Source organism: Dromaius novaehollandiae, chromosome 4 (genome assembly GCF_036370855.1).
Source record: "Dromaius novaehollandiae isolate bDroNov1 chromosome 4, bDroNov1.hap1, whole genome shotgun sequence".
Taxonomy (NCBI): domain Eukaryota; kingdom Metazoa; phylum Chordata; class Aves; order Casuariiformes; family Dromaiidae; genus Dromaius; species Dromaius novaehollandiae.
The window spans coordinates 38,427,933-38,701,634 of record NC_088101.1 but is presented as its reverse complement, the minus strand read 5'-3'; the positions used below and the strand labels follow the sequence as shown (position 1 = coordinate 38,701,634).

General features: G+C 38.3%; 1 protein-coding gene across 1 annotated transcript; it reads left to right on the top strand.

Moving 5' to 3' along the window:
* The first annotated feature begins 62,355 nt into the window (after nucleotides 1–62,355).
* On the top strand, nucleotides 62,356–235,393 carry IQCM (IQ motif containing M). Its single transcript, XM_064511743.1, has 16 exons — nucleotides 62,356–62,610; nucleotides 67,627–67,933; nucleotides 73,338–73,428; nucleotides 78,772–78,835; nucleotides 102,444–102,517; nucleotides 108,168–108,357; nucleotides 109,680–109,824; nucleotides 112,635–112,769; nucleotides 146,763–146,921; nucleotides 205,595–205,699; nucleotides 207,918–207,997; nucleotides 208,475–208,539; nucleotides 218,603–218,658; nucleotides 220,071–220,205; nucleotides 227,968–228,105; nucleotides 235,070–235,393. The coding sequence occupies exons 1-10, from the start codon at nucleotides 62,356–62,358 to the stop codon at nucleotides 205,615–205,617; spliced, it is 1,443 nt and encodes a 480-aa protein (XP_064367813.1). The 3' UTR covers nucleotides 205,618–205,699; nucleotides 207,918–207,997; nucleotides 208,475–208,539; nucleotides 218,603–218,658; nucleotides 220,071–220,205; nucleotides 227,968–228,105; nucleotides 235,070–235,393.
* The last annotated feature ends 38,309 nt before the right edge of the window (nucleotides 235,394–273,702 follow it).

Below are 273,702 nucleotides of genomic sequence, written 5' to 3'. Positions count from 1 at the left end.
CCCTTTGAATTTTCTAATGGATTTTTCCCTTTAGTTTTGCTTCAGAAACATTTAGATTCTGACTGAAATTTTCCCTTTGTAGGTCAACCTTTCTTTCATATTAGTATTTTTCAGAAAAAAAGAAGGGTTTACATATACTAGTGACAGATAAATGCTGGGTGCTGACAAAAATATTTTATCTTAATAATTCATCTGTCTAGAACAGGACAAATAATTTATACTTTTTCTGTATGGTAACTAGAATCTTCTCCCTTTTTCCCCTAATCACTTCCACCCCAAAGGCAAGTCCAGTGCAGTTGTGGAATGCATGTAATTACGATGAAATTAGAAGGATGATCTGAGTGATCAAAGCATAAAGGATTTAACTACTATAATGCATCATAAGATGTTAGAACTTAGTTATGGCATGGAGAGGAACAACTTTTAAAGCCAGCTCTGTTAAGTAGGGCATCCTGGTAGATAACTTTTGCTTTGAGACAACTCTTTGCTCTTTTCTGCCCCTTAAACTTTTAGGAGATTCCTAAGGGCAAGGTGTCTGACATATAAGTGACTTGGATCATTATTCTGGCTTGTAAGTGTGCCCCTTAATTTCTTCCTGGTTCACTTGACTCCTGTATGTGCTGGCATACAACTTCAAAACTTGTAAAAATGCCAAAGAAGAGTTATTTTATCTGCCATAATCCGTTTATTCCTACTATGAATATCTAATGCTGTTACACCAAGAACATTTGGTTATTTACGGTTCTGTTCACTACATCTCACTCATCACAATATAAATTGGACTCCTTTGCAACGTCCTTGCTGTGTGTGCATGCAGCAAAGAAGGCAAGCTGTGCCTACCACCACTTCCCCAGGAGCTTTCTTTCCTTGCTAGACAGGAGTTTTAAACAATTCTTAGGGCCATGCTGGCAGAAGAGGCTACAGCCATGTGCTAAATGGGTATATTTACCTGGTTGTCATGGTAGAGCCTGTGACAACCAGCAATACCCTTTCTTGTGGGTGGCACTGGCTCCCTGTAGTTCACAAAGTGGTGGGAGGTTTTGTCTAGTTTCTTACCACTGAGTTTATGCTTGCAGAAACCTTGATTATCCTGACAGGGAGCACAAAAAATCTAATAATACTGTTGCAAAATTTGAATTACTATATGAAATAAGTTTACCATATTGAATATTTCAATATTATATAAGATATAAAAAAGCTAATGAAAGAAAAAAGTAAATGAGTTGTAATATTCCAGGTGTTTGTTTTGGATTTTTGTTTGTTTGTTTTATAATGTGTTTTTACTACTAAAGAGAATTCCGGTCAGGGTGAAGTTTTTGGTTTTTAATCCAGGAATGACCTAGAGTTGTGGGGGGAACAAAGTAGACCAGACTGGCTAGTGGATTACCCAGGGAAAACTCTGGTATTTTTAACCATGCAAATTACTGTTTCATCTGTTTTGAAATAAAGAGGATTACTTTTGCTTGATAGCTCTGCATTATGTTTTCACTCTGTCCGGAGTATGAACTCTGCAGTTTCCAAATAAGGAGAACATGGCTGTAGATCACATCAGAGCTTTTGCTCTAGGATGAGAATGCCATGGTCATTTACAATGTTTAATCTAGGTTTTGACAATTGTGTGCATGTTGAATCACTGATGACTGTATAGGCAGGAAACACAGCATGGACATCCACATTTCCTATGTGGGAGCTTTCATCTTCAGTAAGTGGAAAAACAGAACAAATCCCACTTTTCTGTCCTTAGGCAGAATTTCTCTTTATTTTACCAATAACTAAATCAAAGAGCCATCTGCATCTCCTGTGGGGTTCAGCTCTCTCAGCTAGTTTCTTTGTGAGCTGGCAAGAATACGCATATGCAAGGAAAAGTACAGGAGCAGAATTGCTAGCACTGTGTTTTTGGGTTTTTTTTTTGTTTTTTTAACTACAAAAGGAAATATTTCCTTGTTGCTAAGATATATTTCTTGTTGTAATTCTCCTAACAATGCTGTTTTAGAAGACTTGCTGGTTTGGCAGACACAAAATTCTAGGAATTACATATGGCAAAGAGCAAAGTCTGCCCCTGCTTGAACAATCTGGGGGGCCTGCAAATAGAGTGGAAAACTATCTGCAAACAGGGTGGCCCTCCTTCTGCATTTGCACAGGACTTGCCAACCTGCTCTTGGTATCAATAAAACTTTCAGTTATTTTCTGAGGAGATAATGAGTTTAGTGGGGTTAGCAGGAAGATTTTTTTTTTTTTGTTACTTATACTTCAACACAAAGGAAGACAAAGATCTATGTTACTTCCAGTATGTATATGATAAAGTTCAGGAATATCAGAGTAGTGTCCTACTGAGTTCAGGTTTTCATTTCAGAAGTTCTCTCTGATACATTTCAAGAGGGATGCTAATATTACACTGTTGTTTTTGCAGAGCAGAGGACACAAGGTAACGTTTCTAATTGCAAATGGCTATCTAGATCTATTACAAGCACAGCAAGTCATCTGTATAGAATTTGAGTGTAACCGTAATGGTTTTTTTAAAAGACAAGTCATGGTCATTGGCCACAGATTCATTCAGTACTTTTTCTTCTTTTCATACCATAGTGATTAATTTTATCCTAGATCTGAATACACATTTACATGTCTTCATATCTTTAATCTTGTGCATCTGTCTGGTATTTCACTGCAAGTACGTGTTTCAAAGTGTGTATTATAAAGAAACATAGAGGTAGAAAGTGTATTTTGAAGCTGTTTCTAGTAGTTTGTAGAGTGCACTTAATTAAAAAAGATGTCTGGCCGATTTTTTTCTTCCGCATTATTTAGCTTCTGTTGAATATTGAATTTTAAAATATTCTGAGAAAAGCATGAAAGAGAAGATTTACGTACTGGCTATGGACATGAGATGCTATGAAGAAACAGTCTTAACATACCTGGTGTCTTCTAAACACTTCTAGAAATTAACCAATTATGGATAATACCTGCCATTAATTTTAAAGTATTTTAAAAGAAATAATGCTTTAGTTGAGAGAGCTTGGAAAAATGCACGGTAAAAGCTGAATAATAAGAAACAAATCCCCACACTGTACACTTCTCCAGTGTGTTATTTTTGTTCAATCTTGCTTCTATGAAGTCATTACTATTACTTTAGAGGGACTTGGTTTATGATTATTTTTGAAAACTTCAGATTCATATTACTGGGTTGACAGGAAAGGAAAGGAATCACACTGTGTGTGGTAATGGAACAGCATTTATGCCCTCACCCTTCCTTACCTATTTGGACTTTCTATTGCAGTGAATCTGTCAGAACCATGAACTTTTATGTGGTGGAAGTGCAGGGACAAAGCACGCTGGTCTGCATGAGAGAGACTACTTTCTGCTCGCAGACATACATAGCAAGCCAGACTCTAGCCTTGTGATAATGAGCTTGTCAACTTGATCCAAGGATCTGCTTTTAATAACTTAAGAAACCATTTTCGTTTAATAGCAAAGTCTGTGTCTTCCTGCTCAGGATAATCCAATGATCATCTTTGACACAAACACACTTTTCTCTCGTCTGTAAGTTCAATTACAACTAGTTTTGTGTCAGTATCTGTAGACTGAACTGGGTTTCTTTTCCTGTCATGAATTTAGTTAGTAATTACTTGCCAGCTTTAATTAAAATAAAACTGCAAGCTGTCTATCTGCCTCAGCATCTTCTGTACTAAAAAATATTCTCCAGTGGTAGGGTTCTTCAGAGACTCAATTCTATTTTCTTTAAAATAAAAACTCAACGTTACTTCAATGTGGCAATCATATCCTTTGCCGTTGACCCAGGGTCTGTTTAGTCCATTGTGGTACTAGACCCTACTGATTAGACCCAGATAGTCTGTGTTTCCATGATGCTGTTATTATAGCAGCTACAGGCTGCTAGTGTTGGCTGACTAGACAGTCTGGCGAGGGAGGAAGGGGATGGAGGACTGTTGTGTTGGCAGAAGTGGGGAACTTGGCTCAGGAGTCAGCTGACTTTGGAGATACACTCTTGGCTTCCTTGCTTCTACTGCATCATCTGTTCAGTGAGGAGGAGTTATACCCCAGTGTGGCATGGCTGCTGAACAGGAAAAGGTGAGGTCACTTGAGAGACGCCAAGAGGACCTAGAGGAGCAATTCTGTTTGGGGGCAAGGCTTTAAATATCTTATTGCCTCCAAATTAGCCTGTCCTACTTGACTGAATGGGATGGATGAGAGCAGGACTCAGGCCAGCTTCTGACCGTCGTCATTTTGGAACACCTGCTGAACAGGGTGAGGTGAATCTGGTTGCCTGAGTATATCTCATCTCTTTCACAGCAAAATGAGAATCCCTCTTTAAAAGGCTTCTATTGCACCTAATGAGAACCATAACTGGTGTGAAATCAAAGAGTTTGGGATATGGTGGGTACAATCCTAAATAAGTCTAATACAAGTTTCTCTGCATTACACTAACTTTTGTCAGTTCCTAATATTTGTACTCTCATCTTTTAGCTCCTAGGATAAGGTTAGAATTTCCTGAATTCCTGCTCATAATCTATTATTGGGAGAAAAGAAGGCTGTAGGGAAATTATCCTTCTTTCAGGTCTCTCAAGCCCAGTGTATTGTGTGCTTTCTTGTTTGCACAGACAGAAAGGTCAGATGAAGCAGCCTGCTATTTGCTATTTCAGCAGCTGGTTTGATAATATTATTCATTCTCTTTTCATAGCTCAGAGTGTGAGTATCTCCTTCCAAACCAGATCTTCTCCTTGGGGTAATGCCATACTCTATCAACACTTTAAGAACTTTAATATTCTCTCTGTAATTGTCTCTCCTAACAGTTTTCAAGGCAAAGATCATTTATTCAGTGATCTCATTGCCTTCATTTGCCTTAGAATAGTGTTTGAAGAGAATTTGCGATCTCTTTTGCTGCCTTATGTAGGTCTTCCTTGTCTTCTGTCCCTTCTTCCAATGTTTCAGAAAGAATTCTCCTGTCTCTCTCTTCATTCATCACTGTCAAAGAAGAATAGAGGCATGCAGCAGTCTTGCTGCCCACAAATCACAGCAGGAAGTTAAAAGCTCTAACAGGGCATAGTTCTTGGAAACCTCTTTGAACAGCAATGGAGGAATACAAATGTGAGAAAAAATGAAACAGAAAGTGCTCCAACAACTCCACGAGCAGTAGGCAATTACCGTACGCTTTATTCCTTCTCCTTCAACACTCTATAAAATGTGTTATTTCTCATCTAAAAGTGATGAGCTTTATTGTTGATTCAATTTTACTTTACAAGTCCCTTCAGAACTAGGACCATGGCTAAGCAAGCTGTTCCATGCAGTAGCTTTAGCCCTTACAAGCCAGATAACTGCTGCAACACCTTCGCGTTAAGACCCTGTGAGCTGTGTCCCTTAATCCTTCTCCTTTCCTCTCACCAGCCCACATCTGGAAATGAGAATATAATTCCAGCGTGGCTGATGTAGAAGTTAACAAGAAGGAAAGCTTTCTCAGCACTGAGGGAAGTCGTAGTGATATTAATTACTCTCTTCGTGATCCATCTTTCAAAGATTCTATTATCATAACTGCCAGAATGAGATTCCTATACCTTAGGTCTGTCCCTCTTAAAAGGAAGAGACTGGGCTCTGACCACTTGCAACACCTCATTTAATGCTGGGGACGTGGCTGTACTATTCTAAACACCAAATGCATAATAACAGTCTGAGCATGGGGGTAGGTGTGCACTGGGATGCACCCGTTGACTGGATCACATGATTGTCAAAATTGAAGACCTGGCCACAGTATATCACAGCCCTCTTCCCCCTTTCATGTCTGGTTTTCTTACCATGGAAAACAAGGTGTGGGGAAAAGTATGGAGGGAGCCAGAGAAACTGTGAGAACTTGTACTGACATAGGGTCAGGATGCAGACAGAGCTTGCAGCTAGACCTAAGGGCTGGGAAGGGCTCCCAGATTTTGCAGTTTAGACAGGAAATGTTGAATGAGGAAAGATATTAACTAAGTTGCTGCCAGAAGCACGTACAAGGAATGCGACAGTCTGGAGTCCTTTTTAACAGATGCAGAAGCTTATGGAATTTCAGCAGAAATAGTAGAAGTCACTATTTTAGTTTGTCCATGACTTATCATTTAAAATTATCTCAGTAATTTGAGGTTGTTTAGCAGAAAAGTCATGGGGTACCTTCCACAGATCCTCTAACTTAGCACAGGCATTTGCTAATGGATTCCTTTATGGAAAGTGGGATTTGACAGAAAATAGAAGGGTGATTTAGCTAGCAGGAGGAAGAGTATGTCTAACGATGAGAAGTAGCAGTGCAAAGTTGGGAAGTAGCCAGTGAAAAGCATCAAAGCTATAAAATTCTTATTTATTCATTTTACTTTTAGGCAATAGAAATTTTTTCTTCAAAATAATTGAAATCACTGCATAAGCTGGACCTGTTTCCAAGCCACTGTGACACAGCTTCTGTATGTTCGTTCTAGATCATACCAAACATGGAGCAGCATGATATTCTTTGTTAATCACCTGAATCCTATTTCATCCTCTACTTCATTGCACTGATAATAAAGAGAAAGCCTTTAGCTGTTGTTCTACTTTTGCTGTTAGATACATTAAATATTTCTGTAGTAATTGGGTGGAGAATTCAGAGGCAAATACCATGATTCCAGAGCTATACTTCCAAAATCTGCCTAGCACTAAGTTCTGTTGCAGCACGAACATTTGGCTCATTTGTAGGCCTGACTTCTCAGTAAGAATAATCAGGCCTTTGAAAATAAATTAAAATTTGGAAGCTATAAAGAATCACTTCTGCCCCTTGCCTCATTTCTCCTTCCTTTATATTTTGTGCTGTCCTTATCCCTGATGTCTGACCAGTGTCAATGCCTGCGTGTCTCATGTTTATTCACCAGGCTGCTGCTGATAATCACAATGAAATCCCAGTAGTTTTCAGCTTATTTTTTAGAAGGCATTTCTATTCCAAGTTATTGCCTATGATATCTTAGGCCTTGATCTTGTGAACATTATACTCAATGACGGGAGTAGTCAGGCTGGTGAAGTCAAGGACATCCACATTAATGTTGGCAAGATTTGTTCTTTCCTAAGTTTAACAGTGTAATAATTTAACAAAGTATGTCAAAGCGTACAAGAATATTTATCAGGCCTACACAGATCAGCTGTTTGTTCTTTAGAACTATCATACATAAAATGTATCTGTGCCAATATATGTGTATAAGTGTGGCAGTATACTGCAGGTGAAGGCTTTTGAAAGCACCCATCATGTGTTGTAAAACTGTAAAATTAGCTAGAATGTGCTGCTTGTTTTTCAGGTCAGCTTGAAGTTTGGGAATTTTAGGACTGCATCTTGCCTTGGTTACAGAAATGGAAATTCTTTCAGGTTCATTATTGTAGAAAGAGCTCCTGTCTGCCACCTTGTGTAACAATGTCTAAAATACAAAACTGGATATTTAGAGAAAAACAGTATCAGTGTTTGCCTGATTTTTTAAATAAATGCTGACATTACTATTATTGAGATATGGATTCCCTTGGAAAGAAAAAACAACAGTAGTAGGAAACTTAGGGAGAGATGGGCATGCACAGACATTGTGAATCTATAATAATTCGGAAAATCAGGCTAAAATATTTCTACACAGTGAAGCAATAAATGAAATGTAGGTACCTGTAGTGCTAACATATCACAGTCATGCTCCCAAGTGAGGGGAGCTAGAAAACTCTGCCTCCAAAGAAGATAACATCCTATCCCTTTTCTCTAAATTCATTGCTACTGCTACTGTATCCTTAGCTTCTTATTTTTATAGTGGCATGAATATACTGCTCTCTGTGATATTAATTTTTAATCTGTGGTGAATAGGAATTAGTAATTTTTTTGCCTATGAGAGATGTTCCCTATTTTTCCTTTGTATCATAGGCTTTCGTTTATAATTTCTAAGCACATGGTGCCACAGTGAGCAGCTGCTGCTCTGCTCTTCTTTGCACCTTGCTTCCAAAGTGCTCTAGATGATATCAGCTGAGATCTATTTTCTTGCCCCAAGACTTATTTCCTGCTTTCACTGTTGTAGTTCGGATGGGCTCTACACCTCTTTACTTAGCTGTGTTCCCAGCCATTAGTCCTCAGAGCTACTGCCAGCTTTTAATGGAGTCCAGCCTCCAGGCAGAGACATGAGATGCTGAGCAACCTTGGCTCACGCTGAAATCAGTAAGAGAAGAGCAGGCTCAGCACACTGAGGCCAGGTCCACGAAGGTATTTATTTGTCCAGATTTAAGCCTTTGATTCCGTGTAGATTTCAATGGCAAGTTAGCCATCCAATTAAGACTCACCTCAGCCAACTTCTGCTCATTTTACTTGCATATGTAATCTAGCAAAGGCAGTGGCGTTACTTGAATAAATAAGGTGAAGTGTTTGGCTGTAGAATGATAACATAATTATACAAACAAATAAGTCTTCTGTAATATTTAACTAAACTACCTTTGTTCAGAATTTAAAAACCTTGCCAATGCTTAGCAAAAGTTAATAATATAAATGTAGCTAAACAAATGTGAAATCAAAAACAAGATATACAAATCTAAAATTAGAAAACTAATTAGTGCTGTGTTTCCTAGTTCTAAAGGGGAAAAATTTGCCACCAGATTGAAAGAACCATGAAAACTTTCTCTTTGCATTTAACCAAGAAATTATTCAAAGATAATCTTGAAAATTATTACACTTACTTAGTGTACTTATTCTTTTTAATAGCGATGTGAATGTGTGTTGGCACTTCTTATGTAATGTAGATATACAGAGGTATGTACATGTATGCAGTTGTATGCAGGAAATCTTTAGGGTGGACTTTGTGTCATGCTCTGAAATTAGAAGTTCAGCTTTCTAATGTTAGATGTCTGCTCCAAGGGCCTCATCTAGGTTCCCTCATTAGTCAATGGAGAGAGATAAGCAACTCAAAAATGTGTTTCTTGCTGTCTTATGAAAGATGGAACAAACCATTATTTTAAAGTTCTTCTCTTGCTACTGAGTGCGGAGGGATGTCTGGTAACCTTGGCTGCTATTCTTGATGCTTAACTTTTCAGCACCTGATGTTTGGAGAGAGGAAGACCACCATTTTCCATGGAATTAAATCACTATTTTTACCAAACAAAAGAATTCATACTGTTGGACTGAAACAGTAAGTTATTAAAATTCCGAAAACAACCTGCTGTCAGTTTCAGCACAAGTCTTTGGGAAGTTCCATAGGAGATTTAAGGTGGTGGTATGGGAAGGTTTTTTTTTTTTTTTTTTTTTTGATCAAATGCTGGAAGGTTTTCTTTATTTATTTGGTTTTTGGTGCCCCACCAGTAAATTAAAAATAAAAGACCGTACGAGCTAGAATTCCTGCCTGGAGGTCTGAATGTTTACTGCAAGCTTTGAGAAATGCTGGGAGATGGGAGAGTGAGAAAGAGCATTTCATTTGCTCAAAAACATTAGTGCAGCTTCAGGATGACCGGTACCTTGCAGAATCAGGCCCCATAACACGAACTTTCTGAGCGTTATCCCTGAACTGATCTATTCATTTCTCCTGATCAAAATTTTGTACTTGTGGTATGTATACTGCCAGACATTCTACTCCCCCAGAGTCGCCCCGTGCTATCATCCTACACTGAAAGTTTACACTTCCTCGGTCTGCTCTAGTTTATATCAAATGGAGATTATTAAGTTATACACAGGGGAACAGGTGGGTGGAGCAGCTGGCATGAGAAGTGAGCAGCCTGACAACAGAAAAAAAATCAGGGTAGATTGCAGCATAAAAATTTTCCTAGGAAATTGCAAATTTCACAATCTGTTCATGAGAACTGATGCTATAGCTAGTGTGCCAGGTAACAAGTCTGGGAGACTCTAGACTTCACTGGAAGCAGACTATTCAAGACCTTCAAAGATCTGGTTAGTTTTGGCTTCAGTCTACTACAATATATCATGCAATCCTACTCATTCTGGAAAGCAATTCTTTATGAATTTCATAAGTAGATTGAAAAGGTCACAGTAGTTTTTCAGTCTTAATTAACTGACTGACTGATTTAGTACATTTCTTATTACAGATGAAGTTTTAAAGGTATTTCAGTGAAGTCTTAAGTCGTGCAGAATTTGAGGGGTTTGTCTTTGGTTTCATTCTGTGACATGAAGAAAACTTCATTTTGAACTGGTTCTGACAAATGCTGTTTAAAGAAGACTAACCAACTGAATAAACTCTCCTTAATATGGGTGCAGTGTGGAGGGTAGCCTGGTGGAATGGAATGCTAAAGATTCAGAAATATTCTAGATTTAGACTATCGTGAGCTGAGATAGCCAAGGAGAATGTAGTAACAATCAGGACAACCTGGTAAGGCCAAACCGGCAAACCTTTTATAATAAGGAAACATATAGATGGCTGTGGAGGAAGCAGGGAAGATGATCAGGTGTGGAAGAAAAGGTGAGGCATCAGGTAATGTCAAATATCATGGCAGTTTATTCTGAATGATTTCCTAGGGAACCCAGACCAAAACAGCCTCTTAGGCCACTATTTCAGGATACAGCAGAACAGGATCTTACCAGTATGAGCTGCCTGTTGTCATAGTTTATTTATCTCTGCCTATCTCCCATTTTGACTTGAGAAACTTTTCTGAGTAAAGTTTCATTAAAACACATACATCTCTGCAAAAAGTTTCACTTCTGACAAATCAGCGTTTTTCAAATGAAAAGTGTTTAATCAAGACATTTCCAGCCAAGCCTAATTATAGCATCCTTCTTAAACGTTTCAGGGTTTCAGACAGCACTTCAAAAAGAAACACAATGAAACATCCATTATTACTAATGTCTTTCATGTTACTCAACTTATAAGAAACAATTAAATATGTCATAAATGATATCTTGATAAGCATTTGACATGCTACTGAATAACATTTGGTGGCTTGAGTTTCTAATTTGTCTCCTTTAAATTTAAACTTCCTTCTACTTCTTATCTGATTTACTGTTGAATGCAAGCCAAAGTTCACTCAGCCTTCCTTTCTACACAAATTCAATTAAGACATGTAAACATTTGGAGCCTCTCTTTGAAAAAAGAGAAAAAGGGGGGGAAAAAAGAGAGTTGTCAGTGGGAAAGATGTGTGGAGTCAAAAAGGAAAGAAAACTGTTTTTATGTGAAGAAAAGAGTGCTGGCTTTCAGCATGGACAAAGTAATTTGTTACTAGAGGCAGCAGTTTCTTGCGTATGACAGAAGAAAGCGAGCTGTGCATGAGAGAAACACAGTGAACAGCATGCTGTTAATGTCAGGAGAGCACACTTAGCTTTTGGAAATTTTCTGGCTATTGTGGAACATGCAGTGGCTGTTGGTTAGAAACCAGAATATTTTGTTATTGTTGACATGCTGCTTCTTGCAGACTCTTGTAGAACAACTTGCAAACTCCTGGTATAATCTAAAAGATTATGCTAAAATTTCCGGCAGCAAAGGTAATGAGAGTAAGGTGATGATGATTAGGTAATAGAAGACAGAATTTAGGAGGAAAGGCTCAGTAGAGAGTAGATGGAAGGCAGAAGAATGGCAATTTATAGAGACATTACTGGGGAGTTTTACTGAGTGTTTAAGAAGAAGTAATGAGAAAGAGAAGAATAATAAGGAAGTTAACAAGTCGTATACTAATCTGTAGCCCTAGACAGAGTAGCTCATCTGCGCATTGTTTTAAAGCACACTTAACCTGGTGGCATGGAAATAGTCAATGCAGGTCTGAGACCATTACACTGGCAAAAGCTGGATAGTACATGCGAAGGCCAACGCATTTCTGACTCATTGTCTAGAGTCTGGTAAAGCAAATGACAGCTGGTGGTGTTCTTAATATCAACATCAAATCCAAGGAAACCAGCTGAAGCATGTAGCTGAGAAAATTCATTACCCATTTTAAAAGTTCAAAGGCTATGTGAGGAGAGTTAGAAAAAGACTTTGGCTTTTGAACCCTTGGCTTTTTCACAGGAGCTTCATGAGTTATATAAATATGTATAGGAATGCACACTGAGAATATTTAGGGCTAAAGGACTTCTAAAAGTTTGGCTTAGACAAGGTTGAATTTCAAGTAAATTGACAAAATCCTTAATTGAGATAGACAAAGCAAAAAAAACCCAAAAAAACAAAAAACCCAAACCAACAACCAAACCAGCATGTGCTTGAAATACATATTTGCTTTTTTTGTTCGTTTAAGAATTTTGATCGAAGGGAATGTTTGGGAAGTTTCTGCAGCACCCAGTGACAGAGAATGATTTAAACCTTGGGATCCCAAAGTCCTAGTAAGGGATGGACATTGATCTGGGAGTGTAGCATGGCAAAACAAATCTGCAGTGTAGCCCTTTTATGGTCATATCTGAAAGAGGCGACTCATTCCAATAAGGCCTTGGAATAGACCTTCCTTTTTTGTTGTTGTTGTAACACTAGGACGGCAGACAGGATCTGAAAAAGGTGGCCTGATGGCTCTGGGAAGTCTCAGCTTCTCTTCTTGAGTGCCTGGATGGAAGATAGATATAGGCTCAATAAGTTGGTGTTGGGATAGTTACAATTAAAAAGTCATTTGAGGCTATAAAAAAAGCTCTCTGGCTGGAAGTGCTTTCAGGGTCTTCATTTAAACCAGAAGTGGTTTTTGAACAATCCATAATGTTTATGGGGGTACAAGTTGGATATTGTCAGCCAAATGTCAGATAGATTCAGACGATATTGATAAATCAGAGGTATTTGTTTTGTAGCATCAGTACTGTGTTAGCAAGAAGTATTTTTCACCTGCTTTAAAATATAACTTAACCAGAAAAAACTTAATCTGAATCTAGATACGTGTATTTTAGCACATGTCTAACCTCAGTGGAATTGTACAGAAACAGCTGAACCAAATCTTTGATAGCTTAGAGGTTTATTCTTAGCTTTTAAAAGAGTAGGGTTGGCTCATCTCTCAGGAATTTATTGTGGACTTGCTCTCATGGATCCAAAAGCAAACTGGCTTCTGATTGCTATGCTGTCCCTCTTCTATATGCTTTTTAGTACCTAATCCTAGGCCTTCCTACCTTTTTGCATGCAGGAATCAATTATTGCTCTGAGACTGACTTAATGAGGATTTGAACCTGTTAGGGACTCTACTTTAATAACAGGGGGAAAGCACATGTTTTGCAGAGAAACAGGATGGCCTTTACAAACAAGGCAGCTTGTTATAGTTCACTGGAACACAGCATTTCAAGGTCCTTAAGTTAGACTGGAAAAGCAAAGCTTATATGCACATCTGTATTGCCAGAATGATAATTCCATACCATTAACAGTTCCTGATAGTTCATTCACATCAACCAGTGTTTGTTTTCTACATGTTCCCTAGTGAGCTCCCTATTTCAGTAGGCATTAAATCCCTCAGAACCATCCTTCAGTGAAAAGTCTTACCATCTTCACTGCATAAATAGGATTTCATTTTCAAGAATCTGTTCTTCAGTAGAAACACTTCCATGAATTGAACTTAAGCACGTGCTGCTGATGTGTTTTGCTGGTGTCCCATTTCCGTTCAGCACAACATAGCCTCACTCTCTTCCCAAATTGTGGCCTTCGCTGTCATTGGAGTGCATAACAGTTATTTAATTATTTTAGTATGCTTTTTTTCTTGTACTTGCTTTTATCCTTTGCTGTATCTTCCACAAGAGGGTCAACATTTATTGTTAGTTGACCAAACATTATGAAAGCATAGTTGCATCCTGTCAGTTTTGCAAATGAGAAGCTGAAGCATCAACAGAAGGAGAGATTTGTCTACAGTGTCAAAAAATGTTACCACAGTCACCTACAAAAATAGAAATCCGGCTTATGTCTAGTCTGACATTATTATGTGCTAAATGGAAATGACAGGGAGTTTTGTCTGTTTTATCTGTCCCCCCCCCAAAGGCAGGAGCCTTCTTTCTCTCCAGTAACTCTCTATTTTCAGAGTATGTGACTGTCCGTGATGACTGGAACCCGCAGGTGCAGATTAGTGTAGCATCTTCTTTGGTCTTTCTTTGGCCATGATATTGTGGCTGAATTTACTATCCTGTGCATCTTTTAGACATATATTTGCTTTTTTAGGTTTTCAGTGTTGGAAACAGACATAGTATGGATGAAAATTGGCAGAAAAATGTGAAAAGCTTCAGGATTTTAAGTCAGGTGGCAGAACATTCTGGAAGCTTCTGGCATGCCACAGATGGTCTGTATAAACTGTTGTGGCAGGAAATCTCTGCCAGGAATCCCATGGAGTTTATTTCTAAAGTAAACTTTTAAAAAAATAGGCAGAATATTAAAACAGGAAAAAAATAATTTGGTTTGAAAGCATTGTTAATATGTTAGTGTTTTGTTATGTAGTTCCGCATAGCTTCATCCTTCTTCTTTTCTGGTTATTTCAGATTAGTATCCTGATTTTGCTAATTCCACCCCCCAACTTTCATACTTTTCCAAACACTAATCAGGTACTGGTCTGGGGGAAACAGCATGCTGTGGAGCCAGGAGGTGAACTAAATAGCAAAGTTGTAGGTACGTTCATTTTTGCAAAAGAACCGTGAACAGGATTAAAGAGCAAGAGTATAGTTTTACATATTCTGTATTTTAGGCTTGTGAATGAAATTACAGCATTTTAAAAAATTTGAATAATTTTTATGTTATTTATATATAATTATTATTTGTAAGAATATGTATATATGTACACATAAATATATTTATATATAAAGATAAAAATATCCTTATGTAGGTTATATAAAATAATATATATTTTATATTAAATTACATTCTTCCTTGTATTATGCTATATAGTGTGAACATGTTTTAAACAGCATTGGCAGAAGGATTGGGAATAAGAGTAGATGAGAAGACCCATTCATCTAACACTAGCACTGAAGCAGGGGTTTTTTCCCTCATCTTTTATATTTTTAATGAAGGAGCAAATGTTTTTAAGAGAAGAATAATCTTCAGCTGAAAAATTCCGATGCACACAGAACTAACTGGGTTCATACAGAGTTTGGGATCTTGTTGTGAGATCTTGGCATACATGGTTACGTTTTTTGGGGAATATTGCCCATATTTCAGAATCCCTTGGAACTATAATCCGTGGTACTTTGCAAATCTCAGCTAACAATTGATATTTCAAGAGGAACCCTGTATCAATAAAGTTTATGTTAGATCCTTAACCGCTTTTTAAAATTCTATTATTAGCTAGAGAAATCAGCCTTTAGAAATGTCAATCAAAATGTATATTTTTAAAGTTATAGAGGGATTCCAAGTTGTGATTCATCTCTTCATAATGATTCCATTGTACACTACTGCAAAAATGTAAACCCTGTTTTAGCTAGTTTAGAAACTAGCTGTAGTATTCTATCTCCAAACAGGTCTAAATATCAAGTTCCAAATAATTTAGTTGCCAAAATGAGAAGATATTCACCTTTTGTACTAGTACTAGTAAAATACATCCTCCAAGATAGCACAATATCCTCTGCCCCTTAAAGTCCCAGACACTGAATGCATCTGTATTTTCTGCAGCATTTTGATGGGAAGTTTTACTCAAGTTTTCATTAATCATAAAGGAGGACAAACTGAGGTCATCTAGGCTAATTTGATTGTCTCTAAAAGCAATGCATCTGTTGAATTTTCATTAAGTTTTTTTGCCCTCTAGACCTCAGATGTTCAATCTGTGAAAGAATTTGCTATTATTATTTCTCTATGGCCAAATCACAGTGAAGTCAGTAGCAAAATTCCATGAGGTGGGGGTTGGGTTTTTTGTGAGTATTCATGGATCTGTGCTGAGAATTAAATTATAGGCCGAATAGAATAGTTTCTGAGATTGGACTAGGTAATGCCCATGGAATTAATTCTGAAAAAAAAATTCTGGATATGAAAGAAGGCAGGTAAAACATTTTCTAGGCTAAGTCAGAGAGCATAATCTACAATTCCTCTAAAAATGGACACAAGAAAGCCGGTTAAAGAGTTTTGAAGGTGTAAAATATGCATTACTGAGATAACATATGGAGTTAAGATTGTGGAACAACTTGACTAGTTACTAATAACATACAATTAGCGGCAGTCACATATCGTTTACATGGTGTATGAGTGCTATGCCATGCGTAGCTTGCTGTTGTGTTGCAGAATGGAATGGAGTAGGAAAAAAACCAGAAGTACAGTTGTATGGCTACAGTAACCTATACTCATTATGTAATTAGATGTAGTCACCCTATGATTTACTGTAATATGCCATTTGAGGTAAGTCTATATGTGAAACCATATTTTTTTATGTTTCAGCCTCAAGACTGTTAGACTTGTATGTTATCTTGTTGTTGTACCTTTCCACTTCCATAGCAACAATTTAGCTATTCTCAGCTCATAGTAATTGTGAGAAAATCAAATTCCATCTGTTTCTGCCAAATGAAGGAAACAGAATGAAGGTCTGAATAAAACGTCACTTGTTAAACATCACGTGTTTCCATTCCTAGGTTCGTTGAGCACGCTGGTGTCTGGTTGTGTTGCACAAAGTAAACAAACTGCCCTGCTAGCGAGAGATATACATGGTCGCTCAGCATCTCAGCAAACTAAAGCTGCAAAACTGGGGTCAATATAAGCTTTTGTACACCTTGGGCTTTTGTAGGTCATTTGACTAATTTTTTTTTTCTGAATGGAGAACATGACAAACAAGAACTTTATTTTAAGAATACAATGATTACATTTGCTGGCAAGAAACTAGTCAAGAGCACAGTCCTCTTAGTTTTCATAGGGAAAAGCTGTCACAATCTTGTACCAGAGGACCTGGAATGAGCTGCTGTAAAGACTCATGTGCATATTAAAGGACAGAGGAAGGGAGGGGAAAAATCCGTTAGATATATCATATGCTCATGGGGAGGAGCACTGTGGTGAGGTCAGTTCTCTGAAAAGGAGCTATTTTTCAAATCCATCCTGAGAAAAGACATCTCAACACCAAAGCAATGGAGTAAATAGAACAAAATTATTAGCTTTTGCTTACCCTGCAAGAAACACCTCCATTTCTTTAGTTTGGGACATACAGAATAGATCGCTGTAGCAATCATGCAGATTTTGCATGGTGAAGTCAGTATTTCACTTACAGAAACTACTCTTTGCTTTCACTCAAGCCATGAACATTTCTTAAAGCCCACTTATGGCCAGTGCTACAGAATCAGATTCTAACCCTCATGTTACACAGCAATAATGCTGCATAGGAACTCTAGTTAGGTCTCAATTTGAATAATGTTTAAGGAATACATCAGAGTGAGTTTATTAAGACAAAAATTGGCAAAATGTAGTACCAGCATCTTTTCCCCATACTCTTCCTTTCTCCATCTTTTCTCTGCTTGTTTTTCTATGGCATATTGTTATTGAATGCTTTCAGTTCCCACTGCTAAGACTTCAGAGGAGATCTTAGTCTTTCTATTTGCTATGAATTATTCAATCAAGATGACATGTTCTAAATCCTCTTGTCTGGAGCAATGACTGAGACCGTTCCATAATATAAGTGTCTCTTCAGGAATCTTTTAGGACATCTGAGGCTGTCAACATCCTTCTGCTTCTTCATGGGCAGTGCTTTCAGCAACTTCTCAGTAGCTCAGTGCTTTTGTACTGCTATGGGATGGTCTTTGTCATCTCACCAACTTTTCTGCTATTTGCAACATCAGGAAGCAAGACCACAAATTCTATTCCTCTCATCTCTTTAGAAAACTTACCCTGAATTCAGTGAGAGCTGTGAAAACAATCTCCCTCCAAGACTGTGACAAAGCAAGAATTTTGGACATGACCTGTAAAATGCAGGGAACTCTTCAGTGTCCTTATGAAAGAAGCACAGGAAACTGAAAATTAGGCTGGACCCACTCATCTCTATTTTGCTGACTGTATTCTATACCTCTACTCTCTGCCAATGGTAAGAATGGAAAATCAAGAGTTAGCAACCACTTATCTCCAGGCCATTTCAGCAGGCCCATCAGAATCCCTGCAGCTGCTCTCCATTCAGGGCTGATCAAACACCTCGCCCTTCACAGTTTCTCAAACGCCTCCACCTCAGCATTTCAAGCAACTCAAGCTGCTTCCTTTCTTGCCTGCTTTCCTGCTTGCCTGCCAAAACCAGAAAACCTTTATTAAGGGCTTCCCCGTCAATCATCCTGAAGGCCTCTTTGGAGGTCTGATTAGTATTTGCAGCCTATGTTCAGGAACAGGCTGAGTCTGTCTGGTGCAATTTATACAAAGGGGGATGAGGGAAGGGAATAATTTCACTAACAGGAGAAGTCTTGTTTCTACGCTGCAAGATATGTTATCATCTCTGTGAACAGTGAGATATTTTCAGATTGTAAAGAGTTTTTCACACAGGAATTTAAGATATGCCATGTCATTTGGGATTGTTACGGATTGCCTTCACTGCAGTGCCTGAGAAACTGGGTAAATTAGCCTGCACTGGAGCTTGAGACTGCTGTGCTGAAACTGCTACTATGACACTGATAGTTTATAGTAAGCTTAGATATACCTACAGCCTGCTCAGTCATATCAGCATAGGCATGCCCTTCATCTTTCTAATCCCATACAGCATGGACTAAGCGTTTTAGAGGGGGGCAAAAGTCTTCTGTAACTGGTGCTCTGGGGCCTGTGTCTTATGATTCCCCCAAAATATCAAACACTGAATTCTGTTCATGCAGAAGTTTGGAGAATGGTGAGCTAGAGACCTTGGGCTGAATTATTGTTTCACAGGCAATGCCAGAGGCTTGAGATGTTCTGCAGCTAGGCTGGCTGTGCACAAGGTAGGGCGAGACCCATCATGAACTGCTGTCTGGGTAGACTATGGCCTGTCCAGCATTACCTACTAGAGTCTGTTGAACAAGAAGTGAGCAACAAGGCACCTGGCTAAAAGAAAAATTAATGGAAAGAAAAAGTGATTTTTTTTATGTCTAAAGTGATCAGCTTGCATACTGAAAGATGAGATTTTATTTCGATATACTACTTTATTTGTGTAATCCTGGTTAATCTAATAACCTTACTAAAACTATACTTCAGTCATTTGAGTGCTTTGTCTAGCTTGGTTTTGCTGTAAATTTTTCTTAGAAATCAGGCTGCAGAAAACTGATAATACCTGATTTAATTATAAAGCAGCTATGAGAGCAAAAGTACAGACCTACTGCTGCCTGTGGCAGCTTCAGGTGCTGTTCAGTGGACTCCATAGAGGAAGAGTAGCTGTGGCAGCAGAACTGCACCTTGTCACAACCACATGTAGCAGAAACTGGCTGTTGCCTGGTAACAGGAGCTGTTGCTGCTTCTTTTTCCAGAGGTTTAGCAAACAGCTGAAGCAACCAATTTGGGGAACAGCATAAGGTTTGAGAGGTGCAAACAGTTGTTGAAGAAAAACCAGTCAAAGAAGTGAGAACAGGGATTGTTACTTGGATGCAGCAAAAGCCTATGCAAGAGAAAGAATGGCTGGGAAGAGAGGCAAAGATGAACAAATGTTATCTAAGGGCTGGAATGATCCATTTTTTTAGTGCTTATGAGCCTAGTGGCAATGCTGTTCCATTATATTTGCTGATTCAGAAGCATTTTCAGAAAATTATTTGTATGAATCTTCTTTTCCTTACCTTCCAATCATTTCGTCTTGTTCGGGTGTTCAGGTTTGTTCAGCCTATTTTTTTACGCTGTCTTTGCCCTTCAGAGAGAGTTTCTGCTGCTATGCCTTATACAAAGTGAGGGCAGTATTGATTTTCAATAAATGGCAGTTCCCTTGAGACAACAGGGGTACTTGCTACATACGGGTTACTGTTACTGAGTCTGTCTGCCTGTTGCCTTGCTACCTGCAGTTTCATGTAGAAGACACTATGTTATCTAGAAGATCTTCATAATCACAGAAGTTATGGACACAGATACAAAGGTTCCCTCTCTCATGTGAGCATAAGAAAGCCTTCACTGGCATGTTCTTTGTCACTGAACACAGGAACAAGGGTAATATTTTGCAGACTGCTTACTATAGAAGTGCTGATATGAACTCTGTTTTACAGGTGGAGAGAGATGCAGTTGGATTGCTCAGCTCAAATTTTCCCTGTGGTTCCTCTCTAGGCCTATGGCAAATGTATATAGCTTAATTCTTTCAGTGGGTCTGATCACAGAAACAAACGATTGTGTGAATGTAAAGCAAGCAGGCTTATTTGTGATCGCTTTACCATGGATAGTTCAGGTAACTATGCTAGTTTATAGGTAACTATATGAGTTATCGTAGAGAAGATAGCCTAGGGAATATACTAGAGAAAACTGGTTGTTACTGATTACCTATATTATATAGATTAAAATCACATCAAATATTTTTACCTTTGCTGTATTTACATTTTCACTTACATGTGCAGATCATATTCCAACCCAGCAACAAGTTATGCAGCTTCCTCTTTGGTTCCATAAAGCATTTCTAATGGAGATCTAAAATATGCTGCTAGGAGGGATATGGAGCCTAAGGAGCTGGGCATGAATACATTCGCTAGTACAGCAGGCTTTTCTGAATAACTCCTTCTTAGTGCTGTCTTACGAATGCCTTGCGGCGATATGCAGTTATCCACACAGATACTCTGGTAGGTTTCCTTTCTCTGAGATGCCACTTACCAGCATTTAGAAGAGCTCATAATCTCCACTCAGGATTTGACATCACCATTGCACTGGTACAATATAAAATTTCAGTATGCTTTTTGTCTCTAAAACCTCTAGTTCTTTTGCCTGTTTTCTCTCCTTTCTGTCTCTCTTTGTTTGTTTCCTCCTTCTTTGATTTTTTAACTTCCACTATACACACCATTTTTTCCACATATAAAATCCTGTTTCTGCAAATCCTTCTTCTCTGGATAAATGATTAGGGGTGAAAAGATAAATCAAATCTGTAAGGCTTGGAAGACTCTAACCCCTTTTCTTCACCAGCAATATTTAGGTTCATTGCCTAGCTGTCAGATTTATTCATCACTCTCCTAGAGCTATTTCAGTCAAAGATAATTCTTATAAAGATCTTTTGGAAATTACTGTTTTTTACTTGAAGCAAAAGAAAAGTGAAGTGCCCAGAAGTATTATTACAGGACACAATACAAGTAATGTATATTTCAAATACTATTAAAGAAGTAAATACATGCATTTTTCAATGTGTCTGTATAGCTTCATATATTATTAGAGCTACTTCTTTTTACTGCAGTACTGTACACTATCAACTATATTTACTCTCTTTGATAATTAAAAATATATATCTTCAAAGAATAATGCAAGTGAGCATATCAAACTTACTAAGATTGTTAGGGAAAATCAAGGAGGATTTGTTCTCAAGAATAGAGTTGCAACTCTTGGCTTTCCTTCTTTTGACATATTTTAGACCTAATTCAGTACTCACTGGCATCTGTGGATCAGGCTTTTTTTGTATGCCATGGCACACCATGAACATACTGTGCATGTCTCTCCTTTTTTAACTATTTGTCACACTATTGGTCCAATAAGATGATACATTTGCTTTTGTTCTTTATTTGGGTCTAGAACTATTATTCTGTAACTATTATTCAAGTGACAGAATACCTTTCTCTGTGAATATTCCAGTTTATTTCACTGAACCTATGTGAATGGAAAGGCTTTATTGAAAAGCAGAGTCTGTCATTTGTAAACAATTTTAAAATGAATGAAATAAAGAAGTTGGGCAATAATTTAAGTCCCCAGAGTTAAAGTATGTTATTGGCTGTTACACAGATTGTTCAAAAAATGTCTGTGGAAACTTCTCTTTAAAAACAGTGTTACTCCCAATTTCTGAAAGGAATGTTACTAATCTTGGAAGTTTATTACCATATAAACATTTCTAGCAGCAGACTCTGCACCTTTATTTTCTATCAGAGAAATTTTGGTTATGTAGCAAATACAGGTTTGCACTCAGACTGTATCTTAAAATGACCTAAAAATCTATAGATATTTTATTTTTCTTTTCTCAATATGATGAGCCAGCTGGCACAACTGATAGGCTGTTCATGTTGAATTGTGGCTCTTCCAGAAGGTTTCCTGTAAAAATAATCAGTGAATATTGAGTTGTGCTCAACTAAGATGATTTCTGTTTTACAAACCACTTTCAGTATTTGGTATTAAAAGCTTATGTGATATTTTCAACTTGCTAAACTTTGAGATTTTTTTAATGACATACAACCTAGCATTTTTGGTTCTGAGGAATACTCAGCTACAATAGCAACGTGTTTTCCACCGATCTTGTAAAAAATTAGGAGCCAATGGAGTGCACTGTTCTGTTGGGTTGCTAAAATAATTCATCAGAATAGCAGATGTTATGGACTAGCACATTGTTGTGCGTTATAGCTGCATATGCAAGCCGTAAAACATGTGGGCCACGTTATACTGCTGAGCCCCTTGCAAATATATTCTTGATAATAAAATGGAGCAAAATTGGAAATAACTAAACAAAGGAATGGCTGTATCTTACCATGTATCTCGAGTAAAATGATCACTAAAAAGATAGCCTGTCTGTAATAGAATTTTCATTCTGTGATACATAGAGTTGTCCACAGCATATGCATAACCATAATACAATAAGGGCTAGATTCACAAGAAAATGTTTTGGATGTGTTTTGGAGAAAGGATTCAGATACCCCTCTTCCCTACGTAATGCTGGACTGAGGTGATTGCTGGTGCGGTGCAGCATCATGTAGACCTTCCAGCATGGGTATGAAAAGTAGTACAACAGTGTTACTGTACTGCTGTGCCTGAGATACGAAGTCCTTCCTTTCAGCAGTCCTCCCATGGGTGCAGTGCCATCAGGCAGAGTTAGGCTGGTTCTGGACCTGCAGATGGCACATAAACGCCCTCTTTACATTGCACTCTGTTATGTGTTACAGGCATGTCAGTGTTGCTGCTCTTAAGTAGCAAGTACTCTTAACTAGCACCTTAGTCCAAAATGTAGATACATGAATAAATTGGCTAATCCCAGGACTACTTAAATTTCTGTCGATAAAGTCCCCAGGCCACATACACTTTTACTTCTGAGCATGCCTAAGAATGTCAAGTCCTGACAAGATTGAACATCCTGTTACCTATCTCTTACCTGAATCCTCCCACCTTTCATAAAGTAAGAGTTCTTCTGCCTTTTTCATGTGGAGGCCAACACTAAATGATGTCTACCCTCAACAGGAACAGGGGCATCCCATTTACCAGCTGGTTTCAAGATCAGGCTACTTGCCTGGGATATGAGAGACAGCAGTTCAAAATATCTGTCTGATTTGGAGGCAGGTCAGACCAGTTCCACTTTGCATTAAATATTCATTAGGCCTCTAAATGAAAAAGAGAGAGCAAGCAACTGATTCTGTTTCAGCAGACCAGAAGCTGGGGCATTTAACTGTGATATAAGGAAGTTATGTTCAGGCTCTCATTCCAGTGAAAGAACTTAGGGTAAGATCATCTTAAGTTTCTGTGTTTTATTTTTGTATTGTATGCTCTCTCTGTCACTGCTAAGCTTGGAATTTATGCTTGCTTTTGTAGGCACATGGCCTGTTCTTGCCTGTGATTTTGGGAGCCTGCGTCAGACACTATGCCTATGAAATTTGTTTTCTTGCTTTGGATGTAGAGAATTTATGTCTTTAACACCAATCAAAAAATTCTGGATTTTTTTCTTAATTTTTAATTAAAAACTGCTACCCTAATTACTGTCTAGACATTCCACAGATTATGTCCAGCAGGGTAAAAGCTCCATGAAAATGGATTTCTGGAGTTCTGTTAGATTGTCAGTCACTCTTTTATCAAACTGGTGATGACACTTGTGAATTTGTTAAATGAAATGAGTTTTGTTGAAGATCTTTAAGGATGTGAGAGCATATTAAATTGGCAGTTTTCCCCCAGTAGAGGGTCCAGTTCAAGGTTGTAGGTCAGTATTTAATATTCTTCAATGGAATGATTCTGCCTGCATGAGCCATTGCCCTTCTCTGGATAGCCTTGACCTTAACAGAGAGAACAGGTAAACAGTTGACCAAATTGGGAAGGGTCAGCAGTACGGAAGATAGGACCTTTTCAGGAACTTAGACTCGGAAACTAACTTGTGCCACAAAAACCAGTAAATATGAGCTAAAACTCACAAACCCAAGAATTTTCCTCAGTAGGTGTTCTAGGAGAGAGGGCAAAAAAGACAAAAGTGCAATTTCCAATCTTTTCTAAATAGCTAAAACATTCTTAGCTTGTGTGATGACTGGGGAAAACAGTCAGTTTAGAACCAGACTGATAAACAAATGTCAATTCCTGCATTTTTCGGGTTCGATCTCATAAATATTTACAATGCTACAGTTGTAGGCACTTGTTCTGCAAATCCTCACATTGATATGTACAAATCCCACTGAAGTCGATGGGATAGGAGAGTGGATTGTTCAGTCTGAGGGCAGTGAACACTGCAATTAGGAAGTTGTCCACAGTGCTGTAACCTGAACGCTGGACTCAGGTGACTCTGAGTGAAACTTCTGCCTGCCAGAAGGTGGCAGCATTGACGAAGAAAACAAGTAGAAAATATGAATTATAGTAAATATTGACACACACACATATATATACACATACTGGTTTTTTTAACTTTGATAAAGCAGTATTGTAGCAAGTTAATGGCAAGACACTAATTGAATGTAAAAGAAAATCTTATCCTGTCTTTCTTGATAAGCAAATCACTGAGTTTAACATTGCATTATTGTGAAGTGAGGCAGGATTTTTCTGAGGTGATGACCTAAACACCACAAACATGTAGCATTTACAGCAAATTTTTATTCCTAATGAATACAGTTATTAAAACCACATGCTTATTGCAAAGAGACTTTTTTCCTTTTTTGAATTAAAGTTTACTTCTCCAGAATGTATGTTGTGTTTAGACCTGCTAGTCCAACAGCAGGCTTAATCCTCTGCGTTTTTGTTCACACCATTGGCTTTTAGCTTTGCTGTAGCCTGGGCTCAGTGTGCACATACTGCACACAGGAAGCTCTCCGTTGGACATGACTGGTGGTGGCCTGGACTGTGATGTGTTTGGCCTTGTCAGCGCATGACCTGTCAATACTGAATGTTGAAAACTTGGAGTTTGCTTTCAGAAATTCTGCAGGAGAGGTCCCCATGCAGATTTGGGCTACAGTTCAGCCTAAACCTACTGGACATAGAGTGTGAACAACGTGCACGTAAGCACAGTTTACATTCTTCTACTGTGGGGAATATGATATTTATCTACTTCTCACTGCAGCATCTTGAAATACCAAACTTTTGTGTTTATGACTGACGTGGATGGTCAGTGAGTATTACCTTCAGGATATATGTATGGGGAGCATAACTTTTCTCCTAAAGGAAGAAACAGTATCCATATGGCACTTTGCAAGAAATACATATAGAAATAGAGCAGCACAATTCCTGTGTCCTCCCCAGTTTGCTGAGCCATATTCACACTTCAGAGTTTATGGGTATGGCCTATTCCCTCCATCTCCAAGCTACAGAATAACTGGCTGTGTTGGGATGCTAGCCTTGTGGTACCTGTCATTTGTTCCTCCCTGATTCTTTTTTATGCCATTTATTTCAGCATTGGCAGGAAAGGAGATGCTTGTTTACCTAGGAGCAATGGCTTTTTTTCCCTTGTATACAAGAGTTCTACTATGGAGGAAGTTCCTTACTTTCTCATTGCATTACCACTCTATTTTCATGGTTCACACCATGCATTTTGTTGTGCAACTTTTTACAAAGATGAAGTTGTCTTTCACTGAAAGTTCACCTGCAAATTCACCATGTTGCAGACCACTTGGAAGAGAGAAACCAAAGAGTTTAAATTCAAAAAATGACTAAATTAATGCATGTAGCTTTTTAACACTTTCATTAGTATTTTTGGTTTGTCTACTTTATTTGCTGTTGTTGGCTGGCATAGAAATATATATTACTGTCTTCCCTTTCTCTGGATTGTGATTTCTTTGGTTGATTTGGTAAAGCTGACCTGAAGTCACCAGTCACATCTTTTCTGTTATTCACAGTATCTTTTGGAGAAATTAATTTTTCCAATCTTTTTGCATTTTGCTTTCCTCCTTTCTGTCAGAAGAAAAATAAGCAGTGTTCCTCTTTTCTTTTCATCTTTGTCCTGCTTTTTCTCCTTGCAGAGTCTCAGTCTTGGGTATCACAGACTACAGGCTACATTCTTCACACCGTTTTATTCTGGTAATCTCAGAGGTTCACAATAATGTAATTAAAAGGAGAATTAGACTTCATGTCTATGTGACAGCTAGTTCTTCCTTACGCTCTGAGATCTCTGATTGCTTTATTTTGACTCTTCATATTGCTTGAGTAATACACAAAAATTTCCTAAATGCTACAGTCTCATAAAAATATTTTAATTATATTTTACACAAACAATTGGGTGATAAGTGATAAAAGGATGATAGGTGAGAGGAATAGAGAATTTATAATATGACAGAGGGGCTCCAATGTTTTAGATAAAGCATGAACTCTTGATAACAACAATTTTTTTATTCATCTCTCTTTTCACAGACCTTTGCAGTACCATGTGAAGAATGCAGTCAGATTTTGTCCTCACTCTTATCCAAGTCTGCTGCTAGTTCCCATCATAGCAATTCCTGTTTTTAATAGTCTTCCTGCAAATTTATTCTTAAAACAAAAGAATCCTGTGAACAGATTTTGTTCATATCATCCATTAGTTTCACTGGATCTTTTTCCCTCTCTTAAACCTCCTTCACCATTACACTCTGGGTTATCAGCATTTGCAGAGGACTTCACCTTTTCTCTATTTTGTATCTCCATCATCTTTTCTCTTGTTTTTTCCATTTTCTGCTCAAATTTGGCATCCTCTCCTGAGACTGCCATGTCTTTGCATTGTTTCTTATCGTTGGGACCTATATATATTGAAGGTCTTGATGTCTGCCGTAGAGAACAAAGAATCAGATTTCTTCCATTTGTGTATTGCTGAGATAGAATTTTAGTGCTCAGTCTTCTTCTCAGTGCGAATCTTTATTAACTTTGTAACTAACTTTAATAGGTTTGACTCCATAGCATCTGGAGTTTAAAACTTCACAAACTTGCTTCCTGGCAAGAAGAGTGTTTCTTTTCCTTCATAGGTTCTATCCTCCTCTTTGTTGCTGATGGGAAGGGGAAGAGTATCAAAATATTTTTTTCATATCAAAAACCTTCTACCCAAGGTTAAAATGTTGTTTTCTTTCTCCATTGTACTGCTGTAGCAGCTGAACAGATGGAAGACATATAGGGCTGGTCTGCCTGTTGAAAAGTTTATTTAATGGTCTCTGTGCTGTATTACATTTAGCCTGTCATCCAGATTTTTTATCATTACTGATGTGAGGTCATGGTCCTGATAAAGAAGTGAAATTCCAGTGGAAGTTAGAGAAAAGTACACTTCAGGTCCCTCATGTTAATAAGGGCATAAGTAGGTGATTGTGGAAATCTGGATAGAGCTCCTGAGTTTTGTGGTTATGTCAGCATGCATGACAAGTCCATTGTATTATCCCTTTCTACCATAAATTACACAGTTCAGATTGCGAACTGTTCTTTGAACTTTCTTTTTCCAAACTTTTAAACAGTGGTAGTTCAAAGGCTCTTTGCAGACTGAATATAGAGGTTCATTACAGGTGACTTTCAAATAGTAAGCTCTTAAGCATCCACTTTCCGTATTTCTACTAACCTGAGCTGGGTTTGTATTAAACATTTTATTACATTAAAAGCAATGCTAAAACCCTATTGGCCTGGGAACTCTATTCTAATCAGCATGTAGTAGTAAAGTTTTAAAATTAAATTCCTGCAGGAATTAAGTCCATCAATAGTGTTATATGTTTAAAATTAATTGTCATTTCAAACCATCAGTCCAGATGCTTCAGCCAGCTTTTCGTGCTGTAACTGTCGTGTGTGCATAATTAGGTTTTTATGGATTTCCTTCTGATATTGTGTTTATAATCTTGTCAGAGCAATATATCATGTCATTGTAAGCACTTATTATGTACTATAGGTCACGAGCCAGGCTTCTTTGTAACAGGCTACTTGTATGGTAGTCAATGTGTATTGAATTGCATGTAGTACATACCTAAGGAATTCAGTTTTTACGTTACAAAATCAGCATTTTTAAAACTTGGATTACAGAATATGAAGAACTATTTGATGATTCCTAGAAAATTATTTTTGAAAGAACATTTCTTAGTAGATTAAACTGTTCACAATCTGAGTCATTTTGGAAATAAATTACTATGACAGAGAAATAGGAACGCGCACTTCATAGTGAAAGTCTTACAGTTTTCAGGTTATCAACATATGTTCACCAATGGAACCCTTAGTTTAGACCACGTGAGCAGACACACTTGTCACTGTGCTAAATATGCCCATTTCCAGATGGTACTAGGACTATAATAATTGCTGCAAAAGTGTTAGAGCAACAATGAGAAAATCTCCTTACTTTGACTAGAAAATCTCTCTACTTTAGTAGGTGTTGCAGTGGCCTGAGTAAAATAAATATCCTTAACATGGTACAGAAATTGGTTTCTACTGTGGGTATAATGTTGATTTTTTTTTTCTTCTAGAACTGGTATGTGACCATGTTTCATACAAAAATCAGTTTTGTGTAGACTTCTTAGGAGATAGGTTATAGTTCAGTACTGAATCTGAGCTGCTCTGTGATTTATTTGTTTTTCTGATGAGTTACAGGGTGAAGAGGGAGGTATGTTTTCTTTTCTGGTTGAGCAAGTTACAGATGCAGTATTTTGTTTTTAAATTATCATCCTCATCTCTTATCCCCATATTTTTACCTTGGGGCATTGAATCATGGCTATATGCATGTTCATTTAACAGCAGCCCTCCTATTTTCTTCATTCAATTCAACATGATATGTGGAATTCTTGTTTTTGTTGTGGAAAACCTTTACCCCACTATTGCGTGGTAGCTCTCCCCTATAAAGAGGGGTGGGTCCATTTGCTCTGGCATTTGGCTCCCCTGTGATGCTGTGGAGCTAAGGATCAAATCTGCAGAGCACTGGGATCTCATCTAGAAATGGCTCAGGTGTTGTGATACTCAAGGAACTGATCAGCCTCTTGCAGGGGTGTAAAGCCTCTTGTAGGGGAGTATGTTCATAAGTAAGTTTCTTTGTTTCATGGTTCCCATTAATCGCAAGCATCCTTGCATCCATCTACCCCATTTCTGCCTGCAAGGTTAACAAGTTCTCTGTGTGTCTCTCTGCTTCAGATATTCATTGGGGTTCCTTTCCTGCAGTGTTGCCTTGCTGCTTCCCCATCATTTTAACTAATATTATTTCTTTTCTTTTTTGTCTGGGTGATTAGTCTATCAGCTTGTCGTCATATTAGACTGTTGGGAGAATGATTAATGATGAAATTGTCAACAGGAGCTGTCACCCAATTCTTTGCTGAATAGCTGACACACCTGGTTGATGATGATGACTCTGCTAGCCAGGTGTCACATTCTGTGCATCTCCCATTTTCCCATTCCAGTGTTCTGGATTTCTTGCAAAATCACTGGGGTTCTACACACTAAAAATTTGGAGTTGAATGGATGGAATGTTAGGACAATACTACAAGAAGCAAACAAGCAGAGATATGCTATTGAAATGAATATAGAGACTCATTTTGCTGAGCCATTTATGAAGACTGGGGGGCAAAGGCTCAGTGGTAGCAAGTTTGCCCAGTCAGGGTGGTGCTGACAGGAAGTAAAGTAACTTCAAGTGCACTTTCGTCTTGACCCACGTGAGTTCTGATCTTGGGGCCAGCTGGGGCAAAAATGATGCTAAGCAATTTAGAATAGCCACCAATCTTCTCTAAAACTTGCATCCAGAAGCAGCAGTGATTGTTATGTTACTGTGAGTTGGGTGGAGAGCTTCTCCTAACACCGTTCCTCAGTACTGGGGATGCAAGTAGCATTCAGTTTATATATTAGAGTTATAGGCCTCCCAAAGTTAGCATATATTTATTCTGTTAGGCTTTGACAGATTCAGACGTAAATGTTATTAGGAACAAATATCAGGGCTATGTTTTCTGGTTTGCTTTGAGGATTTTTGCAGCTCCATATTTCCTGCAGTCCTCACTTTGTCCTGCACTGGCCATTTTAGCTGCTCCCTACTACTAGCTGGCAGCTGCTTATGTTTAACTAATACTTTGCTCTCTCACAGAGCAGTGGGAAGGATGTAGTGCTCAGACTGCTAAATTTCTCCTCTTTTGGAATGGGTGCTGCCTGAAGTTAGACATGTTACCAGAATAGCCAGATCTTGACATTTTACGAGCCTTCAGATATTTTGTGCTTTTATTAAAGCAGAGCTGCTAAATTCAAGATTTTTGTTTGTTTTTGTTACTGAAAGCTAGGTTTCAAGATTTTATGGTTTTGCCGAGAAAAGCCTGAAAATACCACTGAAGTCTCAAAGACCAGAAGGCAAATATGAGAATCCCTCAGGTTGTTTTCTTCAGCTCTGGACATTGGGCCATGGTTTTGAGTACTTGAGACAGACAAACTCAGTACTGTCTTGCTTCTCTCAGCTGTTAGCTGCTTTGCAGTAGGTAGGACAAGCTTGAGAACTCAATGGCAAGAGTCACTAAGCTTTTCCTAGTGGAAGAAGGGCTGTAGACAGCGAGCAGCAAACGCCCAGAGAGCAATGGAACACTCAGTGGCACAGCCAGGTTTGGAAGGGAATCCGTAACACACTGACACCCTGCCGAACAGTGTTGCTGCGACCATGTGATAAATTGTGGTGATTTGCAGTAAACTGCACTTCTTTTCCACCTCTGATTTCCTCCTGTCTGCCTTCAGGCTCTACTTAGAAAATAACTTGCTTTTCTTAGGACACTTAGCAACAGCAGACCCAGATTCCTCTTTAGCTTAAACAAAACAAAGCTTTTATTTGACTTAGAAATGTCAAATACATGAAAATAAAGTTGTACCATAAAGATTCTTGTTGCATTTCATGCCACAGCGATGCTTCTGCAAAAGGTTTTTTTAAAACATAACATTCAAGGGCAAAATGATATACTGATTTTAGCCATCTAGTTTGTGATGCCATTTTTGTGGGTTTAGATTGTGCTAGTAGAAAGGGTAGCTTGTTTTTGAAAGTCTGAGCTTCCAAAACGAAACAAAATAGTGGATGTGTACAAAACTGGAAACACAGGCCTAAATATTCAAATCTATCTGCTAAAAACTAGTGAATGGATTCTTGGTTAGGCATCTAACTGTGAAGTTTAATACTTTACATCCTGTACATCCTGACTAATTTTAGCCAAATGAGTCCAAAACTTTTTGTTATAGTTCTGACTGCTACTAAGGTAGGCTCTTTGCAAGCATACTTTAAGGATACTCAATGCTACTAAATACATAAAGACAAAACCTCATATTTAAATAACTGTACACTGGAATTGGAGAACTGCTAACACTCACTCCACAGAGAACAATAATTGAGGTTGCTTGTAGGTGTGTATTATTATTATCACTAAGCAAATCATCTTGGAAGGGGGAGTGAATAGAAGTTTACTGTAAACTGAGACTTTCATTATTCTGTTCTTCCTTAACCATGCTTTACTCATGTCAGTTAATGAGTATCTCCTTGACAAAATATTTAATTTCATATTTTTAAAAACTTTTAAATTTGATATACTTTGATATGTTTTTTCATTATTTTAGCTGAATGGGTGAGACAGAACCCCCATATTTTATCACGCCTCCTCAGTAATACTGTTATTAGAGTGACGAATGGCAAATCGGTACCAGCACATAGATAAAATTCAATGTCTGGGTTGTAGCCCCTTGAATATACAGTATATTTTGTCTTACAAAGAGGATGCAGCCTTCCTTAATAACTTATTTTAACTATGTGGTCTATACGTGCCTTAGTCATTTTAAATTAGGATCCTCTAGTGTTTATTATGTATTATTTGGTACTTATGTATTTATTAATCATCTGTTGCATAAACTTCCTGTTTCAATCTAGCCCACTTTGGTTAATTATTATCAGTTATTTCCATAGAACCAGTCAGACAATAGAGGAAAAATAAATCTTGTGTACTTTTTTTTTTACTGTGGTGTATCTCTTAGAAAGCACCGACTGTAAAAAGGCCATCTATCAGAGGCATAAAAACAGTGCCTTAGAGACTATACAGAATTGCTCACTCATTCATTTTTGGCCCTGAGCATTACCAGATATGATTATGGACAAGTTTAACAGCTACCTTGTCTCCTCCCTTCTTCCACTCCCAAATATTACTCATAGATGTTACTTAATATTCCCGATCATGTCAGGCTTCTTCGTAGGATAGTGCCAAGATTATTTTATGAGAAAAATATTTAGGTAAAATGCTTAAAATTTACCGTGACTGTATGTCACTTTTGATCAGGGATCACCTTCTGTGCAAGCTGACATCTACACACCTTTTGCATCACAGAGGAAAAAGAAATCCTTGATCTCCGTTTGATGATTTATTGCTTCCCACAGTTTTCATCAAGCATCCCTGTCATTCAGCTGCTCTGTTTTTGCCTTAAACAGCAAAACTGCCTGCCGTATCTTATTGGCAATAGATGCTTTGTGGACAACTGGATGCGGAACTGAATCTGGATGGAAGGAAAAAAATAAATATCATAAGAGTACTGATAAGAAGGTTGGTTGAAAAGATAGATTAGCCTTAGTCTAGTGAAAAAAAGACACTGAGAATGGGGAAGAGCCTGTGAAACCAGGACAGATGAGAAAATGGTTGGAGAATAACAAATGTCAAGGAGTACTTCTTAAAAATAACTTAATATCTTAAAAGAAATATTGACTCACATGTATATAAAAGGAATGAGAACTGAAGAAACAAGAGCAAGGACAGGAGAGATGCAAATTTGGGTATCTGAAATAATTTATCTGGGTAAATACTTTTATTAACACTTCCAAAATATGAAAACATTATTCACACACTAAAAAGAAATCAAATTCCTCAGTTTGAACACTTCTAGGCTTACTGTGCCTCACAGAGTAGCTGGTGAATAACTGAAAAGCATGCGACAAAAGCTCAGAGAATCTCATATGAAACTTCTTCCAGAACAACTGTTGATGAGATCAGTAAGTCAGGAGAAAACTTACTTGGTCACTCTGTTTCACCATGAGATTTGCTAAAAACCCTTCCAATAGCCAGCTTATTCCTTCCTCATGCCGGTAAAGCCCAATTTTCACACTTGATTGTCCTAAAAATAGAACCCTCATTAGTTTTTCTTGCAAGATCAGATTTGTTGAGCTGGAATGTAATCTTGTACCCGCAGCCAGGAAGACTCCCTCTAGCATCTTGAGAGCCAAGAGAAAAAATATTAACTTAAAAAGTGATACACTGGTAAGTTTTGAAATGTCTTTGTATTTTGTATTTGTCATTTATGTCTCTGTCCCTGTCATGGAAGCTGCTGTTGAAATCTTTCAACATCAACACTCTGCCATTTAAAACTTACCCTGCCAGCATGCCATCTGTTTTGATCAGGGAACCACTTTCTACGTGAGCTGACTCCTACACACATTGCACTTTATAAGAGAAAAATGCATTTGCTGAAAAGTAAAAAATCTAACCCTCTCTTGAAAAGCAATGCTCCTTGACTCAGTTTAAAAAAAATCATCTTAAAATTAGGTAAGTATACTTTTTTCCCTCTCTCCCATGGTTTTTGATTTCTAGAGAATGGAAAAATCACAGTAAAGTGAGTCAAACTCTCTTTGTAATTGCATTCTGCACCCCTAAAGCTGGTTGCACATGTTGATATGTCTCTAGACAGGGCAGGGATATCTGCCTTTGATGATTTTCCTTCTATGAAGTTCGAAAAATATGGTTCTTCTATGCATGTCACCTTAAAAGTGCACTGGCGAGTCATTTCTTGATGGATTTCTAGTTTTGTGAAAGCAGTTCTAATTGATATCAGTTACTAATGTTTATAAGTTATTATTAATAACAGGTGCCATTACGGTAGGTACACCTGGATGAGATACTGGTGCTGATACTTGCCTCATTCTCCCTTGATGGCCTTTTCTGTTAACAGCACATCACATTATATTATCTTTCACAATCTCAGAAGCAACACTAGCAGAGCTCAGTGCTTTGTGAGTGGAGGGAGACAACAGAGGGAGATGAGATGTACATCTACACTCTACCCTGAGTCAACATATTAATAATCCTACAGCTAGCTCTCTGCATCCTGCCTTGTACCAACAATGCCAATGCCCTACCTGTGGCTGAAGTCCCTAAAGTGATGTGGTATGTCATATTGATTACTTGATGATTTTTATTTTAGGTCATTTTGGGGTGCTGAATGCAGGTTCTGGGAACAGTTCTGTGACAAGATTCCTCACTACAAATACCACTTGGCAACAGAGGATCACAGAAAGAAAAGTAAGCGCAGAGCAACCAATGTAAATGGTAGTGGCAGTGACAGTTGCTGCTTTGTGGAGTAGAAGGCCTGTCTACAAGCCTCTGCATGTTTTTAATTGACTTACAAAAATGAAGAACAATCATTAGAGGAAAAAGTACCTATATTTGTGAAGACAAAGGAGTCTCTAATAAGCCCCAAAGAGCATGCAAAGATACTGCATTATTCTCTTATCCCTTCTTTGAAACTCACATTAGAAACAAAGTAAGATCCTCCAGAAATAAAGGATTCAGTCTCTTGCCTTTTCTGGAACTGCATCATGTAATTCTTTCCATGAAGTTATCAAATTCCATCTTAAAACTGTTTAAGTTCCTTGTCAAGAACTATACTCTTCTAATGGCAAGAAACCTGTTTCTAATTCTGAGCCTAAATTTTTTCATCATCAGTTTATAACAAACTGTTCTTGTGCCACCATTGTCCTCTAGCTTACATAGTTCATCTTCCTGCCTGGAATTTACCCTCTAATGTAGTAATAAAGAGCATATCCCATCATGTCATTAGTCTAAAAAAGAAAAGCATGTTCTTTTGGTCTCCTCTCGTTGAAGTCACTGTTCTTTCAAGTTTATCCCGGTCAGATTTACCACAGCATCCAATACATGCAAGGTGTTTCCTCTTTACAAACTCAGCAGCAATCCTACTCATTGCCAGTTTTAGGGAGTGACAAATCAGGAAAGGAAACTCAGCCTTGGTTTGTTTTATATTAATGTGGAATGCTATCACAAGGCCATCAGATTAGTTTTCCAGTACTCTTTATTAACACTTCCCCACACCCAAACCAAAATAACCTCCTAACCTCTCTGTCCCCTGCTAATCCACAAATTCCTCTAGGCAGCTTCATGGAACGTTATCCTGAAATTTGTTATTTTCTATAATTTACCTAAATACTGCACTAAAAAACTTTAATAGAGTGCTGGTGACACAGGTGAAACTCTCCATCCACAGAAATATAAACACTTTTTAGATAGCCTCTGAAGAGTGGCTCAATGTTAGGAAAATTGTAAGGCAAGCTGTTAGTGAATTATTGTCAAGGTCAGAGAATGCACATTTATTTTTCTGGTAGTTGTATCATTATCAGTCTCTTATGATAGATCCACTTGTACTGAAAATGTAGCTAACTTACCTTGGTGAGTTTGATTTATTAACATTGCACCTGACAAGGTTGCCCGTTTGTTAGTGCTTATTTTATATTTGAATAGCTTTCAGCACATAAATTTGAGGAATTGCTTAAAGTTACTTTAGCTGTTCATATTTCATGGAGAAGGCTATACCTGAAGAATGCTGCTGTTGATATTTCTATTTTGATACTGACCACTTTTTAGAAATAAATACAATGCCTCTATTTATAGTTTGGTGTGCCTCGTGACCAGATCTTATTGCAAACAGTAAAACTGCAATCTGAAAACTCAGTAGCTTTATCCTGTAAGTGACATAACCTTGAGATACTATTTATTTTAATCTCAGAGTATATCATAAATGTGTTTAAAAATAAAAAAAATTGAATTCAAAATAATAAATTAATAATTAAATGAGTTGCTCAGATTAAGCTTTAGTAAAAGAATGGGTGAAGAAGGGAGATATGAGTAAGTATATGGTGCAGATGGAAGAAGAAGCTCTTAAATGGGGCTAGAAATGAGACCTTTAACTTTTTCACTGACTTCAGTGGTGCTACATCAGGCAGAGGAGCACAGCTTAAGTATGGCCAGTATTAGCCGGTATTAGCTCATTCTCTTCCCAAAAGGATGTGCTTTTAATGAAACACAATCGTATAAAGAGCCAAATAAAGAAAAAGCAAAACCGATTACTTGCTCCTAACATCATGTAAAGTTTCTTTAAAACATCTCTATCCTTTCAGATCTCTTTCTTTGCTGTGAGGAAGATGTGCTTTATTTAACTCACTTTACTCACCTATATTGCAGTTGGCCATATCCCAGCAACCTCCAGTTGTATGGATCTCAGCCTGTCCTGCTCTGCTAGGGATTATGAGGGAGGCAAGCCAGAAGCACAACCAATGTAGACTCAATGTGATGGGAAGAAGGGGTAGTTTTCTATAGGGCCTTATGTCATCATTATCTTATCAATATTTATAGATACCTGATGGGAGGGTGTAAAGAACATAGGACCAGACTTTTCTCAGTGGTGCCCAGTGACAGGAAAGACAGGCGGCAGAAACCGAAATATGGGAAATGGCATCTGAACATCAGAAAACGCTACTTCACTGTGAGGGTGGTTGAACAGGTTGTCCAGGGAGATTGTAGAGTTTCCATCCTTGGAGATACTCAAAACCTGACTGGACATAGTCCTGAGCAACCTGCTCTAGGTGACCCTGCTTGAGCAGTGGGGTTGGATCAGATGATCTGCAGAGGTCCCTTCCAACCCCAACTATTCTGTGATTCTGTGATCATAATGACACTCAGGAATTCTCAGCCTCTATACTGTCTCTCACTTCTCTCACAATGACTGCATTTTTAATAGTGGATACAGTGGGCAGGAAGAGTCCTCTCTTCCACTGTAAAGAACATATCTTTCCTAACAGAAGATGAAGGTAGTGTTATAATGTCAACAACAGTAACAATAACATCTTGTCCTGTCACTGGACACCACCGAGAAGAGTCTGGCTCTGTCTTCTTTACACTCTCCCTTCAGATATTTGTCCTCAGATTATTAACACTACCATTGATATTATCTGGACTCCTCATTCCTTCCAGCCATGCAATACTAACATTTGGAAGAATGCCTTTTTTTTTCATTTGGGGCTAACCGGAAGGCTCCTTCTGTTGGACTTTACTAGTATGATCCAGGCAGTTGCTACCTGCAGACTTCATTATGAATGGCCATGTATCTACTACAGAAATCAAACTATACACATACATAATGCTCAGTGCTTTTTCTCAGCAATGAAGTCCACCAAGAACATTTAATCTCATTGCTCTTTTCTCTTAATCCACTGGGTCAAATTCAGGGGTTTGTCCTCAAACTTAGAGGCTTCTGCTATGTTAATTTACATTAGCTGAAGAGCTGCCTTTCTGCATGACTGTATATTCCATGTATATAACCATGACAGCTATATTCCGATGGATCAATGGAATAGCCAACATCAGTAAAGAAATCTGTGCATGTAGGAAGTAACCCAAAAAAGGTCAGAAGGAAACACAGAGGTTCCAAAGTGAAATGCGGGGCATCACACACACAGGGTTGCTTTGGCGTTACTTGCTGGAAAAGAACAACATGAGAAAAATGCAGTTCCTGAACCTAGGAGTAGTGCTACGATTGGTGGTTGTTGAATTAGCCTATATACAGAACTTCATGAAAATTAGAACTAAGTCATTTTAATTACAAAATATCCACTGTGTAATTAGCATCGCTTAATACGAAATGTGTCCAGTATATCTTATATGTAATTGAACTTCTGTAAAATTAAACTGTAATAGTATAAACAATCTTCCAGGATGAAAAGTAGGTTAAGATAAGCAAATTTCATGCTTTAAACATTGAGATAAATATTCCCTACTGAATTAAAATATTGTATTTTAGACTGTTAATCTTTTCATTGAATAATAAATATGAGCTTCCCTTTTATGTAATTAATGCAACCCATATTATTCAGTAGAGAAATGAAATGTTGAATCATACATAGAAAGTAGCTATGAGTATTTCATTACCAAACTTAATTCAGTCATTTCCACAGACTTATGGAAAATGTTATTCACCTCTTGGGGAAATCTTTTGGCAGTGAAATGTAGTTTTGCTTGGCATATATTTTGAATTGCTTGAATCTCTGGTTAGTTAGTCCCTTCTGAGGAGCTATTGTACGCAGACTGGTTGAAAACAATAGTTATCTCTTAACAGTATTTTGTATCTTCAAAACCATATTACTAACATTGAATAACTAATAACTCATCCTTAATATCCTTTCAGAAATAGTGCTTGAGGTTAACCTGAATTTTCTAATACTCTAGTTTTCACTAGAAAATACATTTAAAATGTGCAGTCTAATGTTATTTTATTAAATCTGTATGCAAGAATGACAATTTCCAAGGGATCTCAGGGGATCACGAGTTTTATTTCATAGGCTTTTACTATATTTTTATGCAGCCATTCCTGTGGTGTAAAATAAGGACATCACTTGAAGTATGATTATGCTCTGGATGCCCAGTGAAGCTTTTAAAATGATACCTGACATCCAGTTGCATAGATATAGACATTGATTTTTATTCATTTTTCACAAAGAAAGTCCGTTAGAATCAGAGAGAGAAATAGTGAAAAACATTACTTCCCTATCTTAACAGTCACTGTAGCTAAGAAAAACTGTTACCAAAGATAATTTGGTTATACTTCCTCGAATCTGATTTGGCTGTTGTAAGTAAAGCCCTAAGGATTAGTTGGACAAAGTTCTTTTTATTAAAATTATTTCTGTGTATTAAAACTATGGGAACTGATGATGTCTGACATCCTTAGGTAGTTTAGGAAACTGGGGGCTTTGAGTTATTACTACAGCATATACTCATCAGAGTAATATAGATCTACATTGCAGTTTTAAATGGTCTAGGCTGGCTTGTGCTAAGAGAGTGGCTGCAGTGAGAGAATGCAGTGTGGACTGCAAAAAATCTGCTTAAGGAGACCAGTAAATATTTTAGATGGTAGTCTTTCCTGAGCAATCCAATACTCAAGCTAGCTTGTGTAAAGCTAGTTTAGATGCATCAGCGCTAGCAGCTGTTGCCCCTAGTGTCCATGTAGTCCAAGGGAATCTGTTGTTGTATGTTCTTTCCAGAGATATGATGTTACAGGATCAGACCCTAATTATTTTATAATTGTGCAAGGCCCTTGTGGAAGGTTATAAGACCACAATGACTGGCCTCCTTTCAAACACTTTAGGGATGTTGACTTAAATAAAATGCTGTTATTGAATTATTTTCTTTCCCAGCAGTCTGAGCTGGGAAAGTCTCTTTCAGGGATCTGCTATGCTTGGCAAACAAAGGAATCATCCATACAATTAAGAGATTCTGGGGACAGGTTCCCTGACTATCCAAACAACTGCTCAACGGGTAGGCTTGCACAGGGCACTCAGTTTTCAAAGCATGCTCCAATATGTTCCACCTTTTCTCCTAACAGAGTTCAATATATTCCATGTTCTTTGCTGTACATAAATACAGTAAAAGTAAATGAAATGGCCCTTACAGTCAATTGTTTCCAAACTGGGAAGAGAGAGGGGAGGGATAAGGGAATGCTAGTGAAATTTTGGTCAAGGTCGCCAGTCACAGATAATTGGTATCAGATCTCAATAAATCTGCATGTAAAGTGCAGAGAATTCTCTTTCGTAAAGGTGTCATCAGAAATAAAGATCCTGATGTTGCTTCTTTTTTAAAGTTGGTCCTGTTCTGAGGTAAGTATTCCCTCTTCAAATCGGAAGTGTGCACAGAGAGTACTGGAGCTGAAGTGAAAATAGTATAAATGAAATATTATAAACTACTGCAACATATTATCAGCATGGGCTAGGGAAAGCTTATGAACCTTTGTAGATACTTTGCTTGGCCCTTACCATTTTGAGGTTAAATTCCAACTTGAAATGCAGAACAGTGAAAAAATCTGCTTTGAGAAAAACCTGATCTTGATAAACTGAGGTTTATGTCAGTAAGTGTGCAAGCTGAGATGGTAGAAAGTAGAATGGTATTAATAAGGTTGCTAGCACTTCAGTCACAAAACCTCTGAAGTGATGGCAACATTTAGTTATAGGAAAAGCCATTTTTAAGCTGGTCAAAACTGAGAATTTCTGTCCTGCCTTATCATCCTGAATCAAAATAAAAAACTGACTTTCTTAATAAAAAGATTCTTGAAAGTTTCCTTTAGGGGATACTGAAAGCATTTTATGGAAATGTTTAGTTTCAGTAAGACTGGAACCCTTTGAGGCATTTTTATTGACTAGATGCATTCATCTAAAATGTTTTGGTTTCATCTAGTAATGATGTTCCATTGAGTAATCTCAGAAGAATACAGCACTATGTTTTTTAGTTGGGCAAGTTGTAACATCTTGTGTTTATAAGGAGTATAACCCTCTCTCTCTGGGAAAGAGATGAATGATGACTGCTTCTCCAGGTGATAACCTGCCTTTGGGCACTTGGAGTCTTCACGCTTGCTGGTTAGGTAGCGGAGCTGGCTGTTGGCTTTGGGTTCTACTGCTTCTCTGCTGCTCCCTGTAAATAATATTTGAGGAACAAGGGACAAATGGAAGATTTCAGTGAATCTGGGTTGGCTGATAAAGAGCCACGTATTTTTATGAAAAAATGAGGCTTAGAATCAATTTTTGTAAATGTGCTTAAGCTCATTAAAATTATGTCAATATAATTAATTTTGGGGTATTGATTAGTGTTATTGAGTAATATTAATACACTCATGAAAATGTATTTGAAAAACTACTGTTGTTATGCAAATCTAAAGTAAGAATAAAGCAAAGCAACTATCAAATCAAAATCAAGCAGCAAATTAGATTCAGTATCAAATAGGAATCAAACTACCAGTCACCAGAATAACTCCTAAAATGTCAGCACCTGTTCAAGTTCTGAGGTGGCTATGGAAGTTCATTTGGTTATAGAACCCAAAAAGTTATCAGTCACTGGTATGAAAGTTTATATATCTGTGTAGATAGGAAGTAGATTTTTTAATTTATTTGTATCTGAAATGCTGAAATTTCCTCTTAGTTCTTGTTCTTGTGCCAAGCCCAACTCTTTCTTTCTGCCCAAAAGAGGTTTTATAGTGTTGATTTTAGGAGAACACCCTTGACAAGTGGAAGTTTGATAACTCTTATTTATTGGGAGTTACTGTGTCTACTAAAAGCAAAAATCCCCCCAAACCATCTTCATCTCACTTCTTAGAGCAGCATAGCTGTGTTCAAACACTGACAATTATGCTGCTTCTGAATCCAGTCTTGGAAATCCTTATGGCATATGTGATACGTGAATTTACCTTCTCTGCAAGTATAGAATGCCCTTTGGATGACCTTCTGCTGCATTTCTGTACATGCTCACTGCCCATCCTGACTTGAATTTTACTCACTATCCTTGCACTTTCCTTCTGGTGTTGGTATCTAATCCTGAGATTTTTTGTGGATTTAATGTGACTCTGCCATTTATGGGGGCAGAGAGAAATGAAAGAAAAGAGATACCTAATAAATGCTGACTCTTTGTTTGATTTTTTTTTTTTTTGTTTTAGATTGCAGATACTTTGGAATATAGGATTTCATAATGTTTCTTAAAGTCTAATACTCCTAGATTGACCCAGAACAAGGGAGCAGCCTGAGCCATTCTCAGTAGTTCAGAAGCTTTGCAAATAAGATGGAAATTATTCACTTAGCTTTCTATGATGGTAAAAATGTAAGTCACCTTGTTGCAGAGCTTACTGAAATTAGTATAGATTGCAGAATCAGCTTTTCATCTGTGCTCCCAGATAGAGGGCAATTAGTGAGAAGAGATGATCTGTTGTTTTGATGGAAACATGGAAAGGAAATCAGGCAGACTTTACTGCATTACTTACAATGCATTTCATTCTCAGGCTGTTGTTAGGACACATCTGATACAGTACTGTTTTCTCTTACAGAAAACCAATTTATAAAAGGTTTCTTAGATTGAATCCTGAATGTCATGTTTGTTGGAGACAAGGTCTTCTGCTGTATGTAGAAAAAAAATCTCTTGTGTGCTGTCAGCCTGCATATGCTCAGGCAGACCTAGATTGGCCTCCCGTAACGAGGAGAAGAAAGAGATTTAGAGTAGGTTTTCCTCTTGAAGGAGCTGATTCTCTTCTTTTCCTTTCTGTCTCTCTGTGTTCCATATTCCTCTGTGGTATGGTTAGGCTGAAGTGGGCTCCTTCTGGCTTTGGAGGAATCCTTTTTTTTCTAGTTTTTATAAAATCACAAATATTAAGAGTGAGAACCATTAGACTGACTCGTTAGCAGAACATCAAGCCATGGAACTTTCTCCGCTTATTTTTGTAACTCATTTGTTTGAAACAGGTCCATCTTTTCAGCTGTGAGCCAAACAGTTTTCCATCTCATGGTTTTGTTTTTTTCCTCTCTCCTGTTAGGGGGAGAAACTGGTGATACTAAGCAGTATTTCTTAGATGCCACTTTGATTGTTTACTACTGTAAGATGTAACAAACCATTTCTTCAAGCACAACAGGAATGAGAGATGGCAGCTTATTTTCTCAGTGTTTCATTCTGATTTCCAAATAGCACAGACTTTCTGATGGTGAGATGGAAAGTATTTCTCTTGCTATTCCCCTAGCTTTTCTGGCTGTTTCTTTCTGGCTGCTTCTGTTCATATATCTATAGATCTTCATCAAATAATAATCAGGTCTCTATCTTTGGTCCACAGTAAAAGCCTCCCAAAACAGAGTCTTACTACTGGACAGATTTGTGTGAGTGCTGTGTTTTAGGAGGAAAATCTTACAGCTTCAGTTTTTATTAAGCTAAAAAAGGAGCTTAGCTGCATTTTAAATATACTCCAGAAAAAGGATGTTATTGTGCTGCGTGGTTTCAATGAAGCTTCACCCCTCTTTAGCAATTGCTTCTAAAAGGATGTCTTTTCTTTGTAGGAAGAATAAAATGAAGGGAATCCCCATTTTCTTTATCAGGAAAGTAATGATTACCCCAAGAAGTGATCATCCTGCTATAAACTGTGCCTTATTTTTATTTCTTCTATATCTCATATAAAAAAGCCCATAGAGTTAGCTGTGATGTGAAGTCTGTGCCTGTGCCAACATCAGTATCTTATCAGGAGACTCATCTCTTTAGAAGAAGAATTGATTCTTGTTCCTGGCATCAAAACGCGGCGAAGAAAGCTATGTAAACTGGATTTTTGTTAGAGCCAAACCATTTCTTTTCTGTGAGATCAAAACTTGGGGTGTGAGAGTCTGGAAGGAAGATTCCAGATAGGAAATGCTTGGATTTTCATAAATGTTTACTTTCAAGTAAGTAAACTTGGGATACGAGGAGCCAGTAAGATGAAGTGGCCACTGCCTTTCAAATCTGTGTTTTCAGTGTAATTTTGCTTTCTGAACAAATTAGCTTTTGAATTCTAGTGTCTCATGTTTTGGCTTAGTTTGGAGACAGATCTCTCTGTGTATGTGTCTGTGTGTGGGTGTATGTATATGTATATGTACATGTCTGTATGTGTATATTTAAGACTTGAAAAATGCAAAGCCCTGATCCAAAAACCATTGATGTTAATATATGTTGGCTTTAAATCCATCATTATTTGGAAAGTGATTAAATTTCATTTACTTCACTGGGCCTAAAGCATGTGTTTAAAGTCAAGCATGTGCTTAAGTGTTTTCCTGAATAAGGATGCTCTCCTGAACGAGGATTTAAAGTGAATGCACTCCTTCTGCACAGTAAACATCTTCCACGTAATTGTTCAGTGTCTTACCGAAGTCTGAGCTTCTCTTTGTTAATATATTTATCTTTCTAGTTGGTATAGAAAGAAACATTGGATCACATGGATTTAACTTTCTTTTTGTCTGCATATTTTCTCTATAGTTTTATTATATTACTGTCAGAGCAAACCTCTAATGCAGGGCTGCAGTAATGTCAAAGGAATGGAGAAATATTATTTAAAATGAACTAGCCTCTCATCATCGGTCTACAGATTTATTAACCATCCATGAATATAAAAGGTTTAGCTCAAAGGGAATATTGTCCACCTTTGGTTATATTCTGGAGAAGCCTCTTTAATTTGTCAGCTGTGCAGCACTCAGTGAAAGAGTGGTTTGCTTTTTCTATGCAGTTTTTAAAGGTAGTAGGTTTGTACCTTATTATTATTTCCATAAATGACTTTTGGGGATTAACTTGTTGTTTCTCTGGGATAACAATGACTGACTTTTTTTAAAATGAAGGCAAATATTTGTAACATGAAAAATGAAATATGGTTTTTGCAGAAGTCTAGCAGCTAGTTTTAACCTGTTAATATTTCTGTGGTTGTGATCTAAAAAATTGCCCATATATTGGTTCCCTGTTATGGTGATGCAATTTGCAATGTTAAAAAAATCTAGTATCAGTTATCAGAATTCAGAAAGCATTTAAGAATACATATTGTTTCTAGGAATCTCTGCAACCTTTTCCTTAAAATTGTATGTCATTTTGTGTTGTGAACACTTATTTTCCAGCAAATGCATTTGAAATTATAAGTTACTTGTAGCAGGTAATTGAGTAGAATACTTCCCCTTGCTAAAGAAAAAAAGAGAGTCTGTGAGTCACAGTGTCTTATTTCTGCTGAGGAGCAATAGGAACAGCTCCTTAAAAATTCCAGTGCCTCCTGTAAGAAATTCGGGTGTCCTAAAGCCTACAGTGAAATTCTAATGTAGTGGTCCTGAAAACTGCTGAAAAGCACGCTGGTTGCAGCCAGCCTCAACAGAAAGAGTAGTGCAGTACATCTCAGTCTGGGTTTATGTAAGGACTTCTAGTTTGCACCTCATTTAGAAAACAAACAAGCAAAAAGTAATTGAGAAATGATTGCGTTTTAAATCTGTACATTAAATTGAGGCTTTGAATTTCATGTTGTCTTGAATTTGTCTTATTTTTATTTCTGAAATTGTCTCGTTAGTTTTCAGCATGAATACTTACTGTAATCTACTTCCCTCCCTCACAGTCATTTCCTGGAACGACAGTGGAGTATTTCGTGATGCACGGCAATCTCGGTTACTTCCGAGGTACCAGGGTTCCAGGGCAGCAGAGGTGACAGGATATTCTGAAGGGTGCAAGCTGCTTTTCAGTAGTTAAAAAATGCTGATGCTTCTTCTAAAGGTGTCTTTTGCCTTTCAGATCTGATTCAAATGCCTGTTGTAAATTTAGAGCACATTTAGAACTGCAGTAAAGCTTTCATTTTTCATCTTCTCTTTTAGGTTTGGCATTTCCCCAGTTTGCCTGATAGCTGGCATTTTGACATATATGTGTGTTAGGTGTTTTCAGATCTGATTAATACAGAGTGCAAAATGCAACTGTACTTGTACTATTGAGCAATTGTGGGAGCATTACTTACGGCATCAAATGAATAGAAAAAGAAGACATGTTTAAGGGGATATTATGAGCTTTTTGATGTCTTTATATAGCATCCACCATAATCTTTTCTGAAACTTTTGGGGACTACTACAACAGATGTAGTGAAAGTAGATACAATAAACTATTTTTGGCAATTCTGTCAATAGAAAAGGATTTTATTTAAATTTTAAAGACCTTAAAATAGACTTCTCCACAGATTGCTTTGTCTAATGGACCACCAAACTAGCTTAATAGCTGTCTCAGTATCTTGATGAAAGTTTGAGGTTGTTCCTTAAATGTAGATGTTAACTGTTTACTGAACTAGACGGACTGATTGAGTTCTATGTAACTGCCTGTGAAAATAAAAGAGAGAGGCTAACTTTAACCCAGGGCAGCTAGTTTGTTCAGGCTCTCTTTACATTAAGTGGAGTAGAAGGGCTTTTTCAGAAGGCAATTCCAAGAGTCTGCTTTCAGTCTCCCTCTGAAGGAACCTCTGTCTCTTCATGTACTGGAGAGGAAATGTAGGAGATTAGCCTCCTTAGGTGAATGGTATCCCTTGGGAACCTCTTGTAACATAACAAACAGCTACATAGTGGGTTGCATTTTTGCCTTGATGTGCAATGCTTTGGCATCCATTAATTCCATTACTTCTTCTGCTGATTATTTTCCACTGCATCTTCTTGTTGCTATTTTCTATTTATATACTGTTCATTTTACTGAGAACAAGGTTATACCCAGAACATTCAGCAGCTCTGCAAGTATATTCTTTGTGGAGGTACTAAGGATAGCATTTGGTGTTAATAAGAAATGTGCAGATGGGGGCTGTTCTGGAGTCTACTGAGTCAGTAGAAAGACTTCAGTTGAGCTCCAGGTATTTTGGATCAGGCTGATAATTCTGAAATTTCACCCTGAGAAATACTCGTCATAAATTTCACTATTTCTGGACATCAAATTTTAAGTCAATTCAGAGTTTTTAAAAATAGGCCATGGTGTTACAAGATATGATGAAATGTTTTAACTCTAATTTTTTATAGTTGTTTGCTATTATATGAATGTAATTTATTGTGCCTGCAGCAACCCGAGGACATGCTGGAAAATGAGATGATTCATTTCGAGTGTTTTATCCTAGTGAGCAAAATTTTAATCAGTGAGTTTTTTAATCCCAGCTCGGTTATTGGCACACACTGTAAACTTGGCAAGGTCACGGAAGGACTCTACTGTAGACATGATGTTGCATCTCAGCTAAATCATTACCGCATATGTTTTAATTTGTATGTATTATAGAATTTTTAAAGAAATAGAGCTGTAGAAAGGTGCTCTGATGAGCTCCACTAATGGTAACCTAATAAAATAAATTATGATGAAGTTAAATATTATCTTGGTTATAGTACATATCCTATACAAAATTTTTACAAATTCACCTTTAAGAAAACCTCTAATCTACTATAAAAGAAAGTGAAAACCCTTAACACACTGACTACTGTCTTTTTGTCATGCTTACAAGTTTGTCACTGCATTGTTCAGTGAGCATTGTGAATTGTAGCATGCAGTGATCAAGAGCTGTATTATCAGTTTGCTGTAACCCAAAGCATGCTATTTGCTTTTATCAAGAAGATGTTACCTTTAAGGGTATGGATATTAATTCAGAAAGAAAGAAAGTAGTCCAGTATCCAAAAATAGTTGAGTATGTAAAATGGATGATGAGAGTAATATAGAAGATACTCTAATTAAATATCAGGCAATAAGTATAACAAGAACTGTCATACACTGGGGTAAAATTTTCAAAAGTATCTAGTGTCTTCCTTTCAAAAGAGATAAAGAAGCCTAAATGCCACTGAAAGCCAATAGAATTGGGCCTCAAAACTCATGACTGGCATTTGAAAATGCGACATAGACTCCTAATGTGCAATAAAATTTTTATGCACAGATGAATGTGAAAAAACATCTGAATTTGCTTAGAAGAAAACTTCTTTTTCTTGTTCTTCTAGAACAAAACCAATACAGGCTTTTCAGCATGATAGCCTGATGCAGTCCCCTACTAGCCCACTGCCAACATTATGCTGAGAATAAGATCACAAAACATGATGTTACATGCTGCCTTTTTTGAGGTAGAAGTTCAATTTCTTTACAATGCAAAAATGTGAAACTTCCCTCAGATATCAGAAAGCAGAATGCATTTCAGATTAACCACCGCACCAGAAAAAAATCAGTGGATATTATTAGCAAATTATAGAAGAAGAAAGGCGGAACTATAAAAAAGAGAAAAAAATGTTCTTTCTAGGACCCGGGACTCCTTGCAAAGATTCAGAAATGTTTAGTGGGTACTCAAATTAGGTAGATGTGTAAGTAAGTCTTTGCAGCATTTGAGTGATAAAGGCACAAGCAAAATTTTTCTAAGCAGGGAGGAAAAGAAGGATTATATGTATTTTATAATATATATATGAATTGTATGTATGTATGTATATACATATGTATGGAGGGATATATGTATTATAACCAAAAAAATCAGACCAGAGTTTAAAAAAAAGTCAACTTGAATCCATTTTAGATGGATAAATTATACATCTCTCTCAAAATGGCAGTTTTTATTAATGCAATTCAAATTTTTGACTAATAAGTCGAAACATTATTATCTCATATTATCTCATGATATTTTGCTTTTCTATTTTCTATTCTATTCTCTTCAAAAAGTTTTAAATAATAGTGTTCTTAACTACCCCTTTTGTTTTGTTTTTGCTGTTGCATCACGTGTACTGCCATTGCAGCCTTTTGTTCAGTTTATCAACCTCCATTTCAGACAAGGTGGCCAACGGATTGCTGAGTGTCCCATGCCAGCAGGACCATTTTACTCATGCAGAAATGACAAAACCTGGCAAGTAGGCCAGAGCCATTAAGAAAACTTTGAAATGTAACATAATAAAGATACCAGCAATATTGATCCCTTATCATACGAAAACTTATTCAAACTAATTTTTGAAGGACATGTACTGATAACTAACTATAATTATGTTGGCCTAAGTGTTCCCGTTTTCTCAGTTTGCTACCGTCATACACAGCCATTTAGAGATTATCATCTTGCTATTATTTTCTGAGATAGTTTGAACAATAAATGTGTGGGAAAAGGTATTAACTAAAGTGAGAGTCATTTCAAAATAACTGCATTTTACAATGCACGTTAGCTTCTTAAATCCTGTGCTGGACTTCAAGAGCTGCAAAACAAAACAAAAATTTCTTGGGTCATCTCAGCAGCTAAAAATGCTCAGAGACATGGAAAACTAATGAGAATCCAGCAATATGAGAATGAATGTTTTCTCTTCTCATAGAAGCTGCTTCATTTTAAGAGATAACACAGAAATTGTAAAAATGAGGAAGATAAATTCAAACACATATGGGATCCACAAATTCATACAGCACATTGGCAGTTGGGAGGAATAACTGGCCCTATCTTTCATCTTTCTGTCTTCTTTCACAGTATTCTTGGTGCTTTAGTTTAGAGAAAATTAAATACCAGATTTTTGAGGTGTTGAAACCATTGAACTAGTTCTTGTTCTGCCTTATCACCTATTTATAACATTATAATCTGTAGCAGAGCCTGCTTACGATTTTCAGTAGCAGAAATCTTTGCACAGACATATATGAGAACGCAGGCAAAGATTAAATGACTTTAGTGTAGCAAGGCTCTCCAGCACATTCTTACAGGTCAGCATATAAATATTCTCTTCAGCTTTCAGGACAGACAATATGCAAAGTGGATTAGAATAAAAATACTAGCCAGTTCTTTCAAACGTGGGTGCCTAATGATGTGCTCTGATGTGCCCCAAGAGGGGTCAGCTGAGAAGCCAGCCATTGTGATTGCTGTGATTGTAAAATGAACTCTCTGCAAACAAATCTTCTTTTACACAACTGACCTGTTAGTTCTCCCGCTTCGTTTAAGTCTGACAGTATCGCAGTGACTGTGCTTTTACTGGCTTTGTTAGCAGCGCTGGGGTGACTATTCAGGTTCCTGTGCCAATTATGGGCAGGGCCTTGGGGCTAGCTGTGGTGACCCATTTGAGATATTGATGGCATGCCACTACATTTGCTTTATAGCAGCTCCCAGCCGTGCTGTCCTTACCTGCCCGGACTTTTTGCGGCCTGCAAAGTCTACTCCATCCCGTGCTGAACAAACAGCCTGCGCGTCCACCACTGCGTGTCCAATGCTGCTCCTTCCGCGAGCGTGCTGGGACGTTGCTGGCCTTAGTCTCCTGCAGGCCAAAGCCGCCTGCTATACCAGGCTGCATGTGTCTCCTCGGTGTCTGCCTACTCCTGTTCCCCAGTGACTTTGAACTATTTCTGCTTTCCTACCGACATGAGCATTCATCCCAGCAGCCCTGGGGGCAGCCCTCCTGGGCCGTGGCTGCCGGCAGCTGGGCCTGTGCGGTGCAGGGGGTCGGGCGCGTGCTTTACCAGAGCTTTTGATCACCTCCACCATTTTAACACTCCAGGCAGGACATGAAGCCTCATGGGACAGCACTGGAGGGGTTCAAGGGAGCCAGACCTGATGTGTCGCATCCCTTCTACAAGCGAGGCTGAAGTCAGACAGGCCCAGCTACTTGTATTCCTTTTCCTCTGACAAGTGCGGCAGCTCGTGCCAGTATGACAGTTATGTGGAAGATGGGTAGATGGGGACGTGAGTGAGAAGTCAGAGCTACTGCAGCATGACGGTAAAGGTACCCTATGCTGTTTTGTATATGGCAAGTTTCGTGTAGAGAAAATTTATATATATTTGCTGAGTGATTCTTCCATTTTTAAATACTTTTTAGAGCTGTGGAATCTGTAAGTGTGAGGCAAATTATTATTATGTCTAATCATTTACAGAATACTGCAAATGCAGGAGGTTACAAAAGAGAGGAAAGGAGGCAGTCCTTTTTAGAGACCTCGGGCTTGTGATATAGTAGGCTAATATACAACTGCCAAGCAGGATTACTCCTTGAGCAAGTGTTCACTGATGCAATTAGGGATGCTTTGTGCGGGACAGGAGAGCCAATTGGCCGACTGCAGTATATAGTGGCCCTCTCATATTATGCCCTGATTTTATTCTGCAAGGGTCTCTCTGGAAAAATAGGCCCTGTTTCTGACTATGCAGCCAGACCAGACACATTTATGTGGCTGTTCCTTGCACTTGCAGGTTAAAGTAGGTAGCTAGGTTTTAATTAGGTGAAAGGGATGTCTTTAGAAGATCTTCAGAAACTATTTTACATTTAAGGGTAAGAGCAGAAAAGGTGAAGGATTGTGGCTGAGAAGCAGAAGCTTTTGGGCTTGTCTCTGATGCACTGTATGTACCAACCCTACCTCAGCCTGTATTTAGAGACATAATCTGGCTCCCAAAGAGAGGGAAAGTGCAGTGTTAGGGATATTATCCATATAAATATTTTTGAATGCTTTCTTTTTATGTGGTTACGATAACCCATCAGAAATATAATGCCTGGCAATATTTTACTGGTTTCTACCATGTTGCTGTCGTTCATTTCATTCATAAGCATCTATTTGCCTGTCTTCTTAATTCAATAGGTCAAATAACATTTCAGGTGTGTAAATTGTACCATTTATTCTGGCAGCAAATTCACTTTAATCCTCACAAAAGTGGAGAAAGGAGGATGCTAAGGAAACTAACATTCCAGTGTTACTACAGATTTGAGCTTTCCCAGGAAAATTAATTGTAGATATAAAAAAGAATATCTAAATGGGATTCTGTTGAGCTCCAAGGAAAATGAAGCATATCATGTGATTTGGGCCAAAATGTTTTCAAATCCTTTACCAGTCACAGTTCTGCATTAGTCATGGTCACTTGTTCCATTATCTAAGTGCTTTCAAAATTTTCTTAATTTTGAACTTATATTTATCTTGTTCATGTCAATCTCATGGATATTTTCCTTGTTCTTCTGAGACCATGGAGGAATTTGATCCATGTCCTATTTATAATCTCATTTTACATTTCAAAAATCAGGAGTTTGCTTTGCTCCTTTGGTCTGATAGAGATCTACTTATCATTACTGAACAGCTTAAAGGACATGTCTTCTCAGATCTTTCCTGGAATAGATATTTTGGAAGTAGAGTGGCAATAGAGTTTTTGTGATAGGCTGTTTTAGATAGTAACTTCATTTAAGAGTTTTTAGAGTATTTTTAGTAATACTCATTACCTTGTTGAACGTGCTATCTAAATGATATTAACAGAGATGGAAATTAAAAATGCACATGTAGGCTTGTATTACCATATCTCATTCTTATTTTCCTGAGTGAATATACCTACAGTTCTCAACCTTTCACTAAGGGCTGTTTTTCCCAAATTTTTAGTCATTTTGGGGTTTGTTTTCCGTTTTTTCTAGTTTTCTGCCTGTTAAGTATAAAATCCTGAAATAGCTATTAGTAGAATAGCTGCATCTCTTTACAAGTCCCAGTGAGCCCCGTCCTCCAGCCAAAAAACATATACTACCTTGTTCCATGGCTACACATGCAGATTGCTGTTTTCTAGTATTTTTTTACCTGCCTCTTCTCCAAAATCCCTACAATTTCAAAGAATTCTTCAAAAGTTAATATATTATGTTCTGGGAACTGAAATGAATCACTGATCCGTTTTAATAAATACTATATTGTCATGCATTTGCTATTTAATTTACCCAGTGATTCCTCAGTTTAGCTTTCAATATACATAATACTGATATGATTTAGTAGATCATATATTCAGTTCAGAAGATGTATTATATTTGGCAGAACTTGACATCAGTTCAACGTAAGATGACTTTATCTGACTTACGAAGATATATGTGATTTCCGAAAGCAGTGTATCTGTTTTTGATAAATTCTCCATTGAAAAATGCATAAATTAGTTTAGTGTGAGGGGTGAAACATTCATTTCAGGAATCTAAATATAAAAATTACCCATTATTTATATTTGTATTTCGTAGCTGAGCTGCATGCTGTGCATATCTTCACCTTTCATATACTGAAAGTAATATTTTGATTATGATAACTTCACTTCATATATTGCTGAGTTCTCAACTGAAAAGCACTTTGCTCTGTAGAATAGAAAAATCAATTTAGCACAAGGTGATCTCATTAAATTCTATTTATCCAAGATTGCAACAATTTAGAAGAAATTGACAGTGAAAGTAATTATTCTTTTATTAATCTCAGTAGCTTGTTAAAAGAAATCCACTGATTAGGAAGCTGTGACTGCCTGACTTCTCCTAACTTAAGTCTGCCGGCACTTATTCCAAGAGGTTCTGATTTCAGTGGTGAGTTCTACTGATGTCATAAGCATTTGTGGCAATACCTTGCTGAAGTCCTACCACCAAGATGGAGTAACAGATTAGCATGAACTGTTAGTATATTTCAGTATTAATTTGCCATAGGAATGTTAATATTTTTAAAGGTTTTAGGCATTTATGTAGTCTGGCTAACTGGAGACTTAAAAGCTGAAGTTTTAGTTAACCCTTTAACTTTTAGGGTTATTGGTTTCTACTTTTAGTTTGAAAAATTAATAAAACACTTCAAAGAGACAGTGCAATCCCTGTGACATTAAAAAGGCTATTTTGAAAGTCATCTCTTAGCCAGCTCTGTGTGCCAGGGTTTCATGGCTGACCCTTATGGATGCTAAGTCCTTGCCTCCTATTCTTTTACATTTAATGGTGTAATAGTTCCTGCCAAGAAAAGAAGAGAAAAGAGAGAAATGACACTTACTGCCAGGAGGTCCACAGTTTCACTTTACACTTCCGACATCAATGTCTATGAAAATATCTTTGCTTTGGATTTGAATCACAATTTTCTCCCTGATTTTTAGGATTTCAAAACCATGATTTTGGTCTGGATCTCTCTTTAGTTAAGTGTATGGGTAAGAATGACAAGTTACAATATACTGGGGGTGATTAAATATCACACTTAGCAATTAAAATGTTCATAAAATGCACCTGTAGAAGTGATGATGTCTTCAGCTTGCAGCTGCAGACACTGGATCACTTTGCCCGTAAACATTCAGTTGCATCTGATGTACAACTCCGTTGAATCCAACAACGTAGCTGCCACACAAGCTGAGGTTAGGTCATGCAGTCTCTACAGGTGTTTTATTCACTGAAGTTTTTACTCTGTAGAAATAAAAAATAAACCTCTTAGTAGACTCTCAAACAAAATTCAGCTTCTTTAATGTGAAGAAATGTCAAAGGAGACAAAAGTCCATATGCAGTAATCAAATTAAACATTTCCTTCTTGGATAGGGAAGAATGGTGTGCAGAACATCCAAGGATAACAGTAATTAAATTGCTGGTTTATGGTGTAAGCCAAAGATATGTCGGTGTAAGGGTCTGTGTTACTGGCCAAGCCTATGTTGCTTGTGTCCCAGATCCTGGACTACCTTGGACTGCAATCTATCCCTATGCTCTTCCTCTTTTCAGGTCTGGTTCTGTTCAGCCATGTTCCAATCTTGAGGAAATATGACTGTTCAGCTAGCAGAACTTGTGTACCTAGTGATGTCAGATGCCCTAGTTGCTCTGATCTTTCTCATGCATTTTGTCTTTTGATGTTGGCAGAGAAAATTTATCAAAAACTAAGTTCTTGTATTCTACCATCTGAGTAGCCACCCAATTGAGTGAGGCCTGGAATAAATGTAGAGAAGACTTAAAAGGACTGGTAAAATGGAGTAGCGGTTTAGAGGTATCTTCTTGCGTTTTGGGGGATCTCAGACTGAAAAATGTGCTGTTGCCTTGCAAATAGTTATATAATCTTGTATATAAGGTACTTGCCAGTGCTAGAAAAGTTCCTTTTTGTTATAGGAAGCTCTGTCGTTGTTGTACAAAGATCTACAGAAGATTAGTGACTGTGACTATAATATGCAATATCTGTTGTGCTTTTTAAAGTTTTTGTCGCTAACGGTACTTTAGTGATGTTTTAGACAAAGGATGGAATTCTAGTAGTGACAGTTCACTGGATGGTAGATCCAATCCTCGGCTGTAGTATATAGATCCTGTGAAGAGGCTCCAAGAAAAAGAAATCTTATTATATTTTAACCAGTTTTTAATTTTTCACACTTTAATGACATTTGACAGGTTGACTGGAAAGATCTCCTGAGTGAAATTTTTTCTGAATAATCCTAAATGAAAAGCTCCTGATGAGTACAACTGAAAAAGATGAGTATTTAGTAAAAGAAATATTTTAAAATCTTTTCTCTTTTCTTTCCAGAACTAGACAGATGTTTGTGTGCTGCTGCAGTATTCCACTTTCACAGAAATGTTCTCCAAAGAGGTAATTTATCTGATGTCATAATCAGCTTTTGTTGTAGTTGCTATTTCTATTTTATTTAACTTTCAATACAAAGTGTGGAGGAAACCAAAATCTGAGCTAAATTTGCAGAAGAGGGAAGTTCTGGGGCTTTACTGGATTCAGTACCTGGGAGTATCCCTCAGTACAATACTGGATTAATGTCTTTAAATGGTATTGGACTAAAGGAACTGCTGAGCAAACAATTGAGGTAGCTTCAGAATGAATCAGTAGCTAGTGTGGCTTCAAAGAGACATTTTGATTTTCGCAGAGTTAATCCAAAAAGGAAACATGATGTTTCAGTTTGGGTGGTAGCACAGGTTCAGCAGTGTGTGGTACAGTGATTACTGAAAGCCGTGTTACCTGTTGACCAGAAAGAGCTAGATTTGCAGAGTCTCCTTTACACATTATTTGACAATCAGTTAGTTCTGAGGGTACCCATGTGTCCCTGGCTGTGCTGAGTAAGCAGTTTATGGTTAATGATTCGTACAGTCTATAACAAAATGCTTAGGAAGTCCCCTGCTTGGAGATTTAAAGTAGCTGGCTGCCATTGCAGGTGATTTCTCTACTAATAAGATATGCTGTCCTGACTTCTGGTATTGTTCACCCAGTGGTGCAAGTGGTACATCTTTATGTATTTGTTAGAATAATCTTTAAATCTCAATGTCATGCTTCTTAAAACTTTGTTTTGTCATAGATAAACAAAGGAGTTGGCTTAAAAAAATGGAGCAAAACAGCAGGCATGGATTCACTAGGAAAAGGAATGAGGTTAGGAGTGATGTGTCTGTCATTATTACTGGTCAAAGTAGTTCATATTTTGGATCATGTGATGGATGGTGGCTATGTAGCCTCCACACAGGCAGACTGTGGCTGCCTTTGACCTTATACCAGAATCAGAACAAAAAGTGTTTGCAACATTGAATTATCTCAGGATTGTGGTTCCAAAGGGAAGATATTCTGCGCTTCTGAATATCAAAACTCGCAGTGTTGGAAGGTTCTGAGTGTGCAGGTTGTTTATGAAAAAACTAAAACTAAAGTGTCTGAAGTTGTCTTGAATTTGGGGTTTGTTTATGAAAGGCCACTGCATATCCTTGTGGCACAGGTATAAACCTTCTACACACTGCAAAATGGAAACAACTGTACAGATCTGTGAATAGCAATGATGTTCATGTAAAACTGCCCTGGAGAAAGCTTCTGAGATTCTATTTTGAAGGGTCAAATCACAAGTGCCTAGAGCTCATACTAAAATCTCTCCTGGCTTTATTTTTGCTTCAGAGTGCCTTTGCTTTGCTTTGCTTTTTTCCCTTTCTCAGCCATCTCTATTATATTTAACATTGTATTCCTTCCATACTGGACTTTTCTTAGGTGTGTATCTGATTGCTAACACCATTCTATCTCAGATAAATCTGTTTTGTGGTATAGAAACTGTTGCAATATTTTCACTCAGTACTGCTTATTATCTTATATTTTCCTTTCCACAGATATATGTATATTTAGACTGATGAAAAACCCTCAAAATATGATGTTATTTACAGTATGTTACTTGTTTTGAACAGTTGTTTGCTCTAGGGAGAGTTGGGGACCAATTACAGCATTTTTTGTGGATAACTGCCTCAGCACCTGAAAGCTCAACAGAAAAGCAAAGTAGGTTCATTCCACTATTGACATCACACAACAGACAAACAGGTTCCTAAATCCCCAGATATAGCCAAGGAAAAAGTAACATGGGATTTCAAAGCCCCAGATCTTCCCTGAAAATAAATCATCAATGAGCAGAAAATAGATAGCATCCTATGGCATGTTCCTTCAACTCACAATTCAGTGCTTATTGCTGTCTCACCACCTATGTTATCAATGCTACATGCAGAAGGAGAGAGTTTCAGTTATTCCTTTAGAAGTTATAGCTCTCTTTCGAGATGTAAATGTATTTTTTCTTTGCTCATTGCTAGTCATATCCCATAAATGAGGACAGGCAGACAGGTCTTTGGCAATCAAAGAGAAACTTCTCTTACCTGTTAATTTCTATTTTTGGAAAGGAGCCACTTGATCCAGCTGACCTGCACAGTATTTAACACTCACCAGCAATTTTTTTTTTGACATGCAGTATTTTCATGCTGCTTTTCTCTCTCCAGCAGATCCAGATATTTGCAGCTGACCCTATAGTTTCCATTTTTTATGAACCTTTAACATTTGCGGTTGAGTCAACCTGATACTTTTATTTCCCAAGTGACTGCTAGAGCTGATACCATTTTGGGATTGATCTGCAACTTTGCAAAGGGTAGCCTTATCATGATGTCATTGTTGTATTTTTCTGCAGTGGCTACTGAGCTTTCTCCTCTCCACTTCCCAATAAAAAAAGAGCTGAGCACAGGTCTTTTAGAAGAGCAACCAAGAGAAAAGGCTTATTAAAAAAATATTGTACGTGTAAATATACCAGATTACCACAACCTTTCATAAACTGTAATAGGCTTATTTTGTGTATATGAAGAAAAACAGGAGAAAAACAGTGCAGACCCCAGAGAAGTCAGGAGGGCTGTGAGTAATGTTCAGGAGTACTGTTAAAATTGTACCATCTATAGAATGCTTTGCAACAGCTCCAGGAGTTGGGTTGTTGTCCATAGCACCGCTGTAGAGATGAGGAAAACAAAACAGACCATGTTAGTCATAAAACTCAAGAAACAAGCTTGTTTGCACTACAAACAGTTAGGGAAAACAATCCCTCCCCCTGACCCTGATCATCTTTTCAGGGGGTCAGTCAAATTCCAGTGCATGTGCTAGTGAATTACCTGAGCAAATCTGCCAAGAAACTTCAGAAGGAAGACAGGTTCAATTTGCAAGGTGCTTGACCAACCTGTTACCCCTGACTCCTGCTGGTGTTCTTACAGGAACGGCTTTTGACCTGTTAGTCTCCTCAGCTTTGACCTGTGGGAGAAACACCTGCCATCGTTAGATGTATTTCTTTGCATCTCTATTTCTGTACTACCAAATAAATGAGGTCAAATGGCATGGACCGGCCTTGTTCACACCCAGGGCGCTTGGCCCTAGTCTCTCCTGAGCCCATGCTTATACCTATTGTCAAATAAAAGAGGGACAGACCATGAGCTCAAGCACTGGACTCCTGCTGGTTGAAGTTTGTACTATTCAGATAGCTTTCTGCAAGAGTTTTCTCCAATATTCCTTGGCGTCGAAGTTGGGGCTTGGTCCTGGATTGCTTTTCAGTTACTCATATAGATACGGATATTTGTACAGACATTTCTCTTCCTTCACAGTGGGCATTGAGGACCCACCTAAAGAAGTGTCAGAGCTGGGATAGGAACTCCAGAAAGAGTACCTGGTAGTCCTGGCTTAAGACAAACTCTTCACTCATACTATATAACTGTACCACAATCTTATCTTAACAAGGAATGGTAACAGCGAGTGAGTTGTTTGCCTCCCAAGAGTTTCAGGTCGTATGGTTCCCAAGCAGCCTCTTCTATTTAGTTTTTAATAAAGCTGTAGGAAAATACTGCTGCAAAGACCATCAGGAGGTCTTTCGGTGCAGAATTACTCACCCTCCAATATCCTGACCCGTGGTAGCCCAAAAAGCCTCACACGGTGATCTACAGAGTAACTCCAAAACCTGAAAACCTTGCACAGATATTCATGAGTCACTGAAATGCAAACTCAAGTATCACCATTAAAAAAGAGAGAAAAAATCAGAATGTTCCATTGAACAGCATACTATTACTTTGCAAAGCAATTACATTTGTTTACCTAAAGCTAAATACTTTATTTATCATTTTCCCTGTATGTGCCAGATAAGTCATATACAAGATGAACCTTTTTTTTTCTCAGATCCGTCCTCCACTGATTAATTAGTCAGGTAGTTAAATATCTATCTGTCTATCCACAAGCAGGGTCAACTGTAGCTACACCATCCTTGGATATGCTTGCCAAACCTCCAGCAATGGTGCTAAGAAAGTTCCCATAACAATCTAGTTCAGTCTTTTCTCAGGGTTTTTCCTAATATTTAACTTAAATCTCCTTTGCTGCAAATTTAGCAGTTTTTTCTTGTCCTGCCTGTTGTGGATAGAGAATACCCTTTACGGATAACTACGTAAACAAAGTCTTTGTTTTTCCCATTCAATCTTTTTGTTAATTGTCCCAGTGAAGCTAAGGCTTCTTTTTTTCTTGTGAATAAAAGCTGTTTTCTGTGAATAGAGATGGAGAGAGAAAGAAGAATAAGGACAGATCCTATCCCTCTTCCCAAAAGCCTGGTTTTGCTTTCATCCTGCATGTTGGGTACCTTCCCACTAGCTAACTTCCAAACATAGTATGAGAAGCACAATTCTTAATAACTCCAAGGTTGTTCCCTGCTATTAATGACAGGTAAGAATGCAGTAGGGAGCATAGTTAGAATGCATTTACTCTGGTTTAGAAGTAATAGTTTAGAGGTAAAAACAGTGTGGTGGATTTATAAAGAAGTGCAGATTCATTTCTGAGAGACATCCCAGAAAAATAAGGCCCTGCTTATCTCATCTGCTCTTTGACTGATCACACCTACTTCAACATTGTCATTTTCAAAAATCAGATCAGGAACTCCAGGATCATTTTGATGAAGAAGAAGTATTTTCAATGATTAGAATTAAGAGGTTTCTCACAGAATCTCCTGCTGCTCAACTAGTCGTCGTTTCAATAACAAGGAGTTACCCTGCAGTGATGGTATCAAACTTTTCTGCTTCCTATGGTGCATTCAGAGGTCAGCTGCAATGAGAATACAGAACAGAATAAAAGGAAAACTGCAACCTTATAAATCATCATGAAAGAGGTAAAAATTGATGTCTCTAAGAAAATGAGATTACTTTTTTGTTCAGATAGGAGGATAAGGGAATAGGTTGTATTTCTGGACATCTTTGAGAAAAGAGAAGTACAGGCCCTTCAGAATTTATAGTCACATAACGTAGTGTTGGTTTTGGCTGGAATTGCCACAGTGTGATAGGTTGAAGGTGAACTTTCTCTCTGCCTTCCTCTCCACCTTTTGAGAAATTATTTTCACCTGCGCTATAATTCTAAGATGATTTTTGAGAAAAAGAGCTCGTGAAGCTTTGAATTCAGGAAAAGGAATGACCTGATTTTCAAACACTACAATATTCATTGTTCATATTCAAAGTTCATATTCAAAAAGAGAATGCTTGTATTGTACATCTAAATACCCATCTAAATAAACAATTTTTCTCTCAGCTCCTTTGATACCCTCCACTTTGGCTCCTACAGGCTATTTGTCATGGAACCTGCTGTGGTGAAAATATTACATTTTATGTTTTACATAATTACGGCTTTCTTCTCCATATATTTTGTTTTATTCTGCAGAAACAATTATTGTTACTGTCAGCATTTTTATCATTATTATTTAATACAATAAATAATACATATTTGACAAAATAAATGCAGCATAATCTCATATACATTACTGCCACTTAATACTACATGTTGTTCTCTTTATAACAGATTTTTTTTTTAAATGCAAAAATATTATTTGGAAACAGCACAGAGAATAGTTGAAGAATTTTGTCTTCAAGCTTGTAAAAAATAGTATTTAAACCTTTAAAAATGAGGATGATGCTGAAAGCCTAACAGATGAAAAGTATTTCTAGGTGATCAGTCAATGCATGTGGAGTACTTTGAAAATGAAGTGCTATGTCCGTGCTAAATTGTGAGTGTCCTTGGAATTACTAGATGCAGTTTGAAGAAACATGAAAATATATGGATGTTCCTTTAAATTTCTGATATCTCTCTTTTTCTCTTATCTGTTTGAGACTTCTTTCCACCTGTTCACAATATAAACTTTATTTTCAGGATAGCCAAAAAGTGTTGGGTCACCTACCCCTCTCTAGCAGATGAGGATTCATGTCGTGCACAGTCTGTCCTCTGACACTGCCGTTTCTCTTGGGTGCAACTTACCTTTTCTGTTGCAGTGGGATTCAGGAATCCCTCTGTTTTTCATACTTTCAGTGAATTCAAAGCTGGAAGGACCTGCTAAAACAATCTAGACTAGTTTCCTGCATAACACAGCTGAGGAAATCTCTCTCCATAATTCTTGCATGACTCCATAACTTTTAAAGTATATCGTTTGGATAGACATCCAACCTTAAGCATTTCAGGTTAGGGAAAATCTACCACTTCTCTAATTTTTTCTTTCAACAGCTACCTTCACTGTTAAACAAGTGCACTTTATTTTAATTCTAGGCATTGGATTTTGTTCTACTTCTCTATTCCTGATTAAAAAGCCAATTTCTATTTGAAATCTTCTTGCCATGTAGGCACATGCAGACTGTGATTTGTTGCACAAACCTTCCTCTGTTATTACAGAAGATTTTCTCCCTCACAGTAAGTAGGGAAATGAAAGGTTCATAGTTGACACACAGGTTTACTCTTTGAACCTTTGCTCACTGGGAGCAACACAGTAAGTGTTCTTGGTTTACAAGGAAGCAAGCAATTCAGTTTTTACTGATTTCTTTACAGATATTGTCTGTATTTAGTGAGGAGGGTCTAAAGGAATGCTTGTTCTTTCAGTTTTTTCTGGATTCTTCGTTATTTCCACTGCTGCAGTTGTTTAAAAAGGAAAACAACCCAAGCCTCTCCCTATACACCAAACAACGTCCCTCTAAACTCCATTTAATGTCTCCATATAGTTTCATCTTCTGGTCTTAAGGCAGATTTTTTCAGTGTCAGGTGATCCTTTAATTCACTTCTGAATCCCTTCCAGGTTTTTAATGTTCTTAAAAATGCAAATGCCAGATCAGAGATAGTGTTCCAGAGGTGGTGACAGCAGTTTTGTATACAGAAATAATGCAAAGCATCTAGTTCTTTCCAATATTTCCTTACTTATCCAAGGATCAAATTAGTTCATTTAGCAACAGCATTGCTCTGTGAGATCACAGTTTGTTACTCACCTGCAGTTACAGAACAACTTCTTTTCCGGTTCCAAATCCTGTAAACATGACCTGCTTTCCTTGTGCCTAGATTTATGACTTTGCATTTGGCTTTATTAAAATTTATCTTGTTCAAATGAAGCCATCTAACCAATTGAGGCAGATCATTCTATAGAACATTTGCCTTATTACTTGCCACTCCACCAGTTTTTGCATGTTCTGCAAGTTTTACCAGCAATCACTTTGTATTTTCTTCCAGATCATTGAAAAAGATACTGAGGATTTGAGATTTAGATTATGGCTAGACTGTACTTGAAATACTGTGCTTAGATAGACATTCCTCATTTGTAACTGATAAGGAATGTTTAATATATTTATAGCAGTTATACCTAAGTAATTATTTGTTATAAGAATAAACATTAATAACTTACTTTAAGTAACTGTATTGAATACTATCAATCCATCACCCCAAGAAATCAGCAAGGATGTGGTGCTTTACAGTTATGTAAGTACAGTATATTAACCAATTTTCTTCTTTCATGAAAAATGCTAAAGCTTGCAGCCAGAGTGCTCAAGGTACAATCCTCCATTTCCATCAAATCAATTAAACTTTTGGGGAAGATGAGAAAGCTGCATTCCACAGTCTTTTTTTAAATTATTTATAGCATATGAACTGCAAAATATTATTTAAATTTTAAAATAGCAGTTCATCTTACTGCTTCCTGATGTCCCTGCCAGACCATAAAGAATGAAAGCTGATGCGAGCAAATGGTGTCAGGCATCTTGGTTATGGGTCTGGTGGCACCTCTGTCTCCTAGTTGGTCTGTCTCTGGATCTGCTTTGAAACAGTGTAAGCTGATCAGAGTCAGAACAACTGTAGTCCTTCTTCCCTCCCACTGTCCAGAGCCACATGTTTTGTATGAACATCAGTGTTCATCTGGCTCCTGTGGTGAGCTGACTCAGGGATTTAAACTAGCTCAAAACTACGAGGATGGTCATAATGATGATGCAGAACTGGTTTTGGTATGGGTTTTCTCCTTGAACCAGTTCACAGCAGGACCCTGGCTAGCTCAGCAGTGCTGTAGGAATCTGAGAACATGGTCTGAGTTGAGGAAGGCCAGCATCAGTGTAAATTTGATTTAGCAGCCTGTGTAAATATTCTTAGGTCTCCCTTGGGCCTCTCTGCTTTTTATGCTGTAGTAGCATGATTTTCCAATTCTTAGATTAGGTCTTGGGCAGCAGTCACCCCAAAAGTTGGGATCACTGGTAAAGAAGACCTGATTGCATTTTGCACTTACAGTTTTCCCTTTCTTTTCAAAAACTATTGCCTTTGATTGATGGCTATTAGTCCCCATTCAAAGAGGTGTCTTCTCTTAATTGCAAGGACAAAGCTTATAGAGAAGAAGATTTACATTGCACAGGTTAGGTAGAACACACAGGTTACAGTAATGTTTTTTTCACCATTGCTTCATATGCTGTGGTGATGGTAGAGAGGGTCGTATTTCTTCATACACCCCAGTGGATAGAGGAAGCAACGTCAAACATTTCCCCAAACATCTAATTTCTGATGATTTTAGTCTTTCCGGTTTGCTAAATGCATTGATCCTTTTTGGTAAGCAGAAGTTTGTAAATTAGCTGGAGACTGGAGAAAAGATTTTTGCAACTATATAGATAGGAAAGTGTTTCATGATACTCAAGTGTTTACTAAAAGGCCTGGCCTATTCTTGTGTTCCTTAAAGCTGCCAGGTAACTGAAATAACATTCATAGAGTAAACTTCCTAATGACCAGGTAACATATAATATTACTAAATTGTAGAGAAGTGCCCTGTTTGTCACAAGAATATGAAGTATCTTTCAACTTTGTGCCTTCTACTACCTGAAAAATTGGAGAAGGGCTTCTGCCATACATAGTGATGATCATACTGTCTTGCTAGAACTGGGGTTTGGTATATTCAGTGATCAGCTGAGCTTTCCTGAATATTAATGACAGGGTCTTCAAGAATGCTCAGGTTGGTCCAGCTCTGTTTCTGCTGGCATCAGTGGGACTTCCTGCTTCCTTCGTTCACTTCCTGCTAACGATGGATTGTGAGAAGTAAAAGTTACGTACCCAACTATATTCTTTATGGAGCTCCTACTCCATAACATAGTTCAAATGTTTAAGGAGCTGGAAGGAGAATAGATAAGTCATTGTTTGTCATAGTGCACAAAAATTTTTGTCAGGTAGGAGCCGCCCTGGGTGATAATTTACATTTTAAGTGAAGTGTCATGTATCACTCCAATATTTACAGGGCAAAGAGACAGGCATTTGGAGAGAATTTTTTGTACAGGTAAATGATTTGAAATTAAATGTATGGCATTGTTTCCATAGGGGTATATGCAAGAGCAGTTCAATCTCATTGGGCAGTTTACAGATGCTTTGGGCCACATGATTGTCTGTATGCAATGCCTCAAGCTGTAACATGCAGGCAAATGTCCCTACAGTAATTTCCACTCCTCCATCTCTTTACGTCTCTAAATTCATTGCCTATGCAAACAGAAATAATTACTTCTTTTCTGCTCCTATAGCTACACCTGGAATCATCTCTAATGAGCTTCCTATCTCAATGCTTTTCTCCTCTCAGCTAGCCAAATCTTGGAATTTTTTGGAATATCTTGCATTCATTTCTCTTCTTTATATTCTTCATGCCATTGACACTTTCAATCCAATGTTTCCTTTGAAAATAGTATCTTCTGCAGGGTTTGGTGACACTTTCTTCTGATTTTCTGCTAACTTCTCTGCTTAATTCCACTGCATCTTTTTCAATGTATTGTCTTTCACGGTGCAAGAGTGCTAGGGACTTTCTATCTCTCCCTAAGGGAGCTGTCCATTTGTACTTCATCCACTAATGTCATCATATTGATGACATATTTCTGACCCATCTCCTGCAACTACTTTTCTTGGTTCTCATCACCCACTTTGATAACCTTCTTGTCTCCAGCTTTCTTATCCTCAGACTATATCTCTCTCAGCAGATAGCAAGATCACCTGTTTTTCCCATCATACCTTTTCAGCTCTTATACTGTCTCTTTCTCTTTGCTGGATTAAATTATTTCTATTCATTATCTTTGAAATGCTTCCACAGATTAACTCTGGTCCAATGTACTTTTATCTCTACTACATCACCAGTACACTAAGCCTCTCAAATGACAAGCACTATTTTTGTGACTCTCCTATGGCTGACAAGATCCTCCTTTAAATGAGCTATACAGGAAACTGTGCCCCCTTTTCCATATCCCTTCTAAAACCTTATGTCAAATTTAATGTCTCATGACCATAATTAGTTCATAACATCCAGGGAAGAGGCAGTTGAAGATAGTTGCATTATCTTCCTTTTCCCTTTCATTTAATGCCACTTTTCTTAGATTGTAAGTGCTTTGGGTTTTGGATTGCAGCTGTATACAGATTTGGAAAATGGCTAGCCCAGGATGCAAATAATCATTTTCTAAAAGGCTTCTTTTAACTTTTGAAGAACAAACCTCATCATCATTGTGATGTATTTAAAACATTACCGCTTGCTGCATTTAGTACATAATAGCCAGATACCTTTTAGCTGTCTTCTCTGAACGATGCATTATTATGGTGATCCTTATTAAAATATTTTAAAGCTCACATAATTCCCCCAATTAAGAATCCAAATAGGCATCAATAAGCCCAGAAGCTCTTCAAATATACATATCATCAAGCACCTGAAAGTTACCGAACAGAAGACAATGCTGATTGTGACCATTACAAAATTCTCTTATCCAGGAACTGCAGAAGGGATAAAGGAGGGCATGTGGTACCTGAAAGGTTTCAAAAGAATAAAGTCAATGGAAGAATGAAAAGGCTCTTTTAGAACATCTTGAGTATAGTGTTAGTGCGGGAGGAAGCCACAAGGTCCTAGGAACCTGTAACAAATTCAGATTACAGATAAATGTCTTGAGGAAGTCTCAGACAATAGAAATTGTCATAGAGCTTTTGAATGTTTACCTCCCTCACTTACTTTCCCTTCCCTTATCCTTGACTATTAAATAACTATTAAAGTATGTCTGGATGGAGAGGGGAAGCACAGGCATAATTTGTGCATGGTTTGTGCAGTAGCATGTAACCTACTGCACTTGTGCAGTGGAAGGATGCAGTAAACCTACTCGTAGCAGCTTGGAGAAGCACGCACCGCCTTAGAGAACAGCACAAACATTGCTTTTGTCAGGGCTCTGCAAGCACCGGAGGCTCCCTAAGCGGGGGGTTGGGGGCCGCCTGGGAGCCTGGCTCCGTATCACCAGCAGGACCCATCCCCAGCAAGGGGCACTTGTTTATGAAGTGTCCTGGCTGTAGTGGGAGCGTGCACATTGTCTGCTTGGTTCCCACCCTGGCCAGGGACCCAAGGAGTCACTGTGGGGCTATTTCAAGAGGCTGTGCAGAGCATAAAGTGGATTTGAGACTGAAGGGTTGTTGGGCATGTATTTTTACCACGGACATTTTATTTTAAGGAGAATGAGAGAAAAGGGAGAACTTTGGTGTCATTCATAATGTAGATTTGTTTGTACCCTTAATTGAAGCTAGAAGTTCTGAGACGCTGAATCACTTCTTACAAGCTTCTTTCTTAAGCTAAATAAAAGCGCTGTGTGGTTTCCTATACAGATTTATCAAACCAGAATCAAACTACAGAATTCACTTTTCTGACTGGGCACTATGAGGCACCTGGTGCATTTCTTTCTGAATCTGTTTTACGAAACCTCCCTCCCTTCTGCTTTTTTTCTCTTCAGCTGCTACCCTTCTCAAGTCTGGTCTGTACTGTCTGTTCCATGGGAGACTGGTTATGTCTGCAGTCCCTTTCTGCACTTCTGGTAGCGTATGCTTTGTGAAAGACCTTTAAGATAGTCACCTAATGCTAGGTATTTTAAGCCTAGTGTATACACCCCTCATTTGCCATGGCAGCCTTACAGTCTGTGGCAAAATCAGAGCTAGGGTCAGAGTTTAGATGGAAGAGGGACGTCATACAATACTGTGTAATTACTACTGTAATTCACTTCTGCTGAACTACCTATAGATAGGTGTGCAAAATGAATGTCAATTAAAGCAATCCAAGCGATGCATTGAATCCCAGACATAGAGAATTCTAAGTTGAACACGCAGATTATGGTAGCCAGTTTGGGTCAAGTTGTTGCAAAAGTGGGAATTAAATAGGAGGTTGTAGCTATTAAAAATATTTTATTAAACTGTTTGTGTCTCCATCTGCCAGTAGCTTTTCCTGATTAAAACTCTAGTAATTGTTCCTATGTGAGTATTACAAAATGCACTAATATGGTGATCCCTGTTAGAACAGGGACCTGAAATAATGTTCTCTAGATAAGAAATGGATCCCTCTTCTTTATATCTGTGAGCTACCTGCCGTGCTGTGGATGTGACAGAATACTAAATAGTGGTAACATATTTAAAATATGATTACAAGTATTCGACTACATTCATCCGTGGCATAATGGGGCAGCTGTGTTATTAGGCTGTCCTTAGGAAATTGAATTACTCTGATGATAACAAATGGAAATGACTGTTATTTAAATGGGAGACTATTTGCATAAAATAGGCACATGGCAAGTGACCAGCTGTTAAATAGGTGTGAAAGACCAAAGTTCTGGATCAAGGATGGAGGAATTCTTGCCAAAGATTTTCATATTATGGCACTTAACCTATATGTAAAAATTTCTGAGTCAGAAGAGCTTTGAAGATCTGAAAACTACATCTCAGTTTATTCATTTTCCTCTTTCATATTTTTATTTAAGGACAAACTAGTGATTCGCATTCAACTAACTCAACATTTGGAAAATGGAAATAAAGAACAGTAAGTCAGATAATACAGCTTCATTTCTTAAGGGGAATACTGTTGGATTTTTTGGCAATTCTGGAATAACTATGTGTTTAATTCATTGTCATTATATATCAGAGGTCTGGAGATAATTCAGTGCAGAAGAAATAATTTAAAACTATGATCACCTTAGTAACATATATGTTCACTTTATCAGCAGAAATACATTGGATCCGTATCTTCCCAGCACTTTTCTGTACCTTATTCCAAGTGGAGCTCAACTCAGACTCCTATGAGTGTCCCTTATATTTTCGAAAATAATACCAGCTCTTATGACACCAAACCTTTCAGAATGGCAAGCTCAAAAAGAATTTTTCCGCAAGTCCCTTGGTTAGAAGAAAGATTGTACAAGCTACCTGGAAGACCATTTCCTGTACAGTTCATCCCTACATCTCCTGGGAAGGCTGTCAGAAGTTGTAAGACTTACATCTACTCATCTCCACTGTATACTGTGGAGCAAGAAGGTAAGAAGTGTTTCCTATCATATGTAATCTTTAAAATAGGAAGAAAATCAGCACTTTACTGTTTGCTCATTGCTGACTTTTCTGTCATGTGGGCCGCACTCTCTTGTGGCTTCACAGTGGTACTTTTGCATGTAACCTAATAGATTTTTGCAGCTGATGAGCTGTATTATCATCTTCTCCATGTCTATAAGCATAGAATAACTTGGTTTATGAATAAAGGACACTATCAAAGCTGCACAATGAAAAAGATCTTGAATACAATCTTGGAATTTTTTTATATTTTCTGTGTTTCTCACAAAAAGTCGCTTATTCTGCAGGAAGCAGGTAACCTAGATGTAAAATATTAGTTTTCCAAAACCTCCGCTTTCCATCAAAACAGTATTTTTTCAGTCAAAAGTTTTCTATATTGAGAATGACCCTTATCTGTTTTTCCACAATGACTCTTTGAGTCGCTCGGATGTGCAAGAAAATGAGGCAAGATGGCATGGGAATCGTGTGAATGTCCTGTGACATTCGTGTGATATCACGTGAATGGTTGTGGTTTGGGCTTACTTTATTTAATTCCCTGATGTTCTTGTTGCAAAGTTAGAGAATTTTTTTTTGACTGAAGAGGTCACATTTTCCATGCATCTCTGCATTTTGCTTTGAAGATTGGGATTTAGTACCCTTTTAAACATGAATGTCCTAGCATTGTATACTATACTGTAATTTCCTAAAGAAGAGCACCCCTATAATACTGGGCATCTGTAGAAATATTGCCAAAATTTTCAACTCTGGCCTGCTGATAAGTTTAACAACTTCCTCTGGTTCTACTTGAGGTGAAACAAAAGCATTATAAAAGGCTGCACAATGCATTTCTCTGAAGGAAAATTTATAAGCCTGATTTTCCCTATTCTGTGAAGTGAAGTTTGGAGCTATTTAGCACCAAGAAAACTGTTGTTTGCATTTTGGGGAAAATGCCTTTAAGCTTTACTCCTTTGCCTTTGTTTAGAGATAAAAGGAATGAAACCACTAAATGCTGCAAGGTATAAACCCAATCCAGTTTCCTGTCATCTTTAACCTGTAGACTTTTATCTGTATTCTGTACAGTTGGCCCAAGTCCCACAGTACTATGACATTTGGCAAGATCTGAGGGAAGAATGATCTCCTTTGCATTTTGATAGGAATGCTGAAAAAGTCTACCCACCAATTCTGAAGCTCCAAAGATCCATTTTTACATTCAGATTTGTTGTTTACTTTCTTTTTCTTCGTAAAAGAATGTGTCTACCTTTGCTGGATGGCACCTTATTTCCAATACTCCTAATCAAAGAGCCTCTACATAAATATCTATATAGGTGTCCGAGGAGTTAAACCACAGCTAATAGAATTAGGTAGAGGACACTGATATTGTGATATATAAGTGAATATGCCTGTGAACACCTTGTAGAAAGATGACATGGTTCTTGTACTGACTCACCTCATTAGCTGAAGTTGGAGCCCAGCAAGGAGATGCTGACTGATACCTGCTGTCTTACTGGAGTATGTGTGGTTCATTAGGTCTCTCCAGACAAGAAAGAAAATAACAGTGTTTCTGCAGAGAGAAAATGTCTAGTGCAAAATTGTATCTACAAGGAGAATCTTACAACAACAAAGAAAAAGAAAAAATTAATGTGAAATTTGTATTTTCATGAACTCGCACTTTGTTCCAGTTTTGCTATCCTATTCCTTCAGTTACTAATACAACATAGCCTAAATTATCTCTTTTTCTGTGTGTCTTCATTCTTGTGCTGGTAAAAGTGCTAAATGGACAATATTAGCTGTTCTGTTTCCCACTTAAAATCCTGATTCTCAAATAGATAATGAGCCAGCCACCTCTCTGAGGTTTCACTTTCACCCCTAAGGAAAGGTTTGTGACACCTTGAATTGTACTTGCCTAACTGAAGAGAGTTGTTGGGTTGCATCTCTTCTAATATTTTCATGATTTTGGAGCCCTTTTGTGAGGAACACAAGGATAAAATAGCTACAAAGAAGGTAGCATGAGCTTTACTATACTAGCACTCCATGGTAAACTTCCCAGCACACTCAGGATGAAATGGCTGTTCCACATACGGGAGTTGTCTCGAGCTGCTAAAGCAAACTCAGCAAAGATTGTAAGACCTCACTCACCTAAGTCAATGTTTCAGTGGACTTCAATGCAGTTATTAATCAGAGCAGAGATTTCAGGACTGGCTCAGAACATATGAGTAGTCCCACTTCCTACACTATGTTAATAAAACCACCCAAATTCCATAAAATAAACTCTTCTATAAAATAATCAGTCTCCTAACTTCCTGTATACTTCAGCACTAACCTTTTTTAGAGAGAGTGAAATTAGATCTCCTTAGCCTTCCATGATATCATCAGAAATGCGTAATACATTAGCATTGTATTTGTTTCACTGCGTAAGTACAGGCAAGCAGATTTATTCATTTTAGCCCTTGGGAACTGCAGCCTTTCAGAGTTCTCTCCTCCCCATTAAGTTTTTCTAAACACACTGTTGTTTTTTTCTAAATATAAGTGGCAAAGAAAAGTGTCCCAGGCATGTAATTTCAGTAGTATCTTCTTCCCTTATGACTCATTACTGCTGAAATCAACACAACTTGGGATGTGCTCAGGAACTTCAGTACCTCTTTAATGTTTTCAAATAGTAACATCTGTGCATGTTTATGACTTCATGCTCTGCCTTAGAGTTAGTCTTGGCCAATGTTTCTAGCTGTGAAATAGTTGTATTTTGTAGCAAATAAGGTCCTTGTGCTTTATAAAAAGCAAGAGAATTTTTATTATTGAATATTTCATTTAGCACAACAGCACCAATGCTGCAAAAACAGACCCCTTTTATCAGAACAGGTTTGTTTTTATCATAAAGGTTTGTTTAGAACTTGCCCCTTATATTCAAAAGTTGCTGATAAGGGTTTTGTTTTGTTTTGTTTTGTTTTTCTCCTGGACATGACCAAACCCTTCCTTTCATTTTCTTCCTTCATTTAGAGACAATAATGCCACTGGCTTTAAACAGCTCTGAATATTCTTGCAGACCCACTTACTGCAGCCTGCCATTTACCGTGATGACTGGCTGAGGGAAGAAAGGATACAGAGGGGGGAAGGAGAAAGTGGTGAGGAAAGGCTGGCTTGACAGTAGATACCCAGGAAAGGACAGAGTATTTTCAGGGAATAGTAGTGACCTAAAAGACCCTCCTTTAGGAGATGGTTGAGGAAAGGCGACTTGGAAGGAATCTGTAGCGGAGGAAGCACACAACCATTCTTCCTTATGTTTACACAAATGTGCATTTGTGTAGAGGCTATATGAGAGAAATACCTTAAAGGAAAATTACACATAATCATGAAGGAACTTTTGTCATTGTGTGATACTGCATCCTGTGCATTAGTATCAGAATGGCTGATGTTTGAACAAACAATTTCATGAATCTGTGGTTTGACAGTACTGCTGGTTTTGGTACTCTAGTCAAAGGGCAATTTACTAGATCGATTTCTGGGATGTTAGCAGCATAATTGTCTGTGTCTGACTGTACTCCATCATTATTGCTGTACATCTCTGTGTAGTGCATTCGAAGTTTTGTGGCATCTAAATATAGCAAATAAATGAGCTATCCTTCAAAGCTCAAAGTGCCAATAAAACTGTGAAGTATGAAATGAAAGTGCCAAAATATGAGAGAGATGTTGCAAACTGGCATGCAAAGAGGAAAGACAATATCAGCAAGAAAAGCCATGTGATTTATGCTAATATTAAGCCTTCTCATAGAAGATGCCTACCTGGCATTCAGAACAGTAGTGCCATGTGTTGGGGAAGTTTAAAGACATCCTGTGAAGCCTTTTTGTGTGCTTGATGATACATAAAGAAAGCTTGAAAGGTTTATGTCAAAGAGAGAATTTTTCTGCTTGACTTCTACATTTGAAATTCAAATTTTCCATGTTGATTGGGGAGCTAATGAAATGTTAATAATCACTAAGAAGCAAGAGACCGAAAGTTGTGCAACTCAGAGGAAAAAGGATTTAGGGTCAGTCTTTTTAAAACAGAGTTTGCAAAAATGCGTAAACTTACTGAACAAAATGGAAGATATACCACAAAATAAAGAGAAGGCCAAAGATATTCAATCTACCTTGTATCTTCAATGTGGGGGGAGTAAGGTGCCCCTGATGGAGCGTATGAACTTGCCCATGACACAGAACGTGAAAAAACTGTGATACCTGTGTTGAATCAACACGTACATATTTTAAACAATAGAGGAGTGATGTCTGAAAGCAAAATGATGTGTCATAAAGTAAAAATAATTCATGGGGAACTTTATATTTCTAAGCTGGAACATATCAGCATTGCTACTCCAGGTTTGGCACTCCCTCTACTGGAGCTACATGGTTTGGTGGCAATTTTTTTCCTTTTCGTGCTTGACTGTGGGAGGATTTTGCATGAGTGTTTTGCCAGAGAGTTAGCCACTGTGAGTGGATGCAGGTTGCATTTGTCGGGGTGCATTTGCTGCAATGAGGTAAGAGAAGCTCACAGGATCAGTCGTGGTTGACTGAATCCCCCTATATTTTTTACTTTTGAATTAGAACTCAAGCACTTCTCATATTCCACTTTCTTTTACTGAAATTAGGGGCCTTCATTTGTTTTCTTCCTTGTGCTTTGTTTCTCCCTGAAAAGTGTGCATGTGTGAGAGAGAGGGAAATAAGGATCTGTTTGCCAGTGTGCTGAACTGAAGTGGGTAGGGCCTGGAGGAATGAGCATCTTCAGTTCTGCCTTGCCCCTTCTGTTCTACTCCTGCACTGTGGTAGGATTACAGAGGTACTAAAATAAAGAGAAAGCTTCCAAATGTATCTGTTTGTAAGTGAACATAATATAAAATATAAAACAGCACACAACATAAAAAAATGGAATATGTTAATTTGGGGAAGTAAGTACAGAAGGAATATTCTTATTTTGTACGGAAAGCTTCTGGAGGGAGAAGACAAGTTAGGGGAAAAGAAGCAGTTCTTATAGTGTACCCATATTTGAAGTCTATTGAGTGTTTTTGCTATCTTTGGATCTTCCAAAACAATTGCTGCATGTGTACATTCCTAATGAGATCTTCTCTAAAGCAATTTTTATGCTTAAAAGTGGTTTGGTTTTCTCTATGCTTGTGAATATAAAACAGAGCTATGTGGAGTGTGTGGTCCACTTGCATAATGATTTGGAGTTCAAAATTAATTGCAGAATGACACTGGAGAAAATGTTTGCAGTATGTACATATGTTTGTCGTTTCCCCGAGAAGTTTCTCATATTCTTTCTTGTAGGAAAACATAATGACTTGGTGTCTCTCTTGGGCTGACTGTGTTTATACATCTGCAACTAAATATATTTTAAATCTGTCTTACATTGCTTGTCTTTTTCTAGAGAGAATAAGTGTAACTGAGTTGTTGTCCAAGATTGACTCAATGAGTAGAGCTTTGCAGAATGAGAAAAATGAGAACTTTTCATCTCTCAGGTAAGACCTGAAATAATTGGCTAGACTGTTAATTATTTTACCTCTCAGAGCCAAATAAGAAGTTGACCATGTCTTTTTATAGGTTACATTTTTGCATTGTTATACTTATTGTAAATTCCTTGCTGTAAATTCTTTGAGAAATTATAAAATCTGTGCAAAGTCATCAAGTTCTATGAAATCTAGGAATAAAAGTTCTGTTTGATTGCTTGTGGAGTTATTAGTGCCTCTTGAATATATAGATTATTCCCAAAATCTCACTGAAAAATGCAGGATAAGCTGTCTTTCCAGTGATATACTTAAAGGACTTCAGTTGTTATAGTAAGCCTGAACCTTACTTTGTATATGTATAAAGCTGCTACTTTAAACTCTTGAATTTTTCTCATTGATTTTAGTGGTCAAACTTACATTTACAGCCTGTAATCCAGGATCAGGCCCTATACCTACTGAGATGAAAAAAAAAGAAAGAAGAAGCATTATATTATTTTCAAGGTACCCACTTGAACACCCCGTTGTGTAACATCAGTTACACAAATACCCACCATATCTGCAGGCTTTCTTTAGAATGTCAAGTTCATAACTGAGTCACTTTAAAGGTGTTTCTTGGTCAAAAGGACTAACCAGAGAATTCTGTCTATGCAAGCTAGCTCTTCCCTGGTGGGTGCTGCTCAGGAGCCTGCTGGCAGAGCGGTATAGTCAGGGAGAAACACAGTGAAGAGGAGTCCCCTTGTTTTAACATCAGTGAGAGAGCAGAGTTAGATAAATTTGTGGATGTTGGTAGTGTGAATTAGAGCTATTTGTGAGCAGTACTGGCTTTTGCTGAAACCTGATGGTACAGGATCAGAGAGTTGCACCCAGCTGCCTCTGCTACCTCTGTCTCTCCCCTGCACGCACTGTGTCCAAACAGTGACGAAGTCTTGTGGAGAATCTAGCTCTTAATATTCAAAACCGCTGTCCTGTTCACACCATAGTTTTAAGAGGAAAAAAAACCCAGTATCTTTGGCTGATGAAAATCACAGAGCTGCCTTGACTTCAACAAATTGGTGCTCATTTACAGCAGGTGAAGATATGACCCAATTCTGCTAACAAAGATCAGCCTTTCCCTTCTTTCTATTTGATCACCATGGTATAATCATTCCATGGCACATCCCTCCCTTGTGGCTGCACCACCTCTCATGAAACTTTATAGGCCTAGGCTGTGCAGCTTAACTGAGCTGGTGTTTACTCATGGCTGCAGCCCATGTGCTGTGATGTGAGTGTGTATGAACACATGCCCACCCACCAACATGAGTAATGGAGCACACTCTAAGCCATTATAGATATTTATATGCAATCTTGGCAGATACTTTGTGAGCTGAATCTTCCCAAAAGTTGCTTTATGCTTTTGATAATTTTAAAGATTTCTCAAACATCCTTATTATCATTTCAAATGCCTTTCTCATATTAATGCCCCAAAACAGTTGACAGTAAGTTCCTTTTATCATCTGAATTCTAGCACTTTAAGGAACATTCTTAGTGGAACATTTTCAAATTTCAATTTGAGATTGAAATATTGGTGAGAGAATATAGAGACCTAAGTGTGTAATCTTAGAGACTTACAGTTTTATCTGTTTAGCAGAGTAATTATATTTGCCTTGGAATGAGCACAATGGAAATGGCTACTCACAGAAAACATTTTAGATGTATCAGTGAGCTTTGGCTGTTTCTTTCCACATATCCTCAAAGGAAAACAAAATTACAGTTTATGAAAGACTTTTCGTTTGCTCCTTCTTCCATCTTCCTAAACTGAATGGATGCATCAGAAAAGAACAAACCTTCATATATTCACTAAAATGTTTATCTGATGATTTTGCAGGCTTTCCACTGCTTAGTCTCCCCTCTCCTTCCCCCACTTCTTGTGTGCAGCTAGACAGAAGAGAGAAGTAGAATCATAACGGGGGAAGGAATTAGGGAGGAACCAAAAAAAAAACAGCACTATCAAGCAGAAAAGGGGGCAGGAAGGAGATGGTTATGACCAAATGCATTATTTTTTCTAATTTTGGACATCTTTGAATTTACCTACATCTTTGTGCCAACATTTTGTAGACAGAACCCCACTTTACTGGAAATCCTAGTGTGTGTCCGTTTAAACCTTCTGATCTGTTTTATAAGTGAAGATGGTGACATGAACACATCACCTAGCTACTTGAAGGGCATGCAAACATCCACTGCAAGTGTATATATCTGTTTATTGAAGGGTAGATACCTGGCTGAAAATAAAATGAGTACTGGCCCAGCATCATCAGTAGTACATGAACACAAACCGTGAACTCAAAATTAATGGAAAATTTGGGGGGGAATTTCTCTTTTGCCATCTCTTACATCAGGCTCTTAAGATTGTTCAAGAATTCCAGGAAAACTCATTTAGTCTCCCAAAGTCCTTGTGAATTTATTTAACATTCTAATGGTGACACTCCCCCCCCCCCAAAAAAATATAGCTGTACTTCTGATTTTATTTTGTGTTGCTTTTAGTTTAACCTCCTTTCAGCCTGAGTAGTTCATGTAACCTTTCACATTTGGAATTCACCAACTGCTTGAGATCAGCCTCCTGATCATGCCCTTAGAGCGTTATAAAAGGACTTCAGAGATTTAAAACAGAGTTATAACATGGATTTTATTTTGGGAAAGTATAACAAATATCTCAGTGAGAAAGCAGGACTGGGCACTATACTTCTGGATCATAATAATGTTCTTGGAGAATGTCACAGGATATTGGGGTTAGCAGAAGGCTGAATACCTTTAACACTACTGAAATCTTATAAGTCTCTAGAAGTAACCTTCTATACATATTATATGAGAGCTCTTGATATTACAAGCATGGATTTGTCTATTAAATAAATCAAATACAAAGACAAATGCATTCTTTACATGATAGTGTACTTAAATGTGAAACTAGATTATGTGCATGAATTGTGATAGTGATTCCCTTTCCCTCAATTTCCTATTGATCTTTCACTAATATTAGGATCCTTGTGTCCATGGTTGCACAGCAGGCATGGAAAAATAGTGCTGTAGTTTTAAAAGCACCTTGGGTTACTATCGACTGTGTCAATTATCGGTAGACTCATTTGCAGGCCAGAGGTGAATCTGAACTGTGCCATGGAGGCTCTGTGGCTCTTAGTTATTTCACCAGTTCTAGAAATAGGCCAAGGAAACAAACTTGTTCCCCTGGATGAGTAAGTTTTCTGGGTCCGGCATTATGCAAAACTAAGCATAGTTTAGCAGCTAGACTAAAACATTTTAGATGAAACACATTTATATTAATATATTTACATTTTTTATGGAGCTCAAAAGCACAGTCTCCATGACCAAACTAGAACTGAGCAAATATGTGGTTAGTTCTCACGTACAGTGAGTAGTTTTCATTAATTGATTTTGCCAATAGAATATACTTTTTATTTCTGAAACTATCCACCATGACAGCTACATAAAGCATTGTTTTAATGGTAAAATAAATAAAACATCTGGAACTGCTGGAATTATTTCACAGACCAGCCCATGAACAGATGAGCAGACAGACTGGCATCATTATGAAGAGGCAAAGGCCAGGATCAATCTGCTCCCACACGTCCAAAAGAGAATGAAACTTCACAGAACTCATTCTCCTTGTCTCACTGCCACTTACTATTCACTTAAGAGCTATAGCATATCTGTAGGCAATGCCACTTGCCCAGACTTTCTTACCAATATGGACAAATCTGTGTTTTCCAGGGCCACCATAGATAATATTTGCATACTTTCATTCACTGACTTCTGTACGCAGAGTACCAACATAAGTGGCAGCTAATCACAGTAGAAATGGCAGAAGTCTGTCCATGAAGAACTACACTGAAGCCATCTATTTATTTCATATTATTGCAAAGCAGTTTTTAGAGTGTAATGACTTTTAGGCCCATCTAATCAGAACAACTAATTTAAAACTCACAGACTCTCCAATTAGCAAGTCCCCAAACCCAAATCTAGTGGTTATTCGAAAGGTTCATTAAGACTCTTACTTGAAGTGTTAAAAACATATTTTAAAGTGGTATCTTACAGAATGTGAGAGCTATAAGTTTAGCTTATAATGTAATCCTGTAGAAATAGAGAATAGATCAAATTTTATTTATTTATTTTTTTAAGCAGATCCTTTGATTTACCCAGTGCTTCTTCTAGACCGTATGGTGTTCTCAGGTTTAAGATCACATACAAAGGTAAAGAATAAATCCTGTTCTTGTTCAGAGAGAAGGTCTGTACAGAGCGTTAGAAAAGAAAAGTTATCCTGAGTTTTTTGAGAGCTTGAGGTATTTTTAAAAAATTCCTCAGTTTGATTTTTTTAATTTTCTGCAAAATTTCAAAAGTTTTAAAACATGGAAGCTTGCCAAATTTAATTTTTCTTGTAAATGTTAGGCTTTTCTGTATCTCCACATATCTCAGGGATGACATTCTGTATTTATCTCCTAACCCCCCTCCCAACGAACAGGCTTTACAAGCTTACTTGAAACCTTTATCGTCCAGCATTCAAACCCAAAGTGAAAGGTCATTCACTGGGTTTTCCTGTGAGCTATTATACGTATTTCTTTGTACAGCTGAGCATGTACTAAGAACTTGGCTGATCAACAGTACTACTGTCAAGTTCTGGTCTGTGATCCTGTTTCTAACTGCAGTAGCTTTGATTCTTGATCCTGACTCTTGTATGTGTATCACTTTGTCCTGCCTCTTATCCCAACTGGTTCCTGCTTCCAAACAGCCTGCTTAATCCTCTTCCAGCTTGCTTCGTTTGACACCCACATCTTGCTGGATGGATCTCCAGACCCCCAGCTGGGTCTTGCCTTTGTTACCATTTACTGCTTGAATCCTGATTGTAGCTTGTGCTAGCTCTTTGCTGGCCCGAGCTGCTGTAGTTGAAGGGCCAGCTGACAGCCTGAACTCCTGTTCCTCTGTGGAAACTCACTAAAAATAATGCAAGTGAAAAGAGATCTGCAGTAAAAGCTCCTGATGCAAAATTGAATACTTAATGCTTTTGTAACCTAAGGAACTTATTCAATTCCATCTCTTTCAGTCAAAGGGCACTGAGAAATAGATATAAGATCTGACTCTTGTGAAACTAAGACACTTCTCTGACCTGAGTTTTCCTTGATAAACAGAAATAATAACAAAAATGTGTTTGCTGTAAACACCTCTTAGGACTCTCACAGACTTAACCGGGCTCCGAATCATGATAGTCACTAAACATTTTCTTAATCTCCTGCAGTTAAAGGTCCCCAGGCTGGCTGTTGCTAACAGCAAAATGATCTGTCTGCTCTTCTCTTTTTTCTCTGCACTGTACAGTCTTGGTGTAAGGAAATGGAAGGCTGCAAAAGACAACGGATACCAAAACAATCAGGTTTTGAGAGTGAGTTAACATATATTCTTCCTTCTGATGTAGACAATTTAAGGCTTTAACACATTTCACAATATAAATTTTTTATACAAGCAAACAAGAAAGAACTGTTTTAGGCTAGTATTGATACAATACTGCTGTCTCAATTAACAGGAAATTTTGGAGTATATCCACAGTGTGTTTTTGCAAGTATTGTTAAAAATGGCAAAGAAAGGCTCTGAAAACCTTTATTTGATTGTTCTTCGGGATTAAATTGCAGCATAACAACTTGCCCTAAACTGACTCAGCTGCAGCCTATAGCTGCCCACCCCCAGAGCAAATCAGGTAGGGAGGGAGCTTTCAATTACAGTTTGTGCTTTGGTCTTCCCTTCATTACAAGCAGGAAGCAATCTGTTACAGTCTATTCAGTATGGGATTATTTTTACTTCTTGGCTGGCCCTGATCTGCTAACCAACAAGGTTGGATATCTGCTCCTGACGCTCATGCTGTGCACCTCACTCTATCTGATGAAGTGGAAACCTCTGTGGCGTCACTGAGAGAGTTGTGATGCTATTCAGTGGAACAGAATAGTATGAGGCAATTTTGTAACAATTTGTAACTGTCATTTTTAGAGGTAAATATCCAATCTTAACAGTATGTGGTACACAGGTGTTATTACTTTGTGATATTGTCCCATTTGGGTCTATTGGTCAGAAACATAGGCTTTGGTTCCATGAGCTGATGTATGTAGACAAGCCATGGATGTGTGCAAATCACTGATTTCTGTATGTGAATGCTGGCAGATTAGCTTGCAGTGCTGGGGTCATGAATGAAAAGAGAGAGGAACATAATTTAACTGCATAATTTAAAAAAAAAGTAGGTGATTATTTTATTGGTATTAGACATCCTGTACATTTATACTACTGGTACTGAAAGTTGAATCAGAGCATGCTATGTGATGTAGTTTGTTACATCTTTGCTAAGAGAACCGTATAATAACATACTCACAATATCTGCAAAAATGTTGATTTCAAAGAAGAGATTTTCAAAATTCTCTTATTTAGCGCTTTAAGTGCTTTTCAGTCCTTTTTTTAACTAAACACAAATTGCAGGTTATCTATCAACTTTTTAAGCTAAAAGTGATTCTTTCCTTAAGCTTAGTGGAGTTTATCATTCAGAAGTAGGAACTAATAAGTAGTGATGGAAGTGGCTAGTAATATCCAAGAAAAATATGTTTTCTAATAATTTATTCAGTGATTATTGCCAATATTCTTCAAACTATATTCAAGCAACTGTCAAACTAGCTGAATACCTAAGTCTTCAGTAAAAAAACAGAAATTATTTGATGAAAAATGTCAGGATTAATTCTAAAATGTTTTTAATAAATTACTTTAGTCCAGCTGTCTTACAAAGCTCTGTCTTACAAAGTAAAAGGACCAGACCATTTCCCATATCTTCTGGAAATGAAAATTTTGTCATTCCTATTGTAGAAGAGGCTGATTCACTGTTAAGAAAGCTAAATAATTCATTCAGTTAAAAAAATTGAGGCAAGAGCTTCAAGACTATAAGCAAATGTAAATTCTTATGCATTCATACCAGTGTTTGTGTGTTAACCACTAGGCATACATAAAAATACACATGAATGCCTGAGATCTGCTGGTCCACTTTGCTTACAGATACAGCTTAGGTTGATAGTACAGAATGGATATTATTCTTTTATTTGCTAATGCCCAATAAATATCAACCTGCCCTTTGTCAAATATGAATAACAAGAAGAATAACATTCCGTAATGTTCTGTGAGATTATTAGTATAGCACCTTAGAGTATTTCCGTGATTTGTCAGGGATCATAACGTCTTGCATAACAGAGAGATCACACACATTTTTGTCAGCATTTCAGTCTTGCTCCAGGACCAGAAGAGATGTTTCACAAGTGCAGAAGTCTGCAAGTGGGGAAAGACTGAGGGAGGAGGAATTGAGGGGCTTCTTTTGCTGTCCTCTACCCCTCTTTGTTAAGTTCATACTGGTAATAGGGTACAGGGAAACTAAATGGGTTAAAGGCAATGTAAACTGTGCAGCAGCCCTAGTTCTTTTTTGCTGGAGGTCTACTGTGGCCTGCAAGTGTTTAAGGAGCTTCCAGGTTGACCTGGAGCCTGTTTTTCAGTTCTCCTTCTCCCATCTAGTGTGAAATCATAGGAACAGAACTTGCAGGCTGTTTTTTCTCCTTGTTTTCTGCTGTTATTCCTTATATAAAGGTGATTGGATGCAGAAGATTTCTCTTTCAATGAGCTAGATAGTTAGACTGAGTTAAATCAAGGGTCTAGCTTATCCCTATCAGCCAAAACCAATCCAAGCCAAAGGAGCTGATGACAAATATGTGAAAAATCAAACATATTTGATGGTAAGGAAATAATGCCAGAAACCTTGCATTGACTTGGTTCATCCTTATTCATGAACAGAGATGAGTCATAATCAAGCACTGACTTGAACTTAGTTCAGCTTTTTCATCCTGTTGCCCACCTCTATTTCTGTCATACAGAATAATTATTTTCTAGCATAATACAAGGAGACAAGTTGGAATTCATTTTTTGTCTATGAGGCTTTTTTCTTTTTTTTAAGATGCGTATGCTCAGCAAAGAGCAGCTTCAATAGTTGAAGTTTGTCTGAATAGCTGAAAACAGGGCCTTGTAGTGGAAAAGCATGGACCGATTTTGATGGGGAGGACTGGCAGCAATACTCACATCACTGTTATATATGCAAAAGTGTGGTTAAAGAAAGACTTGATGAACATTTTGGCAGCACTCTGAATGTTGAGTGGGGTACTTCAAGTGAGCCATCTGATTTACACATTGAGAGACCAATGCTGTGATTGGAACACCTGCATCACCAAACAGCTTTTACGCTTGGGCTTAGTCAACAAAGTAATACTGCCACCTCTGGAAAGGCTCATCCTGGCCAATAAGGCCTGATTCAAATTCTTCATTAATCCTTTATTGAGTTGAAGTAGTGTACTTTTTCCAAGTCACTGTTAGTTTGGTTTTGACAGATTTGGTAGGGGACAGAAGATAGCATCATAGAAGCCATAAATCTGTAAATATTTGCCAAACCTAAACTTTCTACAGGTAGGTCCTACATGAAAAAATTATATTAATTTTAACACTTCTGAATGCATTGTTGAAAAATTAATTTTACAATGAAAATCAGTTTTCCTGCTCTGGTTTAACAGATGATGCTAACAAGAAATCTGTTTTCTGAATAAAGGGCTTATTGCAATAAAGGCCAGAAACTGAAAGGCCAAGTGTTGGATGGTGCAGCTTTATCCATGACAGATGAGCAGTTTTGAAAATCTGGTCTTGAGAACTGAAGGACTGTCAAAAGCTGGAGGCCTTAGCATGTGGCTCTGGCTCACATTTAATTAGGGGTTGTTGCAGAATCACACTGCCTCCTGAGTGTGCACTCAGTGTGAAGACACCCACATCCTCTTTTTCTTCTGTAAAGGAACGCTGATTAGTTGCTGGGCTTAGGCAGAAGCATAGCTCTAGCTCTGATTTCTTTTCGTGTTACTGTTTTAGAAAATAAATTCCATTTTGAAATAAGAAAAGGATCTGTGTTCAGGGACACCTAGGTAGAATGAGAGTGTGGAAAAAATCAAGACTGAGATTCAATTTCAATCATCACACATAAGTGGGTTTTTAAGAAACAATCAAATTCTATCTGCTTCAGTCGCATTACCTGTATTTTACTTACTGTGTTAAAGAAATGACCAATTTTTCTATCAAAAAGAAAAAAATAGTGTCAGATGAAGATACCATTTTTAGATTCCAGTGTAGTTGCCTTTTCATTAAGTGCTTCTAAAATGGTGGGGTTACTGGTAATTAGCACTAGTACAAGTATACTTTCGAACCATCTACCATCTACGATTTGTGGGTGTTGTTTTGTGATGGCTCACTTACAACAAGAAACTCTGGAAAGGATTGTTTTTCTTGCTTCATTCCCCACAGTTTATGGTCATACATCTATCAGAAAAAAACCCACAATAATTTAATAACATAAAAATACACCGCTGATGGGCTTTTTCCTGAGAAAGTGTGTAAAACATTGTTTCATTTCATGGAAGAAATTTTAACTTGGAAACAGGGTTTGGAGAAAGGAAAGTAGAAAAAAGCTGTAGTTACTGCAAGTAAACAGTGCATTTTCAAATACAGCTTGAATCATAAAATAAAGAGGTAAAGAGATTTTATTTTACAAGACATGATATGAATTTGATCTTTATGAGAGATAGTCACTCTAGGTGTTGCTCAGGACCTTCAGTGTTTTTCTGATGACTAAAATCAAAGGCTGTTTAGAGCAAATTAGAGGTAGCTTGATTTTGAAGTGATTGAAAAAAATTAGATCAATTTGCAGCAGTGATAAAATAGCCTTTTGCTGTCCTGACCCAGGTCATGGTAGTCTGGACTACAGTCTTCTTTCCTCCATTTCTTCTGCCCCAATATTTCTTCTTCCTGTATTTTTGCATTATAGCTTAACAGAAAAGTTTTGCTGGATGGAGCAGGGTTTGCTTTTGGGACTGCAGGTTTTTTCATGTATTTCTAAGGGGAGTTATAGGCAATCTTTATGAGTGCTGCTGTATTTTTAGTAGTCCTCTCACTTGCCTATTAAATACAGGGCTGAACAATAGTAATTATTGCGCAAATACCAAGGTCCCAAAGTAGTACCATTCACTTCAGTGAAGAGCTGCTGTGAAAGCACATTTGAAAAATAACCCATGGTGACAAGAGATGGGGAATGAGGGAGACTGCAGTTCAAAGGGCTTTTTCTAAAGGAGTATAATTCATATGAGATTCTTTTCCCTGTTGTTTGCATTTTCACTGCAATAAAACAGGTCCATGGAAGTGGGCAGAAAGTGAGTTCTTTAACTAATGGAAAGGTTTATACAACTGAGATAAAGAGGGGCATGAAATAGGGTCCCAGAGGGGGGCTAGAAATGAGCTGGATCAGCTTGGATGGGATCAGCTATATCAGGGGATGAAGTGGGGGAGATTAACTGTAGGGTGAGACTTAGAGAAAAAGCAGGAAACAGAGGTGGGGGGGCAGAGGCAAGAGGGTGGCAGGAGAGATCCCAGGAAGTGTGAATGAAGATGCAGCATCTTTTCTTAACTGGAAATTTTAGGGACATCTTCCATCAATGTCCCTGTGCCTATACAATGCCAGTGAAGGACCCCCAATGTATTCAGGTGTTTGCAGGTTTTACTTCTGTTTTGTTCACTGTGAAACTCTAAATCCAATATTGCTTTGGTGAAGGTGAGCCATTGGAGTGGTACAGTATTTTCATTATTTGCAAGCAGAAGTTGTACAGTGTGATGGGAAGTGCTGTATTTCTTTCTTTTCTTAGGTTATGTTTCTGTTCCTTCAAGACCACTGCAAACTAAGAACTGTTGATTTTATTAAAGTTTTCCCTTTTTTTAGAAATGCAAATCTTGAGGAAGTATCACTTTTTTTTTCCTGAAGATTTATTTGTTTTTTGCCAAAAGGTATCATTTTTTCCTACATTTATGGAGCTATGGAGCCTGCAGTCCTATATATGTGTGTGTGTGTGTATATATATATATGTATAAAAAAAGGAATTGGGGAGGAAGTGAGGAAAGAGAAACTTGCATGCATTTCCTTTTCTCCCAAAATGTCAAGAATAGAATTGACAGGACTTTTGGCATTGATTGCAGTCATGCTAACATTTCACGTTTTGTCTTTCATTCATACACTGTGTACTCCAGATCTCAAACAAGCTTTCATGCTTCTTTCTGTGTACTTGCTAATGCATTCACAACCACCCAGAGACAGGTCTACTGCCTATTTCAGCAGATGAAGTTAGCATTGAGCTCTGGCTTTAGAAGGAAAAGGGCCAATGACTTTGCTCACCTTTCCTTTTAAACAGGGTTGCTTTGTAGATCTGCCCCACCCCATATTTAACCTACGAAGTAAAATTCATCAAAATTAAAAAAAAATGCAGGTTTGCCAAAAGTACCATATGCAAGTGTTATATGGAAACCTGATTTTTAGCTAGATTTCTGCCATTCAGGTTGTAGTTACCTGACAAGGTAGGAGACCGCTGGTGAGTCTCACCCGTCCCTGTGGGTGTGCTAACTGAATAGCCAAACCGCATGAAGGGGACTTTGAAATACATTCATTCGGAAGAAATTTCAAGATTTCTAATGCATGAAAATAAAGCTGATATGACTATCATATAATATAAACACCTAATATTTTCCTTAACGTAAGCAGGAAATGTGGCCAAATTTCAGGTGTGTTTCTTGAAATACTGTGGTTTTCTATGTGCACTTCAAATGTGTTGCACATAAGCAAACATATCCTTGGGGTTGGAAAACTGGACCAACACATATTTCCTTGATTCTTCAAAGCAATTGTTGTTACTGTGCACTATCAAACTCAATTCCAAAGCCTAGAAAAAGTTTAAGGAACTATAATTTAAATATATGTTCTCATGCTTTCTTTGACCAAAATGTAAAGTGCAGTCTGAGTTGTCTATGACTTGCAATATGCTTAGAAAAAAACCCGTGACTTTAAGTAATGATTAATTTATTGTAACTCTAGGTTGAGCCCACTCAACTGCAGTATATACCAGCTTTGCCACAAGACATTTTATCAGAGTCTGTGCTAAGCAGAGAGCACCATAACAGAAAGTTCAGTGTACACAGAGGATGTTTATTTCAAGTATTTCATGCATGTAAATGTTTTCAGCATTAGCTGGCAAAACCACTTTATATAAAATGTGCAGCAATGCAGCTACCTTTTTGAAACAAAACAAGGTTGTTCTATTTGCCTGTTAAGTCAGCTTCAGCAGTTCTTAGAAATGTCATTTATTAAATGTCAAGCTAATTACTTGTAATATCAACCCTGAAAAGCAAACCTTTGTGAGTGCACTTTCAGAAGCCTATTCTTCTTGGTTCACAGTCTGTCTGGTACATTTCTAGTAAACAAATTGATGTTTTCAGTTAGATACTAAACTATTTGCTAAATATGTATCTTTGTTTAGTATATGGAAGGATGTTTCATAATACGTCAATGAAAAGAAGTGCAGAATATGTTCTTATTTTAAAATAACCAGGTTTTTAAAAGAATGGCTGTGGTGCATGACAGATATCACAGGGAACAATTCCACTTCTGTGGATTGGTTTTGTTCTGCACACTTGGCCTCGCTGCTGAACCTGACACCAAAAGTACAATTAGTGCCATTTCAATGGTTATTTCTATACTGTGAATCATTACATTGGCTGTTTGATACTGGAAACAATTTACCAGAAATAATTGCAATCTTAGGAAGAGTACCATCTCTTTTTGTTGAGAGAAAGCGGTTGGTGGAAAGCAAACAGTTTTCTATATTCCTTCTACAAATGCTTTATCTACAAGGACATTTAAATCAGGAAAAAGGAAGTGAAAATTCTGAATCAGTAGAAATATTAGAAATGGACTAAGAATTTCTATTTTTCCTAAACTACAAACACAGAAACCTTGAATCTGAAAACTCTTAACAAGCTCTGAAGTAGTCTAAGTATGTATCTGCATGGGAAAATGAAGTTGTGCACTCCCATTGTATCTATACCCATAAAGTAAAAATGCAGCAGTCTAGAAGGTGAAAGTTGAGAATAGAAATAAAAAGGATTGAGGACTGGAGATGAAACAGCCCAGGAAAAGAAACAGGGTAATTTTTGCATTATGTTAGGTGTTGTACCAGCAGGTGGGCACGGGTAGTTTCAGTTCTCTGAAGTTTGCATTCTACATATGAAAAGAGGCAAGTAAACGTAAAGTATTCATGAAATAGATAGAAAATTGAGGTTATAAAGTCCGACTTTAGTTAATTTAGTTAGTTTAATGTTAGTTACTAAAGTTACATGTTAGGCATGTCAATATGGAGTCTGCCCCCTGGGCGTTTTAGGAAATCCCATCAGATTTTTAATTCCTGTTGATCTGTATGGAAGGTTGAGTTCTTAGACCACTCAAAAATCCATTAGACAGATATCTGAGTCTTCATATACCTTGAAAATTTGCCTCAACAAAATTGTGTGTCAAGGCAAAAAAAAGTTAATTGGCAAATGTTTTCACCTGGAGTTTTGAAAAAAACATATTTTGTAGCAAATAAATATATTACCACAGTCTTATATTTTTTTAAAATATTATGAATTTATAATGAGATCTTTAACACCTTATATTACCTGAAAATTTCAAAAACCTCTGTTCATTCTGGTGTATTTAATGACTTTGTTGCTGCATTCAAGTTGTATTTAGTAACTCTTATATATGTATATAATCACATATTATGCATATACATAAATATATGTGAAACACATTTACATAATTTATATAAAATTGCATAAAAATTTCCTTATTCTGTTACAGCCTCAGCCTTCTGAGACATACAGAAAAGAATAATTTCTTGTTGTATAACTCCATTAAAAATAGATTTGATGGAAGTTGTAATATAGACAGGGAGTACAGTCTCAGATTTTGGTGCTCTGATGAGCCACATTCTTATTTATGACATCCTGGCACTGCAAAAGACACTAAACTTTAACCTCATGCACTCTATGACTACTTCATATTTTCAGAATATTTAAAGGGGACTGAATGTAAAGGAGATCCGGACCACTATTTTTCCTGTTCACTGTTTCACTGTGCTCTTAAACTGAGTTAATAGACAAAATCAACAAAATCTAAATGGTTTAAATTAATCTTCCAACACTTAGTAATTAAAATAGGATCCTCCCTATTTAAACTGTACGTATAATCAAAATATGAACTGCTAATTCTATCTTCTAACTAAAAATTGCTTCTAAGTGCTATAGATTAAAACTGAGTGTCCTATTTAAAAAGGCATTAGCTAGCTGTGAATTTTCATTGACTTCTTCCTCTCCCCTCTAACACACTCATTTTTGGAGTGGAATGGTCACTGGAAAAAAGAGTGCTTATGTGAGAAGTTTGGTTTAAACTGTGACTTTTCTCACCCATTCTTTGGCTCGCATAGATGTGAGATGAGCTTTCACAGGATTCCTTCAACAGCCTTTGACTTTAGAAAAGTCTATGAAGGTTAAAAGCACTCCTGGCTAATCTTACTGAAATGCTCTATTGGAAATGAGTAGATAAAGATGTCTTATATCAAAATGGAGCATGACAGGAATTCAGAGGAGAAGTTGTTATTTTGGGACATTATAAAGTTCAGTAAGTGTCAGAGAACCTGGGAGAGTATAAAGGACAAAGGTGGCCTCTGTGTAAACCAAATACAAATTTGAGAAAGAAGCATAACATTTGTTAAATTGAATTTTGACTCACTGGTCCCTGGAATCTGAGAAGTGATGTAAACTTGTTTGGTTTTTCTTCACCTCTTCAATCTTTTTTGTTATTGCTGATATTTATTAAGTTCTCAGGATCCAAGGTAAATGGTGGTGTGCATGACGGAAAAGCACTTTGCCAAGCTGGGGGAACATGCAATGTAAGTAGAGAGCCCCAGCGCATTCTAACTTGTCTGAATGTCTCTTCATTAGGATATTTACCTGTGATTATTACAGGATCCCTGTATCTTCCATATCTAAGTATCACAGACATTTTTCAAATATGACTTCACTTCACAGGGGAGAAATTAATGCATTTTCAAATATTTCTTAGATGACTGAGGTTTTGAGACGTGACTCAAGTAACTGTACTTTGTAGTGGATTCTCTGACTTAGTCATACACAGAGTTAGGAGCTGTAAAATCCATCCCACTAAATGGAAATCTGCTTAACCAAATAAATAAAAAGTGCAAAAGACAGGGATATGTCTTTAAATAGTGTTCTCTCTGGCATGTAAATGCTTGACTCAGCATCATATGGCTGCATGTTTCCTACTGGTATGCTGTGCTCACTCCATCAAATAGCAGAATTGGCTATGGTTTTTTGTTTTGTTCTGGTTTTAATATCTGAGAGGTCACTAAATCCTGAGTAATTTGGCAATGATGGAACTCAATTGTCCTGGTAGCAGCCAGGAGACTTATCTTCAGTTCCCTGAAGGAATTCGCATTATGTTATATTAGAGAGAATGTTATGTTATATTAGGGAGAATCCTGGATCTAGCTGGCAGCTATTGGCAACTGCTAGGATGGCAGAAGAGATTAGAGAGGGTATCTCACAGAATAGAAAACCAGACGAGCATGTGCTGAGTCTTAAACTTTGTACCACAGCATCCTTTACATGATTGTTCTTCCTTAGTGTTTTTTCTCCTTTTATTGTCAATGAATCAATGAGAGAATTTTTGTTGTTTTTGGGTAGAATGTGTCTAGCTGTATGTGCTAGTCAACATAAATGTTGTAATCAGTAAAACAAAAGAAAACATTATATTGTTAGGGATTAATATGGCAAATATGGTAAGAATAATAATCCTTCTTCATAAATGGCTGGTGCAGCCTCCTCTAGAATCAGTGTGTAGTCCTGATCAGTGCATTCCAAAAAAGCATGTGGCACAAATGGACTGTACCAGTCTGAGACCTTGGCAAAATTTATCTGGAAAGAGCTGCAGAAAAGAGGACTGTACCATAGACAGGGAATAGTTAAAAAGGTACACATATCATGCAAAAATGCATGAGTAGTAAAGAAAAGATGAATCAGGAAATTCTATCTTTCACATGTTCCTTTCTTCCTAACAGGAAAAACAAAAGGGATTAAAAAAAAAAGTTAGAAACAGTACTTTTCTCAAGAATTGTAATTACATTTTTGAGCTCTTTTTTTTGAAATTATTAAGACAAAATAGTGCAAAATAGCAAGAATAGCTAGCGTCATCGTTATTTAGTATAAAGTGTGCTAGTGACATTACACTTCATGATGGAAGACCTCAGAGACTCTAGAGAGGAGGATGTGATGTGTTGAATGGACATATCTCTAGACCTGTTTAAAGTGGTTCTTAAAATTTTCTCAGAAGTGTAGAGCATGTGCTACTTTTGGAGAGTGAGTCCTGGACAAGACAGGCTGTTGATCTCTTTCAGTGTGGCAGCTTCTGTTGTTCTGAGTAATAGGCACAACTGGCCTGATTTGGATTTTCATTTCATAAGCCAAATTTCGTTCAGTATTTCTGAAATGGTCACATCTACTGCAAAAGGTTTCAAGCTCCTTTGTTTTCCCTAGAGTTACAGTGCACCCACTGAAGTCAAAGCTGTATTTTCTTTTCAGAATCTAGAGCAGAAAATTCTTTCACCTGTCAATATCAAAATTATTGTAGTATGGTTGAGTGTACTACCATTTTAAATTTGTATTATTATGTAGAAAACATCACAATAGCTACCATCTGATGGAAGAACTGCTTACATTCATTCATTTGTACAAAAACATTAGATGATCTAATTATTTTTGAGAACTTTATAGTTAAATACTTGATTTTACAATATAAGCGGTTAATTCGTGTTTTCAGATATTGCATGGCTTCTTCTTTAGATAAAGTTATATTGGAACCAGCAATTCCATTTCATGGGAAATTTTGCAATTTAAATATTCTTGAAATAAAGTACAAAAAGTCTTTAAAACATCTTCCAAAGGAAAAGTGTCCAAATATTTTGAATTTCAGAACTGTAAAAATACTTCACTTTACTTATGTTGATTTTTTACATTTTAGTAAATGTTGCAAGAAAAGTAATTTTGCAATGAAAAATAAAAGCGATATTTTCAATTATACTCATAAGGAAGTTTTTAGGAAGGGTGAATGATTCTGTAGGATTGTCATTTTCATTTTCCACTATAGAATAACTCCATCTAAAAGCTTGGAGCACTGTACTTATAAGGTGGTTCTAAGGTAACATTTTTATATTCATATGATTACATAAATATCATATAATATAAATCACATATATAAAACAGTGCTTCTAGGTCTTTCTAGAGATCAAATAATTCATCCGTTCCATGTTGGAACACCTTTATCCACTCTTGATAGATGTTTTTTCTGACTTGTTCCAAAAAAATTCTGGTAATACAGATTTTACAGCCTCCCTAAGAAACAGATTTTAGTGCATAACTGTAATTACAAAGTTCATTCCTGTGTCTAACTAAAAACTCATTTGCTACAGCTCAAGCCCATTACATCAGTTTTACCCCAGGTAACATAAGAATGGATAACTTTCCTTCTTGCAGCAAATTTTTACAAATCTGGAATTTTTATAACATTTCTTCCTGTATTCTCTGACTTGAGAAACTCTGGGGCTTTTCGGTCGCTTCTTCTGTGATGATCTAGATTTAAAATTCGTATAAAACAATGCATAAGAAAGAAGTGTTATGTCCTGAGTATTCAGTTCAACATATTAAAGTTACTTCAATGGTCTTGTATTATTGCTTCACCTCAAAGCTAAATAAAAATAGAGCAAAGAGAATAAGAAATGAACCATCATTGAATCTTGATAGCTTTATGGTACAGAGTAATTGTGGAAGAGCTTCACCCAAATTAATTTAGGTAACATAAATTCTGTCTTTTTTATAAATGTGGAGGTTGGTAACATCTGAAATAGTTAGCTGAAGCTGATAGAGAAGGGCTTTCTTAGAAAAGGAAGGTAGTGTACATATATTTTACCGTTCAGGACATTTTAAATATGGTATATTACCACATTATGATTAGAACCAACTTGAGATTTAGCACAAGGCACACAGATTTTACTGACTCTGGTAGAGCTATAGTTGTATGAGAGATCAAACTGTTTCTTCAAAATAGCTTCAAAGCCAGCCCTGTTCCTGGTTTCAGCCAGCTGTTTTTATGCCTTTTTATGGAGGTTATCTGGATAATGATGAAGCTTTCTATTTTTCAATTGAAAATATTTGTGAGACTGCATTAAAAGCGATACAGTAAGAGGCAAATTCTGAGATTTTACTAGTTTTGTTGTCATGGATCCAGATGAGTGTGAGAACACTTGAAGTGGTTTACAGAAACTCCTGATGGACCTTGTAGGAGGCAAATGTTAATCCCAGTTACACTTCTGGGAACTGAAACTACTAGGATATAATTCGGTAGCTTGAGGACAAATAAATAAAGTTAAGTAATTTGAATAAATGACATATTGTTCAAAACCACAATAATCTTCCCAACAAAGTATACCAAGACTGGAGAGGAGTGATTGCACCAAATCTTGTGAAGGAGCACAATGAAGTGAGGCACATAAAAACAAAGGCCAAGGAGGTATGTAAAATGGTCAAGTACTGGTGAGGAAAGATCAAGTCTGTGTACATTAGAAATTCTTTCATTTTAATAATGAACTTTGCTTTCTACTGTAGAGATATATAAGCAATGTTGTTATCAGAAAAGGGGAATGAATTTTAAAGTTGGAAGAGTAGCCAAGGTTTTGGGTTCAGAAAAGAAATAGGAAATTCCAGGCTAACCAGATATCCTGTGATTTTTGTGAACTCCAACTACTATTGACAAAGCAATGCTCCACTCTTAATGTACTTCATTCAAATGGGTAGAAATTCCATGAATGTAAGCATAACATACATATGACATATTACATACAGACATGAAGAACAGATCCCTGTTTTAACTAATCCAAATTAGTACTTTTAATACTATTTCTTAGTACTTTTTTTATTAGTACTTTTTTTCTTGAGTACACAGACTTTTAAATGATATTGGTCGTCATGTGTTACATCCTAAGATCAAAACTCAGATCACTTTGTCTAGATGAACCCTTTTTTTGAGAAGACGGCTGGAAAGACAGATATTGGTTTCCAGTATTCACATCTTCATGACCTGGCTATATCATTATTTCACCAACTTGATTTTTACAATACACTATCCAGCAGTGTAAGCTTTTTTTCCCAGTGGACTAAGAAATGTGCAATTATTTGACCTAGCCTTATGAAATGTAATGTTGCAACTGGATAACTAAAATTACAATGATAACCTTTATAGTAATTTAAACAAATACTTCTAAAAAATAGGCAACACTGCAAAGGCTACAGATTCTTGAATTTAAATAGTCACAAATAAGGTAAAGTCCGGAAAGAAGTAGAAATATTTACCAGTACTTAAATACACATACTATAGATATGATTCTAAAACTTTATGGCTTTGGGGTATAAAGATTAAATGTTAAAAATAAAGTAGCAAGCAGCTGTTTGAGGGCCTAATTAAAAATTTCTGTTTGACATTAGATGTGAATAGATCCTACTATTTAATAAAATATTTTTTTATGTATATAAGCCTATGAGAAAATTCTTGTGAAAGTTGAAAGTCTTGCAAGAAATAAAAGGGGAATGTTTCTTTTTTCTTTAAGTGTGTCTTTTGTTCTTAAAAAGGAGCCTCTATCTGTGAATAAAGCAGAATATTAAAGAAGAGAGAAGGTTTGATAATGTAAATTGATTTGGATAGCATTTTGGCTAGTTGCAATTGAGATTCCAGCACCTCTTCAACCAAGAGATGTCATCCCAAAAAGCTTATAATGATAGTTTCATTTAAATGAGTCATCCTCAGATAGATACAGTCAGATAATCGTTCTCTGTATCCTTTAGAAAACCCTGTGAATCCAGCCTTTATACAAATAAGTACTTTTCTTGCTGTTCTATAATTTAGTCATATTTGTAAATTGTCCTAAGAGTCTGTTAATTCACAAGGAGACAGTGACTTTGAACAGAGAGGGTAATTTTCACCTGATGAATCCAGAACCTTCTTGCCATAGGTAACTGTGCCATTTTGATATTTATTAAGCACTATTTTACACCTAGTTAACTTTTTTTTTTTTCCACTTCCACTGGAAGACAGGTCTGGTCTCCTCTCCTGGTGAAAAATCTCTGTATTTTGCCAGTATTGTCATTTAGTTTTATAGCTGTTCTCCCTCCTTGACTTTTCACACCCACTCCTGCCTGAATCAGTTGTGTCCACTGTCAGATTTTGTTCTTCTGGTATAAAAGAGGTCAAGCTACTTTTTGTTTCCTCTCATATGGGACACATTTCATTGCCCTAATTATCCTAACAGTTATTTTCCTTCACCTAATCCAGCCAGAATTATTCTTGCTGGAATGCTGAGCAACCAGAGTGATACAGAATACAACACTTCATGGAATGGCATTAGGATTTCCCTAACCTGCTATTTCTAGGGTCAAATTCACTTTTCTCAGCCATGGCTTATTGTTGTGCTGTAACTCACTGAGACATCCAGGTCTTCCTCCTCTCCCGTTATTTCAAACTAAAGTAATTCTTTCTCATTAGTCACTTAGTTTATGAACTTGGATTTTGTACTCTTTAATCCATTTCTATAATGCCAGCTCACAATGTCATCCAATTCTTCTTCTGCTATATGACAATTTGGTCTTCCTGGTTTACTGATGGTGTATCCCAACTGCATGCCAGTTCACTGGTACTGCTCTTTGACTCTGCCAAACATGAAGGGAAGTATTAATATGTTCACCAGTGACACACATCCCTGAGGAGATCCACCAGTAACCTCCCTTTAGCCTTTCAGATCAATGCATTGCAGGTTCTCCTTTACCTATTTCCTTTTCCACCTTAAAAATAATGAGAAACCAGGGCTAGGCACTGCATAGGAGTTGGAATTGGTTTAATACAAAATATTGCATAGCTGAGAAATTATTTTTTACTGTATTTAAAATAAAACAGGTTTAAAAGAGTAAATGACTGTGCATCCTAGAGTAATGATCTGTGCATAGTAAATATCTAATGATTCTATTTTGGGGATTCCTTGTCCTACATCTTAAACTTTGTATTTTACAAGTGGCCTCTCAGAAATTATCTGCAAATTGGTGCCTCATATTGTCCTTTCAGGGTTTGAAAATTGTAATAGAAAAGTGTGAGTCTAAAGATCTCTTAGATGACATTCGTCAGTAAACTCACGGAATCTAAAATTTAGTTTACAGCATGATGGACTTATTGAGGATAGTTTGGGGAGACTGTTTTGGTAATATTTCATTAAATGTTTTGTTAAACAGTGCTGATCAGTCAAAATGCCAGCAGATTTCAGTGAAAGGGACAAAGGCAGCATGTCTTTAGAGACAGTTCAGTGAAGGTACTGTATTCCTCAGTCTGTTGTCAATGCTAATGGCATGCCTAAAGATGTCATATTTAGTCTGTGTTACAAACTTAGATTGATGGTGACTATAAGCTAACTGAAAGGTATCCAAAATGATATGTAGCTACGGAATGCTGTAACATGCAGCCTTAAGAGTGTTCTAACAATTGCAATGTCTTAGGAATTTATGTTAAGATCTTTTAAGGTGCAAGTAAGGTGTTAACTAAGAATCCTATAGAGGTATGAAATGATAGAGAGAAGTAACTCTTGCCAGCTGAAGGCCTGCAAGCTTTCCTGAGGAAGAGTGGAAAGTCCACAGGCTGTGTCCATATCTAAATAATACTATGAAAGAAATTAATATAAAAAAGAGAGAGGGGAGGAGATGACAGAAAAATCAAATGGGATAGGCTGGAATTAGTGTCCTTGTCTGGCTTTAGAACAAGAATAATGTCCAGAAGAAGTAGTATTGCTGAATGCAGTGAATTCCCACCTTTGACAGCATGGAACAGTCTTGAGGCGTCTAGGTGAAAGAGGTTAAGTACCAGAGAGGCACCTGATCATTAAGTTTCAGTTAGAATTGTGTTATGTATTTATTCTAATCTTGAATCAAAATTCTTGACCTTGCCTTTCGTAAAATAAATATTTTCTTGATTATTAAGCTTGTCTGGTGTAAGGGATGAGATAAGCCTGGAATGTTCTGTCTCCATGGAAGGAGTGAAAAAGGACTCAGTGTGTCATGAGCTGAGACTGCTGAGAAACTATGTCCCAGGGTGAGTTTTTGGAATTTAGGGAGTGGGAGTATCTCATGCTAAACTGCAAACACTTGTATTAGGAACAGAGACTGATTTTACCATGTTGAGCTAAATGGAAAGTGTTTATTTCGGCAAGGATAAGCCTACATTTCCTCTACAAGGAGCAAATGACTAAGAAAAATACCTTGCCTTTAGGCAAATCCTGGAGCTCTACAGCTGAAGTATTTTCCCCCGGAAACGTGTTAGTTTCAGTGGCATTTTTGTCAAGAAGAATTTCTTAGGCCTAGAATATCTGCTATGGAGAGGAAAGGAGAAAAACAGAAATGCTAACTTTCATGGAGCCAAGTATGCAAGGGGGCATTTGGCTAGGTTGTGAAAGACTGAAATTGAAATCTCTGTGCTGATCCATTCAGGGCATTTTCTCCAATAGGAGTTTCCTGCACCCCCATATTGGCCCTAGCCAATAGGTAGAATCTCTTGATTTTGTTCTGCAACAGAACAAATCTGAACTTCAAAATCATGACATGTCATATGATGCTGATATAAATGAGCCTGTAATGAGCACATTATCTAAAGATAGGACAATACCTTTAATTTGTATAGATAACATGGCTGAGCTACTTTCTTCAAAGATACTTTGAAGATAAGTCTGTGTTGCCAATGCAGTTGCATTGTTTTCACAATTGATTCTGAGGAATATGCTTTCAATTGTTTTCAACATCAAATCAGCTTTCTGTTTGCAATACCCGTGTTTTTTGTAGATTAGTTACCATGCAAACATATATGCTTGCTTCATGGCATATTTATTTGATGAAAACCAGATATAACATCTAATCTAGCAAGAAGAAAAACTAATCTGGATTAAAATACAGACAAGAATTGGGGAAGAAGGAGTAGAAAGCATATCCTCCACAAAGACGTCTTTGTTAGGGACGTGTTTCATGTGAAAAGAAAATCACCTTGCAGAATATTTCCATGTCTGATTGCACTGTCTTTAATGAGAAGGCACCAGAGATCACTGTAGCAAATGAATCTTGATAAAGCAGAAAGCGTGCTCAGAAGGTGCCTGTAGCTTTGCTTACATCTACGCAGAAGAGGCATTGTTGTTTCTTAGAATGGCTTTCCTGTATTCTCTGGAAAATTAACAGAAGCAAAAAAAAAGTAAAATGGGTTCATTAAACTTTAAAATATGCTTAATAAAATCTTTCCCAAAAAGGCACATGAGAAAGAATGGATTATAGACAAGGTGTAACATTACCAGAATACCATTATTTTGAATTATTGATTTTTTTTTCCCTTTGGTAGGAAATAACTGTAGTGTTTTAAGAGCTGTGATAGCTTGGTTTGCTTGCAGTTTGTACTTTGGTAGGGTTTTGTACTTGACCTAGAATAGGAGACAGTTATTTAAATCTAAAGCTCTTTCAGAGCTAGCTGTGAATTACCCATTCCAGCGTTATGATTCAAGGCTGATAAACAGTTCTACTGTTTATCATGCAAAGTGGTTCCATGGTTCGATTTTACCAGTTTAAACAGAATATCATAATAATCTGAACTGAACAAAATGTGAAACGTTCTTTTCCACTCTGTCACCTCTGATTCACAATAGAACGATCAGCTTCTATTCTTCCCATTGATGAATGATGCCAGTTTTAATGTTCAGCATGCAACCGTATGTATTTTTCCTGTGCCGCCTTGTAGGCTTGGCAGAAACTCGTTGTAGATGGTCCAGACAACCTCTTCAGACCAGTTTATGTTCATTTTTAATATTAACCATTAATAGCAACAACCATTAAGTTCCTGATGTACTATGATAATTCCGTATCATGCTGATCTAAGTCATTTCATTATTCCCTTGTGTTGCTTCATCTGTCTGTATTCCTCTGTTGTCTCTTGATTTATTTTGCTGTAGTTGTGAATTATCTGGGCTAGAATTGTCCTGTATTTATTGTATTTAGGCAGCATACATCATGGGGGCCTGGGACCAAGACTAAGGTCTTGAGTTGCTGTGGCGTGATACCACTGACTGTAATAGATGAGCTGAATTCTCCCACCGGTTGTAATCTAGTCACCTCTTCCAATCTTTCAAATGACAATCTAAGTCCAGTTTGTTCGAGGCTGCAGTGATCTGTGTGGTCTCATTGCAAGTTAATTAAAAAAAGAAATTGGGGACAGAAGTTGTAACAGTCTTTTGAAATGTCAGAGTCCTGCATTTCAGCTTCTCTCGAATTCCAGAAATGCCAGAAATGTTGTATATTTTCAAATGGTGTTTTGAATCATTTTTCATTCTTTCTGTAGTTTAATGCAATTATTACCATATATGTCCTGTCCAGGTGAGGAAATTTAAGGTATTTAAGGTATTCACAAATAGATCTTGGGCCCTGTGCACAGGAGTGGAATACCGTGAGTGGAATAAATTAGTTTGCTGTCTTTGATTCTGGAATAGCTTTCCATGCAGACGTTATTCTTAAATAAAAGTTACTTTTATTCCAGAATAATTATTCTGCTCACAAAGCAGCACCGGCTTTGAGACAAAGCTGAGACTTCTAACACTCTGTAAGTTTATCTCTGAATTCCTGCTGTGCAGATGGCACAGTGGGCTGGGGAGCAGCAGGACTGGGAAGCAATAGAGGAGTTGGCAGGTTGGCGAAGATGATAACAGGTGGCTTGTGAAGTGGAAGCAAGGTCTTTATTGCAGGCCACCCTTGTCTAAGGCAGAATAAAACTTAGAATTCAAGGGAGGAGGCAGCCTCAGATGAAAGCATACACAACTTGCTGGACCACATACTGGAGACTTGAAAGGTAGTTTGGGAAGCAAAGGAAAGGAACTGTGAACTTTTGGATGTTCCTAGATAGCAATGAGTTGAGGCTATGGGATATCTAGAGGGAGGAATGGCTTTTTGAAGGGTAGCTACATACTGAGATGGTGGACCAGCACATGGAAGGTGGTTCCACAGCTATGGAAGAAAAACACTGTACGTGGTCTTCAGATGAGACATTTTCGCTCAGCAACCTTACCAGAGTACAGATTGCTGTAATAGCCAATTAAATTTTTTTTGCAAGTGGGAGGCAGGAGACTGAACTCAATTGGCAAGTGGCTCATCTTAGTGTGAAGTGGGAACAGCTCATTCTGAGTCAAACACATGCTTCACTGCACTGTTTTATGTGGAAGATTCTGAGAAGATAAAGCCATTTGACTCTTTTGTTATAGTAATGTAACAAATAGCATGGCTAGTACAAACTTTAAGCAAAACCTTTGCATGTATTTCTCATCTCTTACTTTTCAGGGGGCAATGATATGATTTCTCTTACTATTAAAAGGGGACAAACTTCAAATTATGTGGTTACCTTAAGAAAGAACTGATTCTTCACCTGAAAAATACTTTTGTTCTCTGCTGTATTATGCCTTACGGGTAGCGGTCTGCTGATCAATGGTTTATTGGCATATAAAAATGTTCAGTTTTGAAATGAACCTTGAAGACCTGGAAAACCTGATTTACAAATCCTATGAAACTTGATTTATGAATATCAGAAATTTGAAACTTGATTTACGAATTTCAGAGATAATGATCTGGTCCTGGCAAATCATGATCACATCCACAGTAGTATATTAGTTTCTATTCTCAGCTCATAATCAAAATCACCCATTGTTAAGCATGGCTGGAGGACCTGAGAATCACTTGGACAATGTCTCGCTAGCATTTGGGAAATCTCATGTTCATCTCTAAGCTATATTTGGAGTAACTTAGAAAATAATGAAGTATTTATATTGCAGTGAATTCATTCATTTATAGCCACAAATGTTCAAAATCACCTACTGTAGTGCGGGACCATTATCCAGAAATTCATTTTTGGAGAATGACTCTTACAGTCATATGCAGGTAGTATGTTTATTGCACCTACACGTCCACTCTTTTCTTATGTTTTCTCTCAGGCAGCTAATGTTACATCCAGGCTGCATTAAATTATCTAGTCACACCTCAATTGCATAAAAAGTGTAGTTTCATCTTTATATTAAATCATAGATGGTGACCTTGTTAGACATTGTCTTTGCATTAAACCACATGAACTAAAAAGTAGATTGCCTCTCAGCATATGCCTTATGTGCCTGACAGGGTTTCCAAGTGGATGAACGAGACTGATAAAATGACAGGTATTAGCTACTATAGTTCTGGGAGGAGCAATTACAGGACTCAAATACCCAGATCAAAAACAGAACAGAAAACCAACATAAACCAAGCTACTATAAAAGCCAATCAAACTGGATGGGACTGCTCAGTGACGACACAGAACTTCTTAACTAAATGACCAAAGAGCTAGACACCTGTAAAATGAAGTATTAAATAAGACTATTGCTGAGGATACTTTTTCATTTTAGATCTCCCACCAATACCATTTAATTGCACTAGTAGCTAGTAATCCTAAAATATACAAAAGTGTGCACAGCGAGGTCCTCTGTCTGCAATAGTTGTTGCTTGAAGTGTAGTAGCCTCACAAGAAGAATGTTTTTCTCTAACATTTTGGGGTAACTGATGCCTCATGATTGACATCTGCAGTAATGCACTGACTTTTAACTTTTTAACACCTGTATTCTTTGATAAAAAAAAAAATAATGAGCATTTAACATTTAGGCTTGTGGGTAGGTTTGCTCAATGTCACGCCGGAAAAAGTGGTTCAGTTGTACTTAATGCATTGCAGATGTTAACCTAGCATGTAAATCACATGTTTTATTATTTGTTCATCAAAACATTATAAAAATGCTTGGTGATTGAAAGAGTCCTAATTGCATGAAGTAATACAAATGGTTGGTGAAGGGAATCACACTAACTATTCATGTATACCAGAATGAGCTCCAAACTCAGCATTCTCATTCAGGCAAGAACTTGAAATCATTGTGGTTAGTTCTCTGATATTACTAACTCAACACCAAAGGGAGTACAAAGTATAATTAGGAAGTTAGGTATGGAAAAGAAAAGAATGTTGGGCTAAACAGAAAACATCAGCTTGTCTGTATACTGAGGCAGGTAGGTAGCAGTGTGTGCAGAGAGTACAATCAGGACTTAGCGATGGAAGCCAAGCACGTCAGGTCAGAAGAAGAATCAGTGGAAGTGTCATTCTCAAAGCTGGGAGAACAGCATGTCTGGGAGCTGGGCTGAAATAGCAGGATGTCCATAGAACGAGATGGGGCCGAAGACAGGTGATAGGCGAGGTTGATATATAGTTGAGTGTGAGACTCTGGTTTGAGTGAATGAGACTAAGGAGCAGGATCTGAAGCACGCCATAGCTAAAAATATATGGAGCAGCAACAGGCAACCGATAGGACTCATTCATGAGTTGGATAGGAGCAAATCACCTGTCAGACATGCAGTCTTTTTATCATCTGGTCAAATGTATCAGGTCCTTGACAGGGAGACTAGCTGAGACCAAATGTAGCAGTAATAATTTGGTCAGAATTTTTTAAGGATGTGAAAGCACCCACGTAGCTGGCTGCTGATTGGGACATAGTTCTTAATACATCCATGGTGTATCCATATCTTAAATACCATGTGCCAGTCTGCCCATCGCAGAAAGAAAAAGATTCTAGAAGATAGTGAATGGAATTGCCAGTGGTACGGAATACTTTCTGTCATGAGACAAGCTAAATAAACTGGGATTCTTCAGGATGGAAAATGTATTATGTTGTATTTACTGTTCATATACCATTTTTTCACCCTTTGATTCAGTATCTTATGATCTGGGTAGCAGAGATAATAGCAGGGATAAAATCTTGAATAGTAGGAAAAGGCTAATAAAGAGTAATGATATTTATTTGTTTTTATAGTTCAAGAACAAGAGGGCCCTGGTGAAGTCATCAGGTAGCAAACTTAAAATAATCAGTGTGAAAATCTTTTTCATATAATGCATAATTAAATTGTGGAACAGGCAGCCACAGGTGTTGCAAAGTTTGGAAATATAGAAGGCATCAAAAAGAGCTTAGACAATTTGATGGCTGATTGGTTTTTCAGTGGCTATTAAACATAAGGGTATAGCTCAGTCAATAAACTGATTATCCTCCTGATTATCAGGAGTCTATAACGGAGAAGAATCAACCTGAATGTGCCATGTTTCTTATGCCTGCCTAGAACTCCTTTGCTGGCTGGTGTCAGGGAGAGCATATTGGGATGGGTGAGTTTTTAGTGTGATGCCAAATATCCATTCTTTATAGTGCTTCTTTCATCATTTACTTTCAGTAACACAAGAATTAAAATGTGTGTGGGAAAGACCATATTTCATATTGGGCAAGGACATCTGAGGTGGGGTATGTTTCATATACTGTTTCTTCTTTTCTCTGAGTCTTTTATGGATAGTGTATCCTCTTTAGGAGGTAGCCAATTCAGATACGAATTGCAGCAAAAGTCATACAGCCTGATCTACACAACTGAGTGCTTTTATGATGAAAAATAGGATGGCAAATGTTTGTGCTTTTTATGTTTTTGTAATTGATTAAATGAAAGCATTATTAAAATTGTCATCAAATGTAGCGGGTCAGGGAGTGTTCACTGAGGAGATAGGAAAGAAGGAATTTATGGGGGAAAGCAAAATTTTTGATTTTTCAACCTGTACATCTCAGCATAAAGCCAAGGATTGCAAGGCTCATACCTGACATTTTGTGTAACGGATTAGGTAGAGTTTATTTCTTTGAACATTTTACTTTTGCTCAGTAAAGGCTTTTAGATAAATTGTAGATTTAAAACCTTTTAAAGTATATGTAAAGTATATGTACAGTTCTTGAAGTATAGGGCAGTTGTGAGCTGTCTTAGATTTTGCCAATTTAATTTAATTTAATTTAATTTTTGTCTTTCTTCTGTCTTTGCAGTTTATGATAGATTTCCAAGCCACCAAAATGAAGAGAGCTGTGTCTAGTGTTAAGTCAGAAAGGAGGAAAAGCAGGTACTTCTTTCCCATTCCTTTGTTGTAGCAATAACAGCAGATGAAACTGATTTATTTATTTTCAGACCATGTTTTTCTCCTTGTAATTAATATTGGAAACAGACAAAGGCATGAGGAAGCATGAATGTGCCTTAGTCTTGTATTTTTGTTATTTCCAAGCAGAATCCATAGATTTTCAATGTCATTAAATTGCAAAACTCCAGAATGGGGATTCTGGATTCTTTTATGTGATGAACCAGATTCTTTTATATGATGTGTGTCCTAACCTCTCACTAACATCACTGGGACCTCAGGATGCTAGGCAAATTGTAGTATCAGATCCTGAGGTCAACTAAATTGGGCCCACTGAAGCTGATAACTGTCTTCAAGTGGAAGTTAAAGCTATTATTGTGCCTGCCATAATGGGTGGTCTTTATGCCTCTATGTTGTTTCACTGCTGTATTTTATCTTGTGTGTACATCCTGAGTGAATAGTTTGAGATATATCTTTCAGTTTAAACAGTGTTTCATCATCTTCTTAATTTATGTCTGCATGAATTGTAATTAGCTGGTCATCAAAACTCTACTCAGCCATACATTGATTATGTATATGCATATCTTAAGATTTTGTTTGTAAAGTGATAATTTCTGGATTGAGAACATGGTGACACTTACGAGTAATCACTGGGCTCCTGTTCAGCACTCCATCTCTGTTCAGCAAAACACTTACGCATATGTGTAATTTTAACTTCAGGTAAGCAGGCAGTTGCAGCCATCCTGATTCAGCATAGCATTTTAAGTATGTATCTAACTTTAAGCTTAGCCTTCTATCCCACTAAAGCTAAAATCAAACACATCTTTAAGTGATTCATGAATATGAATAACTGCTGAATTAAGTTTAATGAAATGAACTCTGTTGGCCATTAAGTAACAAGAGATGCCTGGCCAGGATTTCATTACTGTCCTACAAGCAGGGAAAATATACCAAAGAAATAAACTAATCTGTTTGTTCAAGGAAATCTTAAAAACTAAGCTGTGTAGTGTTGAAGATAAAGTATTTTATAAACTCTGGGGTCTTCCTATCTGTTAAAGAAAAAGACTACATCAGTAGGAAATCCAGACTTCCTTCTCAATGCTTCATTAGGTTCAGAATGTTCAATAAATATTTTTTCATTTTTTAAACAAGATATTTCAAATAATGTATCTAGCTGTGTTTAAAATTGCAAACTAAAATGAGAGCACATCTAGTTACAGAAACATGTGGAGAAAATGAGTAAACTCTATACAGGTGGTAAAGGATATTATAAGTTATAGCACATTTCCTACAATTTGATTTTCTTTTCAAAGCTGAACTGTTTAATTCATATCAGCATTTTTTGTTTCAATCCATATTTGCTTTTTCTGCTTCAACCTTTACACTCTTCCTGCATTATTTGTATGAAAAGCTCTCTACATTTTTTATTTCAGATCCTCTCCTTTTGCAGTTCATGTAGTCTTTCAACAGTATGCTGTTAATCCTTTGCAGATTAATGTGATTTCAGTGATAATCCTTTCATTTTTGAATTTTTAAGACATATAATCATTAAAGAAAGTGCTTGACAGATTTTCCATTAAAATAGTACAAAACAGGTGGTATGTCTAATATATGTTGGTTGTGCTATGTTGCTTATTTATAAAATTAAATTTGCAGATGAAGCAAGTAAGTCTAGGGTTAGTTATTGGTCTTTTTCCTTTGGTATCACAGTTCAAATCCAGTCCAAAAAAAATATTCAGGGGGTTGCAGACAAACCAGGGTTAGAATATCTGTTTGATATATCTCTTTCATACCTCTGTTGCTACAAGGGTCAGCTTGGGTTCTATCCTGATACCATCAAGTTAAGTATACGGGGAAAAGGCAGGTTATAGTTTAGTAAGTGAGATTTGCCTACATGCTATACCTTAAATTTCACTTAACTCCTCCAGCTAGACCATAAGACATAAATGGTGTTCAGGAGTTGTTTGAGCTCTCTGCACAAGGCTATTTCATATCTTCAAATTCAGTTAAACATATGACTGAAATACTCTTCCCCAGTTAGAACTGAAGGCTTGAATTTTTTCACAATATGTGGCACACAAATCTCTTGCCATGAGGGTTTTTGGATTACTATTAATTCCCAGCTCACTGTCCATGATGGTCCTTTTCATCCCATTCCTTACCTCTTTTTTGTCTTCTCTTTTCTCCTCTGATGTTTCACACATTGACTTATTTCTCTTTTCTCTGCTCTCTTATGCACACTGATGAAATAATAGACAAGAAGAGAAGGCATAGATATTCAAATACTGTGATAATGGGTACTTTCATTAAGTACATTTTACTTTAGATCTCATAAGAAATGGTTCAAAATTAGTATACAAGCAGCAGAAATGGCTTTTAGCTAGATCAGAAACACATTGAAAGTTTATTAAAACTTCTGCTTAAACAAATAGGTAGTAGGTGTGGCCTATCACACCAGGCTGAATTTTTGCTTTTATATACTGAAAACTGATAGATACTATAGGCAGGAGGGGAAGGAAGCAGACATCACAACTCTTTAGGAAATTCAGGTCCTGAACTTGGCAAACCTTTAACTGATTTTGTCACACATTTGCAGCTTTAAAATGATTTGGCCTTTACAACAGCCAAAATAAGTGTCCTTTAATCACTTCCAACCTATTAACAGATGGGAAAACAGCTTTTATAAATAGGGCATACAAAATATTCCAATATCAGCCAAAACTAATTAGTAGCAATAGCTGAACTAAAATTTAAAACTGATGGAATATATGTTAATGCAGATAAACTGTTGCTTTGATAGAAATTCCCTTTCAAACATCATACTTGATATATGTTCTGCTCTAGTATGTTCTAAGCCCTCATTAAATAAAAAAGAACTTGGTATTTTTTTCTGTCTAGCTATTCTCTTCCGAGAACAAATTTTCTTATAAAAGGTATTATTTAGAGATAGTGTAACTAATAAAAATCACATTCAGGAAGAGGTGGTGTAGTGTGGAATTTTTTTGTGGCACGTAAGAGAAAGAACAGTGATACTTGATAACAACATTAAAAATAAATTAATCTTTAAGAACAACACAGAATATTAATATCAAAAAATACCACTTATACACCAGTGCCAGGTCATATTAAGTATAGTTTTACACTATTAATCAGCAAATGTAAATTGCATGAAATGAAAATAAGAGATTATAAAAAAATTGCAACATGCGTAACTCAGTAGGAAGTCCCATTCAATGCATTGCCATCAGATCTGCAGTACGAATTTGGCTTTACGAAGACAGCTGCAGCGCAGACAGTGATTGTATATTCCATCTGTCAAATAGGCACTTGTCTGTGTCTTTGATATCATTTGTGTTACCATGTCTCTAACAAAGAATGTAAGTGGTTACAAACTCAGAATTGTTCTGAAACACATTTCCGTACAAAAGATTGACTTAAAATTTGTTAGTTTTAGGAACACTTTCTTTCCTTCACTCCAAGTGCCCTGCCTTCCCCAAATAGCCTACTTCCACCACAACTTACATACTGATTTGGGGGTCTTGCTTGTAAAGTCAAACTCTATCTGAAATACTTTTAAATCTGAAAACAATGTTAAGAAAACATTTAAAACTTCACTTACTATTAGATAACACAAAAACTTTTTCTCAAAGTTTGATAAAAAGCAGAAAATGCAGAATTCTGTGTGTATTCATATGCCCTTTTATGTAGTAAGTCAAGTAGTTCCCTTTCTTGTCCATCTGAAGATGGTGTTGCCTGGTCTTTGTAGACAGTGCCTCTGATCAACCCAGTGCAGTAGCACTTGGATATCCTCAAGCTTTGCACTTGCAGGTGTTTTATAGTAGACACTTCACCTGCAACCTGCAAAAACCGTATAGAAAGGGCTGTGGCAATGAGTCCACTCAAGGCATTCCACGTGTAACCTGTGAAACTGCAATTTCTGTGAAACCCTACAAGCAAATTCAAATGCTGTCCTTCTCTGATAGAAACTCTGGGGAGAATAATGAATGCACAGCCTCCGCTGGTACTGAGTGAACTAAGCTAGTGGAGGGATGAATTCTTTCTTCAGTGGAAAGGGTTAGAGCGTATGTCAGCTTGTAAGTGAGCACTGAAATTGCGGTCCCATAGTGGGAGGTTGTATGAAATACCTGAAAGGTTTTTTTAGCTGGTAGAGAGATCATGATTGATGGGGCAGATCTGTCTTTATGGCAGAGTGGAATGCTAAATAAGGGCAACTGATGTACTTTTATTACAAGAGGATAATCTGAAGTGTTACGGAAGACCATAAAATAACTAGTTTGAATTCCTGATTAAATTATTTTGTCTCCAAACAAATGATTACAACCTCACAAAAAAGCAAAACCAACAAAAAGCAAAAAATAAGATTTTGAGAAATATTCAGATTACCATTTCTCAAGCATTTTTATCTGACTAGCACCTTGCTTAATTAAGATCAGATACCAAAAAGCATTTTCCTCTCAACATGATGATATTTCAGGCAGATTGGTTTAGTCTGGATGCTTACCGCATCCACAGTCTGGATGTGGTAAGCAAAATTACAACTGACTTTAGAACATACAGGTAGTTATGACCTTAACTATAAAATGACTATTTCCATTCATAATTATACCTGCAGAAAAAAGAAAGCCGTAGATGTGGTATAGGAAAAAATCCTCAGTTACATTTTAGTTTACAGTTTGGCCAGTTACACAGTTTGGAATGTAAAATCTAGCACTTCGAATATCCAACATATATACTTTGATCATTTCCTCAGCTGGGGCGTAGTCAAATCATAGTGGAGTACTGTAGAGATGAGACTTTGGAGTGTTCCTTTTTTCCCCATTATGTGTTAAGACAAAGTTGAGAGCTTTCAGTGTTTTTTAAATTGTTTTTGTTAATTTTATGGTGGCAGATACGTACACAATTCAGATTATTGAATATCATTGCGTTTCTGGGGTTTCTGCTGTCTTATTTTGACAAGTGAATCTCCAGTACAGTGTTTCTTGGTGTGTCCTTATGAGAAGGATTGCTTTCAATCCATTTCCACGTTCTAGTAAAAAATCTTCTTGTTGAAAATTTCCCAACAAGTTTAATGAATACACATAAATAAAAGCCCTGAAAGTTAGCATTGAGATGGAAGAGACATTTAAGGGTTTCCATGTGTCTATGTACTGCAGTTAGTATTACCAGTTTCATTCTAACAGCAGGTGGGTAAATTATTTTTTTAGTCTTACACAAATTCATTATTAAAAAAGTTTTCTTCATCTAAAATATGACTTTGATACCCTTTTTGTGTCCTCCATTTTGTAAAAATCGAAGTAGATATATAGAAATTCAAAATGTTAGCAATGTTTAAAATAAGAATATTTTAATCCATGTAGTTTACTAGGCCATGAGCATTGTGCAGAACTACACATCTTCAGTAAAACATTTGGCAAGCAAGTTTGGATACTAATTCTGTAATTATAGATGGTAAATGAGCAAAAGTTTCTTTTCAAGCTATTCATATAAATAAAAGGATTCTATATGATTTTGTAATTATTTTAGGTATAAGTTACAATTTGTCTACTAGAACTTTGATTCATAGTTCAAGCATTCATCTACCAGAGTGAAAAACAAATCTCTATACTTTAATTTCTAGTGACAAACACCTGCACCTTCAAATTCAGAAGAAAGTAAAGAAAAATGGAACTCACTTGAAAGTCTTTGAAGCTTTTCATGATAGCAGAACGCATCCTAGCAGTAGAGAAGTACTTAAAGCAGTCATTTGCATTCAAAGATATGTGCGAGGATGGCTTGAACGCAGGGCATTCAAGAGAATAAAGATCAAGGTAATGCCTTACTTGTTTAATCCGTGTATTGTTTCAATTCTAGTAGTGTAAAAATTCTTTATTATTACTACTTTGCTATGAAAAAAAAAACATACTCAGCTAGTCTGTCTGTCATCGCTGTTCTGCATTTTGAAAATTAGAGAAAAATCACTGATGGCAAGTGCTCTGCTGGGGCTTGATTTTCCATTTCCAACACTTGTTCTTAAGAAGACTCTCCATTAGTTTTTAGAAGTGAATGGCCTCTGTGACATTTGATCCCTCTGCCTTCAGAGAGTCTTAATGTACTTGCATATTGTACTGTTAATTCCGGGGCTTGCAGTTTTTCAGGTAGAAAAACAGGCTGGAACAGACTGCTCTCTTCCTCTCACTCCATTTTAAACATCAACTACTGAACAAAAAAGTCAGGAATTCTGTGTTTTTCATGTTTTTCATCTAGTGTTGCTAAATGAAATGCCAATTCCTGAGAAATGACCTGGTAGAGGGACCCATAATATGCACTTTGGCCTTGCATTTCAGTGTTTGTAACGAGTTAAAAGAGCTTATGCATATTGCAGGTTGGGTGCTAGTGGAGACTGCATAATTTTAGTTAAGATATCATTTCTCTGGCAAGTTGTAAGCCTTCTAGCTTAAGAAGTATACCATCAGAAAAATTGAACCTATTTCAAATAAGTGGGTCTAGTAGGAACTGAGTAATCCATTAAACTGTTTATTTTATTAGTTTTCCAGAATCCTAAAATAGGATAATTAAAAAAGCAGGTCATATTATTTGGTAATCTTTAACCTTTAAAAATACTCCCTTCCTTTGTATGCTGAAAGAGGGGGAGTTTTTTTGCTGATATAATTAATGATGAAGTGAAATGGCATTTTTTGTTATCTACTCCTGGGCCGTAGAAAACAAACATGTATTTTTTTTCTCCCAAGGCATACCTTTAATCAAAAATCAAATGTTGATCACAAAGTTTCCGACTTCACCAAGTTTCACTGTTCCACTTCCCTTCTGCTGAGATACAGAACCTTCACTTTCCCTCGCACTCTGATCAATTGCAGATAATATTTTCTATTCCGCATGGTTCCTGATCTACTTCTGTAATTTTCATAGGCCGAGTATCCCAAAAAATTTTATTCAATCACCTCTGGAAAAGGCCGTCCCTTATCAGCACTGTGGAGTAATTGTTTTTAGGTGTTCGTCTATATGTATTTGCTGCAATGGAATTTGTTCTGTTTCCTTTTAAGATTTTCATATACACTGCTCACCTCTCAGTTCCAGCTTGTTATTGTTTCTTTAGTCATCCTTTACTTATTTCTCCTATCTTTAATTACAGGCTACAAGTCACGGACTGTCCCTACCAGCAGTTGTAAGATACTACCGTAAAATGATGGCCCGCATTAAATGTCGAGCTGGTGTTTTGGATCTATCCGTACCACTTCAGTATTTTGAATTGGAGGAGTGGATGGACAAGAAAAAATGTAAGTTATACAATTTTTGCGTAGAATGATCTTTTATTTTAATTTCAATGTAACTTAACGTAACTTAATTTGTAACTTAAATGATGGGCAGTGTGGTGCACTGTCAGGGAGAAAGATTTCTAATGAGACAGTGAGTGAGAAGGAGCAAGCCATAATAATTTTTTTCTGGTGTCAAGATTATTGTTCCATTGCATGGAAAATGAATTGCACTCAAACATCTCCCACAATGAAATAGATAACTGGTACATTTAGAGAGCCTTTTAAAAGAAAATACCTTTGCAAAATTTTTCGAGTGATTCATTTATTAGATATTTTATTCATGAAACTAGTTTTTACACTTGCTTTTGTCTCTCCTATTTCCTCACCAGTTTGAAGGCTCACTGTGTAGTCAAGCATGTGAGAAGATAAATGTTGTTGTTCAGCTGCAGGGTAGAAGACTCACAGACACACACTTAAAATAGAATAAACAGCAATAGCCAGGAGAAACATAAATGACGTAGCTTGAAAACATAATCAAGAAGGCACAGACAAGAGGGCCACTTCTTCTGATGGTTGTACTGGTACTTAAGCAGAGCAATGCTGAAGGAGAAGGAAATAGTTGATTAATGCCAAAACTGACTCTTCCTTAGCTCCAGCTGCTCTGCTCACTGCATTCTGCATTCTTTCAAATATCACTATTGAAGTAATCCTTATTACACTAGGGATTATAGGAAGATATAAAGGAAAATAAAAAGCAGTTTAGACTGCGAAATATAATCCAAACTTCCTTTTTCCGTGATGAATTGCCCTTCAGATTCCTCTTCCAGAGGAAGAGGTGGCAGTTCCGTCACAGGGGATATTTAAAATTAAATGAGTGATAATGCTAGAAAATAAATCTCCTGTTGGAAACAAAAATGCCGGAATGACTGTGAAGAGTATTTGGGCAATAATAGAACGTTTTAGATTTAGAACATGTGGTAGGCAGCCATGCTAGAAAAACACCTTAACTGCAAATTCATCAAAAATGAGAAATTGCCCCTATTAAATCTTAGTGTTGACACCCTGCTGAGGGGAAGTGAAGAGTGTGACTGTTCCACTATTCCTTTCTGTAGTATCAAAAATGCCACACTGAAAGTTGGATTTGGATAACCATCTTCATACCTAAGGGTTAGAACTGTGCTACGTTTTTTCATCTTTAAGTATGTGTTAGCATTCCAGAGACATAAAAATGTACCCATTAATTTTGGATGGAGGTTCTAATTGATTTTCACACATTCGAAGTTTGATAGGTATTAATTGTTTAGCTCTTGATTCTCATTTCCACTCAGTCCTTTAATTCTGCATTCACAAAGCTTTATACTTCAGTACAGAGTAGGAGGACTGTAATACTTAATTTGAGCATATTTGCTGGGTATGCTTTGAATTCCTTCTAGATACCTTGCTGATGCAGACCATGTAATAAATATATCTGAAGCTTCTGAAGATTCATGGCATAGTTTTGACTTCTAAATTCCATATTCATGTCCTATATTCCTGTCATCACATAGGAAATATATATAAAATTTGTTTTTCCCCTGCGTGAGAAAAAATACATCAATAAAAATAGTTAATCCGTAAAACATAAGCTGCATCCTCATGGAAGAGTGTATTATTGTCCCAGGCTGAATAGCTCATAATGTACTTCTGATGTTGGGTGACTGAAAAGTTTGCAGTACTCTTCCCATTGTGATGAAATGCTGGTTGATGGTTGAATCACTGATGCATTAATAAGAAGTCTTAAAAATTATACCTTCAGAGCTTTGTTTATAGATGTGATAGCATGTTGCAGCCCAGTGTATTTGTTTCTTGCTGTTGTTATGGCCTTTAAGTACAAAGTTGGACTTAAAAGGCAGATGTTGTTTTTCTGAAACATTAAAGTGACATTAATTTGCTCTATTTTATTGAAGACAGAGAGACATGTTATAGATGCTCATGCATAATATAGAATGCAGTTTGATCTACTGCTGTTAACTCTTACAGGAAAACTGATGGTTTCATTAATAAATAGTAACCAGCTAGAATAATATCCTCTGTCTGTCAGGAAGAAGATTTCTGGCACCAATTCTGCAAGAATCTATGAGTTAGGTAGATCAACTAAAATGCTGTATGGACATCAAAATATAGGAGACTGTGAAGATTTTTACTTTTAATCTGTACTATCTGTCACACAACACTCATCTCTGAATTAATGTCTTTGACTGAAGCCATATTAATACGTTAAATTCGTCAAGAAAATAATTCACCGCTAGCCCACTAGTGTATGTCCTCCTTTTTCTTTTTTAATTAGCCTTGGCAAGGCATCTACAGGCATCTGTATTTCAATAATTATGGGCAAAATGTCTTACACTGTAAGTTTTACCCATGCCTTTCCCCTAAAGAGAAGCAGTTTAATATACTGCTTTAGAGAGGTTAAGCTATCTGCCAAGTTAAAAAAGGTATTCCCACTGTAATTATCTGCTTATCCAACCTCTTTCTACCAGCCTAGTTCTGCAGGGACTAGACCGTCACCTTTCCATATTGAGAAATTCTAATAAGGGAAAGAGCTTTTTTTCACCCTGACTGCTCCCCTTCAGATGCTGTAAGGATGACTAGTGAGTCTCACTTTACTGCAGGAGTAAGTCAGCAGCAACCTACCCCATCCTCTGACCTCTACACAGGTCTAAGTTTTCCAACAAAGTTTATCAAGCATATTAAACTGATTATGAAGAAAAAATTTCTGGTAAAATCAGCGCCTAATAATATATAGCAAGTTTGTCTCTAATGGAAGCTTCTGCTTTGGGTTTGTTTTTCAGTTTATGAAACAATGTTTGCCAAGAGACAGTTCAACGAAGAGATGGACAGAAATGACCCGCCTGGATTTTTCAAGGACTGTGGATATTTTATACCCGCCAGTGGAATACAGCGTGTCTTCCAGATGGTCTGCCCAAGTAAGTGGTTTCTTGAAAAAGCTTTGCAATTGTAGAAAAAGTTCTGCTGCAGACCTTGCAGGCTTTGGGTATTTGGGGTGGTCTTTTTGTTTTTTTTTGTTTGTTTGTTTTTTTGATTGCATAAGTACAGAAGCTTCTGTTTTTAAAAGCATAGTCGAGACACAATCTGCCCACTGATATTTTTCAAAATTGAGCATTTTATCATTATATTTAAAATAAAGTACATTTTGTAGAATTATATTTTTTCTAACAATGCTGGAATATAATCCCATACCATCTTGGAATGTACTTAAAAGGATGGAGAGCAATTTGTGATGGGTCTACCTTTACAGGTGTCTCCAGGCAAAACATTTACCTTGTTCCTTCCTTTATAACATCAGTGGTACTAGTCTTCCATCATCCTTGGACAGTTTAGCCCAACAAACTATTAGAAACATTCACAGGGAAAGGAAATAAAATGTCACAAGTCAAGAATTGTTATCTTGCACTGTAGGTAGGAGGGAGACCACTGCCCTGTGAAAACAGAAATAAAACTATAGCCAATTAAGCCCTTCAAATAAATCTGAAGTCCCATTTTCCCTCTTGCTTTCCCCTCTCCCTGGACAGTCAGCGGGGGACCTGGAACCCTTCACTCTTATTGTGGAGCAGCAGCAGTAGCTTCTGGGTGCAACTTATGGAGGCAGCCTCTTTGGGCACTGGGAGACAGGGTGAGGTATCCCTCTATCCCCTCTGTAGAAGCTCACTTTCGTTTTGTACTGGCATATATAGGTGCTGTGAAAACAAAGCTGACCTAAACATGGCTTTATATTACCTCTGTGTCTTCCCAAGTTTGACAGCCATCACAACAGGGAGACTTTTGCAGACACTGATCTTATTTGGGGGTAACAATTAATTTCACATATCAGCGATTCCAACAAATGCTTTTAAAGTACAACTTCATTTATTCTAATGAAATTAAATCCATGTTTAATTGGTACCTTTGATTTGTTAATGACGTACGTGTATGCTTTCTTTGAGCCAGCTCTCTGTTCATGTTGCATTTTTGAGAAGAAGGTGGTCCTGTAAGTGTCTGACAACACATCGTATTTGCACATTATATTACATTTCAGTGTTGGCTCCTAGTAAATGCAATTAATTTCTCACAGAAAATCATATATTACATGTCATTTAGGTCACATTCCTAAGACAGTGTGAATAAGACCAGGTATTTTTAGTCATTTGCTCAATCCCCATCACTATGGTAACAGGAGATTTTGTGACTGTGAGACAGATTTCTGTCTTATACCCTAGCTTTGAGACACTATTGCTACTTTTCACTATGTTCACAGACAAACTAGAAAAAATGGATGCTTTCCCACTCATTTTTAAACTTATTTAGTGGCTCTTAGGTATAAGATGTTATCAAGACTGGTTTGCCAGTTTGGGGCAGGTGTAGGCTTCGTATTCAGAACTCTCCCAAATAATAAAAGTGTAAGTGCTGAATACGTGTAATTGCTGAAACATGGAGATGTGCCTGTGTCTGAAGGGCACCCTTAAAATGACCTCTAACAGGTAAGCATTTTGAATAAATGGCACTTATCTGTAAAGTACCTTCTCTTTCTCAGTTTTATAATTCAAATGTCGTTATTTCTGAAGTTATTAAGAGGGTATAGTCTTGCTAAATTGCCTGGGAGAGCCACTGCAACTAGTTTAATGTTATGAGCTGCTGAGTAATGATTTGATACACCTGTCTCCTGTGCCAGGGCAGAGCATCCCATACAGTTGGATTGCCTATTCAAGAATGGAAAGATAAGGTGTGTGGGGGTCAGGATGGTAAAGGAGGATCTTCTAGTAATTACTACACTCAATTTTTTGCATGAACATTGCATCCTGTACAGCTATGGGACTGATCCATGAAAGGTTAAAAACAAGAAATCGGTCACTTGACTTGTGGCAGTTTACTCTGAACACTGGGGGAAAAAAAATCAGATTTTCTCTCAATCTTCATGTCTCATTTTACTCTCACTATTCTCTCTCTCTCTTTTTATGAATCTAAATATTGCTGAAAGATCAAGGCCTGTGAAATAAGTGCCCAGATGTTAAATGTCCTGTCACTTTTCCATTTCCAGTAATGAAATGATGAGTACTGTCTTTGGCTAACAATAATTTAGGCAGGAAAAGCTTGAAAGATTTTTATTCTACATGTTCTCCTGAGAGTTTTAATTACATCAGTCCTACATAACTACAAATCTCATTTGTGAGGGATCTGCTTTTTTGAGGTAGTTTACTTTTCATAAAGGTAAGACATTAAAGATAAGATAGTAAAATTATCTGATCTGAATAAAGCAGGAATATGTGTAGTGTATGTGAGTATTCATCGTTATGCAACAATGAGCTTGCCGTCAAATGAGAAAAGAAGACTATCAGTCGTAAAATACCTACCAAATGTGAATTAGAAATATCAGGTCGAATAGGGGGAAAAAAGGAATATATGGAAGGCCGCTAAACATACTGTTCTGACTTGCTGTGCTTATACAGGCAAAACAGTACAAACAAGCAGTAATTTCACCAAATGTGACTATAGTGATAACACTGTCAGGAAAAAAAAAAACCACTGGTACCTGGCGTGGGCTTACGGGTGCTGAATGGGGTCTTATATAAGCATGCGTGTGACTTCCTTTGAAATCTAATTTTTAACTTCTGGGGAACAAAGTGAGTTTTCCTTTTGTTCAAATGAATTTGACAATGAATTTGAATATTTAGATGTAGCTACACGTATTTTGTACCCTACGGTACGAGGAAAAATAAGCGATTGTGTTACTAGCTAACGCATAGCTCATACAGGAGTTAGGAACTGACTAGAAATAATTGAATAGTTTTCTATCAATGGTGAGGTTTAGCTGCTGGTTTCAAGAAAAAAACAATTAAAATTAAGGTCACAGTGTAATGATTTTTAGATTTCATACACAAGTAATGATACTATTTCATCATATTTCAAAACAGTTGGTGCTGCTACTTCATTCTGCCTTCAAAAAGCAGAATGTCTTGCATTATGCAGTCAGGAAAAACTCAGTGCAACATTACTGTATTTCAAATAAAATAAGAAAAATAGAGGTAATTAACCAATCTATTTTTGGCCATATATCATAAAGTATCCATTGAAATTATACCTTATAGTACCAAAAACATGTCCTTAATATTTTTCAGAAAGCAGGATAGTAAACTATGTTTAAATATACTTTTTCTCTGTTTGACTCAAAGTGATCTGTTCAGGCAAATATTTACACTGAATTCAGTGGAACTATGCATGCACGTAGGCTAGGTACTGGGACTTCTAGTTATTTTGCTTCTAGATTTGCTGAAAAGACCAGCAGTAATATCTTGTTATTTTAATATTTATCTTCTGAAAATGAATGATCAGCAGGAGCATATCACTTCATCTTCAGGTCCTGGAATTGAATGTATGTACAGACAAGCAGACTAATACTTTACATACTATGATTTAATGTATTTTGCAGTCACTGGAATTGCTACCATTAACTCTGGCTGAGGCTGAATCAGATACTTGTGATCTGATCCTTGGTACCTTTTGTTAAAGGCAAACTGTACTCTTCACAGTTGCAGCATCCTGATAAATACAGTACTTACAAATACAATGTAAGCATAGTAAGGATTTTCCCTGCAATTGGCACTTCTGAGCTGCCTCTACTAAAAAACAGATTTTTCAATCTTTGTAGTTCTGATCTTGATAACTAGTCTCATATTTATACAAAATATTCAGTGTGTAGACTAAGGATATGAAATATCACATCTCCTACTTGGATTTGAATCAGTTCCCATAAACCATCTCAAATTATATCAGCCTTGTCTCGTTGCTGATTGTTCTACATTTGCAGAGAAGTAGTAAACCGTCTCTTTATGTAAGTACAGAAGTGTCCAAAGTATTGAAATGGTTAGCTAGCAAGTACCGCTTGAATTCACATATATTAGTGGCCAGTGAGTTTTTTTACAGGAGCTTTTAGGTTGCAAACTGGTGTGGCTTGATTTGAAACAACTTGTGAGAGCATGGAACAATGAACTCTAACAGACATGTAAAAGCAATATGTCTTCATTAGAGTCAATGCCAATTCCCCTTCAAGCTGCAGACGGAGTGAAGAGATGCAGGAGGTCCCCAGGGAATGCTTCCTTGTATAAAGCTAATAGAGGGTAGTAGAGCAGTCCCACACAGCCCTGTCACAGCCTGTGGATCAGAGCCTGATGCATTCTGAACCTTCATCATTTTTGATCCCGCTGGGCTCTTCCATGATACTGAGTGCCTGTTACTGAGGCTTCTAGGAAGCCCTTATGTTTTTGGAGGCTCAGCTCAGAAATGGCACTGTATCACTCTGAAGTTTTTCCCAATGCACTCTGCAGTTATTTCCTCTCTGAATTCCTTGCCATTGTGGTTCATATTTGTGACATCTTATGCATGAATTGTTAAATATAAACAACACCTAATAGCACTTTCCATTGCAGTCATGCCAGAAAAGCCTTATTTATAGAGCAAGACCCTTTTGTGTTGAGTACTGTACACATTCTGAAGAAAATTATGCTTCCTGCATCGCTGATGTGAAATTGTCTTCTAAAAGTGTTTATTTTTCATTAAACAAAATCTTACAGGACAAGCCACAGGAACCTATGAATACTGTAATAGGAACAAAGGTGTAAAAACTTTCATGCATCTGGCAGAACCCAATACTCTGGAGTTTCTTTGCTGTACTCTTGCTTAATAATGTTCTCCAAACCTATGTGGTAATGAGCACTGAGGCGGAAGTAGGCTATCATGATGACCATTTAAGCCAAACATAGTATCAAGAAATGGAAATTCCACAGTGAAAGAACTGTGCAAGTGAGTTAGTGAGAATGAATAAATGCATTAATGAAATGTCCTGATGCCATGGAATGCTTTGCATATTCTGCATAATGGTTCTGGATCAAGCCTGAATAAAAATCTGATCTAATGATCCCTTCAGGTCTTGAAGGCTCTGGGTCATTCACATTCAATTGCAGTGAAAGGAAATAAAATCTGCTATACCCCTCTCCCCAATGGCTGTTTTCCTCCCAAAAGAGTTACAGAGTAGTATTAGTTTAAAAAGTTGAAGAACTCCCACAATATCTGGAATGTTTGTCAGCAATATAAGCATGTATGGGTCCCTGCTGGATACAAATGCTATCTAATCAATGTTTGTTCGCAAGCATCCTTTCTAATGTACCACATATATGCAAACATAAGCCTGGTTTTCTCTCTCTTTATTTTTTCTTTTTAAAGGAAGGTAAATGTCATACTTAAGAAGTTAATTTGCTTGAGTGTTTTGCTGTTAGCATATCATCAGTATGCTCCTTCTGGGGTTGGCAAATCAGAACAGGAAATTCAATTTGGGTTACCCACATGGCCCAGCATACTCTAGGCCAGCCACCAACCTTGTTTTAACATGATTAAAATGCTATTTCTTTTTGACAGTAACACTAGTCCAAAACATCATTATGGATTTATTAAAATGTCTTGATAATAAATTTAATATCTATAGCAATCAATGACCTACTTAGTTATGAAGAGAGTTTTTAGATGTCTGTTCCCACTTTGCGTCACATTTAGAATTATTCTAAAAAACCTATATTTTAAAGACATTGCAACGATCAGAGAAGAAAATCTCCCCCTTAAAATTCTCCTTTGCTGCAAGGTATACAGAATACTTGACAACTAGTAGTATGCTGACACTGCTGTCTGTCATGCAGACTGATGCTGTCTTATTTATATTCTCCTGTCTGTCTCTTCTTCTTATACATAAGCTGTAAAATCTTGGAATACTGTTTTATTCCATCTATGTTCCAAATCTGGCACTGAGGGTCTTGTTCTGTGCCTAGGGCTCCTGAACGCTATCCTAATACGAATAGGTCATACAAATAATGATGCGTTGTCAAATCTGCTGTAAAAAAAATGTTGGGGAATATTTTAAATTAAATGCTAAAACTTCTGTACACCCATATAAGCAGAGTATCAGTCCTTAAATTTGTCATGTTTTCTGTGTCAACTGCCTCTCTCTGACCCCAAGTATGGGAGGGATGATACCTATCAGGATGAATCCAGTGATGGGTTATGAGTGGGAAGCACTGCTGGATTGCATTTCCTGTCCTTGAGCGTCTGGCCAGTGGTGGAACACAGAGCAGTGTCTATGCTGGTCTGACTGCTTCTTTGACTGGTTGGCTGGAGATTAGGTAGAAAGAACTTTCCCTGGACCAGCGCTTTTCATTGCAAGTACTAATTGCAACTCTGTGGCAAACTTTATACTGAGTATCATGCAATAATACCAAGTACAGTTCATTCCCTTGGTAAGATAAAACACACCTTTAGGACACACATTTTAAAACCTTTTTAAAGGTGTAACTAAACTAGTGTGCGTGCTGCACCGAGCTGGTCATCAAATATCCATAATGCTGCTGTGTCTGTTTTGCATTTGACATTTTATCTAGGAGATTTTCCAAATCACCAATGGCTGCATATAAGCTGTCCTCTTTTCATTATGGACAAACATGAAGTAACTTCAGCAGTGTGTATTCACTGATTTGTCTCCAGCTCATCCATACCTGTCTCTAGTGTCATATTTTCTCTTTGCAGTGGCTAGATCCTCTTCATATATTGAAATCTCTCACCGCTGGTATGTTAGTATACATGTTAAATAAATAAACGATGTCCTTTCCATTAAGAGGACTCATCAAGTTCACTTGTGTCTTACTTGCATTAACTTTTTAAACTTTCTCTATGCAGAATTTGTCTTTAGTTCCTTAATTGGATGAACTGCTCTTGAATGCTTGCCAGTACTGATGGAGCAGCATCATTGCCCCCTGTGCCTGAACTGTAGCACTCCTGTTAAGACCTCTCAGGATGCTATTTGTTTTTTTTTGTAATTGTGTTGTTAACTGTTACTCAATTTGTGGTCCTCTGTAACACAATATACTTTACTGCTGCCTAGACAGTTTCCCCCATTTTTAAGCATTTGATTTTTCCTTCCCAAGTTTAGTACCTTGCACTTGTCTTTATTGAATTTCATCTTATTGATTTTGGGCCATTTCTCCAATTTATCAAGATCATTTTGAATTTAAATGCTGTCTTCTAAAGTGCTTGTAACTCCTTCCAGCGTGGTGTCATCTGCAGGCTTTGTAAGTGTCCTCTCTATTCCATTATCTTAGTAGTTGTTAATGAAAATATTGAATAGAACCGGACTCAGGACAGACCAGTCTGAGACCTCACTTTATATTTCCTCTCATGTTTGACAGAAAACTGTTTGACCACCCTTTGAGTAGGATATTTTGATCCCTGATAAGGATAAATGCATCAGCTGAAAATATGATCTTAAAGAGTAGGAAGCTATTAAGACATTCACAAATTCTAGCATAGGATAGCAGTATGTGGGAGCAAAATCAAATGTTCACCATTATTGCTACAAATATGTCTTTTACATGATTTAAGAAAGTTTCTTCTCCATTAATACATAAAAAGATTTATCATTGGAATATTCTTTGTCGGAAGGATATGTATTAGGTTTCAAAAGTTCAAAGAACATCTTGCCATCTGTGAGGAGATGAACCATATAAACTGCCTTATCTATCACCCCTATTAAAATAGATATTAAAACATACAAATTTTAGTATATGCACAGTGCAACGTGCCCATACATGGATAAGTATGTATAGTACATGTACAATATACAAAAATAAAGTTGAAGACTTGTGTAATATAGCTCAAAAAAGAGATCTATATCCAGTGAACACAACTTCTTAAATAGGAGGAAACATGAATAAAAATCACTGCTTCCATATTTCAGCATCTCTTTAATAAATGTAATGAATTTTAAAGAGTTTAGACAGTTTATTTAATAATTAAAAAGAAAGAATGATTCTAATATCCTGTTTATGGATTATAGTTTACAGATAATATTAGTTTCATCTTCTTACTGTTTTTTATCCACGTTTTCAAAGCCAGATAATCTTCACAATTACTGCTGTGAGTAATTGTATAGGTAAGTACACACAGATTTTTCTCATTTCTTAAATTGAGAAATAAATAATATTTTAAGTGGTTTGTGCCTGATCTTACACCGAATTAGTGATAGAGATTTGGCCTAAACTGTTTAGAATTCACTGGTCCTTGCTCCCATGTTTGTCGAATAGACTAGGTGTTTTGGAAGGAATACCTATATTTTTTTTGTCTCTCTTTCATATATGTATGCACATGCACACTCACACTTGGGGCTCTTCCCTAGACGCACACTTAAAATGCATGTATTTACCTTTAGCTAGTTCCTGTTGCCTGTTGAGTCAGCAGTAGTCATGAAAAAATGGTCCTTCAGTCCTTTCTGTCAGAAGTGAATGTGTGTGAGACACTGAGTAGGACGCAAAGGCTTTTAAACAAAAATCAAAACTTGCTTTTTCTGATGAAAAATAGTTGTCAAAGTACAGAAACTGCCAAATTTGTTTAATAAGACCCTAAAATCCTAATTTTGTTTTCTTTCCTCTTACATTTTCATGACTTGACTCTTTTTAGGCGAATTCTGATCTATCAGTATTAATAGCATTTGGCATTTTGTAATGATGACAAAAGCAGAAGCATAGATGCTTTGTCCCGTTAACATTACTTTGCTAATTGACTCTGTACACAGGATCCTTTTTCAGTTGAAAGCAGTGGCAAAAAACCCTTGTAAAATGTAACAAATAAAATCTAGAACAAAATGGATTTAACTGTATAATTAGTCTATACAACTTTATGTTAAAAATAGAATGTAAAGCAAAGAAAGCTAGAAAGAGAGATAATTTGAATAGGATTATTTTATGCTATCATCTTCTGGATGCTCTATTTGCAATATTTTCGTATTTTTCCTTACCCTTGCAAAGTTAGTATTCGCTAGCTGCCACTGTAAATTATTAGAGAGTAACAACATTTTATTATTTAAAATGTCCTGTCATATGTTCCTGTAATCTATTGTTGCATTTAAAACTCTCTCTGGTAAAATGGCTTAAGCTTAATCAATGCTATCTGATTGACATACCCCCTACAAAACAATTCAGCAACCCTTCAAACCTAAAGGAAAAAAGATTCCTAAAGCAAAATGATACGGTGCAATATCATCACATCAACCACTTGTGTCATCAGCCATGTGTTGATATAAACCATTTCTATAAAGTTTGTGACCAGGCAAATATCTTCACATTATACCTTCTTAATATGTTGCCCTTTTCAGAGCTGGTTTTAAAATGACATAGCTCCAAAAATTATGATTAAAGATCTGTATGGTTGTGTGAATTCTATCATTTAGGCATTCTGCATATGAAAAGACTTACCAAGACCTTTTCCTTGTTTCCTATCAAATTATCATCTTTTGGCACTCTGTTGTGGTAGTAATTCTATATGAAGTAGTAGTTCGCAATCTAGCGAGTGCCTTTTTTTTCCTATAAATAATCTCTCAAATTCTACACAGTAGAATGATTAAATACTTATTTGACTATCAATTGTTATATCTGCTCAATCAAAACCGACACAAAACTTCCTCTGTAACCACATGACTCTCCTGAGGGTTACCACTCCTTCTATTAGCGTGCATCTCTGTTATCGGTTTGTGTTTCTGCTAAAGAAACCAACATTGGTGGTCAGTTTTGATGATGATAACTTTTGGTTTTTTTATTATTTGGCTTGCTGTGATTACATTGGTCTCAGTTCTATTCAATCTGAAATTGAGTTTTAGTGTAGTATTGCTATTGTTGTCTGTCACCCAGCAAGAAACTATATTTCTGCATCTGTCATTGTTACCGTCATTGTTGGAGTTTTCTGCTCCGGTTCATGAATTATTATTTTCATTTTGTTAAGTTGTGCTGAAAGCTGCATACCTGTGGTAATTTCTTTTGAATCCACTGTTTGAAATTGCACCCCTTGTACTGGAAGCCTTTATATCATGTTGCGATAACCATCAAACTTCTTGAAAACAAAAAGTCTCTGGACCATATGTGGAAGATAAGATCCAAGATGTCTCTCCCCTTGAAGAGAGTGTCTAATAAATCTCTGTGTGATAGATGACTGAATACTTTAAGATACCGTTCAACAGACTGCATTTTTTAAAGAAAGACTGTTAGCTAAATACTGCACTTACTGTACTTTTGCTATTTAGTATGGATTTCTGCTTTCTGTATTAATAGATGTTTTCTTTTAAATAGAAAAATAATAAATATAAATAATACCTATTTATAGATTTCCCAGTTTCCTACCCAAGCACATGTGATCAGAGCATATGTAATTCAGTACAATGATGGATAAAATATCTGTGGCACTTTTGTTAGAAAACATTCCAGAATGAATTATTGTCTCAAACAGATATTTCAAAGTGGATTGTCTTCAGAATATAAAGATTGGCCTTCGCCTGTAGGATTTTGAGCCCAATGACATCAATAGAAAAGCTAGTTCAAATCAAGCTCATCGCTTCTAATAATTGGGCCTGGTCTTGGCTCAGAGAAACGTGGGCATCTCTCATTTAAATATTGGCATAATACTGTCACACTGAGTTAAATCTTTGTGTGAGAGTAATTAAATAATGACTTAGGTCACTTAATACCCCTTTTTTAAAACAGTCTGTGATGTCAGTCAGATTTAATCCCTGTAAAACTAATTTGAAAGTTTATGCAGGTATAGTGAATACAATTCTACTACTGGTAGAATATTTGAATTTAACAGAAATGGTCTAGGTAAAAACCAAAGAATTGAAAATTAAGGTTTTTACTAAGCTCTTTATTCTGCAAAAAAAGAGCAAGTATGTTACAAAGCTGTACTTATGATCCATTCCATGAAATTCAGTAGGAGCTGGAAAATGCTGATATTTTATTAAGATTTATCAACTTATCAATATTTTTAGGTCAAGGAGAAAAGGGGACAATGTATCACAAGAAGATAGTTTGACCGTATTCTATTTTGTTGATGGTTTCAGGAATGTGTTTTTCCAGAACTTTGTTCCAATGAGGAGTCAGAAAAAATCTCAGTGTAAAGGAACTGGGTAGAGGACCACCCAGTTTTAGTTTTATGTATTTAACAGGGTTAATGGTATGTTTTGTGTTAAAGACGTATGTAAGTGTTTGCAACTGTATGATCCAGAATAGAAATTGCATTTTTACTTGTTTTGCTGTCTGTAGTGGCATAAAATCTTTTGTAATTTTAGAATAAAATTACATCTGCATAGTGATCAAAAGTTATTTAGACTTTCACAGCTTCACAGTGCTTACTGAAGTTGAAGGCAAATCCTCTACTGACTGTAATGATACAGAAGATGGAATTGGTCCTTTCAGAAATGACTAGGAAGTGTTTGCTACATGTAAGCTAATATTTCTCAAGTATAGGCCACTGCTTTTGGATTGCCAAGTCTGTATGGTACACAGAAGGAGTGGGATTTTCAAAAGCTCATAGAGCTGCATTTAGACTGTGTGACAGGTTATGACGTGGTATCCTCCAAGAACGTGGTTCCCTGCTTACCCAGAGCAGATTCAGGCCTTCTGTCAAAGCTCTAGGAACAGAGGTGCTTATTACATCTGTTCTTCCTTTCCTTGAATATGGAATAGTTCAAGCAATACCTAATGCACATTTTCTGTTATTAAATACCTTGCCAGTGATATCCTAATGTAAGAGCTCATGAAATGTACTGACCACAGATAAAATTATAGAAATGACAGGGAAGGGGGAGAATTCAGAAAACAGAGCACTACCCAAAATTCTCTGAATAAAAGTCCTAATAGGTAAATTGACCTTTTGGTACAAAAAGCACAAATTTCAATTTGGAAAAATATGAAACTGCTTACTTCTTCTGAGTTCAGCTCATACATAAAGTTTGACAAGAACAATCACATATATGAAATTTTAGCCAACTAGTGGAATATTTAGTAGAGTAGCTTATCTTCTGCTATCTTGAAAGGTAGAAATTTCATTAGGTTTTACAGAATCATCTTTTATAATCTTATCTTTGTCAAATGCAAACATCTTCCTGATTCATCTTCAGAATTCATCCATGGCCCCTTAAAATTTGAAGATTTATAATTATGTTTTCACCCTGAATCTACTAATAGTGTCTGTATGTTTACCCCAGTTAGGAGGTAGTGAAGCGCACAGAATTTTTATAGTTTTTTTTCCTCCATCCCCTTAAATGAACATAAAGTTGTAGATATTTTCTTAAATGTTCACAAGTAGTAATGTGCTATGGTGCTTTGTGAAAAACTTGAGACAGAATAACCTCCCTGCCACAGCCTTTGTTTGTGGCTTTTGGAAATAAGTTAACCTGTGTTTCCCATTTTCCCCCCCTCTGAAGCATGGCGTCTCCTAGAAAGAATAAACTACAGCTTGCACAGTATTTTGAAAACTTGAAGTATGAATATGAAGTGCTGCCACAATGACTGAAATCTAACCTTTTAGGCTATCAAACCTCCACTTTATAGAATATAGTGAGCTTTGGATTTTTTACAGAACATTAAATACAAAATCATTTTTTTAAATACAGGCCAGGGCCAGCATTAGGACCTGCCCTCTTTGAAAGCAGAGGCAAAGTTCTCATTAATTTTAATGGTGAATGATTAGGGGATAACATTGGAGATTCAAAGTTAACTCCATTATACCCGTTCTCCCCCCACCCTGCTGTTCTCTGTTGATTGTTATGAACATGGGAGATGAGATCGATTTGTATGAGGCAGCAGCTGAAACTTTGAAATTCTGGTGTCTTTTGTTGGTTTGTGTCACAATCTAAGTGTTATTTAAGCATCATTTTTTTCATATTTAATACTGGATCATACTCTAGAGGCCTCTTTAAAACAGCTAATGTTCTCTTTGGCACTGAAATCCACTTACCTTAACTGACTTCTGTTATACTTCAACCTGATTCTCAGAGTCACAATGGTAATATTCATTGTAATGTCCCAATAGGCTCTTAGTATTCATCAAATATTTGATTTACATTTTCTAATAAGGCTTATGGAATGCAGGAACATGAAACCTGTACTCTGCCATGATTCTTACTACGGTCTCTTTCATCAACATTGTGAATTATTTCTCCAAAATAATTAAAATCTGTAATTGAATATACTAGAATAATTTTGGAAAATTAGTTTAATTATTCCAGTGCTTCTATTTGGAAAGATCACATCATTTATAATAGCAGGATAGGCAAATATGAATTTACTCACCCAGTGTCCTTATTTGTAGTTACCTTTTAAGAAAACATATAAACTTGAAATGCATATGCGTGTTAAGTACAGCAGTTACAATGTAGATGTTTTCTACTACAGAATTCTACTGGAAAAAATTAAAATTAATTTTCCTCTTAGAATTATTTGAACAAGTAATAGGTATATTCTTCCCTTTAGGAATTTGTTGCATATTTTTTTCTATATGCATACTGTAATATAGAAGTATTTTTTTACTGAGGTAACTGCCTTATATTTTTAGCCACAGTAAAACTGTCTACACAAATGAAGCATGTATAATATGTGAAGGATTGCTTATAGACCAGAAATCACTACACTGTGCATACAGAAATAAAAGTGGAACTGAAATAACCAGAAGCTGGATCGAAAGAGTTAAAAATTCCTGACATCTCCACAGTTTTGGAGCTATACTGCTGCTGTGGAGGCAACTCCAAAGTCTAGTTAATCAGTGGCTTCCGGTGCAACAAGGAGGTCACAAACCGAGGAGGTTTGTGATTCATCAGGGGCGTGACCAGAAGGTCTGAAAACTGTCCGTAAACCTCTGAACAGCACTTTGCAACTGCTACTGCAATCTATTGAGTAGCAGGACTGAGTGGCATTTTGCCCATTATAAACGTAGGTGGGAAGTATATTGAAGTGAGCAGAAGAATTAGGCTATGAGACAACCTGAACTGGAAAAATTGGAGGAAAGAGAACTGGAGTGAATGAAGGGGAAGAGGAGGTCAGTACAAGAATGAAAACACAGGTATCTTAATAACTTAAAAAATCTTTGACGTGAGGGGCTTTGACTGCCCCCAGGATCGCAGTCAGTTTTTTTGGAATGATGCCAAATGATAGCAGCTAAGGCTCTGACCCAAACAATGGCTATAGCTAAATGTTCTAAATTACTGGAATGATGCAGTGTATGTCAGCATAGGGTACATACAGCTATGCAAATGCATTCCTTGCATGTCTAGCTCTAGTTAGAGAGAATCAGGAAGAATGGATTTCAGACTGACAATATTGTGGTACTTAGAAACAAAGGCCTCATAAGCTACTGATTCCTGCTGCAGTAATCCTTATATGTCACATTTCTTTTGCAGTGCACCTGCCACCTCTCATTCAGGACCTCCATTGATTCTCGTATTTTTCTGAATATGGTTTGTAGTGTTAGTTTAAATTTATAAAATTTTAATGTCTTGTGTCTGGAATGGATTGCTTCAGTGGTTGCTTCTGCACTATGATGGAGCATAGTTTATAAATCAGAGCTAACACTGCCTGAGCTATCTTTTGAACCGGGACAATATCACCATGTCAGCACAAGTGCAGAGCCTGGACTAATTAGCCTTGCTGAGAGACATGACTAATTAGTCCAGACTTAATACAACTCTAACTGTGCTTCTGGGACCTGAGCTTGTATTGCTGCTTGGTACTATGTCAACATAGTATTTCCTTCAGAACTCACTGTGAGATCTCTAAAACCACAGTGGATAGTGTCATCAGCTTTGCTCCCTTTATAGAAGGTCTTGTAGAATGGAAGTGCTTGGGCTATCACCAGGTTTTACCTTGAAGAACATACAAAGGTTTCTGAGATGGCTTCCTTATTCTAAATTTTGTTTCCACACGCAGTCTGCTGAAGTCTCCGTTTGCTTTTCTTCAGTTCATGTTAGAGGCTCATTTATTCATCCAGACTCCATAGCTTTCTGTTCTTTTCTGTCTTTCTGGCTCTGGCAGATCGGTTTTGATCTTCAGTGGCAGGGTCCCTTTTCCACTTCTGACAGGACCTCAGGCTCTGTGCAGAGTGAAGTGGATAATATTCATTGGTGCTCCCAGCTTTGCATGTTTTGACTTAGTCGTGGTGAAGCAGCTGAATGCTAGACAGGGAGCACTGCAGAGGGGCTACTGCTATATGAGGCATCCACAGCAGATGTCCTTTATAAATATCCTTCACAAACACAGTGTCAGGAAAACTGTGACCAGATTTTTTTCTGAAGATGATTGCTTTCCATAGCAGTGATACGAGAGGGAAGGGGCAGAATCTGTTTGATTCTACCTTGTTTCAGTCTTTTAAATCACTGGCTGGTATTTGTCACCTAACGTTGCTCAGTTTCATATTTAGCTCCTGCAGACTGCATGAGAATGTTGCACAGTGCAGCCTCGGAAGGACAAGTAAAAGCCATCTAAGGGCAAGATGGGGTGCATAGTAGGAGAGGAATAGTAGACTATTGCACTGTATTCTTCCCTCCTGGCAAAGAGTGTAAGTGGTTGATTGATTAGTGAATATCTCTTTTTTCATCCAGTCTTATTCCATACCTTTTACCAAATACTGAATAGTGATTATTAATAATAAATGAGACTTTAATGTATCTTATAAAAATACTATCCTATGTAGAGATTACCAAATTGGCCCCAAAAGCTGTTACAACAGCTGTGTATAACCACTTTTTTTCTGAAAGAAATACTGGAGTTTGGACAGCTGGGGCTGCATGTGTGCACTGGGGGCAGAATATGCCTTTTATTGTTGTCCTATTATTTCAAGAAAGGAGACTACTGAGTAACCTAAGAACTCTTGAAACTGTTTAGTACTTTCCCTGTTCATGCCAGAGAGAATCATACATTCACTGCTAATGAGCAGAATGCAGCCTTATGCATTTGTCTGAATATTTTCCCTGAGCCTTATTCTTTTACTGCTGAAATCATTGGCAGAACCCCTCCTGTTGGTTTTAATGAGGCTGGATTGGACTTTTAATAAGCATCATAGTCACGTAAGCTTGGGGTTTGTTTTTTTAGCATCGTGCTTTTTAAGTGTTTTTAGTTACTGCCTGCAGTGTATACAGCTGTGAACTTGGATAATAAATAAGGATTACTTCTATGAAGAAACCTTTGGCAGCAATTTTTGCTTTGCTGAGGTAAGCTGTTAGTCATCTGCCACCAAAGGGTAATCAGCTAGATTTTAAATATTGCTGTGTCTTTCTACTTTTACTGTATTTTTGATTAGTCAATAAATACATGTTCAGTCTATTTCCAAAGCCTAGCAATCAGTATAGATGCAAGATGCATTGCTAAAAAGAAACAAACCAACAGGAGCTAACTGTAATGTTTTTGGTTATTTTTAAAAAAGATTGTCCTTAGAAATTAGTGGAAAGTGGTAAAGCTTCATTATGAAAAAATCACAAGCAAAAACTTGTATTGACAGATGGTAATGTACATTCTCAAGAATGAATAAACTTACTCACTGATAGTAAAATTGAAGCCAGAGAAACTGCGCTCCCTGCTACTAAGGGTGAATTTGGGCTTGGGAACCACACAGGCAAATAAATGCAACTGAGATTCAAGGGCTAAAATTTAGGCTTCTAAATTAGGAACCTGCCTGATTTTCAGAAGTGCTTAGTACCCATTCAAGGAGAGTGTCTTCTGTAATAAAATAAATATTGAGATAAGAGATGAATTATAGACATCCATTTGTGGTTGCTATGAAGTAATTCAGAGCCAAATATCTTTACCATCCTAACTCTACCTTCAAAATCTCCAAACACAAAGAGCTGAAAAAGTCAAAGAAAAAATCATAACTAAATGTACTGTCTGAATGGCAGTATTAGGCATACTGAGGAAATGAAAATGGGGATGGCCTGGCATGGCTGACAACCAATGTGGATATATCCTGGCTAACAGGTGGAGAGTAAAGAAATTAGATGTTTGGATTCTTACTCACTCAGCCAAAAAGGAGAGTTACTTGTGTAACAGGCAAACTGGTCACTGAAAAAAAGTAATGATTTAGCCATAGCTAAAGAAATCTTTCTGATAAATAAAGACCATAGTTTATCAGGTATTTTTTTGCAACTTTGCTATTTTTCATCTGTGATGTGGATGCAGACAAGTACATGGGCACTGTGAGGATGACTTTTTGATTGAAATCTGGTTTGAAAAAAACTTTATTTGATATGTCTCCTAGTATTTTAGGTTATGAGACCTTTAGCTAATAACAGAAGGTTAGGATGCATAATACTGCTTCACTCCAGTAAAGCAACTTTGCTTAGAGAGACTTGGAACAATAGGCATCATATCTGTTATTGTGTAGCAAAGCCTTTCTCTCATCCACCAAGTTCAGTATGAGGAATTTTCATTATAAAAAGATAAATAAATTTGCAAAATATTGCTGTTGTGCAAAATAGTCAGATTTGATTGTAGAGTTACAACAGATGTAAAACTGGGAGCACTTTAAGGCCCATGGATAAAACTGTCGAGAGAAACTGATTAAATATTCCACTTCCAAGATGTCAGTCAAGTTTGCAATGTAAGTATGGATGTTTACGTATGTACAACTATTGATTTTCCATTGCTTTATCTTCATCAACGCATAAATGTGTATGCCATGAAATATTTAGAGAATTTAAGATTTCAGTTAGATGACAAATTTTACTTTATGCCAGTATCTTCAGACTGTGCCGATTTTCAGGAGAAAGCTGTCCTCCAGCTCTTTGGGCTATATTCAGTCATTGAATATTCTTGAACAATACATCAAATGGGTTGCACAATCTAAGAATAGATAATACACTTATTAAAAGAATATGCATCACATTGTTCATTTTGCATATCTCCAGTTGTTCTTAATCTTTGGAATGTAATCTTTAGATGCTTTGGAGGACATTAGCAGATAATAGTATGCCAAGCTGTGAATTTGAAAACTTATAGTAATGCAAAAAAAAAAGCAAATAGAAGAACCTCCCTAAAATTAAGAAGCAATGTAGAGAATCCAGTAACCTAAATAATTCTGACACACTGCAACAGTCTAAGGAAAACTGAAGTACCTACAAAGTTGCAAGATATATTACAGACAGCCAGTGTGTAGCTATTGAAGATGGCAGAAGAACACATAAGAGGATTCGTTCACTGTGGGGTTTGGGGAGCAGGGCACAAAAACAGAACTGCAGAAATTTGAGAATTATGGCCGGTGCTTCTACAGGCTTGCTGAATAGTTATTTCATATTTTCGTTTCTTCCCAGCATTCTATCTTGTCTATTCCTGACCCAGTGTTGCAACAAGGAAGTTAAGGGGAGGTCAAGAACTGGACTGTAAATTCTCCTGGGTAGAACACCATCCTGTGTCTTTGTACAGTGCCTGGCACAAGAGGTTCTGTATCTGCATGGGGGACTGAAGGCATTACTGTCATATAAGTATCAATATTTTAATCATCTGCCTTATTTCATATTACCTCACAATTGTTTAGAGTAATTTGGCCATTTGTTTCCTTTGCACATTTAAAACGGTCCCAGCGAGACTTCACTGGATTGAGGTTCAGGGATTATTTGGACCTGATTATTCAAATTCCCTGCACCTGCGGGGTTTCTTTTGATATTGCATGTTTCAAACTGAATGTTCACTAAATACAATGAATTTAAAATATGGAAAAAATGAATTAAATGAAAACATTAGAACTGCATCTAAGTTTATAATCAGCATGATGTAGGGGATGGAAGTGAATGTGGAACCCAGCTGAACAGTGTGTTGGCATAAGAACTCTTGACTTACAGCTGTTCCTTTGTTCTTTTTTGTTAGTTTTACAGCATTTTTTCCAGAAAACCTTACTTTGCATGAAAGACAAATTCATACAAGAAGATTGTCTAGCTTTGTGCATCGTAATTTAAGCAGAGTGAATTGAAATTGTTAAAGTTGTACAGCATTCTGATGGAATGGGCAGTTTAGCCTAATAGGTCATTTCTGTTCGAAATTAAAATGCAGTCTTTTCTCAAATGTAAAAATCACCTTAGACATAAATATTTTCACTGTCTAGTAAGGCTAAGATGTGTTTAATACCAGAATTACTGAGATAAAAGAAGAAAATAGAAATCTGTTACGAGAACTACACATGGAAATTGTCTACAAATGGCTTCTCTAGACACTGAAAGAATCAAACAGATGGGTAAGATTGAAGGACTGTGTATGTTAAGCATTCCTAGTCTACTGCAAGTAGTTCAGGGTTTCTCATAGGACATGGTTTCAACTGTTGCTTTTTCTGCAGTATGACCAATGAAGAATGTGATCTTTTCATGTAGAGGCATAGGATAATTCAGGTTGGAAGAAACCTTGGGAGGTCTCTGGTCCTGCCTCTTGCTCCAAGAACGCTTAGCTATGAGGTCAGACCAGGTTGCATGGGGTTTTATCCAGTCTGATCTTGAAAACCTGCAAGGATGGAAGCTGCACAACCTTCCTGTTTCACTGCTTGACTGTCCTCATGGTGAATAAGTTTTTCCCTATATCCAGTCAGAATATTTGTTACAGCATTTGCCTGGAAAATGGTATTTCAAGTTTCAGTGCTTTGTCTAGCATGAAAAGATTCAAATTCATGTTTCTAACCTCTCAAATTAATCTTTTAATCATTGTGATATAGGCTGGTTAGGTGGGTTGGATCGTATTTCCTGTTGAAATTGTTCTGCTGGGCAGAAGGGACTCCAAGAATCACTGGACTAGAGAGGGAGTAATAGGGGGAGCAGGAGACTGACTTTATGGTTCAGGGCCTGGGAGAAAGAGGCATTTGGTTTCTTGTCCATACTGTAATAATATGCATTTTATTTTAAATTGTCACTAAGTGCCTAAACACAATCAGAAGCCAGATTTTGGCCATCCAGGAAAGTGTCTTATCTGCATTAAAAAGTCATGTCATGGTTTTGGGATTTGTTTTTCCACAGTTTCATCTACTGAAGCTTGAATATTTTTTGTGGAGGTTGTTCAGCTTAAACAGGAAAGAACATATCATGTATAGCCAGGTGGTGAGAGAGCTATTTAAGTAGATAAACTTTGAGCCTCCCCCCCCCCCCCCACCAAGGTGTTTTAGACAGTGATTTAGCATCAGTGCTGTAATCACTTGCCTGTTACTGAAAAGAAAGCACTTGTACTAAACTCTCTTCTGGACATCTTAAAATAAAGTGGCCATGTTCATCACTACCCACAATATGTCAGCCCATGCTCTCAGAACACACTGGCTTCATCATGGGGTATATTTGCTCCTTGTCGGGTCTGTAGATTCGGATCAGGTTTGGGTATCCAGGAAATGCAAGCATTTGTTAGCTTCAGTGGCAATAGAGTTAGATGAACAGGACAAATGTCCTTTCCATTGACAACTGCACCCAAGTTCTCCATTTTACAATGAATTTAGCAAATACAATAACAGAAATATCTCTGATTTTTCAAGTTATTATTATTTTTCTTTCTTCCTTTTCACCCTTCTTTGATTGCCTGTTCTTTCGTTGCAGAAATTGAAGTGTACAAGGCACAGAACTATATGGATGGGAGGGACTGTCTCATGGTTCAGGTGGTTGAATGCCACTGTAGAGGACTGGCTTCTTCTTCTGCCTTCACCCCCATGTTCTAATGGGGTGCTGAACAGATCTCTTGTATTAGAATTTTTACAGATTTTTACAGATATTTTCTGCTTCTGAACATGCTGAAGGTTCATGTGTATAGCTCAAGAAAATAGAGGCAGTATTTTAAATGTGCACTGCTAGATAAACAATGACTTTTTTCTTCTAGAATACTTGGTCGTCAAAGAAGGCACGCAAATTAGCGAATATTTAGGCATGTGGCCTTCATTTCTCTGTGCTTCAATTATATGACTTCCTAGAGGTGTTGTGAGGATAGATTAATTATAGTGAGAGCTGAGAGCACCACAAAAAAGCTGAGAAAACCACAAAAAAGCCTATGAAGAAATTGGTAATTTTGTATTCAGTGCAGGGTTTGGATGATGTGTGATAAATAAGGTCTGGAATCAAACATAGAATGATGAAGATAAAAAGAAAAACTAAATAGCTCCCCATTCAGTGAGCACAGTCCATTTTAAACACTGAACAAGTGTCCTGTAGAGGGAAAAAATCTGCAACATTAGTTCTCATATTTTATTACTTCTGGGTTCTTGAATCTGTAAATTTAATATTTTTGTAACATGAGATTACAAGAAATGCATAGCAGAAATGGCACAAAAGAGCGTTCTTCCAGGAGGCTATCTCACAGTTTTCATTTAAGCAAGATGTAGGAGTTTGTGCAAATTTTTAAGTACAAAGAGCTTTTGTTATTGTTGTTGTTAGTGCCGGAAATGAAGCTGCTTGTTATCAGTAAACTTCTTAGCAGCTGCCTAGTCAACTGGGTGCCCACGTTTCCTTGTCCAGCTACATGGTGCTGTGTACTTCTGGGGGTAGCAAATATACCTGGAAGAGATCTAATATTCCTGACTAGTCCTGCTGCACCTGCCTTGTTGTGAAAAGAAACTGAAGTGTAGGATTCAGATACACGGAAGCTTAATTTTTAAGCTTTATGATTAGAGGTACAGTCTTTACTGCCCTTATCTGTACTCTTAACTATTTAAGTACCCTGTGTGAATCGCAGTTTTCTCTGGATCAAAAGGCAAAGGAAGCTTCAGTTTTTAATTTCTGCATGTCAGTCACCCGAGCGGAGTGGATGACCCATTCATAGGGATTACTGGAGCTACACAGGCAGAAACCCATTTTACAGGTAAAGGAAAACTCCCTTTTTGTTTGGTACCTTCATGGCTGTAATTAACATTTCTGTTTAGTTCTAATTATAGTTTTTGTATCTCAGCCATTATGCTAATGGTGTTGTTCAGTAGTATGTGAGATTGCATTCATTATCACTGGTGAATTAAACCTTTATTAAAGAAAAATTCCCCCAGGCCCCATTCTGAAGTTAAGTAATTATTCATTTGGTTTTATCCTGGCAATTAGCTTATATACTGTAGCACTCATGATTGAGTTTCTATACCTCCCCAGATGAGATTAACCCACCATGGTAAATAAATGCCTAACAGCTCCCAATATGTTGTTTTAAGCACATTCTTATATAACAAACAAAAAAAAAAGACTCATCATTCAGTAAAACAGCTTTCTTGTTCCTAGCAAACAATATAGTCCGAAGAAAATTGTGCTGGACGTTTGGGGCTCTACACAGCAACAGTAATAAATGAGTTTATGAAGCCCTCCAACAGAGCAGTTAATTCTTTCTTCAACTGCAGTGACCTCCTTGGTCAGTATGCTTCATAACTGAGATATGCAGTGTACTGGACCACAGTCACATAGTAAATCAAGCCTTCTGAGAGCTTCCAGACATAAATAAATTTCCTGGATTATGTAGCCTAGCTCTCAGTCATGAGAGAGAAAAAAATATCTAGGAAATTTCTTATTGGCCCACGCCCCATATTTACAGTTTGTGAATGCCTCACATGCACTAAATATTAAGTTCAACAATACTTCCCTGGAGAAAGATGAGTTGTTATGCGTATTTTAACATTAGAACATGGAGGTGTGGAGAAATTAGATGGTTTACCGACAGTCACACAAGAAATCCTCAGAAGAAACAGACTCTGAATGCAGTTCCTCTGTGCTCTAATCAAACATTTTATTTTTTTTAACAGTTTTCTCTCTCATATTGCTTTCTAGAACACATCCAGTCTAAAGGTCTCTTACAAAATGCGAGTTAAGGGCAGAAGTCTTTACTCTGTTGAAATTCTCTTTTTACTGATTCAGTTCGTCTTACGCTTCTGCATGGGTAGGGGCAACCATTGTCCTGCCTTTAATTACAGCTAAAGGTTTTAGACATATTTCAAAATGAAAACGCCTTAAAGAGCATTCTGTGAATCAATCAAGCATCCTTGATTCCACCAGACCTTCAATGGTGGGTCATATATAATCATTGCATCAAGTGAAGCCTAACATACTACCACAGTCAAAGCATTAATCAACTTCCTGGGAGTTTTGCCTCAGGAAGTAATTTAAGGTATGACCTTGAATGTCAGTAGCTAGTGTATACAATACACAGACATTACCTTCACTGTGTTATGAACCCAGTCAATATGCACAGATAGGAAAAATTAATATACATTTATTTTTGATAAGCATCATTTAATCTGTTGTATATTCTGGCAATATCTACCATATAGCCACAGTATCTAGGAGCTGCCTTAAACATCTCCACTTTCAATTCCAAATGCAAGCTGCCTGCCATTAACCTTGCCTCAATATCAAACATGTGAAGCACAGCAGACATTAAACAAATAAATGAAAAATAATTTTGAAAACTGACACATAATTTTCCCACTGGATAAAAGAGAGAGAAGAGGAAAAAGGAGGGAATCACAACGCTCTTCATGTCCTTTAAGTATTTCATTTCAGATTCTCAGAGGTTATCTGCCTCACTTGCATTACCATCAATAGACGTTACATGCTTAAGTATATTTGAGTTTCTGGGCTTCAGTTCTATGCAGCTGAAGGTGGGATAAGAACCTGAATAAAATTCACGATCATTAATAAATCTTATTAAATTATGTATTGTACGTGAAGTTGTAGATCACATTACACAACACGATGGTATTTATGGTAGATGCTATCCCACCTCTTGAGATGCTAAGGAGGTTGCTTAGTTAATATTCATAAAATGTTTTGAAATAAGAAAATGATATACATGCCAAGTATTATGGTACTGTACTGTATGTCATGACTGTAATGGGTTTGAATTGTGTACTGTAAGGCTTCCACATAGAAGTCATTTTCATCTGAATGCGTTTTACAGGCCAGTGCATACAGTGAGGGCTCTTGGAGACCATAAAGAAATTGCTCATAGTATCAGTGCAGTGGCACTGGGGCACAGTGATCAGGGAGCTTCAAGTTCCATGCTTTGCTTTTAATCCCTTGCTTCATGGAATAGCAAAGGTATCACTATGGAAAGAAAGTTCTCATTCCCAGAGTGAGAAAAAGGAAATACATATATGACCTGCTGACCAATCCAAAATCAGTGCTAACTGATACTTGGGAGGAAAGTAGGGAGTAAACTAGGTTTTCAGCTGAAAAATCATTCTGACTGAGTGAATTATGGAGGCTTCCATGCTTAACCTTTATCAGTTATTTCACAACAAACTTCTTCAGGTTTTGAGTAAATCTATTTTTGATTTCCACAATGGTAACAGAAATCAGGCTGGGTTTTTATCCCTCCTGCATTATCAGAAACCATGATTTCAGGGTAGTGAAAACTCTACAGAAAAAATTCTTTCTTCACTAATACCTGTTCAAGTGAACTGCTGCCTGTGCTTGTGCCCTGACCACAGGCCAGTGTTGGAATGCCAATACGTAGTGCCATGCCTCAGGGTATCCACGGCAGTTGTGCAAAAAGGAGATAGGTATCCTCTGCAGTCTCGTAATAACCCTTTCAATCATGGCCCCTTAAAGCTCTCCAAACAGGAAAGATGTAAAAGATGATAAAAAAAACCCTAAAACCCCAGAATTTTCCACTGTTGAAATTGTCCTCTATTGACTCTTACTGTGACTTTTTGTCCTGCAGAAATGGGTGGCCTGACACTGCATTCTCAATTGAAGAGAGACATTTAAAAAAAATATTAAAGACACAAATGATGTTCGCCTGTTCTCTGATGGTGGGACATCAGACAATCTGAGTTAGGCAGTGGGCTCTTAGTCAGAGTCTGCATACCCATCAGTTCTGTTTCCAGACACTTTTGCCTCCACCAAGAAGTCTTTTTAGCTGCTGTGTATGCTTCTGCTGTGGTAGACTATTTTTTACAAGCTTATGTATATAGCAGCAGTGATTACTTTTCTCTGTTCCTTAGGAGGGAAAAAAAAAAGCAGTTACGCTGTTTCTCCTTTTAAAAGTTACTTATTCATTTAAATATAGAATTTTTGTTAATTTTGTCAGAGTAAGCATAAAATGGTTGCATTTTGAATCAGACTGTCACAAAAATGTAGAAGATATTTTAGTGAGAGAGAATTTTGGAGCTGTTGTTTTGAATGCTCTGGTGTTTTCACAGTGGTACATGCTGTGGTGAAGATGCTAGGAGGTTATGACAGGAGTGCAGAGGGTATGGTCTGAGCAATTTATTGCTTCTGGTAGACACTTCAGCGGTGGAAATTGTGCATGGTATTTGAAATTGTTTTCATCATAGAAGAAGTGTAATAAGTGCTGGGGTTTTCTTTTACGTGATGTCCACTTGGAGAAGAAAGGAAATATATTCAAAGCTAGCTGATTTAGTTAGTTAGTGAGTAACATATTTCTCCCACAAAAGAGCCTAATGCGTTAAAGTGTTCTAATGTTACAATTACATTACAATATATTGTATGAAATATTACAATTGCATTACAATAAAGCAATATGTGATAAAGGTGGAGGGCAGTGCAACTCTACCTTGACTGTTGCTCTGCATCATTATCTTCAGCTATAAGTGCTTGTGGCTAAAAATTTCAAAAAACATAAGAACAGTCTTTAATTTTAAATTAGTAGAAAACTTCTAAGCTAAAAGGAGATATTGTTGATTTTCTGCTAGGCCCCAAATTCCCAGTACCTGAAATTACTATGCAAATTGTGCAATGATAACTATAGAGGTTCATTAGAACAACAGGTTTGCTTGGTAGGCACAATGGATTGGGTTCTCCAGTACTATTGTTCTAAAGAAATCTGGCCATCTTGAGGAAAGCTTTCACATATTTCAATAAAAAGATGTTCAAAAATATAATTATGAATGAGTTTGTTTCAGGTTTATTTTACCTCCATTTTGCTCTGTCTCTTAATTTTCTACGTATACATCAATCTATTTACTGCCACTGCAAACATTAAGAGAGTATTAGGAAAGTTTTAGTAAATTATCAACACTTTTATAATATTTGAAAGGTGCTTCAGATTTCTGTTGACACGTGACAAGAGCTAATCTGTGAATAAAGATATGAAAACATGCTGTGCAAATGAGCAGATGGGCATGTTTTTATTCCTGGCTGATACCTATTCTTTTCTAGATTTCCTTAAAAGGAACTGGACCTGGCAGGAAATTATACCATTCTTCAGTTTTACTGAAGTACGTTTGAGTTATATTGTAATAATGATCAAATTAAAGCTTTCTCTGTGCTGAGGCTGGGAATGGATTTCCTGAAGAAACAGAGAGACAAATAACTTCAAGTTAGGGTAAGCTTTTATAGCTCTTTCCGCAGTCAGGTGAAATAAGACTGTTGAAGGTTCAGAACTAGGAATGGGAAAACTGAAAATGACTTTGCCACAAGCAAAGGGTTAGTAATGTAAAAATATTTTCATCAGAATAGATACTTTAGTAACTAGTAGAACTGGTTCAAAACATTTTTGTTATACTATTCTGGGAGGTTGTAGGGTCAAAAATAAAATTTTAGCAGGTCAAAATATCAAAGCTTATTTTTTTAAATCACTTTGACATATTATTGCTGTTATCGCACGTAGCACAGTGATGGCTTGCTGCCAGTCAGACGCATTCTACTTGCTTTATTTACACATTGAGGTCAATGAGATTCCAAAGCAGGATTACTCATTTGTCCCTAACAAATTTAGATTTGCCAGTGAAATGACCTATGTTGTCAGCAGGATTGTCTTAAACCAAAGATCCTGAGTCTCTGCTGCATGAGTTAAAGGGGTCACTTATATGACTGGTGCTACTAATATTTTTGGTAGACCTGCACTGCTCAGTTTGCCTGAACGGTAGCAGTTATTATGATAATATGATATCATAACAGCAGTACTACTAACAGCATGTAATGTTATTATTATTTTAATGACTTCTTTTCCATTTCTGGAACTCTGACTCATGGTTATGAATGGTCAAGCATCTCGCAATTCCTGGTTGTGGTGCCAAGCTGTAAGTTTGGAATGACTTCCAATCCTTTGCTGATTCTTGTTCATTTGTTTGTTTATTCTACATAGGTTACTGTGTCTTTTGTTCCAAGGTTAGTCAACAAACGGCAAGAAATACAAATTTTAAATCACTTTTGGATTTCCCAAACCTGGGGATACAATTTAAGTGTTAGGACCACAAGAACTTGCATTTATGCAGTTTGTGTCTGTATATTTTAAAGGCTGTGTTTTTCAATATTGATTTTCTTTCACTATTCACCTGCAGGAGGTGTATTGCTTCCCTTTGATTGCTGGGTTAACAAATAAAATATATATTAGGCTGAAAGAGATAAATTATTTAACATAATTTCACAACTACAGTCTTTATTATACTCAGAAGCTTGTTATTTACCCATCACAATTGTATAACCAGTTGTTCCCATAATCCTCAGCATTTAAGAATGAGGTTTCCATGGTAATCTTAGATTTTGTAAATACTTATCATTTCTCTAAATGGATAGTTTAAATAAATGAGTGATCACTTATCTAGTAGTCAGAATATACTTTATTGGAACAAGAAGCTGAAATGTACCTCTGTTATAAAAATAGACTAGTTTGTTCAATAATAATAAGTTCACAATCTGCAGAAGCATGACCCTACTGATAGTGTTAACAAAAGCTTGCTCCTTAATTATCTGCATTGCATTCAGCTGCTGTTTCCCTCCTAAACTCAATTATAATTCTAATAGCAGCTGTGCTGCCATTGTTTGTTGCAATTCACTTTAAAGAAGTTTGATTGGATGTCATTGGTCTTTTTGACTAAATGTGCAAGGTTCAAAGTATCCACTGCCACTAATAGCCCTCATCTCATCTCAAGATTATACTAATTATTTACATAATTATATATTATACATTGTAGAGCTATTACGTATTATTTCTAAATGATAGTTCTCGATCAGAGATGTTGAACAAAAGAATATATATAGTTTTATTGTCCTTACACATATTTTAATGTTGATGAAGATATGCTTATGGTTTTTCTCTATTTCTGTGTTAGCCAACAACTGAAGTATCCTTCCTTTACACTGGAAGTTTATTAGAGCATTCAAGAGTCTCTTCTGATTTCAACTATGACTCTTCATTTATTATCTCTTCTGTACATCTACGTCTGTAATGGATGTGCTAAGGAAATACTTTTACAGGAACAAAAATGTCCTTTGATATCCTTCAGGTTTTGTTGTGCTATTGTATGACAGATCTTAGTTTGATGATTTAATGTAATAATTACAAGAGGTAGTAGTGATACACTTCATTATTACCACCTGTATAACTATTAAAAAAACCTCATCTCTAGTTTAATATGTAAGTGTAAATTTATATGAGGGAATATTTCAGGTCATTTCTATAAGAGTAGGCAATAATAACTGGTGGAATTGCTGCAGATGTTGGATGTTCCATCTGTGGAGACAGTTCTATTGACTTTATATCACTACTACAAATATGACTTAATTTCACCCACGCTACTGGCATCATCATTTCAGGATAACTAGTATGTGTCAAAGAAAAGCATGCAGAAATAGGGAATAAAGTAATAATCTTTTTGATTATCTTAGGAAAAGGCTATCTATTTAGATACAGACTGAATTTCTTCAGGATTTATAGGTAAAATGAAGTGACTCGAAGTGGCAGTTTTATTCCTAAGACTGTGGGAGCCTGAAGTTTGGTTTGGGCACATGCATAACACAAAAGCAAGGTCATAAATTCCATCTTCTTATCAAGGGACTGGTGATGATGGCCACCTGCACATATGTGGGACATCAACAGACTCAGAGTCTGTTGAAGACTCTAGGCTGTCAGTGGAGTAACTCACGAGGGCAGTCCTGCATTTTTTTTCAGTTTTTTCTTTCTAATATCTTAAATATTTCAGAGAAAGAAAACAAAACCTCCTCAAAGAACCTTGCTGCAGGGTTGTAAAGTCAAGTGATCTGTAGTTCGCATGACAGCTGCACTGCATATACAAACTGACCTCTGTGTGTAGGCACATGGTCTTCAGTTGCATAGTCATGTACATATTTGCATGGAATTGCTGCCCCATTCAGTACACAAGAGATTCAGAGTTTTATGGCGAAGGAGATTGTAGTAAATACTCCTCCATGATTTGCAGAGGCTAAAAAGTGCATTGCAAATGATGATGAGAACTGCAGGGAGAGAAAGGTTGGCTACATAGTTACGGCATTTGAATGTTGTCCAGAACTCTCTAAAAAGTTTATATTTGCTGATAGTTCATTTATTTAAATGTGTTGCAGAGGTGCTTGGTATTTTTGGATGCCCGATGAGGATGGGGCCAGACTCTTTTCAGTGGTGCCCAGTGACAGGACGAGAGGCACAAACTGAAACACAAGAAGTTCCATTTGAACATAAGGAAAAACTTTTTTACTGTGAGGATGAATGAGCACTGGAACAAGTTTCCCAGAGAGGCTATGAAATCTCCATCTTTAGAGATATTCAGAAATTGTCTGGACACAATTCTAAGCAACGTGCTCTCGGTGACCCTGCTTGAGCACGGGGGTTGGACTAGATCATCTTCTGAGGTACCTTCCAACCTCAAGCGTTCTGTGATTCTGTGACTTGGGATCTTGATAACTGGTTTACAGAAGTGCTGAATGTTCAGAGCTACACCTGAAGTTTAGATTTCCGCTGCAGCTTGAAGCTTGTGTTTAAAACATACAAAATGTTAGTAGAATGCCAGATACTCTGAAAATGGGATCCTAGATTTCTGAGACTGGGAAACCATAGTTCATGGATGTTTTCATCCTTATTCTTTCTTGGTCAGTTTTCAAAATGTATTTGCACGGCTAGCGATGTGTAGTCTCTTAGAGGAATTTTCAAAAGCACCTGTGTACTGGAAATAAAGTGTCTTGTGAAAACTATTAGGCTCCTTTATGCATCTTTGGGTACGTATATAACTGAAAAATCTGGTCCTATGTGCCTTAGTTCCTAAGCAGTAAAATGATCATAATAAAACCCTTTCATCCCTTCACTTGTTGCAAACATAAATTTGTTAATGTCTGTGAACATTTGATACTCTCATGATGAGTCCCATGAAGCAGCTCACAAGGAGATTACTGATTCCATCATCAGCTCAGAGTGTGAGTACTGTAAGATAATTAAGTCCTGAAGTAACACACTGAAAAATGAGGAAAAAAAAAAAACTCAAATAGCTGCTGATGAAGTGAATACCATCAGCTTGATGCACTGAAAGAGACAGGGTTCATGTGGATCATGAAATTAGAGACAGTATCATAATACACATGCAAAAGGGATTCTAATATTTAAGTACTTGACTTTGCAACCTTAATAATGATATCTGAACACAGTTCTTTAATATTCTATAAAGTTTTGGTTGATAGTCATTTGGGAAAATACATATATCCAACTTACAGTTCTGCCACCTGGTATTAGTATAGTCATCTTAAGCTGGAGGCAATAAAAGTTTTATAGCACCTGAAGCTGTCATAGATCTATATTACGGCAGTGATGAATGCACCTTTTCTTTTTTCAGAGTTGGCTACCAAATACTTACAGTTGAAATCCTCTAGAAAGCAAATATGAATCTGGGTAATGAGACAAGTCTGCCATGTAGATGAAAATAAATGTAAAGTTTATTCTAACAGAGCTTCAGAAGCACAATCCATTTAGAGGCATATTGTATATCTGTTCCAACTATCTCATTGTGTGGAATATGAAAATATATCTTAGAGGTATACATGGCATTTAAGGCATGCATTGAATACAAATGTGAATCATGGTTTAAGATTTAAAATGTAATTTCACTTTAAAAATCCATAATTTTAGTGTGAAGTCTAAACCCTTTTTTTTTACTGTATTCTTGGACTCTCTGCATGCTTGGACTTTCTGTTCTGGTCTTGGTAGGTTCTATGGAGGTACTTGGATTTCTGTTTTGATACCATCGAGTAATTCTTGTTACACAGTCCTTCATCCTGTGAGTGTATTTCTAAGTACTCACACAAAGTAACTGATAGATGGGATTCATGGTCATTTGAATGTTCTTCCTGCCTCTTAGTGTTTGCCCAGTTAGCGTGGAAGAGCTAGCAGTTGCACCATGCTACTCCACTTTGAAGCAAAAGACTTTAAAGTTCATGTTTTAGCTTCTTAGATCAACATCTTAAAATAATTCTGAATTAACTGAGAGTTAACCAGTAGAGCTAAATAGGAGAGGGATTCATTTTTTTGTGTTCTTGATAAACCTGCTTGTTTGAAGTGTTTCTATATTTGCTGGTTTCTAGTTGCTGTGTCCTGTGGGGACAAAAGAGAAATTTAATTTTATCATACAGTTTTCAACATGAGAAGCTTCTTGTAGCTGGAAGGGAAATTACCTTCATGAAACACTGCAAATCCAAACCTGACAATTGATTCTTAAACTGTTCTTGTAGCTGGTGAGATTGTAAACCTAATCTCTATATAGAAATATTCCATATGAGTGTGCTAGATCTATGTTCCGTCCTCTGTTATGTTGTAAATCTTTTTAATGTGCTTAGCACGCAATTTAAAGCCTAGTATTTGACAAATGCAGGGTAGTCTAATGTTGCAAACTATGTGAGTGGTGTAAAGGGGCATTACCAAAATATGGTTTTCCTGCCAACTTACTGGGAGACAATGAGAGATTACATTAGTGGGTTGTTCCTCCTGAAGTCTGATAAAAGCTGACTATTGTACTTCCTGGCACAAATGAAAGTGTCTCAAGTAGGTCTGATTGTACAAAGGTCCTGAGGGGTGGCAATAGCACTGAGCAGGAGGCCTGTGTACAATAATATTTACATCATAGACATGCTTTGTCTTTGCCAATCTTTAATTCTACTGTTCATCATCCACCTTTCAGCATGCCTTCATAGCAGCTTGCAAACTGACTGCTTTGCTAGCTTACTTAGCAATTTCGATTTGAATTTGCTGTTCTGTAATTCCCCCCCTCTGGGACCTTGGCAGTTCTTCATTAGTTCTGAAGAACAGTCAGTGGCTCCAGTATTATTTCTGCAAGTTCCATTAGCTCTGTGGGATGAATTCCATCTGATTCCTGTGAATTTTCTTTTGTTGCAATAAACATATTGTGTATTAAAAGAAAGATAAGTTATGGTATTATTTACTTAAGAAGGCCTGGGCAAATATGTTCTGCTAGATTTTTTAGAAAGAGGAAGGCCAGGAAGGTGTGTGTTAATGTCTGGATGGGAAGCGAGCCTGGATTTACAAAAGACAACTGAACTCTTGCAGTAAAGGTAGTGGACAGAAATGTAACAGATTACAATACCAGCAGAGGAACTAGACCATGATACATTTTGGGCTGCTGCATACAAATGTATTGTCTCTATAAATAATAACTGTTAACTATTAGTATTATTTAACATTAGAATAGTGACAAAAAATCTAGTTTTTTAATTCTATTTATTGAAATGTAAGTGCTTCTTGTTTATAAATCTGGCCCTTCCCTAGTACATCTGCTTGATTAGTTCTGCAGCTTAGGTTCCAAGTCAAGTGTTAATGAACTTTGTTGTCCTTTCTCCTTGTCATGTGTTGTGTATATTTAATTATGATATCAGAGATCAGTGATCCTTACATTTATTTTCCTAGATTATATCACTTGATGACATGACTCTGAAATGCTTTTTTAGCAGTTTTGCCCTTCATCTGTAAATTGTGATTCTGTACTTCTTCATTAATGATCTTGGAGTGCTTACATAACTACTTAAGAGAAAATATTAAATGTAAGATGGTTCCATTAATTTAAGAGCAGGGACAGTCTATTTAGACTCTCCTTTCTTTGCTCAGACGGTACAACATTTTTCATTTTGATAGATGCTTTGCCTTGTTATAACTTTTTTAACTAATGGGTATGGAAAAAAACCTGTTAAATAAAAATGGTATGACAAAAAAGTATGACATTCACTTATTTTATGCAGAAACAAATGAATGCAACATGAAGTGACTTTATTGAGCTGTAACAACAAAATGTTGGAAGTTCAGTGCTGAGTTGGCTTTGGAATTTATTCCTGGTGGAATACAGATCTCTCTGCTTCCAGATGCAATTTTGATATAGCCCAAATGGTTAAATAAGCAAGATTGCCAGCAATGCAGTGCTATAAGGCAGTTGTCTCATTGCCCTTTTCTAAAGGATGCAACAGCTATTCTTACCTTGAGTTTCAGCATCAGCATCCTGGACATGGGTTGCATTTGGATATTAATCAGAGGGGAGAACTTCCCCTACACCCAGACATGCTTCTAGAGAGGTTATTCTAAAGGTTACACAGAGATTTACATTGCTTCAACTTAAGGTGCACTGTAGTCAGGAACAAGGCTGTAGTTTTCAAGGAAATGACCCCTCCATATGTGTGTACCGAAAAGTTCTTTGTCTCATGAGGACTCATGGCTCCTGAATCCAGTACAAGGACCTGCATGAGAGAGTTTTACAGGATCAGGCTCTTTTATGGACTCCTTTTTGGTGTTGGAGTTGTTCTGTTTTTTAAATATGTTGTTATCAACTGCTGCTGAAGATCATTATTGAAATTGTGGTGAGAATAGTTGCTTACTTGAAGTTTTAGCTCTTTTTTTAAATAAGGTACTATTAATAATTATTTCATTTTCCCATTTAATTTAATGGTCTGTAACTTCAAGTGTGCTACATTTTGTGGCCAATAAACAGTGAGGGTCTAGTTTGAGATTTTCAAAGCGATTGAAGATTAATTGCACTATCTATCTCCCATTAAATTTTGAATGCCTTTGAAAATCTTAGTCATGCTTATCACTGGACTCTACTCAGAAAAGATTGAATCATATCATTTAGTGACTATCATTACAGAATATATCTGCTTATTGAACTGGCTGAAGTGTTTGAATAATAATTGGTTAAACCTTTCCAAATTGGACACCTTTGTCCTGGTTTTTAATATCCTGTAAGTCTATATGCTTCCCAACCTTCTAACTTGCAAAAGCTCACAGTTCTACTCTGGTGTGTGTAACAGAGTAACAAAAGGAAATATATCTGTACAAATTATTAACGTGAAAGTCAATACATATATTTATCAGAGGAAAGATATTGGTCATTAAACGAATATTATCTTTTTTCTTCAGCTTCCACTGCTCCTTTAAGAAGCATCAAGAAGCATCAAGCAATTGAGATGGCTTTCACATTATTTCCTCCCCTTGGTGCAAATGTGAAGACCATAATTACTGTGACGTCACCATGGGTGCACCCAGTAATGGATGGAAAAGAGGGATCCAAGAATTCAGGTAAAAATTTCAACCCCTCAGAAGGATATGAGTATAATGAAGGGCATGAAGGTGTGTTGTACCTTCTGCATCATCTATTAGAACCTGTATATGTAGCATGTGCATCTCTATTACAAACATGTTTACCTCTCTTCCTACCTTCCTGCCCGAAAGAACTGATTTATACTTTCCAAAATTGAGACATTTTACCATTTTGCTTTCTATAGGATGAGATAAAAACCCTGTTTTTCAGGAGTTTTCAACACAAAACATGCTAACTCAGTGACTGAGCATTACACTTTACCTATAAAGGTTTTACTCTGTGTGTTAATGTTAGAAAGGGCATATTCAGTAGTTATCTCACTGAAGATTCAAATTCAAGGGTAGTGCTCTTTTTCTGTCACTTTAGCAATAGAAACCCAAGCAGAGGAACTCCCGATACTATGCAAGTGAATCTAGATGTGCAGAAAGAATCCAGAATGCATCTGCTGGAGAGAGGGGGTGAAAAAGGTGAAGGAGAGAAGCATGCCTGTCTAGGTCATACTAGTGCAGAGACTACACTGCCACTGCAAAGTCTGTGCAGATACACTTAATGTGTCTCAGGGCATGATTCCACTGGGAAAGGCACTATGACTGCAGTCAGGGGTTGTGTGAGTAGGAGAGAGGTGAAAGCAAAGGGAAAAAATTCAAGTAAAAACCTCCACAAAGCTATGAGATGTTTAGCAGGCTGGCTTTACTGGTTCCTTGATGTCAGAATAGGTAGTTTTCCCTAATAACAAGCTTGATGTCAGAGGAGATGTCCAACTAAAATTCCATATGGGAAATGTTCCATGATTCACAGTTTTTATGTCCTTTCCCCTTAGTTTGCCAGGTAATAGCAGCCAAGATGTATGTTAGAAATGGAAGGTCAAAATCCTGTCAGTTACTCCCATAACTTCATAGGATTTTCCTTCAGAACACTGAGGCTCTAAACCTAAACCTGTTTCTAGGATTTGGCCCAAAGATCGCACTCAGTAGGTTTCACGGAGAAGTAGAATTTAGGGACACAGAAAGAAAAATGTCCAGCTGTGCAAGCACAGGTTGTTTTTTTTTAAACGTGTATATAAGTCAGAGGATTGGTGGAAAGAAGGAGGAGGTGAGTGGGAGCCGTCCCTCATCCAGACAATGTTCTGTGTTCTCCTGCTGCATTCAAAAAAAAGGCATTGAATTGAAATTAAGAGAGTTGTGCTCATCCTTGATGTTTTAGCAACACAGTCTCCTTCTCTTATCACTTATCAGAAGGTTCCCCAGGACAGCTGGTTTGGTGAAGAAATTATTCATCAAAAAATAACTTTGTTTCTCATTTGTGCCTTAGGTTACAAGATCTGGTTTTAAACTAACTGTAAGTTATCATGACTGTATTTTCTTTAGTAATAATCCATGACCATGACAAAAGGATTTTTTTTTTTTTTGACCTGCACATGCAGAGGTACCTGTATGGCAAATAGTCACAAGCATTTCTCTGTTCTTTGTAATACCACTTACACTGTCTTTAACCATGCTTGAACTGGTACTGTGATGTTCTGAATGATACTTTCTTAGGACCAAATGCTTGGCTCCTGGAAATGGTTGTAAAGTCATTGATTTTAATAGAGAAAGGCTGGTTTACAACACTTGTAGACAGGTGCCATTTTTGTGAGATTATTGAAGCCTGCCAAGATCTGAAGTATTTAAATGCTTTCCTTGCTTTGGTCAATATTCTAGGTAATGACTTTTCTTTTAAAATGCTTATTCAGATCTTTGATAGCATGTTGGTTTGTCATATTCTGATTATAATGTAGACAAGAATAGTAGAGGAGACAAAAATAGATCTTTAAAATGAGATTATGATGTATATGGTAAGATCTACTTCTGGAGGCCTTTATAGCTTTTTTCCTAAGTGACCGGCGTATTGCATCTTTTTGAGTTACAGCAGTTATTAAACTGGTTGACAACACAGATGCAGTAGTTGCCTTGAAAAGAGATTAGTCTATTAAAGGAGGACTTTCTGTAGCTCAGAGACTCCTCTTCCTATAAACATTTTAGTTCTGGTTAGTCCTGGAAATTTATTGTGTTCACCATTAACACTCATAAACACTTCAAGATTCATACATCCCCTTTTTGCTTTTTGCTGTTTCTGTGGCTTCTGGGATTCATCGAGCTTTCAGTGGGTAACTGAGAAGCAGTGAACACCCACTTACCAGCTCATTTGCAGGCAGGCCTTTTGCTATCTGGCAAAGATCTAGTCCAAGAAAAACAATCCCTGACATAGTGATTGTATTTAATTCAAATGTGGAAGTTCACGTAGGCATGTATTTATGCTGTATACATAAAATACATATTCCAGTGCAGTGTATTGTGAATTTCTAATCTAAGCATGAAAGTTCTACATATGCTTAAATAAGCAGAAATTAAGCTTTAAAACTCTTTTTGAAGTACAGTAGTTTTGTTTGTATCATTGCTACACAAGGCATGTTTTCATGACTCTTCTGCATTATATCAATTATTATTGTTCCTACATTTCCTGTAATTACTGTGTTAAAATCTCTTTTAAGGATGAGTAATCTCCACTGTTTTTTTAACTGGAAAATGGAAGATAATATTCATTTCTCCTTGGAAAAATGACTTTATAAAAATGCATCTTTCTATTAAACTTATTTGCCAGCTTTTGTATTCATATTGCTTTACTGATTAAAGAGTCAGGTTTTCAAGGTTTAATTCACATTGAATTTTGTCACTGTAGTAAGTTTTTCAAATGTTTTAACTTTCTATGTACCCTAGTTTAGATATTTGAAAATGGAATATTATTTCAAACACACTTTTCTGAAGTGCTTTGAGGTGAGAGAAGCTGCTTATTTAAATAATGGTATGGGTGATTAATTAATACTTTTATTTCACTGTGTGAACAATTTGAAATAAATACTAAGCTGTATGATACTATTAGTAATGAAACGTAGTCAGCTTTTCTCTATTAGGCATGTGCTACAATTTTTCTTTCGATTTTTTAAGGAAGGACACACATTTTTCCTGTAACTGTTACAGATATCTTGTTCCTTTATGGAACCAGGATATGTATTCTTAGAGTAAAATGAGACTTTTTTTTCAATGTCTTACTGCAACAAAGAAGCAATACCACAAATAGCTAATTTAACATTTTTGTGCTTGCTAGAAATATATACCTTGAAAATATCTATATTGATAGTATAGCAGTGTGCTTAGTGTGGTTAATTTGAATGGAGAAGTAAGGGTTTAAGAGGCTTTTGAAGAGAAGCTTTCCTTGAGCAGCTAATTTAGAAACCCAGTGTTTACTACCAAGCCTCTGGAAGTCAGTGGAAACCTTCAGTGGTCATTAGATCAGTCACTTCTTACACTCTGGTGTACGCCCCGGGCAGCCTGTTCACTCTTCGTTAGTTATCTCTTGGGTGTAAATAATCTCTGTGAGGGATGGTTTACTAGCAGTCCTCAGAACAGACACAATTCCATCTATTTCTCCTTTCATTGCTCACCTAAACTGTGATAAGAAGGCCCTGAAAATACCCTATACTAGTGATTAGGGGTAGTGTAATACTGCTCAGTCATATGTATGTGAGATGAAGCTTAGTAAACATGGACTCAACGATTCCATGGGGAAAGAAAGAAACAGTGAGGAAGGAATGCAGACTGGAAGGCTGAAGCACTCATACTCTAAGGGGTAGAGCGATTATTCTATGACCTGAGAAAGACAGGATATGGCAGGTGTTTAAATGCCTCTGTATAGTGCATATTAGCTCTTTCTTTTAGCTTTGATGTGATGTTCCCAGTTTAATTTACATGGTATAGCTTCCAAAATAAAAAGAGAAGATATTGAAGAGCTATCATGGCAAGCTCTTCATATGGTGTCAGTTTGAAATAAAGGAATAAAAAGTTATAATAATATCTTTCAAGCATTAATCTCTGCAAGATGTCGTGAAAAGCAGAATTAGAGCAATATGTGGTCTTTGCCATCTTTGACTGTTGTGGCTCAAAGACACTTTTGATCGCTTAAAAAGAAAATTCAACATTTAAAAAGCAACATGAACTGGTAGAATTTCCAAAACATTCCAATTCCTCATTTACATCCCAACAGGGTCAGTTTTCAATGCCTTTCATATAAGAATAAATACAGTGTTCTCACGATTGTTTGTATGTCTAGTTCTCCATACCCCATGCTGTAAATATACCCCACAGTGTCAGATCCATGCTGTGATCAACAATATATGCCCAGTGGGCTAGGCTAGCAATATCTAATGTATGTTTATATTTTTCCTTTGCATTTCTGCAAAGCTGCTTCATCCTCTGTCTTTGTCAGTAAGGCTTGCTGTAATTTGGGGGGTGTTAAAGCTTTCTCTAAAAAGCGTATTGAAATGCAGCACTTGGACTCATGCTTGCAGGTTATGCAGCGGGACAAAAAAATTGCACGTCAAAACAAGTGTTTCTAGAAGCTGTTGGTAGTGCAATGGCATCTTAGGGTCTCACTTAGGTGACAATCATGGCCCATTTACTATGTGGCATTCACATTAGAGCACACCTTTGCTTTGTGCCTGGTGTTGCTTATCAAAGGAATCTGAAGCCAAAGGAATTCAGTCTAAAAACCTTTTAAAATTTTGGAAATGACGGTTTGACTGCTCAGAAAAGAGTAATGTTATCCTGAAAAATAAAAAATAGATGTTTTGAAATTTCTTTGGGAGAAGACAGAGAGGGGATGTCAGATCTCTTCCGGTCCTATTTTTATATGATTCTGTGAATCTGGTGCTAGGGTTGCTAATCAGTAAGTAATGAAATATATCTAATAATTTGAGAAAACCCTGAACCCTCATCTAAGGTTGTGGTTAAGAGGTTCTTAAAGTGACTGCAGTTTTCTAAAATTTCATCCATCACATTGGAAAATCAGAATTTGAAATCTGACCTGTGTGCATGTTTGTGACTAGTCAATTAAATCTCATGGTTCTATTTCTGTCTCCTGATTTGATTAACTAAGCCCAGTGAAACACAAGTAATGGAGCATGAAGACTTCATATTGACTTTCAAATAGGCTTTTGCATTACTCAAGCATAATCATGTGAATGTTTTCTTAAAAGATGCACAGACATGCCCATGGTAGAATTATGGAAAAATGCCATTGAGTACTCAAATTATCTTGGGGGAGTATTCAGAATGTCAAGCTTGGACTGTTTTGACATGTTCTAGGATTATCCATAATCCTCAAAATGCAGATTTAGGATAATTTCTAAGATGTTCTATGTGTACTACACTAATGTGATATTTCTCAAATGTAAAGTGTAATTCATTGCAACTTGTTAGGACTAGTAATAGTGTAGAATTTCATTTTCTGAAAACAAACAGAGCATAATGTGTTTGTTAACATCTGGGACAAACTTCCCAAAAGAATTTTATTATGAGAAATAGAGACTAGTGTGAATAGATATGTATATAATATAAAGAGTGCATATAATTTTTAATATTTATTATATTCTATCAGATTGTGTAAGGAAAATGCAGATAGTGATTTTCTGAATATTTTTATTTTTGACTGAAGTAGTCGGCATCCCCTTCAGCAGCTTCTGAATGAAAGATGTCAATATTCCTCAATGATACTTTCTGTTTCAAAATTCCCTTCAACATATTTGAAATACAAAGCTCAAAACCTTCAAAATACAAGAGAAAATTTTTAACTGAGCTGACTTTTTTAAAAGTTTGACTTCACTGAAGTGTCATTATTTCACCGTGAATCTAGATAAATTTTGAAAATACCAAAGATGACAGACAAAAATATTTCTATGTTCTTTTCTTAAGTCTACTATTTATTACTGGATTGTCATTTGCTGCTTAAACATGAAGCAAGATATAATCTTTTCTAAGAAATGACAGTCAAATAGTTTCATGAATATATTTTTTTAATTTGCAATTACATGATTACCTACCAACTTAGTGGGCTCAGAACATGCATCCTAATTTCAATCCAGAGTCAAGCCAGCCTTCTTTACAGTAAGAGAGTTTATAAAATCAAAAATATCTCAAATGACTGCAAGGATTTTACAAAGAGATCTTAAAGGATTCCAGTGTGAATCTACTTGGAATTCTGCCATTGATTTAGAGATTTAAAGTTTTGAGAAAAATTGTTGATGACTTTATGACAAAACAAAAAATGTTTAGCCAACTCTGCAAATGCTCTGGATGTAATCTGTGTCACTGAAGTTACACACAGAAACCTGTGCTATAACAACGAAGTGAAAATCATTTTTGCTTGCAAATTAACCAGAATACCAAAAATGTAGTTTAATCTAAAAAATTCTGCCTCCAGTTACGAGAATGTAGAGTTAAATTCATCTCCTGAACAAGGAGGATAATCAAAATACCATATTCATTAATGATACTAGTACATTCATTAGAAGTACTTGCAAAGTATGTGCTTTTTGTCATAGTTCTTGAGGAATGCTTACCATTTGAACTCTCTCTTGAATGAGGATTTCGTAATTCATATAGAGTAGTAAAATGGATGCAGGGTACACAGAAGAACTAGCAGAGTAGGAACACAATGTTATTCCTAGTCCATATATTAAAACAGTATCTGCAAAAGGAAAATATAATCTCTGTAGGGGTTTCAACTTTTAGTTGTTCCTGGCATAGATGTGCAATCAGTAAATCAACTGATTTGCTAACATTTTTCTTGCTTCAATGTAAAATAGGAGAAAAAAATCATGACCAAATTCTAAAAGACATTTGGCTTTGACTTTAGTGGTTAAAATAGAGTCTGGACTTCAGAAGACCGTAATTGCCTCAAAGAAATTACTTCACTGTATTATCTGTATAGCAAATATACAAGACATACAATTTTAATAACTTGAAAGCTTTGGAATTCCACAGCAAGTAGAGCTGTATTTCAGAGTTCTATTGGGAATGATACAAGTGTAACTCTGAAATCAGATCCATTTTTTAAAAATTGCAGTATTACAGTTAAAGAGCATGATATTCAGAATGGTGAATCTGTAAGCAAGTCAGGGTTTCAAAATAGCAATTGTTCCTTAAGATCACAATTACCACCCACCCTTCCCAGATAGATATCTGAGCATATCTTAGCATCTTCACAATAATTTTAACAAAAGCAAGGCTAGTGTGAGGGGTTTTTTGGGGGAAAGGAATTGTACTAGGGAGCCATTTTGTTTTAAATAACACTTTTTGGATTAATCAACCACAAGTATAGCTTCATGCATACAGTCGAGAAATTCAGTACTGTCAAATCTGTGATTCATGCTTGCAGTCCTTAGAATATGAAATCCATTGGCAAAGAAGTTCTTTAAATCCTATTTTCTTGGCTTTTGAAACATATTTGCTGTTTATTACTACACGCTGGTTTATATACTTTTTGCCTCTTCTAACTAGTTAGTGTGCTAGTTTTCACAGATATGTTTATATTGTTTTTCTTCAACATGTAAAAATGAAAGTAAATTGCTTAAAAATATACAATATATATAGCCAATGTGTTGTGTGTTTGTGAAGTCAATGAAAATTAGGTGCTTTGTAATCCAGCTAAATACCTTGCATTTTAGGCAACTAAATACTCTTAAACGATCACTTATAAGTGGTGATTCCCCTCTCAGCCGCTATTGTAAATGCCACCTAGACATGGAAATTTTTTAACATCACTTAGTCCGTTTGTGTCTAAGCAGGTTGATATGGATATGGCTTTTGGATGCTATAGACAAAACATTGCTTGTGTCTATTTTACTCAAGGCCACTGGAAATTCTGAATATAAGGGAAATTAGATTGCTGAATATCTTCTGTGGCCCAGATATTCCACTTTCTAGTGTTTATAACTGATATCAGGGTTTCAGTCACAAAAAGAAATGCTGAAGCTGTTGCTAAGCAAACTCCTCGCTTTATCAGCAGGAAAGACATTTTAGAAGGCGTAATTCAAATTATGAAATTTGAACCAATGGTCTTAATGCTCTGATTGGTTGAGTTCTTGATTATATCTTAATACTAGCTAGTGAGAATGACAAATTATCTGTAGAAATATAAGAAGCTGCATACCTGCAGTTATTTTCATTGCTACATCTCATAAAAACAGGCTCTTGGTTTATTAGAGTCATAGATCAATAAAACATTGGCCACATTATAAGAAAGTGCTAAGCATCACTGAGAAGACAGTTTCTCATCAAAAGCTAAGAAAATAGAAATTCAGTTATTTCAGGGATTTTTTTTTCCCAGACATTGTTACTGGCTTTATTCCTCTGTCTGATTTGTTTTCTTGAATAGTCTCCAGCAGGTGCCATATTTAATACAAATGCTTCCAGTCTTGAATAACGTACTTAAGTTAATAATGTTAGTGGCAAAGTTTTAATATTTGCTAATCTGTTTTCTGTTGGTTATCCTGAAAATATTGTCTACTTGCCCTATTGGCAGCTCCAAAGAGTATAATTAACAGGTGGGGCATTTTCTTTCCAGGAAATGTCAATTTGATGTCTGGAAGCAGATGTAGTTTTCCCAGACTCAGTGCGGGTCTATCTTCTAACTTAATAGGTGCTCTAAATAGCTGACAGGTGATAATACATCTAGCCAGCTCAAAGCATATTCTGATTATATAGCCAGCTAGTAAATGGGAAACTTTCACTTCTGCAATGGTGATCTTAAAATAATCACCTTTTAGATCAAGGAAACACATTTTAAATACTCTTTGCAATTACAAAACCATGTCAGCCACCTTCATAGATATACATAATTGATACAGGTACGTGTATAGAACCATCATGTTATAGAACAGCTGCTATATTGGTTATCTGGTATTTAAAAACATTTTCAGGAAAAAAGAGATTATTTAAATCTTCACTGTCGACACCTCTTAAATAAAGGAGGATACGTAAGTCTATAACTAATTTGACCTCTGATGTCAACTCCAGATCTGGGAACTAGTCTAAATCAATATGCAAATTTTTTCTTCCAGAAACCTATTTTCACTTACGAGGCATTTTGAGTGGATCAAACGTGGCTCTGTTAGTGCATTTTCTCAAGGGCTGAAAGCTTTTTCTGCAGCCTCTGATGGTCTTTCAGTGACTTTTGCAGTCATACCAGTTATTCCAAACTTGCATTATTTAGTTCTCCTGAGGGAAGGGGACAAGGGAAGAGGAGTTCAGATGTCTTTTCTTTTCACTTGCTCTCAATCCTACTGTCTCCCTTCAGTCTTCCTCAGTCTGAGAGAGAACTATCTGTTCCTCTCAGCTTCCGATTTTTCCCAGCAGGAGGTCCAGCATTTAGAAAGTGATAATTTTCTTCTAGGTATAATAATTCCTACCTGACGGCTGCACTGCTGAGAACGCTCAGCTAATACTCAACTTTCATTCCTGCTGCAGCCAGTACTTGGTGTCTGTGACTGCAAGCTTTGTACCCTAAAGTGGATATTTTTTGTCATGGCGGGATGGCATGTAACTCCAGGTTTCATTCAACTCCTGGTCCATTTTGGATCACAGCCCACGTAGAAAGTGGGAAATCCCTTTCATGGTTACCATAGCACATCACAAAGGAGATTTAAATCCAAGGGAGCTGTTCTAGCACCGTTAATATGTAGAAGCAACAGGAGAGTGATCAGATTTATGAAACAGAAATCGCTCTTCATATTCCAACTATATGCAAGGCAGCTGGGCTGTTTGGGTTAGCTAAAGAACATCCTATGGGAACTTAGGATTTAGAAGATGTGAGAGCTTAAGTTCTTCAAGTGGGACTATCAGGCAGTCACAATTACAGAGGTTCCCCCATCTCTGGGGCCAGTACAGTTCTAAAATAAAAAGAGGAAGATGGAATATTTATGCATATGGGCATGGTGCTCGGAACTGTTTCAGGAAAAAGCCTTCATCTCCTGGGGCTTCCTGGTAGACTGTCCTTGAAAGGAATTGACTAATGGCCCAGATGAGCTATGAGATATGGTCTCAAGCGCACACCTTTGTGGTACTCAAATCCTTTGCCTTATGTAAGTGGAAAAAAAATGGAACGAAATGGCTTTCACTCTGATTTGCAACAATAAAGAAGGGACCTTTTTTTCTTTACCTTCCTTGATAACCTGACAATTTGATCACAAGGATTTTGCCCTTTGTACATGTACAGTTGTACAAAGTATAAAATTAATTTTCACAAACTTGTTGTGGTATGTAATTATTTACAGTACAGAATATGCGCAGAATATGTGGTAAAACAGTTTGATACATTATAAGACATTAAGTGAAAAGATGTCTGCTCAGCTTGTGATACCTTGTTACAAACCCATTCTTCTTTGAGGAAGATCTTGGAGATTTATTTCATGTAAAGAACCACAGGCTGTAAGAAGAAAGTATTTAAACCTTGGTCCTACAAATATTTATTAAATTAAGTTCTTTTTATTGTCAGTAAATCAAACTGTATTGTGGGTAAATCATTTGCCAAACTTTAGTTTTTATATCAGCAGTGATTTTGAGCTGTGTGAAGTGATATTCTGAATAACTCATTGAATGGATGATTTTGTCAGTTGGCAGTGTGTACTGCAGGAATATAGATTATGTGGGGGCAGACAATAGGTAGACAGACAGACAGACTGACTGACCAACCAACTGACCAATTTTGTTTGCTAAGCCTCAGATTCAAGGAAGAAAAATTACTGGCAAGTTAAAACCTCCTGAAAAACAAGGTTTAAAATAGAAAGGATGACACAACCCTAACTATAGCATTGTGAATGGCGACATTGTCGTTCTGAATGGAGATCTGCCTGAGTCAAATTGAATAACAATGCTCTTTTTCTTCATTTAAGGCCATTAAAATCTCTAAGGCTATGGGACCTGGATAGACATAAAGGTTTTAAAAAGCAATGAGGAGAGACTAATGCTCATTGCTGTGTATTTACTTGAAGAGGCCAATTAAGTAAAGGTTTGTGCTAATGTGTGCTTGCTGAATTTCTCAGCAAAAAAAGCCTCATTTTTGCTATTGCACTTGTTCAGGAAAAAAAAATCAAATATTTCCCAACATCACCACATAAATATTGTGAATTCATTTTAGAGTTGACAAATGATTTTTAGTCTTTTAGGTGGGGATAAATGTTATTTGTGCAGAACATCAAAATATAAGAGTTCACTAAAATTCTTTCTCTGTGCCTTGCTGTGCTGTTTCAGCTGAGTGTCTCTGGGAATATTGCAGTTTTCTATTGTTTTTCGGAAGTGCTAATATTAGCATGAAATGTGATAAGAATTATTTAAGAGCCTAATTGCATGCTCTCTATTTGGCAGTTGAATTTTGCATCTTTGGAATTTGTCTTTTCAGAGTGCTTTATTTAGTTTCTATTAATACCCTATAATTTAATAATTGGAGTGGGAGGCTAAGGAGAATATGGAACAGGGAAAGATTTGCATATTTCTCAGATACAGTAGGTTTTGATAGGCTCTGACCTTTTTTAAGACTGATCTTAAAAAACAGTTTTGCTAAGACTGGAGTGAACATGGCAGAACACAGACCAGATAGGGAAACTATTCATCCTTCATTCCATTCATTTGTCATATGACTTAGCAAAGTCTGAATCAATCACTCAAACCTCTGCAAAGCAGTATTAAGCAATGTAATTCTTGATTAAATCTTGTTTTCCATGTAGAAATCAGCCTGAAGAAACAATCTTTTAAACTAAACCTAACCATGAAAGAAGAAAAAAAATCTTTTTGTGTTGCCCAAAGACTACACTGAAAAGCACATCCGAAAACAATTGTGGCTATGACTTCATGTTTGAGTTTTTGCCTGTTAAAACATATTACCACAGGCCTCTGTTTTTTGCACTTGTAACCCAAGTAAGAAAATGGCATGCAAGAAAGAAATCTTCTGGAAAGATTGGCTAATGGCTATGTAAACAGCAAATGCTTGCCACATATGGGCATTAGAGGGTTTTATTGCAAAGATTCAGTGACTACTGTGAACGGGATAGAGCTCTGAAATGTGGTAGCAAGCCAGCTCCTTCAGGTGAGGCCTGGAAGTTGTTTGGTGAAGTCCTTTTGAGAATTTTGCGGAAATTTTACTCGAGGTCAGGGCCCTTCATAAAAAAAGTGCTACTGCAGCTAAGGGACATGGTTGGACTGTGCTGCTCGGGTGTTCTGAGCTGCTGAAAATTGCAGAAGAAAGGCTTTGAAATTATATGATGGTCTTGAAAAGAGAAGTGGGCTCCCTTCGGCACGTAGGACAACAGGGAGGTAAAAGTTTCAGAAGGCTTCCTCAAAATGGACGAGTGGAAATTCGGTTTCTACTCTCACTCTAGTATTTAAGGGCTAGAGAACCGGGCCAGGATGAGACAAAGATCAGATCATGACAGGGAGAAGAAATACATGCACTCACGCATGCTAATAGGCTTCTGAGTAATTCAGTCCAAGCTGCACTTCCAGAAACTACCTCCCTTCCTTAAACAACACTACCTTCTGTTCTTGCAGCAGCTTTAGAAAGAAGAACCCTAAATTTCAGTACAGTATTGTACAGTCTTTGTACAGAAATTGTTTTAACTACCCTTGACATGCAAAAGTAAAGCCTGAAACGTATGTGAGTCTAGTAAAGAATTTAATTTAGGGTTATCTTTTGGTATCTAAAGATGATTTTACCCTGTAGATTGTTTATGGGCTAAATACTGGCCATAAATGTAACAGTATTTGAGGAGGATTTGAGGTCAGCTGGGCCTGTAAGTACAGAGCACCAAGCAGAGAGTGACTGTGATTTAAGAAGCCAAGTCTAATAGATTTTCAGCTGGTTGTGTTACATCCACACATGGCTTGTAACCATCACAGTAACTGTGAACACAACTTTCCATCAGCTGGTCAAGACTACACTTAAAAAAGGAGGCTTTGTACTGCACAGGCATTTCTTCATTTGCTCTGGAAAGATCAGGAAAGATAGCAGGAATTGCCACAAGGATCTCTGTAGTTTGCACAGAAGTTTCCCATTTTCCGACAGTGGATTGTCTGATGTCATCAATGCACAGATCATAGTGTTTAGTCTGCATAGCTTCTCAGACCAGAATTATTCTAAATAAATTTTTGCTTCTATGAGAGCTGAAAATACAGAGAAGAGTAAAATTTGTAAGTGTTCCATATTTTTATCCATACTTGTTTATATGGATCCGTTGATTTTGACAGGAACTTAAGTGTTGTTTTTCAAAGATGCACCCACTGATAAAATAATAAATATTTATAGGACAAAAGATGTGCTTGCTGCCAATAATATACTGATTCGCAGTTGATGAGGAGTTCTTTGCTTATATGTATAACAATTATTGGAAAGTATGTCTTGGCAAAATGGAAAAAATGCAAAGGAATTTAATTGAGTAGTATGCATTATTTCAGCATTTTTATTACGTCACTCACCTTGGCCACTTTCTCTGAAAGAATATGTTGAATTTCAGGAAATTACAGGCTTTTTCGAAAGGTTGAAATTTGACTAAAGGCTAAGTATGGATTGTTTGCAGGAGAGAGATCTTATAGCAAAAGCTTCCCAGATGTATGGGTATGTTATCATGTTTCAGGAGCATTGTATGAGGACATAATCTAATATTCTGTTGTGAAATCTTAGTTTTCTCGGTTTCTCAGCGTTCAAGGAATTCTTGCTTCAAATGCAGCAGTAGAAAGAATATTGTTCTTTTGCAAACAGACTTGGACAGACTGCAGAAGTCTGTTAAATATTAACTACATTAAGGCTGAATATTCAATTAAAATTAATTGCAATGCTAAATAGAAATAATTTCATAAATTTATTTAAAAAGAGATGCACTAAAATGTACCAAACCTTTTAAATAATACAATGAAGCATATAATAATTTTGTATTTGAGGGTAATATAGGTACAAACTTGAGAAGAAATTATGATATATATATATATACATGCACACATATGTATATACATAAATATACATGCACATATATATATATGTAGTATAGATACAGAGAGATAAGAGAAGCAGGAGATAAAGTAGAAAATAAGTTGTGTTGTCTGTGCGTGTCTGGCCCACATTACTGAGCTTCTGAATTCCTGCATCCATGTGCACAAACCTGTTCTCTCCTCCATTTCCTGATATGTGGGTTTTCACAGCAAGGAATTATGATCGGATATGTGTTGATCCAAAATGATGCCTGATCTGGACATTTGGGGAAGCTGGGCCCTGGAACATGCTGCAGCATAATAATTTAGCAAGGAAATATAGCTGCAGTGGCAGTGTCCTTACTGAATATGATTGGGGAGGGTAAAGAATTTAGAATATTAGGAAAGAATTATGGCTGCTGTTCTTCATTTGGTGCACAGCTTTTAAGGGAAATGAGTCTTTTAATTTTATTTTTTTCCTTCTCAATATTTCTTTCTATCTTTTCTCATGTGGCCCATCAGCCATGTGGAAATTTTGCTGAAAGAATAAAGGCGGATATATGAGTAGGATGGGAGACAGAACTAGTATAACTACTTTTTTCTTTCATATATGTCTTTTCTTGTGGTATATTTCCCCTCAAGAATATTCACAGGGTGAAAACAACATAAGGGCTACTGAAAATATGTAGCAATGTACTGCATGTTTTTTATCCTCATTAATTCAAGACAGATAGCATTTGAATGTAAAATATCCCTCAATATCTCTACAAAAATGGAAATACAAGATGAGCAATGCAGTGTTTGTTTCAATGATCCTAGTATAAAGTTCAGTGCACTATGAGGCACTATGAAGTAAATGTTCAGCGGTATCCAGTTTTCTCACCCTTGCATGTTTAGAGGTTTCAAGAGAAAGCTCTGTGGGATGGCTGCTCTGCTTTTCCTAACCGAATAGGTGTGGATTGCTCTGCAAAAAGACCCTATTACTCATACCCAACATGAGGCAGACTTGAATTGCTCACTCCTGGTGTTGGTGGGAGCCTCAATGCTCATCAGTGACAACTGCAAACTTCACACATGCAAATTCTCCTGTCCACATGATCTGGGGCATTCAGAACTGTATTTATGCTCTGCTGAGAGGCTGGCATCTTCTGTATTGACAGCTATTACAGAAAGCATTAATGCCTTCATGTCTGGTTGTATTTCTTTGCTGCAGTGTATAGCTAGCGTGCTTTTGTGCTGTGCTGCTGAAAGACTCCCAGTTTTCCACTGGTGTGATATGTTGCTGCTCATAGATATAAACCTGATCTGGTGATTTTGGATGTCAGGGAGAAGGCTACATTAATTTTGGTAGGCTTATGAAAAAATCTGTTCTATTTGGCATTGTATCGAGGAGTTTTCCAATGAAAGTTTGGGTAGCTGACTGTCCAATCTGAGATATTTTATAGAGAGATTGGCTCAGAACCTTCTGGAAATTGAGCTCCTCCCGGTTCTTTTTCTAAGAAGATCAGTGATATGCTACGACCAGAATCACCATGTCCGGATTCGTGCCACAAATATGTAAAGACCAATCACCTTCTGTCACTCTTCTGTTATTGCGATTATGTGATGAAAAGGCAAATGCAGTCAAAAATGCAGGTGCCCCAAATCCTCAAACTCAAATGCCCTGGTAAATGAATCCTTTACCACCTCGTCCAGGTTTAGATTCACAGTATGTAGCTTGGCTCCAATGCTAGATAAGAGAAAGCTTACTGTAAGACCAGAATCAAATTATCTCTATGTTCAGAAGATACTTACCATTAAATTCATATCTGCACAGTCTAATTTCATTTTTAGGTTTTTGCATAATTTGTTTTAGCTAATGAAGAATGTTGACACAGTAGATTATGTTGCTCAGAGAGGAAATCATCTTTACTGTCCTTAAAATGGTTCCCTTCAAAACAGTTCTGAGCAGAATGACATGAATGAAATAATAAGCCAGACTTCTAGCTGCAAATCCATGTTAGAAAGGTTTATGTTAGTTTTAGTATGTGTTGCATTTTCAGAGAATGGTAAAGATGCTAAGATCAAAAGACAGGCATTACTTTATGAATATTTAATTCCTAATAAAAGAAAAGTAGAGTTAGACAGCAAGTGGTTTATTTTCATCATTTCAGATTGCATGTTAATATTAATACATCCAAGTACACTTATGACATGGTTTATTCCAGAAGTAGCTGTTTATTTTTATCACCGCATGATTTCAGTAGTTTTGTTTCAGGTTGTTATTTTCATGTCAGGGCATCCAAATTAGGAACCTCATGAAGTATGTGATGGTTTTGGTAATTTACACAAGATTTTCTTTTTCAGATTTTGTCATGGTTGTTCTAAATAGTTTTATTTAGTTTTATTTTGCTGAAGAGTAGATCTCAATATTACTAATGTTTTCATTGAGGCTAATATATAAGGCTGCTAGGGCCAGTGAGCAGTTGCCTTTGGGACAGATCCTACTGCAGCTTCTTGCTGCCAGCAGAAGTGAGCACAAAAGCTGGTTAGCATTTTGGCTCCAGAAGGTCCAACTGCAGGATTGCCTGGGCTTTCAGGCTTTGCTGGATGAAACCAGAGCAGTGCCAGAGGCCCTGTGTTTTGCTATGCAGCCCTCACCTTGATGTGCCAACAATTAAGTAGTGCCCTTTGAACAAGACTCAGGACCTTCTGCTTGCTCCCATTGAAGTCTTAGCTCTGCTGAGTCTTGCATTTTGGCACTTTGCACCAGGTAAATTTCCTCTTTGAGGAGGGCCACAGAATTCAAGATCAGAGTTCACTCAGCCTTCCCAAATGAAGTCAGTTATTTCCCATATGTAGCTAGGTGATTTAGAGGCTACCACACAACTAATTCTACTCTGAAAACAATAGACATGAACATTCTCTGGAGAAAGATCTGAGGAGTTTTACTTTAGTGTGCTTATGAGGAATGGCTGGTGAAGGGAGAATGTGAATTTGTATTCATTACATTACATATATATTATATTACTGGGAGTGTTTTCTAACAGCAGTGTTACTATACAGCATTATACAGTAGAAAATGTGAGCAATAGCACTTTCAGGACCCATAAGAAAACCAGAGATAATGCCTTCCCATCCTTCTACCAGTGTTTATTATTCCCTCGCCAATAAGACCACCCTTTATTGACAAATGCAGTTATCTTACTTGGCATCTGAGGAGCTAAAATACTAACCAGTCTTTGGCTTTTTCCTCTCTCCCTAATACACAGAGGATTAGCCTTGTGGAGGACTACATAAATAGAAAATGTGATGGCTTTGCTTTAACTACGCTAAGCCTGTCTTTTTTTTCCTGGCAACAGTTTTAAGCATCAGTGTTGCATCCATATTAAGTGTGAATTCCCCTGTGTAAATCCCATTAAGGTTAATAGAATTTTAGTTTTACTGCTTAATAAATTTCAAAGTGGATTAACTTTTGAGAAATATGTAACCAACCATAATGCACAGAACACAATCACATACCAGCATACATATACTATAGCTAAGATACAGGAAATTCTAATAGAGACATGTTGAAGCACATTCATATAATTTGTAAATGAAAGCTTGGACTTTTCAAGCACATTTATGTCATATATTGTTTATTGGTTTATTTGTCATGTCTACTCATTTTGAAATTACATTCTTTTAGCCTTTGTGCTTTTAGATTTAAAATACTCATGAGTGATTTGAGACATCAGCTTTTGCAGACTGTTAGATTATAATGTAATCTTATATGTGTAGTAGCTACTGGACCCATCAGGGGGAACCAGACTGTGAGAGAGCTGGTACTCATATGTATATATATCAAAAGGGCCACATGACATTGCATTATACATATTACACTGTACGTATGTACAAACTCTATACCTAACAGCATGTATACCCTGTATAAACTATATCTTTCTTCCTATTTTCTCATTTGAAAATTCACACTTTGAGAATTTGAAATAAGTTTATAGGCTAATTATATGCTGCCTCTAAAATAATCATATTTGTCCCTCAGGAACTTTCAGAGACTCATGCAACTCCAGTTTCCTTTCTTCAAATGCTATAGCATGAGATTTGTCAACTTAAAAAGAAATGCTTAGGTAGATTAACCTATGTCTCTGGAGGCAAAAAACACTGCTCTAAAGTCAAGGCGTAGCTGCATCCCTGTGGGCTGGCTGCCTTGTCCCTGACCCTCTGGGGGGGAATCGGAGACTGGCTGCAACAGGAGGCAGCTGGGGAAGGTGGCAGTCCACATGGCTCATGGTCAGCAACACTTCCCAACACTGATGTCACTTTCTACAAGATTGCAAATATATGAACAAAGGTAGGCGAAAGATCCAAGCTTTTTAATGCTCACCAATCTCTGATTTTCTGCTAGATCTCTTTTTACATTCTACTTTTTTACATTGTTCCTAATCTCTCCATACATCCCCCTTTTTATTTGTGTTGCCCGTGTGTAAGTTGAGGAATCTGCCTATGTACAGCCGTAAATTGCAGCTGAGTTTCTGCAGCTGCAGACTACCTGATTGTTTTGTGCCCTCTGTAGTTATGTTCGGGGGACTGACCAAAAATGTCATTTCAGGTTTGCATATTTATTATCTCTCAGAGAATTCCATATCTGATAAGAATACGTTTTTTTTTTCCTTTACATGTCAGCCCAGTAACTCTGCCTGTGATCTGAAAGTCAAGCTGTCATCTTTGTTTTTAATGAATTTTCTGCAACAGAACTTACATTACAATATTGCTGCTAACTTGAGCCAGCAGAGGACTGAGGTTGTTTTTACAGTTCTATTGTTTCTGCAAAGAGCTGAAATGAAAATAGAAAGAAGTAAAAAAGAAGTAAAAAAGAAATTATTCTTTTTGTCAGCAAAATAAATAGTTATGATCCTGAATATATACAGGGGAAAGAAGTGGTTCAGAAATAAAGTGCCGTGTTTTCATAGTTCTTTTTAATGACTATAACTTTAGTTTATATCTCTACCAGCAGTAAATATATGCAATAGCATCCATATGAACAGGCCAGGTGACTAATGCACATAGTATCTTAAAATTGAAGAGCAAACTAACTATGGTTCATTCATCCTAACAAGACTTAGCTAGGGACCTCAAGAGAGGTATATGTCAAGATTTCAGCCTATAGCTTTCCCCTGGTGGAAGGATTCAAACTGACCCTGCTTTCCTTTACCTTTCAGTGTTCTAGGTCATGCTTGATTTCATCTTCAACATCAGCTGTTTTCGGTGGCCAACTATGCAAAATCTGAATATCCGTATTTGTGATACTACCTAAATGTGTTTTTCCTTCAGATTAATCTTTCCTTTGTGATTACAGCTTCTAGTTCTCATGATTTGTTGCCAACCATACGACAAAATTGTATGATTCTGTCTTTAGTCAGTTCAGGGTAACTTTGTCCAAGGTGAGTTAGGCTGTCATGTCTCTGATGCTGACTTATGTAGCATGTGTATTTGTGCTGAACTTTCAGTAGTAAGTAATACATAATTTCTCTATAGCTTTTAAAAAAATAGTTGATTTGCAAAAGAGTTCTGTATTATCACCCTTACTTCCAAGATGGAGAAACTGAGGCAGGCAGGTGAGGTGCTTTGTTATATAGTATGCTACAACATTCACAGAGTATGTTTCAAAGCAAGACGAAGAGTTGCAGGAAAGGACATGCCACAATCGCTTCACTTTAATGATTTGTTTTGCGCTTTCCTATTTTTTCCCCAAAGAAAGAATATTCTGAGGCAATATTGCATCACAACTTAACTTTGACCCTTTCTGGGTCAAAGTGGCTGCCTCTACTGTACAGTGTACTTGTACTGCTTCATGTGTGAATACTACAAGCTGATTTTGGGTAGTGTGGGTTTATCTTGGAGAGTTGGCAGCTTTTTCTGTATCTGTTTATAAGTATTTTTGAGGACTAAATGTGAAGGATACCTTGTATGGTCAATTTTTTTTTGGAAAGAAATTTAACACTCTGATTTTTGATTATTTTTTGTTTTATGGAATACATACTTCCCACCATCCAATCTCACTTCTAACATGTGTCAGTGCTGAGACTTTAAGAAGCCACAGGTACTCCATCAAACTAGAAGAGTTTTGGTGAGACAGTCTTCTTCGTATACAAAATCTCAAAAGATCCAGCTCACCATTTGCAGAAGAAAGAATTTAAAATCAGATTCATTTGACCCTTCTTGTTTTGAACTACTCTATACACTATCAAAGGTCAATTTTTTTTCTTTACATCAGCAGAATAGGTGATAATTAAGTTTAAATATGTGTATTATTTCAATCTTTATTTTGTAATGGATTATTTTATACAATTCAGCTGTATGGATATGGGTTTATTTTCCACAGATCCTGCCAAGAGAGTTTCCATTCTGGGGCTTCCTGCTTATTTCTTCCAGCTGCTTCTCTTTCTTATCCCTTCTGTTGTTATTCTCCTCCTGTCTCCCTGTTTTCACTACTGATGGAGGAGAGGCTTGGTTAGACTTTGAAATCATAATATAAATGTTCTTGGCAATTGTTTCTTTCTGTACACTTCATAATTATTCTGTAGTGATTCCGATTGTATTTTTCAGTTAGAGGTCATCACTGAGAATTGCATTGGTCAGTCAAAAATGTTAAAGGTGCATATGATGTTTAGTAGGATTCATAAGGAATATTTTTGATATTGAGACACAGCATGAGTAACGCAGTGGCCAGAATGGTGGTAGCTGTGTTGACCAGAGTGATGCAGGGAGGAATTCTCCTCAAAGACCTCTTGATTTCCTGCCTAGTCAGCGGGAGGCTCTGTTCCTTAGCTTCTCCTGCCAGTCCCACCCTGCAAGTTCACCGTTGGTAATAAGATGATTTGTTGGACTGCTCTGTTGACTCAACAGTGGTATGGTACTGGTTAGATGCATGAAAGGGCAGTGGGGGATGTGTCACTTGAATCTTCTGTTGCATTAATGGCAAGGAGTTTTAAAAGAAAAAAGCTGTTTTTCATCTTTGGAAGTCATTTGACTACCTGATAGTCAGATGACATTAATCCTAGTCTTGTCAGAAGTGAATTGATCCTCGTTCCTGCAGAAATAACAACTGGCATGGAGGCAGTGAAATGCTGTTTTCTCACATGTGAAAGTATTTGCAGAACGAAGTCCTTTGTTTGTTTGTTTGTTTGTCCGTGTGTGTGTGTTTGTTTTCCCTACTTTTGGAACATATTAAAAAACATCCTGCTCTTGTTATTTCTTCTGAATAGTCTATTTTCTGTAGAAAGTAATATCCACATGGTAAACTCCTATTCATCAAAACTGTGCCAAATATGTGCCATTTTAAAGCTAAATATATGCTATTTTATTTTACTTTATTTTAAAGCAAGCCAAAATACATACCAAGAACATAGCTCTGGATGGTGTGTGTCCTATTTTCAAATGAGTATTTACTGTGTGAGGCACTTCTGTGCGACAAGCTGAGTTGGTAAGGACCTGCTTTACTGATGTGGTACAAAAAGAAGTATTTCTTCCTCTCCTTATGGTGAACTTTAATTTTAAAATACTTACTTGTCTGTTCTTGGGTAAGCATGCTCAGCGTGATTTGCGTGCCTGATGCTGCCTGGCTCCCTAGCACTGCCTTTTGACTTGTATTCTGGAAGCGCATCTCTGGGGTATATGAAGATTACCAGGAAGTGTTTGGCTGGAGGGAAGTAAAGTGTTTAGGAGCTTCTATGTAAACTCTTACATCCTTCTGTAGGTATGATTGGCTGACTTACATGAGTGTATTTTTGGTTCCATTTTTCTTTCTTCTTAATGGGTGCTACTAAGTCTTTGCTTGTGCTGGTGATGTTCTTTTTCCTTGGCCTGATCAAGATGAGAAAAATTTGTTAAACTCTTCCATTCCTCCACTACACACCAAAACAAGGCCCCATTTCAATCCAGAATAAATAAAATAAGGACATTCCTCGAGTTACAAGACCATGTAGTAATTATCTTCCTTTTTTCCATTATCTGGCTTTATATAGTGTTAAAAATTGCTTTCCCTCTTTTTGTAAGGATTGCATTTTGCATATTTGGCTTAACTTTCCTGTATTTAAAAAATCTAAAATGTTACTGAGCAGCTGTGTTAGCAAATCCTGAAGACTATTTTAAAAACTATGTATTATAGTTTTTATAGGAACACATGTATAGCATGGCCAAATTAGGGACATGTTATGAGGTTTATAAACTTAAAAAGCAAAGTTTTATAAAGAATTGAGGGTAACCCAAAACGGTAATAATTTCTCTTTATCACAATACAATGCAATTACTGAAAGAGGAAAATAAGAATGAATTCAGCAATTTCACATCTTCCTTAGACTTCTGAACTGAGCTTTTCTTGCAAGTACAGCATGATTCTGTAAACAGAGTTAAGTTAAATCACTCTCACTAATAATTTGTTTATTTAGAATATGTGTTTGGTCTCCCTGGAACAATTCAAAAATTCATCCTGGATTTTCTGAATAGTCTCAACTGGGAAAACACATTTACCTTCAGATAATCAGTCATGTCCCAAGAATGTTGAATTTGGGCTTCTTGGTGTTGAAATGTTATTGGCCTTTGTTATCAAACTTCTGATTAACAGATAAATGTTTATTTTTTATTACAGCATTTTTCCATCGAAAGTTAAAGAAAGCTGATTTTCGAGTGTCAGCTGCATTAGTAACTTCTTCAATGAGAGGGTGGAAAAGGAAAACACCTCTCTGATCAGGATTGCTCGTACTACTGGGTGAAAAGTAGCTGGTGCAGTCTTTAGAAATCAAGCTCCAGTTTGACAGTTGTCCGGTAAAGAAAGCCAAGAGTGTGACTAACGAGAGACTCTTTTGTAGGGAAAGAATATTACATCTGAGAATATGCAGTACACAGGATTTCTTCATGTTGAAGACATCCACAACTAGGACATAAAAATAAATGTGAAAATCCATCAAGCCACATTATTTTAGATAATTTTTAAACATATATATCAGTTTGCATATGATAGGGTGTGTGATACAGAATCAACATGCAATGTACATAGTGGCTTCAAAGACCAAAACCAAGACAATATAGCATAGTCAGCTGAAAAGAGAAATGTAAATTGTACCAATCAATAAGATTGGAACTTTTAAGGCAACATATAAGCCAGTGGGTTTCTTTTTTAAGTATTTGAAGCATGCTTTTTCTTTAGAAGGCGTAAGAGTCAAATCTTTATTCTGACCATCTCCTTTTATCTGAAGAGGCAGCTTGCTTGTGTACAAATTGAGTAAATATTTCAGAAATTGGGCCTAAAAGAGTAAAATGTGCCTCCAGTTTTCCTCTGTGGATGCAGAGGTTTGTATGGGACCTCTGTTCCTGAAGCTGGCATAAATCTGCTGTGCATCTTAGGGAGAAGTATTGAGGACTGCAGGCAGGGGTTGTTTCTTTTGCCCCATACGTGCAGCTAACAAATCATGCAAGGAAATAGTTAAAGATGATTATTCTCACAGAGGTTTCTTTTCCATCAGCACACAGGCACACCAGCAGCTGGTTCAGCATCCAGCCCAACTGGAGGTGAGAGACAATGGGAACCCTCTAAAATGAATGTGGCTGCTTAGGGAAAAAGTGTCTATCCATTGCCAGCTGATTCCCTTCAAGAGTTTCCAACTGTCCATTCCCAGCTGTTCATGCCCTTCTGCCAAAACAAGGTGCTTAAGCATCTGGCAGAAAGAAAGTAAATCGATTATCACTTATGAGATAAAAATGAACTACCAGGTTATCAGTTAACAACCCTATTGCTACCCCACTGATTAGTTTGAAATCATCTGCATGTTCCTTATGCACAATTGATGCTGCAGCTTCTAGGGGAATCTGGGAGCAGAGGAAACCTTGGAGAAGAGGAGTAGAAGCATATGCTGCTGCTGCATTGATTCTGCCTGCCTCCTACCCCAAGGCTTTCTGCATTGCGGAGAATGTGGCTGTTCAGCTTTGTTAGAGGGAGCAGCGGCCCATACACCACCGTGTTATCTGGCCAGGGTGCTGCTGCACTGTGTGGGTCAGTCCTAAGGGGGAATTCAAGCTCCATCTCTGCCATGAGTAGACATTGCCCTTGTGGCTAGTTTATGGTAAGGAGACTTGCAGTACCAGTGAATGTGGCTGTGGCATTTTTCTATGAAACTTACAGTTGTTTTGATATTTCTTGATACTGGCTTGTTCTACAAGCCTCTTCAGAGAAATGAACTTGCATTTAGTTGAGTGACAATATGTCACTCCAGATCTGCAGAAGACAGCGTAAGGTCAGCCTTCACTTTTCAATCGTCAGTTTCTATATATAAATTGGCACTTGATGCTCATCAAAGAACAAGAAATATTGGATATGCTCTAAATGTCCATTGTATTTTTGAGCCAACTACCTGATGGAAGTCATCACTTATATGTAAATGAACTGTCAATGGCTTGCCTCCGTTGGCAATCGCTGGACTGTGAAGGGTATGTCTTAATAAGAACCAAAGCTCTTCACAGACTTTGATTTACTGGAAATAAAATAGAAAAGTCCTCTGAGACTACAAAGGACACTTGTTTCAGATAAAACGTCTAGACAGTAGCAATATATTTGGGGCTTTTATTATAGCAAAACTGCAAATTAGAATAGAGTGCTGAGAAAGTTCCTATGACCCAGCTGAGTTCAAAAACACTGTTTCAGTCTGATCCTTGAAACACTTACACTCAAATTAAGTTCATGAGCATTCAAAAAGGGAAAGAAAAGATGTGCAAGGTCAACATTCACATTTGTTAGAACTCTGCAGTTGCCCAGATTTTACATTATGTCTGACAAGGAAGGATTTGCATTTCAGCTGAGAATGAAATCAGTTAAATAAAACAAAAAACACACATTGTGTTTCACTGCATTAGGTAGCAGCCTGCTTTACAGTGCGTTCCTGTATGATGGCTTTTTGCCTCGATTATTGAAAAAAAAATACAAAGGAGAAATTAATTCTATGAATTGCTACATTCCAGGGGAAAAAACAATCAAAATAAAGCTGACAATATGCTTTCTCTAAGACATGTCTGTCTTGTAAGGAAGGCAGATCATACTGTATTTCTGGTAAAGATCTGGAAGTTTCAGAAGGTCCAGTTTCTCTGAAAATTATTCATACTATTGTTAATATTATTATTTGCATTTTTTACCAAACAGAGTTTTTGGAAGCTTTACAGAAATGAAGAAATAGATGGGACTGAAGCTATGCCTTTTATCACAAAGTCTATGGAACCAGAGCTCAGTACTTTTGCCCCAGAGAATTTACGCACCAAATATAAATACAGTAGGTGAGAGCTTAGGTACTTGAATTAGAGCCTTGGTGGTTCCTCCCTGTACGGCGACTGGAGTGTCCAGAAGGCAATGCCATGAAGCATCAGCTTAGAGCACCTGAGTGCTTTGAATCACCTTCCATGTGATTTATCCTAGTATTCCAGGAATCATCCACCATGCTTTGCAGTCACTTCCTTTTCCATCTGTACAGAGATCAAATGGAGACACATGGTGGTGCACCCTACCGGCATTTCTCCCCAGCCATCTTTAGTATCAGAAACTGTTTTTTTAAGAAACACATCAATTGCAAATTGTCAGAGAACTAATGCATTCATAGCTGAGTTTCCACATACCTGAAACAATAGCTCTGGGAGGTATGAACTGCCCAGGAAAGGATGCGAAGCAGGTTTTTTTTACAGCACAAGTTTATGATGGGGGCGGGAGAGTGTAACTCCTCTATGACGTGGATCTCAAGATAGAGACTTGGAGGGCACTCTCATGGTTCGAGTGGTAGTTTTGAAGTGGAAGGTCAAAGTGGGATTCAGATAGAAGGCAGAATAATTCTTGCTGACCCCGAATGAGATAATCCATTTGCCATTGCTGTCCGAATATAAATCCAGAAATAGTTTAAGAGGATCAGACTAAGTCTGCTAGCAATCTGAAATCTTATCTCTGAGACATATGAAAGGCCCTCTCCAATTCAATAAGATACTAACCCTGAAAGTGAACAGTCACAATTCAGTGTCCTTTTGAATGCATAGGGATCTGGATTCAGCTTAGTGCTTGTGTACCTAGGTAGTCTATTAAATGATCATGGTATGTGGTTTTACGGTTCCACCGTAAAATTAATATAAACCCTCAGGTTAAATGGTGCACATTGTCAGCATGATGACTACATTAGCTGTAGCTGTACCAAAAATAAGATTTATTTGGTAGTAACTGAATTTCTGCGTAGTCCAACAGATGAGTCATCAGATAATGTCCACAGAGGTTAACTTTATTTATACTTTCAGAAGATTAATTTTCACTATTTTCTAGATCTAAGGCTATGCATAACAACAGACTAAATTAAATCTAAGAAATGTAAATGGATAGTCAGAATGTCTTTTGGGGATTCCTGCTGATTCAATATTTGATACTCTGATCATAGTCAGGGCTTACTATGTTATCTTTTATCGTATCCTGTAACTGGTAAATACCATTATAAATACAAAATTAACAGGCTCAATTCCATATAAGCATAATTTGATGCAAATCATAGTAGATTGTTTACAGACTCCTCAATAAGGCTTTGTACTCCTTCTATTCTGGCATGCACTTTTCTGAATATTTGACAGGTCATTGTTGTCAGAGATGGAGCACAAAACATGAAAAAGCACATGCAATATTAGAAAATTGATTCTAAAAAGCATGAAGGAATCAGGTTTAGAACATTATCTTTAAATGAGCAAAGGGCAGTGTTCCTTCCTATGTCCACCTTGTGTAGAAGCAAGTGATTCAAATATTATCTGTTTTCACAGAAATTGTAAAAAGTGTTGTTTTCACTGATTCCTTGACATCATACCTATGAGCAGTACAGTGCTGTGATAGTTTCACTGGCTGAGGTACTATCTGGAACATCTATTTTGTGTTCAAGTAGGTGCTATATTTAGAACCTATTTTTATTCCACTTACAGTATACAGTGCACTAGACCTTAATGTACCCTCTAAGTACAGACATGGACACAGAAGATGTGGACTAAAAATGGTTATTAGTCTAGAAACAATAATTTGTTTGAAAGCCATTGCCTGAATTCCAAAGCCAGTAATGAGTGATTAGGACTTCCTTACCTTCTCTGCTGGAGAGAAACCTCCTCAGCAGATCCTCTTCTGCAGTTGGCAAATTTCAAATTTGCACAAAAATAGTAACAGGAGAAAGTTTAGAAAACTTTCAACATGCCATTAACTCCTGCAGGGGGGATGAAGTGCTATTTGTGAATTCCTCTAAGCAATAGTTACTTCTCAGTGTTTTATTTTTCTCCTTTCGGAATAAGGTAATTATCAGTAGGAGTAGCAGTGAAGAAGAAAAATAAAATTGTTTATTATTGGACCAATTGAGCCCAGTTAGATGAAGGCCAAGTTGTTTTTTGCTTGTCTGAGTTTGATTTTTAGTCAGTCTGGATGTGTTTTTTGTTTAGCAGAGAACTTCAGTGAAGAGTATGTTATTTTATGACTGAGGCCAATAGAAAGTCATTGGCATAATAAAACTGCAGATTTTACAATTTCAACGCAGCTGCTCTGTGACTTTTAAGCAACTGTGAAATCACATTGTTTAAACTGTGTTTATAAGGACTGATGTCTGGATCCATCTTTTTTCCTCCTTTTTTCTGGAGAAGTCACCAGAAATCCCTCAGATCAAAAACTGGTGTAGCAGCCTAACCATTTTAGTGAGTGTTCACAAACCTCCATTTGGAAATAACCACCTAGTCATCCTGTGTTACACTCATGTATGAAAATAAAATGAAATTACCCATATCATCAATATCAGTTTGCTGATACTACTTCACCAGTGAAAAGCCATTCATTTAATGACAAACGCATGTTTTCAGATGACACAGAGATTAAGTGCAATGCCCTGAGCAAACTGGTATTTAAATTGCTTTTACGACTCTTCTATGATTTCTTAAGCTGCATTAGTTGGTGGTATTTGGACATATTAATATACTGTGTAATCAAGAGTACATATCCTGTTTATACAAAATATTATTTGCTTCTCATAAACCAAATTCTTTGTGGTGCAGAGCTAAATTGGTGAATCTCTGATACAGTCAGGAGTTATGCCTTCCTTCCTTAAGCCTGTGATAGCCCAAACATTTACACAAGTGATTATTTATGCAAGTGTTGTCTAAGTGGTCTTCCTGAAATCCCAACACTTAAGCCAACTCACAGGTTTAGGAGATTTAGTAGTTCAAGTTAATGAGACTTAATGCTAAATTTTAGGCCTGAAAAAGGAAGCATTATATGACAAAGTCTTTTGAATCCTTTTTTCCCCCTTACTGACTAACAAAATGTTTCTGGGTATCCAAGCATGGCAGCTCTTAATGAATTATATGGGCCCTGAGGGCTTAGCCTGCCATGTTGCATATGTCAGACCCCACTCCTTCAGATGCAGATGCAGCTGGGGAAAATTGGCTGTGTGTGATGAAAGGGGGCTAATAATGTTGAGGAAAGAGATGGGAAGCCAGCAGGTTTTGTGCACTTGGCAGAAGTATGGTAACAAGGAACAACTTGTCTACAATAAGGATTGCAGTTGAGTTTCAGGGTAGGAGCTAATTCTTGTGATGACTGACCCTTAAGATTTAGAAGACCAATAGGTCAAGTGTCCTGTAGAAAAATGGAAATCTAGTTCAGAGGTTTCTGTGTATTTTGCTTGGCTTTTGAGCTCTGCTGAGAGCCTCAAAGAAGGAGCCCAGCAGCCACTGCTCTGAAAGCAAATGAAACATAGAGAAGTCTCTGGAGAGACTAGAAAAATATGACAGAGCATTTGAATTGGACACCACAAGTTTGTGATATATTCTAAAAAGGGCATAGGGTTCAGAGGAATACACCTTTGTGGGTTTTTTCTGAGATAAAAGTGCTGATGATGGCATAAAGCAAACTATCAGGATGGTATGTTCAAAACATATGATCAGTGTAATGGGTGAAGCTGATAAATCTGAAATTTCAAATTGGAGAGAGGGATTATGTAAGATTTATTCACTGTTTTATATGACTTAAATAGTAGCACCAAGGAACAAAGTTATCCTTTTACTTCAGTAGTTTCGTTCACTTTATTGTGTCTGATTTCAAGGGTCAAATCTTCTTTTTATTTATGCAAGTTCTATTTAAGAGTGGTTTATAGGTGCCAGTGGAGTTACTCCAACTGTACAGATGTATAAAAAATAGAAGTTTATACCCAACAGAGTTTTTGGTTTTTCATGTTACAGCCCACATGAGGCATGAGACAATAGTACAGTTTCATGATCTTCGGCAAGTAAGTAGCCACACTGAAAAAAACTGTGTGTCACAGGACTAGCTCTCAGGATTACACTCACCCTAAAGTTACTACAAGCAAAAGGTTTTTACGTGCTAGTCAACCTCTCATGGAGGGGTCATAAATAACAGTTGGAAGCCTAAACCTCGTAGAATAGACAGAAAGGATATGCACTGCCAAAACATTATTCCTTTGAAATACAGAGCATTTCCAGAGTGTGTCTGGGGAGAAGGATAAACTGCTTCTTAGATCTGAGCTATGTATGCACAGACATCCCTCTGGATGTAGGAAAACCTTGGGAGCTGTAGAGCTGTCTTTGTCTTTTATTAATACCTTCCCTCTTTGTCATTCATATGTTGATCAGCCATGGTTCATTATTCCTATACTTGGATTTGGACAATGCCTCCTGCACACTGAGGAGGGAAGAAGGAAATTATTACCTTTTTCCCCATGTGTAGGACACCTGCACAACTGAAGAGAGACGTTATTTAGCCTGCAGTGCATAAAACCAGTAGATTAATGCATGAAATGTACCACTTAGATAAAACCTTCACTGAAGTCTGATATCTTTTTTAATATGTATACAAAAATAATAACTCAGGGATTCAGCTTCTCATTTGTTTTTGCACTGTACCAAGAAAACAAAGGTACATCTGTTGCTAGTCTTTCCCACTCATTTCTTTGCTATCCCAAATTAAGGTAACTTGCTTATGCTCATCTCTCCAGTGATAATATTGCTCAAATGCTCCTTCTGACAAGTATTTATTATGGGATTAGTCAAGTTTACTTTGACTTAGAAAGTTCACACATGCAAAGGCTTTACTGTCAGATTGCATATGCTGCATTATAAAAACAACAAGTTGAATTTCACAAATGTAGTGAAGAAAAAGCGTGATGCTTGCACTAAGCCTCGAGAAAAGTATCCTAGAGAATGAGTAGGCAGAGATGGAGAAAACTTACAGTTGGAGCAAGCTGTAGTTATACCTGAGGAAAGGAATACCTATGGTACACCTGGAACCTGAGAAGAGAGGGCAAAGTAGTATATTTGTGTTCTGGGCTTGATGGAAGACATATGTGTCTCTGACCTCCTTGCAATTTTAAGCATCGTATTCACAGTGCAATGCTTGATACATTAATTATTTGTAAGCCGAAAAGCTTTGATATAGAGGCATAAGTAACAGTAAACACTGGTAGAGAGAGTACCTCCAAAATTATAGGAGCAACGTAAAATTCACCCCCTTGCTGCTGACCTGGGACATGAACAAGTGCGTTTACCCCTTCTGCTCGTATCCAAAACTGAACACATTCATATTGTACAGGGCTCTTACAACGGCAACAAAATTTACCCTAGACTCGAAGTGATGCCATGAAGTATAATAGTTACTTGCAATACCTTGATGTTGTGTAACAGACATACAGCACAAACATACACACAAAAAGCAAATATCAAGTTCACCATGCTCTGAGAAATCACACTGGGGAGACCCAGAATGACATCAGTATGGTGGCTTAGGATGGAACTGCACCGCAGAGACTTAATTCTGAGTGGGCAGGAGTACCTTTAAACCAGCCTGCTAAAGTGTGAGCAGATTTGTGTATCTTTCCTTCCTGTTCAGCAGAAATAGGAAGAAATCAGTAAGTAAGAACATCTGAAATTATAAGGTGGTAAAAAGCAAGAGCCTTAATTTTCCAGTAGAAATGAGGATTTGGTAGCAATCATTTATATACTTTGCTTTGGGTTTGCAGAACATGAGGTGCAGGTTGCATTCTGCAAAACAAAGAGAAGGTGGTATTTTATTAATGGGGATTGGGCTGCTTTTGTTTCTTCCTGGCTTCTCCATTTGCTTTATTCTTTTTCAAAAACCAGGTGCAAGAATTGGGAGAGCTGGAGAACAGCACTGATGTAACTATAAAATAGACATTTTAGAAAGCAATAAAATCAAATATATTTTAAAAAGCAGGGGAATACTTGATAGCCTACATATTTATAATTGAAAGTTGTTCAGAAAGGAATTACTTTTCTGTTTGCTCTAAATTGGTCTAATCCCAAGATAAAAATCTTCCTGTATTCCAGGAACTAATAAATCCATCAATCAGCAACAAAGGAATAAAAACAGCTGAAACTGCCAACAGGAAATAAAAGAAAAATAAAAAAATGTGTTGAAAATAAATGTTTGCAAAATGTAAAAGGGCAAAATTGGTATTACAGAAAGCAGAGTCCAATCTCTCTCTTTTTTTTTAACTAAGGCAGGTCACAGTGTCCTATTTAACCATGGATTTCTGAGCTCTTGTTTTGTGTGATGTCTTAACAGTCCTTTAATGAAGTCTTCATGAGTACATTAAAAAAAAATTATCCAGACAGTTTGGCTGGATTTTAATCTGCAAACTAAAACCAATCTGACTTCGTAGCAAAAGTATCTGAAAGTAGATACAGTGCAGTTCTTTCATTCATACTACATTAGCTTTTGGAGTTAATCCAGACTTAATGGAGGTTTACATGTAAACCTGACTCAGTGTGGATCTTCCATTCATATCTGATCTGTTTCCAGATCTGATGTCAATGGAAGTACTGTATATTCTATGCTGCCTCTATCCAGCTTGGCCTGCCTCCAGAAACTTGATGTTTTTGTTCAGTTGCCTCAGTGCCTTTGAGCAAAAAGAGAATGGCATCCGTATGTCTAAGATGAAAGCCGAGTCAAAATTTCAAGTGAAAAAATATATGCATTTGTAGACCTAAAGTAATACGGTGAAAAGGTAAACTTCTTGAAATAACAGTTTTGTTCTCAGAGCTCCCTGGGCCATTGTGTATGTTACATTTTGTTGAAAGAGATCAGCAGAAAGATATATGTAGATTGCTATGGTTTTCTTTTGGCAGCTAAATTTTAAACCAAGTCATTTACTGTATTTTCTTTTTTAATCAATGAAGAGAATTCATGGATAAATATGTTGATAAATTCACATTTAAAGTAAATGCAGTAAAAGCATTTAAGCAGAAAGCTGGTGAAGAGAGCTGGAGAGAAGATACTGAGAGCCTGCCCTTTTGCTGCACTTGAACAGAGCTCAGATGTCTTTTCTGAGGAGAAGAGTGGATTGTTACAGTTGCATAATGCAACAAATGCAAATAGATTCAAAAGAATACATGAGTCACTTCCATGCACAGTGAGACCAGATTGAAATTTTGGAGTTATTTATTGAAGAATTCTTCAGACTCCTCCACAAACTTTTATCATTAACTATACCAGCCCAAGTGTTTTCATTTTACCTAAACATGCTCGTGTAGGCAGTGTTGTACTGAGTGTGCCTGAGTATCTGTATCGTAAAAGCTGATGTTTCCTCTGGCATGCAGAGAAGTGTGCTAGGGAAGCACTGCTGCTCACTTTAAAAAAATGAACTTAGTGCTCTCTCCACCATGTAAAAACATCATGGTAACAAGGAAGGAGGGAAGGTGGTTATAAATATGTTGTGGAGAGGATAATTTAAGCTGTAATCAAGTGGGACCACATGCTCCTACCTTACTTTAGGCTAAGCGGGATCTTACTGGAGACATAGTCTTGATAACGTGATCTCATATGCACTCATATGCAAGTAACTATAAGAATCAGCATCTGATTCAATTTGTCTTGAGCATCTCATATATTGCTGTTTATTTGTATATTAATATATATATAAAAATATAAAAATTAAATATATATATATTTATTATTCCAAAAGCAATGATGCTGTCCAAAATACTTTGTAATAAATTATGAAAGAGTTGAGAGGCTAAAAAGGACTCCAAAGGGGCACTCCAAGACTTTTTTTTTAATAATCATCCCCGTTTTTTAAATGTGAATAGGATGAGAAATGCTCCATTCTTATCATTTCTTTATTTGTTAAAAACAATTTCTGAAACTGTTTTCATACATTAACAAGTAAAGTGAAGTAAAAAAAATTCAGCTAAAGTCTTGGGTTTCTACCAGATCAAGATGACTTCAGCTCCTGTTTGGTGTGAAAACTTAACAGACAGATCTAATTGCCACCTAGTTAGGTATACATGGCCCTGCCCTTAGCTCATCTCTGTTACTTGACCAGAAATCTGATCATAGTTTAAACTGTTTTATTCTTTCCCTGAGTCTTGATTCAGAAATGCATCACTACACACCAGATATAAAGCATCCATAATATACCAAACGGCTTTTTAGTAAGTAATGTGGAGAAAGACATACAAACTTCTGTGGGGTGTTGGCACATGAACACTTTACAAATAGATGAAGCAATTTAAGGTGTTTCCATCTTGGTGGCCAGACGTTGCCATCACCCAGCCAGTGCAGTGGGCACAGTGGAGCTCATCAGGGAGCTCTCACCTTTTCCCTGTGAGGTGGCCCCATGGCAGCAACAAGAGAGCCTGCCTGGGTCTCCAGCTTTTTCTGAAACTGGAGGTTTCAGAGAACTTAAAGCAGTGAATGCTGAGAGCAGATATGGCCCACAGTGCATTGTACAGGTGGGAAGGAAGGCCACTCTTGGATACGGGAAAACCCACCTCCTTCACCCAAAAACACAGGGTCCTCACCTCATGTGTGTACAGTAGTAAGACTAGGAGGTCGCCTAAAGACAGCACAGACCCAGCCCAGCTGTGACTTTCTAAACGTGGTGCGCTAAGGGGTGCAGCAACGGAACTGCATCCTCGCTGGCTTTATCACAGAGCAGCTTTGGGAGCTTGTTCTCCAGGTTAATGTGTACTTGTTCTCCTTGCTTGTCTTTGCACTGCAAAGGCACTTGGGTGGAGGAGAGCAGCCCCCAAAAATAATGGGATAGGAAGGAAGCTGTCTTGAGGTTGAGCTGAGCACAGGGCTCGTTCTGAGATGGTGCACTGGCATCTTAAACCCAACTCTTGATAAAAGGGTGGAGAAGGAGACAGGTGAAGCAAATGCAGAGCGTGCAGGCATTTTCTTCCTCTTCTGCCTAATGGGAAGGGGGACAGAGCCACGGTGTGCTGAGCTAGGAAAAAATGAGAAAATGGCAGCTGCCACAGCTGCTACAATACATCTCTGCCTTCTAGTCTGTCTGCAGGCATTTTCAAGTGCACTTTGCAGATATTTTTCTAGCTTTCTAGAGCATTTTCTTACACTGCTGTGTAGAAAAGCCACACATGAGAGATCTTTTTTTTATTAAATCTAAACATAAAAAGAAAATTTCACAAATCTGTTGGTCTGGCTGTTTCCCAGTCATATGTCATCTGAATTACATTACCACAATATTCCAGACATTAAATTAAAGACAGTAGGAACAAGTATAGTTGACATCTGTGCAAAATTTAAAACTAAGGAACTTCCAGTGGTTTCTTTAATCCCAGCCAAATTATGGCTTTTACCACACTCTTCCTTTTGTAATGCCAGTTTTTTTTTCTCTCTCAAGTACATTCACAAGATCACAACTGTGCAGCTGCAAAGCGTCCTGTGCTGTTCCTGCGTGGGCTGGCCTATGCCACTGGTCACACTGTGGAGAGGTTGCTGGCTGATTTCTGAGGGGATGCTATGCTGCCTTCCTTGCTTTTTGATAGGTATGTGCAGGGATCAGTAAGAATGTGCAGTGCCTAGAATAGGTAACCTGTGTTGTGCAAAGCACAGATTTCACATCTTTTTTCCCCCAACATAGGGGAGAAATCAATAAGAGTTAAATTTCCTTGCTAGGAGGATAGTAGCATTGGAACATGTTATCTAGTGGGGTTGTGAAAGCTCAGTCCTTGCAGTTTTCCAAGACTCGCCTTGGCACAGCCATGACAGACCTGATGTAGTGTTGGCAGTAGTCCTGCTACAAGCAGGGGCTTGGACTACATGAACTCCAAGGTACCCTCCAGCAAATATTTTTAATTCTCGCTGCTCTATGTAGCATTGAGGAAATGGGCAATACTCATTACTAGTGGCAGAGCTATGACTGCATAATTGTAACTATGACATGTGCCAATCTGTCCACAGAGAGGTAGATGAGTTTTCCTTTTTCTCTTCTCTTGTTATGCTGAAAAATGTTAATGGCTTCTAGTAAACATGTCTTTAATCTACTGAGCAGTCAAAGATGTGGTTAAAGTGAATGAGCAACCTTTCATTCAGGGCAAGTAAATGCCCTGTTGAGTAGTGGTAGTTAAAACATTAGAAAGCCACAGCTCAAGGCAAAGCCTGCTGTGGTCAGACCCAATTAGAAGCTAAATCATATGCATGTGCATATACAGAAGGGAGAGAGAAACAACACAGCTGCTCCTGTGCCCTGTCTGCTGGGGTAGGCAGAGGTTGCCTTGTCCCGGGTGCTGCCCATTGCAACTGACTCCTGCCCTTAGGAGCAGACTGCAGTCAGTGGGTCTCCTCTCTGCAAGGCCCCAGCACCACAGGTGAGCCCACACAGGAGTGAAGTGGGATACTTCACAATTCCCTGGATCCGCTTGTTTTCCTCTGTGTTTGTTCAGCTGTGAGCATATTTGGAAAGGCATTGGTGGTGGATGTTGATTGTTTTGGCATTATGGAAGGAAGGGTGTGGTGAAAGCACTGTGTTTTCCCAAAGAACTATCTCACTGATACCATTCTTTTTTCCTCTTAATAGAAACAATCCACCATGGCTTTGAGATTGCCTTAACCACACAGGCCATAAAAAAAGGGAAAATACTCCATTTTGGCTTGGTATATCTGGACAGAAATAGTATTTTTCTGTAGAGTTGATCAGAAAAAGGTCAATATAATGCTATGAGTTGCCCAAAGGAAACATCATTCCTCTAGTCTTTGTATTTCCATCAGGAATTACTTTTGTGTGGAAAAGCTGCCATTTTGCATGTTCTTTTCCCAAGGGGGAGAAAAGTAAAATAACATGAGAAAACATTGATGCTTTTTACTGCAATGAAATGAATACTTTGCATAGAAAAATATCTGATTGCTAGTAAAAATGAACTTTTCATTTTCAGCTCTGAATATCAGTTCAATATACTTCATTTATTGTTATATTTGCAGACTCCAAGCTACAGAAAGCAAAGTTGGTAATATACTTCCCTGTTTCTAAAATTTTCAGCCATGTTCTACCATGTGGGCATAGAAGAGATTGCTTACAAAGATTGCACATTGTGATGATGATAGCAAGGGGGATCCTGTCGTAATCTTATTTAACAGCACGCCAAGAGACTTTTGATGTATCCCTCTGTGTTGTCCCTCTGAGCTGCACAATCGGTTAATCGGGGATAATGGAGCGAAAGCAGGATCTTCCCATGTTTCTGGTCGGAGTTCTGTTTCTTATGGGTTTGTCACTCCACTCTGAGAAGCCTGAGAAGTGAAAATTGCACCAGGTGCACTTATTCTCAAGTTGCAAGGTAGGGTGGTCAAGTGTGGTCCCTGGGACCCTGTGGTGATGGCCATGCACAGAAGCCAAGCAGACCATGTTGACCTGGCACATACGATGCTGCTGGTGGCAGAAGTACCATCCTCAATAATTACCTCCCTTTCCACACATTTGTAAGTGAAACTAGAAAAAGACATTGTTGCTCTGTCAACTACCACATTGACAGAGGTATGTATATTGCACCTGTATTCGTCAAGCAAAATGTACCCGTCTACCCTCTTGCTCTTAGTTGGGGAAGGAAGGCATGCAACTTTCCCTCTCCCAACCTTTGAGCAAAAAATGAAAATTAAAGAGTATGTAAGCGTCCATCATGTCATTATTTCTTTTTTTGATGGCAACCTGCTTATAGTTTTGCAAGGCAGCAATAGGAATTAAGACCATGTCATATAACGTCTTCACTTTATGGTCCAGACCTCAGGTTGAGTATCTGTCCACAGAGACCAAGTGAGTTTTAGTGAAGCTTGTGGGAAACGTCCTATAAGGAATCTATGCATATTGTTGCCTCTGAGGGATCAGAGAGGAGGGAATTATATTTGATGTTTTATTTCTATTTACTTGTTCTTTTTCACGCATTTATTATTCACCCATGATTTTTAAAGAGCCACAAATGATGAGATTCAAATACAAAGTCCAACTGTTTTAACATCAGCCAGATATCTGATATCAGATATCTTGGCAGTCTGGGGTCTAGAAATTAATGAATAAATTGCCATCATCCAGTGAATAAAATAGTCATCTGAGTAAGTACAGCACAGATGTGCCCTTTCACTTCACTAACGTGTACTGTGTGCAGAATACCTTTGACATGATGCAATTTCATGTTTCATAATACGTGCTTTTTTTGTGAAACAACATATGTCTTCATTTGCAATTGTTTGAAGGTACTGCTGTAAACTTGATGGCTATTATGTCTGTTGTAGTTGGCTAGTCATTCTAGAAACCATTTTTTCCCTTGCTAGTAGAAGAGATCATTTTAATATAAATTAGCTCAATAAAAATATTTATTAAAACTACAGTCAACAATCTGCTCCTCCTAGCGTGCATCTTGTACTGTATTAGAGTGGGAGCACATATTATCATGTTACTAAAAAGAAAACTACTGAAATAAAAAGGTTTGTAAAAGAATAACAGTAAACAATCTGCTTAATCAGGCATCCTAACTACTTAGGTGTATAATTATAGAAATGACACAATGTTTATGTGAGCGTCTGAAGAGTAACAATAAAGTGCAATGTTTTCTACCAAGGAAGATTTACTTAAATAAGTATGCTATAAGCCCAGCAGGGCTACTCATATGACAACGGAAGAGTAAACAGGGAGAGGCATTCCCTAATGCACAGTCAAAAGGCCATAAACGCAAGTCTGTGGAATATGAAGTTTCATCAGTGTTTGAAAGGTTAGTGCTCTGTCTCCTTTTTCTTTTGCTGTGTTCCAAGTATTTGTGCAGAAGGGGTGGGCAGCATAAATGGAGCTTAAACCTGTGACAGTCAAGGCTCTCCACTGTGCTAGGTGAATAAGAAATTGGAAAGCGGAGAGAGGAAGTCTGTTTACATTTATTGCATGTGTGTGTCTTACTTTGTCACTGTCTCTCTTTTTATTTTTTATATCATATTGGTTCCTGGTCCAAACAAGGTGTCTAACCTCTACATCTTACCTCTAGATATCTCTCCTAATCACTCGACTTACAGAGCCAAATTCAACCTCACTGCATCAAATTCTTACTCTTTATAGCCCTCTTTCATCTCCAACTTTCCTGTTGTGACAGCAAAACATGCCGTGCAGCAATGCGTTATGATGTCAGAGTGAGAGGGTTCTGGCTCTATGAGCAGAAGACAATTTAAAGGGCAATTTTAAAGGCACAAGTTCTGACTGCACAATCATTGCTGGCCTCAGAAAGGAAGGGGTAGGCTTCTGTGGAGCTTGACCTGCAATTTGCCTTCTGCAGCCATCTAAACTGATTCAGAGCAGAAAATAGTGCTAATCTGTGGGGTGGCCTTCTGCAGTTATTCTGTGTAAGTGCTAATGATGACAAAGTGCAAGTCACTGGATTGTCAAGTCCTTGCCATTTGTGGCTAGCCAGCACACTCGTTTTCTATGGCATTTCAACAGACCTGAAACTGGCCAACAGCTTTAATATAATGAGTCACAATAATTTGTCATTAAATTTGAGTCACATTAGTAGCCTGCTCCCAGTCCAGGAGGTTCTGATCAGTTCAGGTAGTTACTTCCCTGCAGTACCATGGGCTGTTTAAACCTCCTGTGTGAAGTGGAGTCTACAGTGTTATCACAGCAGAAAAACTATCTCAAGATACCGGTCAACAGGATGCTGGAGAATGAGCACACGCCTCCACTGATGTGGCTGCATCCCACTCCTAATTGACTGTACCCGTTTATAGACATTGCCTTATACCCCCATCTTGGGGTGGCCCAAGACCTTTTAGCGATGCTAGCGAAACTGGGTTTTATTGCCCCAATGGTGTATGAAGACTTGGGCCACTTAGGCCATAGGCAGGAACAAGTGGAAGAAGGGATCTGGATCAGTGATCTGGGATGAAAACCTTGAAGATTCGGGTTCAATCTGTGAGCCCTCTGATGAGACAAATGGGCAGCAGCTACTGCTGCTGGGGGAGACAGTTTTTACCATCTTATAAAGCCCAGTTCCCCTCTCAGCAGCAGCACGACCAGCACCACAAGGCTCTCATGCTAGCAGGCATATGCAGCGTCTGGCTCAAGAGGCTGCTGCCCTACACAGCGGCCTGCTTTGCCTGGTCTAGCCTTCTCATCATTGACATGACAGCGTTTTGGAGGTAGCTTTATATCACTTGCTTTAAAAACACCCTTGCATAATGAAGGTCTGTGCATTTTGTTCATACCTTGAAGATGGTGTAAATCCTGAAAGACTCTAGCCCTCTCTATTTTTTTAATTTCACCATAAAGCATATTTGACTACTTGCAAGGCCATTTGCAGGCATTTGAAAGAATTACTGCATGTCCAAGAGCTATCTTTTTCTCCTTCTAATTCTCCATGTGGTTTATCTGATCAGCTGTTGCTTAGTACCCAGTGGTTTTCATGAACAGTGAAACTTGGCAGATTACTGTACTGTCAAAGATTTTGCACACCGATTGCCGGAAAATCTGGCAGGGGTGATCTGATCTCCCTGAATGTCCTTCCAGAATCCTAATACTGTACAATAAGAAACAGTATGTTGACTCCCAGCATTCAGTTGTTCATTTGTCTTTGGATTGACCAGATCTTCACAAATGCAATTTGATTAAAATAATAGCAAAACCACAGAGCAGTCAGGAGTGGATAGGTAGAAAAAAAATGTATTTCACAGCTTCACAGTCAGCCATGCAACTTGAATATATGTCAAGGATTCAAAGCTTCTAGCCATTGCCTACCTGGCAATTCTAGTCACTTCTAGCCACTGGAAATGAATCCTGGACTGCTGAATAAAATGAAAGTGGACTGAAACTGTGTTGAGAGTAGGAGTAGAATGAATGGATCCATTTCAATTAAAAAAAAAATCATCAGGTAATCTAGGACTGCTGTTATGAGGGTTTCTGTTCTTACATAACCAATAAGCTCCCTCCAGATATTTCCCAATCCTGATCCAGAGCAGTGTGCAGATCACAACTGTATTGAGGCTTTCCAGACAGGATTTTGATTTCCCTTTTTTGATACCTTATTTGTATTAGGTTAGGTTAGCAGATATGTAGGGATATTTGTGGCTCTGGCTTGAAGAATTTCCTGGCTGTGGTAGAGACTCTAACCCCTGAGGAGCCTGGAAAGTAACCATGCTTCCAAGGAAGAGGATAGGAATTTTAGTGGTATTAAAATATTGATTTTGAAAAGTAAGGTTATCTTCATTTTCACCCGTGATAGTTACCTTTAAATTGTTATCTTTTTTCCCTCAGATAGATAAACTTAATGTTATTTCTGTTTTTTGTAGCATTCCTCATATTTCTCTAAAGTTCCCAAAGGGGATGCTGGAATCATCAACATAGCGTTTGCTTTAAGTTATGCAAGGAAGTTAGCACACTTAGAAGTAATCCAGACTTGAACACATGTGCCAAGAATGACTAGAAATATTTTGGAGTCTGTGCAGATAAGGGTCACTAGGTTTCTCGGTGTGAACAGCCAGATGCTCCTTGCTGTCCGTTCACTGAGCTCAGGATGGAAAGACAAACAACACCCAAAGAGCAGCTACAAAGCACCTCCTGTAAGTACAGATGCATGTTATGAGGGCCAAGCCCAGCATTTAAGGGTGGGCACTGTTTCAATAATTAAGCTAGTAATGAATCAAGAGACGTATATAGATGGGGGTCAGAGTGCCTCAAAAATTAACAAGATCCAGCAAATCAGCTGTTTTGACATTCAGAGAGACTCCCTCTTCCAGCAAAGGTATCCCAAAAGCACTTGAGGATGTATCATACATTTGGATCCCTGGTTGTGGGATGGTGCATGTCACATCTTTGTTATACAGTTGCACCCCCTTGTACTGCTGGGGCGCTTACTGTGGAGCTGTGATTTTGTGTAAAGCAGGCTCCACACACCAGTGCCGTATCCCAGGCTTTGACCAGCAGAGGAAGGCTTTCAAATCTTACTGGATCTGCATTCAGGAGCAGGAGTCGGCGAGCGGTATGAAGGTCTGTGTCCGCTGCCATGCAGATGTGATCGCTGGGGCCCCGAGTGAGCCTTGCCACATTGTGGCCTCCACAGTGTTAGGCCTCAGCTGGCGGCCGTATCCCACCTGGTGCTGTGGGCCGTGGCGGTCAGAGAGCCCCTGCGTCCTCGACCTCCATTGGCCCAAGCTGGGATTCCTCCTGAGTGAGCTGCAAGAGAGTTAAATGACTTTTGGGGCACTTAAGGAGACTGTGGAAAAATGTTGGAAGGCTGTCAGCACTTGCGTGATTTAGCCTAAGTCCTTTCGGCAGAGTGAACGTTAACAGTCTGAGGGGAAATCTAGCCTGTAGCTGTATACAAGCCAACTAACTTAGTCTGAAAGGACCAAATTAACCTTGGATAAGAGGTTTTTGTGCTTGGATGAGTAGTGGATTAAAGGAGATATGTATGTAAAAGCCCAAGTTCAGTGAATGAAAGACACAGGCCCCCTGTACATCTGCTCAGCCTGGCCCTGCTTCCCCCCATCTCGTACTGCCGACCTCCAGGCACCGGGGACGGTGGGAGGGCCAGGGCTGCAGGGCTGCAGATGGCTTGTGCTGCCCATCCTCCCCCTCTGGCAGGCCTTTCAGGGCTGCTGGCAAAACTTAATATGAAACTCAGTCCCACGGTTTAAAATTGATTTCCTAAGAGCCGTTTACTGGAGACTTTTTTTTTAGAACCACCCACCCTCACTCAACAAGCAAATAAAGAGACCTCTTTCCACTGCCCAGCTTGTAGCTGCCTTGGCCTGGGAAGCTCTTATGCCTCTACCGCACACACAAGTGCCCACAGACGTTTGACGAGCAAATTTCAGGTTGAGTAAGAAGTGTGTCACTGTATCCAGGGGTCATGTTCTGTATGAAATGTGGGTCTTTGGTGTGAAATACACTACATTCACCCTGTTGTGCCTCATTTCAAAGGTTATTGTGTCTTGGAAGTGCATACTGCATGTCACTTTTGATAGAAAGAAAAAATACCTATTTAATTGGATCTCTTTTTAAGTCCCTTGTCCCTTATTTGGGAATTGACTGTCCAGTTGGCATCAGAAAGTTGTGCATCGTCAAGCTTAATATCAGTCAATACTTCATCCGCTTAAAGTGAAAAACTTCTTGTGCTCCTCAGGCCCTGACTGCAGCAGTGATGGCAGCACTGGGAGGTCACGAGTTTGAAGTACAGAAACCGTTTTATGACATCGTGTGTTTGCAGCAAGCCTTGGGAATTAGCATGGATCCACAGCGCAGCCTATGGCCTAGACTGTATGTTCCAGCCATACTGCACTTGCTGCAGAGAGAGTAAAGACGGCTTCTGGCAGCCGGTGGCATTTTCAGGACATATAGTGACTGCTGCGTATCAGCTTCATACTGATATAAGGTCAGCGATAGCCTGACATATTGAGATAAGACCGTCCATTGTCAAGATGCTTCCGGGCGAGTGTGAATATGAAGTCAAAGCCTATCTATAAATATGGCTTGGCACTGTCTTGGAACGTGCCACACACATAAAAAGGACAACAGCCAGTGTACATACTCAGAGGAGAAATTACATTCGAGGTAGCTAAATCATTAGGTTTTTAAGACTCAAAATAACCTCAAAGCTGCTTAAACCATTTCTTTCAGGATTCCTTTTGTGTACCTAAGGAGAAGGGGGAGCAGCTGACTTGCTGTTTTGCTATGATCACTCCTGTGGTGCCAGAATGGTCTTCTTGGAGTTGAAGTCATGCAATAACAGTCCTGAATACCTTTTAAGTTGAAATGTGGGTCCAGCCTGCTATGTAATGAGCAAAGATCAGGGAATCACAAGGATGCTTATAACCATTTTTTGATTCTCTGAATTTGACCAGATACTAAATGGATTACACCAGGATTTCCAGTCTGCCCTCATTATTACACTAAAATAATTACACTGTAACTTTACAGATGGCAAACTTGACATAATGGTCCACCCCATTTTATTTTAGATTTAAGTTATACTCCTTGCAACCCTGTTATTTGCCATGCTATAGAACTAAAACAATGCAAAGGTATTTACAACAATGACATTGATCTTATGTATCAGGCAGCAAAATGAAACGAATATAAAAGTACGTATATTTATGCTTCTTCTACCTAACCAGCTGGAGATAATAACAACTGAAATTTGGAGCTAGTAATAACTGGAGTCTGGGCTATTCATTTTTATGAGCATGGCAAACTCCGTAAGGTTTCTGTGACCGGGGTTTGTAGCGAGAGACAACAAATTTCAGCACCACTGGAAGCATACATACTCCTGTCAAGTCAGTTAGGGAAAATAATCCTCCTGCAGCAACATGCCCAAGTGCACCCAAAAGGTACGATTAGGTTAGTCAACGAAGATTTCGTCTCTCCTCCTCCTTCCTACAAATTGCAGCTAGTAGGAATCACTGGGAGGGCTCTAAATATTTAGGGAGAGAGCAAATAGAAAAGGAAGTGGCTATGGTGCCCTCTTTTTCAAACACCTGTATGTCTCGAGCTGCCACTAGCATCAAGGAACGCATCAAGGAAATGGATGGACTAATTCCAAAGAGCTGGAATTTCAGTAGCGTAGATTTGAGCTGCCGAGGAAGCAGTTTCCCAACCTGCAAAATTTAAGATTTCTCTTCTCCTTTATATTCTTTTCATCAGGAATGAATCCGATATGTACAAAGACATTTTTGAAGAAAGAAAAGGTCATTTTTGATAGGTAGGTACATAGAAGATCTTTCCAATCTTTAGGGAGCATGGGCTGGAGGTGCCATACCCTCATTTCCTGCTTCTGGGTTTGAGGGGCTTCTGTGGTGGTGCTCTTCCACTCTCCCTTTGACAGAAATTCCACTCCAGACAGGAGAGAGTTTCCAAATCAAAGTTCAGTTAAGCATATGCTTGTGAAGCATTTTGGCTTCAATGAAAAAGCATTTTCTCTTTTCCTTCGTAGAAAGAAAACATGATCCCCCTCCCCACAATAGCTCTATTTGCATGCAAGCAAACCCCCCCCACACACACACACACACAATAGCTCTATTTTGCATGCAGGCATGCACACATTTCTCTTTGCTATTGTTTGCAGAGTACTTTGAGTAGGAAATCATTCTTGGTGCTATTACTGCAGCTTGCAGACAGCTTGTTTGCCTCAAACTCTATCTGCCCCACTGGGCCCTGTGACACTTTGTGCTGCTATGAAGCAGCACCTCTCTTTGTTCCCTCCATGCCTTGTAGTTTCGTGGTGTGTGCAGTAATGATTGAACACTATGTTTTAATTTGCAGTTTTAAGCAGACATGGTCTCAGCCATCCTATGTGACAAGAACAATTAGTCTGACCTGCTATATGAATCTGTCCCTGCCTCTTCAGCTGTCACCCTTTTGGCACTTTGTTTCTTAGACTGAGGAAGGCCAAAAGCCAAGCGTCAAAGCTGAAATCATTACATTAATATGTGTGAACAGATGACATGAATATGCTTCTGGAGCCCAGAGACTCTGCTTTTTGATTCTTTCCAGTGTCAGAAAGTGCTTCCTGGTGAACAATAGTGCCTGGACAAGGTGGACTGGTAGGAGATAGATAAATAAAAAATAGATAGAGAGGTACCTAAAGGAAAGGGCAGAAGAGGCAAATGTGGGAAACTTTTGCGTAAACTGCATTGAACATTTCCTAGAGCCTTTCACAATAGAGTCAAAAGATTTTGTGTCTGGCAGGTAATTGTAGTCTTTGATGGTTTGATGATGGAGAAGCAAACACAACATCATTCATAAAACATGTCCGCAGTACACACTTTACAACCAACTGGGTCAGCTGGCACTAGAGAAAGAGCGTGTTGACAAGACCTGGGAAGTCAGAGCAGCTGTGTTCTAAACCTGATTATTATTTTTTATTTATTCACTTTGTTCTGCTTAGCTGGGACAGGCAGCCAGTTCCATGAAAATTTGCTCTGCCTTTTAGAGCATGTTTGAACAGACAAAATGGGTGTCCGTTGGTGGGTTTTCCTCACGTGAATTAGCTTACCATAATTAACAAGTGGAAGTGTGTTGGGGCAGGACTTGCAGCATTTGCTAAATTCAGGGCTATCTAAAGCATGGGCACACATGAAAGGGCACATAGCCCAGGGTCCTGTAACACATGGGGCCTATTGCAATTGTGTTGATCTCTCTTGCCTAAAACCATTCCTGAGGGTGAGTCATTTGAAGCTAGGCCTGTAATGCCACCAGGAGGCAAATTTAAACCCCCAGCAGAATAACCTACACCAGCAACAGGACTTTCTTTGCTTATCAACTGTCTATAGTAAGATTTTTGTTTGCATAGAGGCAGATTTGGGTGTTTTTTCTTCATGCTTCCAGCAAATGCCACTCTTTAGCAGGAAATCATGGGTTTATTCTGTCTGTCTTGCAAGGGGCGTGATGTGAGCCTGCTCTGAGGAAGAGGGCATATAGCTGCAGTTAGCTTGGGAGTACGCTGTGGAGCATAACAACCTGGACTGCGCTAACCATGGCAACATGGCTTCTCTTTCAGAGCTGACTCACATCTGGCCAGAGAGAAGTAAAGACAGCTGGAGCTCACATCTGCCTGGAAAATAGCACATAGACATACCCATACGTATGCTGGCCAACCCTGTAATTATAGACAAAGCCTACAAGAACTAAAAGGTAACATATCTCATGATAGCTTCAGTTAGAGAAGTTCGATGTTGATCTTTACCTAGCTATGAAACTGATGATTTAGTTCTGTTATCTTGCTCAGGAGTGGGAGTTTGATGCTAATGGGAGGATATAAATGGTGCATTCAGAGTAGATTTCTTCTGTGTTGGTCAGACTTTTTGTTTAAAGGAGGAAAGAAATGCTGCTTCCCTGAATGGCTGTTTTGGCCATACTGGTGCATGGCTATTTCTCAAGCCAAGAAAGGCTTGAGTTGGATTAACAGGTCTTGGATAGAGTCACTTTTAGTTTATTTGGCACTTTTTGCTGAATAAATTTGCTTAACTGTCAGTGCCAAACCAGGAGCTGTGTGGTACAGGGAGAGCTGACCCACGGAGTCTGACAAAACTTCCTGAAGGTGTGTAACTTAATGAGCCATGCAAGATACATCTTCACAACAGTGATTTGTAGCAAAACTGAACAGTGCTCAGGACTGATGAAGCAGTGGCAGTTTCAGTGCAGGCTGAGTGGTCTGGCTTCAGCATCAGCTGTGAAGAATTCATTTCATGTTTCTTTCCTCAACTTTAGTTTCTGCTCCTTGTGCTTGGGTTATGTTTTGTGTGCTTTCAGTATGCCCCTGCCTCCATAAGCTAGTTCTGGAAACAGAGGCCATAGCTTGTGAGGGAGAATCTGCAAATATTTCAGCCATGAGTTATTGCTATTTTGTTGCTGGACTTCATTTTTCGTGCAGCTTCAACTCCATGCTGTTGTCCCTGATGAAGTAAATGATGCTGCTGAACAATGTCCTTTCAATTTGTCTTCATTTAAATGGATTTTAGTTTTATTTCTCAATGTATTGTAGGCCCGACATGTAGTTTACTTATGATTTATATTCTGTTCAAAGATACGAGTCTTCATGAAGCTTACTGGCTAATAATTAATTAAGCTCATTTTAAGTCATTAATCTATTATTCTGCGTGATCTTTCCAGAACACATTTAAGCTGTCTGATGCAATGTTTATTCTCAGCCCTTTTAATGAAAGTCATCTCCATAACTGCCTGCCTTCATTTTCCATTTGCATCACCTGCAAATGATTGCCCATACAAGCCTAATGGGTTTACAGTAACCCTTAAAAAATTAGATGCTTGAGGTGAATCAATTTAATATTTTTTTTTTACAAAAGTCTACTATTCCATCTAAGCACCATAGCAGTATGTCAGAAAGTCAAGGGCACTAAATTCATTGTCCTTAAAAAAGCCCAAACCCATTTGCTGTGGTATTGAGGAGTGATACACAAATGACCGTGGGTCTCAACACATGGAAATTACTTGTAATTATTCTGTACTTTTCTGACCCTCCTTAACCTATTCAGCTCAAAACTCTTTGAGCTGGATCTAGCATTTATCAGGGGAAATTCTGAGATCTCTGTTGGAGCCCTCCAGTTTGCAGCAGCTGAGCAGCTGACCCATTTCTGTTTAGGGCAATGTGTCTTTGGTTATAAAATCATCATTCTTTATAAGCCTGTTGCAGGGGCACAAATGCTTGTATTTCTTACTCTAGCTGACATTTTTAAGCTGGTAGACAGACACTATTTTCCCAGCAATTTTTAATCTTCATTTCATGAAAAATGAAGGTCTTTGGCCTAGAATTTCAATTTGATTTATATTCTTCATGGTTTCTCGCAACATGATTCAGCCTAGCTGATATCAAAACATGACCATTAGCTTTAATCATTACTAAAGGTTTCCATGTGATTTAATGGTGGAGAGGATGTTGGTTTTCCTCATCATTTTTTAATTTCTCATAAACCGAATATCAAATTCACTAACTTTCATCCAAAATCAGTTACTTTAAAAACTTGTAGGAAAGAAGACCTTGAAAGAATATCCTGCCATAATTTCTGTCACTCTATCCAATCTTGGAGCTGTCTCTCATCAGTTGGAATCATTACTATACCTTAGAAGTAACAACTATGTGCAGAAAAATGGCATGGTGCTGCTCAATCTGTCTGCTAGCTAGGAGTCCTTTGAATTTTAGCTGCATATGCTACAGATATTTTTTGTGTGTGTTTATTAACACTAGTGAATCAGTGTAGCTGTGAAAGTATGAATATTTCTCTATTCCAACTCATCAAAAAATAATGCTTTTTTCTGTTCTGAGGCCAGGATCTTTATTAGTGGACAGAATGTAAATGAGAAGTGAAAATGATTCAGTTTCTACTTGCCAAGGGGAGGTTCCCATCTGCTCTCACAGAAGTGTATGGGGATTTTTGCTATTGACTCTCTTGGGAGAAGGGTCAGCCCTTAATTTGAGGGAGGAGAGAGCGTTTAGCTGTTTTGTATTCTCATCTAAACTAAAAATGCTTCAACTGAATAAGCTTGTGACCATCTGAAGAAGCTGCTTAGTAGCAGTTTTGAAACTACTCAGTTTTGAAACTGCTCAGTTTTGAAAAGGTGTTAACCCCTTGAAATGAGGTAGTCTTGCCCACCAGAGCAGCAAATGTATGCAGGTTAAGGAGGTACTTCAATATCGCTTTTATCTCACAGAGGCCAACTGTAACTCATCAAGGCCTTTTCCACTGAACGTACATTTTGCTAAAAGAGAATCTTGAAGAAATTTTACAGGTCATCAAGGTTGTGTCTGTCCTACTACCAGTCCAAGGAATCTCCGAGCAGAGTCAACCAAGCAAAAACTCACCTCCATCTATTGACACGAATGTAAGTAGACACCATACTCCTGAGATAGAGACTGCACTTGTGATCCATCTGCTCAGACAATATTTTTCCAGTAGTTTCTCCAGTTCAGTCAGTGTGAAGAGTCACATATCCATGCTGAAGTGTTTCTTTTGTTATCTCGGAACAGAACTGGGAACTCAAATTCCAACTCAGGATAAGGGTGGGCTACGCCATAGTCCAATTTCCCAGATTTTTACAGCTGTTGAGTATAGGATTGATACTAGTTGCCCCCCAGCTTGCTTCCAGAACAAATTAATTGTAATATTTATTTTCAGTGTGCAGTTTATTACTTTCCCCTTTAAGTTAGCCTAGACCCTTCTATTCCCTATTTTTCTTCCCTTCACAGTGTGTAATATATGTAATGTGAAGGCCATGTTTATCACGAGACTTTTGCTGTTCAGACAAATGAGCATTGGGCTCAATATCTGAAATGAGAACATAAAGTAGCTGTAATAAATTAGTTTATGAACAATGGAAATTAAGAAATATTGCAAGAGGAGATTAAAAAAAAAGACTTTAGAATAATTGCAAAGCATAGACTATATTCGCATCTGCCGATTCAGTGGAGGATAAGAGCTCACAAAGGAAGTTTTCTTAGCTGGAAGATAAATGTGCATGTACAGAGTTCCCTATTCTACCCATTCGCACAAAACCTTCTTGAAAGTATCTGTAGTTGTCTTATCAAAGTTAAGAGTCCTGTCCAGGTATATGCTTATATGGGAAATCTTCCACTAGTGTTAGAACAGCAGTGGTCTTCACTGGCTAAACAGACCTCCGGAGAACATCTTTTGTGATTCCCACATGTATCTTTGGTTTCAGAACCTCTGCTAGTAAGGCAGACTTAATTGTTTATGTGCATACTGATGAAGAACAGACATACATTTTTATCAGCCAATCTTTTTTAAAGGAGTATGTCCCATCTAATTGCTCAGCATTTTGTAAGAATTTGAAGAAATTCTTTCTTTTTGTGTCGGTAGGTCAAGTGGGTCATGCAATTTAACATGCAGCTCAAATGCTGGCAGGGTATGTAAAGCTGCATGAAATCTATCCTTATCACTATAAGGAGACTGGTAGGGTTATAGTTTTCACATCACACTAGTTACTGCCTTGTCTTTTTAAAGAGCTGGTAGTTTTCTCTTGCTTTGGTCACTACTTTCTGAGATAAGGTATTGAAATTCACTGGCATTATGCCAGTAGTACCAGCTAAGGACGCCGCCTTCTATTTGCTCTTATCGTTTCCTGAAGCATGTGTGATTCAAATTCCATTGGGATTGCTCTTTCATCTTTGCAGTTGAAGATGTCCCTATTTTTTCTTCCAGTTTAAGAGCAGCATAAGAGCTGTGTGTTAATGTGTGCTGCAAAAATGTATTTCAAAAAAGTAAGATTGTAACCATTCATTCAAGTAACTGTAATTTATTTCATCTACAGTTCCAAAATCTTCAGTTGTGCTTTCTAATAATGTTCACAGGACCTTGTTTGCAAAGGCAGAAGTAAGCTGGTATTGCAAATTCTCTTGTGAAATCTGAATTTCCTTGCATACTCTTACCTAAAAAATCCCCCCCAAACTCCCATACTTTGCAGCAATAGCTATGGGTAGAAGCTATAGTATATTAAATCACACGGCAGGAATAACAAATTGTCACAGTGAACAATCCCACACATGTGTGGCCTGTAGATCATTCAGAAAAAGCTGTACATCAGAAAAAGCACATATCTATACGAATATACTTTGCAAAGAGTATCAGAAAAAGCACATATCTATACAAATATAGTTTGCAAAGAGTTAAAGATGTGAGGAATTATATCTGTAAAAGACTCATTTTCTGTAATGCAGAGGCAGCTGTAGTAGAGACACTGAATGGAGAAGATCTGTGCTAAACACCTTGTCTCAGAGTGGTTACTGAGCACCACATGGTACCAAGAATAAAAATAGCCTGAATGGAGGAATGGAGAAGTTAAACTCTCTACCAGAGCCAAAACTCTCTGGAAATGTGGAAGACAACTGGAGAAAATTCAGCAGGCACTTTCCTCTGTGTTTGTAAGCAAGCAGTGCCAGTAGAAATGAAGACATTCAGAAGGTAGCCTTATTTTTGACAGCATCTGGTTCTGGAAAGCATGCTGCAGTTAGTAATTTTCTCTTAAGTAGAGCAGAGGCTGACTGTGAAATGGTAGTAAAGAAATGTGAGGAACCCTGAATTCCATGTAGAAATGAAACACGTATGTGAGATTGGCTCAGACTAAGCGGAGACTTGCAATTTTGAGGGCTAATTGAGAAGAGACCAGCTCCTAATGGGAACTGGGAATATAACTCAGGGGAACTATGGGAAAATTCAGAGTGAAGCTGGACAAAATCTCAGCAGTTGTCAGTGGACATTAGTATAGAATGAAGTCACTCAACACAGCATAACGGGTGAACTTCACAGTTCTTTGAGACTGCAGGCCTGATTTTGCATGCAAAAATACCATGGCAAAAATACCTTTTTAAGGTAAAAAAGGACACAGAACTCAAAGTCAGAGCAAAGCAAGAACAACACAGCAACCTGCGTACTTTGGACAACTACCACTTATGAGGAAGGTGTCCAGAAAAAGGAATATAGATCCAAAAAAACAACGGGTTGTGCCATTTCCTAATAGACTGAAGATATCTGCAGAGTATGCCCAGGATGACAACTATGCCACTAGCTCCACAGAGCAGCAACAAATAACATTCTGCCAAAATATGAAGGCTGTCAACCTGAACGTAAATGTGACAGCTATTATTTTAAAGCTGAACACTGAAATATAAACCAGTCAGTTGCTGGAAACTCCATTCAAAGCACTTAAAGAAAAGCCCTAAGGATAGACAGTGAGTTCATAAAAATGGTATTTACGCAAATGGTGAGTTCATTTCACCTAAACAAGTATTTGAGGTAGAGCCACAGTTACAGTAACAAGGCTATGAATGCTTCATCTTGAGTTAAAAGGATGCCAGGTATTTTGTCTTATCCAGGGGCTATGATCCTGAAGTGACAGAAACCAAAATAAATAGAGAAGAGCTGGAGGACATCTCTGAGGGGAGGCTTTTGCTCTTGCTCTTGCTGGACTATTACAGAGCTGACAGCGTCCTTCAGTAGCTGTGTTGCATGGATTATCCTGCCGTACTATGAAACTGTCACACCAGAGGAGCATATACAGGGAAGACATAAGGTATATTGTTTCTCCTTTTCACTTTGAAGCAAGGAAAGCAGCAGTCTCTTTGTTGTTGTTGTTGTTTTTACTGAGCAAGTCTCAAACGGGCAACACTCAAAACAGGGCAGGCAAATATGATATGACTCTATCAAAACAAATGACTTGCTGCTTCTTGACGTTCATGTATCAGGAGATACATACTAGTTAAGGTATCAATAACAGCATGGACTAACTGGACATTGTTTTTAAGGTTAGTTAGTGGACTGGTTAGAAGTATCTGGGATCCCATGTTAGTGAGCACTGCTTAATTGTCATTTTCAGGTTGGTCTGGGGAAAAATGATGTGGGATCTGTCCTGTTCAGAGACTTGTGCTAGGTAACGCCTGGGCAGCTGAAGCAGGAAGAGGGGATGCAACAGTCACTGCTAGGTTCCTTGCCTCAGATGATGACTGTATATCACAGGGAACTTAAAATCATATAATTAATTTATTCTACTCTTTCACATAGCTCCTACTCAAAATTTTCCTGTAGCCTAGTGGCCAGGACTAGAATTTGAGAAAACAGATCTCTTAAGCAATAAAGTAGAGTTTTGACTACAGTGTCTTTGCCTGACTGGACATTAAAGCTAATTGGAAAAAGGCCACCTTTTTTTTTCCTCCACTATGAAATACTTCAGTGAAAATACATTGGCCAGTCTGTGTCTTCATCAACAACAGCCAGAAAGCAGAAGGCCAACTGTATTTTCTCAGTTACAAGTTTTGGATTTCTGCTGTTTTGAAAGAAAGAATGTTCCTTCTGGCTACAAGAGAAATTGCAGTAGAAATCACTAGCAGAGTTTTCTTCCTAGATGAAATGCCATTTTTCAAGCAGCTGTACTCTTTTCAGCTTCCTTCTGATGGTGGTGTTAGACCACATCATTTGTAAGATTTGGTAGCTCTTATTATTTGTGATAGGCATTGCCCTAGGACATCGGATTTGCCCAACAAACCTCTTTTAACTTCTCTTTTAAGTAGGATTGACGTATGAGTTCTGCTCTGGTGCTGAATCAGTCTCCAGTTCACTCTGAACTTTGTTCAGCAGATTCACTGATTGCAGTTCTTTGGCTAGCTCCTTCAGCATAACGTTCTTTTTTTAAAGAAAATGTAAATGATTGGTTCTAACACAGTAGATAACTAAATGGATGTTTAATGAAAATTATCTGTCTAATGTAATAGAACTAATCAATGTCATTTTCCTTTTAAAGGAATGTTCTCTGAAAGATGCCGTTCAGCAGAGCACAGCTGATACAATGCTCTGGATAGCATAAAAGACTTTCAAGAAATGGCTGGAAAGAGCATGTATGTGCATGGGGTAATTTTCATCTACATCCAAGCACAGCCTCTCTATTCATAGCCACAAAAGTAGAAGAGCCACAAATAAATTTTAGGCCTTACTTTCACCTGACTGCCAAATGTGCAGGACTGGGCTTGCTGAGCCTGCTGAGCAGTATGCTGTCTGGGAGCTTACTGAACCTGTACTGTCAGCCACTTTGGCTGCTGGTTGGTTTCCAGATCGGTTTCCAGATCGATGTGAAGACCAATGGGTTTCGATGAATAAAAGGCCGAATGGCCTGGGATGTACCTGTCTGAAAAAGCCTCTTCCAGGCAATGACAAACTGACTGCAACTGCAGCATGAGGAAACTAAAGCTCCATCATTGTAAGAGGGAAGAGGTAGCTGTCAGTTTACTTACACTTTGGACCTTGTTTTTTTTAAAGTCTTTTCTTCTCTAGATTGATGGTAGTCTCGTGTCTTCAGCTTTCTCTCTGGAGTCCCACTTATTTTTTGTTTCTGCAAGGAGAAAGAGACAGTTACTGTGTATGTTTGCATTGGAGAAGGGCAGGAGATGGATACCACCAAATAGAGTGGTCACTGTGTCCAGATGTTGATTTCACCGTATTTAGAGTGCTGGAGTGCTCTGTGATTTATTTCTTTACTTTATGTCTTTCAGAAGGACAGTGAATGAAAAAGTTGATACATATTATCAGCAATTTTGCCTGCAAAAACAGAGATCACTTGACTCTAAAAGATTTGGGCATAATAATTTAGTGACATGACTGAATTGCAGGATCAGGTATTTAATCACATACCAATAGCTGCATACTTCATTGACTATGAAAGCACTCCCTGTCTGTTTTTTGGAGTGTGCCACATATTGCAGAGCATATATTATCCTGAAAGTATTAATGCTAAGTAATTCAAGATCACTAGTTGTCTTCTTTTTGGAACAATTCAGATGTGATGCTTACTTCTTTGTCTTACTGGATTTGCTCTTTTGGGGCTGTTTAGTCAGTCCTGGCTCAGTAGATAAAGAAATTCCTTGAACAAATACAGTTTACTTAATACTTTGTTCAGTTTGATATATGCTCACAGAAGCCATTAATTGCCCACTGGGCCCAATGGGCAATTAATGGCTTCTGTGGCTAATACATCAAACTGGTTGTATGAAACTTCTAAGTGGAATATAGGATGAAGTTTAAAGCATGAATACAAGAGTCAGGTATTCAGATTTCTACATCCAGCTTTTCCACTGACTTGCAGTAACTGTACGAGTTACATCTCTGAGGTCTGAGGACAGTAGAGGACTGCAGAACATGGCCCCAGCACAGACATCCCAAGGAGCTGTCTAGAGCACGCTAATATGATGGATGAAGGGAAAATCTGAAATACCACCTCCTTCTGGGACATAAGCGGTTTATTTTGTACTTCATGGATGTGCCTTTAGCTCCCTTGGGTTTCATACCCCGAAATTAGAAGGCAGACAACTACTCAAAGAGCTGAAAGAAATGCTCTTTTTGTTTATATGAGGTTAGGAGGTATGTGAGCTGAGTGACAGCACCTCTTCATGTATAAGGGCCTGGCAGTGTAAGATTTCTGAGAACAGTGGAAGAGCCAGCTGCCAGCGGGGGTTCAGATGCTCCCCCAGGACTGTGCCCAAACCACCAGTTTCTGTGCCTAAACATTTCATGGAACAGGTACTAGAAAGGGGGATTCCTCTGCTGGCAGCCCAAAGCCTGAAGCGTGGCACTACCAGGTTGTGCTCCTCCTGTGCTTCCTCCTTCATCCACTGAACCTTAAGACACTCATCACAGGGTATCCCAGCTTCAGACACCGGGCAGGGTTCCCACCTGAATCAGCTCCCCTGAGGCTGGCTGACAGCAGGGTGGTTGGGGTGCTCTCACTGGGGACCCCAGGCTTGGACTTCCTCAGGCTGAGGCGGAGGTTGCATCCAGTTCCTCAGTGAATTCTCCAAAAATTGGTGGTTGGAGAAGGGCAGAGGAGCATGCCATTTTGAGTATTTTGAGCGTGTGTTAGGCTCATCTCGGGAACACTTACGCCCCATAGCAAATTTGGCAGGGGATGAAGATGAAGAAATGTGTAACCTTGGATGTCTGCTGGGGCTTGGAGTGGAGGGAGATGCTGTGACAAGACTGGCATGCTCAGAGAGACTGGAGGAGGTACCCAGAGCACATTTAAGCCAAAAATCCAGCTTGTGGATTTACAGTATTAGATGGCAGCTGAGCAAAAGTGTTTAGCCATCCCTCTTTTCAGTACTTAAGTACATGCTTGCAGTACTTAAGTCCATTTCTGGATTCAGTTCTTAATCTTAGTTACTCAGTTTTGGCATCTGTTAAAAGTGGAATAATAATTCCTTTATATATAGGCTTTATATGAAGATTTACAGAGTTTAATTTATAATCTTTCAACTTGCTTTAATTAGTTCAGAGGAAATGGTATACACAATATATATTATTTCTGATGTTTCATGGCAAATAAAATAACTGTAAGTATGTTACCCTTCCTTTTACCAGCCAACGTTTCAATTAACTTTTGCCTAATTCTTTCTACTTGTTTTCTACTTTTATCACCACCTGCTTGATATTCACAAACAAAAGGCCTAATTTTCTTCTCCATCAGGTTCCACTGGACATACACTGCTATACTACCACTGAAATGTAGAATTAAGTCATTCTAAGGCCATAGAACACAATGAAGTATAAGGCAAATTTTTTTAAAAAAATCCACTCATTCAGAGATGAATAAATAATTTATTGCTTTTGGGGACTGGATGTCACAAAATTCTGGAATCATAGAACGTCTCCATTGTTTATGATCAAGTAACTTTTCTATTCAAGTTTTGAACAAGAATAGCATAGATTGTTTCTACAGAAATTTATATATGGCAATAACTTTACATACAAGTAATCCACTTTATTCAAACAGAACCAGTGAATTTATAATCTTATGTTTCATATTTAAAAGGAGTATGTCTTCACATGTATATGGAACATCTTTTTGTCCTTTGTTAAAAGAAAAAAAAATGTGTGCATACATATATGAAAGAAGATAAGAAAATGTGCAAGCTGAAAGTAAAATCCCTGCTTGTCCTTCAGTTTTTTAAAATAATAATGTTTATTTAATATATATTAAACAAAAAAGCCCAAACCCTGTTATCTTACAGTTGGCTATTTTCCTAATGAGACACAGTTCTTCTACTTTTACTATTGTTTGACAATCAGCAAAATTTATCTTCAAAATTAGAATATCTTCTATTTGAGATAAATATTGTCTTAATGTATTAAAGGATAAATGTCTCCAGTACTGAAGGTGTGATAAGTCAGATTACTGGTAACTTCTTTTCTTGGCTGCAGTCCCACCAAATGAGTCATGTTTAGTCAGGATCTTACCCTTACTACATGACTGGGGTCAATCCTTTAGATTCAGTGGTTACTAATGGTTACTCAGCCAGAGAAATGAAAGACGAGATAAGGCAGAAAAAAAGTGTTCGCATAAGGTTTATTTTTCTAAGTCCTGCCATGAGACTGAGAGCTGAAGACACTTTTTCCCCCCCAAAATACCTAGCTTTGGGGCTGCAAAATATGTTGTTATGGTCTCAAAAAAGGAGAGTGAGGGTAACCCCCTTTCTGAGTAGTCTTTAAAGAACCTGTGACAGCAATGCAGGTAAAAACCAAGATGTTTTTTGTATCCAAACTCCGTAAAATAATGAGATGGGGTGAATATATTGTAGGTGCTCCCCCACCTCAGGCCCCCAACATCCAGCTCTATAACCCATGTTGTATACAAGAGCATTAAAGAACGTAGCCAATACAAAGATGGGTTCGAGATATAGCTAAATTCTGCTATTAGCCTAATCTTATAAGATTAATTTTTCTGTAGTTCACGTAATTTTCTGTTTTCCAAAAGTCTGCTCATGCATCTGTTTGGAATTGAGATCATATTGTCATTTCATGTCACTCTCAGTTGATCTAATACTCAAAAGTTTTATTCATGGTTAAAGGTCTAAGTGAAATGGCCACTTAACCAAATGCCAGCATTTCAGTAGCCTTACCAAATGACCAGCTTAACAGAATAACTGTGATAAAAATTAGAGCTAGTGTAGCTCCCTTATTAATCATTGTTCATTGACCTTTAACAGCAGCCAAATTGTATCTGCGTAAAGTTAAGGTGTTCAGGAGATGTGTGTGTTGCGGTTGGAGGAGGGGATGGAGTGGAGAGGCAGAAGGGAGGAGAGAGGGCTATACTTTGCTTTGGGGACATGGTTCATGTTGAAGTCAGGCCTAAAAACACCATGACGCTAAAGGTACATGGACCAGATCACTGAATCTTGAATGGTGGTGTGCAGCTAAATGGTGGGTCTTGCTGTTTGAGAAAAAATACATGTTTCCCTGGGATTGCCCAGGGCCCTGAAATGAATAATCCGTGGTACTGTTGATGTGGGACTAAAAGAGTCCTTGGGACTGGAACTCAGTTGACAGCTTAGCTCTCTGCTGCAGTTTTGTGGATAATCAGGGCACACAGAAAGCATTTCCAGCTGCCCTGTGCTTTCCCTGGAGAGGGTTTTATTGAGTGCTTGTGTGTGTACGTGTGGCAGCACCTCTTTTAAGCAACGTATGTAATGGCCAGGGAGGCTTATTGGTGGGTCTGCTTTGTTGATGCGGTTTTGTTTGGTTTATGTGAGGGTTTTGTTTGTATATTTGCTTTTTTCTTTGTATCCCAGAGGAAACAGCTGGGGAAGAGATTTTGGAGTAGGCTTGTGGGCCTCTTAGGACAGTTTATTTGAGCTTTTTGTTATGTTTGATTTAGTTTGTCCCATGTTTAAAAAAATGTGGATTTCTAAGGAATGTGGATGTGCATGAGAAACACTAAAAATAAATAAATATGCCAGTAATACCACCCAAATTGCCCTCATGTAGGATAAAATAAATCAATGCAGATATTTCAGTGCAATGAATCGACACTTGGGAACATACTCCTAAAATGAGCTAAATCAGCATTGCCTGTGACTGACTCTGTAACTTGAAGTCAATGAAAATAGATTTGCAAGTAAGTATTACTCATACAACACTGGTTTTCAGCACTGGAACTGGAATCACCAGCCCACAGAATGAGACAAAAGCTCAGCATAGTTGCATTTAAGGTTAGTTTTGTATTTGCTAGGGGAAAGATAGAAACATAATTATATCTAATGATGTTAACCTAAAAGTGCATTTTTTTAATAAGGAAAACAATTGTATAAAATATCCATCTTCAATATGGTTTTCATTTGTTAAATAGTTTCTTTCCCTGTTGCAATGTTTGAGTTTGATCTTTCAAAATTTTGCAAGAAACACTCATTTTTCACATAATTAACAGACAAAAGGAGCAGACAGGCAAAATGACATCTTCTGTTTCTTTAGTATTTTTAAATAATTAGTCCATTTAATTTTAATCTAAAATAGATTTGCTCATTTTTTGCAGAAACACATATTTACGACAGAAAACTAAGTTAATTACTGCTTTTTCTGTAAGTGAAATCACCTATTTCTTGCTGTTTTCCTCCTAACATTTCTTTACCTTACACCAATGATCTAGCATCAAAAACTAAGTCACCTTTCTCATGCAAAAAGCTACGTTTCATTATATTAACCCTTTCTTTTCCATCATGTACAGGGGCAGATGCTGAGGTGGTGTGAGATGATTTTCAATGAGGTCAGTAAGCCTGTCTCTATTTACAACCAGCTGTTGATCCTGCATTTTCAAGACCATATAACTGAGGTTTGGTACAATATAAATATAATTCACTGATTCTCTTTCAATTTGTTATTGATTTTTGCAACTGTAACTGTTATTGTCTTAGTAATTCCTCCATCTCTACTGATTTTTAAATTGCCATTATACCTTTTTTCTATTTTTTTCATTTTGAGGGTTGATCTCACTTCTTATTATATGCCAAAGGTTGGCATTGGATAATCATGTACACACTTGGACATTGGCTTTTCAAATAGTTCTTGTAAATCATACAGCCAAAAATCCATATTTCTTAGCAGCAGAGGCTTTGCTTCATGTCCATGTGCAGTTATCTGCACAGAGACTGGATTCTCTGCAAATATCAGTGCCATCTGACTAAAGGCATTCCTAAGAGACCAAAGCTGATTTTTAATAAGCCATTAGCCTGGTTTCACTTGCAGTTAGGATTAGGATTCAGTCACCCCTGAATCCATTGTCACTTTAAAACCATGGAGTAAGGTTTCAGTCAAGAGACACTAATACATTGCATGCATTGATTTTGTTTGTATGTTTATATTAGGCATAACTGTGAATTTCCATGTTGATAGCAGATATAATGTTCAGTCTATGGAAAAGACCAGGAGACCAAGAAAGGAATCCAAAATAAAAGCCAGCACATAACACCAAGAGAGAATGCACTTCTGGGCTGTAGTGCAAGGCATAGGTAGGCAAGAGGACTATTTCCCGACCAAATGGCTTAGGTAAACAGCAAGATACAGAGGAGTAAAGAAGAGCAATCTTTTAAATTTACCCTTACTGCAAATAGATGAAGTGCAGCTTGCTTTTATTTCTGTTTTCCGCAGCTATGTAACCTGTATCTTTGTAATTGGTTATCTCTTTTGGATTCCGTAAGTGTAGGTGCTCTGCTTTTAACTTTCACCTAACTTAAGAATTTTTTCAAGGTCACTAGCTAGCACTAAAATGTTCCATGGTTGTGGCTGTCCTTACAACTAGAGGTCTGAACCACTCCTACAGTGCCTAGCAGTTCCCTACTTTTCTCCATAATTCTCAAAGGGAAGAGGCTCTCTGCCCAAGTAAGATGCATAGTCTAGTTTGACAGTTAATAATACAGTGATATAAGGAGGAAAAATGTCTTTCCATGGCTAGAAAAACTCTGGCATGCAACAATTAATGAAGAGCACTATGGTAGCCACCATTCAGGACACTTTGATAATATATCAACACTTAACAGGGATTAGATAACAAAGTATCACCTTCACAAGGAAAGCCTGCATACCTCCTGTTATCAAATAGAAGTGGAAATAAGTAAATGTGGAGAAACAAAAATTATTCTTCCTCTTTTGTTTGCGTAGTACAAACATGATAAGCCTTAGAAACAAAGCCAGACACACCTATAAAATCCTTTGTCCTTATTTCCTTCCTGTTTCCCTTCCAGCCCAGCTAGTACAGTTAGAAGGCAGGTGAGCTCTTTAAAATGATCCTCCCACATAAGAAACTATGGGAGCTATGAAATATTGCTGCAGTCCAGTTATCTCCAAAATGCTGATCTGTCTGGCTAACATGGAGAGGAAATGCAGTTACTGCCTTTGACATGAAGTCACTTGTGAATTTACTAGATGAACTTCCTTGACAAATGACTACCGCCCACTCAATCCATCACTTCAGTGAAGTTGGATTACATATACGTTTACACTCCTGTGTTTTTATCTCTTTTTCTGCATCTCAAAGAAATCAAGGGTGGAAATCCAACCCGATATTCAAAAATGTGCAATTAGAGCACCAATTAACAAGAGATCTTTTAAAATAATGTATTATACAATAAACGTACCTTTCAGAGTTTCTTCTTTTGTAATTTTTTATTAATATTCTAAGTGTCATAAATGTTCAGTTCCCAACTATCCACATGGTAATTTAAACATAAACTGTACGTGGTGGGAATTGGTTTATTTTTCTTTGTGCTAATCGAAAGATCTCACTTCCTGTGACAGGAAAGTCACACATGACAGTTGCACTGCATGGGTAACAGGCACAAAAGGAGAGGTGAAAAATGTATAGAATGATTTTTCTAAAAAATAGAAGAAAAAATTATATTAAAAATATGTGATTAAAGAAATCCATTCTATCACATTAGGTAGATTAAAATAGCTAATGAGTATTCAATGTTGATACACAACTCTCAGCCTTGTCTTATCTAAGCAGTCTGTGATGGAAGGTTGCATTTTTAAAGGATTTTTATCTTTTACAGCGCACAATTCTTATGTTCAGAACCTAATCTGAGAAGCTGAAGAGGATGCTCAGCATCTGTGCAGCACATAGGACAATTCGGTAAGAGAGCACTCTACAGATTAGCTAGCCTATGCATATGCTACATATGCTCCAGGATATTCTTGGGAACCACCATACTGCTGCCTTTTTCTATGGGCCACAGACATAGCCCAGAGCCAAAGGTGATGTGGGGCTGTAAAGGGGCTGCCAAGGGGAAGGCTGGTCTGCTGCAAGAGCTCTCCCTGAGGGCCTTTGCGTGTGGGGAGACCCGGGGTGCCTTCTCGAGGGCTCAGCAGAGGGTGGCGGTTAGGGCTGAGAGACAGAGAAGGTCCAAATCAACAGCTGGAGTGAGCCTGGAAGGGGGCTGCCAAAGGAAAGGGGGAGGCTTCCAAAATCATTCTCCTCTGAGGAGTTTTTACTTTGTGGAAGGGCTGAGGTGGCTTGTCTAAAGCTGGGGGTTGTCTGAAGCCACGGGCTGGCACATCACAATCACATATGGTTGCTCTGCCACATCACTCCCTTTTTTTCATTTCCCAGCCCAGGCGGCCCATTGCCTCGTGTCTGGATTAGAGCGTCAACAGTTTCTGCTTGGGTGGAGACAGGTAGGAGAAGATTCCTCTTACATAGCTTTCTCACTGTTTCCTCAAGGCTCATGGCGGTTACTTTAGAAAGAGTATGATCTTTGTCACTGTGTGGTTTTGCAGTTGTTGGGAGTTTTTTAACTTTGTTCTTAAGGAAATATGGCTTAAAGGAGCATAGGGTTTGACTGGATGTCTGTCTCTTTTTCTTTCCCAGTTACTAGCTTTTTAGCCCAGTGGCAGATTTCAACCAAATATGACAGAGGGCTGAAGTTCTCCGAGATAATTAAGTAACAAATGTCATGAAAACAGACCAGTGGGTAGAGGAGACAGATGCTGTAAGTGCCCTTACTGTGGGAAAAGCTGCAGAGTTGTATCTCACATCATTAGACACTAGAACAGCCACATGGGAAAAGAGCCCCTGTAAATGCCCCAAACGCTGAGTTAGCTTCATCTGGATTTGTGTTTCTTGCATGCCAGAGCCAACCACTTATAAGACAAAGCTCCACGGAAAGCAGGCTTAATACATTCTGTGCGCCAGTCGTTATTTGCTTTCTGACTGGTGTCCCCTCAAAGTGGTCTTTGGATTAACTATGTATGTTTTTAAGAAAAATAGCTGGGAACAGGTAAGCATATGATTTAAATATAGAAAATGTCAGCTTCCTTATTCTCCTCACAGTCACTTTACCTGCAGTAAGGAAGATCTGTGCTTCAGAGATGTAGAAAAATGTGCACAGCTAAGAATACATTGAGTTGTACCAACAAAGCCATACCTGTCAGGAGAATTGAATCAACAGTGTGGCCAGGACTAGGAATGTTTGTAGTGCACAGGATTCAAGAAAAAACATCAGAGCGCGGCTCAGAAATTAGAAGAATTGGCTCATAACACAGTATAGCGATGCTTTAGCCACAATGGAGATGCAACAGTTCCCCAGCTAAAATGAGTGAAGTTAGCAGGATCAAGAGCTCAGTGCACTACAAGTAAACCATATTGTTAAATATATGGATGTTCTGGCATACTGAAATAACACCGAGTGGGAAGTACATAGGGACAAATAAGGCGAGCAAGTCCATGCTGGCTCGGCGAGCAGGTACTGCAGCCAAATGTTCCAGCTGTGCGTGGCCCGCATCCAGGACACAGCTGGAGACCAGTGCCAGTTGTTTCCAATCCATTTTAGGAATACAATAAATTCCAGCTCCTAAAAATTTACCTGAAAATTTAGAAAATGACAGGAAGATCATTTGCAAACCCATTTCTGGGTGTCTGAGCTGATCATCGTCACCCTAGTTTTTTGCTACGCTGAAAAATTATAAAGAAGTTTTGTGAAATTTTAGTCACAGTTAAAAAGAATGGAGATTAGAAAATAGGAACCTCTTGGCCTTGGAGTCGTTAACTTGGGGAGTGTCTCAGATCTGTGGCTCAGCCCAAAGGGAAGGAGTAAATTCAAAATTCCTTTTGTAGGCCAGCGCTATTCAAAGGCACACTTTAAAATAAGAGCCTTATCTGGTTAGCCTATAGAGAATTTATTAATAAACAAATGCTCAGCTATCTCTGTAGTATCAACCACCTTAAGATGCTGTGCCATCATCTGCTACCATCAATAGAGAAAGAAAGAGAATAGTCTTTTTCTTTAAGTCTCTGTTCTAACACAGCACAGGTTTTGTGCTCCACTGGGTGATTTCAGGTTACATGCCATCTGTGACATGACATAGAGACTGACTATGGGTAAAGCACCATAGTATTTTAGCACATGTTCAGTACCAACAAGCCAGCATAAGTGAGTGAAGAAAACAGAAGCCTAATCATTACTCCATGTTCCTGGTGCATGAAGAGAGATACTGTCCACCCACACAGTGTATGATCGATGCCAAGTCTTTTGCTAACTTAGGGCTTTAGTTCAGCTTCTCTGATTTACACTTGCGCATTCTTCCCTGCTCCCAACTTCCTGGGGACTTAATGAACTGGCTGGAAGCTATTCTGCCATAAGGCATGAAAAAATACATAGGTGATGTAAAGCTGAGTTATAGCTGCTGAGGAAAGTACTCTGATTTGGAGAGGTTAAGAACAAAACCTCTTAGTATCTTTGGGGGTTTCATGAGATAAAATAGTAGCTTAGGTTTGACAAGATTTCACCTGACTGTACCCTGTGACTGTGTTGCCACAGTTGCTATCTGAACAATATGCTGACTTTGAATATGTTTTAATGAAAGTGAATCTGAATAGAGATTTTTTAAAAAAGGAGCATAGCCCTCAATTTCCTGGGTTTTTTTTTGTTTTTTTCCTTAGGGCAGACTGGGTTTGTGACCCTTACAGTTGGGGATTGTGGGCTGCTACACAGTGAAATTGCATCTATTTATACAAGATGAACAACTAACCCTGCCTGTAAATGCAGGGGAAAGAATTCTCTTTGGATGGAGCTAGGTGTTGTCATTATCAGTGTACACATCATCTTCAGCCCAAGAAAGAGCACCCATCGATGCGTGATGTGCAGAAAACGCACACAGTTGCACAGAGCTGCCCACCTGGGAGCTCTTTACACCTATTCCCTTGACCTGCTGTTGGCAGGGTTTTAAAAGCCACTGCATCTTCGTCTGCTCTCATGTGGGCACACCTTAATCATCTGAGAAAGAAGTGGGTCTCTCTCTTTTGAATGAGCACTGAAATACTGCAATGGCAGCATCATTTCATTAAAAAGGTGGCAATATGAAATGCCCAGGAAATTCAAGAACGTTTGTCTACTGTTCCTGTGTAAAATTTGTCACTTCAAATATTGTGTTGAGTTGTAATCAAGAATGGACAAGCCTCAGCCAGGGGCAGACCTTAAAGAAGCTGCTGAGGAAGATAGTTCCCCCAGTGCAGACAAATTAACTAAGAAAATGCCTTTCTCTTTACAAAAGAAGAAATGCAAGGCACAGCGGAGGAGGAAGTTTCCATGAAAATCATGAAACGTATATGAGAATAAGATAATGAATTACAGCATGCATAGGAATTACTCATTTCAAGGGTCAAATCCCCTAGTAATATGAATAAAGGAATGTCGTAGAGGAAGTCTGTGTATAATGGTGCAGGTGTGTGAACTAATGCATTGAAAATAGTCAGTATGCCATGCTTGCCTTCCTCTCAGGCAATTCTTGCAATTCTAATTACATTATAAATCAGATCATTGTAGATTCCCCAGAAAACTGAGAATGAGTTGAAAACTTGTGTTTTAATGAGAACTTGTGTTATAAATGAGAGAGAGAGATTCTAAGTCAGACTAATCTTTTGGTATAACAACCATTGAATTAGTAGTGTTTAAACAAATGTAAATAGCTTATAAAAGAGCCAGTTATTAGAAAGACATTTCCACAATTGTCCAATTTTGAGATATATATTTGGTAAATCTGTCTAAGGAAAAATGATGAAGATGGGCTTTTTACACTGGAAGTTATAATCAGTAAAGAAAATCATGAATTAAAACAGTCTTACCTGAGGTTAACGACTGGTATGCTAGAGGACTAAAGAACCTAATCCACTTGCTTATGAACATACAACAGCAATAAAGTTTATCAGCAAGGGCAAAGGGGCGGAATTCTCGATCTGAAATAGGTATTATTTATAGCATGGCTGCCTCACTGTTCTTCTGTTGGGGGGTGTGTGTGTGTGTGTGTGAGAACACGGACACCTATTTAGCTAGCCTTAGAAACTGCACTGACATTTTATACGTGACAGTAGCATACTCCCCTACTAAGTAAATAGTGTCAGCCATGCAGGATTTTTATTTCATTTTTTTTTCTCTTTTCTCCCTCCTTAGTTTCCCATAGGGGAGAATATGTTAATTCCTCTATGGCTCCTGCTAATTAGGGTCATATTTCTCTGTATGCATTATGGCCCTTGCTGATACCAGGGTGAGTTTTGCCACTGATGTCTGTGAAGACTGGATTAGGATTTAATGTATTTATTACTGATTTATAGAGATAAAACAAGAAAAATAATATAAAATCTTGCAATAAAGTCATATTTAATTTTTATAAGAAATGCAATGCAGTTATCTAAAAAAATTCCTAAATTAAAAAAAGCCTGCTAAAATACTGGTTAAGCAATATGCATGATTATTTCATACACTCTAACAGAGCAAGATCATGAGGTCACACTACAAATTAGGAGGTTTTGAGGTTACAAGGTTGAGTTTATGATACAGTGACAATACAATTTGCTATTAATTGCATTTAATAGCTACTCAGAGAGTCTGCTCCCCTTCAGGGCCTGATCCTCCTGTGCACTGCAACATATGGAGTCTTTTGTATGCAAACCAAGTAGGTGTACATTGTGACAGAAGCAGGAAAATTGTAACTCCACAGTTGCTTAGCATCTGTGCAAAAAAGACACGCATGACTATACATTGCACAAGATTGTAGAGAATTGTTTTGATGAAATAAATATTAAAATTTAAATCTCTTGTAAATATTGTCAAAAGCATCCTTTTAAAACTGTCAGCATTGTTATATTCAGTTAACTGTAGTTTACAAGATTCTTGCCTTTTCAGATATGTTATGCTTTTGACTATTATGAATTCATTAGCATGATGTGACTTATATTCAGGGTGCACAAATTATCTCTGGCCTCAGCAGAGCTGAATGGGAACAGCACTGTGTAGCTCTCAAGGCTGTGCTGGAGAGTAATATTTTTCCGTAACTAAGATTCAAATTCAAGTAGGAGACAGAGCTTCTCTCCACAAGGAGCTGTATATGAACAAGAGTTATTGCCTAGTCATATTTCCTTTTTCAGGATGTTGTGTTTCTCGTCATTAAACATTAAGCTTGGACCTAACCTGAGGTCTGATCTGCATACATTGCAGCAGAGCTACCTCCAGGAATGGAGAAAATGTGTTGGTGAAGGTGGTGTGTAGAGATACTGAATTTGAAATAGATAGTGAACATAAAGGAGCAAATTTACAAACCATTGCTTTATGTAATTAATACTCCAAGAGTCGTTTTAGTCCATACTGGAGTGGCGTTACCTAGAAAATCATAAAAACAGTATGCTCCATCCTTCACTTTTGGACCTCTCTGTGCCATTGGGACAGTGCAAGGACAAGTGGGCCTTGGGGGCAGCTGAGAGTCTCTTCAGTGTAAGGAAATGCCACCAGAGGGTGATATAAAGCGAGCTAGCTAATTCCGCCCTTCCCATCCCTGCCCCTAGGTAAGGGATAGGTATCTCAAGGGAACCCAAAAGCCCAGTGTCCTGTGCCTGGGGAAGAGAGAGGTCAGCGGTGCTAAGCAGGGCCCTGACAGACCCTTGGCTTCTCCATCAGCTAGCTACACAAGTCGTAGCCTGAAGTATTTTAAGACTACTCCAAATTATGCCAGAGTCTATTCTGGCCTGTGGCCAGACGAGAGCTGCAGTAGTGGGAAAATGCCTCACAGTGACATTTCTTTCATCTGCCCTCAGCTGCTCCAGGCAAAAACTTGGCGCAAGTGCTGAAGGAGTCCTGTGAAGGTGGCTGCTGCGAAAAAGAAGCTGGACTGCTCTGGCACTATGACTTCATAAAAACATAGTAGCATATATTTAACTTGGAGCAGCTAAGGCAAGATTTATCATAGAGATTTAGTTGTTCTTCTGCACTATTTTAATTCCATGAGTAGAAAATTGTTTTTCGCCTTCTATGGTCATCTTTACACTTCATCCAAGGCGTAAAACATTAGCACTTCCGTAAGGGTGGAGAGTTCCAATTTGATAGCACTTTGTACCAGCTGAGCTTAGAGCGAATGACCCCAAAGGGGGGCAAGAAAGAAGAACAGCAAGCCCTGATGACAGAGGGAAACTCTCTCTTTCTTAAACTAAAACTTGAGAGACACTATAAATTTTGCAGTGCTCCAGATAGGGGAAAGTTTTCTCCTGACATGAGAAGTCAGTAGGGCTAACAAAAGTCTATTTAGATCCTGTCCTCTGGAGCTTGAGATACAATTGCCTTGTGTTAGCATTCACAACTAGAAAAAATGCTTTTGATCATAATCTTGATCATGGTTTATCCAAACTGACTTTTTGTTTGTTTGTTTTGCTTAAAGAAAAGATTGATAATGTTGGAGGCAGAACAATTGGGATGGTGGATACCTCATGTAATGCAGTGTCACTGAAGGAAGTTTAGCTTGCACTGCCCAGGCTAGTACACTTCTTTTTTTTAAAGGCAGTCTCCAGGGCTGACCCCTTTCACTAGCATTAAAGAATATGGTCTCCTTCAGTACTGCCTACCTCCTTCACTTTTCATTGTCTGTGAAGATGCCCATTAACACTCAGTATGGCATATTAAGACTCGGGGGAGGGGACACAAGGAAATATTGAGAACAGAAGTAGAAGAGCGGAAAGAGGAAGAAAGTATTATTAAAATAACATTCACCCTGGCTTTCCTGAATCAAGGGAGGGGATCTAACAGAGAGTGCAAATGTATGCTGCAGTCTGAACCCAAGCAATCATTATGGCTTGATACATGAAATGGCTGCTCACGAAGATGGACTTGTTAAGCCTCTAACATGCTCCGAGAAATAGACTCTGTGAAATATATCCATTGCTGAATTTTTTCCAGCTTGAAAGGACTGAGTAGACTTAAATGTAAAGGAGTAGTTAATAAAATACACTTTTTTTCAGAGGAGTAAAATGAAAAAAAGGAGGATCTTGGGCTGAATTCTTCATATTCTGGAGCTGTGGAAATAAGTTTATTCACTATGATGATCTACCTCTCTTACTGCTTCATGGAGCATGAATCCAGACTGTTCTCTCGGTTTTTTTGGTCTTGTTCACTGACCAGCATGAAGTGGATGGTGAGTCTATGCCAACCATTAAGTACCTTTAAGGTGGAGGATTCAAGATCATAGTGTTGGTCTAAGCCATATTGAAGAGCACAGAGTTCAGTTTAGAGCCTTAAACGTCTAAGTCATGCTAGCAAGGAACTGGTAAAAGCCGTTGGTGACAGGTGTGTCAGGTGAGACTTCTGGAAGGAAAGACAGGCAAGGAGGACACTGATCTTCTGACCCAAAGAGCTGCTGCAAAACAGCAGTGGATGTGAGAGAAGAAAACTAGAGATGTGCCTTTTGTGCTCTTTTGGTTATGCTTTTGACGGTGATCCATGAAGTCGTCATTCAGCCCTTGTCTACAGTAGTATGTAAGCCACATGCAAGGCAGCTCCATACTGAAGGGAGTACTGCTAGATTGCAATCTTGAATTCACAACCTGCCATCAGGACAGCCAAACATGCATTGCTGAGGTGCAAATTATGAAAGTTAGTTTCCAAATGGCCAAGGGGCAATAGACATTAATATAAACTAGACATGGGCCTGTGCCAAGTAACCCCAGCTCTCAGAGTGTTTGGATTGCAAACATTTGATTGGGATCCAAGCTTTGCAGCTGGCCTTATCTCTGCAGTGGCCAAGTCAAAACCCCAGGGTTCATGACCACCTGGCACATTATGCGTTCAAGGATGCAGCGTCTGGTTACCTGCTCTTTTGCCCCCTCCAGCAAACAGTCTTTTTTGGTTAGCAATCCCTCGTACTTCTGTTCTTAGTCAGGTATTCTTTGCCTGGCTTCGTTTTTTTTCCTGTCTCTTATTTATACTGGAAGTTCTTTGAATCAGGGACATTCTTTAAATCTGTTGTGAAAAACTCCGGGTAGAATTATGCAGTATTTTGAAAATCAGCAACCGGAACCATGTAGTTTGAACGTGAACTTTGTACCTTCCATGAAAAGGTAACAAAGGGCGCTAGACTGTTGTGTTTGTGAAAGAGAGGTGGGTAAGCAGTGCATTTAATAAACACACCCAATTCAAATCAGAAGACTTTTTGTTGTTTTAAAGAACATACCAGGACTGGTTAGCAGTAGGTGCCTACGGAATCCAAGCCAGAAATCTCCTACTGCTACTAGGGTCAAAGACCAGACTTTGTAACCGTCTGTGTTTATTCTTTCCATCTCAAATCCCACCGACTAAGTTCAAATGGAGATAGGCAATCTTACTGAATGTGGTTGCATGCCCCAGGATGTAATGTTGTGAGGATTGCTAGGATTTGTGAAAATATACTCTTGAGCCGCTTGCTTCACCTCTAGCAACAATAGCCACAAAATGAATTGTGTGATCTCCCTTCTCCCAGTGGACTCTCCCTCTGCCTCAGACATTGGTAGAGAGGGGTTGACTCTTGAGGTTCTTTCAGGATATCATTTTCAATCACTGTTTCTAGCAAATGCCTTTAACCTAAATCAGCAACTTGGAAACAATCTGCATTTAACAGCTAAGAAAAGTACCTAGGAACTTAGCCTTCAAATCCTTACTTACATAGCTAGCCGCATGGGTTTTAGTGGGGCTCTATCTATCATGAGAAGAGATAGCCGCTAATAATTCTGACAAATCACACAACTGGAAACTAGAGTTTATAGGCAGAAAGAAATCACTTTGCCCTTCCCTTTTAAAGCCTGACCAGCACTATGATACTACAATTACTGGGATTTTTCCTGTCTTCTGGAAAGAGAGAGACATGATGTCAGTATCAAAGAATGCTGATTTTTGCTGAATTCTAAGAGGTTAACTGGCATGTTAATTATCAATTAATTCTTATATGCACATACAGACAGGAGAAGTGGAGATTTTATTGGTATGAAATTTGTCTATTAGCTACACTTCACACTCATCAAATCCAGTGTTTCTGAAGCAGTAAGACTATTGATCTACATTATGGATTTTGCTTGGATAATTGTGATCTGTTTTTAATATCCTCATCTTAAATCAGAACAAGTGGATGACGAGCTTGCATCTGAAGTTGTCTTATGTCCTCTTCTGACTTAATGGCTGAAAAACACAAGAAATTTTATGATCATTTCATCTCTACTTATAACTATCTCCTTTTTTAGTGGAACAGGTTTCCTGAGCATACATTTCTGGCTATCGTAATTATATTGTTGACTCATGGTCACATGAGGAAAAACTTTGTAATCTCCAGATTGATAATATATCTCCAGGGATCTTATCTGAACTTCTAGAAAATCAAAGGTTAATAATATTGTCTGAGATGGACAGGTGAAATCTTCAGTTTCTGACATTTTGAGAAATAGCTCTGTTTGCTGATATTTAAACGCACTGCTGTGGCCAGTCTTCATGAAGTTGTATCTGATCAGCATATATATTTTTCCTTTGTTGTTTGCTATCCCCGTCAGTATGGATACTGTACCAGTCCAAGCTCTCTATACAGACATCCTTGTTTCCATAAAACTGTGGCGTTGCTCAGGTGCATGCCTTATTTTAGATGACAAATTTTATTAATCACCAAAAATTTTTGAGGCAGTTGCTGGGACAACTGCTATATGTCTAGGACATACTGGTGTCCAGACCTTCAGAAATAGCCGTGGAACTACACCCAGCTCTGCTCTCTGTCCAGGCTCTACAGGCACCGAGGGCCTGCTAACATCATCCAAACATGCTTCCTTGAAGTGTGGGGGTAGGTGTGAAAGCTACTCCCAGTCATTACAACCCAGCGTTTTGCCTCCATTAAGATAGGAGTGCAGAATATGTCTGGCAATTTCCTCAACTGTTCTGGGCTGATCACTGATGTGCTTGTGGTTTCTGTTTGGTTTGGGGGGGCTGAAGTGGGTGGGAAGGATTCTACTTCTTTTTCAGAAGAAGTAGATCTACCAATATGTTGTCTCCACCCTAATTGCTGCAGCCACACCAGTTTCATTACCTATTTTCATTGCTGACTGTTTTTTTAGTTAATTTCTTTTTTGCCAGAGCAAGATTAAGAGGCGATGGGTTTCACAAGGGCTGTCCCAGCACACATGAACCATGGCATTTTCACTGAGACTATGGGGCAACCTGTCATGTGTGTGTGGGATAGGAAGCAGATAAATTACAGTGCACATCTACTGTAATGTGGTTTGCAGTCAGAAACAGACAGCTCCAGGTTTTGCAGTATCACCTACTGAGACCCCAGGAAAGGTTGGAAGATCAAACTGTGAGCTGTTTCACTTTCATCTGTTTGTGAAGGCCATGAAATTCTTTGTAGGCATTTTAACAAATAATGCTTTAGGAATATATTCTCCCCTAACATCCTGCTCCTTTTTACTTCCCAGGTATAAAAGCCAACAACAACACAGCGTGCATGTTTTATGTCGAATAGAAAGAACTGGTAAGAACGCATGTTTCACCCTTCCAGAGGGGTCATTATAACAGAAGTGAGGTTAAAAATAATGTTAACGTGATCTGCAAAAAAATGGACTCTTCATTTTTCTGCATCTTTTAAGGCATTCTGAAATGTCTCTGCCTGAAGCCTTGTCTTGTTCTCCTTCTTTTCCCTTTGCCCCCATCTCAGAATAGGAAGGATTTTGGTATCTCTGGCTATAACCTAACGATGAGACCCTGAATGCTTTCCCAGTTCCATGCTACGATAAAGTCAAGGTGCACATCTCCCCTCCTCACTTTCTGCTTTTGCATCTGGCATGATGGTTACCATGGGAAGGAAACCAGGCACCCACTTGTGAGGGTTGCAGGGATGTTGCTGGATGTGCCTTTCTCCTGCCCCAGTCTCCGTTAGCCTATGGTAACGCAGATCTTCAGTGGATCACAGAGAGTTTGCAGGAAATTTGAAATGACATTACTTGCACTCTACCCTTAAAGGGTAGAGGATATTGAATATTTAAAGATGTCTTTTTACTCAAGTGTTAACAGCTATTCAAGATTATCTTTGTCAAATGTGCAGGAGGACACATCCTGAAATACTTGTAAATGCATCCAGCTTCACCTGCTAGTGTTAGCACCCTCCATGGACTGAGCTGCAGGTAGTTCATGTTATGCTGCTGTCAAAGGGAGCTGCCTGCAGAACAGCCTTCTTTTAGGAGGATGCTCAACATCATCTTGAAAAAAAAGCTCCCTTCAGGTATTTCAGATAGACAGCCAGGACCACAATCCTACCCATTCAGGCACTTCTGTAAGCACTTTGCCAAGGTCTTTTAGCATCTTACCTTTATATGCCTGTTCCTAAGTATCCGGAAAACTTAAAATGAAGAACTCACCACTCTGAATTTTCAGCCTATGGTACAAATCAGCTTCTCGGCAGTTGGCTCTGGATTTGCAACACAGTCTTGTTCTTGCTGATGTACTGGTACCTGCTGACCCTGAAGGCAAGCTGAGACACACCAGTGGTTTAATAACAATCTCCTGGACAGCATAGGAAAGTCAGAGCTCAGGACACTTGAGCATCTGTATTTTTAATGGACTTATTAGCATAGTTCTTAGCATTATGTTAATAATAATCTTACCATCATAATTATCACGATAATTACTATTAACATAGTAATTAATGTAATTAACGATGATAGTTATTAAAAGTTATTAACATACTTATGAACTCTTCATAGATCTGTGAGTAGGTGTGCTCTGGTATTTATAGTATCTTCTTCCTTTGCCCCTTTGCCCTCCCAGATTTTCTCAATCCTCTTCTGCCTTTTCCCCCCTCGTAACTCCTGTCTTTTCCCTTCTCCTCTTGTTTATTCCTTCCTGTCCATTATCCTAAACTTCCCTTTTGCCCTGACTCTTCCCCAGCTCCAGGGAATTGTTGGCCTCAAACTCCACAGACTTCATCCCCGACTGGCACAAGACACATCACAATTCTGGAAACTGCGTAACCAGCAGGGATTCACTATGCACACAGCACGCTTACCTAGCCCCCAGGAACAGGTATGGATTTGCTTTAAAAAAACTTAAATTCTGTTCTTAATATATGACCTGAAGATCTTTTAGTATTACAGTCTTCAGTCTGACCAGAAAAAGAGAAACAATCGTGTCAATGGGAGAATCTCTGTCTGAACACTGTGTCTGGTATTTGTACTTTGAGAAAATATTTACATCTGCAAAGAGACTGTTAAATGCAGATAAATCACAATTCACCTTTACTTACTGTTACTTGGGTAGGAACAACAACGCAAGTGACAAGGCAGAAGAATCGGGTTTCCTTCATTAGACTCATATTTATATCAGCTCCACTCTGGGATATTTTTGATTGGGCATCTTTTTTCCCTGTAGAGTATTGATCCTTTCCTATGGAATGTGGACTAGGTATTTCCTATATAGTCTAAATATAAGGCAAATATTTACATTCTGACAATAGCCACAGGGGAGAAAAGTGGTCACATGAGTACCAGCAAGGCAGTAACTGGGTGTTCAATACATCACACTCCATGTCACCATCTACTGTGCAAAACCCTGCTCTTCCCAGTGCTGGCTTTTGCCAAGGATGTTGTCACAGCTGTGGCTGAGTCCCACAGTCCTCGAAAAGGACAGGGAAGAAAAGGGACGCGTAACAGTAGTGCCTGGCTTCAGCAACAATGGAAGCTTGCCATGCACTCTGTGTATCATTTTTATAGCCCTGATCATGACATATGATAGGAGCCAGAAAATAGTCTCTTATCATCACTCTGCAGACAGTCACTCCTTTAGTATGTGCCCCGGGCATGATCCTGTCTTTTTCACTGGCACGGATGTGGAAGAAACTATTTGCTCTCTCTCTAATGTATTTACAGGGATTTCTTCTGAACAGTATCTCCCAGAATTTCCCCTGGAGTGGGACAACCCCATGCTGTTCCCAGTTAGTCTTATTCATAGCATTTTCCACAGAGAAATGCTGCTGTGTTGAACCTGAAAGATTTCTGTAACTAGACAGTTGCCAAATGCATCCCAGGATTTCATTTGGTATTTTGACTTTTGGACCAGCCCACTCCTGAGCTGGGGACCTTGAGAGTCCAAGGTCATCAGCTGGGGATGAGCTAGCTTTTTCTGCCTCTCTGCTTGGCATGAGGGGGCAGAAGAGCCCAGGAAGCCTTGACCGTAATGGTAGGCCACAAACCTTGGAGTTTCAGGCAACTGTTCAGCAAAACTGACTCTTCTTGTGAAAGAAGAACTGACTCTTCTCCTCAGTGAAACTGAGGAGAATGGTAATTTCATTGAGCAGATGTAGGTTCTGGGGAGCATACTTAATCTGGGAAGCATTATATTTCTTAGGTTCTGAAATAAAATGTTCCTGGGATTTCTGGTTCATAGGATACTGTGAAGCCTTTTAGGTTTTGGTTCAATTTTGATTAAAGTGAAATTTGGAAAAAAATATGTTTTTCACACACCAAAAAGTCTGCTTTACTACCAGTTCTCCTCCTGCTGCAAGCTAGGGCTAATTAGGCAAGTTCTGGGCCCAACAGGCAAGGAGCTGGCCAAGTAAAACAAATAGCTATGCAACTAATCCTTGTTACACCAGTGAAATTTGAAGAAAGTTCACAGAATCATTGGTGTTATTGTAACTAGGATTTGAATGCAGGATAGTAAATAAATGTCATTGGCTTGTCAAAGAGATGCAATACTTTTATCCTAGCAGTGTCTTTGTCCTCTGAGCTGTAGAAAAGCCATGGAAGGAAGGATGGTAAATATAGAAACACTTCAAAAAATACAATGGCAGAATAAGGCAAATAACAGAAGCTGTTGTATAGTTATTATATATTTAAATTTCCATTTACCGAAGCTAGTCGTGAAATGCTAAGATAAACTTTAGAAGCACATCATGGGAACATCACTATCTCTCAGGTCTGTTCCTCCCAGAGAAAGGTACTGTTGCAGTGTCCTCTTCGTGCAGTGTCCCCTTTGTGTTACAAATACACTTCAGTATTGCAGTTGCAGGAGCCACCAGCAAGGCTGACACAATGAGATGTGCAGAATGCAATGCTGCAGCCTAAACAGCTCGAGTTTTGCCCCGAAGAGCAGAAGTTGTAAAGTTTCTGAGCCCTAGAAAGTTGCAGCACTTTATTGAGGGCTTCCATTCTGTATGTTTTTAGCTAATCAGAATCTCTAGTTTCTTCTTGCACAAGGAAAACAGGCCTACCTAGCCACAAGAAAGGAAACAAGTTACCCATCTGCCAGAAGACAGAACTGGCTAGCACTCTCCTTTTGCTGGAAGAATAAGAAATGCAATGAAAGTGCAGGACATTTGTGGGATGCAGAGCTGAAGAAGGGTTATGTATTGCTCTGTTTTGCTGGCAGGTGTCTCAGTGAGTTTCATAATTCTCACTAACACATCATTACGAACTGGTGGGATACGCAAGGCCGAAACATATGAATGTGGTGTGAATATGGGCACCTTACCAGGGTTCCCTCCATCCTTCTGTGCATACAAGTTAACTCTCTCTTCCTCTAAACATACGTATCCTTGCACACTCACATACACCAGTTAGGTGCAGGCCATTTGTCTGAATGTAGTGATCAATAATGCCATTTCAAGCCAAATAAAAACAAAGAGTTTGCCTTGAGCAAAGACTGTAGATATAAATAAAAGATACCTGACCTTCTAGCAAGTGCATTTTTAAAAATTCCTTTTATAGGGAAATGGAACCCAAGAGGAGGGAAAACCACAATACTTTATGCAAAGGTAATTAAAAAGAAACAGTAAATAGAGAAAAGTGCATATGGGAGCTATTGTCTTTCTCTGCATACAGTATTTTAATAAAATGTCAGTTTTCTTTTTTTGCTTTGTGGAATGTGGATCAGCAGGTCAGTTGCACAAGGTGTTTGCGGCTCTCATTTTTCTGTTGTTAGTACCTTTGGATTGGATAAATTCCTGTGAAAACCAGCTTTACAAAGAGGTGAGGTTGCCAGTGACACTCTGTAGACTGGCTAGTCAACTGGCTGCAGCAGTTGGCCCATAACGGTAAACAACCTCTCCCTTAAAATTCGTGTCTTAAATTGCTATGTAAATTCATCAGTTTCTAAAGATAGATGTGACAGAGTGACAATTATCAGGCTGGGCAGGCCAGTTACTCAGTTACGTAAGAAACTTGGCCTTCTGTGCAATGTCAAAATTTGACTGGAATATGTTTGGCCAAAAATCAACAGCAAACTGAGACTGCGATTGTTTCAGACCTCCCCATGATATTCCCTGGTATGTGGCAGTCTAATCAGGGCAGTCTGTGAGAAGACGACTGGGGCTGTTTTAAAAAGAGGACTGAGCGAAGTAGGAGAAAAGTACCAAAACTTTTAGTCCAAAATGAGTGTTTTAAATGAAACTCCTTGTGTGATTATTGATCTTTCCTGGTAAAGAAGACAGGAAAAGGCTGTGAAAACATGTCCTGCCTACCTTACTCCGTATGACTCATGTGATTAGAGTTGACTCTGGTTGCACACGTGCTGGTGGGAGTGACCAGGCCTGAGAGCATCTCCCAGCTGATCCTTAGTGAGTCGATGCCATGAGGAGGCTTTTGAGTAACAAGCACAAAGATCTGAACTCCAACCAAGGGAACTAAATCTTTATAATGAGATCAGCATGACCAATGCTGTTTGGAGTTCACCACTGTTTCACACGAAAAATTTGCCACATTGGCTCCTCAGTGAAGTAAATAATTTAGCACATAGCCCAAAGTCTCCATTAGTTTAAAAAAAAAACTTTTTTTTTTCTGAATACACTGTGCATTACTACAGAGGACAACTTCCAGGGAAGTAAGGAGAGAAATGCTACAGAAATAGTTAAAGAAGTGCTTGCAATTTTTCCTCTGTAAACCTGATGGCATTTTGCATAAAGTCAGTTCCCTGTTTTCCTAATAGATTTCATACTTTTGGTCTCTGATTTATGTGCTTTTGTTGCACCACCACAGAAAAACACTTTTAAATGCAACCCAAAAAAAAAAAAAATCTTAAAGCTCCCAAAATGGCCTGGGGGAGTTAGAACATAATTTTCTATGAATTAAAGCTCACTTTTTGAAATAGGTTAGCTAGTAGTTCTGTATCTTTAAAAAATAAGATAAGAAAATATTTCTTAACAGCAGTCCTTTCACTCTTCATTCCAAGATCATGAAAATGAACTTATTCCATTAGGGTCTTAATAATGAACAAATCAGCACATATACCTTTAAACTGTGACTGTGGAGAAATCCTCAGACTGCCTCAAGTGCAGAAGGCACAAAGCTCTTGAAAATCATAAAGTAAAACCCTCTTCAAATAAAATCACCGCATGATGACCCCGGTTGGACTTCAGCTGAAGTTCTGCATATATTGGGAACCAAGCCCTGGGCACACAAGGAGTGAACTTCATACCTTGCAAATAATCCGTAGAAGGCCTGTTCCTCGCTTTAGTCTCACCGAAAGCTTCTGGCATGCAGGGTGGACAACCTTTGTGAATCAGCCTTGTGCCTTGCTTATGCATGGATGTGAATTTTATCCTGAAGGAGAGGAGAAAAAAGTGATTCAGACGAGCCTCTCTAGACTTATATAGCAGTTTTAAATTTGCAGAAATCAGAGTGCAGATGATTAAATCTGCAGATGTCTAGGTGAAGGCCAGTGACTGGTGAATCTCAGAAGATTTGGGACCAGATTCACCCATATGGTTTGAGTCATTCTGATAGTACAAAACAGCTGTAAAACTGTTTCCTTGTCCAGAAAAAGTTCAGTTTATGGCTGCTTTGCGTCGCCAAGCATCTGATGAATCTAGTGCTGTGTCTCAAGAAGTATCTGAAAGCCCAGATGCTTATCTGCATTTCTCAACTGAATAATTGTGATAGGAATCTTGTGGTGATAACCCTTTGTAAGGTTTTCAGTCATTTTTGGTATTGAGTAAATGGTTAGAAAATGTTTGAATACTCATCCTCTCCTTGCCAAGAGCAGGTTTCTATGGACCCCATTTATTAAAAGGAAGACCTTCTTGGAAACATACAGTCTAGGTAGAAAAATGATGAAGGACAGTTAACAATCAGTCTAGATAAGCAAAACAAGACAAACTGTGGCAAAAAAGTTTAAAAGGAAAGAGTGACTGAGCACTTGTATTCGGCTCATTTTCTTATTAGTGGGGCTGCAGGGGGTTGTTTGTTTTTTATCTGTGTTTCTTTGACAGACTCAATGGGAGGACTGGAGCTTAGAGGTTTTATGAGACAAAAGTATTTTGAGAAGAGACTTTAAAGAACAGGGGTGGAGGCATCATGGATTGGGTCAGGAAGGGAATTTCAGGCCAGGGGGTCTTCACTGAAGAAGACACCAGAGAAAGAGCTGGAAAAGCAGATGTGTGCAACTCGAGCCAAGTAAAGGAGACAAGAATGAAAGGATGAGAGCAGACCTCTTCTGCTTCAGACCTCTGACTTTTGATGCCTGTACTTTCACTCCCACTTCAAGTCTGAAATATATGAAAATAGAGAGAGGGGGGTGGTAATGGAGAGAGGATTGCAGTGATGGAAAATAGCTCAACCTTCCCAGTGGTCAAAATGGATGTATTTAATGTCTGAGTTGAGAGTTAGATTAGAATTGTTGTCTGTTTCCACTTCCTAGCGCTGGCAGGTAGCAAGATTTTCTAGTTCTCTTTATAGATCCGTTTGCAAGTCTGCTGTGTGTTCACGTTTGTTTGGGACCACCTGCACATTTGGATTCCCTGAATATCATGCAGAGACCCTGGAGACTGAGACTGAAAGAGGTGCTTTACTGTGTGTGCTCTCTCTCCCCTCACACACGTACTCTTTCACTCTTTTTTCTCTCCCGTCTCTGAAGGAAACATTTCCGAATGTGCACTTTCTCGGTCTTGCCTGAATGTTCTTTAGACTAAAGGTCAAAAATACAATTCTCGTCATTATGTAGGTACCAAAGAGAATAGCAAAAATGGAACAACGTCAGTTCTGTGGACTACATTATAAACAACCAAAAGCAACAACTTTAGGACTGATTTTAAAAGTCATGCAAATGTGTAAAACCTAGCAGCCTTAGGACACAATTTAAGACTTTGGGACATACTACATACTTTTATAAAAGCTCTTAAAAGTTGGCAGGGGATAAATCACCTTTTGCAATTATTTTGAAATTATGCAAGCTAGGCTTATTACAACTTTTGATCACAAGTACTTACTGAATTGTATATTTTCCATGTACCCCTTTCAAGGTCGCACTCAGATCTAGGCCATTATGGCGTTTGGTCCACTGGCAGTCTGAGGGCTCTTTGCCCTTCCATGGGCAGCGGTGAAATAGGAAACTGATTGCTTTGGATCTGCTAAGAATTTTCACCCATTTTAAGTCACTTTGCATCATATGAAAGGGGAAAATTAGTGTTTGAATGGTTTTGAATTCAGATATGCCTATTTACTCTATTCATTACAACCACAGGATTGTTATAAAATTTGGTCAAGTTAAACTAAAGCACTAGCTATTAAATGGAATATGGAAGGTAAAAGATTGACACAGCACAGAAGAAAAGCCCATGTGATAAAAATCAAGTGCAGAATATTTCTCAGATGTTGCTATTGACACTATAAGCAGCGTTATGTGCTCTGCCAGTATGGTGTACATAGCTATTGGCCATGGGGGGAGGGCAAAAATGAACCATGTAGTTTAAGCAAAGTGATAGAGAAAGACACACTAGCAATAAAAGGAAAACTGCTGTGTCCTTTTAAAAATCAGCAGCACGTTTGCCTACATAAAGAGTAATGTATTCTCCAGCCACTGAAAGTTAGTAGAAAATCAACATGCTCTGACTGATAGGGATACTTGTGAAAGGGTAATTCAGTGTTTAAGAGAGTACTTGTCACTTGCATAATTTTAATAGAATTAGCAGACAGTTTGATGGGATTACTTCTTCTCACGATAATCCATCTTTTCTATAATACTGGGGATTTTTGGTGATAAATGTGGCTACTGGCTTACACAGAGTTTTAAACCTCATTTTTAAAAGTCATTGTGTCATTGAACATTGTTATTATGAGATATGGATACTTGCCAAAACCCAGAGCTGTGCAGTCCCAAATCAGGAGAAATTTGTATTCATTCTCTCCATTTTGAAACTACCTCTCATTAATTATTATTAATGATAATTATTTTTTCTTTTATCATTAAATGTGGATTCAAGCAAGAAAAAGTATGGAAGAGAAGAGTGGAAGTGCCCTGAAATGTTTATAAAATAAAGAATACACTAGAAGTACAGATTAAAGGATGGTCAAGAAGAAAGCAGGTTAACTTTACAGTAAAGAAAAGTTAGCATAATAGGATAGTGGATATTGGGAACAACTTTTATGTGGCACTGCAGTAAAATGCTTGACCAAGCTGGTTACTCTGGTGGTGGTGTAATTGCCTTCCCAGGAGTTTTATAAGGAAGAGCTTAAGAAGATAATTGGTAGGGCTGGCCTAATACAGAGAGAACTAGTCTAGATTGTTTTTAGGATCTTTTTGAGGCTTAAATTCCTAAGACTCTGTATAGTCAGAAGATGGGAAATGGTTGCTTTGCAAATGATGGAAAAAGATCACCACAGAGGGAAATTAGATCCAGTGCAACGTCTCTTACAATATATCTCTTGCTGCTGATTTTGGGGGTTTGTGTCTGGAGTAGAAAGGGGAAGGCAAAGACCTGCCTCTGCCTCCCTCTTTCCCAGGCACTGTTTAGCCCATAGGAGTATTTGTGAGTTGGTGCAGAGCAGCTAACTTAACCGGGTTACCTGATGTGCAGCTGAGCCAAGAGAGAGAAGGACTAAAGCAACCCTTGTGCCGTGCAGTCACGACCGAGACGCCGACATACTGTTTGGAGCAATGGAGCGGAACAAGCGACGCAGAAGAAGGAATCCTGGAGGAGCATAAAAACTGTAAGGTGAGGGACAAAATGAACCACAGCTGTAGCAGTGGGCATATGACAGCATGCTGTAGCAGTGGGCATATGACAGCATGCAGAAGTGATATGTAGGAGTAATGTTTCCACACGTATCTCCCTATAGGAATACAGCATATTCTTCTTCCAGGCCTTTTACCTCTGGCAAGCTGGAGGGCGTAAAGTAGTAATGATCTTTTGGGGGGACTTCCCCTGTTGCTGGCTTATTTGGCAGTTCTTGTGTGCATGCCCTCTGTAGTTTAGATACAATCTTCCCACCCTGTTCAGAATATTAAGACCTTCAGGGGCTCTTTGTTTTTGAAATAACAAATGAATATAAACCTGAGTTTCAGGGCTAATCTTCTGTTAAAGAGGCTAGTACATAACCCCAAAGAAAGAGGTAATTTAAAACCATCTTATCATATGATCTGTCACTTTTCCAAAATATCTTCTCTGATTTACCATGACTTCCCAGAAATAGTTTTGATGACACATCTGAAATTTCAGATTCAAATAAATTCAAATAAATTAATTCAGATAAAAATTCTGGCATTGGTAAAAATCAGATTTGTTATGGAATGTTGCATTCATTCATAACTGATTTCTGCATGAGCTTGTGTGTGTCTACAGACATAAATGAGACTGTTCTACACCTGGTGGCAATGTAAGTAGTATAAGTAAGAATAGTGTACTATATTACCCTCAGATGTAGGAACAATCTCAATTATTGCAACACTATTCTTGAAGAGTGAAGCCACAAGTAAGTAAAATAACGTCCCTCATCACAGAGAAGGAATATGTCTTGCACTTATTAGATATCCCTTAGTATGATCTATTTTTCTGTTGAGGTAGTCCTAATGTGTAAAGGAAAAAGAAAAAAAAAGAAGTATAAACTGGATGCTGAAGACTGTGACAGGTAAAATTCTGTTGAAAGTGTAGTGAAAAATGAAGGGAGCAAGGACATTGAAGGATTTCAGTTTTTACTCTCTCACTTGGACTAATGCACATTTCAGCTGCATGTAGCACATAGCATATAAATGAGATGTATGTGCGATAGAGCAAAGTGTAAGTAAAGCAGGAAGACTATTCCAAAAGAGGAAATGTGGGGCAGGCTTATCTGTGCAGTGTTCTCACTCCAGCGTTTCTAAGAGAAGGTGGTCTGATACAATCGGAAATCAACTTTGGTGAGCTGAAACACAGATTCCCTACAAGAGCTGCTGGAAGCTGGGGAGTTTTCAGGCTTATATAACATTGACATTTTTATACAGGACTTTTCTCTGGATGCTCTGGAGTGTAATACCCCTGCTTTCATAGGAGAAACAGCACTGGCAGAGCCAGGGGGCCCAGGTGCCCCCCTCAAGTAGAGAGAGTGAATTCCTGGTGCCATTAAAATCAGGGAAAATTCCCTTTAGTCTTTCTTGCAGTGCAGTTCTACTCACAAGCCCATGGTCAAGGTGCTGTCAGCCTCTGGGCAGAGCAATAGGAAAAATCTTGAAAACCAACCAAAACAAGAATAAAAAAGAGAGAAGGAGGAGTAAACTGGTGAGTGATCCCATGTAAACATCATGCAGTACAGAGTAGGAGCAAGTGATTCAATGAATGGGAATAGGGTAGGGGTGGTTTGGCTAGTTCATGCAGATATCACAGAAAATATGAAAAATGCTCATGCTTTATAGGTCTTTGTAGCTCTCATTCTTTCTGAATGTGTGCAGACCTCCAGTAGGCAATTTTATGCATTGCACATGGGAAAAAGGAAGCTGAAATGAGAATTAAGCAGCTGCAGAAATTCACACCAATACTCTTCCTAAAAGCATCAGCTGTTTGGCATCATGACCCCATAGACAGGAGGAGGGTTCTGAGTGGAATATCTGCTGAAGATGAAGGCCACTTGTTGAAAATCTGGTGTTTCAAATTGGGAAGAAATTACATCATTTACACATGATAGCTTTGATTTTGGGTTTGACCATATGTGCTCCAGTCAAAGAAGGGGCATGTGGATGAGGGTCAGTATGTCCTCTCTTCTGCTTATCCATTAATAGAATTTCATTTATTTGTATTTCTGTTTTCTATTAATTTTTTGAAAAAAAATTTAAACCATATTTTTAATAGGTTTGAGTTTTTGATGAATTTGGTTTGCAACATAATATTTTTATTACTTTGGAGCATGGGCTTGATTCTTCTGTAGCCCATGGTGTGAAAGAAGAGTCTGCAGGGTTAACTTGCAGCTTCTAAGATTCTATTTTATTCCTTCAGCTAGTTTGAAACTTTATTTTATGTCTGAATGACTTGTTTTTTAAATGGACTCGCTCTCATCCAGTACTTGTGTGTTGTGAATGTAACAAAGAACATCAATGAATGCTGTAACTCAACAGCTGATTAATTAAGATTTTGAAGCAAAACATTGCTGTTTTTGTTTGTTCCTTTAACTTTTAAAATGCTATCTTACTTGAATTTGCATTTGTTTGAGCTTAATTTGATGCTGAAAAGATCCAGATATTTAACTATATTTAACTCTTAATTAAAGATACCTAGTTGCTGCTTATTTTACTAGCTATTAGATTGTAGATAATTGTAGCTGAACAATTCTCTTTTAATTTACAGTGTTTGGTACATGAGTAATTATTCCAATGTACATGCAGAAGAGAATAGATGACTATAGGAACAATCTTTCCTGTGGCTAAATTTTTGTGTGGTAAATGTATCCTCATGTTAAGGACTTGATAGAATACATAAGACATGGAAGATGTGTTGCTTGATCTTGGGTGGTCCAGTGGCTCATTTCCACAGCTCAAAGCCCCTTGCCATTTACTGAAGATACAATATGGTATTATTTCATGACTATTTTCATTCCTTTTTTGCAGCAACTTCAAAAGCATACATTAGGCATTTCTCTTGTCTTTTTTGATCTCCTTGAAGACAATTTACCATGGTGTCAAAATATAATACAGTTCACTCATTCATTAGACACAGATCTCACTTACAGAAGTCTTATTTATTGAAGTGGGAGAGAGAGGGCATATTCCTGGAGAACAGTCATGGACGAAAAAGAAAAAAAACCATGACTAGCAAGCTTTAAAAAAATAAAGCATTGGCTCCTTTATCTCGCCAAAGCCTTTGTACAGCTGGGGAAATGATGAAGAAGGTACTGTAGAGCAGAAAAATCTGAGAAATCCTGGAAAATTGCATTTTATTGTTTTAGAGCTTTTTTGACCAGGCAAGTTCTGCCGTCCTTTTGAAGCTCAATTATAATTCAGAAGGATGAGACTAAGGAGAGAGAGATTTTAAATCCTCATTGGAAATGGAAGTTACAGAGGAATTGGATGTGGAGTGAAGATATTAAGTCTTTTTTGTCACTAATATAGCCAGTGAAATGCTGCATGTAACTCTTAAATGAAATCTTAGATCAGCCATATTTTAGATAAAGCACAAAAAAAATTATGATTTATAAAATCACTCTGAATCTTCATGGGGGAAAAATCAGTTATTTAAAACAAAAGAAACTAAGGCACTGTGGACCTCACTGCAGTGACACCGATCTGCTTCCATCTATAAAGAGAGTTTCCTTGGAGGATCTCAAAGCACTATAGCTATGAATCAAACTTCACAATGACTATGCAAAACACCTCAGATTACCTTTATTTCTAGAACAGTCAGAAGTATTTTTAGTCAGAAAACGCTGATTTGTTAAAATCAGAGTACTGGGTTACTCTGTGAGGCTTTGGAAAGATTTGTTTTGATAAGGTTGAGTACTTTGGGTTTGATAAGGTTGAAGTGCATGTTTTGACTTTTGCCACTGTCAGACCGTATTATATTCCTGTATAGGAATGATAGAAGTCCAACTGAGGGTCAAAGAAAATTGTTTTAACCCTAATGAAAGTAGACACTCTGTTCTTATAAGTTTGTTCATTACTAAAATATCAAAATATTCTCAGAAATTTAGTTTTCAGGAACTTCAAAATACTGATCTTTCGTTACAGTTCAAGACAAAAGGGAAATGAAATTTGCTGTAACTACCTGGGAGCTGAAAAACTTTATATTTTAACAAAAGTAACTTTGATACTAAATTTTCAGATGGGTTAACTGAGCTTCAGCCCTGCAAGCACTATCACATATGTTCAGATTTAAAGGCAGAAGTACCCCATCTGCAATGGAAAAAATGATGATCTGAGTTATATATGTTTGAAGGACTAGGGTTTTACAGAAATTTAAAAAACTCTGCCCATCTCAAACAAAATTAGTGTCTCTTGGCATGACGTTGCAATTGCGTATAAACCATACATCCCGTGTGTCAACCATTACCTGCAAGCTTTGACGCACAGAAATCTGAACACATGCAGCATAGATAAAGCAGATAAAGTGGATGTACATGCACTAACAGCATTAAAACTATTTAAGGTATGTTGAAAGAAAGATTTAAAGTATTCAGGGAAATGTTTAATATATACAGTTACCGAAAACTGGCCATTATGGATAATAATTCATTTAATGCCAATTGATGCCAAACTGTAAGATTCTATATTTTAAAATCTCATTAAAATTAAACCAACTGACAATATTTGTAGAGGGTAGGCATAATTTCCAAACTGCCTTGGAATATAGCAAATACTTATTTATATATATTTAGCTTAAAACAGCAGGATAAGCTCCTTTACTTCAAAGAGAGCCCCTGTATACCTAAAATTAAACATATGCTTATTTCACAGCTGGGTGGAGGCCTAGGGACAGAGTGGGCAGTATCTAAAGGGCACCTGTAATAGTAAAGGTGGTTTCATATAAAATGGGGAACAACTCCAATCAGACAGTAGAGAATGTATTAAAAAATGTCAGTGAAGCAGGCGTGAGGATAAAAGGGGAAGGAAAAGCAGGCATGGGTAAAAAGAGAGGAAACCATGATCACAATTTAATTGGAATTTAAGGCAGCTTTATAGACAATACAAAGTCAAAGAAAAGTTAATCTACAAGGTCAGCAAGTATGGTGAAAAGGATAAGATATCTGAATGGACAGAAAACTGGTTTAAACACTGAAGACAGAGGGTAATTGCGAACTTCAGAAAGAGAAATGCAACTAATGGACCTCTACAAGGATAATCATTAAGGATGAAGCTGTTCAGTTTTTATGTCAGTGACCTAGAAGAAGTAACGCAACTTGCTGACAGAGAAGGAGCTAGAGTGAAAGACCAGTAATCAAGTGAAAATGAGCGTTTGGATTGACTTAGACTAGAAGCGATATGGTTTAGAGGAGAGCTGAGACGATTGATGACAGAAATGAAATACTTGCATCAAGCAGATGTGCAATAGAAATCACTAATAAAGAGAAGGATCTCAGTGAAGGCATCTAGAATAGAAACGTTTATTAGATTCTCAAGTTAAACATCTGAGAAAATTACCATAAATGTAAGTTAAAATAATATTTGCCAGAAAGCAAATATTACTGAATGCTCAAACAAAACTTTAAATGAGTGTTACAAATATATTTATGTAAATATATCCATGCTAGTACAGCACTCCAACTCTAAAGGTAACTGTCAGCCAAACCGAAACTTAAAGGAGAGTCAAGCTTCTTTTATTTCCTTGTTAAATATGCTAGAAACTGAGTATGGTACTTTGAATATTCAAGGCAGATTCAAGGACCCAAAGAGAGGGAATGTCAGAATTTCTTCTTGTACAAATGCATTGAGATATCTTTACAATAGATGAGCTAATCAATGAGATGATCTCATACCTGTATTTTTTCTGCTATTCCTGTCAGTGTTTTCTTGTTCCATATTTTGTAAAACATCTGTAAATGCAAAGTTTTACAAATTTTCAAAAGTTTATGGTGAAATTATATTAAACTTACTCTTTAGATGTTGGCAAAAACAAGCTATTTGATGCTGATAATAAAACTCTTTAACATGTCATAATACAGTAGTCTCTTATTAGTCTGAATTGTATAAAAATAATATATGTTACATTATATGATAACTGCATAAGATTCTAAAGCTGCTACAGTTTCTAAAGCTTCTAAATTATGATCAAATTTTCTGTACTGCAAACTGCTCTTGGCTAAAATCTTTTATTTTTTTCAAATACACAAGCTGAAAATTGTTTCACTCGTTGACCTGTGAGCCAAGTTCCCCAAAGCCTGATGCAAATTAAAATGGCTGAGTTATAAATATCTTTGAAACTAGGTTTATAATGGAAACACAGCCAGATCCTTCACTACAGCAAGTACTCGTGGGGGCTGTTAGGGCAGTTTATAGAGCTATCAGGGCCAAACTATAAGTTAAATGAGGAGGAGCAATTGACTGTAATAAAGCACCCCTAAACAAGAAGAGATCATTAAAAAATGCAGGCACTGAAAATTCCTGTTGGGCTTTCCATTAGCTATGACCCTGCGTACAGCTTCGTTTCACTGTTCTGCTTCAGCAATATATTGCCATACCTTCTTATATTTTCTCAGACTGAATTCAGTAAGCACACTTTCGTAGGGTTGAGGAAGGGATGCGCGTGAAACTTAAAGTCAGAAGCCAGCTGTTAAAAAAACAATTTATTATTCTCATCCATTCTTGGCCTTCCCTCTGTTCTCCTTATTACAAGGCTGGGGATGTACTATAGGATGACAGCTAGATAAAATTAGATATGCCTCCATTTGACTTTTGTGCCTTTTCCCATCAATCTACTCCTGCAAGTTTTGTTGTTAACATCTGAGCGTGGCACAGGGTGCAGGAGTCTGCTGTAGACAGCGCTTGAGAAGGGAGCGCATAAAGACATGAGTTAGTTAATGCAACCGTATAGGTGCAAAGTGGGTGCGAGATGCAACTGCCATTATTCCAGCCATATAAATGGATTGCGAAGTGGATTTAATGCATGCTATGGCTGTCATTATAAAGCCAAGATTCACTGTAGAAGAGAGAACAGAAATATTCCTCTCATTTCAGGGGTGATTAGTGACAGCTCAGAGTGATCGGTTTTTCTTTTCCAGCAGAAGTCATTGCACTTGGTTTGAGAAAAGATATTTCAAAGATTGAGATGCAGTGAAACTCATCGATAAATAACAGTACTGAAGGCGAATATGTGCACCTTTGAACTCACCTTGATTTCTTTCCCCGAGGACATATGTGCTGCATGGAGCCTGGGATAGATACTATGTCTTGGACTGAGATGTATCCATCGAGAACAAAGCAAATGACTTAAGTATTCCCCCTCAATACGTTTGTTTTTTCTTTCTTTTTGGCTAAGCGCATTCTCTTGGCTGAACTGCATACATACACTTCTAAGGAAGGGTAATAAAGAGATAATTTGGACAAGCTGCATACTTCATGACAAGATGCATGTAGTATTCGTGTGTCTGGCTTAAATTAGCAAGTGGTTTACGAATGTAAAATAACTCATTGTGCATAACTTCAGCCCTCCCAAGTACTGTTTATTTGAAAGATAGTAACAGAGTGAACTCTCTTAAAATTCCAACTCCACTTGGGCCCCCCTAGGACTGTGCTCTCCACCTCGTCAGCTTCACGTGCAGGATTGCTGCCACCTTTGATTTTTCTATCTCCACTTAGCCTTCTTTGACAACAAATTGTGGTAGCTGACAGGTAAAGCTCATGTAAGGATGGTTGTACCATTTTACAGGTTTATTCTAGACTGCAATAAAACCCCAGACCTTCTGCGTGCGGGAACTGAAATGCCCTTTGACGAAAGGGAATAGTACTGAAATCCATCTTACTTGTTCTAAACGAAGCTGCAGTTGGTTACAGGCTCCTTTCCCGTGCACGGGGAATGGGAAGTGAATATACAGAAATTAATCAAGCTAATTTCTCAGCTTTGCTTAATCAGATTGCCCTCTGGTCCTGAGCTAATAATGTGACAACAGTTTTTTATCATAAAAATATGGACAACAGGATAACTTCAGTGGCGCGGCCAAGTTACGTGCCTGCTCTGATCTTGCCCTGGACAGCATTTACAGGAAACCCACTAACCTCCTCTCTCATCAGTAGGCCTGCTCCCTTTATACACTACCCGGGAATACTTGCCGCTTTGGCCGTAGATTATTCTGTGTCCGTGAGTGCAGGCGAGGACTTATGTTTTCACCAGGAGCCGCGTGGACCCCTGCCGATGCTGCCTGCGAGGGGAGACACCTGATGCCTGTGCTCCTCGGCTTCTTCCACCCCCCGGCAGGGTATATACCACTGGTACGGAAAGTGCTATATTGAATACAGCGTGAGTAACTCCTTAAGGTAAGGAACCCAACGTGCTTCAAACATTATTTTTATCCTGTTGTGTCAATACTAAGTCCAACTGAGTAAGATGCAAGACCCTTAAATGTTAATATACATTCTTTTGCTTTTTAATCCTGTAATTATTTGTATAATGGTAAGGGGAGAAAAAAAAATCCTTCAGCAAGTCTGCTGGGCTCTTCAAATGCAGTGCATTCATAGGCTTAGTATATATACTTCATATGCTGCATAATTGCAGTGGAGGGAGAAAAGAAAAAAATACATATTCAAACTAAATTGAATTCAGAACCTCTAATATGTCAGGTCACAGAAGACATGTACACATTTAAATAGGACCGCTGCTTCAGAAACCAAGTAGCTCTGAAGTACATCTACATGTTGGCTCTCCACTCTATGCAGCTCCATTAGGTAATGCTTTAAATATAAAGCCACTTAATGATGAATGTTCATAAATGAAAAATGCACATTCCCCATAAAACGTTTATCAAACAGCAGTGTCCACCTATTTTTAGCACACAAAAGATCACAGTAATTCATACCGTTGTGAAACTCCTGATCTGTCCTTGAGAATCCTTTCTAGGATTTTAAATAACCAGTCTTACAAAGCAACCTTCTTATTTTAAAAATTGTTTATTTTTTAATAGGTAGCTAACAAAGTAAAGGAGTAACAAATGCAGAAAGGCTTAGGTTTAAGGTGCTTTAATATCAGCATAGAATTCTTTCATCTAGAGTTGTTTGACTAGCTGTTAAGAGTTCTTAATTCCCTTAAGGAAATTAAGTGTGGAATCAACAAAGACATGCCGATTACAGAGCCAAAATTTCTGCAGTGACAGACCAGGCAGAAGGTAGTCTCAGTAAGGGACTGCTGTTATTAAATACAGTGTCACAGAAAATTAGGCCAAAAGCAGATCACATTTAAAGCGACTGCACAGCAAGACACACCCTTTTAAATTAGGCTGTCCTCCTGCAGTCCACAGTGTTTGTGCTGTGCTGGAGTTTAATTTAATTTAATGCATTCTTGCTGTAGTCAACCTTTTGGCTTCCACCATCTTTTCTCTCATACTTTGCATATCATGGACACTATTTTTAAACTTAATTAGCTTATCCAATATAAAGCAGAGGAAGATGCAAATCAAAACTAACATTTAAAAGAACTATAATATGAAATAAACTATACAATAGTAGCTATTAATTTTCTTCTATAGTAACCACTTTTCTAAGAAAAGAAAGAAAAGAATTCATTAGAAAATTATTTTGAAGTCTTTATTTACATAAACCCCTTAAATCCAAATTCTTTCCCTCTTAAAATAAAACAGTGAATATTGAAAGGAAACATTAGATAATGGGAAAGGAAGCAACTAGAGGAAACATGAGTGTCACACAAAATGATTTTACAAAGAATAAATCTTGACAAACAAATGAGTATTTGTGGACAGAATTTCACTTGGCCTCAATCCTGTAAGCTGCCTGCTCCCCAGGAGCAACATTTGTGCATGTTAAATGTGAAGGAAATCTTCTAAACAAGAAGCTATGATTACGTAAATATCTTAAGGAAAGCAATGGAAACCCTGTTGCATTATCTGCTTAATAGGACCTGGCAAAACATTAGGAAATATACAGCATGGTTCATTATTATCAAGATATCATTTGCATAGTATTTACACACCTTAGCCCATATTGATGACCTCAGTGCTAGGCACTACACAACCATATAGGAACAGTCAGTTATTGTCCCCAGGCATGTATAATCCCCCCAGAAAACAAAATAAGGCTAGACTGGGAGCAAAACCATAGACAAAGACTTAAGTTACTGCAGGCCAAAAGCAAACTAAAGCATCCCAAGTCCCAGAAGAGGACCTATTCATTCGCTCCACCTTCTTGGGAATTCTTTTTTTTATATGTATCTTTCATACTCAGATAATTAAAAAAAAAAAAAATCCTTACCAGAAAGCATCCTTCCTACTATTTGCATGCCAAGCTTGAAAGCTGTAGAGTTAGTCCAAACTGAATGTAAGCGGACAAGAAGCCTGCTAGGAGAATGTGAGGGGTCAGGAGGAGCCACGCAGAAAACTGCTCCCCTTTTGGGGCAAGCGCAGCTTCCATGCACCTGCTTGCTCCCAGCCCCTTGCTGCTTACTGCTTGCTGCCGAGAGCCATGACCCAACGGTGCAAGTACAGGTCTGACCAGAGGAAGGCTTTGGACCCTCATCTCATCTGTTTGAGCTCTTCCCAGGGAGCTCAACATTTAACTCTTGCCAAGAAAAAGTGTGCGATGTATGGATGATGTCTGGCTGCACAATATAAGCCTCAGCTCTTACGTGGCCTTCAGTGTTTCTCTTTGCAAGGGTGATGCCAATCTGGCTGGAGAAAACAATAAAACAGAGGAAAATTTCTTGACCGCCAAATTCTCCTCTTCCCTACACCAGAATTACTATAATTCCATGGTACTCTAATTTGATCTGGTCTTTCTCTGTAAATTAAATACCTGTAAATTGCCCTTATATCTGAATAGCAAGCCATCTCTTTGAATGCATGCTTCCTAACGCAAAGGGTCCTTTGATGCTTTGTATAGTATACGAATATAAACTCACGTTTTAGTTTATGGTGCTTTGCTGAGATGTGATCTCTCAAGACCGTTGCTTTGCTGGGCCACCTCCCAGGAAAATCGTGTGACCTAATGAAAGTTAAAAATAATGATTTCAGCCTGCCTGAGATGACCAGAATAAATTTAGCTTGTTCAAAATGGTTTAATGATGACTAACTAGGTGCTGCAGAGATGTGAAATTCTACACTCTGATTTTTTTGATCCGAATGTTGTCAAAAAGTATTTCTCCCTGGTAAACAGGAGGTTTCAGTCAAGGGTGGTTCCGTCAGAACGGCCATAAATAGTGGCCTGGGACAATCTAGTCATCTTCTTCTAGAAAAAGATACTACATATACTTTATTTAAGTAATCTGTAATCAAGAGAACTTTAAACTCCTGGAGTTGGTAGCCTTTTCTCTTGACTATTTTCTTATTTATCTTTCCTTTTTAAATCTTTCTTCTTCTTCAAAGGTAAATAAAGATATCAAATGCAAAAAAATCATAAACCAGAAAGGTCGCACAATTAAGCGTGCCAACTTTGCCCTTTTGTGTATATGACTTGTGATAAGATCTTGAATTGCGAAACAGTTGTATCTATACACATAATCAGCTTTGTAATTTTCAGTTAAGAATATGCAGCTGAGGAACTAAAGACACACAGAAAGTAACTCATTTGAAAGAATAATACACGTCTAGAGCAAATGTCCAGGTTTTCAGGCCTATCTTTCAGAGGTAATAAGTGTCTAATGGCAATTGCACAGCAGTCTACCAAACACTGAGGGGGACAAGGAGTGTCTGCAGACTGCAGAAGCAGACATCTGAGACAGTGTTTACTTTTCAGTGTTTGCATAACATACATGACCATATATTACCTTTTATAATATTTTGTTCACTGTTTTTATGTAACAGGGTATCATTATGCAAAGTTTAGTTCCAGTTCTTTAATGTCAAGCCCATCCAGTTTCCTCCTATAGCCAGCCAAACTTGCCTGTGAATAGGGGAAATATAGGATGACTTTCTCCTAAGAAAGCTGGAAAGGGAAGGTCTGGTTGAAACTGCTGTAAAAGAAAAGAGAGAATCTGAAAACCATAATCTACAAGTACTTGTCAATGGTTTCTCATGAAACATGTATCAAGTCAGGTTTTATGAAGATCTGTCCTGCATTTGATACTGAAAAATATTTTCACTTACTGCTCATATAACAAAATACGCGAGCATATAGCAAAATACATGAACAATACCGACTACATGAACGCAAGCAGTTGTAAAAACTTTGGAGTATAGGATTAGGAATCAAAGGGATCTTGTCAAATTAGATAAATGGTCTGAAATACAGTAAGAAGCATTTCAGTAAAGATGAGTGATAAGTATTGCACTTAAATAGGCATAATCAACTGCACACAATTACAGGAGGAGTAATGATGTGGTAGGCAGTAGTTCTGCAAAAAAGGATCTGATGGATTGCAAACTCAACATAAGTAAGAAACCCAGTAGCTACAGTTTGAATAAAACAAGTTTCATGCTGAAATGTGCAAATAAGAGTGCAGTGAGCCTGCTGCTGTACTCTGCACTGGTAAAATCCATGTCCAGTGTGGGACATCACTTCCTAGACAAAAATCTGAACCAAATGAAGAGGGCCCAGAAGAGAGCAGTGAAGTCATCAGGGAGCTAGAAACATGATGCACACACCGAGATGGAGCTGCCTTTGCTTAGAGTAGAGAGGTGCACGCGATGGCTATTTTCAAATTATTAAAGGTGACTGCAGGGATGTAGAAAATAATCTCCGTGTCCTCTGTTAACTGGACAAGAAATAACGAGTTTAAACTGCATAGAGGAAGGCGTGGATAGACATTAGGAAAAAGCTTCTGTACTGTAAAGACTGCACAGTTTATTTTGCAGACAAATCCTGTGGATGTTTCAGACCTGAACCCCAAGTGTGGTGGCAACAGGCCTTCAAGCGTAGGGGAGATATCGGTATTCAGCACCTTGCCTCTACTGGGGAGCAGAGCTGGGGCAGGCATCGCCGCCGCTGAGGGACGCCTGCCGAGGCCCTCGGCACCCAGGCTGGGGAGAAAGGGAGCAAAAACCGGTGCTGCGCCTGGGCAGGGAAACTCCTTGAGCTCCTCCTTTTCCCACGGGACAGACTAAAATTATCCCGCGTTTCATCTGTGACCTTGGTAGCTGTCAATGATGTTCTCTTCTGTTCCTTCAGGTTTAGCAGTTTGTCTTCAACATCCGTGATCGGGTTTCATATTGGCCTTTGTGAGTTGGATTGAGCAAAATCGCTGTCCGTCCTGTTGTCCCGCTCTGTGCACCTCTGGTGCCTGAGCCTTGCGATGTTGGAATTGGCCTGCTGGATGCTGCTGCGCTGCTTTAAATCAGCATTCAACATTTAAATCAACAAAAATCAACATAACGTGGGACTATTTTTGGAAGGCTGAAAAACATCCAGGGTATATGTTTCACTTGCATTCACATGCAGGCTGTTAGTGTATATGTATTAATCACATTAAAAAAACAAAAGCAACAACAACAAAACACTTCTGTATCTTGTCGGCTTCATCTGGTATTTATAGAGAAAAGCCCAGAAGTGCTAGGAAAATTCTGCCCTAGTGGCAGGCTTGTATGTCTTATTAAGCAGTAGAAAGACAAATCTCTTTAAATGCTTACAATTTTCTGTTGATTTTCCATCGAATGTCTGAACTATTCTCTTCTCAAAACTCCAAATGGCTCACACCTGGCAAAGTATAGATTAACAAAAAAAAAATTCAATTTTGAAAAATATACCCTCCTTTAATCAACAATTTGGCCAGCAAAGGAACAAAATATGAAGATGCAACCTTGTTCTGCGCTTTCTGTAAATCCAAACCAAACGAAACAATGTAAGTATTTTTTAAAAAATAAAAATTGAAAAACACCCTCACAGTCAGCAATTGACGTCTCATATTGTCATTTGAGATACTAAAGACCGGATTTTTAAAAAGACTTTTTTATATTTTCATATTCATATAATTTAGAAGCCTAAATAACATCTGGCCTATGTTTGGAGATAAGAAAAAGGCAGTACAAAAAAAAAAAAGGTGGAGTTTTGATCCGAGGTGCACACAGCTCCAAATTCATGTTTCTTCTCCCCTAAATTTGTGCATCTGCATTTGTCTGCATCTAAGGTGTCTCTTTCTAGACTATTTCTAGTCATTGGAAGGAACAGGCACATCTGGAAAGAAATTCATCTGACCTGTGTTAGCCATCTACCTTAGAAATGAATCTTTTTCTCATTATTTTTGCTAACTGTGGAAATGAACAGTGGCTGTTTCTTCCGTTGAATATAAAAGGCCTCTAGACAACTACATGGATCCTGATACCTGCACTGCAGACATCTGAAGTTTTGAAGATGAAACCCAGCCAGGACAATACCAGTGACGAAACCCACAGTAGTGCTGCAGAAGCACACCAGATCAGAGCCTTGTCATAGGCTCGACCACGCGACAAATTACAGACCCCTCCCCACCAGTTTAGTTAGCTCCACCACTAAATGGCTGGGACTGCATCCACAATAGGGGGGCTGAATTTTATTTACACCCACAGTTTGGAAAATAAAGTAGCCCACCTTAAAAGAATGTGGGCACCGGGATCACTCCATGGTGCAAGCCTCAGCATCAGATAGGTCTTGATGAGCCTTCTGTGCAGTGTAAAGTGATGGAGAGTGCTCAGGACGAGCTGTTTCAGAATTTTAAAAACTGTCGAGTAAATATTCCACTTACTCAGTGTCTGCTAACACAGAGATAATTGCCAGTAGCTGCAATGAGTTGAGGAGTTACAGTAGATAATTCAGTGTGCTCTACAAATATACATGTTCTTCTATTATTCATACCATGACATTTGTTGGTTGTCTCAGGAGTAGCAAGTGAGGCTCCTATGGTTCATGAATTACTTGAATTATGCATAGTTATGGGTAGGCATTCACCATGTACAAACTGGTTCTGAATCATGCATTTCCTGGGGGCAATATTTCTCATAGTAACAAGCAAACTTTTTAGGTCTTTCAGAGCCTGCTGTGTATTAGTAATTACTACTGCGGCAGTGATCCTGGCACGCATGCTTTCTAGTAAATGTGGGAGCTAATGTATATCTAAATAGTGATAGATGGGAATCAGCATTTGTATTTATACACATTCAAAAAGATTTCTACCTCACCTGGAATATAAACTATTACATCAAACTGCTAAAGAGGTATGTGCAGTCCAGTTGTCCCTATAATAGCAGTCCACAAGTGGGAGGAGGCAGCAGATCACATTTTACGTTTGGAACTGTACTTTTGGTTCCTAACTAACAGTCCTGCTTTGGGAAGAAAACCGACATCCTCGGTTTTAGGCTTTTGCTTCTAGGTACCTCTTTAGTAAACCTTTGCATGAACAATACTGCCCATGTGTAAGGGAAACGTACATGGAAACTATTAATACACCTTTCACTACATAAAGACAACACATTGGTTTTACCAAAGGACAAACATCTTTTAAAAAGTTTAATAAAGGTTTTTTTGCTTGTTAAGATGCCCTCTCTTTTTGCAGAATCCATTGTTACAAAAGTAAAAGCTGAAGGAAACTAAAACATTGCAAAGCCTGTTGTCATGCGTGAATCATTTTGGATCACCGAGCTATCTGTTTTCAGTTTTTCTTCACTGTCTTAACTAGAAAAGTTCGTCACATCTGGAGGCGGATGGACTATTCAAGCCTCGATGCAGAAAGCAGAGATGCTGCTTCCCGCTGGCCCGGGCAGCAGTGCAACCGCACGAGGAGCCCGAGGACGGCTGGAGAGTGGCAGGGCTCGCCCCAGCTCCCCGCCGGGGTTTGCTGCTCATGTGTTCTGATCGTTAAGACTGAAACCGAAATACTCGTGTTTGGTAGGAAAGGAAAGCCCCAGCAAGCTTCATTCCCCTGGCGAAGTGGGGGAGGCTTTTGTTGTTGGAGGTATAAAGTTTCTGCTTTGCTAGACAGGAAATATTCCCTGTATTTTCTGTGCTGGATATTAGTAAGTGCCCTAACATGGTGAATGGACTAACCGCTCCTCTACGCGATGTCCAGAAGTCTCCTCGAAATCCCGCTGAGTTGGAGCCGTTCACTAAGCCAAGAATTATACATAGTAAATGGGATTTTCCCCCACTAAAAACACTGTGAGTAAACATGGTATCAGAGGAGCTGGAGACAGGTAAAATGCATTACATCTGTCTCCTTGTCTCCCTGTGAAGACAGATTTGCTTCTTACATCCTGTTTCCCAGTGTTTTGTCCAAGCACGGTCTAAAATTTTCAAGCAGCAGCACTTCTGCCTTATGCTTTGGAAAATGAGCTGAATGAACGTTGTAGTCAGGATGTGTCTCTCCATGTTCGGCTTTACTTTATCCTGTTTTCAGTTTCACTGCTTATTACTGCACAAAATGCTTCCTGTGCATCCACAGTTCAAATAATACCCAGTGCACTGGGGCGCTGCTTTAGCCTTTGCTTGCCCAGGTCGCAACGGGTGCGGTGAAAGGATCGGCGTCATGGTGGGAAAAAGCTATTGTTAGGATTTTTCCTCGCGTTGCTTCTTAAGACTAAGAACTGCTATAAAAATTCTTCATTAATTTTACTCGGGGAAGATATTTATGGCACATAAAAATAATGGAACCTACCACGACTTGTTGGCAGTAAGAGCGGAAACTTACTTTATTTGATAGGCATTGTGACAGGAGGGGAATTAATACCTCTTGCAAGAAAAGACATTTCTCTCATCCGCGTAAAAGCACATAACTACTGAGACCACCTCAGAAAAACAACTGTCGTGGGAGCACAGCTTGTAAACTTTCTGCACGTTTTACTTGCAGACTGTGGATTTTACGGCCATAAATTTTGAGAGCATTTTGAATACTCTGTGTTTGTATTTCATAATCCCAACACCATGGCACTCCACAAGTCTTTCTTTACTCGCGTTCTTCTGAAATACCAGCAAAACTAGGTTCATACAGCCCAATGGGCCAAACACCTCTCAGGAGCACTCCCTCTAAACCTCTGCAAAGACATTTTAATTGGGTACAAAGCTAGTTACTAGATGAACTAAGTAAACCCTAAAGTCATAAGTAGAAGGTTGATTGTTGTTGTTTTATAGATCTAAGATGAGTTGGAAAATCCAGCTTATTTTTACCGTTTATTTTATGGTTATTTGTTACAGCAGGAAACTGCGAGGCCTCCTGTTTGGATGCTGTTTTGGCAGTACGGGCACACGTGAATGCCTGAGGAGTCAGCCGTGATCTTCTTCTGTAGTGATTATGGCAGTAGCAAGCAAGTTATGGTTGCAAATGCTCTGGTTAGTTGTAGTTAAATAATACTTTTTATATACTCATAATACTCATATTAGTTGCATTACATTACTATTCAATGGTAGTGATCCTCGACGAATCTCATCGTAGGTGGGGGCCTGTGAGAGACGAGCACAGGCAGTGATGTCCTGCCGTTCGCAGTTTTAGGATGTTTTAAGTCTGCATTGCAGCCATGCATGGAAGATCCTAGTAGCTGCTCGCCCTGCCGTGATGGTGACGGGCAGTAATAAAACTACAAGCGACATGTATGTACGCCAGCCCATTCACCACTCAAAAGCCAAATGCCCCACAGAAGCAAGCTGCTAGCATCCTGCAATGTTTTAATGTAGATTAAAGAAAAAAACAACAGAAAGCAGGGACTTGTAAGATCTTGTACCATTTTCACACTACCCTTGCACTTTTTTCATTGCTCATGTGTATCTGGCAGGAAAACAAGTATCTCTGAGTCAATATCTTTGTATGCTGAAGACATGTATCCTTATTTTCTTTACCCAAAATTTTGCTAGTTTGGTGATATTTTAGCAGCAGAAGTTAGTCCATTAAAAGATATTTTAAGCAGTAAATTTATTCATAATTTCCTTGCGTGTGTATTCCTTTATCTTGAATTTTTATGGGGCTCATCTTCTTAGTTTGCAAAGGTATCTCCGTAAGTGTATATTATCCAATCTAACTGGGCCCTGCAGATGCTGCCATAACAGAAATATTCAGTAACAAATAATAAAAATAAGCATGTCTCTTACTGGGACATGCTTCTGCTGCCTGGTTAGTAGAGCTGGTTATGCTTATTTGTTATTTATGACTTTATGATTGTAGCTTTACTTTTTTTATAAAATTTTTAATAAGAAGGAAAGAAGTCACTGCTACTTGTAAATGTACCGGTGAAGCTTTTTGCAATTCACTGTAAGCAAATGCAAACTTTATTGTAAAATGTATTACAAATTATAAAAGAGAAAAAGTTGTTAAGGGGAAATACACATGTTTTCACAACAGGCCTTTAAAAAAGCAAGGCCTAATAACCGGTGAAAAATCTAACAGCTCCACTCGTGAAAGGCCATAATGAGCTATCACTTCCACACTTTCTGGCTGCAAGCTGGAAAGCCTATGTGTAGAAAAATAAGGAAGATGTCTTCCAAAAGTAAAATAGAAATGCTTCTGTTATAGTTAGCAGCAAATCACATTAATTCCTCTGCTATTCATTGTGATAATGATATTAATCAAGATGCTCCCTGGATACTCATGTAGATGTAATGTGTAATTCTATGGAAGCTCTATTGTAATTTAGCATGAGTTAATGTTCACTTATTGCAAAGTGTTATGGGAAAAATATATTTGTGGACTTTATGTAGTATCACATTCTTCTACTGTGAAAGAGGCCGAGCAGGTAAAGTAGGAACCTGAACAGAATTGCAGTGTAATAAGCCGATGCAGTTGTACGTAGCATGCACTTAACAATCTCACAGTGTAAAAATGCAAGGCACTCAAAGCTGTTATATTTCCAATGGCTTAATCAAAAAAATGTTGAGAGAAACTGGTATTGTGGCTAGGATTAATGGAATCCCTTAGTGTCCTCATTAAATTTAATAAACTAGTGTAATAGAAAATAATAATAATACTTCACAGGTGTGTTGTATTCCTTCTTTCATCAAGGATCTCAAGGCACTTTGTGAGCATTTGTGAATGGAGCATTACTGCTCAGCTCTGGGCAGTAATTCTCCTTGTCCTGCCACGTCTCTTGGGAGATGGCCCAGAAGAGGGTCCTGAGGAGCAGGTCTGCATCGGGGCAGATGCATGCAATGAGCAATTGCTGACACTTGCCCCATAGTGCTCACCTGGATCCCACAGCAACCCCCTCACAGCTGACAGTAGTGCTCCTGATCCCAGGCTAAAGGTGTTTCCAAGGGACCCTGCACTCTTCTGCAGGCACCATGACACTTTTACATGCTGCCAAATCCCTCTACTAGGTTCCCACATGTATGACAAAGATGAGGTGGGAAATACTTTTTTATTCTGATTTCTTGAGACATTATATTCAGTAATTGCCTGAGGTCCTAGTGCTATGGATTATGGCTCTTTTTTACCATTGCACCATGATTTAAAGAAATGAACTACACAGTATTTTTCTACAACTTGCAGGTTTACACTCCTCCAGGTTTTCAGCAGTACTTTTATCCTGATATTTATTCCGTATTTGTAATGGTATTACAGGCAGATTTATGCTGCTCAAATTCTGCCTTGCTTCACTGGGACTATTTGCTTAAGTAGCTATGCAGACTTCAGTCCTGGAAGACTCAGTTTTGAAAAAGCCTACAGTCCTTACATTTGCTGGATATTAAGCGATGCAGTGACCTCATTGACCTGGGCACATCTCATCAGATCAGCTGGTTAGTAAATGTTCAGTTTTTCAAAAGTTCCCTTAGCTGTTCTCCAGCAATAGTGATTTGTGCTCCTGCATAAAGTCTAAATCATCCACCACTCCTGGTTTTTCTTTATCTGGTAATAACTGATCACTGATTTTTCAAATGTACTATGGTTACTCAACTACTACCGTGCCACTTTTAAATCCCCTCCTCATTTTTTTAAGAATCCAGCTCTCTTCTGGTTTATTCATTTTTGCCTAATATGGAAGGTGTTAAGTCCTTCACTTCTCTGCTCACTCAGGCTAGGAGAATGATCAGTCACTTCTTTTCAGGGGAAGGATTTGCATGGCAGGGAAACTGCAGTTCTGCTGGGAGCTAATTAATCCATCACTTTCCCTCTGGGCTCTGTGTATCTGGTCCTTTGCTTGTTGCTGAAAAAGTTAAGGAAAATGAATAGTAGGGAGAGGACTTGAGGATTTTCTTTTTTTCTCCCTGAAGCTGTAGATTTTTGCTGTGCATTGACTGGTGAGGACTACTTAGAGTTATGTCCAAATCCTTATTTAGAAGGAAGAAAGACCTCCTGTGTTCCCTATTAAAGGGAATAGGACTTATTCTGAGCTGCTGTGGACAAAGCAAAGTACAAAACCCACCTAGATATGCAGCACTCTTTCAAGCATCCTTTCAGGGCTGCCACATTTCTCCTTAGTCCTTTTACTAACATGAGCTTGTTCTGCTCCTTTTCTGCCTTTAGCTTTTTTCTTGCTTGCCTGATTCTTTCTTCTTGCTTGACACCTCCTGTCTTTCAGACTGCTGCTCAAATGAACATGCTCCTGCCCTTTTTACCTCACACAAACAAGTTTGTACTCTTAATTAGATTTACCTCCTAGCTCCACTATTCAGAATCTAGTAAACAGAGATGCATCTAATAAAGTAGATGGAAAAGGGTGGGAAACTGAGAGAACCATCTCCAGGTTTTGCTCCCAAGTCAAATATCTTTCCTTACTTAATTATGCTCTGTAAAATTCTTTGAAATCGTTGAAATAAAGGAGCTATGCAAGTATATGGCGCAGTTAATTATATTGCATTTGTAATCAGGCCATAAAAAGAGAAACCCTTGAACCACAGCTATATTGTTGCAGGCACCGCAGTCTGTGGACTTCTTCCTTTGAATTTTGTTCCGTGCCAGCCAGTGGTAATAGGTTCTCGCTGTATCCAAAACTCCCGCAGTCTTTTTCAGCCTGCCCTGGCCAGCAGCCCATCAACTGTTCCACAAACAAACATATATTTCTCTCTGTATTTATTTCTTCCTCCTTTTTTGTCCCACTGTGCAGGCAATTAGCTATTGAATCCTTAATAAGCCAATCTAGTCCAGCCCACATGACTGTTTTGCTCCTAATCAATTTATTCAGCTCACATAGAGGGATTTATCATATTTACAATATCACAGCTATTTGTGTAGGCGTTATAAAAGGTAAGGAGTAATTTTAGGGAAAGAAAATCCAGTCGTAGGTTTTTGTTGTTTCTGTTGAGCTGCAGTATGTGGGGGTTCATTTCTTCATTTGAGGGGGGGAATTCTGGATTTCAATCAGCAGAGTTCAGATCCACCAAGGGAGGAACAGAAATGCGAAATTATGCAAGCAGCAAGTCATTTGGAAAAATGCAGTGGGCTTTTTTCAAACTGTCTTTTCCAGAAGCATTTTCCTATGTTTTACCACTCTTCTCTAAGCCTTGGAGATGGGCTTCACCCTGCTCCTGTTATCACTTCAAAGTGAATTTATAGTCACAGGGGAAAAAACACGAAAGATTCAGTGATTTGGGTCAGGCACCTGTGCAAGTTGGATGTGTGTGCAAGGTGAGTTTAAACACTTCCACAGTGGTAGCCTTCAGTCCCGCAGCACGTGCACACAGTGTGGTCTCCACGTTTCCTGGGCCCCATGTCCTGCACTGTGTGCGCTTGGCTAATGCTTTTGGATCCGGGCAGCCATCCAGCTCTACTTGCGATTTGACTGCAAATCAAACTAATAACTTCCTTGGCCTGCAGTGAAAAAGAATAATAACACTTTCCCAGCCGGTTCATTTTTGCTATTATTAGTATTTATTGACGTAACAGTAGTATTAAGAGGCCCAGCTAAGGCTTTTGGATTGAACCAATACCCTCCCCTCGGCCCCCAAAAACCAACCCACTCTTGTCCCTGATATTTCCCCTTCATAAGTGACATGACTCAGACTTAGGCACATGGTACATAATACCATCTCAATACAGGGCTGTAATATACAGTACCTTAATTCTCATCCTGCCATAAAATCAAAGGACTATACTTCGCCTATGCAGAAACAACTGCAATAATACATGCAAAACATTTCAAAGTATCTTCAGCATATTGAAGAGGTAAGTTCAGACTGGCTCATCAGAAAGGTATGAGCTCCCAAGACATGTACGTTAGGAAGCTTGATTTCTGCTCTAGCTGCCACAGGCTAGCTGGCGTGCGTGCTTTGTTTCAGCTCAGAGGGAAAAATTCTTCTCTTAGAAATTCTAGAGGAAAATGCTTTCCTTACAAGGTCTTTCCCTCCAAATTGAGCCCTCTTTCTCCAAAGATGCACACATATCTGAAGTTTCCAGACAGACCATGTGTGTCAGTGCCAGCGTTAATGCACACCTGGAAGTTCTTAGTCCTCTTACCGATTTCAGTGTATTTCATTCTTCATCTAGATACTAGGTTCTCCAGAAGTGCAGAATACCCAGAATGGATCACTCCCAGCAAACAGAGCAGATGGAAGCTGTTACCCAGTATTTAAAAGGGGTTAAATCAAAGATGAATACAGTTATTATAGACTAAATCCTTTCTTGCAAATGCAAAACAGACTGAATTTGTCTCTTTCAGTGTGAACACTGTAAAACTGCATGGAGTATCATAACAAAATTCTTCGTTACAACATATATTTATCCCACAGTAGTAGCATTGGTCTGTGCTTATTGTTAGTTCCCCATTTAGAAATAAAGCTCATTCAATTCAATTTAGTGCCTTTCTTCTGGTATAGAGAATGAAATGCCATGAGTGGCGCCACACGTAACACAACTTTTCATATGGTGATCCTGATCAACGCTGTGGTGCCCAGATCCAGCTTCCAACCCTTCCTGGGCCGGAGATGCTGTTCTTTTTTTTTGCTCGAGAACATGGCCAGAAATCCCCGAAGAGTTGCTACCCATTAGCTTTTGGATTTCCCAGCTATCCGAGTTTGCAATAACACAGCTTGTCAATGCTGTCACTCATAGGACGTGCTCTCCTGCAACTGAGTGCTGTAGCACCTCAGAGGGCTTGTGAGCTTTATTTTCTGATGAAGTTAAGTTCCAAGGGACATGTGAGCTTCGTGAGGAGAGAGAGGCCCACAAATGGGATCTGTTTCTCTGTGTAGGTATGTACCTTCTCACACAGATTTGGACATTGTTTTCCTCCAAATTTTTTTCCATCCTCTTCCTCATATGGCTTGAGGTCACACCTTTATTTAATACAGAGAGCTTCAGAAAGACAGAAAAATTCCAAGAATAGAGGAGGGGAGTGAGAAACCAAGGAAGAGAGGCTTGAGAACTGCTGGAAACGACGAAATGGGGCGGAAAAGAGAGAGAAGCAAGCTGTCAGCAGCGTTAAAGTGAGGGAGAAAGAAATAAGGGCTGGGGAGGACACAAATACTGACAAGCCAAGTTGCCTTGGCTGAGGAGGTGTTGTTCTTCACCTTAAACTAAGGACAGCTTGTATTTAACAATCCAGTTTTTCTCGCTTAACAAGCAGAGCGCTCTAGTGCAGCCGTGAGCGTCGCGTCGACGACAGTCTGCGGCTCGCTCCCCCGGCTCATTTGCTGCAGCCCAAGGCTTCGCGTTTTGCTGCACCGAGGACCCCCCTGACCTCCACAGCCTCATCGCGGCGGCTCAGACAGCAGACGTTCTGCGCAAAGGAAAGCAAAGAGAGGCAGGGAGCTGCCAGGGGGACGTGCTGCGGGGCTCTCCATAAAGCTCGCGGCAAACTGAGCGCTACGGGGTGCAAGTGCTTACCACGGCGAGGCTGAGTCACCGGCGGAGGCTTCTGAAATCAATAGCTGTAACCTGAAGAGTGGAGTACATAAAAAAGAAATTATAAGTCTTAATGAACGGCTGCTTTGAGTCTGGATTATACATTGTTAGCAATATGCCAGTGTTTATAGCACATCATTAGCCTGGGAGAGCTGCAGCGATTGAACTTTTGTGTCTGTTTCCAAGTGCCACAGCACAACATTTTAGCCCTTCTGCTGCAGTAACCACTGGTGGTTACAAATCCCTTCATGAATGCATTACGGAAAACTGGGGCAGAGTTCCTCGCTAGCTAGCCAAGTGCATGCCTGCTGGGGCTTTGTACTCGGGAGCAGTGAATAATGTTTTTAAAGCCAAAGTACAGTAGAAACCCATTTTACACACATAAGCATGTTGCACAAGACTAATCTTCATTGAAGTCCCCTACTTGCATGTGAAATTTATATCGTTCTGCAATGCAGGATTTATTTTCCAGGTGTTTCTTTAAGTGGGTTCCTTCTTGTATCACATTTCACCTGTTAGGGTCCTGAAAATAACTTACTCTATTCACTAAGTCTATTATTTTATTGAGTATTCATGTAAAAAGGTCTCATTGTATTTCCCTCTATGGTCTGGTGCACAGAAAATGTACTCTGTAAGGATATACAGTACACATTTAACTCTGCTCTGCTTTACCCGGTGCAGACAATCCTCCTGTTCTGGGAGATGTACAAATGCCACCCTACGCAGCTATTAGATGCACCATCCTCTGCAGCACGCCACTGACATCGTGACCTCTCTAAAAGGCCCCGAGAGCTCTCTATGCACTTTTAGCAAAGCAAAAATAGTGAGACCTGAGGGGTTAGGGGGGCATTCCTGGAGGTGGGGAAACATTTCCAAGCCATCTGCTGAGCCTGGACACTTCCATGGAGAGGCAGTGGAGAGGTTTGTGCCTCTATCCTGTGCTTCACTAGGGTGACAGGAGGTATTAATGGCAGCAATTATGTATCCTCAGTTAATTTAATATATGACAATGTAAGAGACCATAAGTAATTATACTGCCAGAGAGGTTTGTTAATTTTATTCAGAACTTCTGAAACTGATTGTGTGATAAACAGGGGATGGAAACCCTTGGAAAAGTAAGTTCACATAATTATTTGTCTGGATGTTTAGTAGCAAGGACAAAATTGTAATATTGTAACGCGGCTGCCTGTAAAACAAGTAGCTAGCTGAATGACAGAAAAAACAAAGCGTTTGGTATTTTGTGGCTCCTTTTCATACTGGAACCAGTCTAAAATTAGGCTAAGGATTCCTTGCTAGCAATTTTTGCCGTGTTGTTTCCCTCCCTTTTCCTTCGAGGGTGACTGAGCACTGGAACCGGTTGCCCAGAGAGGTTGCGGTGTCTCCTTCCTTGGAGATACTCAAAAGTCATCTGGACACAATCCTGTGCAATGTGCTCTAGGCAACCCTGCTTGAGCAGGGGGTTGGACTAGATGATCCCCAGAGGTCCCATCCAACCTCAACCATTCTGTGAATCTGTGATTTCCCACCCCAAGGGCTTTTTCTCCTCCTCTCCATCTGGCATGATAAGCAAAATGGCAAAATGAAATATAAAAAAGGGAAAGGAAGGGATAAACAGAAGGTAAGGCATTGCGTTACAGAAAAGTTAAGGCAGCAAGGCGAAGGGAATGGAAAAGCAGGAGGGAGAAAGAGTAAGGAAGAAGAACTTACATTTTTCAAAGAAAGGAGGAGTAACAGACAAAAAGGAAAGTCTGAAAACAAGTACCCACATAGCAGCCTAGCTATTAATATTTAAATAGCTAACCTAACTCTTTTGTCTTTTGGCTGGACTTGCTGACCCTGGACATCCCTTCCAGCCCTAATCCATATGGATTTCTTAAATATTTTTCTATGTTTTGGATCAAGCTGAACCCATCTCACTATGTACCATGCTACACTATGACATCTAAGATCACTGTGATATGAATTACAGTACAGCAAAGCACTCCATGCTTTATTTATTTATTTAGAGAAAACAATTGGATATAAAAAGTTGTTTTAAAGTGAGTAATTAGATTTGGAGCTACAAATTCAGTTTCAGCATTCACCACAAGCAAAAATATGCTATATAACCTATACCAAATCAGTGTATAATGGCCAGTAAGCAACTGAGCACAACCAAACTCCTTTACATTGCGACACAACCTCTTCCCAAGAATCACGTGGAAAATAGTCACCTTCCATCGAGGCAATGCCTTGCTCATTTTGAGCTTTCTACTTCAGCTGCTGACACTCGGGATGTCCCCTGGGGTCTACACCTCGTAGATCCCTTTCAGGTATTTGACTCCCCTCTCTCTACCTTGGCCCTGCGGAGAAGGGAGGGAGGACAGCTGAGTGGGGGGGGCTCAAGACCAGGAGCAGCGCATCGCGGGGGCCTCAGCCAGGGAGTCCCTTCCCTGTGCCTGCACACGGTGCCCGCACACGGCAGAGGTGGAGCGCCTGGGAAAGGCAACTGCAGCAGTGCCTTCCCAGTAAGGCGCGACGGCAGCGGGGGCGAGGCCTGGCGGGTTGCCATCGAGGCGGCCAGCAGCAGCAGGCTGGAGGGTAATTTTAGGAGTGACTGTTGCTATCAGTGGGGGCAGGATTTCGGGCAAGATAAAGCTGTAGGGGGAGATGGTGCCAGCAGACTGCAAAGGGTGCACCAGATGCTGTTTATGACCCTAAACGCACATGTGCACGCCTGTAGGCATGCGCCTGTGTGTGTCCTGGTGCTTGGCACTCTTGCGGTCATCCTGGCGGTAGGAAGGACCAGACTGGGGTGGAGGGTAGTCTGCGCGAACCTGCGCCCCGGGACATGGCGGTATCCTACAGCACTGCACCTGAGACCTTCAGCCGAGCGACTGCCTGGCGATTACATTGATGTCTTCCGTGGCGGTGAAACTACTGGTGACGGTGATGACTAGTCTACCAGGAATACTTTTTTTGAAGAGGGGAGTTAAAAACCGGGACCAAATACAGCTACACTGTCCTCTGGCAATCTGCGAAATTCCCTGCGAACAGTTTCTAGAACAGGCTTGTTGTGTTTTCTTTTTAATAGAGATATATTTTGTTTTAAATTAGTAGTTTGTGGAAGACACTACTTTTAACATTTTCTTAACAACCCCTGTATTAGTTTCAATCACTGCTTAAGTCAAGCCACTGAGTTAGCAAAATTCTCATTACTTCTTCAAGAGAGGTGTTATGGATATATAGATATCCTATTTTACAATTAGAGGTGTGAATCTTTGCTGCTGGCATTACAATAATTGCTTCAGATTTATGGCGTTTGCAGGAAATGAGAAGAGACTGGAAGACCACAGTTTTTGTTGGGAAAGAGGGGAGAAAGAGACACTGAGACACATTTGCATACTGACAGGCAAGGATTACTTGGAAGACCTGCATTTTAGCTGCAAAAATCTGGATTCCAAAAGGTGATGCAGCAGTGTCAGGCATGAGACATTTCAAGTGCTCGAATGGGCGGGAAAGCTAGAGATGTTCATCTGGGGGTGCACAGTACAATTCTTCACTAAGTTATTTTAAAATTCACGCTCTCCTGTTACTACAAGATGTGTTAGCAGCAAAGCCGTGCTGGATACCAATAACATTTGCAATTTCCCAAGAGCCCCACACCTTTGTCAAAGACTGTAAGTGAACGTTCAAGACTCTTTTTCTATCATTTCTGCTAAAGGCAGGTTTGAGTCAGGACCAGAGAGAAAACTGGTTGCTGATCAACCCATATGACCTGTCACCTAAGAGACTTGCAGTGTAAAATATCACTTGAACTTTTTAAACAAATAACTATAATTTCCATTTAATTGATTTTTGACCTTGCACTGCAATTATTCAATGGTAATTTACCTCAGGATAGAAGAAGCCTAGCACACCAGCTGCATATAAACTGGAAAGAAAGATGCTGTAAAAAAATATGTGTGTAGGAGAAAGACTGCATTTATTACAGGTTAGATTACATTTGCACAGTAGTCAGCTGAATATTGTTTCCTTTTCCTGCGATGTAATTATCGAAGGCGACATAATTCACAAGGAAAACTTTGAGAAACATATGGAAGTCTGTGCTATGCAAACAATAAAAATCCTTCTTTGAAAGCAGTTCTATTGCTCTGCTTTTAGGACTGGTTTTTATTATTTATTACGGCACCCAGGAGTGTGCTTGGCATTTTACAGAGCAAACAAGAATAGCAGGTCCCTGCCTTGAACAGCATACAATCTAAACTTTAACAGCTCCAGAGAATGAATAAAAAATAATGCACAGGAGGCCAGCTTCTGCTCTTCGCCCAAACCAACCACAGTTTAACCGTGAGGTATTTCAAATTCTGTCCTGGATATTCAACCCATGATTCTGGAGCTGAGCAAATCTTGCTGTTAACCGTTCATCACCATCAAGGTGGTCTTACTGATCTGAACATCTCCCTCAACATAATCATTATGTTGATTATAGGGTATATTAGTCACAACTGTAATCACTGTTATTACTATCCACGGTCACCATAATCTATATTGCAGTGTTGCACAGGGCCTCACATTGGCACTAGCAGTGTCTCATTTTTAGCTCAAGTATAGTTGTGTGAGTACTGCTGGGGAGAAGGGGTGCATGCAAGACCCTCCATTCAGCCTTCCCCTTTCCACTGCTCCTGCCAGGGTCAGGTCTGTCCACACTGGCCAATAACGTAGTATTTAACTGCAACTTTTCAGTCTGTATGCTGGATGAGATTCCGTGATTTTGTGCTCATAAAATTCACATTTGAGGTAGCTTGGTTTGGGGTTAGAAAGTTCCTGGCACAATACCAAACATCAGCTGTGCCAGTAATGACAGCGAAGAAAGGCAAGAACATTGAAGTCAGTGCAAGCAGAAACGTAAACTTGTGAGAAATATTAATGCCACCTGCATTGTTTACAACCTGCCTGAAAGAAGCTTTCCATGAATGGAATAAGCCTCACACAGGTCTAGCACTTGAGATTTACCGATCCCACTGTGTTTACATTGGAGGAGATAACACTGGGGGATTTGTGTCCATGGTAAGGAAACGCCTCCAGGAAAATTAGAGGGTGAAGTCTGAGCGTGAAGGGAACACAAAGAACCTAGATGCATCTTATCAGAATTGCTGTTTTCTGCAGACAGAGACACTCCAGAAAAAACCAGAGGTGTTCAGAGTAGCTAATGTCAGAGCAGAGTGCGAGTCCTGAGAGAGGGACGTCAAAGAGCAAGACCAGCTTGTAGTGTCTCATAAATTCTGTAGCTTTCTGAAGACTCAGCTCATCTCTTCAAGCATTTAAAAAATGCATCCTGCTAACAATGATATATGGATCAGAAATAAAGGTCTCTACAGAATGTTTTTTTTAGCACGGAGAAACATATAAAGTGTTAAATATTTCAGGGTAAGTCAGGAAGATCAATGAATGGGTTTATAACAAACATCCATCTAGGAAATTATTCATCAACGATACATGGAGAAGTAATTGCTGCTAAGTAGGACAGCTAGCTCAAAAACAGGACATGCAATGGACAAAATTAAGTCACCGACACACGGTTGTGGATGGGGAAGAGAAATGAAGGTTGCCAAGAGATGGCAAATGGATGTGATCACAGCATTTACCAGGACAAGACAGATGAACAAAGTACAAGGCAGAGAAAAATGGCAGCAGCTCCCTTACTCCGACCGTTGCCTGGTATCAGCAGCTGCTTATACCAATACAACGCTATCTATGTTATCCATAATCAAAGCTTTATATTTTCAGTTGATTTGCAATAGAGGATAGAGTTCCTGCTTAAAAGAGAAATGTGCACTCATTAGCACTGCTGAGGACGCGCTGTGATAAAGCTTTGCAGAGAGAATTGTTGCCGGGCTCCTAGCGTAGCTGCTACTGCTAGAGCAGTGAACTTGTGAATTAATTCCTGTTTTTAAAATGTTCTCCACGGGATCACTCATAAAACACAGACCCTGTTTGCACAAGAGGAACGGGTAACTCATCTGCCCTGAATCTCTGCATATTTCACAAAACTGCACATCCACTGGTCTCTCCAAGACAGTCGTTAGCTGCATGAACAACCGCATCTTGCTGGTATAAATCCACATACGATTACAGAGAAATTTATAGAGAAAAGTGCAGGAGGAAGTGGTGCATTGACAGAAGGTCAAATGTCCAAGAGTTATTAGGACAGAGAAAAGGCCTGAGTTGCTCAAAAAGTGTCAGCTTTTTCCAACTGCATCATCTGGCCAAATAATGTATATTACCTCTCTCTGCAAAGCATGGCTGTCTTCCTACCTAAGAGGAATAGAAGAAAAGAACAAGACTTCTTATTTAGATGCTATTAATTATATATATGCACATATGCATATGTATATGCATATATATTTATTACATCTCCACCATGAGAGTTGCAATCAGTCAGATGCTTGTTGTGCTGACTAAGATACAAACACAGATCTAGATATAGCTACTAAAAGACAAATCCTGTGGTCTCAGCGGGAGCATTAACATGCCCAAGTTACAAGAACAGGAGGCATCCAGAAGACGTGTTCCTTTCTTTTGTTTCCTCCAAAGAGATAAAAATAAAACAACCCGCAGTTTATGCATGTCTGAGAAATATAACTGCAAAAGAGAGTTCGGTGAAGTAATTCTGTGAATCAAAGTTCTCTTGAGCTAATGCCGCTGCTTAAAGGTTAGCGGAGCTGAATGAGCGCGAGCAAACGGGTCAGGAAATGTGAGCGGGGGTAGGCCTGGAAGCGAATATGCCCGGCTGCCCACGCGGATGTGATGCGAGACGACCCAGTGACTGATTCAATACGGCTGAGCACCAGTGAAAGGGCACGCTGATCCAACGTGACTGCCAGGATGGAAGATCATGTGCGGAAATGGTTAGCTCAGTGGCTGTACAAGTACAGTATAAGGTGAAATGACAGGCTTTAATGAAGGAAAAAGGGAACATCTGAAAAGCAGGATAAATGGTGACAAAAAAATAGTCCCAGATGGTCCATTCCTGATAACCAATGCGAAATCCATATTAACAATTGTCTTATGATTAGTATGGAAATACACTGCTTGGTACATGAATTTAACATCCTCTGCACCTGATCTATTCCCAAGATCAAAGAATTTGAATTGTGACATGACAAGTAATTGCAAGGAGCTCTTACTATTAAATTATTTTTGACAGGACTTTGTTAAACAGAGACTCTCCTGGCTTCTCTAAAGTGATTCGGTAAACAGGGATGCAGGATGTATGCAGAGAGCCAACTTTTCCAGGCATTTTTTCTCGAACATATCAATAGGAATACTTCATGAAGGTGGGGGCGACATGTTAGAGGCAGGACACTATTTGCTTCCCTCTTTCTGTCAGGCAATTATTAGATTTCCAAACTTATTGATTAATTACTTCGTATTTAGTTTCTAGCTAATTGTCTAGCTAATGTAAATAACCTTATTCTGCTCTGCTCTGTCTTGAACAGCCTCATGTGTATGTTGGGGAGAGGCACTGGTTATAAAATGGTTGTAAAATAACATTTGATTCGTTTTCATCAACCCTTTTGCTGTCTGTTGTCAAGAGAGACATTACACCAGGGCGAAGCGGTGGCACATGAGGTCCTTCCACACAGCTGTCCAGCTGAGGAGAGCGCAAGGTTCACAGGACGACTTCTCTGCCTGTAGATTTAGCAGTAGCAGAGGAGCAGAAGTAGCACAACTCTCAGCGTGCCGTTACTCTGGGTAAGAGTATAGCTAGGCTCCATACGTGAACTGAATGACACAGTTACCTTCAGATTGATCTACCCTCCCACCTGAGGATTTACATCACTACAACAACAAGATAAACACCCATACATGTCTATATAGTGTGTGTGTGTGTGTGTGCGTGTGTGTGTCTATCTATCTCAACAGAGCTAAAAACAGAGTTAATAAGTAAACGACTGAGATGATCTTGCTTGATATTCTGCTCTTTCCAATTTGTAAGACTCTCAAAGAGATATCATCCTTTACAGTTTCCTTAACCTCTGAACTGATGGGAATTAGGTACTTTTCTTCCAAATTTAGACCTATTTCTATTTATTTTAAATGTAGCTATGTCTGGCAGCAGAAATGGTCAGTATTTTGTAAAATGCTAACTGTTGCAGGTTATTAAATCATGCGCTACTGCTATCTTGATTCTGAAGGACTGAAAATACTCTTTTCTTAGATGATTGCATTTAGATGCCATTGGGAAGTTCAAGTTAAAAATAGGGAGGGAGGGAAGGCTGAATGCCAGCTGAAAGGGTGAATGGAGCAGGCTGGTACTTTAGGTGGTCACTTTGCTGATAAGCTGAACTGAAAGAAGCAAATCCTGCCTGATCCAAGGGGAAGAGGATGCTCTCAAAATGAAAAATAGCAAGTGCAGTGGAAGTTATATCCAGGAAACCTCCTGTTGCCGTCATAAATTGATGATCATGTCATTTGGGATGGGAACATTATCCGTCTCTCTGGGGTATAAACACTGTGCTTCCCCTGACGTTGCAGGATTATGAAATCTAAAAAGATAAGCAGTCAAAAATTTAAAACTAGAATACTGATGGTAAAATTACACAAATGGCAGCATCACTCTCTGAGCAGCTTTGTGGGCCTGATACAGGAGCAGAAACAATAACACTGATCCAGGAATAATTTTTAAAATTACTGTCCATCACTTTTTTCTTTGGAGGGAATCATTCTGACGTGGCCCTTTCTTTCTTTAGAGGAGGAGGAGGTACGCGGTCTAAGCCTCTATGTTGGCAGAGGTGAACTTCAGGCAGCACCGGAGGAATTGCTTTCTGTTTTTATGGGATGTGTGGAGAATTTTTCAGGGCAAGGACTAAAATCAAGGTACTTTGTTACAACCCTATGTGTTCCTATGAATTGCAGATGGCCTTCTCAGAATAGCACAGAGAACATCTGAGTCTGTTTTGTTGTTCTGTAACGTATAAAATAACTCCTCCAGCAACCAGGTTGTATTCCTTTGGCTGCAGCAGCGTTTCCTTCATTCTGGGGCCTGGGAGTAGGGGACACATTGCAGCATAACATGTGCATACCTCTCTGTCCCTCTTCCTTTTCAGATCAAGAGCTTCCTATAAGGATTCTTCCTCCTCTCTGCATTGCAGTACTAGAGTCATCTCTACTCCGTGCCACGCGAGGGTTTTTCATGCCCTTCTGAGGGAATGCGACAGCACATTTATTCCTGCCCCAGCCTGCAAGAAACATGGGGCATAGTCTTGGACTGCTGCATAATTAAACTCATGAGAAGAAGCAGTTTAAAACAAGTTAGGCCCAAGGAAATTTTTAAACTTGCATCGTTTCCACCCAAAAGGTGCAATTTCTGCAGGCAGAAGTACGAGCCACAATTTAGGCAACTGATGCTGGAAAGAGGGCTCAGCCTGACCACCGTGAGCAGATTTGCATGCTCCCATGAGGGACAGTAACCTTGCACTGCCTAGCAGTCTACAAGAGAAACCGTTCAACATCTCATCAGCCACCAAAAATGTTTATCCAACTTTTCTCAGCCCATTCTAGTTGCATCCTGGGCCTTGATTCTCATCTTTTCTTGAGCCCAGACACTAAGGTGCAGTCTTGAGGGGTTATTTTATTAAGCTTTGTATTTGTCATATAGCAACCCTTCTCCGGTCTGAGACTCCAAAAAGATAATTAGACAGGTAGCTAACTGTCTGCTTAAAAAAATCTGCAGATGTCTCTAAAAGCTACCAAGAGGAAAAATAGGAATTCATTTAGACTTCAGTTGACTTATTTCTGTCACTAATATTGCAAGTCTCCTAATAATTTATTCTGAAGAAGTATGCAGATGGTAGTATTTCTCTTCCTGTCTGTTACTACTTCTAGCTACTCTGTGCACACTTTTGATCTGTGACAGTTGCAGACAAATCCCAGGCTGAGGAGTTTATACCTCTGTTAAATAGATTTAGGCTCACTGGAATACTGAAAGATAGGTTGGGTGGGGGACAAAGAAAAAAAAAATGCTATAATTCATACCTATGTCATCAGGCCCAGTTTGATACCTTGCATCAAATCCATTAGCTACAACAACTGCTTTAGAGTAGAGATTATTCCGTTGTTACATTCTTGGGTCTGTGAAGGAGACAGAGAGAAGAAAGCAATACAGGAGCAATAAAATGTAAGGGGTCTTGTGATTTCCTGATTAGCTTTTATATTATAACCATAGCAAGTTGCTATTTAATGGCCAGGTTTTCCTGCCACTTAAGTCAATGGAGCTTTTTTTTGCTGATCACAGTGTTACGGGACCTTGATTTGCCATTCATCTATTTGATGATTTTGGACTTTATACAATGTCTATCACTTGGTGTTTCAGCAAGTTCTTGGTGATCCATCAGAAAGGCCAACAGGCTTCTTGTCAGCTATTTTATTAGCTTCCTTTATTTTAATACTGAAGTTCATGGATAATAATTATTTCTTCTTCTCTCTTTGTTGACAGTGGGGACTCTTATATCACTTTTAAAAAGAAGCCCATGACTATGCAGCTTTATTAAAGCTCAGTCTGCAGAGAAAGCAATTATGCCACTTTATCTGGGACGTCTCCCTCTGTCTCTTGCTCCCTCTGATGATCTTGCAGATAAAATAATTTATGAGGCATTAAGAGGCAAAACAAGCCCTCAGAGATGCAAAGGAGGACTGGGACTAGCAATTAGACATTACCCTATGTGAGTGTAACTAATCATAGAGGTAACTTCCCTCACTTGCAGTAAAACACAACCAGAATTATTGAGACTGTGGGTGTGCATGGCAGGGAAAGTCATACATCTCACATTTCCTCTGAAAAACCACATCACTGGATTTCAGAATGAGAAGACGGAGAGGAAAATAGTTTTTTTTTTCCCAGTTCTTTAATGAGTCATAGACAGTCAAAAAGGAAGATGCTTGAGGAACAGAGGATGAGATCCTGAATTCTTTGCACATGTCCAACAGCTTGTCATCCATGATTTTAAACCCTGACGAGATCAGTTCCTCCAGCGGTAGTAACCTCATGGACTGTCGGCAGCCTGTCTGGTGATGCTAATTTAAGAGAACGCAGACCTTCATTCCATCAGCGCAGTGCATGATGTCTCTTCTGTACCTGCTAGCAGCATCTGCAAAGAGGCTGTGAAATCACCTTTTGGACAGCCTCTTTATTACATATATGGGGACAGCTTGAGAAAATTCATACTGATGAGTACTCTGTGTTTATGCCATAAGAAAACATTCTGGCATTTTGGATTACACTTCATAAAAGTAGCTACGTGAAAATGATGCTGAAATACCATTGTTTCCTCTCTGCTTTGACTTCCCATCGCTTTGTCAAAAATGCGACATTCTGAAGGTTTTTTATGATTTGTGAAAGTCCTGTGGCAGAGATGACACTTACTGGTGTTTTTCTGAAAAAGCATATTGGGGCCTAATGCTCTGCTTGTGTTTGTTAATAGCTATTTCTGGGCTGTGAAGACAGCAGGAGAGGTGAGGACCGTGCTCAGTCTTAAATCCACCCCAGTCTAGGGATGAGAAGGCTGAGCAGAACAAGTGCAGAACTGACGTCCCCAGCCTGATGTATTTTTCCATAAATTTAATGGATGTTTTCAAATAAGTCACTAAAACTTTTTGCTCCTTTCCATATGGGGATAAGAAGATAAGTTTTAGATTGGGCTAGCTGTCATATTTTAGAAGTGAAGTGGGAAAAAAGCACGTTACCTATAGCTTATGCTTAAATAAAATATAGTAGAGGGTGCAGGCTTCGACATGAATGAATAGGCGTATATGAAATTGCACAGTGTGCAACCTAGACTTTCAGCTGACAGAAGCCGCCCAAGGACGTACGTTCCCCCAGTGACGGCTGATCTGCTGGGGGCTTTGCTGTAAGCGGCCGCGTGGCAGACCCTTCGCAGGCTTACCCGGGGAAAGCCAGCACTGTTTTCTGTGCTCCTTTTCCCGCTTTATAAAACAGTGGGAGTCACACCTGATGTGCAGGTTAGTGAGTGGTTTCTCAAACTCTCTGAAGACTTCAAGCATAATTTGAGCTGCAAAGTGTAATTCGAGTATTAATAAATATTTTAGAGTGGTTTTCTGAGCTAGGTTATTGAAACTTTTCCCCAGCCCTTCTGGGTCTTGTAGAGTAGTCATTTAGAAACAGAAAAGATAGATGGTACCTGTAGCTATACTTCACTGGGGGAATAATTAGTAACATTCAACTTCAAAAAAATTGAACTACCCACTTCCACACCTGCCAAGAGCTAGAGGCTAGGAAGGGAGTCTGGAGAAATTACCTCCCAGGGAAAGCACTGCTCACGAGTAGGAAGCTTCATCAAAGGGAAAGACACCTCCAGAGGACGTCTGAGTCCTTCAGCTCTCCTAGTTTCTCCGAGCGACCTTCAAAAACTCCCATTACGTGGGGAAATCCCACTGGTGACGGAAGACTTATTCGGCCGTTGCTCCTGCTGCCACGAGTGGCTTCCTCGGCGGAGGCGGCGAGCCCTGCACCTGGCGGCCCTGTGCCAGTCCTGGCCTGCCAGAGCTCGTCATGAAAACAGGCAAAACGCAAAGAAACCTGTAGGGCGAACATGGCAGTCCCTTGGCTGTAACGTTGTTGTGATACGTGCTTGCTTCTCTGCGAGTACGACTCCAGGACCTGCCAGTCTGCGGTGAGGGAAACTTCCCAAAGCGCTCGGGGGGATTCGCCGCACGTAAGCAGAGCCTTACGTAACAGGTACTGCGGAGGCGGCCGAGTGACTCTCTCTGTGTCGTATGAGCACGGTGATAAAGTATAATGCTGCTTGACGCTGTTCCACCAAGGTTAAAGCAATTCACAGTTCTCTGTTAGGAAGTCGCTCACATATCTTTCTCATTTGCAATGTATGTAAAAAGGAAAACCTAAACATTTCTTCTACTGCCAATATATATAATATCTCATGTCATAGGTACCTCACTGTCTAAGTCAATGTATCTCCTGTGTGCTTCCACTTTAGCTTAAAATATTATTTTTTTGATTTAAAAATACTAAAAAACAATTTTTAAATACCCTGAGACTGGGCTTATTTTGGGAAGGAGATGTGTTATCGCAGGAGGTCTGTGAGATGTGCCGGATGCTGTGCAGTCCGACGTAGCGCTCACCTAGCCAAGGACCCGGTTCTGGTCCCGCTTGGCCCTGCTCAGGTCAGTGGATTTACCCCGTTGTTTTGCAGCTTTGAGACTGGAAGTGGATTCCGAATCGGTGACAAGCAAATTTAACTTCAAAACGAGAAGTAAATCATACGTCGCATCTCTCCCTGGGGATGTGTGCTACATACACACTACAGTACTTCCAGCTGAGCAAGCCATCCCCCGTGTGCCTCTTCAACAGAAGGGAAGCAGAGCTTAATACAAATACTTTAGTAGCGTGCACCCCCATTCTGCTTAATCTTAGAAAAGCTCCTTTTTCCTGTTTTAAATTCAGAGCTTCAGTTCCCTTGAACCAAGAGGTTAAATACTTCAAATCACATCAGTGCCCTACGATTGTGAAGGGCCAGCTCGATGGTGATGACTGCAAGTGGAAACATTAGGAATGCAAATTATCAGCCAAGTGACAACTGTTAAGCTGTATTAAATAGTATGTTGCTTCTGCTTAGCAGATATACAGATAGAAATCATGCTACTGTGAAATTTTTGGGGAGGGAACACAGTTCAAAGTACAGGGAAAGCATTTGTTCTCTTGTCTGTTCACTTGTTGTTTTCAAAACAAGTATCACCTCAAGAAATCTGCAGCTGAGATCTGTCACCAGGCAATGTTCTTACTAATAAATACAGGATGTTGATAAATAAAGAAAAATACTAAAGGAGCTTTGATTCAAGAGTCAATGTATTATATAATACCAACTTTACCTTGTTAGACCAGTTTAGTGCTTTCTATGAGTCATAGGTGGCATATTGCAGGATTTAAAGGCAAAGGCCTCTGGCTGCTGACTGTTTGCTAATGTCATAAATTACCAAGGCTGATAGAGCTTGTCTAAATAGTTCTGTATATCACACTGATTTCATCTCTTCCTTCTGCCAGAAGAAAAATCCCAAACTGTATGGAAATTCTTTTTCTTTAAATGTGCAAAATAGATTTCATTACAAAGTCGACATCCAGCAGTAAAGGAAGAGCTCTTCACACATTTTCTTTTGCTGGTTTTAATGGCGTCATATTCTGCTTTTAAGCCTTCAACCATAAATGTGGAAATCTGATGGTGACCTCGAATTTGAAATGTACCAACCAAACTGTGGTGACTTCCTGCCCCTGCCTCAGCAGTTTATTGCTGCTGGACATCAGAGAGTTAAATACCATAGCTAGATCTAAAAAGTAGCTGGATGATTTTATGACACCTGTCATCCCACTCTGGCATCGCACAATTCACCAAGTGAATTACAGTTTAGTGGTTACATGGCATTTTACCACTGACTCCAATAAGATGAGGATCAAACCTTCTCGTCGTCTTCTAAATCACTAGAGTCATGTTATGGCTCCGCCAGCATGTGCGCTCTGCACTGGATGCACCATCGAGCCAATCTGCTGCGGTAAATCGTATGTGCCTGCTGCATCCGTATGTTTTTTGTAACAGTCGGGGCATACAACATCACTATGCAAAAGCTGGTGAAGGTATTAGTGCCAGCAAATAACGTCGTACCCTCTTACTGAAACCGGTAATGTTACTTTCTTCATATAACATCTGACACTTTTGTGGACTATGTGTATGTTATTGATGGATATAATAACCTGTAGGCAGCCTGCAGACAGAAACCGAACCAAATATGAATATCATAATAGCAATTGAGAGGTAATTTGATGGAAAAATCATTGTTTTGAAATGCACGGACCTAAGTATTCACCTTGCAGTAAGGAAATGAGACACAACATCACTGAGCAAATCAGAAAGCTTTTGTTTGTGTCCAGAACTTTTAAGTAATTGTTTCTGAGCATCATGAGAATACTTTGCACTTTGGTATGGAAATTAGTTAGTGATACACAATTACTGTTTATATTGTAATAGTATATGTATTGCAACTTATATCTGTTCCTGCTATGATATCTCTGTATTCCTAATAGAGGGATTCTTTGGTGAAATATTTTCTAAAGTGCAAGCCAACATGGGACACGTAATGCTCCTTCTCTGGCTATCGTCATCGCTGCATATGACTAGTCTTCCAGACAGAAAGGGCTCCGTGTTCTGGTGCAGTCCCTGGCCGTTTGGGACACTTCCTTTGGAATTCCTCCCACCAGAGTGCCGCAGTCCAATGAATATTTTGCCTTACTTCGCCCTTAGTACAGGGAGATTTTTTTTTCCTTGACATTTGAATACTAGGGTCTGTAAGATAAAGCACGAAGTAGCTCTTTTGGAGAAGCATCTGGAATTCATCTGTGTAAAGAGTGAACGTAGATTTGCAGAAGATAGCATTTGTAAAATGATTACCCTCCCTCTAGATTTAATAAAGTTTTATAGATTTAAGTTAATGCAGCACTGAAACAACCAGTTGTATTTATAACATAAAGTAACAACTAATCACAATCTCTTTTATTTGCTGCTTTTCATTTTCTGCACCTCAAAGTACGTTATAAAGCAGGTAAATATCATTATCCCTAATTTAGGAATGGCAGAACTGACACGCAGAGAAGTAAGACACCCCATCCTCCAACTTATTCAGGAAGCTTTTATAGACTTTCCAAAATAGACTTCACAAATACAAGCTAAGCAAACTACATCAAACACAGCTCAGTGAGAGGATGATGGGCAACTATAATACGCAACTGTCTCAGATTTCTAAAGCAGCTAATACGGTACCACATGTGACATGGGTTAGGCGTGCTGCACTACTCACAGGTGGGAGTCACAAAATAAGAGAGACACCTCTGCTACTGAAAATGTTTCACCGTTCTTGTCTGGAGTAACACTGATGCGGGAGAGCTACCCTACCAGGAAAAACAGATCTACACAAGTCGAATGCTGTGAGAGCACAGAACAGCTCTTGTCTAAAGAGGCCACACTGACACTTTTTGAATTGTAAGTAGCTTATTTAGACAATAGCAAACACATAATTGAAAGTTCCTCTAAGGAATGATTGTCTTGCTTGTTTGTGAATTGAAGTCTCCCCCCAATAGCTCCAGCATTTATAGCAGTCCCATCTTAAGCGATTCCTGACATTCAGGTAATGTGACGTCGACTAGATCAACCACAGCCATAATTTGGAAGAAGTCTGATAGGATTAAGGAAGTCTCTCTGTTGTCCCTATCCCGTGACTTAGTACTAAAACAATGTGATAACCTGCATTGCCTCAACCAAAATAGTAGAGATATTGGAATGATATCACCATCATTTCCTACTGCAAAAACATTACAATGAACTTGTCTTATATTTATTATGCAGAAATCTTAATGTTTAAAATTGCTCTTGCATTTCAGTTAGTTAATACAGAAGTCTTTATCATTGCTGTGTAGCAATTTATGAGCATGGAGAACTACTTTTATTGCATGCTCCAGGTATATAGTGCGGGCTAAGCTGTGTAAGCTTCCCAAAGCACTTTTGCCAATGTACCTTCACCCTGATTTGAAACTTCCTTGTTATTCCAGTCTTAGGCTTTTCTTAGTGAAAGACTACAAGTTGTGCCAAACTGCATAGCGGTTTCCACGTCAGTAAGAGTACTGTAAAAATTAAGGCTCTGTCATTTTCCAATTGTGACAAATAATACAATTTCCAAAAAATCCAGGCTGAGGTCCGTTTCCAGAACACAATTCAGCGTGTTTACAAAACGGCACTACTGTCTGGCACAAGAAGACTGTCAGGTTGAGTTGACGCTTGAACCTAAAGGCTTTCAGCGCCATTATGAATAGAAATGCAGCCCTAGATTGGAAAAGAAGGCCCGAAAACCATACGTATGAAAGAGTAATTGTTGTTTTTGCTGTGGAGAACATAGGCCTGGAAAAGGCATCCTGCGTCATTGCGTCCAGTCCCCTGCTGTCTCCGGCAACCACAACGCTTAATCCTTTTCATAAATTTATCAAGTTCCATCTTAAACCGAGTTAGGTTTCTTGCCCCCAATGGGAAGGCTGTTCCCAAGCCTCACTGTGCTGAGGGTTAGAAATATTCTTCTAATTTCCAGCTCACATTTATTCATGGCCAATGCAGACCCATTTGTTCTTGTGCCAACATTGTTCTGTAGCTTAAATAGCTTCTCCCCCTCTCTTGTGTTTACCACCCCGACGAACTTGCAGAGAGCAGCCTGTCCCTTTGGCCTCTCGCTGCCGCGCCGTTCTGCTCGGCTGCGCGCTGCAGCCCCTGGGAGCGATGCATGGGGTATTGTTCCGAGGAGGGCAGCTACAAATAAAAGCAGCAGTCTGCCTTGTTTGTCTGGGGCGGGCAGAATCAATCACGGGGTGTCAGACCTTCAGCGAAGCTCTCTGGAGCTCCATCTTGCAGCTACGAGTGTCCCAGGGAAAAAAGAAGGGTAAAGTCATAAGAGACCAGTCATAACACACTCAACATAATAGGCCGGTTTAATGCATTTTTTTCCCCAATTAGCCCTTACTACTGCTGAGCGCGGAAGAGCAAAAACCGTTAATTATGAAAAAGACCTACTGGTCCACAGTGGCCAGGCAGGGAAGATTTTCATCAGCAGTGGGGCTAAACACAGATGTTTTCAACAATGCCAGTGTGCTTATGGGGGGAAGAAAATGTGTCTATGCTTTTAGGCATAATGGAAGTAACTGGCTAGAGAGTCTGGGGTGTGTCTGAGCCCAGCATTTCTTTCATGGAAGTTCCTCTGTGTGTGCCTATCCTAACTTGGCTGTAGCTGTCAACATCCAGGAGGCACGTTATGCGAGTTTTTTTGAGAGCCCCCGATTTCAACATTGAATGGATAACTGTATTCCCTAACATATGGCAGAACACTAAAAAGTTTCTGGCCCCCTTGTGTTTCCAGTTTATGCAGTTTTTCCTGTACTTCCATGATTAGGGTTGGAAATCTCACACTTTCATAACAGAAATGTCATTTTCTCAATGAGTAAGATTCAAATGGTGGTATGCTTTACAAAGGATGCAGCTTTATCCACATGCCTCTCCTCATAAGTTTCTATGTATATTATAGTATAGTATAGTATCATTATACTATAAGTTACTATATAATGTAGTATTTGTGGTAGGCGGGATAGGACTGGTGGAATCTTCTGGCAGTGCCTCATAGCTTGAAGACTGATGGCCTTATAACTTAATTCTTGCTAGCATGACTACAGATGCTATTATGTTCATAAGTGTCAAGCTCTCTTTCAACTTCACTAAAATATCTGTCTTTTAGTCAAACCACATTGTTCATGGGGCTCTCTGCTATCCAAAATACTTATAAAGGTCAGAAAAATCATCCATATTTTATTTTCAAAATTATGCTTGAGCTAGACACAGTTTCTTACATGCTGCTCAGGAAGAAAAAAAGGAAAGAAAAAAAAAAAGCTTTGGAATCCAAAAATCAAAAGACCCAGGGCCAAACCCAAGAAAAAAAGAAAGGGTCAAAAACTATCTCACAAAAAGTGGCATAGATTTATTGAAATGAAGAGAGGTACAGCTGCAGGGCTGTTCCTGCTCCAGCACTTTTTAAAAAACATTTTGACTTGTTATGAAAAGCTGTTTCTTGGTTTCACATGCAAAGGTGAAGGGCTGCTAACATGTCAGTTCCTGGAAATCCCTAATTTACAAATCACATATATCATAGTGATGCCTGTCCTGAGCTCTGCGGACAAAACAAAGCCTAGATGATTGAGTAGCTAAGGGCCAAAATGAAAAAGTGGACACCTCAGCATAGCATCTATCCATAACGCTTTCTTTCAGTGAAAAACGCTGGCATGTACGTTTGCAGAGCTGATAAGGTGCCCCATTCTGCAGCAGCCCGTTTCAGCGGTTACATGGAAACGGAAACGAAGGGAGCTGGTCCTGGTGTGGATGCAGACTCCGCGTGGGGAAGGGTATCTACATAACCGCTCCCCACTAACTTCTGATACTTCTTGCCTTTGGTGGGAGCAGATTTGCTGTTGTCCTTGACACACGATCAGACTCATCTCCAGCTCATGTATATCCCAGCAAGATAGATTTGGCAATCGGAGCCGGTGTTGGTCTTTTCAGTGCAATTAGGCGGTCTGGGTGCCACTGCTGAGACTATTCCCCTGCATCAGCTCAGCGTGATTCTGACTTCCTTTCGCAGCAGGCTGGAGGGAGGCCAGTGGTTCATCTGGATGCCTTGGGCCAGGAAGAACATCAGGAGATGTAGAGAGGATTTATCCGCTCTGCTGGAGATCAGTCCCTCAGTGAACAATGCTGGTTTGCTTCTTCCCTGGACCTTCTTTCCTGGCTTTGTGGATTAGATGCTGGTAGTGTGGGGAATAGCAATAAAACCATTCGCTAGCTGCATCTGGTGCAGGGAAAGCTTTCCAGAGATGATTAGTTTAAGCATCCTAGAGAGGCATAATAAAAGGGGAATCATTATTACAGTGTGTGTGTTTTAGGGGATCCATTACTGCAGTGTCCTGGCATTATTACATAATTTAAAATAATAAAAACAATTATCCTTCAGAGTAAAGGATACTTTGAAGATGCTGAGTTATATGTCATTGTCTGCATGTTTGTTAGGCCAGAAGCACCTTGGCATGACCGTTAGAAACTAAGTAAAATGCAAGCTCAAGAGGTAAATCTTGGACAGCAATAGGAAAACTACAAGACTTGAGTTCAGCATTATCCATAGCAAAAGTGATTTCCACAGCAGAGCTCAACACCATCATCATCATGCTGCTACACAGTGCGAACTCAGACTGTGCTTCCCCCAGCTTTGCGTTCCTCCGTAGTGCAGGAAAACAAAGAAGTGCAGGGTGGGTTTGGTCCACAATGCATGTCATTTCCCTCTAGCAATCCCACCAAGGCTGTATCTATGGATGTGCTGGGGTACAGAGAACAAATGAAGACTCCCAAAGTTGTTTATATGTCACAAAATCTCAAGCTGGAAAAGCTCTTCCACAAAATAGTTGAATGCCTTATGACTTGATGCTTGTGACCCTTGCAGCAGGTTTGAGATGATGGCAGCAAGTCCAAAAGGAAACCAGTGGGATCTGAGTGTTATCTTGCTCTTGTGTTATTATTAGTGTGGCACACAGCGACTGCTTGATGGATATACATGCGAATGACTTGGATATGGGCATGAGGGGTTTTCTCCCCACACTTGTTTCTCTGTATCACTGACTTAGGTTATACTGTAGCTATTTGAAACTGCAGGGACTCAGCATATCTGAGTATCAGACCATTGATTTTGTGGGTTCAGTACAGATTTAACTGCCTAATTTTAGCCATCCAAATTTGAAAATGTCACCTTTCATTTACTTGTCTCAAAAAAAGCCTTAGGAAACTCGGTCAATTCAAATCAGTAATATGCCTACCAATCACTGCATTAAAAAGTGCTAGTTACATGCAAATCATTAATGATTATGTATTATTTTGTCTATATTAAAACATATCAACACTGAACATATTGTCCTAGCTACTGGAGGATGTGAGAGGGCTACACAGGCGAGTCATCTTTATAAAATACCATGTGTCTGGCATAAAAGTTAACCGAGCCAAACATTCTGTTTCAATAGATGTCACAAGACCCCCCGTGTGTGAAGAAGATGACCCTCTCCCACACTAGCGTGGCCCTGAAGGACTGGTATTATGGAAAGCATCCCAGCTTCAAAATGCTGGTGCACTTTCATATTCCTTGCACGCTGCAAACTCCTGTTGAAGTCGGTGGGGGGCTGGACTCCTAGCAGGTTCGGAGACGTGTTTTTCTTAGATAAAAGCTACGCAGAGATCTTTCTTTCTCTCCGTGTCCCTTCCTCTGCTTCCCCAATAATCCACATCAGCAACCCTTTGTATTGGCCACACCATTAATTTAAGGCGAAGGGGCTGACCTGCATGCAGCCCACGTGCAAACAAAATCACCACGTGGCAGAAAGCTGATGTCACCTCTTGCCGCTACTCGCATAATGGATTTCATTCTCAGTCGTTGCACCACTGCACGCTATACTAGCTAAATCCTTCCAAAAGAAACAAATTGCTGAATCAACACAGTCTGAGCAGTTAACAAAATTCAGAACAAAATGAAAAATACAAAGATGTCACGTGAATGTTCTTCTGAAAATTCTCCCTTAGTTCAGTTTCCACAGCCCACTTTTCTTTTCAACCTGTGGAACATCCCCCTCCAAGAATTAAATGTTCACAAATTCCAACCTTCTTTTCTTTTTCCCCCAAACAACCACTTTGTCACCAAGACACATATGAGAAATTTATGCTTGTCTCTGCTTGGCATCACTGCCACCTCATGGATTAATGAATTCTGTGTCCTCTAATTCCCCCACATTATGCACCTCTGTTTTGTGTGAGTAGCCAAATGTATCAAGATTCATTTTAATGAATATGAGTCATTCCCCATATTCAGAAGGCAGGGCTGTTATGTTGTAAGTAAGCACACCATTAGCTGTGCTAAAAATAAACAGGCATTACCTGCAGGAAAACCTATATAGTAAAAGTACACACTGCTAAGTACAAAAAAAAAAAAAAAAAAAAAAAAAAAAAAAAGACAGAAAAAGAAAGCACTCTAGACTGGAATGGTGTTTGTGCTGCAGGCTAGGCAAACAGGATGGACTGTGTAGGGTGTCTGCTCTACATTTATTCCAGTATATCTGAAAGCAGAATAAGACCTGAAGATTACTTACCACGAAATTTAAAATCAGAACAGTCAATGTCAGCATAGGTTTTGTCAATGCTGTACTATGCTTAAGTTAATGTAATTGCTAGTGCTGAAAGAAAAATAAATGGACAGCTCTTTTTAGCACCCTTTTTCTTCTGTCTTAGCTGGTATAGAGTAACTATTTCCTTTGTGGCGTGCTGGAGATTTCAAGTTTTGGAAATCTGAATGTTTCAAGGTCAGCCTGGCATTGCTTAAACAGAAAGTGTGCATGGCTTGGCCATGTGG

What these genes read in the sequence shown, in the direction of transcription:
- IQCM (XM_064511743.1), top strand. Translation starts at nt 62,356, where the DNA reads ATGGTGTCAGGCATCTTGGTTATGGGTCTGGTGGCACCTCTGTCTCCT. An exon ending in TCAGAAAGGAGGAAAAGCAG is followed by an intron (nt 102,518 to 108,167) that starts GTACTTCTTTCC and finishes TTTAATTTCTAG; the next exon opens with TGACAAACACCTGCACCTTC. An exon ending in AGAGGGATCCAAGAATTCAG is followed by an intron (nt 146,922 to 205,594) that starts GTAAAAATTTCA and finishes CATCATGTACAG; the next exon opens with GGGCAGATGCTGAGGTGGTG.